The 288,358-nt window shown below is 44.6% G+C and overlaps 4 protein-coding genes across 5 annotated transcripts in view; 2 read left to right on the plus strand and 2 right to left on the minus strand.

The window, feature by feature from the left end:
* The first annotated feature begins 1,876 nt into the window (after nucleotides 1-1,876).
* Sh3rf1 (SH3 domain containing ring finger 1) lies at nucleotides 1,877-161,312 on the plus strand. Its single transcript, XM_051169992.1, has 11 exons — nucleotides 1,877-2,864; nucleotides 105,024-105,299; nucleotides 105,740-105,835; nucleotides 121,815-122,120; nucleotides 126,691-126,801; nucleotides 134,511-134,698; nucleotides 135,829-135,999; nucleotides 139,618-139,877; nucleotides 141,139-141,497; nucleotides 151,736-152,088; nucleotides 160,986-161,312. The coding sequence occupies exons 1-11, from the start codon at nucleotides 2,472-2,474 to the stop codon at nucleotides 161,152-161,154; spliced, it is 2,682 nt and encodes an 893-aa protein (XP_051025949.1). The 5' UTR covers nucleotides 1,877-2,471; the 3' UTR covers nucleotides 161,155-161,312.
* Nucleotides 161,313-254,791: 93,479 nt separating this feature from the next.
* Nucleotides 254,792-269,403, plus strand: Cbr4 (carbonyl reductase 4). The gene is made up of 5 exons (XM_051169865.1): nucleotides 254,792-255,066; nucleotides 256,990-257,110; nucleotides 258,919-259,052; nucleotides 261,915-262,049; nucleotides 269,014-269,403. Exons 1-5 carry the CDS (start codon nucleotides 254,925-254,927, stop codon nucleotides 269,190-269,192), a joined length of 711 nt encoding a protein of 236 aa, XP_051025822.1. The 5' UTR covers nucleotides 254,792-254,924; the 3' UTR covers nucleotides 269,193-269,403.
* A 1,470-nt stretch (nucleotides 269,404-270,873) lies between these two features.
* Nucleotides 270,874-271,412, minus strand: LOC127209972 (ATP synthase subunit d, mitochondrial-like). The gene has a single exon (XM_051169627.1). It carries the CDS (start codon nucleotides 271,378-271,380, stop codon nucleotides 270,895-270,897), a length of 486 nt encoding a protein of 161 aa, XP_051025584.1. The 5' UTR covers nucleotides 271,381-271,412; the 3' UTR covers nucleotides 270,874-270,894.
* Nucleotides 271,413-282,192: 10,780 nt separating this feature from the next.
* The window catches only part of Palld (palladin, cytoskeletal associated protein), a 446,518-nt gene continuing 440,352 nt past the window's right edge, over nucleotides 282,193-288,358 (minus strand). Inside the window, exons 8-12 of one of the 2 annotated variants that reach the window (XM_051169958.1) lie at nucleotides 288,147-288,354; nucleotides 285,813-285,978; nucleotides 284,977-285,110; nucleotides 284,759-284,806; nucleotides 283,447-283,582 (exon numbers count right to left, since the gene is read on the minus strand). In XM_051169958.1, coding sequence (XP_051025915.1) covers nucleotides 284,793-284,806; nucleotides 284,977-285,110; nucleotides 285,813-285,978; nucleotides 288,147-288,354 — 522 coding nt within the window. In that variant the 3' untranslated portion in view covers nucleotides 283,447-283,582; nucleotides 284,759-284,792. Of the gene's footprint in view, nucleotides 283,583-284,758; nucleotides 284,807-284,976; nucleotides 285,111-285,812; nucleotides 285,979-288,146; nucleotides 288,355-288,358 lie in introns of both variants that reach the window. The other variant, XM_051169959.1, reaches the window with a different exon arrangement.

Consider the following 288,358-nt stretch of genomic DNA (forward strand, 5'->3'; position numbering starts at 1 on the left):
AGGCGCCAGCCCACGTGGGTCAGACTTTGAATTCACCTCATTTTAAGCAGGTAGGAAGAGCCTCCCCAAGACGGGCTTTAATCTCACACTAGTTTTCCTAGTTTTTTCCTTTTTCGTTTTGAATTTTGGGATCAGCAATTCTCCAAATTTGCTTGGATTTGTGTCCCTTGGCTGTGGCAGATGTGGGGCTCAATGCTGGGTGGAGGAGGCGCACGCCGGGATTTATAGGGTAGTCAGCAGCCCGGACCCCAGAATTAAGGAGTCTCACTTCTTTTTCTCTGGCATCTACCCTGGAAGTGCGCACGCCCAGCAAAGCGCGATCGTTTCCCGCCAGGGCCGCTCCCTCCCTCGGGAAGAGTTGGTCTCTAGGCACCGGACAGGCGGAGCCCAAGGCCCGCTGGGCGCCTTTGCCCGAGCTTCTTCCTGGTCCCTCAGCGCCACTCCCACTGCCCTCCTCCTGGGTAGCCCCATTTGCTCCCGGCGCGCGTCCTCGGGGTGAAGGCGCGGGTCCCCGAGCCTCCCTCCCGTTGCTGCGTCTCCGAGGCCGCCGCCCGCTCTGGGGCTCCCACGCGGGTCCCCGAGCGGCGGGTGGCGCTGTGGTGCGGCCCTCCAGCCCCGGGCGCCCGCTGCCTCCGCCTCCTTGGCGGCGTCGTGCTCCCTCGCCCTCCTCGCGGGGCTGGTGGGAGGAGGCGGCGGCGGCGGCGGCGGCGGCGTGCTGTGTGAGCGCGCGCGAGGGGGGCGGCAGCGAGGAGGCTCCGGGTGCCACCGCGGCGGCCGAGCCACACGGGCTGCGGGCGCGGCGGGGCCGCATCTACCAGCGCTGCGGGGCCGTGAACAAAGACGAGCAGCGGAGGCGCGAGGTAGGGCGCGCGGCGAGCCGGGGACGCCAGGCGAGGGGTGGTGGCCGGTGGTCGCCGCATCCCGATCGTGCGCGCGGACCGGTCCCCACGCTTCCCCCGTGGGTGTCCGGGACCTGCGGGGAACGAGACAGGCGGCCTCACTCGCCTCCTCTGGAGCTGCCTGGCCTCGGGGCCGCGCTCTCCCCGGACGCAGCCCCGGTGCCTCCTGCCTCCAGGGTTGGCAGTCTCTGGGGACTGTCGCTGAGCTCATCCCCGCGGGGTCACTAGTCTGCTTCCCGCCGCGCTCCGTGGCGCGGACTTTCGCCAACTTAACGCTGTATCTTTATTTTTCTTTAAGTCCTCGAAAACTTCCAACGATCAGTGTTGGGCAATTTTTGTCCTGGATTTGACCCAAAGGGAGGCTGTGAGGAGGCAATTGGGAGAGATCTCCTATTCCTGGAGCGACCCAGCCACAGCTGCAGCCCAGGACGGTCCTCCCTGTGCCCGAGTGGGGACACCTGGCTCCGGGGTGTGTCTGCGGCGAGCGCCACGCTGCGGGGTCGGAGACTACCTGTGCCCCACCGCGGGGAAAGAGGCGCACCCTGGCTCTCCCCAGTACCGATTAGTCGAGAACAGCTGCTACTGTAGCCTCCAAATCCTCTCACCCTTTCTCCTAGGCATTCACATTTAAACACTGACTGGGGTGGTGGTGGTAGTGGAGACTTCAAATACTCTTTCAATCCGCTCCTGAACGGCCGGTTTTTCAGATTCTACGCAGAGTTTTTCTGTCCAGCATTCCATCGTCGAATTCTTGGTGATCATTTTGCTAGATTTTTCTGAATGGGATTAGGGCAAGCCGTTCAGAAATCTGTTTGAGAGTTTGTCAGCCATGCCGGAAAGGGTGATATGTTTTAGCTATTTTCAAGCGGTTCGTGATTATATCTTTTAGAATAGCAGACCGTCAGCTCTATTTCCTTGGGGGAATAGGTGGGGGGGGGGGCGGACTTGCCGGGGGCGGGGCGTTGGATAAGATTAAGCTGTTGTGTTTCTCAGGCAGGGAAGAAACATGAATTTAATACTGGAATCATTTACCACGAGGATCAGCCAAGGTATGGCTTCTAAAATGATACCGTGGCTTTAAAACTGGGAACATCGTTAGATTTTGAAGTATTGTTTTTAGGTGGAGGAAACTTCCAGTCGATTTTGCTTAGGTTCTCCAGTAAGTTGAGGACTTCACCAGGCAGCTAATATCACTCACTCCTTTATTGCTTTTTCATAAATCCTGTTTATTGCTTGCTAGTTATTTCTACCCAGTGAGGTTCTAGATATCTTCCAGGGATTAACAAGGAATCGTTTAAGAAGCCTGCTTGTTTGTAATTGTTGACTTTGGAGTTCAGAAGCCACATTCCAAAGCCACAGTACACTATGCCGAGGAAGCACTTTTGTGTAATTTTTGGTTCTCGGCTCCACAGTGAACTTTTCCCCCAGATAACAACACTCATTTTTCTCTTTCCTCCCCTCTCTCCTCGTAACTCCAGAGCAAAGTCTGAAATGGATGTTACATGAATCACTTTAAGGGCTGTGCTCAACTATGAACGTTCGGAAGCCGTTTTCTCAGTGAAAAAGACCAAGATGGATGAATCTGCCTTGCTGGACCTTCTGGAGTGCCCCGTGTGTCTAGAACGCCTGGATGCATCTGCGAAGGTCTTACCTTGCCAGCATACGTTTTGCAAACGTTGTTTGCTGGGGATTGTGGGTTCCCGGAATGAGCTCAGATGTCCCGAGTGCAGGACTCTTGTAGGCTCTGGTGTTGACGAGCTCCCCAGTAACATCTTACTGGTCAGACTTCTGGATGGCATCAAGCAGAGGCCTTGGAAACCCGGCCCTGGTGGTGGCGGAGGGACCAACTGTACAAACGCATTAAGGGCTCAGGGCAGCACTGTGGCTAATTGTGGCGCAAAAGACCTGCAGAGCTCCCAGTGTGGACAGCAGCCTCGGGTGCAAGCCTGGAGCCCCCCAGTGACGGTGAGTAGCGTGCAGAGAGGCAGTTGGGTGAATACAAGTGGTGATGACCATGGCTTCTCTTTATTTTTAGCTTGTTTCCCAATTCAGCTCATTGCTCGAGAAGCCACACCTACCTGGCCAGATAGGATTATTAAATCTCAGGATCCTATTTTCTCTTGAAATGAGACTGGATATGACGTAATAAATCTTGTTTTTAAGATCTTCTCTTATAGCCTCCATTGTCTGGCAGGATATGTTTTAAGAAGCAGGTATCAAATGTTCATTAAAAGAACAGTTTGGTGTGGTCTCACCCTTTTGATGCCGATGAGAGTATCGTGTGTGTGTGTGTGTGTGTGTGTGTGTGTGTGTGTGTGTGTACATGTGCATATATATGTATATATATGTATATATGCAGTAAATATGCATGTGAGTAAGTCATGGGTAAGAAAGCAAGCCTTAATTTTTATGCTGCTTAGAGCCGTTCTGCTGATTTTATGAATGCACAGCACAGAATGTACTGGTTGGAGGAATTTTTAACAAATCATGGCCACAGGTAGCAGCCTGGTTGCTGTGGCAACAGGGTGTCACATAGGACTACACGATTACATCTAGCTGTATGTTGGGCTTTGTCGGGAGTGAAATGAGATACTTCCATCAAGATGGTTTTTTTTCCCTTGACTTGGGTGCAAGTAATTTCGGGTGAAGTTCAATGTTCATACCTTTACTACAACTTAATTTAATAAATGGAAATTCTAAACGAATAGGAATTATGTTTTACTCTGTGGCTCCCTGATACGGTATGCTTCTGTCATTTTTATTTTTCATAAAATGGGACATAGTCTTCCACATCAGATAACGAGAGTCATTCCACTCTTTTTTTTTTTTTTGAGTCATTCCACTCTTTTTGTTGAAAGAAGCAGTTTTGATAATTGGTCATATGCTTGGCAATTGAGTAGATTTTTGTAGTATATTATAGTTTTATTATTTTAGATAAAAAGTGTTATTTGTGTGATTGCTTTGTCTGCACATGTGCATGTGCACCACATATGTGCTTTGATGCCCATAGAGGTCAGAAGGAGACATCAGATCCCCTGTAATGGGAGTTACGAAGGGTTGGGAGCCACCATGTGGGTGCTGGAAACTGAACCCCAGTCCTCTGCAAAAGCAGCCAGTGCTGGTAACCACAGAGCCATCTCTCTAGCCCCCAATTATATTTTCCTCTTTCTTTCTTTCTTTCTTTTCTTTCTTTCTTTCTTTCTTTCTTTCTTTCTTTCTTTCTTTCTTTTTTTGAGATAGGGTTTCTCTGTGTAGCCTTGGCTGTCTTGGACACTTGCTTTGTAGATCAGGCTGGCCTCGAACTCACAGAGATCCGCCTGCCAATGCCTCCCTGAGTGCTGGGATTACAGGCGTGCTCCACCCCTCCTGGCTGCCCCCAGTCTTTTTAAAGAACAGAATTAATCTGGCAGAGACTTTTTCCCTCCCAAAATATTTATAGTTAGAACCTAAACCTGATGGCTTTCATTTTGTAAACATTTACCCACTGGGATGGTATTGTGTAGTATGAACTCATACACATGACTTTCAGACAGCTCATCACTGCAAATAATAGAAATGATAAAAAGTGTTTACATCACTAAATGTTAGATATATAAAGTATCTTTTTTTTTTTTTTTTTTTTTTAAGATTTATTTGTTTTTTTGTATATGAGTGCTCTATCTGCAGGTCACCTGCATGCCAGAAGAGGGCATCAGATCCCAGTAGAGATGGTTGTGAGCCACTATGTGGCTCCTGGGAATTGAACTCAGGACCTCTAGAAGAGCTGACAGTGCTCTTAACCGCTGAGCCATCTATCTATCCAGCCCCCTACACAAAGCATCTTAATCACTGACACAGTTTGGATTACTAGAAAGCAGCTTTAGCACTAGGCTCCCAGGTTTCTTTTGACTCACATATTTAATATGTGGTTAATATATAGATATTAAAAATTGGCCCAGGATTGCTACCCTCCTTCCTTTTCTTTCTGTAACCTGGGCTAGCCTGGAACTCACTCAGGCTCCTGCTCCTGTCTCATTTTACCAAGTATGGGATTACAGGCGAGAGTTATCCTGCCTTTAGGAAGGCTTTCTTATTTCAGTATAGTACAAAGTTTACTGTTACCTTGGTTGGTACCTATGGGCACATGAATATTTTAACCCTGTGGGCAGTGCGTGGCTCTGGTCACTTGTGATACATGGAGCCAGGTCTGCTTACCTTAAGGGAGGCGTAGATTTGCATCTTTAGAGGGGTCTTGTTTCCTGTAAATTAGACCTGGAGTGAGTGGAGTAAATTAGGCTTCTGGCTATGACTAGGTGTGCCCCGGTGGTTGTTGCTTTACCTGTTGAGAGGAATGCGATGAATGTCAGATTGCCGATAAGGAGGCACTTAAGGCCAGGCGGGGCTCAAGCCCGTTGCACTTTAAGTATCCTATCTAACCTAGACATTGGCCAGGAAATACTCGCAAGTGAAAGCTCCTGTGTCTGCAGGCTAAGCTTCCAAAATGGGCTTTTACTTTCCTTGGACATTTGGGGATTTTGATCGTGTTGATATCACTTTTCTGGTTTATGTGATTGCTAGCTCGCTTCCTGTTTTTCTTTGGCTTCTGACAGATGCCTTGCAAAGAAGCTCAGTTGAATTTGAACCTTACTAGTGTGTAGCATATAAAATAGTTGAAGACTTTGCAGAGAGTGGGGGGTGGGGAAAAACAGACGAGTAGAAGTGCTCGGTCTGAATTAAAGTAAATGATGTCAATATTGTTAAATAATTTGTTGCCAGGTTACATTGGCATTTACTTGTACCCTTTGCTTTTAAGTATTGAAAGCAGTTGAGGTTTCCCATAAATAGGGTGAGCACTTGGCACGTAAATAGGTCCCCAGAAGACACTGCTCTACAAAGCTAGAAATTAGTAACGCACACCGCATGGAGGTTGTAATGTGTCCTTTTTGGATACTCCTCCCCCTTGCCCGAGGTGACCGACTATAATAAATCCCTAACATTCATCCTCTCAGCTTAGATGCTCTGACCCAACCAAGCGGTGTGACCAGCCTGTTGCCACATGTTGGGCAAAGCTGAAAGCGAGACCATGTGGACCGCCACTTCAGCTTACCAGTGCTGTTCCACGTTAGCCCTGTGCCCATGTGGCTTCCAAATGTTTCCAGCCGAGGTAGGCCCAGTGCTATCAGCAGATTCGACATTTCCGATGTGTGACACACATCTTATTCCCAGAGCGCTTGTGCTTCCCGCTTAATGTGAAGAGGGAAAGAGTCCCCTGCTGCAGGGGAGGCACCAGGAGCCCTGCCAGTTCTTTAGGGCAAGCAAAGACTTCCTGGTGGGTTTTGGCCAGAACCAAGCAGGGGAATGAACTCCAGGAAGGGGGAGACTAGATACTGTTTTAGTGGATAAAACCGATTACAACTGTTACATACTGTTATATACATGATTTAATGAATATATATGCATATGTATATTATGTATATATATATACATACGTACATACATACATACATACATACACACACATACATACATAAGGAGTGGTGCAGAAAAAAATGTTTAAGTAATTTCTATAGAATTGTAACCTAGTAAGATAGACTTCTATTTCTTATAATTATTACTTTCTAGTTCATTTGGGTCTATCTATCTATCTATCTATCCATATGTATGTATCTATCTATCCATATGTATCTATCTATCTTTAGATGATCTTGGTAGGTATGTAGCTCAGGCTAGCCATTCACGTAAGCCCCAGGCTTCTGAGCGCTGAGTTTTCGGGTGTCGTTGCTCAGGGCCAGATTACATTATTATAATAAACTGCTGCATAGATGGTGATGGGGAAGCCAGCTACGGATTCTGCTCTTGAACTTCAGAGTGCGTGGTCAGTCTCATGGGAGAGATTAGCAGCATTTCAGCGGTGCAGGGGTATAATAAACACACTACGTTCTGTGCCCAAGAGCTAGCAAGAGGGGACAGGAGAAGGGCGTTGAGTGAAAGTAAATCTGCTTCTATGAGAAGTCCTCAAAAACTTCCTCAAAGAAGAGGTGTTTGAACTGAGATCTTAGCAGTGACGCGCTAATTGCGTGAATGGGGGCTGGGCACTGGAAGGGGCACAAGAGAGGAACCTTGGCTTAGAGTCAGAGGGGGACTTGTTTCCTAGGAGCGCTGACAGGAAGTGAATGTGAACTAAGCAAGCCGTGGGGAGGGTGACCTAAGAGCAGGCTTTGGTTGTGAACGCATACAAGGGCCACACGTGGATACAGCCAGACAGGTGGATGGTACCAATAGAAAGCGCTCTGAATTTGCTATTGAAAAGATGACTTGCTGGGACGGGGGTGGGGTGGGGGGCGTTCATTAAGCTTGAGAACAGGTAGAGCATTAGAGGTTGAAATCAAGGACTGAGACTGAGGAAAAAGAGAAAGCATCTATATCTGGGGGCTAGGTCACATTTCTGTCCCTCTGAAAATGCCAGGTGTGCTTTCTTTTTTTGTTTTTTGTTTTTCGAGACAAGCTCTCTCTGTGTGGCCTTGGCTGTTCTGGACTCACTTTGTAGACCAGGCTGGCCTTGAACTCACAGCGATCTGCCTGCCTCTGCCTCCAGAGTGCTGGGATTAAAGGCGTGCGCCACCACGCCCGGCCTGCCTTCCATTCTTTACATCCTCTGTGACTTGAGTTTGTGGGCCGCTGTGGACATCCTGTTGACTATGGCATTGCACGCAAAGCCAGGAGGGAGGGAATTGAAGGAAGAGTCTTGGAGAAAGCAACACAAGTTGTTTGCTCTAGGTAGATGTGAAAGGTGCCACGGCTGCCCCTAGACCGTGTCTGGTGTCCCAGAAGCCAGCAGGTGTCTGTGGAGTCCTTTCTAACGCAGTCCTGTGCTGTGATCTCGTTCGTCCTAGGACAAAAGCAACATCAGTGCGTGGGGCTGTGGTGGGAGGCAGGGGGCTGGTCAAATTCACAGGAGTCAGCAGATAAGCCACTGTAACTCAGAAGCACCAAGCTGTGGGATAAAATGGATCCTGTCTGTTGATGGCTTGGGGTCAGTGGTCACCGATTAAAAATCGCAGAGGGGACCGCGGATGGCTCAGACACACAACTGCTGTGTATGGAGCGGTCAGTCCGAGTATTGTCACAGGAAGTGATGTCCTTGCATAGATGGGAGCAAGAATCTATAATAATTCTTACTTGATCGCAGACCAGTGTTTAAGGAGGCTATTTGAGCGAGGATGTTTCAGAACAGCCCAATGGAAATAGAAGAAGTAAGACACCCCCTCCCCCGTGGACGTTTGTGGCAGATGTTGACCTTGCATTGATTTACTTCTTGACATCTATGGGGTGATTCATATAGGCTTCCTCCTAGAGCATAATGGTGAGGCCGGGATGCGCCTTTCCCTCTTTGGTGATTACGTAGGTTGAACCCAGGGTCTCACCCCTGCAAAGTGCTCCATCACCGAGCTATTACTCATACCTGCAGCCCTGTGCTCTGGCATCTTCAGTGTGGTGGAAGGCAGCAGCAGAGAGGGAGTCCTGGGGACTCAATTATTGATAATTTTAAAAGTGTGACTTTTTTACATCACACTTATCTTGTGACTAATAACACCTCCGGGGGAGGGGGGGCAGAGTATATTATTTGAAAATTGAAAATGTAAGTTTCAAAATGGGTTATGTAAGAACAATTTTGTTTAAAAATGCCAACCTTAGGAAAGTATGTACTAGTAAGTATATGTGTGTGTGTCTGTGTGTAGTGTCCATACGCAAATGCACACACATATATAATTTTAGAACATTTTGTAGACTTTTGTATGTCTATACTTACGGGTTTGGGCTTTTACATAAATACTTGCTGAGCTGTTAGATCCTTTACCTGTGAGATCCTTTCACGTTGGAGCAGAGATCTGGTTCATTAAGTGACATGTGTATAATAGAACCGCAGAGATGTGCACATAATGTAAGCGTGCCACCGAGAGTCACCATGCTCCACCCTTCTCAAAATTACTAGAGTTAGCTTTCCTTCTATTTTAAAAATTGAAAGTAAAACGGGCTCACAGCGAGACGTTTAGCGGCAGATGATGGTGTGTAGAGGATAATTGAAGTTTCCAGCCTTTGTATTCCTTAGCGACGGAGTCAGTCTACTCCACCCCACACCTTCTAGAATAAGGGATTAATAGAAATGGAAGCATGTCACACATGTAACTGTACAGGTTGAAGTTGTCTGTTGGCAAACTTTCTGTATGTTTTCCCAGTTGCCTATAGGAATGCGTTTTCTATCAGAACTCTCATGTACCAATGTAGGACGGACAACCAGAGTACTTCCAGTAATGGGTCTGAGTTCTCTTATGGTCAGTGGTGGAGCTGGGGTTCTACCTTAGGTCTGTGTAACCCCGAATGCTTCCTTCCTGTACCCTACCACGTGGGACACATTCTCCTTGGGTTTTCTTGTTGCTTTCCTTCCTGGGGAAGGCTTTCCCCAGCCACAGATAGTAGAATTTCTCTTTGCATGCTAGTTACCTGTGAGTGTTTTATTGTGGAAAAAGTATGTGCATGGGCGGGAAGGGAGGGGGAAGGAAATCAAGGTCCAAATAAAACTCAGTTGTGGTGAAAATGGATAAGGAAGTAGTGTATTTTGGCGGTTGCAAGCTGTGTTCTCTGGTTCCAACACTGCAACTGACTGGCATCATTTCTTCCTTATGACAGTCCAGCACCTTTAGAGACCTGCCTTAGGCAGGGGAGGGGAGGACATGGTGGTGAGGGTACAATAGGCCGAGTTAAGCTCATTTAAAAAGCACTTTAATTTTCATCTTTGACATTTTTGTACATGTGTATAATACATTCCGAGTACTCCCACCCCGTCCTTCTCTGGGTTACTTCTTTTCCCATCCTTACCGACGCAGCTGCACAGCCACGACTTCCTGTTTTTCTTTGTGACCGCTGCGCTTATCCAAGGCTCTTCGTTTGGAAGTGGCTGGTAGGCTCACCTGTGGGCACTCAGTGCAAAGCAGCGAGTCTCTCTCCAGGAACCCACCAGCATAGGGGTCGTCTTTGAGTTTCAGAACTCTTTGTAGCCTGACCCACTGGGCACAATCAAAAAGGTTTGATAGTACGTGGGGAAGAATCCAAGGAAACGAATGCTCTCTAGAGCCTTAGTGGGGCGTTCTCTCAATGTTTTATGTGTGCGTGCTCCGTTTTTTTTGGGTGCAGTTTCCCCACAATGTGTAAAGTAAGGATGACACTTTCTTATCCTGTTGATAGATTGTTTTGTGAGTAAGTGCAAAATTAAGATAAAAGTACTGTGAAGATTGTAAAGCCTATGTAAGTGGGTGGATTGTTACACAATTAAGTATTAGTTTTCCATATGGAGACATAACCTGAATAATAATAATATAATAAAAATAATAATAACCTGAATAACAACAACAACAATAAATGGGTGGTACTGTTTAGACGGAGAGCTACCCAAATGGGGACATGAGTGTCCATTCTCTGCCAATCTTTATTTTTTTCCTGTTTACAGTCATGTCTTTAATGATGAGAAATACATTCTAAGAAATGTCCTGCCGTGCGTTTTGTCATTGGGAACGTCATAGGGATAGAGGTCAGTCATTCAGAACTTTTAATGGTGCAGTCGAAAACACATTCCGAGTAAACACATGTACACATGAGGATGCCTGTGTGTGGAAGCCAGAGAACAACCTCAGATTATGTTCCTTGGTCCTGGGAACCATCTTTTTTTTTGAGTCCAGGTCTCTTTCTCGCTTGGAACTCACCAAGTAGGTTAGGCAGTCTAGCTAGTGAGCCCCAGTGCTGGGATTACAACCATGCACTGTCATGCTTGCTAACTAACTATTAATTAATTAATCTGAGCCCTGGCTGTCCTGGAACTTGCTCTATAGACCACACTGGCCTCGAATTCAGAGATCCACCTGTGTGTCCGTGTCGTCAACAGCCCCCTCCCTCCAGAATGTTGAGATTAAAGGCGTGTGCCACCACTGCTCAGCCTGTGCTTAACTATTAAAACATAGGTGGGGAAGATTAAATTCAGGTCCTCTGGCCTGCAGGGCAGGCATTTTATTTACAAGCTATCGCCCCAACGCTGGTAAACATGTTTTACAGTGGTGATAAAAAGCAAACTGAATACGTAAGCCAGGAAGTCATTTGTTATCAATATCACGTTTTCTATGCTATATGTAATAGCATGCTTTTAAATAGGACTGGCAGTGTCACAGGTCTTTACGCTTGCTACACGGGTAATATGTCCACTAGGGTTTTATGGCAGTTTCAGCGTTACTAGGCTCCGTTATAATCCTCTGGGACCACCATGGAATATGCAGCTTGACCTTGACTGAAGCATCATTGCATGTGACTTTATTATCACTGCCACCCCTGGCTGCTTTACAAAACATTCTCCTTTGGGTGACTGAAGGAAGGAAAAGGGAAGAAAACAGTGATGAGGTCCCTCCGCACCTTTGGCTTCCGCCTCTCCAGGAGCAGAGAGCGGAAAATGCTGCAGTTTGTTTACTATTCTGTGTCCCGTCATCCTGTGCTACCTGGTCCCTGCCGCCCAGCCTTGGTCCTGTGCAGGTGGCTGGAGGGTGGAGGTGAGGCCACAGGGAAGACGAAGGGAAAGAGGAGGGCAGGGCTCTTGTTTCTCTTGAGTTGCTTTGCCTGTTCATATTTCCCAAATTGCTCCATCCCTCATAATTAGTTAATGATCTCAGAAGTCAAATCAGAGGTGTTAAAGGCACCAGCACGGGCAGTCCATCGGTTCTTGTCTCTGTCCCCTCCGTGGTCCTCCCATGGCATCTTCCTCACTCTTTGTCTAAAGCATTTCTCCCTTCTGTTAACCCTCATCTCTACAAGGAAAATCAACTGCTTTTCCTCCAGTGTAGCCGCAGACTCCGTGCATTTGTTCGTTCATCACCCTTCTAGTCTGTTACTTAATATGGTTTTAAGCAAATCCGTAAGAGGATGTGGAAAGGCTTTTTTAATGTAAGGTCAAAGGGCAGAGTGCATTGTAATTCACCCTGCGGCAGGGGTCTTGATAAGGACCTGTAATCATATAATGATTACGTCACGAGATGTGCCATAGGTTGTACTCACAGCACAGGGCAGAGCGAGGTTCTCTCTGGCAGCGGGCAGGCCTCGGCTACACAGCAGTGTGGTGGGGTGAGGCTTGCTTGGCAACCGGAATAGGACTAGGCGCAGCTAAACAACGTGAGGAACTCAGTGGGCAAGCCTCACCTATAAAACAAGACAGCGTGTGGGGAATCAGTAGGGTAAAAAATACTGTGCTCAGAGATGCCTATGCCAGTAGGACTTCCTTTGAGCCCCAGTCCTTCCCAGGATAGGAGCCTGCCAGTGCCTAGTCAAGAGGGTGGCTAACAGTTGCTTCGTGAATGTTGCCATATGGGTTGCTGTAAACACAGTCATTTTAAAGATAGATGTGTGAGTAGGCTCCCAGGGGTATCTGAGAAGGGAGAGGCGCTGCCATTTCAGATGGTTGACAGTCTCGGTTAAGTAGATGATTTGCATCACAGAAAAGTGAGCAACAGGAGGTGAAGATGAGTTTTAAAGTCACATCAGGTCGGTTTGGGGATGTCCCTGTTAGCCTCAGGAAATAAATTCTTCAGGTTTTTTTTTTTTTTTTTTTAAAGATTCATGCATTTAAAGCTTTTATTTATGCATATATGTTTGGTTCTGCATGTGTACGCAATGCGGATATGAGTGCCCTCAGTTGGTAGCCACCTGACATGGGTGCTGGGAATTGACCCCAGGTCCTCTGGGAGAGCAGCCTGTTGTTTTAAAGATTGGAAATCCAAGCTGGGCAGTGGTGGTGCACACTTTTAATCCCAGCACTCGAGAGGCAGAGGCAGGCGGATCTCTGTGGCCCCTAAAGGTTTGTTGTTTGTTTGTTTGTTTGCTTGGTTTTTTTAAATAAGAAAACTTTTGAATTATAGCATCTTTATCATCCAAAATTTATCATTCAGGGATGAATGAACAGAAATGGCTTCATTATAATCAATGTAGTGGCTAGTCCCTACCCAGTAAGAGTAATGGAGAAAAAAGAAATTTGCTGTAGAGTATTTCATATCTTGGTCCTCTCTTCTCCCCTCCCACATATGTAAAATTATATATAATATATATTATATAACATACTTATATATAATATATTTTTATATATGTATTCAGTTGAATATATATTCAACTTATTGTAATGACTTTATAGGCTGCAGTCCACCTAATCCAATAATGGCTGGCTGTGAGTGGAAAATCTAAGAATTTAGTAGTTGCTCAGTCCACAAGGCTAGATGTCTTGACTGGCCTGCCGTATATATTGGAATCCCAAAGAAGTCGGCTCTAATGCCAGCAAAGGAATGGACCTGCTAGCAAGGCGAGGAGGGCATGCAGGCAAAGAGCCAGAGCGTCCTTCCTTATACAGACTTCCAACAGAAGACAAGGTCTAGATTAAAGGTGTGTCTTCCTGCCTTAAGATCCGTATCAAAAATTGTCTCTTCCTACCTCAAAGACTAGAAGTGGATTCACCTTCTTCAAGCCAAAAAAAAAAAAAAAATCTCTTAGAGTTGTGCCCTCCGTTTCTGGATTGTAGTTTGTTTCAGATGTAGGCAAGTTGACAGCCAAGGACAGCCATCACAGGGCCTTAGTCCACTGAGACAATCCCACAGCTTTGTGCTGTGTCGCACCAGTGTCTGCAGGCTGCAGGCAGGTCTCGCTAATACCTCAAGCTGGCCTTGGATTTGCACTCACATTCCTTCCCCAGACCGCAGAGGATTCCAGGAGTGAGCCGCCACACTCAGTTTATATTTAGCTTAAGTGACTGATTAGTTCCTTGCCTTGTTGCTGTGATGAAATGCCGGACGCAGACAGTTTAAGAAAGGAAAGGCTTACATGGCCTTTACACGAGGGTACAGTCCACAATGGCTGGGACCACATGGAAACAGGAAACACGAGGCAGCTGGTCACATAGCATCAGCATCCAAGGAGCAGAGAGAGAAGGATGCTCATATGTAGCTAGCTAGGGTCCCAGCCCATTCAGGGTGGGCCTTCCCACCACTGTTAACCTCATCTAGATAATCTCCTAAAGGCGAGCCTGGAGGCTAGTCTCTATTTCTTACAGACCACCCTAGGTTTTGTCAAGTCGACACAGTGTCAGCCGTCACAGAGGATGCCACAGGGGGATGTGCTCCAGGGCCATTGGGAAGCACTGGAGCTGTGCACATTTCCTGGAAGTCTGTTTGAGCGCTACTCATTGAGAGCTGAACATTAGATCCCTTAAAGGACTTCTAATTCACATAGCGCTAAAAATAATCTTGCATATTTTGCATTTTTGTTTGTTTGTGTTTAGACAGTTTGGGCTGGCCTCAGACGCCCCATTCGGTCTTGAACTCTCCGCTTCAGTTTGTAATCCCAGGTGTGATGACAAGCATGTGCGACCAAGCTGGCTACAGACTTTTTTTTTAAAAACATAAGCACATAGTTTCTCTATATACATTAATTGAACATTAATATATATCATAAAATTACATTTCAAGCATTATTAAATTTTCATGTATTCAGCCAGTCCTAAGTGACATTTGGTTAGTAAGTCCCTCATCCCTGTTTTAATAAATTCATGTTTTAAGTACATCCTGTGTTAATGTACTGCCAGCATTTGGCGTGGAGGAGCCTGAGTCTCTGAGGCTAACTAACCATGTTGCGCAGACGTAATTGCTCCCATTTTGCCAGTATCAGCGCCCTCTTTGTTACCTGTTTTTTTATAACACAAGCCCAGGATATTGGAAGACACAGAAGGTGTCAATGTTGTGTGGACTGATGGTGCTGGGGTGGAAGTTGGTTGATGGCAATGTCACGTTCCCTATTTCAAGGACCATGAAGTTCTCTGCCCTACACTCCTGTGCCATGGCTTGGTGTACCCGCACTCCCAGATAGACACACACACACACACACACACACACACACAAGAAACATAGCGCCACACACACACACACACACACACCCAAAACAAAAGAAACATAGCACACCACAGACACACACACCCAAAAACAAAAGAAACATAGCACACACCACACACACACACACACACACACCACACTCCAAAAGAAACAGCACACACCACACACACACACACACACACACACACACCAAAAACAAAAGGAACATAGCACCCTTGGTTCCCCCCCCCCCCCATTGACATGGCATCAGAAACATTGATTCTCCTTGTTTGGGGCCTCTATTGAGACTCTTTGTCAATGTGACAAAATACCTGATACATGCAGTATAAGAAAGGATTGACTCTGTGTCATGCTTCTAGTCTGTCCTGAGGGAGAGACTGTGGTTGGGCAGCATGGCTCCTATTAGAGCAGCGAGAGGAAGCAGAAAGCGAGGGTGCCTTCACTGCAGGTTTTCTTCTTTTGCTCCACAGGGGTCCTCAGCCCATGGAATGGAGCGGCTTAAGTCCAGGGCAGGCTTTCTGCCACCTGCGTCCGCTCTTTCAGCATGCAGATGTACTGAGTTGAGGCTCCACTACTCGGCTTTGTTGCTTTAGGCCAGTGTTTTTGCTTCTTTAGGCCGGTGCTTTGCTTTTCATTAAAGGCGGCTTGCCAGATATTCCCCTGCAGCCCTGAGGTTTTAAACATAAGCCCTAGGGAAAAGCTGCCTTTGAAGTTAAATGTTTACCTTTTAGTTAATTTCGTATTTTTTTTTTTCAACTAGCATATAAACTGACCTAGTTTGCTTTTTTTTTTAATTGCTGTGATAAAACACTGACCAAGACAAGCCTGGAAGGAAAGAGTATAGTTTCCTGCCCATCATGAAGTGAAGTGAGGGTGGGAACTCAAGGCAGGAACCTGGAGGCAGGAACTGTAGGAGAAGCCATGGAGGGGTGCTGCTCACTGGTTTGCTCATCCTGCCTTGCTCAGTTGTTTCGTATAAAACCCAAGACGGCCTGCCCAGAGGTGGCCCCGCCCACAGTGGGCTGGCCCCTCCCACATCAATCGTTAATCAAGAAAATGCCCTCCTCCGCCACTTGCCTACAGACCAAGCTAATGGAAGCGTTTTCTCAGCTGATGCTCCCTCTTCCCAGATGACTTCAGCTTGTGCCAAATTGACAAAAACAAACAGACAAACAAATGAAATTAAGCAGCACCCAAAGGAATAGGCTCCATCAAAGACGTCTTCATGCATGCAATTTACTCAGGGTTATACTTCTGCCTGCTCTTGTTCTCCATCACACTGTTTCCTGTCCTCTTCCTAAACAGTACCCTGTCAACTTTTACGTGTGTGTGTTGCGTAAGTATGAGCATTTAGAACAAACTGGTATCTCAGCATCAGTCATCAGGAACATGGGTCTCTTATGGTTAGTCATGGATGGCAGTAGTAAGCCTCTAAATTCCCCTTAGAAGCCACACTGTGCATGGGACACACACTTTCAGATGAGCTTTTTCATAATCTATCTATACATTTAGGAGGAAGGGAGGGAGAGAGAGAGAGAGAGAGAGAGAGAGAGAGAGAGAGAGAGAGAGAGAGAGAGAGAGAGAGAGAAGGCAGGCCTAGTTTGGCATATAAGTCTCATCTGCCTATGCCTACTGAGCTCTGTTCTGCCTAAACAGTATCCTCATGTAAAAATTTCACTCTGCAATTCTAACAGTTAGATCCCATCCTAAGAGGCTGTTGCAGTTGGGATGAAGTTTGTGACACAGGAACTCCAGAGGGAGGGGCGCTCAGACTATGGCGTCCATGTGGTTGCTGAGTGGAGGTAAATCTGGAGGGAGAGTCATGTGATGTTGATTATTGAATCCATCATCTGCAGGGGGACACTTGTGAGAGCGCAAAGGGATGCTATTGATACTTTTGCAAAGTCAGAAAGGGTAGGCCAGGGGAGTCTGGGTTAAATAGGGCCATCTGTTCACCCAAGCTGAGGTCAGGCCTGCAAGCCTGGGAGACAGAGGAGCCTTTATGAAACGAAGGGAGATGCCAAGGGCACAGAAGCCTTAAGGACATATTTGGGGGGGGAATGCTGCGGATCGATTTTTTTTCCCCTCTGCTTCATTTTTTATGAATTCTGCTTCTTGGTGGGCGGAAGATGTAAAGCCGGGAACCAGGGGATTTAGTTAGCATCAGGCAGAACTTCTAGACCTTGTTATGTATATTGTGCTTGGGCAACTTACTTCCTCTCTCTCTCTCTCTCTCTCTCTCTCTCTCTCTCTCTCTCTCTCTCTGTGTGTGTGTGTGTGTGTGTGTGTGTGCTTCATTTGGTTGAAGAACTGTAAAGAAGCTTAAGCTCTTGGGACCTGGTACTTGCTCAATAACCAGAACCTTTCGTTTTTATCTTCCTAGAGATAAGAACTTTTAGTCCCTTATGGCTCTGCACTGTAAAACAAACTTGAGCATGTGTGGGGTCCTGGCAGTTTAATTTGCTAACACTTGCCATGTTAATGCGGTCGGACCTTTTTGTAGTGTTTCAAACAGCCAGCTTAACCTTTCGGTGCCCAAGCGGTTTAGAAGAAGTTCAGGACTACAAGTCTAAGTAAATATGTAGTCTAGTTGTTGTGCCATGGACTGCGGTGTGACACTCATTTTGTCAACTTCAGTGGCTCTCAAAGCATCATTGGGACCTCTTCCTTCCTCTTGTCCTATGAGGTGTGGCCAGCAGAATTCGTCCTCTGCTGTGCTGTTTCTGACGGGTGCCATCCTCCCATGCCCCCTTCCATCCCTTTCTCATTCCCTGTGATGTAGGTAAAATGTAAAAGTAGGTCAAAGAGTTTAAGAGACATAGCACTTAACCCTTCAGGCTAATAATTGAAAAGACTCAGGGCCATGCTTGTTAGTCAGCAGCTCCTGACTATGACGAAACACTTGAGATAATCAGTCTAAAAGAGGAGAGGTGGCCGGGCAGGTGGTGGCGCATGCCTTTAGTCCCAGCACTTGGGAGGCAGAGGCAGATGGATTGCTGTGAGTTCGAGGCCAGCCTGGTCTGCAAAAGCGAGTCCAGGACAGTCAAGGCTACACAGAAAGACCCTGTCTCAAAAAACCAAGGATGGGGCGGGAAGAGGAGAGGTGTATTTTGGCTCAGGGTTGCAGAGGCCTCACTCCATGGCCTTATGGGCCTGTTGCTTGGGGGTCTATGGTGGCAACAGTACACCATGGAAGGGATGCATGGTAGGTTGGGTCCTTCACCTCATGGTGCCTGGGAACAAAGGAAAGTTTTTAGGCCCTAGCAACTGCTTCTAGAGCATCCTGCCAAGGACCATTTCTCCCTAGGGCCCACTGTCTCAACACTGTACACCTCCCAAGAGCTTCCCAGGCTAGAAGGCAAGCCTTTACCCTTGGAGTGAGCCAGGCTCCACTTCCCAGCAGCCTCTGGGTCTCTGTAAGGGAAGCTAAGTGTGCATTGTAATGCAATCCTGATTTTATCCTCTAAAAAAAAATTTTTTTTTTCTTTTTGAAGCCCTAGGGCCGTTTTATTAGAGTTTAAAAGAAAAACACCACAGGACAGGCTAACTTTAAATCTCGGCAGCTGCCCAGAGGAAAACGCAGAGAGAAGGGGAAAAAACCAACCAACCAAGCATGCTGTTTGAGCTGTCCTCTTAACGGGCAGCCCCATGGTAGTAGGTAGCCACTTGGTGGGAAGGGGATTTTTTTTTTTAAAGAAAGAATAAGGAAGCCCAAATATCAAGAAAGCATATGTAGGTTCTGGCTAGCATCAAAAGAGAGACAGGGTTAAAAATAAAAAGGGGGGGGGGAAATGGGTGGGTGGGGAGTGGAGGTTTTCTTGGGTCAGGGCTCTCTCTGTTTACCTATGTTTTGATGGCTTTTGCCTTTCATCTATAGTGGCTGTGTGGCTGTTTTTTATTTTTGTTTTGTTTTGTTTTTAATGTGACAGGCATTTCCCTGGCCTTACTCACATGTAAGCCAATGCATCTATATAATTGATAGTTTTTCTTATGAATTTTGGAGCTGCAGCTCCAGTGGAAAGCCCGGGTGTGCTTCAGCTTTCAGTAGCATTGCGTATTTTTCTTTTCTTTCCTTTTTCTTTCTTTCTTCCTTCCTTCCTTTCTTTCTTTCTTTCTTTTTTTTTTTTTTTTTGAGGCAGGGTTTCTCTGTGTAGACTTGGCTGTCCTGGACTAGCATTGTAGACCAGGCTGGCCTCAAACTCACAGCGATTCGCCTGCCTCTGCCTCCCGAATGCGAGTGCTGGGACTAAAGGCGTGCGCCACCACCGCCTGGCCATATTTTTACAACTTTTAAATTAAAGGATGTCTCATAAAGCTTGTTGGTAATTTATCCTAGAGCCTTGCAGTCGTCCTAGCTAGGAAGTTCTTTTGGTATCTGGTATAAACCCCTGCCTTTGAAATCTAATCTCATCTCGCCCCTTTGTTTTTGTTTTTTGTTTTGTTTTGTTTTGTTTTTTTGCTCTTTTGAGACAGGGTTTCTCTGTGTAGCCTTGGCTGTCCTGGACTCACTTTGTAGACCAGGCTGACCTCGAATTCACAGTGACCTGCCTGCCTCTGCCTCCTGAGTGAGTGCTGGGATTAACGGAGTACGCCACCACGCCCTGTCCCGTTTTAATGGAAAAGAAGCTCCAGTCTCCTGACCTTGCAGGCCACTTTCCAGCCCTAGTTCCTCCCTAGCCTCTTTTATTTGCACTAAGTAACTGTTTCCCCTAGTGTCCTCAGGGGACTTAGATCTGACCGCTTTTGGCATTTCAGTCATGCACCTTTGTATGTTCTCCAGCCCGTCTCGCCCCCCTTCTTTCTGGGGTTCAGGTCCCCTAAACGCTCTTAGTGTGGCAATAGAGTTCTGAAAAGGGCTCCGGGTTATCATGTGACCCTGTGGACCGTGCTGCATGATTTTATGTGCCTTTAAGAACGCCTCACCACGGTGCTGATTCATACTTTCCCCTAGACCTCAGGTTTTTCTCTCTTACTTAAATTTAATTTTCTACCATCTCTGAAGCGAGCCCCTACCCCCACCCCCCTTTTCAATTAAGCTGTCCCCTGCTGTTTCTGTAATGTTTACGGTGGCATCAGCAATTTGCAGCTATTAGCAAGCTTGGAAAAATGCCACTCTGGGCTGGAGAAATGGCCCAGTGGTTGAGATCACTGGTTAATTAAACTTGTAGAGGACCTGAGCTCAATCCCCAGCACCCACATGGCTGCTCATTACCAGTCTCAGGAGCATCCAGTGCTCCCTTCTGGCTTGTGTACACGTGGTGCACAGACATATGCCGGCAAAACACGCGTGCACATAAAAATAAAAAATAAGGATGAAAACAAATTAAAAAGAAAAATGTCAACCCAATGTTTCTGTTTTCTCCTCCCTTCCTTCCTTCCTTCCTTCCTTCCTTCCTTCCTTTCTTTCTTTCTTTCTTTCTCAAGATAGGGTTTCTCTGTTTATCCTGTGCTGGAACTTGCTCTGTAGCCTTCCTTGGCTGACCTCGAACTCATGGAGATCTGTCTGCCTCTGCCTCCTGAGTGCTGAGATTAAAGGCATGGGCCTGTTTCTTGATGATTTTTTTGTTTTGTTTTGTTTTGTTCTTAGTTATTTGGCTGCTTAGTTTTGAGCACATATTTAACACACTTAACAAACTTGTTGCATGTCCTCTGTCTGCGTTTGACATCAGATTATTCTCTGATTATGTTACAGTTTTGTCTCCTAGTCCCAGATGTAAGGATCTCCAGAGCAGTAATTGTGTGTGTGTGTGTGTGTGTTCATACTAATTTTTTCCTATTGTTTAATTTGAGGGGAGAGCCCTGGGTTGATTGAATTCAGAGTTTTGCTCATGCTAAGCATGCCCTCTTCCATGGACTTACAGCCTATAGTATAAAAAGAGCATTCAGTTAGTAACCACTTCCTGGTGGAATTGGGAGAGCCCCCAAGATGTGTTTGGCAAGTTCATGTCTTTGTAAGTGCAGGGTACCCTACGCACATGGATTTTTAGTGAGCTTAACCACATTGACTTTTCCGTTATTTAACTCAACTATGAAAGTTTTACCCAAACGGCTGCATAAGCCCTCATGAAACCTGGCTGTAATCGAATCCTGAGTTGCAGTTCTCTTGAGGATGGCCCTTGAAACGTGTGTTGCACCCACCACGGTGGTCTAGAAGCCATGGTTTGCTAGTTTATTAGAAGGGGGGAAAAAGTCTGCTGAGTGGGATCGAAATCCCTTAAACAAGTAAAATAGGTGATGCGTTGTCTCAGGTCCCCTAGAGAGATGTTATTGCGACCTAGAGGAGAACAAAACAGACCTAAATACCCATCAGGCATCTTGGGTCTTTACCAAACACCTTGGATGATTTCTTTGTGCATCTGTGTTGGAATGAGAATGTTCTAGTGAGCAAAATGCCCGTCTCCATGCAGGCTGACTATATACGAAGACATTCCTGAGGATAGCAAATCCTTCAGGTGAGTGGAAGAGCAAGGCAATGATGTGCTTAGCAACAGCACCTCCTCACCTTAAATCCCACGAGAGGCAACATGTCCGTACAAAATTAAATTAGCATTCTTGAGAATGAGGCAGAAAGAAGGAAGAAAGGGACAGTTCCAAGAGTAAATTAGTCCCCAGGGACCCTTTCCAATTCCCACAGTAGAAGCCAGCCAGCTATGATATGAAACATGACGGGGGATGGGGGCGAGCAGGGCCTCTAGAGTGAAGATCCCTGCAAGGCTGAGTCTCTGCAATTGTTAATGTATCAGGGTTTAACTATATGCAAGGAAATACCTCGAGTTACTATTAGTTCTCCCGGGAGAGTAAGCCATCTGATACAGACAAGCAAGTGACACCAGATCTACCTGACATTTCATTACAGATGAAAGAGAATGGCCGAGCTGGCAGAGGAGCTTGTTAGGAGGCCCTGTAACTGTAGAGAGCTGGAGGCTGGGGATCTCTAGGTGAGCTGTGAATGAGGAGCTTTGTGTGGAAGGAGTCAGGGTTCTATGTGCCTCTTTATTATGTAAATCCACACTCATTGCTAGCTCTCCTGTTCAATATATATATATATATATTTATTCCCTAGACTTTCAGGTTCAGCTTTATTCTTTGTGCAGATGATTACTATCAGGCTAGTATTTGGGCTGGCACACTTGTCATTAAGGGTGCGATGGTCCCCATGGTATAGTCACTCATTCTGTTTGTTGACTGTTGGCCCTTGATAGTTTAGGACTTATTCAACATGCTTTATGTTATTCATATATATGTATATATATACATATATATTGAACTTTAAAATCTATGAAAACACTGTGTTCTGGTTATGAATATGTCAGTGCGCCAAAATGCATTTTGCGCCTGGATGGAAAGGCCAGCATTTTTCGGTACTATCACCAGGCAAACTGGAATCATAAGACAAAGACTAGAGTGTAGATGGGTCAAAGATAAATTGAGGCAAAAAACTGATTTATAATTTGATGGCTAAATCTCATGTTATAGTCAACTGAATGTTATTCGAGCCCTCTCTTCTCTCTCTCTCTCTCTTTCTCTCTCTCTCTCTCTCTGTCTCTGATTTTTTTAAATTTTAATTTTTTTCTCTTTGATTTTTTGAGACAGGGTTTTTCTGTGTAGCCTTTGCTGTCCTGGACTTACTTTGTAGAACAGGCTGGCCTCTAATCTGCCTGCCTTTGCCTCCCTGAGTGCTGGGATTAAAGGCGTGCGCCATCACGCCTGATTCTAGTTGTACAGTCTCTAAATATTGTTGGCAGCAATATAGTGAATAACACATTCTGCTCAGGTAGAAGTCAACAGCAACCGGGCCAGCAAGATGGCTGGTGGGTGATGGGACTTGGCACCGTTGAAGGGGAGAACCAACTCCTCAAAGTTATCCTCTGCTTTCCCCATGTGCACTGTACTGCATGAGGGCCACTTTGCTCACACACAGTAATCACAATAAATAAAATTAAAAAGTAAAAAAAGTAGAGAGCAACTGCTTGTAAAGTCTGACAGGTAATATCATGAGAATAGTTTAAGAGCGAATTCTATGGAATATTGTATATCTGATTCCAGGAACTACGTTCTCAACATAGTACCTTGGAGGGAATATGTCACAGAATGCGTTTCTGTCTTGAAAGAAGCAAGAGGCATATTCTCTAGCAGTGCCGGGTCTGTAAGTTGCACCTGGCTTTGCTGTCACCGAGCGCACTCTTCCCAATGCGCTGGTTTGGTATATTGCTGTCACTGCTTTGGAAAGTTTATAAGCTGGTGACCCCACAGGCTCTGCACTGTGCACACGCAGTCCCCCTTAAGTAGCAGGAATTTAGCTGCTTTGCCTGCCACATCTCACATGATGCTCCAGTGTCTGGGCTGCACCCCAGCACCCTTACTCTGGTTGGCCCATAATCCACCGCTGATGGTCTCCAGCCAGTAAGTAAGCACCCACTTGGCATAGACAGCTGTGATCAAAGGTGTTAGGAACAGTGCACAGCTTTGATGAATGATTATGCAAGGCTGTTTCTTCTTCTTCTTCTTCTTCTTCTTCTTCTTCTTCTTCTTCTTCTTCTTCTTCTTCTTCTTCTTCTTCTTCTTCTTCTTCTATCATTAAGGCACAAAAGACACCACAAAGAGTTTCATTAATCAAACAAATAGAGGTTAAAGAACTGAACTGTTTGGGGCAACACTCCAACCCTAAGTCATTCACAAGTAACGAAGCTGCTTTCGGGGACAGATTGGGTTTCCTTAAGAAGGAAACCACCTTTGTTCCCAGTCGCCCAGTACATTCTTTATAGATGAGGTCACCCTGCACTGCTGATAGCTCCCCGTTTCCTAAAGAGGGTCCCCCTGAGGAGGCTCCCAGTGCATTCCACTTCTCACAGTCCCTAAAATGAGGCTTCAATGTACCTGTCCATTAAAAGCTTCTGAAGGACAAAGGCAACCTCAGAGGCTTTGTGAACCATGAATTGACAATAAAAGACAGTTCTGCTCTGTTTTACAACTAGCTTCCCCAAGAACAAAAGGACTGTTCATTCCGACATGACTTTCATGTAGTTTTATGAAAGGGAGGCAGATGGTCATCTTGTCATGTGCGTGAGTTTTAAGGCTGCTTGACGGAGATTATTCGAAACAATAGTTTTCAGTTATTCTGATTTAATGAAGTCGAGGAGAGGAATTGTGTCAGGGAGTGTATAAATGCTGCCACTTCTATTTCTTAGGTGGTGGGAATTTAAATCAGTTCTCCCTGTCCCTCATAACACCCAAAGAGCGAAAATGTTTAATGAAGACCAGATTAAGCTGTCTGTATGGGAGTGGTCTCCTTGTTAATCTTGTACCGTTTGCGTCTTTTATGTTATGCTTTTTAAAAAAAATTTTTTATTTTATTTTTTTCGAGACAGGGTTTCTTTGTGTAGCCTTGGCCATCCTGGACTCACTTTGTAGACCAGGCTGGCCTCGAACTCACAGCGATCCGCCTGCCTCTGCCTCCCGAGTGCTGGGATTAAAGGCGTGCGCCACCACACTCAGTTTTTAAAGTAAGCTTTAAGCACCATAGCTGGGCAGATTCTTAGCGCTATCTGACTAATCCTGACACTGACCTACTTCCCAGCCAGTGGCTCATTGCCTGGCTGCTCCTCCTCCTCCATCCCTGTCCTCATGGTAACTCATGAGGACCCTTCTGGTCCCCACCTGGGATCCACTCACTGGATTGGAAGTCCCAGCTTTAACTCTCTAGCCCAGCTATAGGCTGTTCAGCTCTTTATTAACCAATCAGAAAACAGTTTAAACAAGATTGAGACAGGAGATGCTTCATAGTAATGACAATGCCAGCTCGGGACTGCAACCAGACTGCTAGGTACAGAAATGACCATTCGAATACGTGTAGCGCTTGTTTTGGCTTTCAGTTTGAGGAGATGCAGACTGCCTGGAGGGAGGAAGGCTAGGCCACAGGCTGCTTGAAGGGGGAGCAGAGTGTAAAGCTGTGACTCCTCACTTCCTCATACTTTAGGAACAGGAAGTAGACAGTAGGCGGGAAGAAGGGCCTCTTTTAAATCTTTCCAAAATGGGGGTACCAGCTAAGGCTGACATGTCCCAACAAATGAGTCTGTGGGTAGGCATTTTGCATTGAAACCTCAGTTGCCTCTACATAGTTTGCTCTTTAAGAACACATCAAATTAACAAGCCTGACCTGGTGTGTGTGTCAGTGTTGATTCTGTGAACGGCATGTTAAAAATTAAAGTGTCATGTGTACGCTTATTTGGAATTTCACTATGCATTGCTTTTTAAAGATCATTGTGGAATGATTTAAGCATGTCTTTTCTTTTCTTTTTTAACTCAACATCAATACAGAGCCAAGCTATGGCAGCATCTGTGTTTGGCCCCTAGACATGAGCACAGCTCCTCCACTACTGGTGGCATTGGTGTGCTGCAGCGACCCAGAGCACTTGATGAGGGCATGGCTGGGAGCGCTTTTCATGCACTTCTGCAAAGTTCTCTGAGCAACATATTCTTGAGAAGTGACATTATTTTCTGTTCCTAAAACTGTTTAAGGAGTGGGCGGAAACACTTATTAATCTTGCCTGTGTCGTGACTTGTGCCTGGTTCTGAGAATGGTGTAGCGTAGATGCAAATTAGCCTTCGGATATATCCTTTTCTTCCCTCTTTGTAAAAGAATACAACCACATTGGGGGTGGATTCCTTTTCTGTGTCTGGATCCTGGTGATGCCCAGAATGAATTCCCTTTTCCAATATGATCATTCCTGTACAGATTCTATGTAAATTTGTTTCAATATCCTCATGGAGCCATTTATCAACATGGCCTCAGTCACGTGTTCCACCATTTACTACACTTAAGCCTGCGCATGCTTCCTCCAACTTTCTCTCCCAGGGAGTCACATTTTACTGAAAATTTATCCCTTACATTATTGCCTTATCTGCGTTCAAAGGAGGAACAAGTGCTTGTGTTTTTCCATGAATAGTGATTGTGCACTTTGTGGTCTTCTTCTCAAATAGAGTCATAATGGGGTCTCTTATGGTGCCCTATTAGATTTCTGCTGTTCAGATGCCTGAGGTTGTTTATAGAGAACGGGCATTCATTTCTTATAACTCGAAGCTCATGAAGTTTAAGATCCAGGCAGCGGTAGCATTAGTTACCAGGTTAGGGCTCCTCTGTGCTTCCAAGCCCAAGAAAATGGTCCCTCTTAGGAGGCAGAAGGGCAAGCTACCTAGTGAGTTCTCACGTGGGAGGCTTGCTTATGATCCAGTTACTTCTTAAAGGCATCCTATCTCAGTACCATCACCTCATTGCGGACACTAGAATTCCCAAAGACCCATTCAAACCATAGTGTGGACAATCAACCAAAAGAATGTAGACCAGTTTTGGGAGGACACCAAAAGTGACCTCACTGTTCCGGGTGGGAGGAGCTCTCGCCTCTGTGTGTGATGGTCTCAGACATCTACCACTCAAGGGCAGCAAGCTTGGTATTCATCTGTCTTACCCTCTTCAGGCTCTGTCTGTGACGTCTGAACCTTCAGACCTGCCTTTTATCCAGGCCTGTCTGAGCCCTGTGGCATCCCTCACTTGCCGCTTCCTAAATAAACCCTCTCCCCTGGACCAGGTACCACCTACGTTGCCATGGACAGCATCCCACCCCTCGCGGGTTCTGTGGACATTAATTGGAGAGATGTTCCCTCAGCTCTTGAGTCGGCCCCTCCCATTGACCTCTGCACTTGTATATAAGTCTGTTAGCCTCTTTCCAACCCCGACTCCCATTTCTAACCTCTTTACTTTTAATTTGTCCCCTCCTTCCCAATCCTGTTTTACTCTGCGAACGTTCATGTTTAGCCACAACCCTTTTTCCAATCACCTATATCTTTTTACTTTGGTAAATTGCAACCAGAAGTTGTTTATTACAGTTCCTTCACTATTTCTGATTTGTGGCAGAAGAGCCAATGCATAAAGCAGGCACTGAAAGATGGTTTTCATAGCACACATCTCTGATTTTTCCCGCAGACCGAGACTGACTTTGCACTGGTTTTAGACAAGGAACTATGGGATGAAGTTTCTTACAGCCCTTTTATAAGACTGTCGTCTTTACCAAGGGATTATTTTATAGATGAAATAACTTGAATGGGCTTTTACTTTCAGAGTAGAATAATCACTGCCGGTTTGACTTAGAATGAAGGATCAGGCCTAGGTAATGTAAGTTTGTATCTGTCTTAAAATAAAAGTTGAAAAATTAGATTTGTTGCTTGGTAATTTAATTTGTAGGAAGTTAGGGGAACAAAGGATTCCAAACCGGGTTTTAAAAAATCAGTTCTAATTAATTGCATGTGCAGATGCATCAGCTAAGATTGGGAGGCAATTAGTCTAATTATGTTTAAAGTACAGTTGCATGCCTAAATAGATAATCACACCCGCCGGCCTGCCTATCTTTTTCTCCTTTCTCCTTTAGGCATGTAGTAAATTTTTTGGCCATTAAGCATGACCTCTTCAGAGTCTGTGGAACAGAACAAAGTGACGGAATGCAGATGGCAGGGCTGCATATACTGCTAAAGAAGTCAGATACTCTAGCGACACTGTGTGTAGAAGGTGCTAGAAGAAAACTTTAACATATGCTAGGGAAATTTTATGCCCTCTACCTATCTTTGATTTTATTTTCTTATGTTGGGTAAACTGAGCTCTCTATGAAATATCTGCCTAATGAATGTTCCTATTTGCAGCAAGCTGCCTGGTACACTGATACTGTATTTTTATATTGAATGCTAAGAGGTCATTTGAATTTCAGAAAGAAACTGTAGTGACGCTGTGCCTAGCCATGTCCCTGTCTCATGAAAGTCCATTCAGTTCAGGAGGGCCAAGTAAGTTCTGTTCTGGGCACCGGTAGGTGTTTCTTAACCCACCAAGGCTTCAGTTACTGCAGCTTTATAATGGATGGGACAGACGGGTTTTCGTGTAAACATAAGCCGTTGGCCTTTGGAAAAATGGCTGTCCGTGGGTGTTTATGATGACTTTGCCTAGACTTCCTTAAGAACTAGTGTGACTTCTTTTCAGTAGATTGGGTTTTATTGGAAGGATCCGCTGAAGCTGAAGGTGGTCTCATGCAAATACTCCCCTAGGGCCCCTCCTTTGCTTTTCCTGTAGCATTAAAAATGATTTACAAATTACGCTTTGATTTTTATAGGATATCCCGCAGTTTTAAGACTCAAGTCTTCATTACCGACCTACCACAGAGAGTTTGCTCTTTATGTCCTGGATCTCTGGTTGTCTTTTTAGTAGAAACAGAGATTTATTCTCATTGCTTTATCGGTATGATGTGAACTGCCCAGTAGTCAGAGCATGAGGTCTTGAGAACAGGTTGCTAGAGAGGTTGGGACAGTCCTGAAAAAATATAAGCTTACATCCTTGGGCTGGTTAATGTTTTGTCAGTTGGACACAGACTCTGAGAGTTATCCGGGAAGAGAGAACTTTGGCTGAGAAAATGCCTTCATCAGACTGGCATGTGGGCAACACGGTGGGATGTTCCCTTGACTGATGATTGACATGGAAGGGCCAAGCCCACTTGTCGGCCATGCTACACTTGGGCAGGTGGTTCTAGGTTGCATAAAAACCAAGCTGGGCAAGCCATAGGGAGCAAGCCAGCAAGCAGCACTCCTCTGTGGTCTCTGCTTCAGTTTCTGCCTCGAGGTTCCTGTTGAGTTCTTGCCCCCGGTTTCTCTTCATAAGGGGCAATAAACTAGAGACTGAAATAAATCCTTCCTTCCCCAATTTGCCTTTGGTCATGGTGTTTATTCCCGTCGTAGAAGTCTAACGAGGGCAGTCTTCTCTGTGCTCTCAAAATATAATGGCTATAGAAGGACTCTGGGTGCACTTAGACAGGGACTTGATGCTTGAGGATGTAGGCGATTCCAGTGTACACAATTGTTAGAGCCTTCTGTTCACACTTCATCCAGACAGGCGTAACTCCCACAGGATTTGTCCGTCAGGCGTTTCAAGTTGACTTTCTTCTTGGAGGCATTACTGTAGGGCTGGCGGTGTTGTGGTTAAGAAGGAGATTCTTCTGAGCTGCTCTCGCTCTAACGTTAGACCTAAGAAAACTCTAGTAAATCTGAGCTAGTTTAGGATTTGAGTGTGCAAGGAAGCAAGTATTGTTTAGCACATATTTGATTTAGTCATGTCAATTTGGTGAAATGGCTAGCTACATGGTGTACTTAGCTTGGTATACTTACTTCTGTACATCCGATGTTCTGTAGAAATATATAGACAACTTTTAAAAATATATTTATTTTTTATTTTAATTTATGTGAATACGTTTGTACCGGTTGAACATAAATATGTGTACCATGTTTTGTTTAGGAGCCCATGGAAGTAGACGCAGCATCAGATCCTCTGGAACTGGAGTTACACACTGTTATGACAGTCATATAACACTGGGAATTAAACCTAGGTCCCCTGCAAGACCAGCAAGTGCTCCTAACCACTGAGCCATCTCACCAGCCCCTGCAACTCTTCACAAACCTTTCTCTGAGACATGGATTTCTCCTATTTTGGCTTCTGATTTTACTTCCTTACACAGAACACATTTGTTTCCTATTGATAAAATGCTAAGTGATAGTACAAAGTACAATTTATAGGTATTTACAGAATTTTGTCACAAAATCAATTAAGTATTGCTGATGAAGCTTAGAAACATTCAGCGCTGTAGGTATGGCATTGTGCTTCATTTCTCCCTCTCTCTCTCTCTCTCTCTCTCTCACACACACACACATGCACACTCATCCACCCCCTATATTTACACTCACACTCATATTCATACCCACCCCCACACTTGCACTCACACACTCACACTCATATCCATCCCCACCCTTACACACACACACACACACACATGCCTAAGCCCCACACTCATACCCCCACACACTCACACTCATATCCATCCCCACACTCACACACTCACACACACACACACATGCCTAAGCCCCACACTCATACCCCCACACACTCACACTCATATCCATCCCCACACTCACACACACACACACACACATGCCTAAGCCCCACACTCATACCCCCCCACGCTCACACTCATATCTATCCCCACACTCACACACACACACTCACACTAATACCCACCCTCCACACTTACACTCACACTCACCCATACACTTATACCCAGCCTCTACACTTATACTTACACATACACACTCATACCGCCACACTTACACACACACACACACACACACACACACACACACTCATACTCACACATACACGTATCATACCCCCACATACTCATGCCCACAGCCCTCCACACGCAAACATGCCATTTCATGTGTTGCCTTATTGTACTCCTCCCTTTACATATCAGTCCAGCTCACCTAGTCCCACAGTCATTTTGGCTGGTTAGACACAAACTAGATTTTGTGCTTCTTCCCTTCGAGTAAATGCTAGCTTGCTTCGATGAGCTTAATTTACTAACGTACCCGTAGGAGATTGATTGGCGCGCTGACACTGGGCTATAATGTGTTCTTGAGTCCACAGAAAGATGTATTGTGGAGTCCTAGCATTGTCAGAAAGAGATCATCTGTGTCGGGGCTTAAGAAAGGGGAAAAAACAAAACAAAACAAAACAAAACAACCAACCGGGGAGGAGCTTTATAAAAAGCAGCAGGAAGTGCTTGCTGAACCAGCTCTGGTCCATTGTGTGGAGGGGTTTGCGGATTTTTAATTAAGCTGCTGAATGCTACCAGTTCACTATTCACATGGAAAAAAAAAATTAAATGGTGTGTGTGTGTGTCTGTGTCTGTATGTGTGTGTGTGTGTACATGTACATCTATATGTTTGTGCAGGGCAGGCAAAGACAAAGACCTGACAGTAAAATTTAGAATGAATATGTGTGAGAGCAGCAAGGAAAAAAAATGAAGTGTGTGTGTATGTGTGTGTGTGTGTGTGTGTGTGTGTGTGTGTGTGTGTCTTTAAAAAGTGAGTAGACCCCACCTCTCAGATTGTTCTGGGTAGTTTTGGGACCAGACAAAAGGATGACCCCCGAGGTGATGGGCGTGCAGAAGAAGCCTGACTTAACATATTGGCTTTGGCAACCCCAGGGTAGCTCGCTAGCTGGCCATGTCTGCAGCTGTTGAAGACACCTATGACTTAAAGTGTAAGTTCACTGTAGTCCCTGCAAGAGATCACACTGATGGTTGGGTGGGAATCTCCAGGATTTTATGTCACCTTTTGGGAAAGAATGGAAAGAAACTAAATGGATGAAATTATCGTCATTCTGGAAGAGTTCAACTGGGGAAAACGTAGCAAGAGCACACAAGCTTACTACAATCTAGTGTGAAAGGCCATTGAGGGCTAGTTTCAATTTCAGGCATCTGTTCCTAGCATAAACGAGGTAACTGGAGAATGTAGATAACAAAATTAATACTCAGAGGAGTAGTTAAATATTATTTAAAGATGGTAATGAGAGAATTAGCCTAGAACGATCAAGATCTCAGCCCGTCCTAATTTTAAATGATTCCCCAGAACTCTGCAGCTTTTCAGCTTCCTCCTGTTCTGGCATACCTTGCCTTTTGGTACAGTTATTTTTCTATAGCTGTCCTGGGAATAACATGTGTCTTTGAAACACAATCATCTAATGAGGGCTTTGTTTGAAAACTGCGAGATGAAATGAACGAAGCCTGGGATGGGAGAGGGGCTCGAAGACATGACAGCCATCTCAGAAGCGGCCTCCGTTGATTGTTATTTCAACTCCAGGGCTGGCCTGAGGTCCACCTGTCTCAGAGGCACTAGGACAGTGGTCCTCAACCTTCCTAATGCTGCGACCCTTTAATACAGTTCGTCAAGTGGTGGGGATCCCCAGCCATAAAATGATTTCCGTCGCTACTTCAAAACTGTAATTTTGCTGCTGTTATGAATTGTAATATGAACACCTGTGTTCTGGGATGGTTTTAGCCAGTCCCTATGAAAGGGTTGTTCAGTTCCCAAGGGGGTCATGACCCACAGGTTGAGAAACGCTATGCTAGATGTTGCTAAAATGTGCACCCCTGATTCTCTACCCCAACCTGGTAGATCTGAGTTTTGGGGGCTGACTGCGACTTAGAAATCTTCAGTTTACAGATTTTCCAGGAGACCCTTTGACTCACTAGAGGTGAAGGCTCAGCACTTCTGGGATGTCTGCATGGTTCACAGCTGTGGTGTGTATAGGGGGTTAAGGTCTCAAGTCTTTGCCATCTTGGTAATAAAAGTTGCAAAGGCGATGGATGGTACAGGAGTCATTGCCCAAGCAAGGGTTTGGGGATGATGGTGGTGGGAGTTTTCATGTTTGTGTTTGAATCACACTCAGATTCATCTTTGCAGTGGGGTTTTAGCCAGCAGACTACCTCCTTGATGGAAGTGTGAAAGAGAATCCTGTACTGTTATAATTTTGGTTCCTGAAAAAGTGTTAAATTGTAATACAAAAAGGGCTAAGAGCTTATAGATTCTTCCAGTCTCACCAAAGTATCTCTTTGATATCTAATACTCTGCAATGGATAACAATTGTTCATATATATATATATATATATATATACATATATATAAATATGATTTTATTTCAACCAGAATGGCTAGAGAAGTGGGAAGGCCAAGTTGCCTTTGCCCAGCGTTCGAAAGCTTCCTGCTGGCGAAGACAGCTCCCACTCTCCAGCAAGGCCAGTGCACCTCAGTGACTGAGTTGTAAGCTCAGCCGTCCATGTGGGGTCCCTACAAGATCTCAGCTTCGGCTTTTGGTGCTTGCTTGTTTGTTTGTTTGCTTGCTTGTCTATTTAGAAACAGCCTGGTTCTCCCTTTTGGAGAGATGCCTTCCTGATAACTGGGCCTACAGTTGTATGTACGGCTGATTTTCTTTCCTGACTGCTTTGGGTGGAGTTTAGGAGTGCAGATGTCGGCTGTGGGCCTGTGCCAAAGCACATCCTGTTTGCTCAGATGCTTTCAACCCTTCTCCATTCCTCAGGCCTTCAGCTCAGCGTATGATAATTTAAGATACAAACAGAAGCCTCCCTCCTTCTCCAAATCAGATGGACTGGGCTTAACATTTGCTGCATTCCTGCCAGAGGTTGATGTTGTTGACAAAAATCTGTTCTATCTATCTTAATCTTTTGCCTTCTCCCCTGCTTTTTGTTTTCTATGAGAGGGTCTTACTATGGAGCCAAGGCTGTCGTCAAACTGGATATCTTCCTGGCTCAGCCTCCCAAATGCTAAAGTAACAAGTGTATTTCACCATATCCCAGCTTTAAGTCCCTTTTAAAGCAGAAATGCATGCACACGTTAGTTTGAATATTTAACTTTGAATCCATTTTACGTGGAGTAGAATAATAATAGCACAGACTTAGGTGTTCTTAGCTCTGAATAGATGGCTTTAAAAGGAAGGGCTTTACTTCTTTAACAAAGGCTTCTGGGCAGTGAGAAGGGTGCCCGGGAGATGGCCACTTAGACCATGTAGTGGCTCTTGTGCTGAAATGGGCTTGTGTACAAATAGGGTAAGTCAGGGACCAAGTAAGGTAGGGCAAGGCAGCATAGCGACGTGACTAGTTAACAATTATGCATTGCTAGCACTGGGAATTCCTGAAAGCAATACTGAAACGTTATCATGACAGAAAAAAAAAAAAAGGTACAGTCACAGGCTGACTTAATTAGAGGGAGATGGAGATGATGTAGGTGGGCCTTCTGTGGTTTGATCATACAGACGTGAAGAGCATCCGTTCCCAAACCAAGATGAGTGTACTGTCAACAGGTGACATATCAAGGGACCACTGTGTTATATGTGGCTTGCTATTGATGGAAATATCATTTCTTGACACTTGGCTGTGTAAGGTGGTGGAGGTTATCAGTTCAGTTGACATGGTTATACATGGAGACATCAAGTATACTATAACTGTTCAGTTGTTGACTACGAAACAAACAAACAAACAAACAAACAAAGTCTGTCCATATGAAACACAGAAGCATCTGTCCGGAGTTGAACAGTTTCTCAAACTTCCTTTAATAGTTGAATCTGAATTTATTATCAGATATTTTGAGAGATTTTTTTTTTGGTTGAATTTGCAAAAGTCAACTGGCCAAGGGTAGTGTGTTTGTAGCCTGGAGACTGCAGTCTTGGGCGTACCAGGGTCTATGCTGGTGTGTTGTACGTCTCGTACATGTAGCTTCTTTCAAAGAAAAGTTTCTCATTTCTCCATCCTAGTTCTACCTTGCAATTGATTGGAAATAATAGGATAGTTACCCTAATCTTTAAAATAGTGCACTCATTTGCGTTAATATAGAAATATTTGAAAAGGTGCATTGCTGACAGTGAAATGCTTCAATGTTTGAGCCCTAGCACTGCCAAAAACGGGGGGGGGGGGGCGGGCAGGGGAGAGTTCACTTCGAGGAGTTATTTTAAGTGACAGTCCATCTGCACACAGACTGAGTGGCAGTGACTGTGTCATGTGTGTCTTTCCCCCTTCATTCCTGAGCAGTTCTTGAGGTCCAGAACTCACTTTATTGACCTCCTGTTTGACCTCTCGTTATTAGCCATTTCTTTGTGAACGTTGCTTGGGTTCTTGGCCTTTAGCACGTTTCAATGTTTCAATAAAGATACGTGATGATAACAAAACTGCTCCCCTCATACGAAGCAGGGGGATTTATAACCAGTCTCGTTGGCACAGTCTTGGCAGAAACCTGTCCACATATGGCTGTGAAAAGGAAAGGCGTTCCAAGCTGGAGAGGAAGGTGGATAACAAAAAAGATGGAGGCAGCATTACGTAGCCTTGTGAGCAACATGTGTCCAGCATGTTCTGCTATGTTGAAGAACCCACCGAGGGCGGGGCTGAGCAATTAAGCCTCATTTTTTTTTTTTTTTTTTTTTTTTTTTGTGGGGTTGTGGAGAACTGACCCTGGATTGCACACGGCTAAAAGGAGGAAACAAAATTAGTTCTGGCGTTTTTCTAAATGTCAAATTTTTATGTCTGAAATTAGTGGAACAGGTAGTTTCAAAAAAAAAAAAAAAATCGGCTAGGAAGAAAACAGGGTAGGCAAGCTGAGGAAGCTGTGGCTGAAGTAATAGAAGGCGGGGCCACAGGCAGGAGTGGGCAAGGAAGATGGTAATGATAAAAGACTTTTATTGTCCTTTGCAGCAGTATATGAGGGCAGCCGACCTATTTGCATGGTGGAAGTGAACACCCACTAAACTGACAAGCCTCAAGTAATTTTTATTTAGCACTTGGATGGTGTGGAGCACAAGTCCTGGCTTTATGGTTGGCCAAGTCATGCCAGATTCAAGAGGCCGTGGCTCCTACCCCATCAAGGCAGTTCCTGACCTTCCCACCGTCCCTTCTCATCTTGGCCAAGTCCTGACACCTCCATCAGTTTGCAGTTGAGGACCGTGAGCCTTGTCTCTGTGAGGACAGCCCTGTAAGAATGCAGCTCGCGCTGTTAGCCCAGAGCATCTGTTCTGTAGCTCAGGGGCATCCACAGCGCTCACTAGTGGTGGTGAGTCAGGGACCCTCAGAGGAAGTTCCCTGTCTCAGCATTCTTTTTCCTGTCAGCGAACACTATTCCAGGCTGCTTCTCAGGAGCTATGTGGGAGTTGCCTCCACTTCCTGTGCGCATGGCACCAGTGGCTTCCTGCCTTCCCTGCATGGCTGAGTTGCCAACTTCATGCTGACTAAGCTTGGAGAGATGTTAGAGGAAAATTTAGCCTGGCACTTACTAGGATGGTAATGAGGGCTTTAGGGAAGATTTCCGCATGCGGATGTTGCCATAGGAAAGGGATCAAGCTCAGTTCCCGGTGTAGTGAAGAGACCAGGCAAAGCCAATGTGCAGAGGACCTTTGAGAGAAAGTCTTAGCATCAGGGTGGACGGCTTCTCCCCGAAGTGACTTCTGCTAAGCCCTGTGACCTTGAGTAAGTGCATTCTTATTTCCTCTTCTTCTTCTTCTCCTTCTTCTTCATTATTATTATTACTACTGCTATTATTATTATTGGTTTTTCCAGACAGGGTTTCTCTGTGTAGCCTTGGCTGGGCTAGACTCACTTTGTAGACCAGGCTGGCCTCGAACTCACAGCGATCCTTCTGCCTCTGCCTCCCGAGTGCTGGGATTAAAGGCGTGCGCCACCACTGCCCGGCCCCTTATTTCCACTTTAAGGGGTGCTCTCTCTTCTGTCTCATTCCACATATCCGTGTTTCCATCTTGTGTTCTCTTGGTGTTCTTTCTGGCTCGTTCTTCTGCAGGAATCACCTGGCGATGTCATTTTTTTTTTTTTTTTTTTTTTTTTACAACAGCCTTATGCTTCAAATCTACACCCAAAACCCTTCCAAAGCACAGTAAGTATATGTATGTATGTGTGTGTGTGTGTGTGTATGTATATATATATACATTTTTTTTTAACATAGTAGGATGCTTTCCTTAGGTGTAAGTATAGTCTTTTTCATCTCCATTTAGAAAAGTCTTTGTTTTCTCCAGTAAAATCACATAGACTCAAGACTTTCAAAACTTGTCTTTTTGCACTCTGGCCGTTCGTGTGGCCAGCCACACTGGGGACACGCCCAGTCATTTCTTGCCTTGAACTCATTGGACTTCTCCGCGAATTCTGTAAGAAAACACCTGTTGAAATCACCATTGTGAGAGTGCATGCCCTTCGATGTGTTCCATGATTCTGAAAACGCTCTAATCCCACTCCCTCCCCACCACATCGCTTCTGTTCGGCTTAGTGCCTTTGCTTTACTAGCTGCCAGGGGCTGCCTTTTTTGGGTAGACATTACTGTGCATGTCACACAGCCAGTTGGCACCAGGTTTTTTTGGCTCCTTATGTTGCGTCTCTTTCTAGCTGACTGGCAATGAAATCTGTTCATTGAGAAGCAAGTGTGTGTGTATGTGTGTGTGTTTGTGTATTTGCACTTGTTTACTTGTGCACTTTTGCCAGGGGATGAGGCAAATGTGAAAGTTAAGTCAGTTAGATACAATGGTCTCCCTGCTATCTTTTAGCTTTTATTAATTGTTTTCCTTCCTCGCATGTCAGTTTACAGCAAAGGATAATCCTGGATTTTTAAATTCAGTTTGTTGTGCTAATCAAAGAGGTGTATGTTAGCATTTAGTCCATATTTGTCGTTTTATTATTGGAATAATAAAAACAAGATAGAAGAGTTTATGTACTTACACATCCATCCCATTCCTCAAACTGTAGAGACCTGTGACCATAAAGAGGCTGCAGAGCGTTAGCTTGCACGAGGACGTACACGCATGCAGGCTCACGCTTGCCAGTGCCAGTGGGCTGCGCAGTGCACACTGGCTTCTTTCAGTTTCACAGCAGCCCTATGAGGTAGTCACTGCTTTTATAGGCGCAGAAACAGACTCAGGAAGGGTAAGGAACTTGTTTAAAGTTACAAAGCTCATAGTTAAACTATCAGTCACAATAACCTTAAATTGTGGTGCAGTAGCGGGCAACCCTGAGGCCTGGAAGGTTTACTATAACAAAGCATAATTCTCCCTCATCATCCATGTCTTGTGAGCCCCTGTTCGTTGTGGGCAGTCTACTCTCTCAGGACCCAGGCTGGTGAAGCTTAATCCCAGCACTGGCGTCAAGGAAAGGCGTGCTGGCAGCTGAGCGCTGGCTCTGTCTACCTGGTAGTATTATATATTTTTTTTTTACTTCTCACATTTTCTTGTCTGAAGCAAATTATTAGGCCATAATTCTACCTAAAGGAGGTGAGAAAGCACAGCCCTGGCATGTGTGTGTGTGTGTGTGTGTGTGTGTGTGTGTGTGTGAGAGTGAGAGAGAGAGAGAGAGAGAGAGAGAGAGAGAGAGAGAGAGAGAGAGAGAGAGAGTGTCAGCGCTTGTGGTGGAGTTGGAACTGGAACCCAGGAGTGGTACCCAGGGACTGCACTCGGCAGGTGTCCTCAGGCCTACGTTAACTGGAGCAGCTGTGTCACATTGGATGCAGATGAAATGTCAAGGGAAGGAATTAAATAATAATTCCCCCTGTAATATGCTCATCCTATGGGGTTGCAATTATTAATATGATGGCGTATGGCAGGCACTGTGGCACAGCGGGTAAGAGCATCGCTGTATCCCTCTCCCCTTCAGTCCTCTTCTTCCTCTTCCTCTTCCTCTTCCTCCTCCCGTGCTGGGGATGAAAGACTGAACCCAGGGTTGTGCTTGCAAGAGCTCTACTGTTGAGTCACATCTGAGTCCCATGGACGTGGGTCCTTTCAGTTACTCTGCATTGGCCTGAGTGTCAGCTGAGGCAGGGCTTAGCTATGTGACCATGGGCAAGGTATTTACCACTATGGTTCATTTAAATGGGGCCTATCTTATGGATAGGAGTGAGATAGATGTTAAAATCAGAGCTTATGTATAATGCTATGAAAACAGTGGGTATAATGAATATTGAATAAATGTAAGGTTCTCTTTCTTTACCATGAATTTTGTCATGTCACCAAGGAAGTGACATCTTCAAAAATACATCTATAAACAAAAAAAAGTTGGATGTCAAAGTTGGTCTGTAAAGGCACCTGTGCACATAAACTGGATTATGATGCATAAGTACTGTTCTGTATTTAAATTTTTAGAATTTGGAGCCTGGGAGATTAGCAAAGTAGAAGGATCCAGAGGGTCCTAGAAACCTACAAGTAGAACATTATGATAGGCAGATTTGGGCCCAGGGGTCCCGCTCAAACTAAGGCACCAGCCAAGGACAATACAGGCGGTAAACTTTAAGCCCCTACCCAGATCTAGCCAATGGTCAGAATATTCTCCACAGTTGAGTGGAGAGTGGGATATGACTTTCTCATGTACTATGGTGCCTCACATTTGACCATGTCCCCTGGAGGGGGAGACCTGGTGGCACTCAGAGGAAGGACAGCAGGTTACCAAAAGAGACTTGATACCCTATGAGCATATACAGGGGGAAGTAATCCCCCTCAGGAACATTCATAGGGGAGGGGAATAATGGGAAAATGGGGGGGGGGGGAGAATGGGAGGATACAAGGGATGGGATAAACATTGAGATGTAACAAGAATAAATTAAAAAAAAAAAAAAAAAAAAGAATTCGGAGCCTGGCTTGGTGAAACATGCCTGAAATTCCAGGATTTGGAAGGTAGAATCAGGAGGATTAGGAGTCCAAGGCCATACAATTTTTGTGTTCTTGTTTTTCATGATAAAATTATGATAGATATTCTTATCTCTCTCTCTCTCTCTCTCTCTCTCTCTCTCTCTCTCTCTCTCTCTCTCTCTCTCTCTCTCTCTCTCTCTCCCAGGCTGATATAGAACTCACAGAGATCCACCTGCCCTAGGGTTAAAGCATGCGCCACCACTCCCACCTCCATAATACAGTGTTTGACAGGAGGGGAAGAGGTCTCTTGGGTGCATTGCAGAATGCTTAGTGTGGCATCCCTGGACCCCACCTACTAGATGACAGGGGTGTGCTCTTTCATAATTCCTTGATTAACAGTCATGGTTGGGGCAGCTGTGGTTTGCTAGGGGCAGATGTTCACTGGACACTCGCTGCTGATAATTGTTTAGAAGAGGGCGCTGCTTAATCCGGGTAGGTGTGTGCTCTAAGTGGAGAGAAGATGAAATAGCAGAGTGTGGCAGGGAAAGAAGAACAGGGACAGGCAAGCGGGGCTGTTTCTCCTAAGGCTTCTGACTTAGGATAGCATTTATCGAAGCAGATGTACCTAACGGGGACAGGGAACGTTTTGTAACTGCTCTGGGGTAAGAGGGAAAAGAGAGGAATTGTGGGGGGAAGGAAGAGCCTCGGATGCACCTGAAAGCGAGATTTTCAATTATTTTTCTTAATGAAATGTCAGCTTGTAAGGGCAGAGCTGACAATAAGAAAGAATAATGGTTCCGGGGCATGACGGGGTGGGGGTGGGGGGTGGAGTGCTTTGCTGATTAAGTTGCTCATTATCTGCAGGCTACGGGGAAAATCAGTCAATGAATTCATGTGGCGAAATGTAACTTTCCTTTTTCCAGATGCCTGGCAACCAAGGCAATCTGAAATAAGTAGATTCGTTTTTAAATGACTTACGAGAACTCTTGTTTATTGCTGAGCTCAAGGAAGTAAACTGTAATGCGATGAGTTAGTAGGTATAAAACTGCCTAGAAGTGCCCGTGCTATGGAAGGCTTCGCTAAATGTTAGTTATTGCTGGGTATTAAAGTGAAGGCCCCGAATAAGCACACGCGGTGTTTTAAACCTTAAATCGTTTTTTACCATAGCTCTTTGAAAATTAATAACTATTTTATTATATATATTATATGCTAGCTTCCAGATAAATATTATTAAATTAGCAAGAACACCCCGCTTACCAACATTTCCAAGGGAAAGCCAGAATTTTTAAAATGTGTGTATGTGTGCATGTGTGCACGTGCTCCACACATGAGATTCGGTATGAAATGGTCTTGTTTTTTTGCCCAAGCTAGGCTTGAACTCACCATTTTTTTTTTTTTCCTGCCTTAGACTCCTGTAGTATGCGTGTTGCAGACAGGCTTCACTGTGCTCGTCTACACCACAGTTTTAGTGGAAATTGCTGCATATGAAGGCTTCTTATTTACGAATGGCCAGTTAGTAGATTATATATTCAGAGTTTTGGGACTAAACTGAAGTCCTGCCTACTCGTTTGATGGGTGTGAACTTTATTGTGGAGGGGCTTTTATTTATATTTATTTTTTATGTATGTGGGTATTTTGCCAGCATGTATGTCTGTACAACATGTGTGCCCTGTAGGAGGGCAACGGATCACCTGAGACTGAAGTTACAGATGGTTGTTAGCTACTGTGTGGGTGCTGGGAGTTGAACCCAGGTCATTCGGAGCAGCAGCCAGTGCTCTTAATCACTGTGACATCTCTCTAGCCCCTTATTTGGGACTCTTGAGAATTAAGATTGGCAAGGGGTGGTGAGAATATCCAGTAGCAGCTAATTTTCAGGACTAAATCACAGTTCCTCAGAATAAACTATTTTGTGTGGATCAGAAGGTTATCGAGTCATCTTCAGTTTATTTGCCCTACTTATTGCCCTAGGGGATATTCTATGACCCAAATATGACCTTTGTTTTTAACTTCAAAGGCTGGTCAAGTCAGGGCCAGCAGAGTGAAAGTACAACAGTTCTAGGGTCCATTTCAGCCTTTTCACTCATTATTATGTGACGTTGGGGAAGTGTTTTAATCTAGTTGAGATGCTATCTCCTTTGGAGCCGCCGTCCCCATCCACACAGTTACTGAAGAAGTGAAGGGTTTTGAAGGCACTGTGAAGACACGAGGCTCCTTGCTTGGACCTGTCGCTTCTCCTTCCGTTATTTTGTTCTCCGTGTTGTTCCAGGGTCTTTGTCCACTGTGGAGCTGAACATTTAATTTTAAGAGTTCCTTTAAAGTCCGCCTTTGAACGTGGGACCGAATTCATACACGTTAGCACGTTTCCCAGCCACTCATAGAACTCGCGTGCTCCCTGGCCCCGCAGGTCCTTCCTGTGCCCTTCTTGGCCACCGATGTCATGGAGTGCTCTGAGCCAGATGTCATGCGCTGCCCTCTTACTTGCTGTAGCAGTATATAAGGCTAGCAGTGTCCTGGCCGTGAACAGCGGTGGCTATTTATTTGTCTTAAGTATAAGACAAATTTGTCTCTTGTAGCGTTCTTAAAAACTGTTGACTTTTTCTTCTTTAAAATTTTCTTTCAAGACTTTAAAATTTTACCTATGTCTCTGTCTGTGTTTGAACACTAGTATTGGGTGCTGGCAGAAGGCATCAGATCGCCTGCCTTGGGAGCTGGTAACTGAACTCTGGTTGTCTGTAAGAGTACCAGCATTCCTAACCTCCAAGCCATTTCTCTAGCCCCTTCCTTTCTCTCTTTATGGATGGTAAGTCTTTAAGGTCATCACTTGGGCTGTGATGTACCTCGGCAGGCAGAGTGTTTGCCTAGCGCCAAATGAACGGATGCGGCGTCACGTGCCTCGAAGGCAGTGGTTCTCACCCTGTGGGTTGCGACCCCTTTGGGGGCCGCATATCAGGTGTCCTCCGTATCCGATATGTACATTATGATTCATAACATAGCAAAAAATTATAGTTATGAAATAGCAATGAAATAATATTATGCTTGGGGGCCACTACAATGTGAGGGGCTGTACTAAAGGGTCTCAGCATTATGAAGGTTGAGGACCACCTCTCTAAGGGGAGTTGGAGGTAGGAGGATCAGAAATTCAAGTCATTTTTCAGTGTATAGATAATTTAAGGCCAGCCTGGAATATATGAAACCACAGTTGACACACACACACACACACACACAAACACACACGAAGACATCATTTGAGGGTATTTGGAAATATTTGAATAGCTATTTTTTTTTTTACATTAAAGAGAAAAATTTAAAACTTAGGCTGAAATATTTGTAGAATTTTATGGGAGGGGGGATAAAGCCCAAAGTAAAAGTCATTTAAAAGATTTCCTAACTCTTCAAAGGCAAGTTTAATTTCTTTTAGTTGAGTGTCATTGCTTTGCTAAGCACACGAAGAAAGAGTTTGAAGGGCCTTTTAAAAGAGTCTGTTGGCTGAAGAGATGGCGCAGAGGTTAAGATCACTTGCTGTTTTTGTGGCATCTGTCAGGCAGCTCACAGCTAACTGTATTTCCAGTTCCAGGGGATCTGATGCCCCTTTCTGACCTTGTTGGCACCAGGCATGCCGGTGGTGTGCGTACATGCAAACACTCATACACATAGTTAAAACAACCTTTTAAAAGTCTGTTGCTTAGGTATGGTGAGTGGGGGCCTTCCAGGCCTTTAATCTGAGGAAGAGTGTTTTGACCAAGGTTAGTTATAAACAGTAAAATTTGTATAGACTTGCCCTGTTGAAAGCTCTATGGAATTTTGCATGAGAGGAGAGGGGGGGGGCAACAGGACCTTTTTTCATATTTGTGTTGTCTAGAGTAAATTTTAATCAGAGTTGCAATTTGGCTTTGATTTTGCATTTGATATTTGCAAATGCTTTTCTGTTTATTTATCCCCTACACTCTGAGAGGCTGAGCTGAGCTTGGCTGTGTTCCCAGCCCTGATGAGTAAGCTGTGAGGGCTTCCTTTATGTGAGAAATCCTCTGTGGGGATTTGCTGGTCATTTCTCTCTTCTCACCTGCCCAAGGGGGGTAGGAAAACTTCCTGAAGACACTGGTGTTAAACTCAGAGGAGTCACTGGGCGGTGGTGGCTGTAGTGGCAGTGGTGGCGCATGCCTAGGCAGAGGCAGGTGGATCGCTGTGAGTTCAAGGCCAGCCTGGTCTACAAAGCGAGGCCAGGACAGACAAGGGTACATACAGAGAAACCCTATCTCGAAAAAAACCAATAAACAAACAAACAAACAAACAAACAAATATGTAAGTAAGTAAATAACTCAGAGGATTCCCTGTTTATGGCCCTCTAAGAGGGAGGCACGATGGACCTGTCTCTTGTATGTGGCTGCAGACTAGCCTTTTCTTTTTAACTGAAGTACATCAATCCATATTTACAGGTATTTTGAAGAATGCAGTTTGAAAAACCGAAGAGTCGCATATTACAGAATGAGTGATTACATTCAGATGCCATTTTTAATTACATTTATTTATTTGTATGTGTGTGTGTGTGTGTGTGTGTGTGTGTGTGGTGTGCGGAGGATAAATGGCAGCTTTGAGGGGTTGGTTCCCTCCTTCTTCAACCATGTGGGTACTGGGCATCGAGCTTAAGTTGTGAGGCTTGGCACCGGGGACCTTTGCTCACTGAGCAGCTTCAGTAGTCTGATTTACACTTCATTAATTTATGTGTTTATTGTTGTTGTTATTTGCGTGTGCATGTGCACCCGCGCGCGCGCGCGCGTGTGTGTGTGCGCGCGTGCGCGTGCCACGGAGGTCAGAGGGACAACTTTTCCAGTTTGTTCTCTCCTGGGGATCAGCGTCAGGTCTTCGGGTTTGGCAACAAACACGTTTGTTTCCCTGCTCAGCCCTTCTCTGGCCCTTCAGATGCTGCCCTGAAAAGTCAGAAAATTGTCCCCGTGATCAGTGAGTGGCCAGAAATGTACTAGAGAATTTGGTTGTGTATGACGATATATTTAACTTCATGTGTGCGTTTTGTCTGCGTCTGTGTGCACCACAGACATGCCTGGTGCCCACTGAAACCAGCAGAGGCCGGCGGGTCCCCTGGACCGGGAATCACAGGTGATTGTGAGGCCCCATGTAACTCTGCAATCTTGTGCTCTGCAACTGCTGAGCCATCTCCCCAGCGCCTAATAATTTAATTATAGATTAAAGCGATCATTCTGTGTAAGACTCTTCTAAAAATAGAAAAGGAAGAGCAATTACAAATATAATGTTATTTTCCTGTAGATGTGGTTGGGATTAAAATACTATAATTTATTTTTGTTAGAAAACAATGACAGAGTTCAAATATCTTTGTTTAGCCAAATGGAGACCTTAGGAAATTCTGGGAAAACTCAGTCTTTTGACATTAAAAACAAAAATGTATGTGAGTTCAAGGCCAGCCTGGTCTACAAAGTGAGTCCAGGACAGCCAAGGCTACACAGAGAAACCTTGTCTCGAAAAAACCAAAAACAGAACCCAAAAATGTAGCCATGTTTCAGTCTGCCCTATAGCTGTATAAACTATCACTGTGGGCAGGAGCCTCAGGTCCTTTAAAGACTTGAGTGTCTCCCAGTGTGATTGTACATGGGGCCTTTGTGGTTCTTAAAAAAAAAAAAAACAGGGTGAATTATTTCTGTTTTGCACCCTTGGAGACATCTAGAATTTTTCCAAAGATGCATTAAAAAAATAATAATAATAATAATACTGCAGAACGAAAGACATCTGTTAAAGCATTCATCTGGATTAGTCTAGAAGACAGGGAAGTCTAAATAACTTGTGTGTGAGCGTGAAGAATCCATGAGGATGTGGCTGGGTATGTTATGGTGTGCTAGGCTAGGCTTGCCTATGCTATGCTATGCTATGGCGTGACATGGTGTGGTGTGGTTTGATATGCCACGGTATGGTGTAGCATGGTATTCCATGCGATGCTATGGTATGGTATCATATGCTGTGGTAGTCTATGGTATGCTATGGTATCGTATGCCACAGTGTGCTGCAGTATGGTTTGCTATGCTATTGTATTCTATGGCATGGTGTCGTGTGCTATGCTATGCTATGCTTTTCTATGGTATGGTATGCTGCGTTATGCTATGGTAATGAAATGGTATAATATGGCAAAGTGGAATTAAGCGTGCTGATTGGCTGACCTTGACATGAGGAGCTAGGATTGCATAGGTGTCGAGTGTAATCCCAGGAGTTTTTCTAAGTGGAAGGAGGCAGAGGACAAGGCTACGATGGTGCTGTGTGAAAAGCCTGCACCGCGGCCTCTAGAAGCTGGAAGAGATGAGGAAATTCACTCTCCCCAAGAGCTTCCAGGAAGGAATGGGGCCCTGTCAGCATCTTGATTTTAGCTCACAAGGATCCGTTTCGGAAATCTGACCTCTAAAACACCGAGTTAATAAATTTGTGTTGTGTAAAGACATGACCTTTGTTGTAGCCGTCACAGGGAATGAGTGTGCATGCACACTTGACGGCTGTGTGTGTGTGGGCCATCTATGCTTGAAGACAGTCACGCTTATGCCAGCATTTGTCAGCACAGTTTTGGTTTTTCATCCCACCCCTGCAACCCTCCCTGCTGGAGATGGAACCCAGGGCCCACATACCTACCCTAATGCAGATTTTTAACCCTTAGAGATGATGCCCATAATACTCAATAGTGATCTAATTACAGCAACAAATATAGGATAGTGAAATACTGAAAGAAGAAAGTAGCTGATGTGGTGTAATTTAAAACAACTTATTGTATTTATTTATTATTTCTGTGTGTGTGTGTGTGTGCGCGCGTGTATGTGTGTGCATGCGCGTGTGCGCCTTAGCGCAGGTATGCAGGTCAGAGAACGAATGCAGGAGTCACTTCTACCACATGGAACTCAGTCATCATATTTGGCAGCAAGTGCCTTTACCTGCCGAGCCAGCTAGCCTGCCTGTGTTAGGTAACCTTTTATAGGAACTAAAGCCCTTAATAAAATTCAGATCAGGCTTTTGGGACGCAGACTCGGCGATCAGGGGGTCTCTTTTATTCACTCTTGTGATACTGCTTTTTTAAAAACTTTCCTGAGCTGAAGCTTTTGGGAATGCAATGGCTTCTGTGTACACAACGTGGGGCTGGTGTGTCTCCTTCGCTCCAATGCTCCCGTGGCCTTCGCCTTACCTTGGGCGGCCCTGTGAGAAGTGCTTGGTTTGCCTGTGCGGGCATGCTGTAGTGGGAGGCATTTAGGTCTGCTGGCAAAGTTGTTTCCAGCCCACGGGTGGAGCCAGGCACACACAGAGTGATCTCAGCCATATAGGGCAGTGTAGTAAAATAAATAATGCAAGGATATTCTAGAGCACTGGGGGATCCCAGCCACTCTGGCCAAATGTTGCTTCAGAATATAAAATGCTAATTCAGATTTTAAAAGGAACATGTTGCTGTGGCTCCTTTGCAAGCTACAGGTGTAAATTCTAGGCACCACCTGACACCTGTTAGGAAGCCCACACCCCATATTTTTGTAGTCTATGGATGGTCTCCATGAATCATCTTTCCATATACCTATCAGGCAGAGAGAAACTGTGTGGTGACAGTCCATTCAAGAGGAACATTTCTCACTGTGAAATGCGGAATAGTCTTTTGTTTTTCATTTGTCATTTCAGTGGTTTTTTTTTTTTTTAGTGCCTAGGAATTGAGGTTTTTTGGAAAGAGGTTATTGATTGATGGTAGAGTTTAATGATTTGTATTTTCTTTTTTTTTTTTTATTTTTATTTATTATTTATTTTTTATTTTTATTTTTTTTAATGATTTGTATTTTCACCATCTCTGTTTTTGCCTTCTCTTTTTCTCCCTTTTGCGGTGCTGGGCCTCGAACTCAGAGTCCTTTTATTCACTAGCCAAGTGCTAGACCACAGGGCCATATCCCCAGGCCCGTGGTATCATTTTCTAATTAGAAATAATATACATTATTTATAATAATAATAATTATTCATATTATCAATATGCATTGTTACAATAGTGTATATTACTTCTAACATACAAGACATATAAATACATAGGCATATATTTATAAATTATATATGTTAGTTACTGTCTTATATGATAAGGCTAGCCTTGAACTTGTTACATAGCCAAAGCTGGCCTTGGGTTTTCCATCTCATCCTCCTGTTTTGTGCTCCTGAGTACTGGTTTTATAGGTGTGTGCCACCAATGTTAATTGAACTGTGATCCCCGTCCTGTCCCCCTGCTTTTAAGAGCATTTAGGAATCGGAAGTAGCACAACACAGACAGGATTAGGGAGTGACTAACACCAGCTTAATTTATTCATCCCATCACCTCATCGTGGTTGAAAGCCTAACAGCCCCATAGGCAGTTTTGGCATGCTGTGTTAATAAATAGGTTTGTAAGGGCAGGTTTTCATTGTCTGCCACGGTCACTCATAAAGTGGATGGGTCATTGGGGCGAATTATCTAACAAGCTTCCAGACCTAATGGCCATTGCAGTCGCTCTTGTTGTTTGCTCTCTTAGTGTGCTCATCTCCTGGGGGCGGGGGGCGGTAAGGAGTGGTTAAGTGAGGTTAGCGTGGGCTATGATTACTTCATTCCTTACCAAGTCTGCGGGTTCTAGTCTCTCCTCTTAGAAAATCAAGCTCTGTCAGATTATTGCGTTTTACCTCTTTTGTCTTTTCCTGCTGTGGAATGACGCTGTTCCGGCGGCGGCGGCCTGGATCAACACTCCCTACTGCAGGCAGCTACCGCGAAGAGCACAACTGTTTTGGTTTACAGAATTGAAGCTGACTTGTGAATGTCAAGCGATCACAAAGGACAAAACCCAGCGGGAGCTGAACTTCATTTCAGAAGCAAAATGTCCTCTTTTACATGAGGTGTGATTTTTGTGTTGTCTGGAAAGTTCTTCTTCATTCGCGTACCAGAGTGGGTCACTCACCCGGCTCCTTCATTCAAGCTGAGCACACTAAACAAAAGAGACAGACAGACTGAGTCAACGGTCGGCCCTTGTGTCACGACAGCGGTGTTAGTCAGAATGCTGTTGCTTCTAAAAGTGGCTTTGGAAGGTGCGCTGCTATGTATAGCCTCGTTCCTCGGCCTGGCCTCTGCTTCTTTCGGAGAAGGCTCTGAAGGACATGGCGGCTACTGTCTTGCTTGTCTTCATATATGGAAGTCTCTCTCCCTTTCTCTTGTTGTTTTTTTTTTTCTCATTCGTCATTAACCTGTGTCCATCATGAGATTTCACTCTCCCTTCCCAGTGGCTTCTTCTCCCCACGCACCTCAGCAGGTGAACTCTTCTCGTTCTTAGAGACCAACGGCTGGCCTTCCCTCAGCTGTGCTACCTGCTCAAGCGGAACACCTCGCCCTCTTCCCTTTTGAGAAGCAAACCCTGGTATACGTGTGTGTTTCCTCCCTCTGACTCATTTCCCTAACACTTTGCAGGGAAGCGAGTCTTGGAGAGACTGACTGTTCACGTAGACAGCTGCAGACTGCTCTTAGTCATGAAACCTGTCCTTTCTTCTCAGCCTGCGTCTTCCTTATGCTCCCCCCACCCCACCCCTGCACTTGATCTTCTTGCATTCGGCGCCATTCTTGAAATTGCCTTGTTTCTTCCTCTTGTCCCCAGTCGTACACCCAAGGCTTTCCCTTGGTTAAGTCTCCTCTTTTGGTGATGTCCTATTTTAATCTTGTGACTTTAGAGGCTATATCCCTTCCCCCCTTTGCTACCAGTATGTATACCCAGTGTATGTGTAAAGCTGGTCATGTTGCCTTTGTTTTCAGATTCCCTTCCGGAGATGTCTACTTTTGCCTCTGGTCCTGTCCCCCTCTGTTGCTCTGCATGGCGACTCAGGGTCAACCAGCCATTAGTCATCAGCATTGGTTTCTGAGATAGTTTCTCTGTGTAGACCTGGCTGTCCTGGAACTCACTCTGTAGACCAAGCTGGCCTCGAACTCAGAGATCCACTTTCCTCTGCTTCCAGAATGCTTGGGAAGCTGCTAATCTGTGCTTCCGGTTCACTCAGGTAATTTATTTATTCCTACTCAAGTCTCTGATGGGGTTGAAGACCAGATAAGTTTAATTGTACAATTAAGCTTAGTTGTTTAGGGGTTGAGATGTTTTTAGTTCTAAATAGATGTTTTAAGTTGATAGAGATGAGATATGATAGATATTGATTTACATTCAGAATTTTAGATTCACCAAGATACGAAAGATGTTTTCTTCTAGGTTGCCAAATACAAATAGCCAAAACACTATGAATTTATATAATTCCTGATTGTTTCGTGGTTCTTCTTGCTGTATGCAGTTTATTTTATATATGTGTGTGTGTGTGTGTGTGTGTGTAAAAATATAAATGTATATGTAAAGAAAATAATTAAGGAAAAACACACACACACACACACACACACACACACCATCCCCAGCCAGCACCTTTGTTTTTGTCCTGCCTTTTGATGTAATCCCTGCATGCCTTACTCTCCTTACCCACAGGAATGTGGTGACTGGTCTACTCTTTCAGCTGGTTTCCTTTTTTTTTCCCCTTCTCGTCCCCAGGGCTGTTGGGTCATTATGCACAAAGCTGAAAGCCCTTTGCTGGCACCCTGTTCTCTGCAGCATGAGACAAGTACCTCCTGTGGTTTGCTTCTCTAGGCTCCTAGAAATCTGGTTACAGTTTCCATTTCTGTCTCATCTCTGATTTTCAAAACTCTGCTCTAACCAGTGAAGTCATGTTAGGAAGAATCCCAATAGCCCTTTCTTCAAAGGATGCCCCATCGCTCCACTTAGTACATTCTTTCTCATAACAGGACTGCAAGCCATCATGACCCGCTAGACTACTGCAGAAGCCTTAGGTCTGGCTAGCTTTATAGTCAGTTTTCCATGTAGTACATGGGATTTCTTTTACTTCCTCTCTTTCCTCCTCCTCTTCCTTCCCTTTCTCTTCCTCTTCCTGCTCCCCCTCCTCTCTTCTTAAATGGGGTCTTACTAAATTGCCTAGGATGACTGTAAAATTGCATTCCCCGCCTCTCAGCCTTCAGAATAGCTGGGCTTACTCACAGCGCGTGGCTCCGTACCAGCCAGATGTAGCCTTAAGGATAAAGCTTGCATCATCGAATGCCATTTTTTCTGTTTACAGCTCTCTCGTGGCTTCCCTCTGACTCTCAGAACAAGACTCTATCAGTTATTTATGGCAAGTCCGTAGAGAGGACATTTTCTCAGTGGGGGCGTTCCTTCTTTCGTGGGAAGGCTTTGGCAATTCCTGGTGATTTCTTTGATTGTTTCAAGGTGACGTTATTGGATGTGACGCTAAATGGGAGCCGAGTCACGTCATCGGGTTGGGAGCAGGGATGCACACATGGAATTCCCCTTAATTTGTGAGGTCAGGGAGACCCTGCATTTGAGGTCAGCCTGGCATACGTAGCAAGACCCTCAAAAACAAGCAAACAAACAAACACAAAAGAACAACAAACAAAACCCCAACAAACCAAACCTACCATCATATCATGCACCAAGTGTCAATGGTACCTTGATTGGAAATATACTTTTGCTATATTGGCCTTCTGGCCGTTCTTAGAACATAGCAAGATGTTCTGCCTCTGGGCCTTTGCACGTGCTCTCTTTTTCTTTTGATCATTTCCCCCGTTTGACTTAACCCTTGGATGCCCTGCTGATGTCGTCCCACTGCTCACGTAGAGAATTCCCTCTCCACTCTCCGAGTAACCATTGCTTCATTCATTTTCTTTGTACTTGTCACCATCTGACGTTGCCGTCTGTATCTGTACATGCATGAGTCTGCTTTCCTTTATGTAGACACTGCCCGGAAGCGGCCTCTGTGAGAGCAATGGTCGACAGCCCTGCTCCCAGTGTGTCTGCCGAATCTAGAACCCCAGAACCCCAGAGGATGTTCGCGGGCTGAGAGAACGGCCACGTGTCCTGCCCTCTCCTGTTGTGTGCCCTGGGGATTTTGTCACTGATCTGGAATGGTCCCTCCAGCGCCATCCATCTCCTTGAGCCTTTGGAGCTAGCTGCCATGTCTTAAGGCTGCTCTCTCCCATCTAGCCAGCTCCTCAGCACTTCCTGGAGCATCCTCCACACCTCTCATACGGGAGATGTGCCTCCCTGCTTGTGTTTCTGTCTTCTTGGAGCTGGTCAAGCTCAGTGTCTATCTCATCTTGGTGACTGATGGACTTTCATCACCGGCCTGTCACAGAAATGGCCCCTGTAAAGATTTATGCCAGGAGGCTCAGGGGCGTTGTCTTAAAGGGAGTCTATCTGTTGGAGGGGCGACTTACTTTGAGAAGTCAGAGGTAAAATAGTGGGTATTTGAGGTTTGCAAGGCTCTCCCTTTGGGAACGCCATGTCGGGCGCCATGTGTGCCTTCCACAGTTCCTCCCGAGGATGGAGAGGTTGTCCATGCTGGCGTTTATTGGCTTCCTAGCCAGACAGTTGAGAAGTCTCCACTTTCGGACTGTGTTCTCAGTTGAACTCACGTATCCTAAGTGGGGCTGGGAGCAGGAAGGAATAAACAAGTTCCCCGAGAGTTAACGTGTCACAGAATAGGGAGCTGTTAATGCGGATTTCTTCTCACTTTTCACTGTAAAATGTGTTTTTTAGAAGGTGAAAGATTAACAAGGGAAACAGAAAAACTGGCTGAAATTTGCCCTCAGGTGGCCATTCCACTTTTATCGGCGCAGACTTTGTTATTATTTTATGGTATTTACCTACCGGCTCTCTTAATTTCAAGTTAAATTCAGTTATCTTAAGTTTCTGCTAGGACGCTGTCCAAACACACAGAGCAACTGTTGATTTATCATTTCAGAATATTACAGCTGCCACATCCCCCGTGCTCTTACAGCATGCTTAGCCTTGGGGTTGGCACCAGGTCAACCTTAACAACCAGACGAATGAGCTGACTATATATTGTTATCATATAGCAAATACCCATGCTTATTATGATGGAAAAGAAAACTATTGAGGGTGTGGGTTTTTTTTTTTTTTTTTCTTTCTGATGGCTGAGGGGAGAAGGCTTACTTTTAGAGGGGGTGTTTTATGGCGTGTTACTAGTACTGTCTGTGAGTCATTTATGCAAGAGGTTATAGTTTAGCGTAGCTGTTCACCATGTGTACCATGTAGTGACTTTGAGTCCCCTAATAAAAGGCTTTTTAGAATGGTTAAAATTCAGCTATTTCATGAAGAATGAATCTTAAAATTCTTGGCAAATTTTAGGGGCTAAAAGATGAAGTGTTATGTCATCTAGGGTTGAACAGCTGCATTCTTGCATTATAAGGCATAGGAGATGCTCCCTCTAATTGTAGACCTAAGGCATGTAGCGAGGAGTCTGGTGCATACCGTCGACAGTGAAATATTGTCATAAAAAGTGTTCTAGCCTAAAGTGTGCGTTTGACTGGGCCTTCCTTGCCTGGGTTAATGTTTTCTAAGTTTTCTCAAAACTGTTGTCAGTGTGGCAGGTTATGCTGCACACCAATTTATACACTGTTTTTCTTTGATGATGATCAAACTCGGCAAGTTGGACAATTTCAAGCTTTAGTTTTGTGGACGCTGGGTCTTCACACTTTCTGAGTCCCATGTCAGTAGGGTGAGGACTCAGCTGGTTGATTGTCTATCACAGTCGGCTGGAAAGCTTTTTTTTTTTTTTTTTTTGGTATGTTCAAATGATTCTCAGACCTCTGTTTATAAATGTTGTCAGAGGCTGGGAGTGCTAGGAATCTTCCACTTGAAAGGAAAATGACAAAAAGAATAAAATCATGGCTGCCTGGCCCCTGGTTTCATGCTGGGGGTGGGGTGGTGTGGGTGGGGCCTTCAGTGCTCTGAGGCTTACTTACTCCTGCTCACTGGCGAGCTTGGAATGCTGCGTCAGCCCCAAATGCAGCATGCACCCTCGCTTCTGATTAACTACTTCAGACATTTTCCCATTAAAGTTAAGTTGTGTTTCAACTGCTGCAACACAGCGCATTCAAAGACGGGACACTTAAACTGAACCAGAACTGGTTTTCTGCCAAACTTGCCTTTAAGGCTAATTTACCCTATGCCTGACCTCCAGTCTCATTAATTTTACAACAATCAAGGCCTTTTCAATGACTTTGTGCCTTTGTGTGAGGGTGCACGTGTATGTTTGGGAGGACACGTGTGTGTGTGTGTGTGTGTGTGTGTGTGTGTGTGTGTGTGTGTATGTGTGTGTTGGGGGGACTTGGGGGTGGGTAGAGGGAGAAGCCTTGGCTGTCAGTCCTCAGAAGCCCTCCTCTTCCTTGTTTTTCTGCTTGAAGCTGGGCAGGCTGGCCCAAGGGTCTGTTATCTCCACTTCCTGGGTGCTGGGTGGGACTCCAAGCTCTTGCCCCGGCCTTGTGAAATGTGGTTTCTGGAGATTGTGCTTACACACCGAGGGCTTCACTGACTGAGGCATCTTGACGATCTCTAAATGCAATTTCTCATAGTTTCAGGTCCCTTTGTGCTTCACGTGCCAATACATACTAACAAGTTTTATGTTCCAGCTCTGTGTCACACCAAGGTGAACTGGAGAGACTGTGGGCCAACTGTGTGATAGGAGATTCTGAGGGAGTGAATGCCTCTCTGATTGGACCTCAAGGCCCAGGTACCCACACAGCTGGGAGGTTTCCAGGACTGGGAATTACTTTAGTATCTAAAAAAGCAGATAGTAACTGATCTCCTGGAACAAAACCTGTTTTCCTTCTCCTAGTACCTGCCCCAGTACCCACCTCTGCCAAAACACGTGCTCCAGAAACACTAGGAAAATGAAATTTTATTCTGTGGAGAGAGAGAGGATCAAATCGAGTTCATTTGGTCCATTCACTTTTGACTGAGGAAAGCTAATGTAAATATTTAATCACAGAACGTGTGGAATGACATGTATTTAAAGTGAAATTTATACTTCAGCAGTGTTCGTGTGAAGAGGCAGCTAGCTATGGGCAACTTGACATTTTTCTTCCAGCTGCGTGAAGTTTATACTAAAGAAGGAAAAAAAAATACATCAATTTCAGTTTTTGTTACTATAATAGTCAAAGTCACTTGCAGCAGATAACAAAACAATTTCCTGCATTAGTGACTTTTTTTCCCCTCAGTTGCACATAGGTTAAGAATGGGCCTGCCAGAGGCAGGTGACTCACTTCGATTTGAAGTAATTTCGTTGAGGCAAGAAACACAAAGTTCCTTCTCTCTCTCTCTCTCTCTCTCTCTCTCTCTCTCTCTCTCTCTCTCTCTCTCCCTCCTCCCTCCTCCTCCTTCTTCTCCTCCTTCTTTTTACCCCTTCTGTCTCCTAATTTAAATGACTACGTGATAATTTGAATTAATTGCCTCGCATGTGGTTGTTAATCCGGACCTTTCTATCGGAGTATCATCCTAGCCATGGGAGACCAAGTGAGAACCTGGGCATAAAAAGTGTGACATGCGGGTGAATACGGTAATTTCCTATGGAGCAACGAGTAATTGATTCTGATGACAGCTCAATGAGAGAGGGGGTACGAGTGAGGAGATGTCCCCCCTTCCTGGCTATGAAGCCCTGGCTTCAGCAGAGGAGCACACGGACACACAGTTCTTGGGAGTTTGGGAGTTCTCTGAGTAATCAGAACAGCTGTCTACTGGCCCTCAGCCTACAAACAGGCTTGAAGGAAATGGAAAACACTAGACAAAGAAGAACAAACACTAGTTGGCCCTTCGGCACCATCCCTCAAATATTTGGTTAGAGATTTCGGAGGAAGGATATGAGGTTTCTTAGCAGATAATTTTTGATCCTTTGATGTCCCTCCCCCCCCCTTTTTTTTTGGAGGCAAAACTTAAAAATAGATTAGTGATTCCTTTATTTGACATTGGTTAGGTAATAAGGGGCTCTCGTGGGTACATATTTAGCTAGCTGGAGTCTATTTACTGTGTCAAATACCAGAACTCTTTAAAAAATGCCTTGGGAATTTTTGTTGAATATTGTCTTAAATATATCTGTCATTTTCTGAATCGACTGAACAGAGACAACAAAGGTGGCATAAACAACCCTCTCCTGACAAGTTGTGCTTGTCTTTGTGTAAGCTCAGGACTGCAGTGTCTGAGGCAGGTCCAGAGTCTCTTTCAGTCTCTGACCTTTGTTGAGGTCAGATTGTCACTTGCCACCTTGTCTACTGTTGTGCTTATGTTTATCAGCAACTCCTAATTTTTACTAATTGAGAAACGGGATAACTAGGCTTACCTTGAGTTCACTATCAACCTGGGAATAATAATAATAAAAAATAATAATAACAACAATAATAACAATATTATTATTATTATTATTATTATTATTATTATTATTATTATTATTATTATTATTATTATTATTATTATTACTTTTGGGGGGAACAGAGTTTCTTTGTGCAGTCCTGGCTATCCTGGAATTCTCTTTGTAGACCGGGCTGGCCTTGAACTCACAGAGTTCCTCTTGCCTCTGCCTCCCGAGTGCTGGGATCAAAGGCATTTTGCCTCCACACTGGGCCAAAAATGCATCTTTCTGAGCTCCACATTCCTGTCCTAGACAGTGCCTGACACTGTCCAGAGCCCGGCCAGAGCCTCTCTGGCACCCTCAAGCCTGAGCTTTCTGTCCCTAGCTTTCCATTTAGTTACCGTCGAATTGCAGGCCTTTTGCTAGTGCCTTCCCTTAATTTTGCCAATGCTTAACTTGCCCCTATTTTATGTTTCTTAGACCTGTTGACAGACACTGCCTTCACTTATATAAAATTTCTTTCCAAGCCAAAGCAGCCCCTTTCCTCCCACCCCATTTACTCCTAACCTATCCTTGCTTAGGGCTTTATTTAACTAGGGGCAGAATTGGGATGGGCTAGAAGGAATGAAACCAGCCTGCAAACAAAACAGTCAAGTTGCTGCTTTGCAAGTCTGCACATTTGAAACGACTAGATGCATTCCTTGTGATTGGGTAATGCCTCGTTGTAAAGAGATATTCTGTCTTGGAGTGTTTTTTTGTTTTTTGTTTTTTAATTTCAATTACACGGGAAAAATGTTAGCTTGTATCTTGGAAAGTGAGTCAAGGCACTGAAGACTTCTTAATCATGGGAGCAGCCTCATGGGACGTGCCAGACATAAAGGAGCGTGAAATCCTGACATGTGCCAGGGAATGGATGGAGCTGGGGGGCGCCATGATAAACAAACCAGGTCCAGCAAGTATGGCGCGCTCTTGACGGGCGGGAAGGAAAAAACAGAAACAAACTTAAAATAAACCAAGCCCTCTCCACCTTCCCCGCCCCACACACAATGTTTTCCTTCCTTTTTCTCTCAGCCCGTGTTGGCATTGACCATGTGTTCCTCCTGCCTCTGCCTCCTGAGTGCTTGAAGGAATCACAGGGGTGTGCCACTGTGCTGAGCTCTGAAAACAGACATCCTTGGCAATTCTGTGGCTGAACCTCTGCACTTCGGTTTTCTTCCCAGGCCAGCCTGCTTTCCCTCCCCTTGAATTTGCTCCAAGTCAGGTCTGGGTACCACCCCCCCCCACCCCCGCCGCCAACACCCCTATCCCCGTCCTGCCTACCCACATCAAGGCTTAGCTGAGGGGGTCATCAATTTGATGTATCAAAGCAGATTTTAAATACTAAACTAGTGTCTTTTTTTTTTTTTAAACTGAGGATCACCGGTAGGCTGCTGAACAAAGTACTAAATGCTACTTAACTTTACTGTCTTGCAGTGTTAAAAATGAGGCTCGATGCCAAGTTTTCTTATATTGTGGTTACTAAGGCATAAAACATCTAGTAATATTTGAGTGAAAAGGCCCCTCCGTGCAGTAGAGTCAGGAATAGTGTGAGTTGGGCGCTTTGGATGAGCCCAGCAAGACGCTATGCTGGTTTGGTTGGCATCTGGCAGATTGCGCCTGTATGAAGTGAAATCGAATTTTACTTAGAAACCACACGAGTGCATGCATGCTTTTAATCTTGAACTTTAGTTATGAAAAGCATCTCTAGAGTACAGACCTTCACTTGAGTTGTGCGAGTTTCTCTGAGTCTTAGGCAAGCACTGACGTGACAGCCCTTCATTCACGCTCTTGGTAGAGAAGGCAGCTCGGTGTTGTTTGCTTTAGTTCCTTTCCGAGAGTGGGCTGAAAAGCTGCGTCCTACGCATCCAGGGACCGTAGAGACCTCCTACCGGGTGTCGGTTTCAAGGACATGTTACGGTCACTACTGTTGTGGTGAAACACCATGACCAAAGCAACTTGGGGGAGGAAAGAGTTTATTTATCTGACACTTCCACGTCACCGTCCATCGTCAAATGAAGTGAGAACAGGAATTCAAACAGGGAAGGAACCTGGGGGCAGGTGCTGATGCAGAGGCCACGGAAGGGTGCTGCCTACTGCCTTGCATGGCTTGCTCGGGCCTGCTTTGTTATAGAACCCAGGACCACCAGCTCAGGGATGCCACCACCCACAATGGGCTGGGCACCATCAATCATTAATTAAGGAAATGCCTTACAACCAGATTTCTTCTTCTTCTTCTTCTTCTTCTTCTTCTTCTTCTTCTTCTTCTTCTTCTTCTTCTTCTTCTTCTTCTTCTTCTCCTCCTCCTCCTCCTCCTCCTCCTCCTCCTCTTCTTCCTCCTCTTCCTCCTTCTTCTTCTTCTTGTTTTTCAAAATAAGGTTTCTCTGTGTAGCCTTTGCTGTCCTGGATCTTGCTCTGTAGACCAGGCTGGCTTCGAACTCATGGAGATCCACCTGTCTCTAGCTCCCAAGTGCTAGGATTAAAGGCGTGTGCCACCATTTTTTCTTTCTAATTTGCATTGCCTTTCCAACCCTGCATGCTCTTTTTTTTTTTTTTTGGATCACTTTGTTTAGAGCAGGCTGCCAGACACCACTGCCATCGTTTCTTTTCTTGTCCTGTGATAAAATGGCAAGACAATGCTCCTTAAGGTGTATTTGGCTCACATTTCAAGGTGCTGTCCATCATCACAGGGAGGAAGTCAAGGCAGCAGAAACTTGATGTGGTTGGTCATCTTGTATCCACAATCAGAAAGCAGAGAGCAACGATCTCCTGTCCATCATGGTCCCTCCCACAGTTAAGACGGGTCTTTCTATATCCATTACCATAATCAAGACAATCTATCGCAGGCATGCCCAGGTGACTGTAGCCTCCGTCAGGGTGACAGTGAACTAACCATCGCACTCACCACACCCAGCTTAAGTAATTCTGTCTTAAGGAAACAATGTTTTTACAATAATGAGGAGACATCACACACACACACACACACACACACACATACACACACACACTCACACTCACACACACTCACACACAAATCATGTAAAATTATGCATTTTATTTTAAAAAGAAAATACTTAGTAGGAAGTCAGTATAGTTCTACTTCAGGTTTTTGGTTTTTTTTTTTTTTTAGTTTTAAAAGAGGCTTGAGTTCTCTTATAAATAATATTCTTTGTGATGTTTCACTAGAATTTGGAAAACTGGATTTATTCTAAGTTCTTCCTCACTTTAGACATAGTCATAGGATAAAAAAAATCTAGAGCCATAAACTTTTGTCTTTCTGTGAGTCAGGGGGTCCGGTGCAGTTGCAACTGTAAATGCTCCTTCATGATAAGAAAACGAAAATAAGTAAAGGACACAAAGGAGATGGGGGGAGGGGAGGAGAACTGAGAAGAGAAGGTGAGGAGATACGAGGATACAGAGAAGTACCTGTGAGGGCCGGAGGCGACATGGCATCCATCATAACACAGGGATTGTGAGGGAAGTGTTGAGGCTCACTGTGAACCATGACTCTGGCTCTAGCATACTGTACTACTGGGATTTATTTATTTATTTATTTATTTATTTCTTTTTCGAGACAGGACTAAACTCGACCTTGAGGATATTATAATATTATGTAGGTGTCATTCCCACTTAAGGCAGTGTGTTCCAGCGGGGAAGGGGATTAGTAACTGCTCAGGGATGAGGCAGGGTTATCCCTGCTGCAGAGTCGGGGTGCAGGGGGAGAATTGGGGCCGCTGACAAGACCTGACAGGAAACAGGATGCCTGTTTCCTGAATGAAGGAAAGCATCCTGAATGAAGGTCCTTGTCCCAGAGTTGACAGCCAGTTACCAAGGCAAGGACCACACTCTTTTCTTACGATACTTTTTATACTGTTTAATCTTTTTTCATCTTTTCACTTGTTTCTTTTTATTTTAAACTCCCATCATATTTTTCTGCCACAGTGATTTTTTTTTTTTTTTAATTGCAGGTTCTAGGCCTCTTCAGGCAGCTTAGCTTACTTGGGAAATCCCAAAACCAATGAGAAGGGAAAGAAAGTGTAGAAGGTGCCTAAGGAAGATCAGCCAAGCTTGTCGCCTGTCCTTCACATGCCCATGGGCACACACAAGCACACACAGAGCGATGGATGGATGGATAAGTAGATGGACGGACAGACAGACAGACAGACAGAGACAGAGAAAAGGAAGGAATAGAAGTTATTATTTTTTTTTTTAATTAATGCTTACTGGCTTCTACATGGTTATGAATGAGTTTCTGTCATTTCTCCCTTAAGTTTCAAAAGGCTTGTATGTAGGGTGTGGAGGGTTCTAGGAGCCGGGCCTGAATGAAACAGTGAGGGGAGGTGAGAAATAAGGAACCCCAAAGGGTTTTTGGATATGTGTTTGGTGCCATCTCTTGCCTTTAGGTTGCCAGAGTAGATAGAATATGGGTGTGAATAACACGGCCAGTTGTAATTGCTGGCCCTGCAGGTTACACGTTGTTAACGACTAGGGATGAAGGTAGTTCTGTATGAAATTATTAAGACAGAAGTATTTGGCTCACTGCCCTCCTACCTCGCTGTTTTCAAGAAACTGTCCTGTTTCACCTAAAAGAAAGTATAATTATAGCATTGAGCACTTAACATCACCCCACCTCCCACTACCCGCCACTGTTTCCTTTGCAGATGTGGAGTTTCTTTCAGGGCGTATGAGTGAAAGTGAGAGGGAAACCAAGGGCACAATGTGTGTGTGTGTGTGGGGGGGGGGGGGGGTTTAGTGGGTAACAAAAGGATGAATGAAATTCCTGTAGAAGATAAAGTGGGTGGAAGGCCAGAGGTCATTTAAACTCTGGACAGAAACTGCAGTTACTTGGGGTCAGCCAGTGGGGGGGAGGGGGGAGGCTGTTAAGCAAGGAATGTGGTTTCTTTTTAAAGGAAACACCCCCACCCCACCCCCACCCCGACCCCCGCAAATTGAAGCCTTAAGTAAGCAACGCTGGGCTGGCTCTTTACATTTCTGAATTGTTCCTTTTTATTTCCTGTTTCATCCTGCTTCCCGTGTAGGGTCTTACCTACAGGTAGAGATTCCAAGAGAAGTCCCTGGGTTGCCTTTGCTTTCCCCCAGGCCCTGTGCCCAGTTTGGGGCAGGATCCTCCCACTCGCACTAGTGCTCCATATGGTGTCATCGCGCCTCCTCTGATCTGAGGCCAGCTCTGTGGGTCTCTGGAAGGTGGCACCTGAACAAACACCTCATTCTCTTGTCCTTTGCTGAAGCTTAGCAGTTACTGACCTGAGTCAAGAAAAAAAAAAAAAAAAAAAAAAAAGGAGCGTCTTGCAGAGTCTCTTTACAGAGCCATTGCTGTGACTGGCTCAGCCAGCGCATTCTTCACAGCTAAACTGGTGGCAGCCAGAGAGCCTGGAGGGGCAGTACCTCAGGATCATTGGGTCACTGTGGAGTTGACCCACATATTACAGAGTTGGAAGCTTCTGGGATCTCTCCGGGCTATTGTTGATTCTGAGGCTGATGTCTAACACTAAAAGGTCTCAGGGCATCGTTGAGACTTGTCTGAAAAAAAAAAAAATATGTAGGGAATTTGGGTTCGCGGAGAGCAAATTGTGTAGAAGTTAGCAGATCTGTCTCTTTGTAGACTTCTCATCTATTTCCTTTGCTGCTAAGCTCACTGGTTCGTGAGGGCGCCACAGGTAAATTAAAGCAATGCTAAATGTATTCATCTGGAGCCGCTCATGGCTTGAGTGTCTTCTACTGTGTATCCTGAAGGTACTGAACCGTTGATAACACCCAAAAGTCTGCTATGAACACTGCTTGCCTGGGGTATTTTCTTTTCTTTTTTTTAAATTTTATTTTTATATTTATTGGTGTTTTCCCTGCATATACAGTGTGCTGCCTGCACATACGCCTGCACTCCAGAAGAGGGCATTAGATCACATTATAGATGGTTGTGAGCCACCATGTGGTCGCTGGGAATTGAACTCAGGACCTCTGGAAGAGCAGTCAGTGCTCTTAACCTCTAAGCCATCTCTCCAGCCCCGCCTGGGGTATTTTCTAATGACCTTATTATAAAGAGATTCCTTTGAGGGTACTGTCAGTAGACCCCTGCTGAGGCAGGTCACTAAGCTCTTGTGACAGGCATGAAGAGAATGGAACTTCACTGACCCATCCTGGATGGAATGTCTTAATGTGGTACACAGAAGTGCCATTTCCTAACATTTGGAAGTTCTGCCACTTTTAGCAGTGAAGATTTCCTCCTTAATACTATCACCACAGTGCTCCTTTGGTGCATGCTTTTCCCCAGGCCCTTTGGTGCAAGCTCTTCCTCTGTACCCCTTGGTGCATGCACCCTACCATGCCCCTTGGTACATTCTCTTCCTCTCCATGCCCTTTGGTACATGCCCTCCTCCACTATGCCCCTTGGTGCATGCTCTTCCTCCCCTACCATGCCCTTTGGTGCATGCCCTCCCCCACCATGCCCTTTGGTGCATTCTCTTCCTCCCCTACCATGCCCCTTGGTGCATGCCCTCTCCCCACCATGCCCCTTGGTGCATGCCCTCTCCCCACCATGCCCCTTGTTGCATGCCCTCCCCCACCATGCCCCTTGGTGCATGTCCTCTCCCACCATGCCCCTTGGTGCATGCCCTCCCCCACCATGCTCCTTGGTGCATGCCCTCCCCCACCATGCCCCTTGGTGCATGCCCTCCCCCACCATGCCCCTTGGTGCATGCCCTCCACCACCATGCTCCTTGGTGCATGCTCTTCTCCATGCCCCTTGGTACATGCTGATATTCAAGGGCTGCTGCTGTTTAGCAAGTTCCTAGAAGCTTCCAGTCTTGAGGCTTTTGTATAGCTGGTGTCATAAGTGTTTCAGTTCTTGCCGGGTTTCCCAGCGTATCACTGTTTATCCATTCAAAAATACGAGCCGAGCCTGGGGAGGTGGTAAAGCACTTGCCGTGTGCACGTGAAGACCTGAGTTTAATCCCAGAACCCATGCCAACAACCCCGTGCAGTGGTGTGTGCTTGGGGAGGTGGAGACAGGCCGAACCCTGAGGCTCACTGGCTAGCCTGCCTAACCTAAAGGCCCAGTGAGGGCCTCAGTCTCAAAGGAACAAGTTGGGTGTTTCCTGAGACTATACCTAAGGCTCCCCTCTGGCTTCCACGTGCACACACAACACTGCCCCCAAATGAGAGCTATGAGTTAGCTGATGGTACATGCTTGCAATCTCAGCCAGCCAGGAACCTGAAATAGGAAGGTTGTGAGTTCAGTCAGTCTGAGATGCATAAGAAGGGCTGTCTCAACAAAACAAAACAAAACATGAATATATTATTTTTATAGTGTTGACAGTGAAGGAAAGAACAAATTGTAAAAGGCCCAGAATTCTAAGTATAGCTGAAACATAAGTGTCCTAACAGGCTGTGTCTTATTTTTCAGAGATCATTTTGCCAAGGCAATGTCATGTCATTTTAAACAAGTTTGCTCCACTTTCTTGGCAGGCTGTGTGTTTTGTGTGTGTGTGTCCTCTGGATAAGACATTCTTTCTTGTTGTTTTTGAGACAGGGGCTTACTATATAACCCTGGCTGGCCAGGAACTCATTATAGAGACCAGGCTGGCCTCGAACTTGAAGTGATCTTCTTGTTTCTGCCTCCTGAGTTTTGGGATTAAAGGCATGTGTTGCCGTGCCGGGATAGGTTAAGCAGTTTTAAATTCTTAGTATTGCCCCCTTTCTTTCTTTGCGTCAGGAGCATTTTCATTCAGCACTGGTATAGAGTGTTGATAAATTCTGTGAATGGGAGCACCGTGAGATAGTCCAGCTAATATATTGTCCTCTCTTAGACTTCCTGAGTGAGAAAATACACGGGAGGATTTGGGACAGGTGAGTGTCTGTCAACACTTTGATGAGATCAAATGTCTTAAAAAATAACCCAAAAAGGACACACTCTGGGCAGCGCTCTGCTCTCCTGCATAGGGTTGCCTGTTTGACATGCGTGGAAATTCGCCTGCATTTTTTTCAGTGACGATTTGATCTTATTTCCCCTAACTCAATTATTAACAGAAAAGAGATAGTGGCTTGGGAGCATTTCCCAGGCTGATTACTGCCTTATCAATGGGATTACAAAACTATAAATTAGTTTCCTTGATAGAAATCTCACAAGCCAGCTCTGTTTCTCCGAAGACGGACATGTGGTGTTAATTTTGACCTGATTCATAGGGCCTCTGATACCCCAGCATGCAGAAAGCAGCCCTAAGAAAGCTAGCCTTACTAGCACTAACTTTTTTTATTGCTCTTGCCAAAGGAATACTGTGTACTAGATCTGACTCTGGTTTCAAAACAAACGTCAGAAACTGAAAACACTGGGCTTAGTGGAACGTAAATAGTGCATTTATTGAAGCAGTTTCCCTGGGCTCCCTGGGAACTCTGTCACATCAGGTAAGGCCCCATGTTGATGTGGGAGCCTTCCCTTGCCTTAGCTCTCTGTGAGGTCATTGGTATGGAGGAAGACATGTCACTCTCTGGGGGAGTCTTTATTTATTTATTTTTTTCAGTCAGCCAGTCAACTTCTCAATATAGTAAAAAAAATTTGATTTAATGATAGAAACAAGGTAAATGTGAGCAAGTCCTTGCACGAATCTTTCCCACCACAGCTGTCACGGGACGCTGATCCCCCTGATAAAGAGGAGGTGTCCTGCTAATTGTCAGATGATCTCCATTCTCTGTGTTTAGCGCATGCAACACGAATTCTTGGCTTACTTTGGGAAGTTTAAGAGTTGTTGGAGGAACGCTGTTTTGATTGTGGGGTGGTGGTGGTGGTGATAAAGCCTTGGCAGCAAATGTAATTTAATGAAATACATGTTGGAGGTTTTGTTGATTGAGTTCGATTAAAAGAAGATGTGCACCTCAAAACTTTAAACAAAATAGTAATTAAAAGAAGAAGAAGAAGAAGAAGAGGAAGAAGAGGAAGAAGAGGAAGAAGGAGGAGGAGGAGAACACTCAGTGCTTAAGACCTTTGAGCCTGTGGGAAGGGAACGGACAAGAGGGGACACACTAGGGGACTATAGCGTTACAGCCGTGGAAGCTAATGCTTTCCTGAAGACCATGCTTTATGCGGGGCTTGCTTGTTTTCGTTTCCTCATCGTATTTGATCATCCACCGTGAAGTTTTACTTATCCCCAGAGTTCCCTTTTCCTCAGAGCCTGTCTGGGTGAAGTGAGTTAGAGCGTGGGGAGTGAAAGGTATTTTCTGAATGCTTTCTGTGTGCCAAGAGTATGCTGGCCGCTCTCTTCACGGCAGCGCTGTGGGCTCAGAAGTATTAATTCCTTCTTGGCCAAAAGCCGCCACTCGAGGTCACACACCTCATCAGTGCCACCCGACTCTAAGCCCTGTCTGCTTCGCCCTGAGGTCTATGTCCTGTCTTCCGTGGGGCGTTTCTTAATGTGTGATTTCATGGAGTTATGTACCTTTACTACTACTTGGAAGAGGGGAAGAGCCTGCCAGAAGACTGGATCTTTTCTTCTTTATAGTTTTTATTTAATGTGCATTGGTATGTAGGTGTCGGATCCCTTGGCACTGTGGGTGCTGGGGATTGATCCCAGCCCCCCCCTGGAAGAGCAGCTTTCTTAACCACTGAGCCATCTTTGCAGCTACAACCAAACCAAACCAAACCAAACCAAAACAAAACAAAACAAAAAAAACTGGATGGACAACGGGGTGTGCAGCTCAGTCGGGGCAGTGCTTGTCTAGCCTGTGTGACGCAAATGACAACTATTAGCATGGACCTCTAATCCCAGCTTTTCACGGATGGAGGCAAGAGGATCAGAACTTCAAGACTAACCTTGGCTGCGAGTTCAAAACTACCCTTGGCTGCGTAGTGGGCATGAGACTAGCTCAGACTCCAAGAGACCACGTTTCAAGGAAAGAAGGAAGGAGGGGTGGGTGAAGGGAGGGAGTCATTCCCTCAGCAATAGTTTATGCCTTTCTTCCCAAGAGCCTTTTCCCTAAAGAGTCCAAGAGAATATGCACTGCTATCTAAATACAGAATGCTTTACTTCCCTTTTGGTTATTGCATTGTCTGCTTGCTCAGATAGTGTGCTGCTATCAGTATTTCAGGCTCGTTTTATTGAGGACGACAGCAGCATCTCCAATGGTAAATTCATTAAGCTTTACTATAGGTGCAAAGCTTAAATATCTGATGGCAGTGACACAGCTGAGCGATTCCCAAGAGTTAGGCATTCCTTTTGCTGTAAAGTGTTTCATGATGTTGGGAGGTGAAAGTATTATTGTGGTTGCTTTTGTAGAAACAGGCAGTTCTCCAGGCATGGAATTAACGGATACTTTGGTTTCTGAAGGTAGATATTTACTTCCATTGTGCTTTCAGAGGCTCAGACAATCGTGACTATGCCTTAAACCCAAATAATAATTATAAACAGGCTGGAAACTGAAGACTTTTTTTTTTCTTATTTTATCCATTTTAATTTATTCTTTAGAAAGAGCTACAGATGAGATGGGTCCACTGAAATAGTCATGACCGGCCTGAGCTTGAGTTCCCATCCACACAGAGGCCCACTGTTGAAGGCTGCTAAATGTGTACTCTATTTGCCTGGGTGTGTGGGCACAAGAGAAATAGAGAGGGCAAGAAGCGAGGTTGATCTGATGCCAGAAACCAGACCTCTGCTGAGGTTAGTAAGCACTGAGCCGAAGCCTCTGGTAAAGAAATGGTTTTTGTTAAGGGGCCCTGGCACTCACACTATCCCTATCTTTGCAGCAAGAAGGACGCTGTGTTGCACAAAGTAGGAGCCCCCTCAAGTCTTTGCAGGGTGCAGACAAAGATACCACCCGTTCCAACTCTTTGTTTTGGGGTCAGAGATAACTATGTCCTGGCGGAGCCCCACTGTGTTTGCTTTTGCACTGGCTTTGGCCCCGTGCCATGCTATGCAGGTGATACACATCATCTGTCTCATTTAATTCTCACGATGACCATATGATACGCCTTTTCATTTTTTTTTTTTTTTCTTTTTTTGAGACGGGCAAACCAGATCATTAGGCACTGTGCATCTCACAGCTAGTGGGGCCTGGATACGGACCCAAGTTGACTGTCCATGGCGTTTGCACTTTGGACCAGGATCCTGGCTACTCTGTCTTACCTGCTTGCCCATAGTGATGGATGGAGGGCTTTGGACTCCAGACCTCATCCTCAGTGCGATGAATAGTAAATCTTTGGTACATTTTGGAAGGAATAAGATCAACATACTGGCTCAGCTGGGGGAGAAGTGAGCAGTGTTTTCTTCTCTGACATCACAGGGAGTTGCCATGGAAATGATTATGGTATTATGAATACAAAATTATAACTTTGAGCAGGAAATAAGCTGCCTGAGGAGGCAGAACACTGAGAAACAGCAACGTCGTTGTCATGAAAATGCCTTTTAGGTTTTAGATGAACAAATTTAGCAGCATGAGGTCTGAATGCCTGGTCTCTTTCAACATTCCAGAAACATCAGTGTTAAATTATTCTTTTAACTCTCCTCGGTTTTGTTCCTACTTTCCGAACTCGTTGAAAGTAAAACAACTCCCATGTGTGCCTATGTGTTTTTAGTTTAACAAATATTGTTTTTAAAAGATCCTCCTTGCCTCAGCCCCCGTTAAATCCCTTCTTCAAAATATTCCCAAGGGAGAGAAACTGATTCCTGGCTTTTTCATCAACAAATCCACTGTAGAAGAAGTTAGAGCTGGCGTTTGTTAATTGCTAAAGCCAACTGTAGCAATTGGACCAGAAGGGCATACAATAAAACCCCAAATATAATTTTTCTAATAAAAGCTTCAATTCTCAATTTTATTATCGCTGTTACTCTTGATGAAATGTAGTGCTCTCCGAAAATACTTGTTTAGAAAAACATACCGTAGGAGAGATGCCTCAGGTTGCCATCAGAATTGGTGGCTGGCCACATTAGCGGCTACCACTTTCCTTACATTTGGGAGTGTGATGATTTTATTGATTTATCTGCCTGCCTCTCTCACCGGTGGCATTTCCCTTTGAAAGGGCTGAGTGTTCTGCACAGGGAAGTCCTAGTCCTTCCGATGCCCTCTGCTCTAGAGCAGTGGTTCTCAGCCTCCCCTAATGCTGCGACCCTTTAATACAGTTCCTCACGTTGTGGTGACCCCCGGTGATAAAAGCATTTTGTTGCTACTTGGTAACTGCCCTTTTGCGACTGTCATGGATCGTAATGGAAATATCTGATATGCAACCCCTGCCTTAGACTATTCTGGGGTCTAGTGTATCTTCACAATTTCTGAAGAGGAAGCAAGTGGGGGAAATATTAGTGTACTAAATGGGAATCTTAAACTGGCGCGTGGGTGCTAGGAGGGTAGCTCAGTGGTAGAGCTATTGCCTGGTCTCCAACACTGCCACTGAAAAATAAGTCGGTAAAGGAGCACACATGTGCAGTCGAGCTGGTCACAGATGTAGGTGACAGTGCGACTCACGTTAGTGACACATAAGACATATGAAGGATAATGTAAGTTTTATTGAAGCGTGCTTATCAATCAGGGAAGCTACCATTCACTTTGAGATCATTAGCGATATCCCATCCCGTTCTCCCGTTCTTACCATCTTTACCATCTTGGGCTTAGCATCCATTTGTCTTGTAAAACGGGTTTATAGTCCATTGTATAAGTGCGAAAGTTTTTTTTTTTTTTCAAACAGTAACACTAGCTGCGGCAGTTTTTTTTACAGAGCCCAGTGTGATGTTTCCAATTTATGCATGTTGTAGTGAGCACGGCTTGTTCCTACTGACACATACATTTCCTTTGACTCATGGACTGTATGGAAATGATTTACAATGCTCTAACATACGGGCATCAAATTTATTCTCATATTATTGATTTTTTTAAATTGCTTTGTGATTAAGGAATGTGGTCCATTTAATACCTATTCTTGGAAACCCATTGGGAGTTTTCGTGCCTTGCCATATATAATGTTCAGGAAATATGTACATGAAAGTGATATTAAGGTTAGACTGACACAAGCCTGCAATCCTAGAACCCAGAAGGCTGAGGCAGGAGGCTTGTTACAAGTTCATGGCTAGTCTGGGGAATCTGGTGGGCTCCTGGCTATCCTGGGCTACAGTGTGAAAATTTGTCTCCAAAAACAAAATAGAAAGCAAGCAATGAGAGGAAAGCCTGGTCCCTCTATGGGGACATGTTTTAGAGCCTCTTTCTACTCATGGGATTACCTCTTCATTCAATATTTTTTATTAAGATTTACTATGTACATAGAAAGCTGGAGTTTTTGGTTTCTCTGTGTAGCTCAGGCTGGCCCGGAACTCACTATGTAGACAAGGCTGGCCTAGATATGGGATCCTTCTGCTTTAGGCTCCTACATGCTGGGATCACAGGCATACACTGTTACACCTGGCCTCCTGAAGCTGGTTTGGTTGGTGTATTGATTATGTATTGGTGTAATTGATGGTTTTCAATTACATTCTTAATCATAAATGGCCTCTTCTCTTCCTCTCCCTCCCTCCCTCTCTCCCTCCCTCCCTCCCTCTCTTTCTTTCCTTTCCTTTCCTTTGCTTTCCTTTCCTTTTTGACCAAAGAGAGTGCAGTCTACTTATAAAATGCTAATAATGTGACTATTGTACTTTATTAGGTTCTTCTTATGCTGTTTTCCCCCCATTCTTGTCTGCTCCAGATAAGTTTCTTGCAAATATGATATTGCTGGATTTTATTGACAGGCTTTTAAAATACATTGTAATCTGATGCTTAAGTGGCAGATTAGCTTACAATTGTGCTGTAATTTTTATCATCATCATCATCATCATCATCATCATCATCATCATCATCATCATCATTCTTATTGAGACAGAATCTCACTATGTAGCTCCAGCTGGACTGGAAGCAGCCTGGCCTCGAACTCATGAAGATCTCTGCCTCCTGGGTGCTGGGGTTGAAGGCCTGCACCCTCAAATCAATTATTCATAGTTTTGATGTTGTTACCATCATCTTCTGATCTCGTCTCTCTCTCCATCAGGTTTATTCTTGTCTTGTTTCCTTTCCCATGATCGGAAGGTTAAGCAGCTTTGATAGGAGTTCCCAAGTACTTTTAAGAATGTTCCCCAGTGTCCACCCAAGGCTCAAGACTCGCGAGACTCTCGTGCTGTCGGTGCCTTCCCACGTGACTGGGATCCAGCCGCAGGTGATGCGCGGCAAGGCTCGTGGAGACTGCTTGAAACACACGCAGGCTCCACCAGCCGTTCTGCCTCTGGATACAAAAGATGGGAGGGCGCTGAGGGTTACTGCATCTCACGAGAAGAGTGAGAACCCACCTCTTCCATCTCTGTGTCCAAGAGACTTCTTGCCAACTAGTCATTGGACTGGAATGAGAGCGCAGGGTTAAGCCACTGAGATCTGGGAGTAAATGAAGGAGAAATTATACATCAGATTCTCTGGTGGCGCCGAGCACAGTAGAGCAGGGCGGGGGGTGGGGTTGGGAGAATCCGGGTACTAGATTTCTCTCTTGAGGTTCAGTGACCACAGAGCATAGCTCCACTTGCCTCCTTCCTACCTCACAAACTGTTGAAAAACCAACCAAACCAACAGAAAGAACCTCAGTCGTGTTGTATAACACACACACACACACACACACACACACACACACACACACGAAACACCATGTGTTTAGCTTTGCCTTCATTTTACAAACATACTTGCTCACCTTTCCTGGTTGCCACTGAGGCCTGCTCTGCAGGCGGTCTTTGCTCTTCTTAGTGGGTCCTTCAGAAGCTACAGTTGACAAGGCCCTGCTGCTAATCCTGCCCTCTGTGTTGTCGTCATTTTACACAGACCTTTATCTCCTTCTTACGTCTGGCTTAGCTTCTTTTCTTTCAACACTTTGGTCTCCATTGTTTCTGTTTTCTGTTGAAGTCCATTTGCATCCTGTTTGTCATCCTTTGGTTAAAGTATAGGCCCTTCCCCAGATTTTTCTGTGTTTGGTACTCTGCGGTTTCATTCTAATGCGTATCAATGTGATCTCGTCTCACTTATTCCCTTTAGTATTCATTTTGATAAATTATTAAGATGTGCATTTCTAAAGATTTACACAAATTGATACTTTTAAAAAATATCATTTGGTTTATTTCCACAGAGAATGTATTATTCCTAACAGCACAAATTTGTCTAAGAATATACCATTCAGAAAACATGACCTGGCTCTTTTATATTTAACATAAAAAGAAAGAAATAAAGCAAGTAAATACACTCTGTGGTGCTTACAAAAGTGTACATTTTAAAGCAGAACATTGATGTGGAGACAACTAGTTTTGTGAGAGGTGTCCAATGCGCCAGCCTTCTGAGGGGCCTTTTACAATGGGTTTACAGTGTTGAAAGCGGTAGTAAACTGAAAACCAATTCCTGAATGTGGAAAGTGGAGGAAAGGTTGACACATACAACCTTGTACTCTTCTTATCCATAAGGTAATTTACTTATGTAGTGTATTGTTGGGTGCGGGAAACGGCTCAGTGGGTAAAATGACTTGTGGTACAAGCCTGAGGATCTGAGTTCGGATCCCAAGGGCCCACATAAGAACCTGTTGTTGCTGCACATTCCTGTAATCCCGGTGTTAGGGGATGGGGAGAGGGGCGTGTGTGTGTGTGTGTGTGTGTGATTTGAGCGGGAAGGAAGGGCCTCTGGGGTTGCTGGCTAGCCAGACTCAGTAAAAAATGACAAGCACCTGACTCAATAGGTGACACTGAAGGGAATAAGGTGTAAGGTGATAGAGGATATATGACACTCCACCCCCACTCCAACACACACACACACACACACACACACACACAAACACACACACACACACATACATATAGACACACCACACACATAATAACCCACATGTTAGTCATATCCTAAAGGTATGTAATGCTATCGTAGACAGACAATGCTAAGGAAATGTCCCTTTGTATGAGTTGAAAGGTTGTTAGATCTGTAAATTTGTGATGTCGAGATAAAAATGTCAATACTTTAACTTAAATTTACAGTGCTGCCACACTGTTCTAGTTGCAGTTTGTTTTGTAGAGCACACAAGAAGCTTGGCTATGGTGACGGGCAGCACTCAGTGTCAGTTTGATGAGCTTTAGAGTCACCATGGAAACACACCTGGTGTGCTGTCCATGGGGATGCTTCCAGAAAGGTTGAGCTGAGGAGGGATGACCCTGATTGTGGGCCACGCGGTGCAATGGGCTGGGAGCCTACATTGAATATAAGGGGGAAAGCAAGTTGAGGGCAAGTAATCGGCTTTCTTACTGCAGATACAAGGATGAACCATCTTGTGCTCTCAAGTCCTCCCTCTCCCTCCATGACAGACAAAGCAAACCCTCTCTCCAGACCTGCTTCCTGGCAGCCATTTGATCATATAATGCACAAGAACAACAGAAAGTAACAAACGAAGCTATTATAGAGTGAGTTTTCTGTGATTAAGGTAAAAGGGATGAAATTAAAGATGACTTTTTTTTTTTAACCTGTTTTTCTTAGTCATTCTTTTTCTTTTATAAAAAAATATTTCTCTATTTGTACTTTATGTGCATGAGTGTTTTGCTTGTGTGTGTGTCTGTGCAGCCCATGCTTGCAGTGCCTGCAGGGGCCAGAAGTGTCGGGTCTTCCTAGGACTGGAGTTGCAGACAGTTGTGAGCTGCCATGGTGGTGGCTGGGAATTGAACGTGAGTCCTCTGGCTGAGCCATCTCTCTGGCCCAATGTTAGTCATTATTATTATTATTATTATTATTATTATTATTATTATTATAATGCAAAATAGTCAAAACTTGTTAAGGACTTAGAGAGTAGCATGCCTTATCAGATAAGCTAATTATGATGGATGACTAAGTTGAAAAAACTTATGTATGGAAAGACTTTGAGAGAGAATGAAAGCAGAGCTTGCAATAGTGCAGTGCAAAGCCAGGAGTTGGAGTCTTGTATTGAAAGACCGGCTAACTTGGGTTCTGGTTTCTACCCAAGGCGACTAGAAGAGCAAGGGAGACTGTTAGAGTATTTGGAGGTATAAGAGGTTTGTGGAGCCACAGTTAGTAAGAATGGAGGCCTGGTTTCTATTCTCGTTCCCTGAAAGCAGAACAAGGTGACTGTGGACTGCCCGTCCCACAAGTATTTGGCAGAATAAGTTGAAATCGCCTCTGGAAGAATATAGTGTTATCTTAATTCTCAAATTGTTTCTATGAACACTTTTGTTGTTGTCGTTGTGTTGGGTTTGGTTTGTTTTTTTGAGATGGGGTTTCCCTGACTGTCCTGGACGCTATCACCCCGTAGACCCAGCTGGCCTCGAACTCACAGAGATTCTCCTGCCTCTGCCTCCTGAGTGCTGGGATTAAAAGAATGTGCCACCACACCCGGCTTAATGACCAGTTTTATAACAAACAATGTCTGTTAGAGGAAAGAAAACAACAAAACCAGGGAAGCAGTAGCAACAGAAAAAGTGTTGGAAAAACAGGCACGGAGGCACATGACTGTAATCTAAGCCCTCAGGGAGGCAGAGGCAGGTCGATCTAAGCCAGCCTGGTTTGCAAAGGGAGTCCAGGACAACCAAGGCTACACAGAGAAACCCTGTCTCAAAACAAACCAAAAAGAAGGAAAAATGTTGGAAGGCTAGAGAGACAGCTCAGTGGCTAAGAGCACTGGCGGCTCTTACAGAGGACCTAGATTCAAGCTGCACCCACATGGCAGCTCACAACTGTTCTTAACGCCAGTCTTAGGGGAACCAATACCCTGTTCTGGCCTCTGCAGGTACCTGACACACATGTGGCACAAACATGCAAGCAAAATACCCATATGCATAAAAACAAATAAGCAAAATTAATTTGAAAGTGTGTTAGGAGTTTCAGAGATTGGCATTATGGATTCAAACTTTAAAACCAATAAATTTACTGTCTTAAGGCAAGACTGAGTTAAAGACAATGAGGAGCAGAAAAGAGAACCAAATGAGAATTCTAGAATTGCAGAATAATAAACAGTTTGCTGAGGGAGTGCTGTCTAAAAGTAGATTAGATACAAACAGAGAATTAGCACACTGAAGAATAAGGAAAAGGGAATATGTAAAAGAAAAGAATGGAAAATGCAGAAGGGAAGACACAGTGGGTCCAGTAAGATTTTAAAATACAGTTAGACTCTCAGGAGGTTCGAGCTGAAATGGATCAGGAGCTGCCTCGGGGTTTTACAGGGTAGATGCATAAACAGTGTTTTAAACTCAAGATGTACTGTGAACTCCGTGAAGGATAAGTAAAAAGATAGCCTTACTTAGACATATTGGTTTTAAAATGATAAAAATAAATACGAGGTTGGAGGGACACGAGCAATTTGAGATCTGAGGCCACAGTGGCTGGCAGGGCCGTGTGGCAAGACCGCGTGGCCTTACTCTACACAGGGAGCAGTGTGTTCTGACAATGGCCGGACAGTACGTACAATAAGCCAAAGCAATACATTTCTTTCCTAGGAATTAACAATTCTAGGAGTGTGGGGGAAGTAATACTGTCTTTAATGTGTGTGTTGAGAGAAAGTAACTGCCCTTTGAGGGTTCTGCGCCTAACAGATGTACCCCCACACAGTGTAAACGTGGGATAAAGATGTTTTGAGACAGGCAAAACTGGAACATTCTATTAGCAAAAGGTGTTGACCGGAGACAGTGTGGAAGGTATTAATAAGGAAGGTGGAGGGAGGAAAGCTATTTCTGACCGGAGGTCAGAAACGAGATTGAGTGGGGAGACATAAAATCAGTAATGACTGTATAAAACAGTAACAGTGTTTATAAACATTGTATTAAATGTGCGTTAAAAAAAAAACACAAAGCATATTAAAAAGTGCATAATGGTACTTATCCCTGGGAGAGACTGTTACACCCACCTAATTTGACAAGGACTGGAAACATCCGGAGTTCTGATACATAGCTGGGAGACATGGGCTTTGGCTCGACTGCCTTGGGCCCTATAGGCTCATGACATGCATGCTTTAGGATGCAGCACGCTTACTCTTTAGAACACAGTAGGAAGGAACGCAAACAAAAGACATGGGTCAAGAACTTTCTCCGTAGCTCCAGCCACGAGAACTGAAGCCGAGGAATTCAGCTTGTTCGCTGTAACTGGTCATTGGTCATTGGTCAAATGGCGAGACAGTATGATCGATGACAGCAGTACCTAGGCACCTTATCATTTCACGAGCCTAGTGCAGAGTAAAAGAAGCTATACATAAAACAATACCAGTCCCTGAGAGAACATTTTAAAAAGCCGAAGCAAAAACAGTGTCTAAAGAGGCGTACTTGGGTGCATCTGGGTGGCAGTTGCCCTTTGGGAAAGAGTCAAGTTGAAGGGTGTTTCTGGAGTCTAATGATGGATTTATGAGTGCTTCCTTTTGTGACAGCTTTTGAACTCCGTATCCTGAACTTTTTATTTCACAGCTCAAAAAGGGGTTAAAATACCCACTCGTACGGTTTGAACATTAGACTTACCGAACAAAATATCTCAGGTGGAGAACTAGCTTTCTGTCCTATTTCCCGAGTATTTGGTTCTCTGTCTCTCACATACAAATATTTTGGAGACTTGCTTGGTCTGCTTTCCAGCAGTTGCCAGGCTGGTTACCGGGATCGGCTGGTCCCTTCTTCCAAGTCTTGCCTAGGCAACGAGCAAAATTCTCACTTTATAGGTTTCTTTAGAGTGGATGAAAATAAGTAAGATTGTGTCGAATATCCAGGGAAGAAAAAGGAGGGGGTGAAAATTACCATAGCAATTTAAAAAAATTAAAAGCATCAACCTGCAAATGTGTCTTGTGTAAATGTTGACTCTAACTGCAGCTTATGTATTCGAAGTTTCCAGATGCTCTCTGTTTCCACCATTGAGGGTCAGCTGCTAACTAGAGCCTTCACCCTCTGGTCTCTGTGTGGTGAGACTTTTGCCTGCTCGTTCTACGCAGGGAGCAGTGTGTTCTGACACTATCCAGAGAACAGTATGTGGTACTCAGCCATCTAATAAACCACAGCATCCTTAGTAACAGGCAGAGGATCTATTTATTTGTCCCAAAGGGAACAATTTTGGAATGACAGTTTTAACTTGCAGGCTTAATATCTTGTGTATACCGAAGTAGAACATAACAGTCCTGAAATAGCTGCAGGCATTTATTTATGTGTAAGGAAAGAAAAAAAAAAAGTCTCCTTCAAATAACTCTGTGGGGGTGGAGTCCTTGTGTCTTGTCTGTTGAAGGCTGATGCAGCTACAGTTTTTCTTACTCAAAGTTAACAACACTCATGCCTAACTTAGCTAGAAGGGGGGTGGGGGGGGGGACGGGGAGGAGAGGAGCCAATAAAGAACTTGGCAGGCCTCAGCAGTGTTAGCTGCATCCCGGCACTTGATTTCCTTTGGCATCACAGCACTTGGATGCAGAATCTGGACTCCAGGCAAGTGGACCCTCTTCCGTATGAGTCTCAAGTTAAACAGGGTTAGCGGCAGGTGGGAGCCAGGCCCAGTTACGTCAGAGCTAAGCAGTTTCTCCCTCCGTGCCTCTTTCTTTCTCTGACAGTTTGGGGGGAGGGTAATCCCGCTTTTATTTGTATCCTAGCAATATGGCCTTGAAACAAGGAAAAGAGACGTGACTATAAAGAAACAGGGCCTATGGCCGGAAGACTGCTCAAAGAGTGAAGTGCTTGACTTGTCAGCAAGAAGACCCGTCGGGTTAAAAAGCTGGGCGTGGTGATGCCCGCTTGCAATCCTCATGCTGAGGGGGGCATGGAACAGGAGGGTCGTTGGGGTTTAACTGGCTGCCCAACGTAGCTGGCTAGTGAGAGACCCTGCCTCAAAATACAAGGTGGATGGCATTCTGGACAATACCACCTGCTGCTGGCATCTGACACACACACACACACTCATGCATTCTCTCTGTCTGTCTGTCTGTCTCTGTCCATCTCTCTCTCTGTCCGTCTCTCTCTCTCTGTCCGTCTCTCTCTTTCTCTCTCTCTTTTTCTCTCTCTCTCTCTGTATCTGTCTGTCCTAGGAAGAAAAATAAAACCCCACCATTGTACCTGCTTCTGCACACCGTTCTTTCTGCCCTAACAGATCTTAGGCCAGTTTCCCCATCCGGAGCTGTAATGAGTAATGAGAGAGCCCCTGCTGGCCCACGTGACTTCTGCCATCTTAGTGGTGACCTCGGGCACTATGGAAACCAGAGCACCACACTTTAAAAGGGGAGAGACAGTTCATGGGGCTGAAACTATCAGCAAAGCCCCAGTGCAAGGTGCTGACGCTTGGTGACATAGTCGGCTAACGGCAGGCGCAGATCGTATTTTCTGAGTGGATTTGAATGGCGGGGAGGAGACCATTACACTTCCTTGTTGGGATAAATTTGCTTGCTTGCGGGCACGCCTGACTCAGCAAGGGAGATGGAATTCCAAGATCCCTGAGAGCCACATCTTAGACATTCAGAGAAGACTGCACTTGAACTATTTAAACCAAAGCTGTTTATGACAAGAATAACAGAATTTATCCCCAAGAATTTACAGGTTGATATTGCCACCCCCCCTTTTCCTAGACCTGCAATTTTTTGAAGATGTCAAGGTGACTGCCTAACTCCTTGACAAAGGCAGCAACACGCGTCAGTGAGCAGTCTTTGATGAACTGTTTCCTTTGTGACGTGGCCACCTAAATATGTTGGCGAAGCCAAGAACACATGCTTAACACCCCTTGCCGAAAGCTTGACACACATACACACACACACACACACACACACACACACACACACAGAGAATTGATAGAGGGAATATGGAAGAAATCATTTTGCCAGTGTTGGCCACTTCTGCACAAAGCTTTTCATTTAGGGTTCATTGAACTGTGGCAGGCAGGTTGGCATTGTTCAGCAAGCCAGAAAAAGCTTGCAAGACTTGGAGTATGTTGGTGTTTTTACATGTGCGCTTTTCGTCCCCTGTCAGATTTCCGGTGAATTATAATGATTGCAACAACGTTTTCATTACTCCTTTGCCGTCAATAAGGGGAGGAGCTTTCAGAAATGATTAGGGAACAGTGAGCTCTTTCTTCATGGTTTAGATGTGCAGCCCTGCACAGGGCCTTTCTTTGTTGCAGTTAGGTTCAGCGTTTACCTTGAGGCGGTCTGGGCACCACGCTTGCCGATGTGTGGACATCCTGGTTTACAACCTGAGGAAGGGAACGTGAAGCTTGCGTTCTCCAGTGGGATTTGTGCCGGTCCTGTGTGTCTTTGCTGCTATGCCAGTGGGTCACTTTAGGAATGAACGGGTCGTGGGAATGCTGGTTTTCTGCAATCATGCCTTTTAGTTAATGATACTGTGTGATTTCCCGCCCCCAGGGCTGCCATAACTAGTTATCACAAACTGAATAGCCCAAAACAGACATTTACTCTCAGGGTTGTGGAGTCTAGAGGTCTGAAACCTTCACGTGGGCCAGGCCATGATGAAGGGTCTTGGGAAGACTCCTTTCTCCAGTCTTAGTGTTTCGTTGGCACCGGTCATGTTTAGCATGCCTTGGCCTTTTCCTTGTCTCATTACAGTATCTGCCTGTCACTTAGCCTTCTGTGCGGCTCTGTGTCCTCTCATGGCTTTCTTATAAGGACACTAATTACTAGCTATAGGGCCTATTTCAATCAATGTGACTCAACTCAATGACCAGATACCAAAATAATGTTGAATTCTGAGGTTCCAAGTAGAAACGAAGTTTGGAAGAGAAGCTAACACTAAACAAATGTCCTTGATTGTGTGGAAGCACATTGAGTGTGTGTGTGTGGTGTGTGTGTATGGTATGTGTGTGTGTGTGTGTGTGTGTGTGTGTACGCACGCGCGCTCTAATGTATGTGTCTGTAAGGTGTATGCACATATATATACATCACATAAATGTCATCTCTTTGGAGGCCTGCCATCCAGCAAGCCCCACCGAACCTCCTATGTCTACTACAGTGCTGGGATTAGGTGACACATACAGAGCTGCACATTCGTTTTTGGAGTATTTTTTTTTCTTTTATTTTTAAAGATTTATTTACTTTATTTGTATGACTGCTTTGATTGTGTGTGTATGTATGTATGTATGCATGCATGTTCTACGTGTGCACCCAGGTGCTGCCAGAGGCCAGAAGAGGTCATTGGATCTCCTGAAGTTACAGATGGTTGTGAGCCATCATGTATGTGCTGGAAATCGAACCCAGCTCCTCTGCAAGAAGAACAAATGCTCTAAATTGAGAAGCCGTCTCTCCAGCCCCTGAGTTGTTGTTGTTTGCATGGATGATTTTTTTTTTACATGGATTTTTTCCTGGGATCTAAACTTGGGTCCTCACACTCTTGAAGCAAGCTTTTCCCTCACCCCCACATCCACTGAGCCGTCTCTTCACATTTCTTTTTTTCCAATGATAACTTAATTATAGCTGATCTGAATTTAGCATAACATTTTTATTGACAGATTCAGATGCTTGGTTAGATAATAAAGTCTTTATAAAGGCCCCATTGCATCATCATTGATGGGGACTGTGCTAATGAAAAGAAAATAACGTCAAAAGCCGTACATCAGCTGGGCATGGTGCTGCTCAACTGTAATCCAAGCACACTGAGTTGGGGCTAGCCTGGGCTATGTGAAGTGCTATCTAAAAAAGGAAAAAAAAAAAAACCCAAACAAAATAAAAACAACAACCTCAGCAACTGCCCCTCCTAAAGCAATAACTGAAATTAAAAAAAAAAAATTAAAGTTATGTGTCAATCTAGGGAGAAGAGGGAGAGAAAGGGAGACAAGCAGACAGACAGACAGACAGACAGACACACACACACAAACACACACACAGCGGGAATGTGAAAATCTCTGTCATTAAAATACTATTCAGAGAAGCTGTCTTTTAACTAGAAAAGTAGAAAAAATAGTTCTAGCAACCCTAATAGTTTGAAATACCACAAGGGATTCTTTTTTTTGTAAAGAAGGAAGCTTTGAAGCTTTAAACATGACCTTAATCTTTCTTTGAGGAGGTACAGTGTGGTCGAAATTATTTGTTTTTGCAGGGCTGCAGGCTCAGCTACAGCCTCAGCCATGCTGTCCCTAATCTATAGGTCCCAAATTTAAAGGACACATTCTTTATTGTTGGGATAAGATAGGATATTTCAATAGTCAGGAACGTTTACAGAAATTTTACTTTACTACTGGTGTCAGAATTTTATTGAAAAAGCATTCTGATATTAATAAGCTCAAAAATGTATTTGTTTTTAAATTATTAGAATGTTTTATTATATTGATTTTTTTTGTGAGGATGTTCCCGTGTGTGTGTGTGTGTGTGTGTGTGTGTATAGATGGACAGACAGACATGGTGGATATAAGAGAACAACTTGAAGAACTCATTTTTTCTTTTTCCCTATGTTTCAGGGTTGGAACTTGGGTATTCAGGCTTGGCAGCAAGTACCGTTACCCACTGAGCCATCTCTGCTTCCAAAATTCCTCTTAGAATGATTTCATTTATAAACTGTTTTGTGCGTCTTCAGGAACAAGAAAATTTATAGTGGAATCAGAAAGAAAATAAGATTTGATATAAGCAATTATTTTATAGTCAGTCCCTGAGAAGTACTATCATTTTAATAAAGTGAGCCACATAAATCCTTAGCTGTGAGTTTATGCACTTTGAAACCCCACTTTACTTGAAGCATTTTTGTTTCTGATTGGAAAATGGCTTATCACACTTCTGTTGGAGGAGTCACCATTTCTTACATTAAACTGTCTCTGTAAGTTGCCAGTTCCCAACTTATGCTGCTTCATGACTTTGCTTGTTTTTTCTCTTAAATTATTATTTTATTTTAAATGTATGGGTGTTTTGCCTGCATGTATATCTGTCACTGCATGTGTGCCAGGTGCCCCTAGAGACCAGATCTCAGATCTCATGGGACTGGAGTTTCCAGTGATTGTGCCACCATGAGGGTGCTGGGGAATTGAACCTGGGTCTTCTGGAAGAGCTTCATGTGTTCTTAATGGCTGAGCGGTCTCTCCAAGCCAACATCACTTTCTTTACCGATAAGCATGCCCATCCCACATAGTGGGAGGTCCAGGGTCCTCATGGTTGTTTCTGAGGATTTCTGGGGCAGAGAGGTTGCAATGGACAGTGCTGAGGTGAAGGCCTCTGTGAGGGAACTCAGATCTGTGGTCTTGAGGTCTCTCTGACTTTACAATCCCTCCTGGCCCTGTCTAGTTCTCTACAGCTTTGATCCCTCCCTTCTCTTGCCACGTTGCCTTAGGCAGGAAAATGTCCCAGCCTCTCACTCCTTAAAGCACCATTTATTCAAAACTGCTATTACAGCAGGCACCACTGAAGAAGGCTCAGGGGACAAAGGAGGCCGAATGAAGGACATCGTTTAAAATGGGCACTTTCATGCCCTCGAGCTCCTATGGCTGTTGGGACCTCCTTGGGTCAGGCTGTGGCTGGGGTATGGTCTTCTGCCTCTAGCCTGGATCCATTTTCCCCTCCTCTCTTCTTCTTCCTTTGCCTACAGTTTGAAGATAAGGACACGAAGTTGTTACTCACCTTGGGACAATTGAAATACTTACCTATTAGAAGTAAAAATAATGCTCACCACGAGTACCATTTCTTGTTTCAGCCAAAGATGTCAGTGAGATTAAAACACGCGTTATGTGCACGTGTGTTCGAGGGTTATCCTTTCCTCTGGCCCTGTATCTTGTGTACCACTGGCCCGCCTTCAGGTGTGGGCTCGGGCCTGCAGAGGCCATATCTGCCTTATTCATCATTCTTGTCTCGAGTTTTTAGCTTGGTGCTTGGCCTGTGGCGAGGCCCTAATGAAATATTTGTGGGTTGAATTGGACAAAGGAAAGGCTAACCCTTTAGATAGTGACCCTAGTGACCCATAAGGAGGAAGTCTGCACGTTCTTGCTAACCACTTGTCCCATTGAAGGAAGTGCCATACCAAGAAGTGGATAACTCCGGGTCACACTTGGAAGATGCCAGGAATAAGGATGCCTTTACCCTCCCGGTCCTGTAGTACCACTACTTGAAAGAGACACCAAGGATCTGAGTCAGAGAAAAACAACCCGTTATCTCAGAGATAATCGCCCACAAGTACAGTCTTGCCCACGGCTCTCCCCAGAGCTCTTCCTCTCCCTTAGTCCTCGGTGATGTTTTTCAAGGAATAATTTGGATGGCATCTCCTAGCACGGGTTTGAATTTGGCATCCCCCACAGCCAGCCAGTGAGCAAAACCCAACACAGCTCTTGCTCCCGTGGGTAAGTTGGAAGAAGCTAGGAACCTTGCCACCGGCCTCCCTTGTCTTCGAATCGAGATCCCTTTCCCATTGGCTCCGAGTGTATTGGTGGTTGCCGTGGACGTACGGTCATGAGGTCATCTTCAGATTATTATTACTCTTACATTTGAATAGCTGTCTTCATGGGAGGCTCAGGGAAGTGAGGTAACTTGGGATGAATTGGAACAAGGCAGCTTCTGGCCCAGGTCCGACTTCAGAGCCTGTGTGGTTTCCTAGTGACGAGCGTCAGGCCTGTTCAGGTACATGCTTGTATGATGTCCTCTGGCTGTGCCCTGGGAGTTAGAAATGACTTAAGATCTGAGAAGAATTGAGCAAAGAATGTGCCTGGAAACCAGTCAATAGTGAGTTCGCTCTGGCAACGCAGATGGTCTGCACGGCCTGCCTGTCCTGAGTGGGTTTCAGAGGTAGGGACTGCCACGTTGCAGTCACCTTGCTGGTGGGAAAAGCCCAAGATCTGGCGTCTCCTGTGCACCGCAGTATTCCTGTGAGAGGATTTTCATTAGCCACCAAGGACTGTGTGCTAACAACTCCTGCCTCTTACTGCTTTAGCCCAGGTAACACATTTAAGTAAAAAGAATGACATCAGCCCTTAACTGCTATAAAAACAGACAAAGCTCCCTGGGAGCCACAGTGATGGAGACAGTCTGGCAGCTTTATCTTTGCAGCCTCATAAACTTCCTGATTTTATAGAAGTGGAGAAAACAGTCTTTTCTCTATTTCTATTATTCTAGCTGTAATAGTAGTCTGTCTTGTTTCTTGTATATACATATATGTGTATGTATATATATATATATATAAAATGTATATTATATATATGATTTTTTCTTTAAAAACTACTAAAGCTACCTCACTCTTTTTTATGTGTTAGAATAAAAGTAATTATTTGTCTAGCATATGCACTGTGTAGTATAATATCTTTAAAAACTTAAAATTGTCCTAGTATCTGGATGGTTAAGTACATTGCTGTTTGCATCTGAACACTTTATTCTTTGCACATCCTTCTGCAGTTTAGCCTACTGTGAAAAGAGGCAAGGAAGGAGAAGCAAATGAATGATTAACAGTGAAACCAACTATTTGTGTCTACGAACAACATTTCCTATAAAAACAGATCTGAAGTCGCAAAATGGAGACCAGTAAAATTCCTTCAACTTAGAGGTTAGCTTTTATGCTAATCTGGTTTTGTATCCTCCAGCTGTCCATCATAATATTGTGAGAAAATTTAAAGTCTCCTTGGTGATACTGAGAAATTAAGAACAAATTGAAAAAAAGGCTATTTTGATAGTCTTACCTAATTATATTCTGTGTGGAAACATTGCTTTCATGTATAACAGCAACTGCTTAATACATCTTTGTTGTCTTTTGTGATTGTGTTTTACTTGCTTTGAGTAGAAAACTCAGTTATTTTTGACAAATCAACTGAGATAATGTACGGTGTTTTCAGTCACAGAGTAAGGTGCAGACAGCTTCAAAATTATTAAGTTGACTGCATTGAATAACAGAGAGCTAGTATAAATTTGGCAATTACATGATTAGATTTTCCCCAATTTTCTGTATTTCACAACCTCCACAACATACCAGTCATAAAAAAATGTATCCATTCAATAAATAATAATTATTTCACAAATAAAAATTATTTGACTCTAGCTGTATGCCAGGCACAGCTCTAGGTACTAAAATGTACAATAATAAAGCAAATATACGTCTTTTCCTGATTAAAGCGGAAAGACAAACAATACATAATAATTAATAATAATAATAATTTAAAAAATAATAATGGGAGTTTCATAGCAGTGGGCAGATAAATAACAGGCCATGCTTATTGGACTCGATATCCACTCTCCTCTGGCACTACCATAAAGACCAATAGTAGCAAAGTTCCCTCAAAGGGCAGAGAAGATGGTACATATTAAAGATTGAACAAGAAAGTAGCACTAAACTTACAGGTCTTCAATAGATGATTGTCTACATAATATGGACGGACCATGTCAGAAGACCTATACACACATGATTTTAATAGCTTGGGGGGGTCAGAAAGATTTTATTTCTTAATCTTTGGAAGTGAGGACTTAAAAGTTTGTTCAGACTCAGTACGTGCTCAAGGATGTTGGAGTGAAGGTGTCAGAGTGAGGGTGAGGGACAGCGGAGGTCTCCAGTGAACCAGGGTACATACCATAGAGGGGCCCTTACTCTCAGTGTGGCTGCCTTGGAGGAGCAGGACAGCAACCTTTGGCCCATATCCTGGGGAGGCTGGAGGAGCTAGCCGCTCCTGGAATAGTCACACGCCCCAGTGGTCTGGGTTTTCATTGCAATAGGGGAGGGACCCTCTTTTGTAAAATGAGTGAAGTAAGTCATTTCTGAGTTTCCGTCCACGTTCAGTAGTTTGGAGTGTACCCTCAGACAACTGCGAAGAACTCCCTAATGTCCCAAAGCAGGTCTGGACATTAGTGTCCAGCACCGTGTCTAGCATTTAGAGTTCTGGGACTTGCCTGAGCTGCTGGGCTAGGCTGCATTTCAGATGTCATTTATTTGACTATAGCACTTTCTGGTCCCTAGAGTGACTGTGAATAAGGAAAGAGAGGGCCCTGGCACGTGAAACTCTCTTTGGCAAATGGCTGTTAATGTGTCTGAGGAGTTGTTTTAAAAGTATCTTTTATTTGTTTAGGTTACAGTTTTTTTTTTTTTTTTTTTTTTTTTTTTTAATTTTTATTTTTTGAGACAGGGTTTCTCTGTGTAGCCTTGGCTGTCCTGGACCCGCTTTGTAGACCAGGCTGGCCTGGAACTCACAGCGATCCACCTGCCTCTGCCTCCCGAGTGCTGGGATTAAATGCGTGTGCCAACACGCCCGGCTCGGTTGTTTTTTTTTTTTTTTTTTTTAAACAGAAGAATAAAAATCTTTGAAAGTGCTTGGTTTAAGTGGTTTTGTGTATGTTAATGTTTATGGCTTTGAAAGTATCTGAGTTTGGGGCAGACAATAACCTTGATGCATTTTTTTTTTTCTTTTTCACTAGTTTACAGTTTCTGGGAGGTTCTTTGACTGGCTCTTAGATACTTAAGGCAGCAAGCAAAGGCTGAGCTAACTAAATAAAAACAGTGAACAGATGGGAGTGGACTAGATACCCCAAACCCTCAATTCTGGATGGGCCAGGCCTTCCTTTCTTGCTCTGTAGTAGTCTGCAGACTAAGCATTCCTCTCTCTTCTTTCCCCACGTTTGCTTTGAAGAGCAGCACAGATGTAGCTGGTGACAGGCAATTCACCAAAGTAGTTAAAATTCCTCCAAGTCGTGGCTGTGTGTTAAGCTGCAGTGTTATTATTGTAGCCGGCTAATTATGTAATGTCAACAATTGGATGAGGTGGAGGCTCCGTATTCAGATAAACCAGACTGGGAACATGAGTCTCAGACTCTGGTTTGGGCACATTTTTTCTATGTAGGTATTCAGCTTAACTTTCTGCTTTGTGTTGGTTTTACACACACCCCCCCTTTCTTTCTTTCTTTCTTTCTTTCTTTCTTTCTTTCTTTCTTTCTTTCTTTCTTTTTTTTATACTATAGTCTTCATGGGAAGTCTCTTTCCAGATTGTGACGCATTCTGCTGGGAACTGAAAGGAATCTATTAAACCTTGGGTTGTGTCTTGTTGATTTGCTGTCACGGGGGTGGGGGGGGGGAGAGGTGCTGGCTTTATTGTTCATTGTTATAATTATGTGTCTAGCTCGCCCCTCCCATGCTATGGAGATGATACGATCTATGTAAGTTTCTTCGGAATTACATATAAGGCATTTGATGTATTTGCCCCTTCCTCTATAAAGCTTATTGCAGAATGGAGCTCCGAGGGATCTGTGTTCATGCAGGCCATCTTCCGTGATTACCAAAGCTTCTGGTATGACTTAGTGGGTGGAATATGTCTTAGGAAAAAAAAAAAAAAACAGCAACACATAATTCTGACAAGATGCTTTTTGAAAACTCCAACCAGCTGTTTCAAGTAGAAGACTGTAAAATTTATTCAAAGTCAATTTTTGTTTCCCTTGGAAGCACATGTAGTTCAAAGAATATTGCTAAAGTAAACAGTACGATTTAAGTTGTTCAAAGTGTGTGCACTGTTGTCTTTGTCAGGCTTTCAAGAGCCTCCTTTTCTGTTGTCAAGCTGGGCACTATTCTAAAGTTACCCTCATATAACCTGAAGACGGTGGGAAGGGTCCTCAGAAGCACATGGCTAGATTTCTTCCAGATCCATATGGCCCTGTACCTCAGACTGGCCAGATGAGAATGGTGGCTGGTGGCTGGTGCGCGGGGGAGGGGGGGTATGGGGATATGGGGGGCGGAAAGGGGGGCAGTGGTAATTATTTCCTCTTGCTTCTGAAATGAATTTCAATTAGCTGCGTGGCCTCAAAATGCATTGATTAGCTTAGGGTTAGATCAGACATCTGACCCGGGTCTTCCTGAGCCAGAATCAGGGTGTAGGCAGGCAGGACGGTGCGACCCATTCTGGGGGCTCTTGGGAAGCATGCCATCCCTTGTCTGATTGATGGTCCTCGTCTGCCATCTTCAGAGGCAGCAGGGTTGCCTCCGTTTGCACACGCTTTCGTAATCACATCCTCCACTCAGAACTGGGTGGGGATGCTCTGGCGTTAGAGCCCCTGTGATTTCATTAAGCGCACCACGATAATCCACTATGCCCATATTCCCTATGTAAAGTCCCTTCTGCCGCATAGAGTAAGAGACTCAGGTTCTGGAGACTGGGGTATGGATGGTTTGGGGGGGGGGTCATATGTGTTACTAACACCTTTGTGTAGGGCCTATTGTAGAATATATTTTCCCAAGAACTTCCCATATTTAATACAAATATTAAGCTATTAATATAATCTTATATGCTAAAAGAATAATTTTCAAGAATACAGCCAACATTGTAATGATTTTATTTTATTTATTTTTATTTATTTATTTATTTTTGCTCTGTGTGTCTAAAGGAAAGAGGGATGTGATAAAGTCGGAGACCTTAGGGAATAACAAAGGAATAGTCGGTAATACCATGTGTGCTAGTACACACACACACACACACACACACACACACACACACAATCTGGGTCTGGTTCAACTGATTTCTCTATACATTCAGGAGAGAAAGCAATAAAACATTTGCATTTTAGCACCATAAACCCCAGTTTACACTTTCCCTAACTTGCTCTGGGTCTTTTCTTCGCTACAGCAGGGCCTGGTTTTTAGAGCCTTTTACCCAAGTCTAGACCCCTATCTCAGCTTCACTGCTAGTTAACTGTGTTCAACTGTGGGCAGTCAATTTGCTTCCTTCTCCCAATGTGAGGAAATACAGCTAAATAATCCTTTAAGTCTCTTCCAACTCTAAGTCCCTATGGCTTTAAGGAAAGGCCCAGACATACAGTCCGACTGACCATCCATCTGTCCATAGATACATCTTCCTTCCTTCCTTCCTTCCTTCCTTCCTTCCTTCCTTCCTTCCTTCCTTCCCACAGGCATGAGTATGTGTGCACACACACATATGTGGCAGTATGTGTGTGAATATGCACAAACTCAGGTCCTCAGTGCCCCTGTAGCATGCAGTTTGCTGACTAAGCTGTAACCTCAGCTCTCCACACATAGTTTCTGAGGAAAAAAAAAAAACCAAAGTCTCAAGGATCTTGCCTGTAAAAATTAAAGTACTAGCGCTTTTATCTTTATCCTCTCTCTCTCTCTCTCTCTCTCTCTCTCTCTGTCTCTCTCTCTCTCTCTCCCTCCCTCCCTCCCTCCCTCTCTCTCTCTCTCTCTCCTCTCATTATATATACAAATATATAACAATGTCACCTGAAGTGTATTTGTTACCTACATGCAAGAAAAATATTTCCTCTTTAATCCCTAAATCGTATGGAAACTCACTTATATATGTGTAAATAAAATTAAAAATATAAAGACGTGAAAACATTTGAGTAACTATTTAGCTTATTTAAAAATGAGTGACTCAAACGGTTGACATAGTTTAAAGGTGTTAATTGCAACACTAACTCAGAAAATAACTTCTACCAGGCTACTGTCTTAAGTGACGTGGACACAGAAAATGGGTGGTGAATGTCCTTTCTAGGCCATTTGATGCCCTTTTGTAGCATTTACAAAGTGTGTTTATTTGAGTCAGTGTGGGCATTCTTCAATGCTACAACCTACACAGCTTTACAGATTGAGCTGACTAAGATGATGAAGGAATGAAGAAACGACAGAGACCCTGACACATAAAAGAGTTGGGGTCGCGTGGACTGTGTGCTCTTATGGAGGTGTACCAGCAGACTGGAAAACTCAGAATGTTTGTATTATACGTCTGAATGGAGGAGGCAGGTTTATCGGTACAGATAAAACAAGGAAATGCAGTTAGCTAATGTCATAGTGGGAGGCTGTGGGGGTGCATTCCCTGGCTGTTGTCATCTGGGAGGAGGAAGCTGTCGGTGTTTTCTGGACACACTGTCAGAATCTGCAGTCAGCAGGCTAAGGCCTCGCTACGCCCGTGGGGGTGAGGCATTAGTGTCCTTGGTATGGCAGTGTTCAATTGAACAATATATATTCAATCAGGACTTCATCTGCTGCCCGCACTTCTGTCCTTACTATGGCACTAGCTTTGTTTCTGCTCTCACATGTCTTGGCTTCTGGTTAGTTTATATCTGAGAGGATAAAAGAGGTTCCCTTTGTTGCAGGGGTGGATGTTTGTCTGTACAAGCCGAGGGTGTTAGGAAGAGATGCGTGTCGTCTGAAGGAATTTGAAACAGGAGGACACGGTGATAAGTAGGACCGTAATAATGAATGTATTTGTGTCTCGCAGGCAGCGGTGTGTGCAGCTGACAGCAAGAGTATAATGCCCTGTATTTGTTTTTTATAATAACTGTATTATATACAAGTGTTGTACTGAAGGATGGCTTATAATCCTTTCAGATGTAGCTACCACTACACCTTCAAAAGAGCTGGGGGGAAAAAAAAAATCACCATTAAGCATTCTTTGCTCTGGGTTTGAAGTGTTGTTGAGCAAGGAAGGAGAAATAAAGTGCTAAAGAGCGATGCTGAGAGGACAGAGTGACCCCAGAGTTCCCCTCGGCAGCACGCTGCTAGGTGCTTAGCTGGTCTCCATGTTGATTGGCAGCTCCTGATTAGAGAAATTCCTCAGCTCTGACACTGAAAATGAGCTTGAGCCTTGCGTAATAACTTCCTTCTGCTGTTTTTTTGTTTTAGGCTCTGGAGCCAACATGTGATTAGTAGTTTAAAGGTCGCCGTAGTGTACATTTTCACAGTTCTAGAGGCTACGGAGTCCTAGAACGGTGCTGTGGGCATATTTAATTGTAGTAAACAGGGCTTCGGGGCAGAAAGCAGAAAGACCCACGGGGGTGGGGGTGGGGTGGGGGGGTCTTGTTTGACTTTTAAGAAAATGGAAAGTCACTTTGAGACTGACGGACAAGAGACAGAGTAGAGGACGCATGGGGGCGGGGCCAGAGTGACAACCTGGGATCACTAGTGAGGTTGGGAGCAATGGGGGTCATTAAGAAGTGGATGGGTGTGCGGTCTGTTTAGAAGTTAGAGCCAGTAGGGTTGCCGAAGGATTGGGTGTGGCCATGAATGCATACAAAATTAGTCTTTGTCAAAGCAGCAAGGTAAAGCGTGGGGATGGGATGGGATAAACTGGTAGGGAGGCAGGTGGAAATCCAGAACTCTGTTTTGGGCATGCTGCTAGCTTGAGATAAATTGAGGTGTGAGGAAGACACTCAGAGCTCAGGTGTGAAGTGCTGACTGGGATCAGATCTGTAGTTGCTGTAGTTCGGCTCGCCAGCTCTTTTAGTTGGACGGCGGCAGAAGCCCACCCTCATTTGGGCGAATAGAACTGCTGTTTTGGGAACAGCCATGTTACAGCTCCTTGGCTACACAGCTGCGCTTTAGCAGCAGACGGGGCAGGCGATCGTAGTTCACTCGGGCCTGACCAGGTTACAGCCAGAACCCCGGGCTCAGGAGCTGAGTGAAGTTGCAGTGGGAGCCCAGGTTGACTTGGGTGAACAACATGGCTGCCTCGGGAACAGTCTTGACAGCTGGCCACCACAGATGGGCACTGAGGCGACTTGTGCTGACTCACCAATAACAGCAGGTGTCCGCGGTGACTGGGCGAGCTTCTATGGTGGCCATGAAGCCACCGGCAACTCTGCCTGTGGTGGTGGCAGTGGTGGCACGATGACAGCCTGGCTGACAGTCGGGTCCTGGGGTCCAGGGATGGATTCTTTGGGAAGAGGGCGGCCCTTCTTTCCCTAGTGTTACAGCTCAGAATAAATAGCAAGTCTAAGATGATCTTTGATGAAATAGTTGGTGCGCATTAATTTGTGCGGCATGACTTGGAGGTGAATGCCTTTCATTGGCTAGGATTAGGATACTTGCCATGCTCTGTTTACAAAGGGGGGTGGGGGGTGAGAACAGGTGACAAGCTCACCGTGACTGACCACCTATAACCACCTTGGGTTTGTGTCACGTGCTCCTGGGGCAGGTGTGGAAACTGGGAGAGAACTTTGTCCCACACCTTTTGTTCCCGGGATAGATTTTTAAATCTTAAGTTTGAGACTTCTGGGGTTTTTGAACATGCCTGTTCCCCTGGAGCAGGGTCCAGAAACCCTACACAGATCTGGCAGGTCTCAGGAGGTGGACCAGCAAGTTAGGTGGGCTAGTTCATAGTTAGCTATGTCTATGAGGAGTCAACCAGGAGCTCTTCAAAATGTGTAGGTTTTTAACTAACGCTAGAGATGCTCATTTAATGGATTTGGTGTGGGGCCTTAGAAAACTTTAAACGAATGCTTAGGAGGAGGAAGAAGAGGAGAAGGAAACCAAACACTTCCTAGTTGATTCTAGTATGTAGCCATGGTTGAGGAAGGCTTATGCACATGGTTTTCAAAGGCAGAGCTAGGTGAGATCATCGTCTTAGGAGTAGCTTTAGATAGTAAAAAGACTCAAAGGTGGAGCCGAGGTCATTGAGAAGAAACCCAGCAAAGGAGTTTGGGGAGGAGACTGATTCTTTTGCTTGTCAAATTGTGGTCCCAGGGATGGGATTTCCTTGACTGGCAGCTGCTAGAAATACAGATGCTTCAGCCCCATCCTGGTCTATGAACGACAGTATGTATTTAACAAGAGTCTTATGAAGCAGGTTCCAGAGCTGGGCTGCCTCTGTTCAGGGAGGAATCTAGCTTATTTATTCTCTGCCTGCGCCCGCATGCGCGCGCGTGCACACACACACACACACACACACACACACGCACCCCAGCAATTCAACCTCAAAAATAATGAGGATCATATTTTGATCTCTACACTTGCATAAGGAGGAGGTATTTTTGAAGGTGACATGGCGAGTGATTTCCATGTGGTCACAAGTGCAGTGAGCTCACCCCCTCTGGAACTGAGGGGGTGCTTAGGCTCTTTCATTATTCTCTCCAAAGCTAACACACTCAACCCCCGGGAGCTCCAAGATCATCAATGCCACTGCGTCACACACTGGATCACACTGTCTACCTAGGCCCTCGAAGTGACATCGTACCAATTAGTCTAGTCACACGCTCCGCAGAAACAGGGGGCATGATCATGGAGACAATCTGTGCCCTGTTGTCCCTTTCTTCCTATTTTTTTCCTCTTTTCTTTTTCTGGTTGTATTTTCTGTGTTTATTTACTACTTATTTTTCCATTTCCATAGAGGAACTTAGGATAGCAAAGTTGCAAGTCTGGTTATCCAGAGACGGTCTGAATAGCAGGCGTAACAGTTTAACTGAGGCCATTGGAACTACAGGAAAGTTGTTGACTAATTAGTGTAGCTGAATATTCTAATCAGGAAGAGTTGGGAGCAGTGTGGAGTGGGACGAAGGGGAGTATTTACAGACAGGAGTCCACTCCTCAATTTCGTTTGCAGCTTGTCGGCTATGTCACTGATGAAGTAAAGTGCAGTTGACGTTGATGGCTTTTAAAGGGTTTTGTTTCTCAAGTGAGGTTAAAAGGTTACCACCCTTTACGTCTTTGGTTGTCTTCATATGCGTTTATTCAAAAGCAATTGATTGAAACGTGTAGCCCCAGGCGCTCGAGTTGCACATCCTTTATTTCTCCGGATGCAGGTTAGTTTTAAAGCAGTACTTGTTTGTATTGCACATGCGTGTGCTGTGCGCTCGCGCTCTCTCTCTCTCTCTCCCCGTATCCTACCGTATCCTGCCTTCCAGAGGCGAGTGGGTATGTGTGTTCTCTGTCCTTTAATTCGGCTTGTCATTATTCTATGCTCAAAAATATATTCCTGGTGCTCGAGAGATGTTTAAGTCAGTAGTGTTCTTGCTCTGCAAAGCCAGGTGTGCCGGCATGCACCCAGATGTGCCGGCATGCACCCAGGTGTGCCGGCATGCCCCTGTAATATCAGCATTTAGATGCAGAGGCAGGAGGTTGCCTGAGGTTTGCTGGTCAGCTAGTCCAGCCAATCAGGTTCAGTGAGAGAGGAGAGCGCGTGCCTCAAAAACTAAAGTGAGGAATGACTGCCTGGGTGCTCTCCGTAGCAGTGTGCTGCGTCTCCTGCAACTTATTGCTGCTCCTCCTGCGATAAGTGAATGTCACGTGAGATTTCTATTAAGCTCATAATAAAAGTAGCCTTCAGTGTGTGCAGAAGTTCACTTTGTTTTATGCGCTTTGCTACATTAAAAAGATAAGTACATAAGAGCTGGTGCTCAGGAGAACCCAGGCAGACCGAGACAGGAGGATCACCAGCCTGCACTACATGGCAAGTTTGAAACTAACCTGGACTACATAACAAGACCCTGCCTCAAAAACAAAAGAGAAGAGGAGGGAGAGGAAGGAAGGAAGAAAGGAGGAAAAGAAAGAGGGAAGGCAGAATGGGCTCCATGTTTCGACTCCCCATGCTGCACCTCAAAAATGTGTACACAAGGAAGAAGGGAAAGAGAAGGGGAGGAGAGAGCGGGAGGAAGGCAACTGTTCATAGAAATTGTTCATTTTGGTCGGAGACATCTCTAGTTCGTATCTTGTTGGCTTCTTGTGTAGAGTACAGTGAGAGCCGGAGAAGCAGCTTGGCGGCTACAGCCTTTTCTCCCTTCATTGCTTTACATCAGGCGATTGTCCTTCCTCAGCTGGAGTACTGGGTTTGGAGGGACGTGCCAATGAAACGTGCATATTCCTGCTGGGAAAGTTGTTCGTTTTAAGTGGACTCGTAATTTTTTTCCTTCCAGAGGTATTTTCCTCCACAGTCCTCATAGAGGAAGCAGAGGGGAAATGGCCGCTAGTATGTTCAAGTAACATTCATTTCATTACCTCAGAAATATTTCCAAAGTATTTTTCATGCGTCATTTCTCACAGTTGTCAGGGGAGCTCAGCTGGGAGAGACCTGAGGAGATTTAGCTACCATTTTTTGTTACTCTCTTTTTGAAAAACCAGAATCGCAAAGCTTATGCATGCAAAGGATTTGAGAGGCTTGGTTTTTTTTTGTTTTTTTTTTTTGTTTTGTTTTGTTTTGTTTTACATGAACAGATTTAATTATATTTTAAAGACCTTGGTTCTATATTGGGAATTTCACGGGATTGATTTTATTGTGCCTGTAGTGAATTTATTTGAAACTAAGAGGTGATTATTTTAAAATAATGATTCAGTCATTGCTCTGAGGCTCCACATTTAATTGCCGGAACACCCCTTTGAACAGTAGGAACGGTGATATACGCACGCCCCGTGAGACTGTTTCGTAGCTTAAATAACTAGATAAAAAGCCAAGGATGGCTGTCTGACCGCAGCAACCATTACAGTTGTTGTAATGGCACGGTAGCGGATTCGGATAGTGTGAAGGGTCCTGGCTGTCCAGATTTCGTGTTTCCATTAAGTTCAATGTCTGTTTTCCTTCTAAGTGCCTCCTCCTTGCCTACCTCCGCTACCTTACTCCCTCGCTTCTTGTCTTAGATACTTTCTGCTGTTGTGATAAGACACCACAGGCTGGAGTTGGTCATCCAAGGCAGGAGCAGAAGCAGAGGCCGTGGAGGAATGAATACAGCTCGATGGCTTGTTCTCCATGGCTTGCATAACCCAGGACCACCTGCCCAGGGCTGGAGCAGTCCACCGTGGGCTGGGCCCTCCCATAACAATCATTAATCAAGCAAATACCCTACATACTTGCTTACAGGCTGTTCTGATGAGGACATTTTCTCAATTGAGGTTCCTCTTCCCAGGTGACTCTCGGGCAGGTTGGCAGCAGCAGCAGCAGCAGCAACGACAACAGGAACAAACCCTAACCAATACCCTTATCCTTGAGAGTCTACCTTTCATAGAGAAATAGGACAAAAATCATTAATAATTTTCTCAAATAACTTGATTGCTAAAGAGCTCATAGCATTCCTAGAAAGCACTCACAATGTGTTCCTTACCCTTAGGCAGAGCCAAGCTTGAGAGATGCCCTATTTTTACAGGTCCCTAGTGAAGGAGCTATCATAATCCATTGCAATATTTAACAGCCCTCCCTGTCAGGAAATTCTTTAATCCAAACTTAAATAATACATGCATCAGTCTAAGCTGTATTTTTCCTTTAGTGTCTGTGAACCGGTCTTGCTCGCTTTACCTGAGACCTTTTCATAGTGTTGAAAGCTGAACTCTAAACGCTGTGCTATTAATGCATCTCACTTCTGCGGCTTGTCCATCATAATATTTCCCCATACTTTTATCATCTTTTATCTGTCCCCAGTGCCCATGCATGCCGCCGTTCTCTCTTCCTTTGCTCATGGGACTCAGAGTGAAGTGTTGGACTTGGGGTGGAGAGGCCCGCTTAGTGCTCAGTGTGGTTGGATTACAGCAGACATTCTACGTGTTCTGTACTGCTTGGAGATAGCTTTCCTTTTGGAAGAGTGTCCGTCTTCTCAGGTTGGTCCAACCTGTAGCCTCTATGTAGGCAAGGATAGGTATTTAAAGGTGGACTAACAAAATTATAAACTTACTTAGAACACTGTGTGATTTGTGTGTGTATGAGAAAGAGAGAGAGAGAGAGAGAGAGAGAGAGAGAGGTTGTTGTTTTGCTATGCTTTATAACTTGATTATGCAATTGTCAAACATGGACTTTGAAGGGTACAAAGTCATAGTGCACATTACAGAGCCAAAAATTTGGACCTGCCCATCTCATACTTTAAAGTTCCTGTTTTCTCAGCTTTGGCATTCTGTTAATGGACAGTATGGCTAACTCACTTTGAACTTTCACATTTCTCCCTCTGTGTTCATGCATGGTAGCATGCCTGGTGTGTTAGGTCACTGTTGATTTATTACCTAAATGCTGCTTCTGAGTCTTTTCTCAATTAAAAAAAAAAAAAAACAAAAACTGAAGTAAAATTTACATGTGGGAAGTATGGATCACAAGTGAACACTCTATTTCATTTGATACGTGTTGGTCTGGGTACCTCATGTCCCAACCAAGATGCAGAGTAAAGTCTAGAAAATCTTCTCAACCCAGGCAATCGTGGTGGCTCACGCCTTTAATCCCAGCACTTGGGAGGCAGAGAGCAGGCAGGTCTCTGAGTCCAAGGCCACCCTGGTCTACAGAGTGAATTCTAGGACAGCGAAGGCCTGTCTCAAAACAAAACAAAATAAAAACAACAACAACAAAAACCAAAGCAAAACAAAAAGAAAGAAAAAGAAAATCTTCCCACTGCCTCTTCCCATACATTTCTCCTATCACATGGACCTTCTATCCCGACTTCTGCCGCAGTGGGTTTGTCTGGTTTGTTTGCTGCATCAGCAGAATCTCCTAATGTTTATGTTGGCTACCTTCGCTGACGTGTACTTTGTTTGTTATATTGGTGGTTTCACTGGACTGTGAACTCAGCGTTCCAGCATCCCAAACAAGTGGTACCACTGACCTTCCCCCCCCCCCCCCCCGGCCTTCACTGTTATAGTCGGGTAGTGTTCCATTGCTTGATCTCATCCTGATGGACATTTGGATTATGTTTTTGGTATTCGGTATTCATAAATAGTGCCACAGTGAGCATTTTTGTACTAGTCTTTGTGTGGACATAATGTCTCCGTTTCTTGTTGGTTAATATATAGTAAACCATGTATCTTTATAAGAACTTGTCAGCTTCCGGCTCCCCATCTGCGGTATATGGGCATTCTACTTTCTTCTTATTTTTTTTACGTTTTCTGATGTCGATCTTTGTTCATCCATTTACTCCTTTTGTTGCTGGTGGTATTGTCGGTCCTAGAGAGGGAGGCTGGAGCCTCACTGTACTGGCCAAGCACCCTGTCACTGAGCTGTAGTCCAGTCATCCTTAAATTTCCATCTGTCTAATAAACGAGAGATGATAACTCATTTTAGTGCTATTTTGGGCTCCACTATTACACAAGATGTTGGGTCCTGACCATGACCACATAGCACACTTCCCCTTTGTATGTTTGGGTGCTCGTTTACTTTTGTCATTTTTACCTATGTATGTGTACATGTGTAGGTGCATGTAGCTATGTGCTCCAGCATGCAGATTCCATGAGGGCCAGAGGCACTGAGTCTCCTTGGAGGTTAAGGTGGTTGTGAGCTCCCTGATGTGGGAACTAAACTAAGGTGCTCTGCAAAGGCAGTGTGAACTCTTGACTGCTGAGACATCTCACTAACTCCTGTTTTGTCTTTTTTAAAAAGGCAAACGCTTGCTTCTCGTTGATTTATAGGAGTTTTTTTTTTTTTTATGTTTCTGGATTGAGCTTTTAGTTCGATGTTATCATTGAAAATATTTTCCCAATCTGTCACTTACATTTTTATTTTTTGTTCATTGTATCTTTGGATGAACTCCAATCTTAAGAGAGTCCAGTTTATCAGCTTTTTTATGGCTAGGTTTTTTTTTTTTTCTGTCTTTCCCCCCTAGAAAACGACAACGTTTCTACTCTCACATTTCATTATGGAAATCATCTCAAATCGTTCTGCTTTGTTTTCTTTTCATATGGTATGAGATATAGGGGTCAGGTCTCATCCCATCTCAATTGTTCTAGAATCATCTTTTGAAAAGTTTATCATTTCTGCAGTCGAATTGCCTTGGAACTTTTGTCCATTGACCACATGTGCTTGGGTTTATTGCAATGTTGTTTTAATGGTGAAACCCTGAACTATTTTTTTTTTTAAGCATTCATTGTTTAAGTTATGTGGGCATACTTTCTCTGGGGTCCTAAAATGAAAGCATGGAGACAAATCCAAAACGAAGTCATCAGGTTTGACTGGATTCTTCTCAGACCTTTTCCATAACACAGTCCACTTCCACACAGTCTCCTGGCTTTTCCTTACCTGGGTTTCTGTAAGAATGCACAGAGCTCCTGGCACATGGCCCTTCCTGCCTGTCTAACCCTCAGCCCCAAGTCAGGTGAGATGCTTAGTGTGGCACAAGAAAGGGAGCAGTTTGCTTTACCAGGAACCAAACTGCTTTGCAATAGGCAGGAACTTAACATTTTCCCAGGAAGTATTTCCCATCATGCCTTGAGTCTTGAAGCTAGTAACTCAAGTCACTGCAGGGGACTCTTCCCCCCAGTAAATGTCTGTGCTTTCTGGAAAACACTATCACAGTTGTTGAGCACATAGTGAAATAGGAAACGAACATTCAGGACAATGAGTGACATGAGTTTCCTGCATTTTGTTTGCTTCAGTGAATTATGTTCTCAGTTGCTATGTTCCCTTAAAGACATTCGTAAGGTCTGTTTCAGAGTTTTATCTGACAGTTGGGCACTCCCCTTTTAAGGCCATCCGAGAGAAACCAATAAATCAGCTATAGGGGGCTATTTCCTCATAACCGCCCGGTGAATGTTTAAGGAAAATACTTGTTTGCTGTGGTTTGCTACGTAGCTTGTTTGACATTTTTCAGATGCCGGCAGTTTGCTTCCCAGCAAGCATTCAACAACGGCTCCCGTCCAGAACGTGGATGCCGCTTAGCAGGGCTCGTTCACATTGTCCCAGGTCTCCCCGAAGCACTTCTGAGGGTTCTCGGCTTTCCCAGAACCCCACGAGCGGAATTCCTGCTCTTTTCAGTACTCACTGCTGTGCCACTCCCATTTCAGCATGCACAGAGGATGCGCTGAAGATAGCTTCAAAAGGACAGTGCAGCAGCCGACCCTGGGCACCCATAGCATATGATGGTGTGTATTGTACAATACATACAAAGCCAGTGGACCTACCTACCCAACTGTCTTCTCAGTTGCTTTTCCTTGACTATAAATTTCTTCTGCTTGTCCGTCTACATGTTAGCACTCCGCCCACTAGGGACAACAGCATTTGTTTCTTTTGTCGTTAGTTTTTTCCAGCAAGGATTTCTTTTTTTTTTTTTTAACGGACACTGAGGTAGGTGCTCAGGGTATCAAGATGAGTAATGCGGAGTCCCACAGTTGCAGGATGCTCTGATCCAGGGGAAATGGGTTCTACGCCGAGTGAGATGAACACTGTGACAATATGAGTCGGGGCAGCCTGGACACACACAAAAACAGCACCTCTGTCAGGTGGGCTGGGGAGAATCGGCAGGAAGACGGTGCCTGGACCACCTGTGGGCCCACACCAGAACTGGATCTCTGATCCTAGCTTCTTTTATACAATCTCGAACAACAGAAGCAGCCATCCTAGATGGACAAAGATGCCAGCAAATGAAACCACGTGTAGTCATCAGCTGTAGGTAGATAGTGGAACAAACCTGGCTGGGAACCAGGCCTGGGGGCGCTGAAGGAGCCCTGAGCTCCTCTCAGGAACCCCTGGAGGTGTGTGAGCCCAGAGGTGATGACAGCAACTGTTTTGCTTTCTGAGGGTAGAAAATACGAGGTGGACCGGTCAACCCAAACCGAGGGCTATAAAACCGATGATTTAGAACATTAATTTGATTTAAGAGGTCACTGGGAACCATCCCTAGATTGTGGTAAAGACGTTGTTGGTGTCGACAAGACCGTGCTTCAGGAATTGCTCTTGCTACTGTGGTTTCATTTTGTTCCTTCTCTCCTCTCCATCTTAATTTTTGTTTTGCTGTTTCCTGTTCCTTAAATTTTTTTTTTTTTTTTTGCTGAACAGTGTTCTGTCACCCACCTCTTCCTTCTACAGCTCTGCCTTCAAACTGGGGGTTTCAGCACTCCTTTAGGCTGGCCTAGGTCCGCTCACATTCTTGAGTTGGAGTAAAATTGGAACCAGATATGGGATGGAGGAGAACGGCTGGTTAGATAGAGAGGTTTTCTTCGAGGGAAAGCTAAAGAAAACAGCTGTGTAAGGGAAAGGATGCTCTGACAATAGCTTGCACCAAATGAATAGGCATAGGGTTAGGGTGTGGCTTGGCGGGGGAAGGGCTAACCTGGAATGGACCAGGCCCTGTGTTGGTTCCCTGGCACCCTAAAATAAATGAATGAATGAATGAATGAATGAATGAATGAATAAATAAATAAATGTAAGTATGGGGGGGGGGGAGAATCTTCCCCTTTAGTGCTGGTTATTTACAAAGCCGTGGTGGATTTTAAGTTATGACTAGGCTATTTGGAGCTTCAGAGGTGCAGTGAGTGAGATTTCAGAAACTTAAGAAATGGTCAGCAAATCAAAACCCCTGTAGCACAGTGTTCTTTATGAATAAACGTTAAAGGAAACAAGAAATAAAAGACGGACTAAGAAGAGGTTTGAGATTGCCAGTGCTTTCCCCCACAGTACTTTACAAAACTAGCTGGTAGTAACTACTAGGGCAACAAGTCGACATTGAAATATTTCAAATCATAGCCAAATCATAGGTGACTAAGGATCTGACCTAGACACCCTGAGAACAAAGCTTTATTTTAATAACCATTAAGTATATTATTTTGGGTTGGTGAGGTGCCTCAGTGGGTAAAGGAGCTTGCTGTGCAAGGCTAGAAACCTGAGTCCAATGGCCAGGACCCACATGGTGAAAGATGAGAACCAAAGCCACAACACTGCCCTTTGACCTCTACGTGTTTGTCATGGCACACGTACTCACACCCAATGCACAAATGCATACATCCCCAAGTAAAAAACTTAAAAAATAATTTTTAAATCTGTGGTGTAGCTTGCTTCTCTGTGTGTGGTAACTATCTATTTCTTTGTTCCTTCATTCTTTCTGAAAAGTTTTTGGAAGTTGTGTCGGAATCAGGCAGAGTTAGTGCTAATTTGGCTATCGCTGAAGTCACGTTTTATAGCCGTTGCCGCTGTAAGGGCATCTTCTAGACTCTGTCTTCAGTAGGTTGGCCGTTGAATCTGTTTAACTTTATGGAGCAGCAAGCAATGCATGAAGGCATCTGAATTTAGAGAGAGGCCGCCTTGCATGTATATCGGGGTATTGGCATTTTGAGTCCATGAAATAAATTGGCAGCGAGAGTTTTATTTACCTGATGGACTCTCAGCTGGCTCATCACGGAGCGTTTTTGCAAGATAGATTGGCATGTGCTCGGTGGGGCAGAGATGGAGGTGGAAAGCATTCCATCACAAATATTTGTGTGCAGAGCGTGTGAGGATTTTAATGACATCTGAAACAACTTGAACGTGTGAGAAGCAAACATTTGCGAAGTAAAGTGGGTCCACCGCCCTGCTCTTCTTAACGAACAAAATAAGAACTCTTGTTTTTATTGAACTTGCTGCTGATAAAGAATTGTTCTACTGCTTTGGCCTGTCTCAGTGGCCACCCCTTTTTTGAGAAGGCTGGGAGCGTGGATGACAGCCGCAAACACCCCAGGTTAGACTGCAGTGCGGGTTCTCTCTGGCTTTCTCTCCTTTTAAGCCTTCCTTTCATGTGTAGCCAAGTGAAAGTCTCCAAGTGAAATCTAAGCCCCCGAGGTTCCTGGGGCGGGGGGGGGGCGGGGTCTGGTCTGATGTGAGGCTCCAGAAGACAAGCAGCTGAGGGCAGAGGCCAGGGCGATGACACGACTCTCAGACCTTTCGCAGGAGATGAATGAGAAGACCTTGCCTCCCTGGGCCCAGGGCGTATTTTACTCACAAGACTAGTCCTAGGGTTTTCAAACCAATTGTCTTGGCTTTCTCCTTTAGATGTTGCAGGGAAATGCGTTCTTTTATTGCTCTTCCAAGTCGTTAAACCATTTATCCTTAATCATCTGCAGTCTGTGTGGGAATAGGGTTTTCTAAAGATCGCTGAACTTTGCTCGATTTGAAATCAGAAGAGAATTCACTTTATTTAATGTGGGAAACCTTCTTTTGAGAAACTTGACACAAACTGAGCTTTTTAGTGTCTTAGAGTGTAATTGAAAAAGAACACCATAGAAAAACACTGCCAGATGCACCAATGCGGGCTCGTGGGTTCGGCTGCCATAAGCTTTATGACTCTTTCTCTGTGCTTATTGATCACTGAAATAACCGTGGCAGTCAACATTTAGCAAGTCAGTGTGAATTAATGAAGTTTTGGTTGCATGGGGGCCGGTAACCCCAGGCTAACCATAATGCATAGCGCCATCATCATAATAGGTTTTCCCGTTGCTCCTTGTTCTATTAAGGATGCTTGATGATTTTAGGAGTACTTAATAGATTCGCTTTGTGGCAAAGCTAATAAGTCCATTAGGCCACTGGGGTGTGGAAATGATCTGTAAAGAAATAAATTCCCCTCCGTTCCCACATCAGCATATCACAAAAGCACCTCACTGTGGCTCATTTGGGACTTTATAGATCTCCTCAAGGAGCAGCTGAAAATGGTTTCCAAGAGCGCTACATCTGAATCTTGGTGTGTGGATTTGTCTGGCATGAATCTGGGGTAGAGCAGGCCAAACAGCGCTAATTGAGGTGTGTGTGTGTTGGGGAAGGGGGGTGGGTGGAGGATGGAGAGAACGGGCCATAATGGTGAATAGAGTTATTTGTCACTGAGTTTGTAATAGGATTTCCAATTAATTCATGCCGGCTTCCAGCGCCTTGCATTAGCCCTGTCAAGATGAACTACAGCCACATCTAAAATGCCATCCCCTATTAAACGGTGCATGTGAGTGAATTTGTAATTTCTCCCGTGCAGCCAGAAGATGAATGCATTTGACTCGGAAAACAAATGTGTGCTTCAGAAGTGCACATTTCAAAATTCTTGAGCACTTCCTAGAAGGGACATTCTTTGCAATGTCATACAGTGTGTGTGTGTGTGTGTGTGTGTGTGTGTGTGTGTATGTGTGTAGTTGCTGTGTGGATCCATCTAAGAGGAAAGAGTTGAGCTGCGAGAAAACATATGCATTGTCAAGTGCCCCATTTCACTAGTGAGCAGGCTTTTCACACTGACTGAGGATGATGGTGATGATGATGATGATGATGATGATGATGCTGATGGTGGTTCATGACCATAACATTTAGTTCTTTCTAGGACATTTTGTGAAAGTTAAGTGCAAAAACTCACCAAATTCCCACAACAATTTCAGACGACGCAGTCACGGCACAAGGAAGCCGACCTGCTCAATGTCACACAGCCAATAAACAGCTAAGCTGGTGTTCCCACTGTGGAGTCTGTTTCCATCCCCCATGGCCTTATCACAGTTTCATTGGCTGCAAGAGTTAACTCAATTTCCTTGTCATGGCCTTGTCAGTCTTTTCTACCCCCTCCCCAGCAATGTGGCCAATTTACATTTATTTCCTCAAGCGTGGCCTTAGGAAATACTGCTAAGCTGTGATAAGCAGATTTTGAGAAATACATAATATAGGAAAGAACGGAGTGAAGTATATGTGAGGATGGACAAAGATTTGAATCCTGTCCTTCACAAAATCAGGTATTACGGGGAATATAATTAGAGCTCATAGCATTGTGGAAAGTCAGAGATCTTAAAGAACGTGTGGGGAGAACTGGAGGGCACAGCGGCAGATGGTTTTTTTTACAAGGTCATATCAAGGTCAAGCAATAAGAATTGTGCCTTTAAAAGCTACACCTTAAGGCAGGATTCAGAAGGGCACAGGCGGGCATCAGCATTTCTAGAAGGCTCAACGCATGTCTTCCAAGGATGTTAGCTTTCACAGCTATTTTAATTTATGTCACATGGACCAGGCCAAGGCGAGATGACTGCCAGATAGCATCTTGAGAGAAAGAATTGCTATTTGCCTTCACTCAAACAGAAATATGTGGCAAAGAGGTTTGGGTCGACTGATTATTAAAACAAACAAACGGTTGCAAACTTTTATAAAGTTTTACCAAGAGTGTTAGTGTACAGGTGATTCAGCTGGCCTGCCCCTTAGTCACCTAGCAACGTTTTACATCAGTCATCACCTGCTGCTACCTCCATCACCTATCTGCCCCTGGCTTCTCTTCCTCTCCCTTTCTGTCTTTCTCTCTGCCCTCATGGCTCTGTCCCCATCCACCTGCCCGCCTACACGTCCACTCCTCTGCCTCTGTCCCCATCCACCTGCCCGCCTACACGTCCACTCCTCTGCCTCTACGCCTTCTCCAGGTCCTCATTCCTATCTTTTCTCCCAATAACACCTTCATACCAAATCTGGTGTATGGCATAATTCCTCAGGGCATACCTTGGTGTGGGCCCGCCATGGTACACCCTCAATGCATCATCATATTTCATAACAAAGTGATAAAAGTTGATCTGTGTATATGAGTGGAATATGGAGAACTTGAGCACCTACACTTTCTTGGAAAGATTAAACTGAAACAACAAAACAACTATTGTCCATCTGCTTCACGCGGAACTGCCTGTACACCTGCCAACCCCATAATCTCGTTTACTGCCAGCCTCATCTGCCTGGCCCACAGTGTGACATATCCACCTGTGCTTCAAACCGTTGATGGTTCCTTGAAGGACTCATTGACCCAAGATTGTTGACAATGGTTTTTAAGATCCACTGTAAAGTTGACACCACTGGCCTGCCTTGAGCTTGACGTTGCCAATGCTCCTCCCATGCCTGTGTCCCTGCTGGTACTGTTCCCTCTGTATGGAATGCTTCTACCTCCCCTTTTTGTCCCCCTACCCAAAATTTACTTAGCTAGCCCTTTAGATTTCCACAGAGCCTTGGGGAAATAGTTTATTTCCCCCATCTGCTAAGTCCATCTTCACATCCGTAGTGGACTGTTACGTCAACTCCACCATTGAATTTACCCCCACTGGATTATCACTACTTCACTTGCCTCGTCCCTCAAGGAGGAGAACTGTGCATTATTCCTTTTAAAGTCTCTAGCACATTGACTGGTAAAAGAGTAAAGGCTTTGATGAATGCATGTCACATGGATGAATACGCGGGTGAGGATATGAGGAGCAGAAGGCGGTAATCTAATTCTGCAGAATTATTAGAGATGTATCTGACTCACTGTTTACCCTCTGTATCCGTGATAGATGGCCATGCTCCAGGGTGGTCAGGAATCTTAAATCGCTAACTACTCTTTACCAATGGGGCACCAAGAGCCATTAAGACATGTCATACTGATTCCATGGGATGATTGAATTGTCTTGAAGGAGCACACAACTTCTAACTTGCCTTTCAAAACGAGGCTGCAGTGTTTAAAACCTCTTCTCTTTGCTTCTCACTGCCACAGTGCTGTTAAACCAGGAAGGACATGTCAAATATCTTAAATTGTAAAAAAGATCATGTCTGAACACTTACAAGATCATAAAGCTTGAGAGGTTGTAGATTCCTTTCTGTTCCTGTGATAAGACAGTCTGGCCAACTACAACAAGTAAACAATTTATTTGGCTTGTGTCCTGGGTAACGGTTAAACAGAATTTGAAACAGAAACCGTGGAGGAAAGCTGAGGGCTGGCTTGCTCACAGGCTCTTTGTGAGCTAGCTTTTTATATAGCTCAGGACTACATGCTCGTGAATGGCACTGCCCATTGTGGGTGGGACCCTTATATCAATTAACAGTCAAGACAGTCCCACACAGACCAACCCTTAACCATCAAGACAGTCCCACACAGACCAACCCTTAACCATCAAGACAACCCCACACAGACCAACCCTTAAGCATCAAGACAATCCCACACAGACCAACCCTAAACCATCAAGACAGTCCCCTACGACATGCCCGTAGACCAACCTTATAAAGACAAGTGCTTAACTGAGACTTTTTAGGTGACTTCAGGCCGTATCAAGTTGACAGCGGTGCTACTAGGACACTCAGGCTCTGGGGCAGACTTACTGCTGGCTGTATTCTATACTTGGGCATAGAAAGGAGTCTTAGTAAATACTGAGATCATAAACGATTAGGATCTGGTGCCCATATTAAAAGCCACATCAGCAAAATGTTTGTGCAAAATCTAACTTGGTTTATGAGCAGTTGCAAAGGTGATAGGTTGGGGTTTGGTTGACATTTTTCTTTTCTGTCCTGAATCATCTATCTTGATGAATGAATTGTTGGTATAAGAATTAAGGTTTTTTAAATGAAAATTTGACTATCATACCAGGAAACAGACTCAGGCAATAATCTCAGGCCAACAAAACCAAAGCTTCACTATAATAAATTTAGGCATAGAGGCTGGACCGTGAGATGCAGGGACACCACACACGTTGTATTTGTATTGTAGTAAATGCAGTTATGCTTTTATGTAAGATTTTCTTCCATGGGCCAAGTTGGTGGATTTGATCTTGACTTAAAGACAACAAGAATCCAAGTATATTTTCAGAGACATCATCTGGCTGTTATCTCACTGGAATCTCTCTCTTTCTTTAAGGGTATACCTCAGTTACCATGTGCCAAAGCATTATATAACTACGAAGGAAAAGAGCCTGGAGACCTTAAGTTCAGCAAAGGCGACATCATCATCTTGCGCAGACAAGTGGATGAAAATTGGTACCATGGGGAAGTCAATGGGGTCCACGGCTTTTTCCCCACTAACTTTGTGCAGATCATCAAACCTTTACCTCAGCCCCCACCTCAGTGCAAAGCACTTTATGACTTTGAGGTGAAAGACAAGGAAGCCGACAAAGATTGCCTTCCCTTTGCAAAGGTACAGTATTGCTTTTAGCACCACCACCCCTGCCCCACCCCCCACGTATTCCCAGGTTCCTGGGTTCAGTGTGATGTCTCGCTTGGTGAAGGCAATTGCTGCCAAGCCTGACAGGCAACCTGAGTTTGATCACCAGGATTCACAGGCAGGAAACAAAACCACCTCATCAAAGTTGTCCTTGGCCTCCACATGGGCGCTATTGCTTGCTCCCTCAACCACCACTACAATGAATATAACAAAAGAAAAAAAAAAAATTAAAGGACATCAGATTAACTGGCAGATACTGTTTAGTTTATGAAAACATATCTTTGGGTACTAAAGATATGGTACAGAATTTTTATTCATCTACTATTAATACTTTAGCCTCTCTATTGAGGATGCTAATTAAATGATAAATTTAATGGGCTCAGAGAGAAACTCATGATTTGTTTTTTCTTCAGGATGACGTGCTGACCGTGATCCGCAGAGTGGATGAAAACTGGGCTGAGGGAATGCTGGCAGATAAAATAGGAATATTTCCAATTTCCTATGTCGAGGTGAGTCAGTTTGTACAATCTTGAATCATACTCCGCTTAGTAAATAAATCTCAATTATGCAAAGTAGGTATTAAGACATCCTCCTCGTGGCACAGAATGCCGACGGTGGCTCTGCTGTTGGATTAGACAGACTTCCGCCTCGTGTCCTTCAGTGACTGAAGATCGTGACTCATTGTCTCACTCCTGAAAGCGTCCCTGTGACTTGTTAAAGAGACCGAGTACTTACTGTCCACCGCCTATGCAACCTGGTTTTCTCTTCTGCCTGCTGCCTTGAATAAGGATCAGAAAACTTGTAAAGCCCTTAAGTAACATGAGAAGTTAATGTACTCACTTTATTTGTTTTACTTACTTCTTGCACTTTTATTACATTTATTTGTTTAGGGTGTGCATTTTAGTCTATGTGAGCAATAGGTCAGAGGACACCTTGGGGGAGCCATTTATTTCTGCCACATGAGTCCAAGGGACCGAACTTAGGCTAATGAACAAGCGCCTTTATCCACCCTTGTGCACTTACTTCGTGGTCTGCCACAGCGTCAGAAGTAGAACAGTGATTCCCCGGTAAACATTTACCAAGTGAATGACCGCTTCTCCATCATATCCCACGACCTTCCTAGCCCCCTTTGTCATTAATTAGCATTGTTCAGAAAGCCTGTGACCAAACCTGACTAAAGGAAGCCTTTGTAATATACATGAAATACTGGTAGCATACTTTGATTATTCTAAACAAAATCAGATTTTGAAATGCATGGGAGTGGCGGGGGGGATTGGAGCGATAGTTCAGTTAGTGACGTGCTTTCCGAGTAAACGTGAGGTTGTGAGGTTGATCCCCGACCCCTGTGTAAAGAAGGTGAGGGCCACGGTGCACAGCTGTCACCCCAGCTGTCGTGGACGGAACTGCATGCTTTGCTGGTGGCCAGCCTGGGTTCCGTCTCTCTTACGCAGGGCAGTGATTGAGGAAGATAACGGGTGTCAGTCTCTGGCCTCCATATGCTCATGTGGCCTTGCGTACCCACACACACATGTGCAGACACACACGTACAGTGAACGTTTGGAGCAGACCCTCATTACAGCCCACGTCCGAAACTGTCAGCTGGTAACGAGCACGTTGTGCTGAAAACAAAATTGAAGGCATTTTTTAAAGAATGACACCACCAACGGCCAAACAACCACTCTTGAGTGGCTGAGGTCAAGGATGGCTTTCGGGAAGGAAGATGGTATCTGTGTGGTGTGTAAATAGATGTTAACTAAGAGAGATGGAGGAGTGCCTTGAGGAGGAGGAGGAGGAGGAACACCCAGGTGGAGAGGCCTGTGTGTGCAGAAGCCAAAAGGCGGGAGAGAGCACAGACTGGGGAGCAAACATCAAAGTGTCTGTTATGTAAAAAAGCGTGTTTAAAAAATTATCACTTATTCTGCTGTCTTTTTATCTGGGACTTGTTTTTTTGTTTTGTTTTGGTTTGGTTTTTTGTTGGTTTTTTGTTTTTGTTTTTGGTTTGGTTTGGTTTGGTTTTGACATGATTCTGAAGGCTAAAATGGCAAACTGTGTTACTGTAGCCAGGGCTGGGTGTCTCCTTTAGACAGTGAGATTACCAGAATTTCGAAAAACACTGGTGTGTCTGCCACATATCCAAGAGAAAGTAATCCAGGGTGGTTATACCTCTTCAGTGCTGCCTACACCGTCAAACATTCCCCTTTATTGTGACGTTTCCTCACACATTAGAAGAAGACAACAGGGGAAAAAAAAAATCCTTAACGAGAAAGCTTCTCTGTATATTATTTGTGTCCATCTTGAGTGTGGGTGTGGAAAACTACTGGCATCTCCAGGTATTTGAATAGTTGTGCTAAAGGGCGTGAGCCAGGGCAGCTTCGTAAAGAAAGCCTGTCTTCACTTGTGAAGTATTATCTGTGGTACATGCTGATGCTTGGGCTGGCACGCATGGAAAGGTATTGCTGCGTGGTTTGGTGTTCTTGTTTTGTGTTTTTTTTGGGGGGGGCCGTTTTGGGTTTTTTAAATTGATATAGGGCAGGTGTAGAATCGTTCAATAGGCATAAAAAGATCCACCCACGGAAAGGCCAGAGCCTCTTATAGTCATTCAAGTCCTAGGGTTATTTACTTTGACTAAAGTTGGAAAGGTAAGCGGCATCCCCTCCCCCTCCCCCAGCCCTGCCCCCAACCCTCCTCCAGGAACAGTTTCCTTATTTGAATCAGAACGTTTCTAGTGAGGACCTGAAGCAAATCATCTTTCTGTCAGTGCCTGTGAACAGTCTTTGATGTCAAGCTGTCAAGTTGCAACTCCTGGTAGGGAGCTGAGCACCTGGGGCTTAGTAACACCTGGTTCAGCCTTTGGGGCCTAAGTAGAGGCAGACTGTAGTTGCAGCCAGCTGAACTCCCACTGTCTCAGTTGTGAAGAGCATCTCAGGGCCGTGTCAGATGTGATAAAAAAAACAAACCAAGGCTTTTTCCTAAATAATGCTTTCTTGTGCCCTGTAAACCTTTCATACTTGGCCAGCTTTAGAACACAGAGTGTGCCCACTTTAAACACTGCTGTATTACAAAAGTTCACTTTTAGAGTGTTTTTTTTTTTTAAAGGATTGGAGGTGGGGGTTGGGAACAGGACCTTTCTATGAAGCCCTGCCTGGCTTGGAAATCACTGTGTAATCAGGCTGACTTTGAACTCACCAGCTGCCTGCTTCAGCCTCCCAAGTGCTGGGTTTATAGGTGTGTACCACCATGTTAGTATTTTCTTGTATCTTATAAACCAACACCTCACCCTCCACCTGCCAGAGTATAGCAATAGTCAAATAGAAGACCACTCCAATACACCCCCAATCCCATCCCATTCCACACACCCCACCTCCATCCCATTCCAACACCCCCCAGTCCCATCCTATTCCAACACACCTCCATCACACTCCATTACACTGCATCCCACTCCAACACACCCCCACCTCCATCACACTCCATCACACCCCCACCTCCATCACACTCCATCACACCCCCACCTCCATCACACTCCATCATACCCCCACCTCCATCACACTCCATCACACCCCCACCTCCATCACACTCCATCACACCCCCACCTCATCACACTCCATCACACCCCCACCTCCATCACACTCCATCACACTCCATCACACCCCCACCTCCATCACACTCCATCACACCCCCACCTCCATCACACTCCATCACACCCCGACCTCCATCACACTCCATCACACTTCCACCTCCACCCATTCCATCACATCTCCACCTCCAACCTACTCATCACACACCCAGCTCCACCCAATTTCTCCATTTGTCATCCAGTAACAAATGTGCTCAGGAAACTTGCTTATTGTAGATGTCTACACAGAATGGGTCTGAAGATTGGATTCTAGAACTGTGGCGTCAGCGCATCAGCTGTGAGGTCACAGGGCAAGACCTATGAAAAGAGCTGAATAGTGGAGTACTAAGGACAGGACTGAGTGGGAAGGGAAGGTGACACTGTAAGGAATGCTCCTGGAGGGGCTGGGGAGGCAGCTCAGTGGTTAAAACACCTGACGCACAAACCTGAGACCTGGAGTTTGAATCCACAGAACTCAAGTAAAATGTTGCGTAGGTAAAGGTGGAGATCCTCAGAGCAAGCTGGCTAGTGAGACTAGCCGTATCACTGAGATCTTGGTGTGATTGAGACATTCTGCTTCAGCAAGTAAGGTGGAAGAGTTATTGAGGATGATTACACACCCGTGCGTACACACACACACACACACACACACACACACACACACACACACACACACACGGAAATGGAAGAGAGGGAAAGGAAATGCCTTTTGAATCGTTTGCTTACCTATTTGTGCTGAAATATAATGATAAGATAGTAGCCACGATATTTTGATTGCCAAGCAAATGTCCTCTTATTAAAATACAAAAATCGTCGAAGACACACTTGAGGCCTGAGCAGATAGAGTGTTTGTCTCACATGTTTGGGGTTGAGCCCACTTACGGTGGTGCACACCTGTCATCTCAGCACCCAGCAGGAGGAGGCAGGAGGATCAAAAATCCAAGTCTGAGGCCAGGCTGTGATATGTAAGACCTTGTCAGTTCTTTGGACTTCTTGTCTAGCTCTTGTAAGAATTCTTTGGCTTGGATCTCTTTCCTCCCATGTCAGTCTGTTACTGTGTCTCTGTGTGGCCACACCTTGGAGGTTGTATGCTGTGTTCTATAATAGAGAGTGTCTTCCTTGACCTGAGCAAGCTAGAAACCAGTTAAGGATAAGAGATTCTTATGGAAGCCCAAGGAATTCTTGAAGACACCACTCCAGGATGTGGAGTGTCAAGGGCTGATTGCAGTCAGAAGGAAGAAATGAGTACCCCTATTTCCCTTCGTTCAAATAGACCAGTTGTCTGCAAAAGAGATGGGAAGATTTTAGATGACTCACTTGGTTTTTAGCAGTCATTTGGACAAGGGCGACATGATTCTTAACAAGCAGAAAGGAAGGGTGAAGATGATGCTAACTATGGCATTCTCTCAGCCGTTGCTGTGCATGGTAGGCTAATACTGAGCCGTACATTTTTTTTTTTATTGCGTTTCATGTTTTGTTTTGACGACTAGTCATTTGTTGGCAGTATCACCCACTTAAGTTTTTAAACAAATAAAAAGTTGTTTCGTTACTTGGTGTTTTTGTCATAGGTAATTTGAAGATGCACATTCCTTAAGTGCAGGTGGCGTAAGAGTAGGGTAGGAGTGGCTTATGAGGCTGTGTCTCCTTCTGTAAACACCGTCCAAATGCCAGTCTTCTGGCAGGCTTTCTCTTGTTCCCATACCTAAAACACTCCCATCCCTCCCTCTCCTTGCTTTCTCCAAACAAATACGGTGTTGGTCAAGGGGAAAACTAGGAATGTGGAGCCAGGTGGCCAGGATAGAAGTGCTGTCCCAACCAGTAATTCTTTGTGACTGTGGACCTGGTCCTCTCATTGTTGAAACCCAGAGCCTTAAGAGCGGAGCCTGGCCCATTTGTGCGCCTGTGGTCACGCTCAGCATTGTCACCATTACTCCTTTCCTGCACTTTTCTGCCTGGCATCTTTCCATCAAGTGGTTGATACCAAGACTCAGTTCCCCCATCAGAATGAGAGCCCCGGTGGTGGTTGGTTGTCTTTATGGCTCGCTGTTGTCTCCCAAGGTTTTCATCAAGTGTTGCTAGCTGCAGGCTCTCAGTAAAATCTGCTTTAATGTGTAAGTATACAATCTTAAGAAATGTAGAACAGAACTTTCTAAGCCCAAACCAAAGTGGTTTATAAATTTTTTTTTTCTAGTATAAACTTTTTCAGCCAGTATTCTTATCTTTCTCTACCTGGCATATGTTTTATTACAGGTTTATCTTGCTGTGACATTAGGGTGTTACATGCCCAGGGAGCCATTGGGTCGGTGTGTGTGTGACCCTAGAGAGATCATTTGTTTGCTCCTTTAGCCCAACTCGCCTCCAGTGGCAGTGATCCCCCTGTCTCAGTCCTAGGTTCACAGATATGTGCCACCGCATACCACTTTCCTTGTTGAGGTTTTGTTTTTGTTGTGTAACTAGGCTGCAGTTGGGTAGGTGTGGTGGCACGTATGCTTCTAACCCCAGCACTTGAGAGTCTAGACAGGAAAGTTGGCTGTTTCAGGCCAGGTTGGGCTCCTAGCAAGACCCTGTCTTAAATAAATAAAATGAAAACAACAGCAACAACAAAACCCTGAAAATAATAAATTAAAATTTGAAAAAAAAAAAAAAATCAAACTGGCCTGAGAATTGGAACTACTTTAGAATTTTCCGAGGCTAAAATAGTAATGATAATATGCTAGATTTAATCTGGACATCTATTGTAATAGAGAAAAGAAATTCTCAGTAGGGGGCAGGGTTGGGGAAGTGTTAGCCAAAGATTGTGAAACTTTAGTTAAAAGGGGTAAGGTCTTCTGGCTGTGGCACACACTGTGCTATCAGCTTTAACAATGAGAAATCAAATGTACTGGTTTCAGCCCGGATGGCTCCAGAGTGGGACCTTGCTTGGTTCTGCAGAGTCCAGGGTTTTGTTCCTGACTCAAAGGGTAAGAAGTGGAGGTTTAATACAGAGTTTGACGTTGCTAAGGTGACCTCAAAAGAGCTAAGAATGGCATTGTTGGCTTTGTTATGGTTTATTTTGTTAAAGCCTTTCTCTAGAGAATAGTAATAGCAGAAGGGCACAATAATAGTCTTTAATCTAATAATCAAAGAGTTGATTGAAGTATATAAAAGGAGTTTCCTCTCATTTATATTTTTTGATGTTTTTTTTCCCTTTAAAATTAGAAAGCATAATCAATGTTTGTAAAGAAATGTAGGGAACTTGTTAGAAGGCTGGAAGAGGAATCGTTGTATTGATTAGCATCCAAGTTTCTATTGCAGTTCTGATGTCAGCTTAATTTTACAAGTGAAATTTAGAGAGATTGTTGGGAAATCAGTAAGGGAGAACTGCTATGTTCTTAGCACAGTTCTTTCTTCCTCAAGTCTGACTGACTGGGTGCTTTGGGTCTGGCTCTGGGGAGCTTCCCCCACCACCACCCCCAACGTAGACACTACAGGCACCATCCAGTGGTGTTGTTACAGTCCCAGCCTCACGTACATTGCTTTTATTTCTGCCAAAATGATGGAAGGAAAACGAGTAGAAACAAGAGCACTGGCCTGCGAGCTCCACTGACAGTTCCTGAGCTGACGCGGCTGGAGACTCCATCTTGAGTTTGGCGGCGAGCTTATGTAGGGCAGTGCATGGTCCCTGTTACTCAGCGCCCTCCTTCTAGTTTAGGAGTTTTCCCCCCAGGAGAACCTTCAGGGAGTGGAGGGTCCAGAGACATCAGCTAATGTTGATAGAGTTTTCACTGCATGAATGGAAAATTAGTGACACCCTGGGCAGTTTTGAAGGACTTATAATTGCAGATCTCCTGGCGAGCCTTAATCAGAGCCTTGCGATAATGACCAAATGTTGTGTCTTATATTCGCCATGATTCCCGAAAGGATCACCCCAGATTCTTCATCCTGGCCATCCCCCTGCAGGGACAAGGACGAAAGCCAGGTTTTGCTGCTTGTTCTAGAGGCACGCTTTGGAATCACTGGCTTGCACCCCTGAGATGTTTCTTAGTCCACGTGCCTGTAGAAAAATCACCTTTTCTTCAAGATCCGGGTCAATTCAGTTAGTTCTTAGGGAGCCTTTCTTTCTAATTCTCCCACACAACAAAAATGCATCCTATGAAACCCAATCCAAGCAGAGCCCTGTCCTCATGTCGTCCACAATCCTAAGTTTGCACCACCCTGAGGCCCGGCACGGGGTGCGGCTCTGGTAATGTGTTGTGGAGGAGTCATCCTTATCCTGACTCCCTAGAGAATACAGGGACATCCAGGCTATCTTGGCCATTGTACTTCTACAATACAGTCATAATGTAGAAAGCATGAAGAGGGATGATAAGGCCCATTACGTCATAGAAAACTAGATCATTGCGTTTTAACTATATTGCATTGTTTTGTCCCTCTGCATCTATTTGTGGTACCAATAATCAATGGGGTTGTTTTGTTTTGTTTGTAACTACACAGGAAGTAGTAGGTAAACTATAACATTTATTTATTTATTTATTTTTTAACCACTTTTAGACAAGTGTCTTGTTTAGGGGAGATGGCCAGATGTCACCAAGTGACTCATCTGTTGTCTAAGCTCTCGCCTTACTTGCTTCAGAGGTCATGTGATAACGAGCCTCCTTTCCCTGCCCCAACCCCCCAGCGCACCTCCCCCCCCACCAGCCCCGAGACAGGGTTTCTCTGTATAGCCCTAACTTTCCTTGACTAACTTTGTAGACCAGGCTGGCCTCGAACTCAGTGATTTGCCTGCCTCTGCCTCCCAAGTGCTGGGGTTAAAGGCGTGCGCCACCATACTCGGCCTGATAATGAGCCTTCCACCATTGTCCAGCTTTGCTTAAGTGTAGAGAGATTATTTATTTTTCATAAAAATATGAAAACACTCCAGGTTCTCACAAGTTTGCTTTCAGAATGATTAACTACTCAACTTCAAAATCTGAGGTGGCCTTTGTTATTTACAAAAAGACTACAAATTAGTCCAAACCATAGTATTTTGATATATGTTAAATTTGTTTTTTAAAATAGATTTGTCCTATTGTCATGTACATTCTAAGTATTGCTGGTAACTAAGGGTTTGCCAGGCAAGGCAGATTTGATGTGATCTCCTATGGAGAAGACCTAAATGGATTCTTTATACTGTCCTGTGCATTTGTGTGCATGCGTCGTGCATAGAAAATGGCTTGAGCAGGACCGTTCTGGTGTTAAAATAATTGGGAGGAAACGCTTCTCTGTAGCGCAGCAGAGTGCTCCAGCAAAGTTTTCTCTTAAGTATTGCAAAACAAGGTTAGGTTTTTATAATAAAACCCTCCTGTCAGGACACATCCTGGGCTTTGCACACACATGCCGCACGAGGCATCTCTGGGAGCCGAGAAGCTGTGGACAAATGTGCTGTTTCGGTGCTCACCACTCTGGCTTCTCTCCTGTAATCGCCCTTCCTCCTGCACCCCTGTACGTCTCCACGTCCTCGCACTGTAGGAATCTAACACATGGCGGATACTCGCTCACTGATTTATTAACTGAGTACACATTGCCGTGGAATTTCTGTCTGCGTGTCATTTCTCATTGACTAAGTTTTACTTGGAATTTAACGACAATTCCATGCCTTTTTACCTCTTGGGGTATAGGTATTTCCACTGCTGTGTTCCTCTGTCTGGTGATGAGGTTCTGGAAATAAACTGCATTGTTGGACTGCGTCCTCCCGGTTGATAGCTGTTTCCGATTTATGACGTGTACATGGACGTACAATGGAAACACACACAGACGGCAGTTCCTACAGGACACGGACAGCAACTGATCTCACCCTTGAGGTTGTGCGTTGGCCTCCCTTCCCAGGACTGTGATTAGCTGTAGGTGTACTGCTTCAGGACTGTGGGTGTCAGCACCCCCTACCCCCCCGCCCCAAGTCTTAACTGGGCTTTGGGGCTGAGCTTGCATCTGTCCGTAAGCTCCTCTGTGGTTGACTGGGAGCTGCTTCTCCCGCTGTTAACTGGCTGTCTCCTGCAGATCTTTCATGCTGTAGGAATCTGATCACCTCGTTCATCTTTTCTGCTATGCAGGCCACTTATTTTCTTTCCCTTGGCTCCCCCTAAATGTGGGGATGTGACCTGCCTTTGGCTCTCCTGAAAAATCTATTACTTGATTACACTCCCCTCAGCTTGTGGCTCTAACCTCTTTCCTTTTTATTTTTTTCCCCTCCCATAATGCCCAAAAGATCCACCTACTCCTCTGGGCTTGTTTGTCTCTGTAGTTAGTTATTGGCTCCTCCAGGTCTGAAATCACCACCTTGGTTGTCACTAACTCCTTTTCTTAGCTCTTTTTCTGTCCCCGAATAATATCTACCACTCTTCTTAATCTCTTTTGTGACCATTGATTGCCCTTTTCACTCCCAGGGTGTTGGTTTGGTGTTTGGCTGGAAACACATAGCAAGGTCTTCCGTTAACCTGAGGTCTTAAGCGCCTCTATAACCACTATTTTCTTCTTCCCACCTTCCTAAATCAGAGACCACCCAAATGTAACCCCGGGTGCCTTTCACGCTTGACCTGCAAATGGTTTTTTTTTTTTTTTTTTTTTTTAAATAATTGCTTGGTCAGGTATAGAATCAGGAGCTTTTCCTTAAAGCTCATTACCTAGCTTTCTTTTCCTTAACAGAAAGTCAGCTGACAGGGCTAAGCAGTTGCTCTGCAAAGGCCTTGCATGCTCTCCCCGGGTCACGCCATGGGTCCATAGCTCAGTCTTAGTCTGTCTGGCCTTTACTGACTCACCTGCCCATCATCTGCAGATGCGTAGATGGGGATGTTTTATTGTCAGTGTTAGGAACCTGTTCAGTTCCTCCCCAAGTCCTTTTTTCCTCATGAGTCAGGGAGGTGTGTCTGTCTCTCCTATCCAGTGCTGTGCCTGGCTTATAATAGTCACTCAGAAAGAAAAAAAAAAAAAAAAAAAACAACTGACAGAATGGATTCAAGTCTCCATTTGTTTTGAGTCTGGTCACTCATGGCCTAGGGCCTCTAAAACCCAACTCAGGAATCTGCCTGTTGAGCATTTTAAGGGGATATTTGTGTTTGGGGTGAGGAAAGGTGTACTTAGGAGTAAAACTTTATAGTTCGTTAAATCCAACTTCCTGTTACATACGAGAAACTGGAGGAATGTACAGGAAAAGTGACTTGCCTGAGGCACCAGAGTAATTGAATGGTACGATTGGACTCTGGGTCATTAGAATAGTACTTATTTGGAACGGATCTTACATGTTACAAAACACGTTAGCCCATACTCATTTCTGGGCTGTTGAGATAACCCAAGAGTGGTGCTCCCTTATTTATACAGCTAAGAAGACTGAAGTCAGGGCAAGTGACTCAGCCAGTGAGGACAGAGACCTGACCCTAGGCCAACCCGTTTGACTTCAAGTTCAAGGCCCTTCCTGTGGTTTTTCTCCAACAGTACCTCCTTCGCCTCCCTCCCCAAACTCAAGTTTGGTTTCAGTGTCTTAATGGCATATATCCTTTATACTGTCCCTTCGGAATCAGAGGGCTGAAAAGGGTAGTTCTGATTTATTTATTTACATTTTAACAGCTGGGCCCAAAAAATGGGAATAAGAGAGTTTGAGAACATGATATTTATTTGAATTTCTAACATAGAGAATATCAGTGTATTTGGAATATAAAATAAGACCTTATTTATAAAATACTAATCTGGACCAATATTTCAATTTAGACATGTACACAAGTGCATGTAAAACTTCATGTATATTAAGTAAAGAGGATTTTAGTAGTATAACAAAGTATTCATAATTCAAATTTGTAAAAAAGACATCAAAACCCCAATAGAACTATGGATAAAGTATGCAAATAGAAAACGTTACAAAGAGAAAAGATCTGTATATCTCATTAAGAGAAATACAAATTAGATAATATGAAGTAGCTTCTTTCAACTACTAGAGATGTGATCGATGATTAATAAGGATAATATTTGGAAAACAATGTGGTGAAAATTGAGACTGAGTTGGGACTCAATGTGACTATTTTTTTTTTCAAAAGTTTTTAAATGTACACAATAATGTAACGATTTCAGTTGTACGAAGCACATCAACAATGCCGTAAATGATCGTATTTCCTCTCTATAGTGGAACACCATGTCTGTGCCTATAGGCGTGGGAAGATGCTCGTGAGCTGTTAATTAACAACGTGCTTTGCCTGGGTTCACGTGTGGTAATGAAGTCAGTAAAGTAGATGCATATGTGGCAATAGTACTTAAAATCTCTAGAAGGTTCTACTGTAATCATTAACCATACATGCATCTGGAAAATGGATTGGGAAGAGAGGCAGTAAGACCTGGCTGAGGAGCTTTGATGTTTTATACCATAATATTCTATACCGTGTGCTTCATTTTTAAAGATAGTCAATTACCTTCTTGGCCTTTTGAGTGGACTCTCAATCTGTAGTTCAGGCTAGCTTGTAATTGAGTACATAGCCTGCACTGGCCTCGAACCTGTGACATTTCTCCTTCCACAGTGCTCGCTCCTTCCCCAGTGTCAGGATCACAGGTGTGAGCCGTCAGGACTGGCTGGCTAATTACTCCTATGATACACGTTTAAAGTTTTATTTGTTTTTGGGAAGAAGGAAGTTTGGTGAGACTCTACTCTGGTGGATTATAAATTCAAATAGTTTCCTTTCACACCTACTGTTGGTGTTGCTAATATTGAAAAATGGGAGGTGTACTCCCTTATATCAAAGTTCTGATGAAAAAGTAACTATCAAAACTATTTCTCTTTGAGGGAGTGGGGAAATGCTGTCTTGTTCTTCAAAAGGCCATGTTCTCTTTAGCCAAGACACAAATAAATTTTAATATTTCTTAGGATGGTTTTCTTGTTTGTCTGTTTCTGGTTTTTCAAGACAGGGTTTCTCTGTGTAGCCTTGGCTGTCCTGGACTCTCTTTGTAGATACCAGGCTGGCCTCGAACTCACAGAGATCCGCCAGCCTGTTTCCCTGGTGCTGGGATTACAGGCGTGCCCATGTGTAAAGGCTCTGCATTCGATTCCTGGCACTAGAAAAGTAAATAAATTAGTAAAAAAAATAGGAAAAATGTAAAAGGTCGTGAGAAACGTAAGACCAAGAAGTCTCTTTCGGCCCTGCCATTTAGCTCTAGAATACTGAGTTTTATTTTGTGTCCAACCTAAATCTTATATGAGGCCCTTACCAAAAAGAAGGTCTTGTAGGGCTTGCGTTTGTTTTGCAGGTTGAGAGTGCACTTTCAACTTTAAAGGTCACAGCCAGATAAATGTCAGAGGAAACCCACGCCCACTGAGCTCAAGCAAGCATTCTTAAATTTTACCAAAATTCCATTAAAGTTGTCAGCTCCTTGGCTGCCTGTTGCCGCAAAGGTTAAGTTCTACTCGCAACAGAAGGCTTTTTAACTTTCTGCCAGATTTACTTAATGCTTTTCACTTTATGATTGTCTCTGGAATTAAAAAAAAAAAAAAAAAAGCAAAGAGTTGTGCTATTAATAAAAACCTCTGCTATTCCAGAAAAATCTAAAGTAATTTTAAAGGATGACGGCATCTGGCTAGCAAACATTACTGTCGCGTGTAAAAAAACAAAGCGCATGGGAAACACAGGAGGCTGTTTAGAGGACCAGAAGTGAAACAGGAAATTGAGCTATGTCCCTTTAAAGTGGGAGAGCTGAAGGGACATTAGAGTTGCTGATTTTCTTGTGTTTACTCACTTATCAGTGAGGAGCCCTGATCAGTTGCTGAGCAATGGCTGCCTCGGACACAGAGTTGGCTAACAGCTGTGCCAGCACTAGAATTGTGGTCCTTTGCCACTTTACTAATTCAACCACACACTGCTGCTGGGTCTACCTGAATATTCATGTTTATGCAAACAACTGTATTATTCTATGCGCAGGGTTTGTGCCCGACAAACAATATGTAGATTATTCCTGGCTGCATTGTTCTTCCTAGGAAGGTTGGGGGGGGGGGAGAAACATTGATGGACACGTATAGAATTAAACACAGAATGGGTCTTTTTACCACAATGAACAAGAAAGAGCGTCTGCTCCGTCGAGTAACAAGGACACATTTCAAAAGGCGCATTGTTGAACAAAAGCTGCCAGACGTAAGAAATTACAGAAATCACACTCATTGTTTTTTATGTCAGTTTATAAACTCCTTCTGACCGCTTTTCCTCCATCCGGTAAGCATCGAGCAATCTGCTCAGCGTTTAGTGTTCTTGAGTTGTACTTGCTTCGTGGAAGGTGGATGTGGAAAAAGACACAAGAGGGGCTCAGAATCATTTGTATGGGCAGCCAAAAAGACATTATATCTATCAGGGCACAGCACATGGAAACCAACACCGTTAACACAGTGTTAATTGCAACTGACGCGTGCTTAGGTACAACCCTGACAAGATTATGGTGATAGCTTGCAGTATTTCGAAACAGGAGGTCAGGGAAGATGTCTCGCTAGGTTCGAGGCTTTTGCCACCAAGCTTGAGGACCCCCCAGTTTGATCACAGGACCCACAAGTTTGAAGACTAGAACCAACTCCTACAGGTGGTTCTCTGGCTTACACACGTGTACCCTGACATATATGTACCCCTACACATATGTAGCCACATATACAGACGAAACATATAAGTAGGTGTATTTAACAGAACGTGGACAGCTAATGGAGCCTTTGGTTTGACCCCAGAACTCAGTTGAACATGTTATCAAATATATGTATTAGTTTCTATTATTATTTTATTTTATTTTATTTAGGCTCCTGTGAGAAAGAAATCTCTAGTTTATCCCCTCCTTTCTTTCAATTTAGTTATTTAATATGCATACAGTGTTCTGCCTGCATGTAGACATGCATACCAGAAGAGGGCACCAGACCTCACTGTAGATGGTTGTGAGGCACCATGTGGTTGCTGGGAATTGAGCACAGGACCTCTGGAAGAGCAGGCAGTGCTCGTGACCTCTGAGGAGGCATCTCTCCAGCCCCCTATCCCCTGTTTCTTATTCAACAGAACAGGCATGCAGAGCTGATTTGTCAGACTCTGTTGTGCTATTTGGGTTCTTGCTTGGAGGACGGAGGTCATGAGCACAGAAGAAGCGTCCTCTGGACTCCCTTGCTCCTGCCTTGCTGGGGGCACTGCCTTGCCTTGCCTTGCCTTGCCTTTCATATGAGTCCTGAGCTTGGTGTGGAAAGAGAAGCAACTCTTTAGTCTGCACAGCTGTGTAGGAAAGAGGACTCTGCCCCCTCCTCGGGGCTCATGGAAATTGAGCTCCCCGGAGCCCTCAGGGAGGTACCTCCAATCAGAATAACCAACATCACATCGCTTCGCTTCTTTGGGGGCATTTGCTTCTCTTGTACCCCCTCCCTGAAGAGAGCGATACTAAATCAAAGTAGGATTTACAAAGGGTGGATCTCCTGGCCAAGCGCCATTGCAGTGCTCCATTGGGGTCTCTCTTTCATAACGTCCCTTTGCGCTTAAGTGCATCCTGTTCACATCCTTGTCATCCTCCTCGTCCTGCCATTTGTCTGCTTGTTGGTAAGATATGACTGCCCGCTCTGGAGCTTTATCCCATGAGCGCTCTTTCTCAAAGGCTAAAGAAGGCTTGTGTTTGAAAAAGGGTTGCCCTGCAAATTATGTCACACAGTCCACCCGACCTTGAGTCTTTAGGGAGCCACAGCTCTGGGCTGCTGGGCCACAGTTAGCTCTGCTTTACGGCTGTGGGAAGCAGGATCGATTCCGCCTTTGAATCTTGACCAGCAGGACTTCTCTTTCCTAGTAGGCGAGTCTCATCAATGGGGCGAGAAGACATGGTTTTTAAACAATTGAGATGGATAGAAAAAAAGACGTAGGTGATGTTACTTTGCATAAAGCTTTTTTGTGCGGGGCTGAGTGTCCTGTTGAGAAATCCTCTCTTGTCCCTAACAGTACCTTTCAGACGTGTGTGGTTTATTTTAAGTTTCCTGTATTTCATCTCAGTATTTGTGTGGACGTTATAGCTTTCTCATCACTGGAGTTTCTAATGTATGCGGCCTGTTATCACTGAGGCCTTTCCGGAATGTTCTACCTCAGGGAAAATAAGAGGCTAATGTTCTCTCTTTTCCTGCCAATCTTATCAGTCCAACACACACACATTTGGAGCCCTTGTGAACTCACTGTACACTGGGACCTCAGATAGACCAAATTAGCATGCCAGTTGGACTAGAATTTCAGCTTTTACCTTGCTATGGTTTTGAACACATGTGTTGAGTGTCTGGGTAAGTAGAGCAAACAACAACAACAAAAAACCAACAACAAACAAACAAACAACTGGCAAGAATTTTAACCAACTTTGGTGAGATTCCCTCAAAATGTAGAGAGAGACAAGGAGAGTTGTCTGGGCGTGCACACCTCAGTGTTGGCCTGGTTTTATTCTTTTATTTCTTTGTTTGCTTGTTCCAAACTTGATGGTTGTTCCAGTGTTCAGCTCTGAGCCAGTTACCGTTGGGGACTGGCGTTCAGTCAGATGAATACGTAAGAGGCCCTTTTCATTGCTGCTTGCTCACTTTCATCAGTGAGCAGAAATCCTTACTAACTAGCCAATGCCAAAATCACACACACACACGCACACACACACACACACACACACACACACACACACTTCTTAGAAATGTGTCTACCTTTTTGTTTCACGTTGGAACTGTCTATTCTTTTCTTGATATCTACCTGTGGCGTGATTATACCGAGACCCCATTATGAAGACATCTCGCATGGAAGACATGTAACTTGCATATGCAAATGCTAACATGGTAGCTTTGAATTATACATTAAAATGCTTGGAGGAAAGAACTGTCATGGAACCCCTGAGAACGGTCTGACTTTGTGTTGCTTTTACAGTTTAACTCGGCTGCCAAGCAGCTGATTGAGTGGGATAAACCTCCCGTGCCCGGAGCCGATGCTGCTGCAGAGTGCCCCGCGGCGACAGCGCAGAGCAGCAATGCCTCAAAGCACTCCGACACCAAGAAGAACACCAGGAAGCGACACTCCTTCACCTCCCTCACCATGGCCAACAAGTCTTCCCAGGCGTCCCAGAACCGCCATTCCATGGAGATCAGTCCTCCAGTGCTCATTAGCTCCAGCAACCCCACGGCCGCCGCCCGCATCAGCGAACTTTCCGGGCTCTCCTGCAGCGCCCCGTCTCAGGTACAGGGGCAGGGTGAACTTCGGCTCACCAAGGGGAAAACATCTGAACACAGTGGTGCCGAGAGCAGGAGGCTGAGTAGGCACATTGCAGCCATGCTCAGGAAGCTTAGTTTAAACAGGAGGTGGGGTTCGGCCACCAAGCCTCAAGACCAACACTCCCCGTGGTCATTCCCTCCAGCGCTGGTCTCCTAACAACGCCATAATTTTTACAAACAGCGCCTCGTACTGGGGACCAAGTATTCAAACACAGGAGTCTCTGGGGGACATTTCACATTAAAGCACAGCAATATTATAAGTAGAAAAACGGAGAAGGGAACGCTAGCTTGAGTGTATCATGCCCAAACTAAGGCCTGAGAGGCAGTATTAGAACCTACACAGTGTGTAAAATACCACTGTCCAACTTCACAACGGTTACAAAACTTCTCAGTGCTATAAACTTTAGCTCTGTTCATGCCCACAGTACTCAAGTTGATGCTGAGGTCCTCTGGAGCTCCCCACACCTTGGTGCTTAGGTTTCCCATCCAAATAATACAGCAAGAGGGAAAAGGATAGAAGGAAACATTCATCTTATAAGTTGACTATGCAATTTTAAAAGGTTGCTTAACTCAATAAGACTTTGGACTGCCCAATTCATTGAGACTTTAGACTGCCTTAGAGTGTGGCCCCCGTGTTATCTCTGTGTTGAAAACAAACATTCACTCCTTCATTTGTCAATTGATTGTTGAATGTTTTATTATTAGACCCTGGGGCACAGTGTGTAAGGAGATATATAGGACACAGACCTTCCTTATGAAGGGTTTATTCTGGTCTTCAGAGTGGGATCTAATTGTGGCCCTTTCCCACAGGAAAAGGACTGGGTCGTTATCTACTTAGAGAGCAGCTGTATTTCCCTCAGCCTGGAGGTCAGAGCACAGTGTTCAAAGTGGCCTGACAGCAGGAAGAATTTCCATGTAGGCTTATGTATTATTTCCACAATGTAGCTTTGGGTTGTTTTTCCTTAAAATATAAAAGTGAAATTCCCATTAAAGGAAAAAAAGGTTAAAAAATAATACGTAATCCTGGTCCTGAAGAAGTTTCTATAGTTCAGTTAGCTTCTATATGGCATTGCAGACTAAATATTGGGCATTCCTGGCTAATTTTATCATACGTGGTTTTTGTTATTTATTTGGATTGACATCCCTGGATTGGCACAGCATGTCAGGAATTAAATGTATTTACTCTGAATGAAAGTCTGGGCTTTTTTTTTTTTTTTTTTTTTTTTTTTTTTTTTTTTTAATTCTCTTTCATTTATTGCACGTGAGAAGGTTATAGAACTTTTGATTTTAATGAAGAAAAACTAGACCATATACAGATATATGATCTCATACAGATATACAGATATATAATACTAGTCCAAGAAAGGTAGCGGGTCTTCATTTTGATCACTGATAACACTGCATATAGCATACAGCAGCTAGCACTCAAGTGCTAAGAGATATGGCCTCAGGAAAACAGACTTTGGTTTTACACAGAGATGAAGTTAGATTGTTGATCAGACTACAAAGTGCCAAGTAAGGAGGGCCTGGGGAGGCTTGAAACAGATTTTTGTTTTGTTTTGTTTCAAGACAGGGTCTTTCTGTATAGCCTTGGCTATCCCAGACTCTCTTTTGTAGACCTGGCTGGCCTCGAACTCACAGAGATCTGCCATCCTCTGCCTCCCTGAGTGCTGGGATTACAGGCTTGCGCCACGCCCGGCTTTTGAAACAGATTTTTGAATAAAGGTCTGAAGAAGGGAGCTAGTAAAGATGCACTGACAGCAAATAAATTGTTTTGAAGGAGTTTGTGTTGTGGCTGTGACACTAGCAACACTTGCACAGTGAGGTTTTCTTGACGTAGAGTCAAGCTGTAAAGCATGCTGGCGGCACTGAGTGGGAAGAGCTTTAAAATAGTGGACTGTAAGTTTTTTGGTAGTGGAAAAAGTTAAAAGGGAAGGTAAGCTAAGCAGTGTGTTCTATAGAGAACTCAGCAGTTAGGTGTCAGTGTGACATCGCCACACCACAGCTGGGGATGTAGGCTATGAAAGTACAGCTATTTTTTGCTTTGAATTTGAGTAGTTTAGGAAACAAGGCTCTTTCTGTTTCCTTGAAACAGCTCCCTGCTTCAGCCATCCTCCCCCATAGTTGGTTGTTTTTCAGTGGTGGTGGTGTGTTGCCTCGGGGAGATGTTATTTCTTGCAGAGGATGGGTAATGTGCGAAGTGCCGGCCGCTGGTTCTCCCGCTGAGGTTTACAGAAAACATCACTTATCTAGGGCACCTTGCCCAGTGGAGGGATTCTTAGCCCACAAGGATGCTTTGAGCGTGTGCCACCTGCTTGACGGGCACATACAGTGGCCTTACGGTGCAGATGAATGCATGCAGGGAGTGGCCGTAGAAAGGCTGTCTCACACAGGCCTGCCCCCAGAGAAAATATCTTTGCAGAATCTGTCTTCGCCACTGGCACAATTTTTTCATTCCCCTCACCCATGCTCACCTTTAGTTTCAATTTTCTTTCATTTTGGGGTTTTCCCTCTTAATGTATTAGTTAGGGTTTGATTGGGTTACAATTATTAGAAAATAAAAAATAATCCAGGCGCAGTGGCGTGTGCCTTTGATCCCAGCACCTAGGGAGGCAGAGGCAGGCAGTTATCTGTGAGTTCGAGGCCAGCCTAGTCTACAAAGCGAGTCATGGGCAGCCAAAACTATACAGAGAAACTCTGTCTCGAAAAACCAAGAAAGAAAAGAGAAGGTAGCAGACCTCAGCAGGTCAGTATTCGCTGTGCCTCTCTTCTGAATGAGAGCTTGTAGATAAAGATGCAGAGGCAGTTGAGTGCTGTTATAATGGTACTGAGGAAATGGGGCACCTTCGACCTCACTTCTCCATCATGTGAAAAGTGTGTGTCCTCGTGCTTTAGGCAACAACTTAAAGATCTCACTGGCATATCCAGAGTCAATTTATAAGGGACTGACGTCCATAAAGCACGTGAAGACATTTGCTCTGTCCCCGACCATGCCCATAATGCTTCTGCTTGTGACATCCTGAGGCGTGATTCATAATGTCAAGTGTTTCTGGGGCATTTTTCTGTGGCCCTTGTCCTCAGGGGTGGGCGGGGGAGGCCCATCCATTGCTCCTGATCTCTCTCCCCAGCCCTTCCTGCCTCGCTAACCCTCTCTTATACAGGAGACTGGCTCCTGTTTGTGGTCCCATAGGGAAACAAGGTGCTGGCCAACTGCACGGCCTCTATCCATGTCAGAGCAAAAGCCATCCCATCTGTTGGGGTATCTACTCTCCCCGAGTCTGCAGCATCAAGTCGCTCCCCCTGCATATTCTGCATCTGTATCTGCCCCCACAACCTGAGTGAAGCTGATCAAGTAATTGCAGGCAGTGAAGTGACCTAAATAATTCAATTTCTTTGTAGTAAATTAATCTCGGGAAGCACCGTCGACGGCACCCTTGAAAACGGTTTAGCTTGGTGTTGTTCCGTTACGCTTCTGTTCCTTTAAGGTTCTGTAATGAATTACCTGCCGTGGGCTGCTCCGGTTTGACTGCTGACCCTCACTGAAAGCTACAAGTAAAGAGAGAACGATCCTGAAAGGATCAAAATACCTTAAGCGTTTGACATGTCAACACAGAGATGAATGCGGAGCCAGGGCTGGCCTTAGCAAGGTCTTTATGGGAATGTGACACAGTGTAGAGATACATAGTGAGACCTGTCTCAGAAAAACAAAATAACAGACAAAACAAAACAAAAACAAAAACAAAACAAAACAGATTTAGCCATGTGGGTGGTGCATGCCGTGGATCGGAGGCAGATGGATCTCTGTGAGTTTAAGAGATTGTTAAGAGAGTTAAAGAGATTGAGCCATTTGGCTGACTGTCCAAACAGTCTGATTCATGGTAGCATGTAAGATGAGGTAGTATGCAATGTGCTAGCCAACAGCACTATGTATGTAGTGAATTGCGGTCACTGGCATATCTGGTACATGCTAGGTTATTAGAAAATTTGGGATAGAATACAGTGAAAAGGATTCTTCCTTCCCCCAAATAAGTTCATATACAGATTTCTTGCTTCTGTGCCTTCTGCCAGGAGAATCTGTTGGGTTAAATAGGTTGGACTCGGGCTGGGGAGATGGGCTCAGTACAGCACTTGCCGTGTAAGCGTGATGAGCTGAGTTCAGATCCACAGAAACCCAGATAAAGCCAGGACACAGTGCATCTATAGTTCCAGCATGCTCCCCCACAGCAAGGTAGGAGGCAGAGGCCGGAGAGTCCCCAGAAACTCACAGGTCAACTTGCCAGGCATAAGTAACTACGAATGAATAAGAGCCTCTGTCTCAAATGAAGCGGATGGCTAGGACCAACATCAGAGATTGCCCTCTGACCTGCACATGGCACCATGGCACATGTGTATACACACACAGAGTGGTGGAGGGAGGGGGGGGGAGGAGAGAGAGAGAGAGAGAGAGAGAGAGAGAGAGAGAGAGAGAGAGAGAGAGAGAGAGAGAGATTTTTAAAAATACAGCTGTCGATTTAATAAGTTGTTTTCCTTGGCAGGTTCATATAAGCACCACTGGGTTAATTGTGACCCCACCTCCTAGCAGCCCAGTGACAACTGGCTCTTCATTCTCGTTCCCGCCAGATGTCCCCTACCAAGCTGCCCTTGGAGTAAGTATCAATTCTGAGTCTTTATTTCTCTTCGAGGTGTTTAGTCTTGACAATCTGGCATACTCCAGCCAACACCTGCAGTGTACAGGATACTTGGTAGGTGGGATCAGCCTCGCCTTTCATCTGCTATCTCTGCTAATCTCACAAAAAGACCGTTTCTTGCCAGCAGCCTGCAAAGTCTTTAATGGTGGCAGTCAGTGGCCTGAAGCTATGAGAACTCCGAAAAATACATTAAATTTTGTTGAAGTTCAGTTTGATTTCCCAAAGGCTTAACCTTTATTTCTTTGGGTGTTTCTCAATCCTGCTTATTCTACTTAAAGATACATTTATGGACATTGTGAAGACGTGGGTCTTCCCAGGCTAAGTGTTTTGATTTTTATTCATGCAATAAATTGATAACAAATGTTTGCTTTTAGGATTCTTCTTCAGTTTTTTGTTTTTGTTTTTTTCCCTCCTCTGTAGCTCATAGTGCCTCTTTCACGACCCCTGCTTCTCTGGGAGGGCCCTACAGAGTGTTGATTTTTCTTCTAAAAACTTAGTGTCCCACAGATAGACTCTGACCACCAATTGCATAAAGACATCTGAGCAGAAGGTGTTGACCTGGACAGTCATAACAAGCAAAGGAGATGGATATTAAAAATAAGAACTCTGTGGAGAAAAACAAGAAAAATACACCCTTGGGTAATAGAGAAAAGCAGCCCCCTTGCTTCCTCACATCATAACCCACTGAGCAGGAAGCAAGTAGAAAACGTTGAGCACTCTCTCACTCAATTCCTTGGCTACCCTTTGTGACTATTGGTATTTCAGGCTGGACCAGCACTGAGTAGGAGGAGGCTAGAAATCATCCTTCAATCAGATGGCCCGGTCTCTGCATCCTGGCATCACTTTCTCTAGACCCACACCAGTAGTGTCTCCGAGAAACAGTGTGCTCCCCTGAAGGGTTTTAGGTCTGGCATGGAACATTCTTGGGTTCAAGCGCAGTTCAGCCTTTTATTTGTCATGTGACCCTGGAAAAGCTACTCCTCAGCGTCTGTGGTAGTTGGCTTTTGTCAGCTTGGGCACTAACCTAGACACAAGTAGGAAGAGGGAACCTCATGGTTGTTCATCTCTTCCACCCCACCCCCCCACCCCACGCCCAAGATTGGCCTGTGGGCATGTCTGTGGGGCGTTTTCTTGATTATTGATTGACGCAGGAGGGCCTGTTATGGGCACTAGGCCTGGGCTGTATAAAGAAAGTAGATGAGCAAGCCGTAGAGGCCAGCCAGTACCAGTCACAAGGAGGCCTCTAAGCAGCTGCTTTATTTTTAGGATGTGGATTTTTATGTTTGCTGTAAAGATATTTTCCTCTGCTAGCTTTCTTAAAGCAGAATTTGGAGCCAGGACCTCACAACATGGTAGTCAATATATTGACTCCATCTACTTTTGTCTTATTGTCTTCTTTTCCCCCTCGCCTCCTTTTACTTAATATTAATTTTGGTTTGATAATTTCATAATTAATTAAAAGCTGAGTTTTAAAACGAGGCAGGGCATAAATAACTGTGGTTACTACTGCCTAACTTCACATACAGTTTTGAAGACTTTCACAGACTAAATCATTTTCTTCTTCTGTTTAGATGGTCACTGGTGTCTTCTACTCATAGGTCAAAGTTGTTGGCATTTCTTTTTTCTCTTCTTCTTTTTCTTTTTTAAAAATGCTCCCTGAGTGATTATAGCTTCCTTGATAATACAGCTGCTTAGTGAAGGAGACATGACCTCGACTCATCTGGGGAAAAGATGAATTTCAGTTACCGTTTATTAAATGTGGTTTCCATAAGACTCAGTTAGCCATGGATGTTTCACTAAAGCCAAATTACATAACCCGTCCTGCCCTCTAATCTCCAGGGGAGCAACTCCTTTTTCTTTCCCACCAACACATACAACCACAGTGTATTTCCGTTCCAGATGACTCCCGTGTGTGCATGGGAGCACGCTAACTCCATGTCTTAAGGGGGAAAGGGATGACTGACTTTTCTGGTCTTAGAAAAATTAATTAGTGTAAAAGATACAAGGCTGGCCAAGTTTTAGCCCTTGTGAACTGAAATTTTTATAATATAGTAAATGGCCAGTTCTTTGCTGGGGGTTGACTCCAGGGCAAATCAATGGAATAGGCCACAAGAGAGCATATAAAATTAATTCATATGCAGCTATTTTATCCTAGGATTTTTATAAGAAAGACTGCATATTAAGCCAGAGAGGGAGATTTATTAAACACTGTCTACTACATGCCAACTCCATTTAATGAAAAACTCTTTATGAACAGGCTTGTCTGTCATCCTAAGAGATGGGTGGATCACAGAGTCTCTGGTAGGTTGGCAGAAATGCTGTGGTTTTGTGTTGGGGTTAAGTGGAAAACTCTCAATAGCACATGCCCTCGTACCCATGGTACCACTGGTTAATTGTGGCGAAGAGGATCCCATTTAATCCCACCACTCGGGAGGCAGAGGCAGGCAGACTGATATGAGTTCGAGGCCAGCCTGGTCTACAAAACAAGTCCAGAATAGCCAAGGCTTCACAGAGAAACCCTGACTCGAAAAACAAGAAAAAAATAATAATCAAAATAAAATCTGCAGCATTTCAGGAGACTTCACTATGGTAATTGCAATAGTATGTAGCTTGGTAGAAAGAACACACAACAAAAAAAAATGGGCTTTTCATGGCACAGATTTATAAGAAGTAAATGCCACCCCTGGGATAGGAAATGAAAATTATTTCCAGTCTTTTTTTTTTTTCTTCATAAGTTGAGACTCTTAAATATTTTATGCAGAATGAAGTTATTTATGAGCATATGTCACCAACATTTCACACGCACGCAACAGTGAGAATGTTAGGTCTCTTCCATCACAAACAGGAAGGAGTAATGTCACAGCTGCCTGGTTCAGGCATATGCCTATTAATAGTAGTTGGTTGGTGTTGTTGTTGACTCATTTCCTAGGATGAGGAGGATGAAGGTCTTAGTCCCACATCTCTGGTGCAGGGGCAGGAGAGTGTACAGAGTGAGTGATGTGTAATTGCTGACACTGTGGTGTCAGCTGCAAAGTGTCACAGGACAGCCAGGTCACTAAAGGTCAAATACTGCCCATAGCAGCACACGAATAGGTAGGGTCCTAAAAGTATAGAAACCCTGCTTAAATGTTTTTCCCTCCTCTCCTTTTTCCTTTCTGAGATAGTATCTCATGTAGCCCAGGCTAGCCTTAAACTTGCCATGTAGCTGAAGATAGCCTTGAACATCTTATCCTTCTGCCTCTACCTCCCAAGTACCTGGATTCTGAGATTTAATTTTCATGTAGGTGCGCGCGCGCGTGTGTGTGTGTGTGTGTGTGTGTGTGTGTGTGTGTGTGTGTGTGTGTGTGTGTGTGCACGCGCATGAAGAAACATTAGAGTTGTGGATGTCAGTCAGTTGGTAGACTGCCTGCCTCCCATGCATGGAGGCCCGGGTGTGATCCTCAGGAACATATTAAAGTAGTGATGCACGCCTACAGTCCAGGACTACATCAGTGAGAAGGCAAGAAGACCAGAAGTTCAGGGTCACTCTCAGTGACATTGAGGCCATCCTAGGCTATATAAGACCTTGTCTCAAAATCATCATCATCATCATCATCATCATCGAGCATTAAATGATGTCAGGTCTCAGAATAGGCAATGTATAGTTAATAGTCAGTGTCAACACCATTTCTACCAACGGGAACTAGGAGCTGTGTCAGAAGTAGAGCACAGGCCGAGATGGTGAACCTTGGTGTTTAGGGATATGGAAGGGAAGACGTTAGCAGGAGAGCTAAAAATCAGGCACAGGGGTAGGATATGAGCCAAAGTTTATTTATATATATATATATATATATATATATATATATATATATTATTTTTTTTTTCCCTGTTTCGGTTTTCAGGGGAGGGTCAAGCTGTGTAGCCCCAATCAGCCTCAGTCACTATGCAGCCCAGGATGGCCTTAAACTCAAGATTCTTTTTTGCTCAGCCTCCACAGTGCTGGACTTACAGGAAGGAGCCGCCTTGTCCAGCTCAGAACCTCCATACACCAGTGAGAGAAAAGCACCCTAACGTCTCAGGAATTGAAACTTCTAGATCCAAACTGTGCTGTCCTGAGAGGCAGTGAGAAGCACAGAACATTTTCTCAATCACAAAGTGTTCATCGAAGGTCTCCTGCCTTCCACCTGTGTAGTAGGAGCCACAGTATTAACAAGAGTCAGTTTCTAGCTCCTAAACCTTTTAAATCCTACCACTGCCTTCCATTTATTGACCTTTGTGCACTGGGGAAAACATTATGCACCATTCCTAGAGATTATAAGATAGAGACATCACATCATGTACACAATTAGCTAGTATGGAAATCTCTCCTCTTTCTTAGAGATCCAATGTGAAACAGTAAGTTATACAGTGATACAGCTAAGGTCGGCCTCACTGTGGGTGTCCCAGGAGCACTCTCTCATGCAGCCCGTACTGTTCACTCTTGGACCAGTTTGTGCTGAGATCCTGTATCCAGGAAAGACCGTTTAGGGATGCTGATGCTTAGGGTTGAGAGTACTTTGAGTGGAGAATAGGTATTTAGGCAGCAACAGTGATGGGTTGTGGGATATTAAATGGTATTTGCCCACAGGACTCATTTTCTGTAAGGTATATGCGGTAGGCACACATAAGAGACATTGGAAAGTAAATGGGCCTTTGGATGTCACTTGAACTTGTGCCTAAAATTCCAGTGCAAAGTACTTTAGTGGTAAGCTGGCCTCAGCCTTGGGTCTCAGGCTTGTCATGTGTCTTTCTTACCCCAATCCCCCAATCCCCCCTCATGCCAGGGAGGCCCAGCCCTGTACCCACACACAGTGAGCTTCTTACTTAAAATGTCCTGTCCTGCAGCAGTTCCAACTGAGACAGAAGACACCGGCTCCCTGGGTGCACACTCTAGCAAAAAGATATTGGATCTGCCCCAAGAGCTTGGCCAGGGTGGAAATCTGTCACCTTCTCTGACTGAAATAAAATACATTGTTTCTGCAAGGCCTGTCAGCTGGCTTAGGGAGACAGAACCCAGACATGGCAAAAGATGACCATTTCACACAGGTGAGCCATCTGAGCCCTGTGTTTGATGAATAACAGGGGAAAGGCCTCTAGGTGGCTGTTTTTTGGTTTTTTGTTTTTTTTTTTTGGGGGGGGGGTTGCTTTTTTTTTTTTTTTTTTTTTCTGGTAGAGGTTGCACATCACCAGTGCCTCAGCTGGCCCAGACTCCAGTACAATCTGCAGGTCTCCAGGTCAGGTCCAGTGAATGAAAGGCTGTGGTTCTTTTCTGTAGAGAGGTGAGGTCTTGCAAGACAGCAAACTGCCCTTAGCACAGTGCGGGGGGCGGCAGATTACTGCAGTTAGGCTGTTTAGAAAGAGATCCTGGTGTATCACGGCTCTGCATTCAGAAAGCCCTATCATTTTCCCGGCCCACAGAGGGCCAAGCAGCATACAAGGCTCTGATTTTAATCAGGCAACCTCTCTCAGTCTAACACACATTCGCTGGGTGCTGAGAGGGAGAGAAGAAAAAAAAAAAAAACCATTCTACCCAGTGTTACTGAAAGACCATCTCTTCTGTCTCAACCACAAAGAGAGAGATGGCTGTTTCTCTTAGATACCAGCTTCGGGTCTGTCTATCTGAATACCCCTTTTCTACCGTATCTCAGTGCCTTACTCTTCTTTCACAAGCAACTGCATCTGGCTACTGTTTTATAATAAGCTGTGACTCTTCTTTATGTTTTGTTAAAATGTGAAAAAAATTTTTTTTCAATTGGGTTCATAGATGGATTTGTTTTGGGTTGTTTTTGTTTTATGGTTTGGTTTGGTTTGGTTTTGTTTGGTTTTTTTTTTTTTTTTTTTTTTGCCTCTTTCTGAGACATAATTTAGCCCAGTTGGTCTTTTTAAATGTTTTTTTTTTTTTTTTTTTTTTTTTTAATTTCCTTGTTGAACACATGTCACCTGGCACTGTCTTGAGACTGGGTTTAGAAAGATCGAAGTGGCAGTCTGGTCAGTGGCGATTTCCCTGTCTCTCCATATATTCCTCTGTGTGCAGTTAGACCTGACCTTGTGTACTGGCATTATCTTTGAATGGCTCAGATCACATTTTCTCACTATTTTGCCTGGATTGTCTCCATTTCTCTCTGCTCTGTCACTGGAAGAAGGCCAGACAGGGAAAAAAAAAAAAAAAAGCTTGCTTCTCTGCTTAAAGGGTCAGGGGCTCTAAGCCTCACTCAGAACTTGTGGCTCCAGAAGCCTGATAGACCTAAATGCTCCCCTGTTTGTGTGGAGAGCACTAAGTGACTTCTTGGTGACGTCGGGAACACACCCCCTCATCCAGGCTGGCCCCTCCGTAAGCAGTTCCATGCCTCATTGACTTCTGCGCTCAGTGCCCTGACACAGTGTGGGAAAGTCCTCACCAAAAGCCACGTTAGCAAAAAGATGAAATGGAGCACGCGAAAACAGTTACAGGTCTGGAAATGTGAACATCTACAGTTGTGTACTCTTAATAGATAAGCGTTGATAGGATTCAATTTTCATTTCAAACATTTGAAATGGGATGACTCCAACTCTGCTTTAGAATCCACTGGCTTTTGCTCCCTGACGGGCAGGTGTGTGAGGCCGTTTTTTGCTTCCTAGTAGTCTTTCCGTCTCTCCACTTCTTGATGCAGTTTCTACTTCTGGGGGTTCAAAGATTCGGGGAGGGCGAGGCAGGGAGTTCAGTCAGGCTTTGTGTGCCTGTTTTCCCAGGAGTTTCAGTGTACAGTCCCCCAAGAATTATCTAGGGTCTGTGGATCAGAAAGTAACAATTGCTCCATTGATTTTCAAAGACATGGAGCCCCGTGGGTAGGAAACCCCATTAGAATGTGCCCAGGAGGGACCTGGCAGCTTTTCGCTGGTGTGTGCCTTAAAGAGTACCAGCCTTGATAGTCCTAAATTTCAAAACCTGGCAAAGTGGGGGAAAGGCAACGCAAAGGTAGCAACAATAGCCTTGTGACGGTGGCTTGTCATTGTTTGAGCTCAGGCATTGAAAGAAATGAGGAATGGCTTGAGATGCACTGCCCTGTGTTGACTTTAGGTTTCAGGTTACGAAAACCCATCGTAAAATTAGCTCTAGCCAACAACGGGGGGGGGGGGGGGGGGGGGGCATACGCAGCTCCCTTGAAAGGTATCTCAATTCTTGCCCAAATCTGTGCTTCGTTTTTAATGAATTATTATGTATGCTATGTGTATGAATGTTTTGCCCACATGTATCTGTGTGCCACATGCATGCCTGATGCTAGCAAGAGCCAGAAGGTGGTGGGTCACCTGGTCCTCGAGTTACAGATGGTTGTGGGTGCTGGGAACCAAGCCTGGATCCCCTAGAAGAGCAACCAGTGCTCTTAACCAATTCACAGTCTCTCAGCCCCAACTGTGTACTTTCAAGGGTTATTCATCTTCAACTTTTACAGAGTCATTTCATTTTTTTTTTTTCTTCTCCATCCTCTCAAGACTGGCTATTTAACCTGTTTGCTTAAAACAAACTTTTAAGAAGGGTGCCTTCTGGTTCTGTTGTATGTGGGGTCTGTTTTGTGGTTTTCTGATTCTCTTTCCCTTACACCTTCCATAGAAGATATAAATAAATATTATGTTTGTGTCCCCCCTCCCACCTCCCCCCTCCCCTGTATTAGACTATGAACCCTCCTCTTCCCCCGCCCCCTCTCCTGGCTGCCACTGTCCTCGCCTCCACACCGTCAGGCGCTAGTGCTGCTGCTGTTGCTGCTGCCGCCGCCGCTGCTGCTGCTGGAATGGGACCCAGGCCTGTGGCAGGATCCACTGACCAGATTGCACATTTACGGCCTCAGACTCGCCCCAGTGTGTAAGTGAGGGTGTCTTTTTATTACCGCATAAGTGCCCATCTCAATCTAAGCCCAAACAACAGAGATCATTCGATATGAGCCAGTGACAGGCTTAGGGCTCACCGAGTGATTTGTATTCTGGAAGCTTCTGCCTGCATATAGTTAGTAAAACCATTAAGTGGAATGAGCCTGTTATGTGGCCGTCCTGCTGAGAAAAGGCCTTTTGCAGGTTAGGGAAATTTCTGTTTTCTCCTTTATAGGTTGTCTGTATAGAAAATGGCTTTTCTTTTGTACAGCCCTCCTCTGTGACCCTTTTGTTTTCATTTTCACTCCTTGCAGAATGAACCGTAAAAAGCAGCAAGGTGCTCTGCACACACCAGGTCTCCTTGCACATAAGTATGCATAAGGAGAGCTCTAAGTCCCCAGCAGCAGGTACCCAGAAAGGTCCAAATGGCCCTGTGCAGTTTGCTGCTCGTAGGAGGCTTGTGCTCTGTGTCTTATCTGCACCTGAGGGGTCAGAGCACTGGCAGATCACAGGTCAGTTGCCCGCCTGGTTCCTCTGCGTGGACAGGTGCCTTGCACCGGGCCGCTGTTTTGTGCTCTTTATGAACTAGACTTTCTGTCCCTTTGACTTTCCCTAATACAGTCAGCTTCGTGACTGAGCTCAGAAATGCAGGCGCAGCCTAGCCCTGTGGGTTCGACACGCATAGAAGGCAACATGTTGTGTTTCCCAGTGGGATTTGATGCCATATGTCATCATCTGGGGCTCGTTCCCCAGTCTAACAAGTGCCATTTGAAGAGCTGAGTTTCCCCCGGTGGGCTCCTAATCCTCAGCATAAGACGCCCTTGGAAACTGCATTAATTTTTTCATAACACATGGCTATCATTCGGGGGAGATAACCATTCCCACACCAGGAGGCCTCTTAATCAGGAAGGCCTCTGCCTGCGTTTAAAGTGCACACAGCAAAACCTTTTTCCATGGAGACTTGCCAGCCATACTTGAGGGTGAAGATTTTACGTCCTGTCTTGTCTACCTTTGCGGAAGATACTCAAGGCCTTATACCAAGCAGAAGTTTGGGGATCTTAGGGTTTGTCTGTTAGCCTGAGGCTTTTGGTTTGTTTGTTTTATTCCTTTTCTCTTCTGTTCTAGCTATGTTGCTATATACCCATACACTCCCCGGAAAGAAGACGAACTGGAGTTGAGGAAAGGAGAAATGTTCTTGGTGTTTGAGCGTTGCCAAGATGGCTGGTTCAAAGGGACATCAATGCACACCAGCAAGATAGGTGTTTTCCCCGGCAACTATGTGGCACCTGTCACCAGGTACGATACTGAATCAGTGGTTTTCTAAGTTCTAGACAGGGGCTCTTTGTTCTCCCGCAGGCTTTTCAGCCTATTCAGAGCCCGGCTCACATTATAATTACCTGTTGTGTAGCCAAGGTTTGTAAAAATCTATATTCATATCTGCTAAAATTTCTTCTAATACCAAGATTCTTAGCTCACTTTTCATGTGGATATGTGTTAAAATTATAGGTTTCTACCAATAAATGTACTGGGGTATAAGCTCTTTGCTTTAATTTATATGTGAAAAGACTCAACTGTTCCATTCTCGGTACTTTTCTACTAAGGATATAAAAGGCGTAATACTTTAAGTGAACAAAAGCTATATTATTAGTGGTTACATGTCTGTGCAATGCGCCAGACAGGCAGATCCGTAAACATTACACTGTTGACTCTTGGTCTTCAATTCTCAAGTGTGGTTGCTCCTGTCATCCTCCGCTTAATAAATGGGGAAATTGAGGCACAGTGAAACTAAAGAACTTGCCTGATATCACTTTGTTACAAAGTGCTCAAGCCCACACTGATGAGGTCTGCCTTTATTTCATTAACTTTGAATTAGTTGCCTTTGAATTCTGCCAGTTAATCTCGGTAATACAGTCAAAAATAAAAATTGCTTGAATACGGCAGGAGTGAAGATTGCTTTGCTCCCCACAAGTCATTTCCCAGTTTTTGAGTTTCACAATTGATGATATGCTGGCATTTAGTGGACAGGGGCTTTGTTAAGTCCTGCATGTGTGGGATGCTCCCCTCCCCTGATACTCCCTTCCATCCATTCTGTTTCTGTGATAAACCACCCTGACCAAAAGCAACATTAAGAGAGAAAGGTTTGGATTTTGCTTACAGCTTCAAGGCACAATTCGTTAATGAGGGCAGGAACTTGAAGGCAGGCCTGATTGCTAGTCCACACTGCATCACACCCACCAGGGAACTGACATCTGGCAAGTACCATAGTGGTTACTTCTTGATGGCTTGTAGATGGGTGTCAGTTGGGTTGTCTATTTGTACCGTCAGGAACACGTGATCACAGTGGTCTCACAGTTTACCCACAGTGATCTGGACCTCAATTAACAAAAAGAGATAACTCCCCAGGTATATATGCCCACAGGCCAGTTCCTCAGCTGAGGCTCTCCTTTCAGATGCCTCGAGGCTGTATCAGGTTGACAGTCAAAGCTAGCCAAGACACCCTCAAAAAGGAATAATATGGACCAAGATGGCATTCAGGCTAAGAAGCCTGCTGTGTATATTGCACACATGTACATGCTTACGTGCATACAAAACTCTCTTTTTTTCCCCCCAAAGATAGTGTACCTTCTGGTCATTGAGGAAAGTAGCCTTGAAAGCTGAAAGAAATGACCTATAATGACATTAACACTGCCCCAGATCCTGCTCACTGACTCTTAATAAGCAAATCAGGTCTAACGATGTTAAATCACGCCTCCAACCTCCTGATTCTAAACAAATGGCTTAATGAAGCGACATGTTTGTTAGCTGTTGTCCTTGATTTATAGGCTGGCCAGCAGCCTAATCAAATGAAAATGACTATTGTTGCAGATGGTGACAGAATGTTAGCTTTAATTTGACTTGCAAATTTTTAATCAATATAAATCTTCTTCTCTGTACATGTTAAAATGTACATCCAGGGTCTGACACATCCAAAAAGTGGCAGCCAGAGCCTTCCTAATGCAAACATATATATGGTCACTGTAGCTATATATATGTGGATATGTAGGTATATACACATACATGTATATTTATATATAATGTATAGAAACATACATGTATATCTAACACATTAAATAAATATTTATACATGCACACACGTACATACATACCTATACATAGAAATACATATATATTATTAAATAAAAGAAGCACAAGAAGTAATCGCAAGGAATGAAATTAACAAAGGATCACATTTTTGCAAGATTCAAAACCAAATTGTTAAGAGCCTCTTGTGCATCTAACTCTGGAGAAATGCTTACTTACAGCAGATGCTCTGGAATTCACCTTTGTGGAAGGATTATCTTGCTCGTGAAGTATTAATTCTAGATTAATTATAAAACCTCTGTACACAGAATTGCCATTTAAATGAACTGGGAATATTTTAAAATGTACATTACACAAAACTACTCCATACTTGATTAAACTCAACTAATTAGTAAATGTTTAGAACTGGCTATGTTGCTGTAGTTAAGATAATCATAGGAGAACAGAAAAGAACCCTTGCTCACTGGCCTGGACTCTTTAAGAATGTTTAAAGGAATATACTATTTTATATTTGAATACAGAGCTAGTATCAGAAATAAAAAGTAATTTTAGCATTGAGAAGGAAGACCTTGAGTATTTCCTGAACATCAACAATGTTTACATTCAGAATTTTAGATGCACCAAGACAGGAAAGATGTTTTCTTTAAGGCTGTCAAATGCAAATAGCCAGGACACCTGGAATGTGGCATTTGTATGGTTCCTGATTGTGTCATGGTTCTTCTTGCTATAGGTAGTTTACTGTATATACATGTAATAATATAAATGTATATGTAAAAAATAAAAGATTTTTAAAAAAAAAAAGAATGTTTATATTTAAAGTGGGTGTCTACAGCAAAGCAGTATGTGCTCAGCATGACAGTGCTGTCACCCTTGGGGACTCACAGCAACTCTATGACTGCGTGCAGACGATCAAGCCAGCCCAGATCCCAGCATGGATGGGCTGGGCGAGGGGCTCATGGAACCCCACCCGTAGCTGAGGAGCTATAGACGATTGATGGCCACCAGGAGGGGAGAGCCAGCTGTCTCCAGGGATGCAGACCTGGGAGGCTCTACATGGTTGGTCCTACACGTGCACATAGTGGAAGCATCAAGTGGACCCAGTGGGTTTAAACAGAAGACCCAGCAGCAGCCCAGGAAATGGGGCGAGAGCAGATGTGGGAAGAAGATAAGGAGAGAGAGGGGAGAGAGTGAAGTGGGGGGGGGGGGCGGTGAATGTGAGCAAAGCATGTTGTATATGTGTATGAAATTCTTACAAAATAGCTGTAATTGCTTTATGGAGTATTAAAGCCGGAAAGCGGGACACAATCTACATGAGACAATTAAATCATAAGGCTAATTTAAGGTGATGCTTCTTGAAATGATTGGATCTGTGCTGGATCTCAAGATCGAGATAAGTCAACAGAAAGAAAAAAAAAAAAAAAGCCAAGGACACGGGCATGTGCGTACTCTGTTAGAGGCAGGTTGAGACAGTCAGTGCAGGGAACAGTGTGGTGCCAGTGGTGGGCCTTGCTCAGGATGAAGCGGGAAAACTCACGGCTTTGAAGTTCAGTGTGGTTGAGTGGCCACAGAATACGAAGCTGACCCTAGTAACTGCATTTTCAGGCAGATACGATGTGTGCTTTGGTGACTCACAGCAGTTCCAAGACGGTTCTCTGTCTCAGGGTCATCATTTCTTTGAATATGCTGCTCTTAAAATAATTCCATTCTTCTCCTTCTCCTCCTCTTCCTCCTCTTCCTCCTCCTCCTCCTTCTTCTTCTTTTAAGGTTCTGGCTTTAAAGCTGTATCCCACTTTGCTAATGGACTGGGTATTCCATCTGCTTCTGTCTTGGCAGGGCGGTGCCAAATGCCTCCCAAGCTAAAGGCCCTGTGTCTACTGTGGGTCAGACAAGTCGAGGGGTGACCATGGTCAGTCCTTCCGCTGCAGGAGGGCCTGCCCAGAAGCTCCAAGGAAACGGTGTGGCTGGGAATCCCAGCGTTGTCCCCACGGCTGTGGTGTCAGCAGCTCATATCCAGACAAGTCCCCAGGCTAAGGTCCTGCTGCACATGACCGGCCAGATGACAGTCAACCAGGCCCGCAATGCTGTGAGGACAGGTAAGAGGACGTGGGACTGGAACTCATGAGGAAAGAAGGGACTTACTGTCAAAGCAGGTCACTTATCTCAGGTGTTGAGAAAAATAGCCATGAATTTAAAATAATTGCTACCAGTTACAAATAGACGCGAGCAAACCTTATCACCGGTACTTCTTCGTCACTGTGGCAGATACTCCTGGCAGAAATAACCAAAGATGAGGTAAAGTTTATTTGATAGCCAGACTCTGTCACTAAAGGTCTATGGTGAAGTACAGTATACTGTAAGAGAGGGTTTGGTGGGGGAGAGACGTTACCTTTGTGCTGACCACAAAGCATAATAAAAGGACCAGGGCAAGATATACTGTTCTGAGAAACGCCTCAGTGGACTGCTTCCTCTACCCAGGCTCCACCTTCTACAGTAGCCTGATGCCGAAGTTAGCACCCCTGTGACCCAGGCACCCCTCGGATACAACCACCAGCTTCTGCCCAAGCCTTCTACACATAAGGGCCTTTCAGGGGACATTTTATAAGTGTTTGCTTGGGCTAAGCACGCCCTGCACAATAGTTCAGACTTAACAGATCTAAAGTCCAAGAAGAATTAGGTTGGTCCTGAGAATGCGAGTGGTTCAGTAGTTGGAACATGCCTTCTGTAGTCAAGATTCTATCTCCGATCTCACCGTTCCTACTGTGTGACTGCTGCGTGATTCTCTGTTAAGCACTGTGCTGGTTATTTTTGATGAACCTAGTCACAGCTCTATTTTAGACTTGGTGGGAATTCAAGTGCCTCCCTTAATTCTGTAGCGTTGAAAGCCTACAAGAGTCTTAGGTAACAATAATGTATATTAAATACACATGAATGCTATCAGAAATAACATGAAGAAAAATGGCAGAGAGAGAGAGAGAGAAAGAGAGAGAGAGAGAGACTGTAACAAGTAAAGGATTTAAGACAAGTGTGGTTCATTGCTTTGGCGAGCCATCAGACACTGGCCCAGTATCTCCAATGTGGTGGGTAATTATTGTTCATAAGGCCTTGGGGGATGGTGACAGCATATTTTCCAAAGTCCTCAGTAGCCTCCAGTGCTCACCTAGAAGAAAAGTAGCATCCAAGGATCCAGCTGGGACTTATGTGATTTAAGCTATCCTACATCCTCTTCATGCAATAATCGGCAATAGCAACCTCCTCTCATTATGGTCAGTGAAAAGACCAAGACTCACGTTTTGGTAGCAGTGTGCATCAGGCCATTGACCCTTTCTCTGTTTGGTCCCTCCTGTCATCTGTCAGTTGCAGCACATAGCCAGGAACGCCCCACGGCAGCAGTGACGCCCATCCAGGTCCAGAATGCCGCCTGCCTCGGTCCTGCATCCGTGGGCCTGCCCCATCACTCGCTGGCCTCCCAACCCCTGCCTCCACTGGCGGGCCCTGCTGCCCACGTTGCTGCAGTCAGCATCAGTCGCACCAACGCTCCCCTGGCCTGCTCAGCAGGGGCCTCTCTGGCCTCCCCAAACATGACCAGCACCACTTTGGAGACTGAGCCCGGTGGTCGACCGGTGACCATCCTCTCTGGGCTCTCCACGTCTCCTGACAATGCTGGGTCAGCATGTGGGAACAGTTCAGCCATGAAACCAGACAAGGACAGTAAGGTAAGAGGCAGCCCCCTCTTTCTCCACTCAGTTACGTCCTGAAGTTTCTCGCTAATAAAAGGACTTATCGCACCACTGCCCTTCAGGTTCTTAGCGGTTCATGTGCCAGGAAGACAGTGGCACACAAACCTAGCCGTTGCCCCAGCCTCATATCTAGGTCTTGTGTTTGTCTACATTTTAATACCCTTGAGTTGCCAGGGCCCCCGAATGGGTAATAAGGAGACCACAGAGAATAGGGTTTAGTCAACCCCAGCTTGCAGCTTTCTGCCTTAAAAGAATTTCTTCTCTCAGTTACTCTCTCCTCATTTTTTCTGTCCTCAGATTTTCATGGTCAGTGTTCTTGCTATTTGACAACTCCTTTTTTGAAAAAGTATTTTAACAGATGGAAGGTTGGAAACTGTCCATCGAGAAAGTTAATTTGCGGGGCTGGAGAGGGAGCTCAGCAGCGGATAACAGCCTAAGAGCAGTGTTACTGTAATTAACACTGGGCCCAGGTTCACTTCCCAGTGCTCACATCAGGTGACCCACAACTTCCTGTAATGCCAGTTCCAGGGCCTCTGGTACCCTCTTCTGGCCTCTCTTGGCATTGTGCGTGTGCCTTAAAGTGCTACTTGCAGATTTATTGTACCTATAGGGGAGGCTTCATCTTTCCCTGGGGACTTGGCTTCAGATAAATACGGTAGGAAGCTGTTCTGAAGGACTTCCCTGTGGTTGGGCTTGGAGACAGGTGGTTGAGGCAAGAGAATAAAATTGATCATGACTAAGCGTGGATGAAGTCTGGACGTTTGTAGCACAGCTTTGACTTTTCCCTCAGGAGGCCATGCATTTCCCATAAAGCTATGGACCCAGGCTCTGTGGTAATGTATGGTCACGCTGGATAAACATCCAGAGAAGCCCGTAAATAGAACTTTATAAGGAAATAAACTTCATAGCCTGCTGACAAGTTAATATTTAATTAACTATTAATATTAACCTTAAGAAGACTGTTATCTGCTCGGTGTTTATCATTAACTGTGTTAAACTGGTCCTCAGATGGACATGTTCAACATCGGATTTTCAAAGAATTGGTTTAGTAGTTTGAGTGTTAAGGCTTGGGTGGGTGGCCTTGGCCACATAGAACAAGGGCTCTTCGGTCCATGTAAGAGAATTCACTGGCAGGTACCCGGCAGGATAATAGCCCTTAAAGAAGTCTTCCTCTTGGTCCCAGGACCCGCCTTTACTACTTCCTTACTAGCAAAAAGGACTTTGCACCTGAGAGTAAGTGAGGACTTATCGTCATTTTGGATGGACCCAATGTCCAATACGGGGATTTTCCTGAAAGGAGAGGACAAGAAGGTCAGGGCACTAGAGATAGAGATGGGTAACACACAGGTGGAATGACATCAGAAATATGTCACAAACCACAGGATTCGGAAGGGTCCAGGAAGCTAGAAGGGCCAGGAAACCCAGGCCAGGAAGCAGGCTTTTCCCTCTCATGCCCACAGGGAAGGGGCCCCCTGCGACATCTGGATTTTAGGATCTGCTTTTTCTTTTTCCCACAAAGTTGGCAGTAATTTATTTCAGTAGCCACTCATATACAACATTAAGTGTCATTCCTTTGACTGCCCCATCAGTGGAAAATGGCCTTTGAGCTCTTCCTGGACGTACCAGTGGTTCCACGTGCCGCATCTCCAGATGATTCTCTTGCCATCAGCAGTCACTTTTAACTTATCAGAAGTTCATAGGCCATGGATGTCTCCCTGCCACCTTCATTTTAAGAACCTCTCAGAAATTACTGTTTTCCACAATGCCTTGAGGTATTTCCAGAACTGAGAACTGTACTCTTAGGTTTTTGTTTAGTCCTCTTGTCACAAATTACATGTTTCCCTTCATAAACCCACTCCAGATTCGCCGTAGACACTTCTGGGTGATAGTAATTAGGTAAACTCCATGACTACCATCCCTTACAGTCGTGTCTCTGGGGCTGAACTGTCACCTGGCCCCACATCATCATAACGCAGAAGCTGTTGCCAGGTGCCACGCTGCGATCCAATAGCTGCCCCATCACTTCTGTTGTTAAGTATTGGTAGTAAAGTCTTCTGGAAGAGTCTCCTCCTTTAGAGTCTTATTTATACCTGTAAGTGCTTGTAAACTTTCCTGTAATTTCATCCAAGAATTTCCCAGATGGTCTGTAAATTGCTTTAGAGCAGCTATAACTATAAAGGCCCATTTTAAAAAACAAAAACAAAAAACTGATCAAACATAGAATCTTTAGCCTGCCTGGATTCCTGACTTTCTAACTGGGTGGGTCAAGGGACTGGCCGTAGGAAGGATGGACCACCTATAAGAAGGTGAGCTCGCCTTAAGTCATGATAACTGGTTAGATGAAATAATTATTCCTTTAGTGAAGAGCTGTACTTTTCCTTCCCAGAATTCCTATCTCCTAGCGAGGCCCCTAGAGTCCTTTCTAGGTTACTTTGTGGTTAGTCTGGGCCTGTGGCCCTTTCTAACTCACAGCTTTGCCTCTTCCTTTTCTATCTCTCTCTAAGTATGCTTTCTCTGGCCCATCGGGCTTTCTTACTCCCTCCCTCCCTCCCTCCCTGCCCTGTAGCTACTTGTCCACCGTGTCTGACCTACTAGTCACCTTCTCTCCTCCAGGCAGCTGCTGGGGCTAGTGCTGGTCTGCGTGTTCCTCTTTTAACCCCAAGAGGGGAACCCGGTTTCCCTGGTATTGTCTGGCAACCACAGAGGACACCGCTGCCCTCTCCCCCCTGAAAAAAAAAAAACTTCTGGTAACATCTCATCTTCCATTTGATAATTAGAGCCAAACATACCCTTCTTGCCAATTGAATTGACCCTGATTTCAGATTCACCCAAATGGCTCAAATTATTCTTTTGCGCTTCAGCTGTTAGTTTTCTCTGTGTTGGAGGTGAGTCTGTCCTGATTCCCTCCTTTCCTCCAAGTCTGGCTTTGCTCTTCCTTTCCTCTTCCCTTCTGGTGCGCACATTAACGTCCCTACCTAAACCCCCGCCCCCCCATTCCCGCCGGGCAGGAGGTCTGCCTTCTTTTTGTTTCAGATGTAACTTTAAATAGTCCTTTTTCCTTAGAACTCTAGGAGTTTAAACTCATTCTGATTTTTCTTTTTCTTTCTTTTTTTTTTTTTTTTTTTTTTTTTTTTTTGCCTTCTTGCATTGTTATGGGTCATGCTGCGTTCTTTCTTTGTGCCTGGACCTTTTCCCTTGATCTTTTTGAACATGGCCTTTAAATTTTGGAGCCCATTATGCCACTCCTTAGGGGCTCACACCAGGTCCTTTAGAGGCCTCTCCATTTTCATCTGCAGGATCGTTTGCAGTTGTAGAATTCCATTTTGAGGGTCCTTCCGGTCTTCTTCCAACATTTTCCCTTTTGAACTGAGGGCTATGCAGATGTTCTCCTTAAACTTTTAAAAACTGGTTCTTTTAAATGTTAGCGCCCGCTTCTCTGAGGGAGCGCTTCTAAGTTCTCAGAATTTCTGCTCCTCTCCTCCTGTCTGGGTTCTCCTCCATAAGTGACAGGTTGATGAGAATTAAGGTCAGAGTTGCAGTTGGCCCTGCTTTCCGGCAGTTAAAGGGCGCGTGTGTGGGAGATGGGGGTGGTAGTTTGGTTGAGACTTGGGGTAGAGCTCTGGGTAGTTGTAGTGTGGTGGCCCTTGTTCATGCTTTCTCTACTTCTGAGGGTCATCCCCATCCACCAGGTACGGTCATTATCCCCATCTACCAGGTAGGGTCATCCCCATCCACCGGGCAGTGTCATCCCCATCCACCAGGCAGTGTCATCCCCATCCACCAGGCAGTGTCATCCCCATCCACCGAGCAGTGTCAAAACACCATCCACCAGGCAGTGTCATCCTCATCCACCAGGTAGGGTCATCCTCATCCACCGGGCAGTGTCATCCCCATCCACCAGGCAGTGTCATCTTCATCCACCAGGTAGGGTCATCCCCACCTACCAGGCAGTGTCATCCCCACCCACCAGGCAGTGTCATCCCCATCTACCAGGCAGGGTCGTCCCCATCCACCAGGCAGTGTCATCCCCATCCACCAGGCAGGGTCATCCCCACCTACCAGGCAGTGTCATCCCCATCCACCAGGCAGGTCATCCCCACCCACCAGACAGTGTCATCCCCATCCACCAGGCAGGTCATCCCTATCTACCAGGCAGTGTCATCCCCACCCACCAGACAGGGTCATCCCCACCCACCAGGCAGGTCATCCCCATCCACCGGGCAGTGTCATCCCCACCCACCAGACAGGGTCATCCCCACCCACCAGGCAGGTCATCCCCACCCACCAGGCAGGGTCATCCCCATCCACCGGGCAGTGTCATCCCCATCCACCAGGCAGTGCGCCTGGGGAGGGTACTGCTCTCCCTACACGGATTAGCAGTGGGCACCCCCCCCACCAGGGAGCCACAGTATAACTTGGTTGTACTTCCAGGTCTACTTGCACTCTCCCAACTGGGTCCATTCTTTGACTAGTAACTTATCTAGGAGTTCTCTCCCACAAAATCCCAGGGGAACAAGAAGCTGAACCCTAGCCAGCTTTGGTATGTTTACTGTATGCGATGATAAGCTCCTGAGTTGTTTTAAACATCATCTCCGTTGCTCCCTCACTGAAGCCCCAACCTTGCTGTCATTATTCCTCTGTCCACAGCATCCCTCCTCACTTCCTCTGTAGTCACCAGCTTTGCAGCTTTGTCTGGGCACTTTCTCCGTTTTCCTGTGATAAGACGGTGTGCGCCCATACCCAGCTTTTTGCCTGGGTGCTGGGGATGCAGGTCCTCACGTCTGTGCACATGGAGCTCTCACCTCTGCGTGCAGACATTTTTCTACCAGTGAGCCCCCTATTTCCAGGTGGTTGTCTCCCTTGGGGAGACCTCAGGCTTCTTGATCCAGACTTAAGTTTGAAGGCCTTTCCTGTAACCCTCATGTAGAACATCCTGTCCCTTAACGCCTTCTCCTCTGGCCTCTTCCGTGGCTTCTTTCCTGGTTATTTCTTTACTCTGGTGGTTTTCATTCCTTGCAGTTCTATTTTGCTGTCAAAAATAAAGCTTGCATGCATGCTTTCTTAGGGGTCAATAGACAGCTGCATTCTTGGTCTCTGCTCTTTTTGAGAGCTGGGACCAAACTTGGTCTTTAGAATCACTGTCTGTACACAGACTTCAGTTTGGAGATGTGGGAGAGAGGGAGTGGGGGAAGGTGAGGAGAGAGGGAGAGGGGCAGGTGGGGGGGGGGCTGCGAAAGAAGAGGGTACACCTGGTCTCATCATTCTGCAGAGCAGACTGTCATTCCCATCCCTTCTTTAGCACAATGACTTTAGGAGGGCTTTCTGAGCTTCTGGCAACGCGAATAATTAATTCCTACCTCATCTGGTTGCTGTGAAGACTAAATATGGAAGTCCCACTGATGGCATTCAACAAGACTCTTGAAACTGCTGGTGCTTAATCATCTCTAGAACTTCAGGAAGCTTCCTTCAAGGAGCCTTTCCTACCCCTCCATGTACCCCATAGCACCCCAGACTCGTCCCTTCCCTTGCTCGGTCCTCTGGCAGAGGACCTGTTGTACAGCCATGCTTGTTGGGTTAGGCACAATGCGTCCCAGGCACATCACCTTCCCAGAGCTGAGCACGATCTGCCTGCTTCCTGTTGGCCATTCAGAAATATTTGCTTAAATTATGGGTGACTATTTTTAGCCACGTGACTCAATATTTTTGAGATTCCCTACCAAAGGACAATGACTCTTGCACATTAGAAAACTAGCATATGAACTGTTGATCTGTGGGCCCCAGGAAGACTCTTGCCAGTTTCTCCATGTACCCTTAAAAGACAGGAAGGAAGAAAGGAAGGAAGGAAGGAAGGAAAGAAGGAAGGAAGGAAGGAATCAGGGATTGGGTCCAACATGTCTCTCTCACATGTCAGCAATGTGTTCTAATGAGTTCTGTGCTTGGCTTTGTTTCCTATGCTTTGGTGGAGTGGTGGAATTATCAGACTCTTTGGGGCTCTTACTGTGTCTAGCTAGCCCCCCAAATAACAAAGACAGAGACCTAGTGATTTATTAAAAAAAACAAAAAACAAAAACAAAAACAGCTTTAGCACAGTAACTGGACAGGTACTATTTAAACTAATTTTCTTTTCTTTTTTTAAATATATTTTATTAATTTATTCATATTACATCTCAATTGTTATCCCATCCCATGTATCCTCCCATTCCTCCCTCCCTCCTATTTTCCCCTTACTTACTCCCCTCCCCTAAGATTGTGACTGAGGGGGACCTCCTCCCACTGTATATGCTCATAGGGTATCAAGTCTCTTCTTGGTAGCCTGCTATCCTTCCTCTGAGTGCCACCAGGCCTCCCCATCCAGGGGAAGCTGCCTGTTTCCCAGCTGCCGTCCCAATAAGCCATCCTGTTTGGGATCCTTCAGGCCACGCCCTCCTTCTTCATCTTCTTCCTTCTCCTCCCTGGCTCTTTCTCCCCAGCCTGGTGGTCCCTACCTAAGACCCCCTACCCAAGAACCAAAGCCCCGCCCACCTCTATTCTGCCCAGCCACAGCTTCTCGCCTTTCTTTAAACCGCTCAGAGAATATTGGGGATCAAGCTTTGCACAGCATCGTTGGTGTACGTGAGAATGTGCTCTTGTGAACTGTGTGTGAGTTTCTATACAGGTGAAAGCCAGGCATCAGTCTCCAGTGTTGGCCCTCAAGAGCAATGGTTCTGTGGTCACTAGCCCCTTGAGGGTAAAAAAAGAACCCTTTCATAGGTGTGGCATACTTAATATCCTGCATATCAGATATTCACATCAATGATTCATGACTAGCAAAATTACAGTTATGAAGAAGCAATGAAATAATTTTATGTTTGGGGAGTGCTCAGCACAACATGAACTGTATTAAAGGGTCCCAGCATTAAGAAGGGTGAGAGCCACTGCTCTAGACCTGCCTTCCTTGTTTTTGAGATAGGATCGCTGATTGGCTCTGACCTTTCCCAGGCTAGGTTGGCCCTCAAGCTTCTGTGCTCCAGCTGTCTTCACCTTCCCGGACTAGCGTGCTTGGGGTTTACATGCCTTGTGAGGACTACACTCAGATCCTCGTGCCTGTGTGACCAGCACTTTGCTAACTTACTTTCCCCATAAGGCTAAACGAGTCTTTGTTTGGAGGCTAAATTTGAACAAGCCTGCATCCTACTTTGGATCTTCTTGTGTGCATCTCCCAAGCAGCTGCGGTGATAGGGTTGCATCACCAAATCCAACTGGAAACTGCTTCGCATATAAAAGTACCGCTGGCCATCGGCTGATTGGTTTTTGATCCAGATAACTTCCCTTTAGAAAAAAAAAATGTAATACTGTTTTAAATCATCAAATCTGAAATGACTCTAAAAACATCATTTCATCTGGGAATAGAAATCCACAGGAGATGAGTTATTAGGGTTCCCAGTAAAATATATACCCCATTTTTTTATATATGCTAACATTAACTCTTCTAAATCATTTACCGAAGTGTAGGCTATTCATTCTTTCATGTTTTCTTTTTCCCTGCCGTTGCGTTTTGAAATAAATAAAGGTGCCCTTAGATAATAAATGTCTGAACTTGCAAAATTCTCAAGTGGCGCATTGTTCTTCTAATAGAGAAAAACATCAGGATATGATATAAATAGCACAGCTCCTTGGCACTGGGGCCTCAGCTTTTCTGTCTTGGCACCCCCCCCCCGCCCCCTACCTCCTCTGCCTTCTGCTCCGTGGGTAGTCGGCATTGGTTGATGATGATAACACATCCCTTAGAAGTCATTAAAGTAAGTTGTGTTTAACGTGTTCAATCATTTCCAGTGAACCAAGTCGTCTCTCTTCTTAATCAGAAGCCGCTCCCCGAGCGCAAGTCGCTTATCCGATGCTCTTCCCGAGAGAGCCCAGATCTGAGCTCTTAGGCTGCATCTGTAGCTGGGTGTAGCTGGGGCTTCCTAAGCTTGTAATTTATCAACAGGCTGGATGTTCTCAGTCAGTCTGTGGGGTCCCGGGGATTAGACTGTGATTTCTCACATCATGACAAGAATAGTTAAACGCTGCATCTGGCAACCTTAGGAGTAGATGCAATCAAGACACCCCACACTTTTCCCCCAGCATAGATGCCCCCCACAAACAAGTGTAGCCACAGACTTGGGGATCAGGCTGCTTCACTGATGACTGTTTTACTTCCTCTGGATTTGGGGAACCAAAAACATTCCACCCTGACCTTCGATGACTGTTACTCATCACATCCCTTTATCTTACTCCCTTGCAGTATTTTCTTGGGTCTCTCCACTTCAGTGGTGCCTTACCCTGTCCCGAGGGATGAGTGAGATGCAGGGGTATGCACTGTACCGGGACTACACCCAAGCAGGTGATCCAAGTTTGTAGCATCATTTATTGCAATGTAGACTGTCCGATAAGAGAATGAAACCAAACCCAGCAAGATGAGTTGAGATCAGATGAAAACTGCAAGAGGCCCTTTCTCCATGTCGGGGAGGGCTAAGGAGCTGGAGGGCTCTGCTTACCTGTAGCCTAGCCCTGGAGATGACCGTAGCAACCACTTCCAGCCCCTCCCACTTTGCTTTTTCTATTTTCTAGCCCATAGAATACCACACACTCTAAACAATGTTTGTAAGTGGAGACTGCGCTGTCTCAGGGATACTTGCTCACCATCAGATGAGTGACCATTCCTGGCTCCTCCTGCTTTCTGCCGTTCTGCCTCTGGTGTAGATAGAGATTCACTCCCCAGTGGGATTTTTATTGAACCTGACTAACTCATATGACCAAGAAGAATCCCTCAGTGTCCATCCCATCTTCTTGTTCTTCTTATTCTTGTTCTTGTTCTTGTTCTTCTTCTTGTTCTTCTTGTTCTTGTTCTTGTTCTTCTTCTTCTTCTTCTTGTTCTTCTTGTTCTTGTTCTTGTTCTTGTTGTTCTTCTTCTTCTTCTTCTTCTTCTTCCTCTTCTTCTTCTAGATTTATTATGTATACAAATCTCATTATAGATGGTTGTGAGCCAACATGTGGTTGCTGGGAATTGAACTCATGACCTTTGGAAGAGCAGTCAGCGCTCTTAACCTCTTAGCCACCTCTCTAGCCCATGTCCCATCTTCTTTTGAACCCTTATTCCACGTCTCTGTTAGTGGGCTTTCATCCTAAAGAGACTCTTCTCTATGAAACATGGCATTTTCAGGCAGTGTTTCCTTTCAGGGGACTTAAGCTGACGTTTGAGTAAAACAGTGTCAGAGATTTGACGACGACGACAGTGTTAAAACCCTGGTGACTGGAAAGGATACTGGCAGATTTTGAGAATAAAGTGGTTAATTCAATATCTGGCTCCTTTCCCCCCTTCTAGTGCCAAAAAAGAAAGTGTCAAAAGAGACCAATTCAGGATGTGGTATAAGGCTGTTGGGGAGGAAAGCCTCTTATTGTGCAATTGCTTGCAAAAAATAAAGAAAAAGACATGAAGATACTGGTGCACTAAAGCTCTGTTTTTGGGGGTTTGCAATCAAGGAGGTACTTTCGCAGTACTTTGGCTTTTGTCGCTCTGGCTGGTTAAATTTAATCAAGGCTGTGACATGTAAGAAGCACTCTAGCCCTGGACTCCGATCAGAGCATCTTTGCTGAGAATGATAAGGCTCCAATGTGTTGATGTGGGGTCAAGTGTTGTCAGGCTCGTATTTAACTCAGCACACAGTTGGCCCGTGACAATAATCAGAGGACGGGCAGAAGCTCAGGAAATTAGACTCATAATCCGAAACTTCCACTGTGGTCTGCACATATCTATTTGTGCCTGTGCAGATGTCCGTGGACAGATTGTAGTTCTTGGCTCTCTTTCTACCGCAGGGGGTTTGGGGCTAGAACTCAGAGGCAAGCTCCTTTACCCCTTGAGCCGACTGCTTGCACTTTGATCAAAGTAAAATACAGATTGATTTAAAAAAAAATTTTTTTTTTAAATTTTACATCTTTTTAATCTGTTCATCTTGCCTCCCCAGTAGAAGATAGTAATAAACAAGAGAAATGTCCAACACAAACAGAAGCAGGCGGGAGAAGCAGTCACAAAAGGTCAGGTTAACTTCACACAAAGGCTACCCAATAGGTAATGAGTAACCACGACGCAACCAAAAAGGGAAAACGGAGTGCACTGCAGATTGCAGGAGCAATACCACAACTGCTGATCTCCAACTAATATCATGTTTCTTTTCTTTCTTTTTTTTCCCCCCCAGAAAGAAAAAAAGGGTCTATTGAAGCTGCTTTCTGGCGCCTCCACCAAACGTAAGCCCCGCGTCTCCCCTCCAGCCTCACCTACCCTGGATGTGGAGCTGGGAGCAGGGGAAGTGCCGTTGCAGGGAGCTGTGGGTCCTGAGTTGCCTCTAGGGGGCGGCCACGGCAGGGTGGGGTCGTGCCCCATGGATGGGGATGGCCCAGTAGCCACCGTGACAGCTGCCTTAGTGCAGGACGCTTTCCATCGGAAGACAAGCTCACTGGACTCCGCGGTTCCCATCGCTCCACCGCCTCGGCAGGCCTGTTCCTCCCTGGGTCCTGTCATGAATGAGTCCAGGCCTGTGGTTTGTGAAAGGTGAGCCCCACTTATCTCTCTGAGAGGAAATAAGAATGCAAATATCAAATCTTAGGCTGGACATTTTATTCTGATCTAGAAGATACAATTTTGTACAATGCCGAAACGATTAATGACATTCAAGCTCAGGCTTTATTTTATTTTATTTTATTTTATTTATTATTATGTAGACAGTATTCCACCTGCATGTGCACCTGGTGGCCAGAAGAGGGCACCAAATCTCATTACAGATGGTTGTGAACCACCATGTGGTAGCTGGGAATTGAACTCAGGATGTTTGGAAGAGCAGGCGGTGCTCTTAACCACTGAGCCATCTCTTCACTCTTTCTTTTTTTGCTCGCTACAGCAAACCGTTCACCTGGTCTCACACCAGCCTTTTCCCGTTGTCTCCAGTTAGCGGCTCTAGACTTATATCCACATGGTATCTGTCAGTCACTGTAATCCAGTGGTTGTCAACCTTCTTAACGCTGCGACCCTTTATTCAGTTCATGTTATGGTGACACCCCCTCCCAACCATAAATTTTCATTGCTACTTAATAACTATTTTTGCTACTGTAGGAATCGTAATGTAAATTTTTTGGAGATGGGGGGGCGGGTCCCAAAGGGGTCGCGACCCACAGGTTGAGAATGGCTAGAATCCTCTCTTTTTAGAGCTTACACTGTACCTGCTAGAGGTAAGGCTCCCAGCCCAGAGATCTCCTGAGCCGGAAGAACGGTGTAGGTTCAGAGAGCTCCTTTGGTTCATACATTCAGAATAATGACCATTCTTACAGTGATTTAGGCTTTGCACAGTGCTTACAAGTGGGAGTTCTGTTTCATGCAGCTGTGGGGTGGGCGGGTGTCTAGGCCCGCATTAAGGAAGGAAACATACTTAATACGACACATGTCTACCAGGATTATAAAGCCTAGAAAGTTAACAGCTCCTCGTTACCCAAGAGAAGTCACACAGTACACTCAACTTACTGCAGTTTTCATATGATGTAAACATTTAAGCCTCACCTGTTTTCTTGTTTCTGAACACGTCACTCTCCCTAGACTTGAAGTCCCTAGACTTGAGCTTTGTAAGATAAACAGACTTCTGGTTTCTTAGAAGTATTCCTTTTGGTTGGCACTCTCCGTGTTGCAGGGCTGGTGAGAGTGGTACTCATCTCCTGTTGCCCTGGCTAGTCTCAAACTCCTAAACTTGAGTAGCCTCCGTCCGCCTCAGCCTGCCAAGTGGCCGCCTCAGCCTGCCAAGTGGCCAGCACTGCTGGTGTGTACCGCCACGCCTGCCTATGTGTTGTAGATTGGAGATTTTTTTTTTTTTACAGTGAAATGTTATACTTTAACGCAGGCTGGAGAGAATGGCCCAGCAGTTGTAAGTAAGTACTCACTGTTCTTGCCGAAGATCCAAGCTCAGTCACCAGCCCCAGGGCAACTGATGCCTCTGGCTCCTTCCTGCAGTCCTGTGTACACACCCATACACAGTCTCATACACATAAATATTAAACAACAACAACAACCAAACAAAATGACTTAAATTCACTTTCCCTTTGTATTTCTAACAGAATTATATGAACATTTGTAAACCATGAAAGTGGAGAATAAACATCGAACAGCCTATGTTTATAAGGTGTACTTTAGTATGCATGTTTCATAAAGAGATCAAATAATTCTCTGTAGTCCTGACTGACATAAAGCCAGTTTTGAAAGGACACATTACCCTAACAATGTTCCCTCCCTACACACAAGTCCTTCTGTGTTTGCACTTATCCATTGTGCCACTCCACAGAGCTTTGAAACCGAGTCCTGGCTTCGCTTCGCTTTGATTCTGGAGTCAGCCTTTCTCCTGAGCTCCACTGCTGCTTTCCAGGCACAGCGCCTCCTGTCCCTGGAGCTAGGCCAGTTACTTGTGTACTTACTTTCAGGCACAAAGGCTCGCTCTCTCCCTCCAGGCATTGATCTACAAGTTTCCCTCATGCCCCGAGGCCCTTTACTCTCCCCCCCCCCCCCCCCCCCCCCGAATTCTCCCCACCCCCAGTCCTTTGTAGAATCTGTGTGGCTGTTCGCTGGTTCGCTTTGCCCGCATTCTCCCTGGGCCTTGGCTGGACACCGTTGCCTGATTGCCACCCCCATTATGCATTCCTTTTCAATCGCCAGATGTCCTTGATCTCTGTGTCTTCTGCATTCCTGTTCTTTTCTTAAAAAAAAAAAAAAAAAAGCTCTTTCTAACAGCAGGCTCTGCCTTTCAGGCCATCTGAAAGGCGAGCCACTAGCCAGACAGGTGATGGCGTTTTGGGAATGAGGGAGGCACATTGGAGAGGGAACATGTAAGAATTTAATGACGGGACAGATGGACAGGGGCACTCTGGAAATCTCTGGCAGGTTTTTATATAGCCATTTCAATTTTTAGGAGCGGGAAGGGGGTCCTTAGAAAAGATTTCAGTCCAACTTTATGTTTTTATAATCCATATGCTCAATGGAATATTAAATGTAATAGCCAGCCCCAGCCGCTCTCCATAGCACTTTGCCTTCACACAGTGGTGGTAATGGTATTTATTTAACTTGGATGCTTAAGTCTGCCTGACTGTAAAAAAAAAAAAAAAAAAAAAAAAATGGGAAACTGGTGTGGCGAAGCGGTCAGTTATGCAAGTGTGTCATTTAGGGGTTACCTGGTTGCATATTTTAAAACTTCCAACAGGAGGAGAAACATGTGGTTCAGAAAGCACCTGAGTGCTTCATCCCTTTGCACACAAGGTACAGGGCTGAGGCAGCACTGGCCTTGGCAGAATGCAGTAGCTTGGGGTTTTCTGTGTGGGACTTTGTCTAAGGAATTTCCAGGAAAACATGTTTCAGAGTGTTAGGGCAGAATGAGCCCACATTCATCTGCAGAATGCAGCAGGGGCACGCGGAACGTCCCCTGTCCCACCGCAACCCTATTTCATAAATCACCAGAGCGGGAGGCAGCTCGCCGCTGTCACTGGAAAGGAGCAGCCGGTCACATGACACGAAGAGGCGCAGTCTCATAACGAGGAAGGATGAACCTTGAAGTGTGTTGACAGGTCTTGGTGTCAGCTGAGAGAAAGTCTCCTGGGAAACAAAGGGATTCTTTTGTGTTTGTGTGTGTGTGAGAGAGAGAGACAGAGACAGAGAGTGCTGCAGAAAACAAGCAAGAAATAGAACGAGTATCCTGGAGGCAGAGGATGTGTATAATTGATGACAGCCGAAATAATAGAACAAATATATTTAGGCTCTGTTTTTAGAAGGACTGAGGAAAAATAATTGGGAAATTGCAAAGTGAAAGCAGAAAGAAAATATTTCAGAGAAGATGGACAATAAAAGTGCGTGTGACATTTCACATGCGTGTCCCCCCCTACTCCCTCCCACACACACAGGGGGTAGGGGTGGCGGGCTTAGGAAAGCATAGTTGGACACCTTTCCCTTTGTGTATTTTAAAAGTTTAGGAATTAAAGCAGTAACCACAAACCCTAAATTGGAAAAGAGGCCATGGTCTTTAATCAGGGATTAAACTAGCGTACGTAGAAACATACAAATTGGATAGTGGTAGATTTATAGCAAGGCAGTCGGGCTTAGCCAGTGTGATTAATGTTTTTAGACTTTGCACACGATACAAAGCCAGCTAGTATGGTTTTGCCAGTAAAATACTTAATTGGATATTAGATTGCTGTGGCAACTGGCAGGAAGCAGTGAATGGTTACTCACCCGGACCGGGTTGATAGAGTGCTTCTCAGAGTCACAGGAGGACGCCTTGCGGTCATATGGGAGGGGGAGGGGGGTTGGGGGAGGACGAATTGCGATCATATGGGGTGCGGGGAGTGGGGGGGGGAGGGTGCCAGGGTGGGACTAGAGATGACAACATGTGAACAACAGAGAAGCCAATGAGGTCAGAAAAAAAAAAAAGTTGACAAATAGAAAACTTTCTACTAACAGAAGATTGCCAGTGCCTACCCAGATGGGTGTTAGAATGCCACGGCACACACTGGAAGGGCGGCATTGTCTATGCCGTGTTTTCTTCATACCACAACAGGAATCTATTTCTCCTGGTCCATGCATGTGCCTATCATAGCCACCTACAGCTGAACCCAGCCAAACGTGTATGCTTTGTTCAAAGAGACCAATGTACTTTCTCACAACCAGAATGCCTCTTGGCCTTTCTCTCTCTTCTCCTCCTCTCTCCTTTCTCCCCTTCCCCTCTCCCCATATAGACCCTACCCCTGCTCTCTTGCATTTTCACAGTCGCTCGCTCTCTTTGTCTCACCTTATTTTTACTAATATTTCCATTATTTTTAGTTATTGAATCATCCCATTTTTTTTTAATTGTGTAAAATATGGTTAATCCAGAGCCAGACATAATGCAGAGTGTGAGGTATCTTGGAACACTCAGTCCTAGTTGGGATGTCACCATCAAATCTCTCCCATGGGGGCTCAGGAAACCCTCAGGAGGCAGAAAGAATGGAAGAGCCAGAGTGGATGGGGGACACCAGCAGAAGGAACTGCTGTAAACAGAACTCGCAGAGACTGAGGCAGCATGCCCAGGGCGTGTATGGGCAGACACCAGGTCCTCTGCATATATTTTATAGCTTCCGGTTTAATGTTTTTTTCTATGGGATTCCTGAGTGTACAAACAAGCGGGTCCCCGACTTTAGTGCCTTCTCTTGGACTCTTTTCCGTCTGTGTGTTTGTCTTACTCAAACTCTGATGTGTTAGTTTTTGTTTTACCTTACTAAATTTTGTTTTGTGGTATCTTAGTATTAACCCTTAGGTAGCCTTTTCTAGTGACGCACAGAAAAGGGTGGGGGGCGGGGGGGGCTGGCTCTGAGTGAGAGTGGAGGTGAAAAGGAACTGAAACAGCAGAGGAAGAGGAAACTATAACCATGATATACTGTGTGAGAATAGAATCTATTTTTCAAGAAAAGGAAACATAAAATATAGCTACAATTCTCCACTGTTCAAAAGTCCCGACTGCCTTTGTGTTGGGCATTCCTCACTGCCCCTCTCTAGCCCGGATGTTTCTTCATCCCACACTGAAACTGCATCATTCGCAGCATCCCCGCCCCTCCCTGTTTCTTCCCCTTTCTGTAGCGCCCCCCCTGCCCCCCCCCCCCCCCGTTCTGCTTTCTCTCCGCATGATGGTTTCATATCAGTGGAATGCTAGTATAGCTTTCCTTTCTCCTGTGGCTCTTTCAGCATGCTTTCAGGGCTCCCCCTTGTTATAGCATGTGTGAGAATTTCATTATTTTAAATCTTCATTTATTTATTTTTTTTAAAGAACATTGTACTTTTAAAAAATGCCTACTATGTGATTAGATATGTTATTCATTCAAATGTGCTTGGCCACATGAGGCAGATAGAATGCATTCGGGATCACCTCACCCCACAAGTCGAGAACAAATGAGACAGGAACACAGATGGTAAAAAATACATTGTGGACTGTGCTAAGTGCCGTGAGAAAGGCACATGGGGGTCCCCTGGGATTTAGTCAAGCATGAAATTACTTCCAGCCACGGGGCTAGAGGTTTCACAGGGGAGATTTGGAGCCAAGTCGAGGTAGATTGATAGGGTGTGGATGGGCAGAGTTCTTGTCAAAGAAATTCCCAAATGCAAGGAGGGAGCTGCGTGAGCCAATATGTGGAGTCGGAGAAGTGAGACTGTATCTGAAGAGACACAGGCTTCTGGGAGTGTTTGGAATGTTCGTAGCAGCTATAAAGCAGGATTAAGGCGACATCATTGAGGGCTTTGGGTAGCAGTGTGAGGGTTAGCCTTACAGGCACCGAGAGCGCGTTAATGGTTTTTCACCGTGGGTACCTGCTGATGGAGTTACTGAATATGAATATTGGAGGGGTGTGTGTGTGTGTGTGTGTGTGTGTGTGTGTGTGTACGTACGGACGGACGTACGTCCTGGGGACAAGAAGAAGGCTAAGCACAGTGCGGCTGTCCACCAGGGTGGCAAGGATGACAGTGGGGAGGACTGATTGGGGTCAGCTTTTGCTTTTTCGAGACAGGGTTTCTCTGTGTAATAGCCCTGGCTGTGCTGTCCTGGAACTCTCTTTGTAGACTAGGCTAGCCTCAAATTCACATCTATCCGCCTGCGTCTGCACCCTGAGTGCTGGATTAAAGGCTTTGGGTGCAGCTTTTGAAGATGGCACCACAGATGCCGGAGAGTGTAGCTTTGGTTCAATACGTTCAGAAGTGCCCAGGGTCCGTCTTCACTCAAAGCGTCTTCACTCAAAGCGGGGCGTAAAGGCACCGAGGCAGAGCGTGGGCGGGGCAGCAGGTGTAAGGGCCTTCGCAGCTGCGCCTTACATCTGTTTGTTGGTCTCTGTAAATACTCCGCTTGGCAGAGGTTGGTGGTGCCTGAGCTCACTGGGCCGTCCCGCCAGCGTTTGGCTCTCTGGAGCTGTGTGAGAAGTCTCAGCACAAACCACTTGGTAAGGCCCGAGGCCAAGGTCTGAGCTGGAAGGCTTCTAAAGTGGAGTCTCTCGCCGCCGCTGCACCTGGCAGTCCTCACACAATGCGATGCGTTCTTGTCACAGTTTCCGTTATGCGCATGGCTTCTCGCTCCGCCCCTCCCCTCCGCCTCGAGGTCTATAACTTAGCAATGAAAATGTGCTCCCACTGGGAACTTGGCAGGGAGATTATGTTCTTAGCCCAGCAGCCATTCTAGTTGGGGGGGGGGGGTGCGTTTCTAACAAAATTGGTTTAGTGCATTTTTATAAAATGCAAATATTAATCTAATTCACTTCAAGCTTTTTTTTTTAAACGATTCTTGGTTCCATTTTACCTTAAAGCAGCTAGCAGACTGCCAGTCAGAAATGTATCTCGTGAGAGATCTACCAAGGATATGCTTTCAGCCAGTGGTACATTTTCCTCCAGAACTGCAAAGCTTTGCTTAAATTTTAACTTGCCCCAAATGGCAACTACATCATTGCTTTTTTTTATGTGGATATTTAGCCTGTTGGCACCAGACCTGAGAAATCACATCTGGGTTCTTCCTCTAGCTTGCTCCACAATGAAGTTGTTAGCTTACTTCTAAAGAAGTCAGTGAAAGGGTTCCAAAAGCTCTGTGTCATTCTGAAGTGTGTGAGCACTCAGTGCCAGGACGGTCGTTAGCTTGTGGCCTGAGTTCACTTGCTAAGTGTGGGCTAGCCCACTCCTTAAAATTCCCCCTCGAGACCCCTGTGCACTACTGAGTAAAGTGCATGCGTGAAGTAGAAGCTGACATTGTGGGGTTAAGCTATATGTGTCACTGCACCGAGGACATCACTCTTATAAATCTCATTATACTGATTGACCGATTATGGAACATAATGTCTGGTTCATTGTAGCCCCGTTCTCCGGGCAAGGGAACTGAGTCAGTGTTAGCTGGCTCCAAGTTAAAATGCACTGAGTGGCCATAAGGACTCTGTCGGTCCCCTGTCACCCACAGTGCCTTGCTTTTCCCCCTGTTCTGCACTTGGTTTGATCTCATCTGCAGACTCTGAGCTGCCTGAACCTTTCCTAGGAAGATAAACCAGCCCAGTTGCTCTGCTTTTGCCGGAGACCTTGGAAGGCAAATTGGTCCCTGTGCCCCAGGGAGCTGAGTAATTGTTGGACCACTACTTAGCTTTTGTGAGAAAAAACAAAAAAAAAACGAGACCACTTGCTGTGGTCTTTTCTAATGTGGGTGGATTCTGGCTTTTATGGAACAGGGGGTTGGAGGGAGAACCAGGCAATAAAGATGCTTGTGTGGGGCTGGAGGGCCCAGTGTTAAGGCAAGCTCCTTCATGTCACTGTTGACTGGTTTTGGAAAGAGACCCTTGTGTGGTGCCTCATTAGCCTTTCCAGCTGATTTCCCCAGTCTTTGGTTACCCGGCCTCAGAAATCACACTGTCACTTTTGCGCAGGACATCCCTAGGCATTGTAGGAGGAACTGTCCAAGCATGAGAATAGTACGGCTACCACAAGCCACCACCGCCAACCATTTTGATTGGGAAAAGCAAGAGGAAGGAGAAAGATGATGTCTAGTGGAGGAAAGACTCGGGGGGAGGCGGGAGGGACAGAACCCCAAAATAAGTCACCTCCACCTTCATTTCTTAGTTCCTAATCATAATCCTGCATTAGAGACCGAGGCATCGGGACAGGATAGGTGATGCCAACCCACAGGGCTGTGGGGCACTTAACTGCTGGCTACACCTCTTTCCACACACATCTGCCTTGAGAACTAAGGACAAGCGAATAGATGAGGAGAAGAGGAGATTGGAAGAGCAGCATCATGGCTGGTCACAGTGGACAAAGTTTGAACCCACAGCTTTCTACTCTCTGTGTAGACCTTGGGACCTTCTTCCCAATGGAAGACTTGCCTATGTAGGACAGACAAACTGCCTCCTGGATAACAAATACAGTATAAGGGATTCAGAAGGCGTTCTTACAGATCTAGTCCTAGGCAGCAAGCCTGACACCTCACCACTCTGGCTCACGGTGTGGACACAGAGCAGACTCCACACAGCATGTGTAGAAAGCAAGTCATCGCTTGGTCACCTCCTCCCTCTCTCAGAAGTCAAATCTATTTGCCTCTTCCTAGGGTAGAGGGTAGGACAGAAATGGTTCCCGTATTAAGAATCCATACAAAATATATCCTTAAGTAGAGCTAAAATACAAATAGTGGAAGCAGACAACCATGCCCCTCCCTATGTAGATAACTCAACCGCACTTGTTTGGCTATCACTGGTGGATTAAAGTGAATTATCTAGATTCAGTCTTTGTTAATTCTAAGCCTGCTAAATAGAAAATCAGTGTATTTTGGGTTGTATGAAGCCATGTGAATTCACGTGTAATCTGTTCTTGTCAAGGGACTGAACAGACTGATGGCACGCCATTTTTTTTGTTGGTGATCTGAACAGTCTACTTCTCTTTTGTAGGCACAGGGTGGTGGTTTCCTACCCTCCTCAGAGCGAGGCAGAACTGGAACTCAAAGAAGGAGATATTGTGTTTGTTCATAAGAAACGCGAAGATGGCTGGTTCAAAGGCACATTACAAAGAAATGGGAAGACGGGCCTTTTCCCAGGGAGCTTTGTGGAAAACATCTGAAGAGACTCAACACGGAGAAAGCTTAATGCCACGTCGCATGACTAAAAGAGCACAAAGCTGTTTCATAGAAAGAGCACATCTGTGGCTTCGCAGATCTTCACAAGCTGAGCAGAGGATGGGCACATGACTCCAGAGTCCTGGCCTGGGTTCCCCAGCAGGCGGCCCGTGCCTGTGTGCGTTCTGTCACTCTGGGCTCTGATGTGTAGTGTGCCTTGTACTGTCTACTGGACTATACAGATAAATGTCTTTTTTTTTTTTTTAAAGATGTATAACTAAATGGACAATTGTTTACAAGGCTTAACTAATTTATTTGCTTTTTAAAAACTTGAACTTTCTTGTAATAGCAAATTCTTTGGATTATGATTTTTTAAAAAAAATATTAATTTATGAAATGACAGTTGAGGAGAAGCTGGGTTCATTCCTGTCTGTTGAAAGCAAGAGATTTTTTTTGACATAGGATTCATCTCCCTCTCCCCTGCTCACTGCCCTCCTCCCCTGTTATAATTTGTTTATTTTAGACAAAAAATGCCAGTTTTCCAAACAGACAAGTGAATCAGGACCAGTAAGGACCCAGGACAAAGGCTCCGGCTAGAAGAGGTAGTGGAGCCCCCGTCTGTCAGCCTTGATCAGAAACCAGCCTGAAGACCTAGTCCTCGATTTCATTTTATGGGTTTTTCATTTCCCTAGGATGAAATGGGTAAAGTGAGAAGGAAAATAAAGCACAACCGCTGCCTGACGGTGCACGTTCATTTGCTGGCACGAGCAGCCCAATGCATTGGTTGGAAAGTAAGAGAAATCCACAAATTGTAGTCCACTGTGTGTGAGTGGCTCTGAGACATAATCCCCATCCTAGCCCCAAGTGATGTGCATGCCCAAGACACAGTAAACATTTGTGAGACAGTGGTGGTAAGAGACGCACTCGTGTTGAGGTTGAAGCCTGTAAGAAACACTGTGAAAGTTTCCCACTCATCCATTGTGATCCTGCGCCATCTTGCATGTGTTTCCGGATCCCCACAGTGATATGGACTATGCATGGTGTGTATATGTCATTGCAGTTTTCACTCAGAACTGACCAATACAGGAGGCTTAAAAAAATAAACAGTGTTCTTTTTCTCTACCCCACCACCACTACTGACCGAGATGTCTTAAGTGTGCTCGCTCCCTCTCTGGTGAAGGCGCAAGGCAACCCGCACAACCAGTAGTTCAGTTAAAACGCTCTTTCATGTGTGTCCTCCCAGTGGACGGATGCAAAGGGAGAGTTTCTCCAGGAGAGCACTCGCTCCTGTCACTGCGCGGAAGCTCTGCAAGGCTTGCCGGGAGTGGCTGTGCCCACACTGTTCCATTGTGGCAGAGTCCAGCTGTGCCCGTCTTTTTATATCCATCCTTTGATGTCGGTGCTGTCTTCTTCCGATTTCACCCCAGCCCTGGGTCTGCGTAGTCCTGAAAACAGACAGGGGAAAGACATCTTGCTAGTCAATGAGATTGTTCACCAGTTCTCTTCCGAGTAAGTTAAGTAAGTCAGTCAAACTGCCAACCAACCTTTCCCTTTTTGTTTTCCAACTTTAAGAAAAAAAAAAGCAGCTGGGGAAAACAATGGCATGGGCTGAAGAATCACATAATGGCAAGAGATCCGTTGTCTTAAAAAGATATGTAGTGTGGTTGGAAGTGGAGTCATTCCTGTTAACCTTTTTTTATATATATATATATATATAAAGACACTGTATATTATATTCCTTTGTGTTGAATTTTTTTAAAAAAAATACTTGGATATTCATGTAATATATAAAGGCTTGGTGAAATGAACTTTAGTTAGAAAAAAAAGCTGACATCAGCTTTTATCTGTGTGAGCTGACACCAATGTGTCATAATATTCTTTATTTTGGGAAATTAGTGTATTTTATAGAAGTTTTAAAAAAGCAAAAAGACTACTACAAGTTAGGATGATTTTTTTTTTTTTACCTGTCTTTTCTCCATATTTTCAGCTATGTGATTGAAGTATCCTTGGTAATAGCTTCCTGGTATAAAGTTGGTTAAAATCTCATCTGTTGGTAGATCATTAGGTGATAAAATGTGTGGGTTTTCTATTGGGTATTTTTGGAGACAGTAGATGGATGTTGTAACAAGGGCTTGTTACACAGTGGTGGTAATGGTAAAATTACAATTTATCATTCCTTTTATGTTAGTTTTGAGGACTGGATAAAAGGTTTCATTATTAAAAATTGATGTTCAACCCTTCTATGCCTTTTGTATCCATCTTTGAAGTATTTGCTCTTTAAAATGAACAAAAACAAAAAAACAAAACAAAACAAAACCAACCACTTACGAGTAGAGAGGTTGCTCAGCTGTCAAGAGCCCGTCCTGCGGTTGGGCGTGGTGGTGCACGCCTTTAATCCCAGCACTCAGGAGGCAGAGGCAGGCAGATTGCTGTGAGTTCGAGGCCAGCCTGGTCTATGAAGCGAGTCCAGGACAGCCAAGGCTACACAGAGAAACCCTGCCTCGAAAAACCAAAAAAAAAAAAAAAAAAAAAGAAAAGAGCCCGTCCTGCTCTTACAGGGGACCCAGATTTAGTTCTCATGTTGGTCAGCTTACAGCTGCCTGTAACTCCAGCTCCAGGGGACCCAGTACTCTTTTAATCTCTTCATCCATTGCACTTGTGCACGTAACACATACATGCACCACATCGGGGGATGTGGTGTGGTGTGATATTTTTTTTTAAAATTGTCACTTTTGACTTGATTCCTAAATGGTAACACTTTGCCTTTGGCTCAGACTGGAGGTGCCTCCTGTAAGGGTCAGTTAGGCAGTTTTCCTCTCAGACAAACTGTATTTGCGTAGTTCTCCAAGAATTTGAACTCTTTGAAGAGTGCCTGGGTCTCACAAGACAGTGTGTGACACTTGCTGAGCTCCATAGCCCAGCAGGTGATTGATTTCTATGTGTGGGGGCAGCGGATCTGGAAGCAAACACATGACCACAGGTCTGCTGTGCCCTGGGAACGCTGTGCTCCCTCCTCTCACCGTGATTTTCTTTTTTTCTTTTTTTTTTAATGTTATTAATTTATTTATATTACATCTCAATTGTTATCCAATCCCTTGTATCCACCCACTCCTTCCTCCCGCTTTCCCCCTACTCCCCTCCCCTATGACTGTGACTGAGGGGGACCTCCTCCCCCTGTATATGCTCATAGGGTATCAAGTCTCTTCTTGGTAGCCTGCTATCCTTCCTCTGAGTGCCACCGGGCCTCCCCATCTAGGGGATGTGGTCAAATATGGGACACCAGAGTTCGTGTGAAAGTCAGACCCCACTCTCCACGCAACTGTGGAGAATGTCCTGTCCACTGGCTAGATCTGTGTAGGGGTTTGAAGTTTACTGCATGTATTGTCCTTGGTTGGTGCCATAGTGTGAGCAGGATCCCTGGGCCCAGATCTGCCTGTCATAATGTTCTTCTTGTAAGTTTGTTTCTAGGACCCTTTGGGTCCTTCTATTTCCCCATTCTCCCATGCCTCTCTCACCTAGAGTCCCAATAGGATGTCCTCTCCTCTGTCCTGCTTTCCTGGTAAGTGAAGACTTTCAACATAATAAAGGCTATATACAGCAAGCCAATAGCCAACATCAAATTAAATGGAGAGATACTCAAGGAAATTCCTCTAAGATCAGGGACCAGACAAGGCTGCCCACACTCTCCATATCTCTTCAATATAATACTTGAAGTTCTAGCCACAGCAATAAGACAACAAAAGGATATCAAGGGGATCCAATTGAGAAAGGAGGAAGTCAAATTATCCCTATTTGCAGATGATATGATAGTGTACATAAGTGACCCCCAAAATTCCACCAGAGAACTCCTACAGCTGAGAAACAGCTTCAGCAAATTGGCTGGATACAAAATTAACTTTAAAAAGTCAGTAGCCTTCCTATATACAAATGACAATCATGCAGAGGAAGAAATTAGAGAAACTACACTCTTCAAGTTAGTCACAAGCAATATAAAATATCTAGGAGTTACTCTAACCAAGCAAGTGAAGGACTTGTTTGAAAAAAAATTTCAAAACTCTGAAGAGATTGAAGGTGACATGAGAAGATGGAATGACCTCCCTTGGTCCTGGATTGGGACAATTAACAGTAAAAATGGCCATCTTACCAAAAGCAATTTACAAATTCAATACAATCTCTATCAAAATACCTCACCATGATTTTAATCTCCCTGGAAATTAAACGTACACGTAAGCCTTATTTAAAGAGATACTGTTTTCCTTTGACTTTAGGTTACCATGTCAAATCACTTGTAAATATTAAGGATCAGAGATCGTGGGTCATATTGTGGCTTTGCTAGATGCTTCCTCTGTGTGGCTACCTGTGTGAGCCAATGATGATGTAGTGTCTTCCTGCCCCTGCCCTATGAATCCCACTGGTAAATGTGAGGCCCAAGGAGAAAGTGTCACTGTTTGAAAAGTCAGACTTTTCTTTTTCATTTCTTTTTTTTTTTTCTTTTTCTTTTTCTTTTCTTTCTTTCTTTTTTTCTTTTTCTTTTTCTTTTTTTTTTAGACAGATTCTTTCTAGCTGACTAACCTAGAACTTGCAATGTAGACCAGGCTGGTCTCAAACTCACAGAGATCTGCTTCCCTTCATCTTCCAGAGTGATGGGTTTAAAGGAATGTGCCATATCCTGTTTTAATGTGTAATACTGGTTTCATCAAGTTTTAATCAAAATATTTTATCTCCTCCCTGTAGGGAATATGATAAAGAATTAATGCCTTTCCGGGCCTAACTGCGCTCAGAAGGAACAAACTAAGGTACTATATATAGGAGCTACACATTTAATTTTTTTTGTTCCTATAACAAAGGGGCATTTTCTTTTTCTTGCGATGCCATTTCATTGTTTTAGCCAGGCTGCTTGTAGGCTCCTAGGCTTAAGCAGACCCTCCTGACTCAGATCCTCTCTACATCTTCCCAAAAGCTAGAACTGCAGACACAGACAGCCATGTTCAGCTTAGGGCCACGTTTTTAATGCCTTTAGAAGTTCAGTGACATTTTTTTAACCCAAGATGACAGCGCTAGGCTTTAAGTTTGGAAAGAGCTGTTAATAGATGCGTCAAGTTATTTAACTCCTTATGTGTATCCATGGGAGTTTATTTTTTTTCTTCATTGCTTTCTCTGTGTACGTATGTGTTTGTGTGTGGTGTGCTGTGTATGTATGTAGTATGTGTGCTGCAGCATGCGTGTGGAAGTCAGAACAATTCTTTGGCATCCGTGTTCTCCTATGTTTACATGGGTTCCAAAGATTGGACTCCGGTTGGCAGGCTTGCGTGGTAAGCACCTTTACCTGCTGAGCCATTCCAGCCCTTTTATCGTTATTATCACACACACAGAAAAACACACATGGTGCAGGAGTCGTACAGGACGGTCAGGAGTCAGTTCTGCCACTGTGTGTTCTGGGTAGCTGACATGGAACACCATGCTTACCCAGCAAGTGTTTTTACCCGCTGAACTATCTGGCTGGCTCCTATGAAGTTTTTTATTTTTATTTTTTAATGTGTTTTAAACCAATTAAACTGCCCCTTATTAAGTGGGGTCCAACTGAAAACAAACACTCCAAGAAAGAGAACCTGTCTGTCTGTCTCTGAAAATAAACCTGGGTATACTTACAGGTGAGATTAGCCAGTGACCACGTTTGGCAAAGGAGAGTGACAATCATGTGCATCCAGACTGTGGGGAGTGCTGGGGACTTTGCTCTGCCTGCTCAATCCGCCCTTATCGTCAGACACAGGAAGGGGGTTATTTGACTGAGAGGTGACGAGCCAAAGTAAACAGTGACCGTTTTACTATACACTGTCTCCATTGTGTTTCCTATTACAGTTAACCCTTGAACAACGGCAGTTCTGAACTGGGCAGATCTGCTATATATACAAGATTTAGAGATTTGTAACAGTCTGGATGGGAAAAAACATAAGAAGACAGACCACAAACCCATACAATATCAAACAACAACAACAAAAAGAAACATACTGTGTGTGGATAACAGTCTATCATTTGCCACCATAAAATACACAAGATCTGTCATTTAAACAGTTAAAAAAAAATGTATTAAAACTTACACAAACACAGACTGTCCAGGGAGCTATTTTCAGCTGAAATAAAGGAACGAAAACAGGAAAAACAGAAATGCTCATAGATGTAAGATGCAGCATAAATCATAACTGCATAAAAGCACCTGCAGTGGATGCTGCAGCGGTCCACGAGCCACCTGCTGGTGCTGCTGCAGGAAGCCCAGGAACTAAAGCACCTACCTAACAATGATGTGAGCGTGTGGTCAACACGTGAGCCTTCCTCTTGCCAGAGGTTAGTTAGTGAGCGTTAGTCCACAGTGATGGCACACAGTGTTCGCACATGTTTTTCTCAGTGTATAATATGCAAGGTGTGTGTGTGTGTGTGTGTGTGTGTGTGTGTGTGTGTGTGTGTGTGTGTTGTGTCTGGAGTGAGGCTCGCAGTCGACTCTAAGCTATTGGTAGTTCAGTCTTTGGAAAGTTATATATTTATGGCTCCGTGAGGAAGTTGGCACCCCTGGCACCCACACTGTTCACGTGTCCGCTGTGCGCACTTTGTTTAGGTCTGCGTTTCACCATGCCATGCACATCTTTCACAGTATGAATTCTTGCCTCATACAAGGATCGGGGCTTCCAGTAATGGTGTAGAGAGGAGCTGCAGTTGACATTAATCTTTGAGTCCCCGTTCCTCACATTTGTACAGGATCAGACTAAGCAGTGCTAGGGTACTATTAAGTCTCAAAGATAAGGGCATTATCCCAGCTATGATCAGTGGGCCACATACTACAGGTATGGCTTTCGCCTTAGACAAAACGTTTGGTTCTAAGAGGTCACTGACCTTGGAGTTGCTGCTTTCAAGGCTGAAATGCTTGCAAAGGTATCTTAAAAATAAAAATGAGACTCTAGAGTGAGAAAGCCTTCCTCAGTATGGCTCAACCCCAAAATCTGTCAAAGAAGAAGAAGAAACAAAACTAGCTAATTCAGCTACAGAAAATTTAAAGTAGCTGCATGGTAGAACACCATAATCAAAATCAAAACCAAAGATAGGGAAAGTGTAACTTTGGAAGTTGAACGACCCTTTCACAGGGGTCACCTAAGACCATCAGAAAACACAAATACTGACATTAGACTCATAAAGGTAGCAAAATTACAATTGTGAAGTAACAACAAAATAATTTTATGGTGGGAGGTCCCCACCACATGCGGGGCTATATTGCAGGTTGCAACATTAGGAAGATTGAGAACCACTGATCTAATCCCTGTAGCAGGTAACAAGATAGTGGCCTTTACATGTAAACAGCTTCTATAGCTCCTATGAAGAAGAAGAAGAAGAAGAAGAAGAAGAAGAAGAAGAAGAAGAAGAAGAAGAAGAAGAAGAAGAAAAAGAAAGAAGAAGAAGAAGAAGAAGAAAAAGAAGAAGAAGAAAGAAGAAGAAGAAGAAGAAGAAGAAGAAGAAGAAGAAGAAGAAGAAGAAGAGGAGGGGGAGGAGGAGGAGGAGGAGGAGGAGGAGGAGGAGGAGGACCAAAGAGGAAGAAAATGACTTGTGACAGAACTTTGTCTCATATCTTTTCTCCTCATTATTAACTAGTATCTGGGGTTAGTTTAAAAGCTCATTTTGCAATCCTCCTGCAAGTTGAGTACAGCCATCTTCCTAGCTAGGTTTTGTTGTCATTGTGTATGGTACAATTTGGATGTATAGCCCAGGCTGGCCTCAAACTCAAGATCCGCCTGTCTCAGGCTCCCCAGTGCCAGAATTCTAGACACATCCCGTCGTACCCTACTTTACTGGGTCCTTGCTGCTATAAGTTAAAGTGTTAAAAGAAACTTGTCTTCGACTGTTCTTAGGGTAGCTACACAAGTCATTTGTGTACTTGTTGCTTGCTTTCTACCCCTCCTTCAAGCATCTCAGGTAGCCAGGGTGATTGTAGTTCAGCAACTATCTTGAGGCACATTTTGTATTTTTATGAGTGGGCCATGCAGATATTGCTACAAGAAAAGCCAAGCTCCAAAAAAAAAATCATGTTTATTATACTCACAAGCTCTAGAGAGTTGAAGAAGCAGGGTGCAATACTCAAGGCCATTAAAGGGGGAAAAAATTAAAAACCAAAAACAAACAAACAAGAAAAAAAAATGACTTGGAGTGTTCAGCAGGTAAAAGACAGCAGCAAAGGGAACATTTAGGCTGGTGCTTATGTTGGATTTTTGCAGGAAATCCAAGTTGGACAGGATGAACAGTTAGAGTAATTTCAGCGGCTTTAGGCTGTTGGGGTGGTCTCTTCATGCTTGGCACCTGGCCCTTGGCAATGAAGGCACAGGAATGCTGGGGTGTCCCTGAGTAGAGGAGATCTAGTGCCAATAAGGGTTGGTTAGTCTGGGTATCAAGTGCTTGTTCCCATGGGCCCTTGATTACATTAAGAATGGCTCAGTCCTTAAAGAAGCAATTTCTAACACACCCAGAAGAGAGAGACAGAGACAGAGGCAGACAGAGACAGACAAAGACAGAGAGAAAGAGAAGATGTATGTCTGTGTTTATCTATGTGTCTGTGTCTGTGTGTGTCTGCATGCCTGCCCAAGCAATAATGTGCATATGGAAGTCGGGCAAACTCAGGGGGTCTGTTCTCTCCAGTTATATATACGTCCCAGTGATCAAACTGAAATTACCAGGCTTGGTGGCAAACGGCTTTATCCCCAGAGCCATGTCTTGAGCTCTCCTCCTCCCTTTTTTTTTTTTTTAATGTAAAAACTTCATAACATACAGAAAAACTGTAAATGTGCATAAACTACAAAGCACCCTTAAAAATGGAAGATACTCGTGTACAGATAAAGACCGGGCTTGAGGGCTGAGTGTCAGACCAGCTAAGCGCCACGCAGCCCAGCACCTCCATAGCACACCAGAGGCCCTGGCTTCCGTTCCCCAATGATGAGGAGGAAAAAAAAGAAAGCTTGAGATCATGACAAAGTAGCAGGCTTAATGCAACCTGAATTATTTATTTCTAGGTGGGCTACCATATCAAGAAAAAAACCTCTTCAGTTAAAGCCTCTATGCTCTGGTCTCTTTCCACCATCAGCCAGGCTGTTATTCACAGAAAGTGGCTGCTGGTCAACAGTAAATTACCAGTAGTCCGGCTCTGGTGGCACAGGTGTAATCCCAGCACTTAAGTGATGGAGACAAGAGGTTCGAAAATCAGAGGACAGTCTGGGTTTATCTCAGAAAGAAGAATTAGAATAAGATGTAACACTCTAGCCAGGAAAACAAGTAGGTTAACTGCAGATCTTCACCTCTCTGTCCATTCCCTCAAATCCAACCCCCCAGGCTCCCCCATAGCTCAGCAGCAGACCACCTGCTGACACCCCCCACCCCCACCCCCTGTGCCTCATTGCTTTATTCCGGCCCCAACTCCAGCAGGCACTCCCTGGAAACCCACGGGCACTCCAGCAGGCAAATCAGGTAGGCTATCACCGAACTGCACTACTCCAACCTTTCCCAATGCCCTATGCCCAATGTCCTAGTCTCATCTCCAGCTTTGTAGCAGACCACTTGCTTTGGTCTCTCCTCACTCTCCACCCCCATTCCCAGAGACACTTGCTCAACCAGGTTCATTGCTGTTCTATTCATAATAGCCAGAAGTTGGAAAAGCTTAGATGTCCCTCAACAGAGGCAAGGATACAGAAAATATGGTGCATTTACATGGTGGCATATTACTTAGCTGAGAGAGAGAGAGAGAGAGAGAGAGAGAGAGAGAGAGAGAGAGAGAGAGAGAGAGAGAGAGAAAGGAAAGAAAGAAGGAAGGAAGGAAGGAAGGAATTAGCAGGTAAGTGGATGGAACTAGAGAAAAATCATCCTGAGTGAGGTATCCCAGATCCAGACAGGTAAATCTGGTATATATTCTCTTATGTGTTGATATTAGCTGTTGAGTCAATGATAACCAAGCTACAATACATAGGACCACAGAGGTTGAGTATATAGATGGTGCTGGATGGGAGCAGATAGATCTCTCTAGGAAAGGGAAACAGAATAGAGAGTTATGGACAGATGGGGTGGAGGCCGGAACAGGAGAGTGGGATGAAAGGGTGATGATGGGAGGAATATGGGGAGAAACAGCTAAAACTAAGGGTCATTTAAGGGGTAATATGGGATCCTTGTGCAGTAAAAGCTTTCTAAAATATACACAAATATGAAGGCGATCTAAATGGAATCACCAAATAATGGAGGTCAAGCACCAACTGGACATCCCTTGTCACCAGATGAAGCTTCCAGTACTGGGAACGGTTTACATTTAACTGAATTGTTGGCCAAAGGGATCCATAAGAATCCTCAAACAACCCAGGCTGTTGCCAAGACTACAGGCTGCTCTCTACAAGCTGATAGCAAGGCCCCACTGCTGAAGACAACACCTACACAGATCATTGGATATGGAGAAGTCAAGCTGATGCCTACATGGAGCCTTCACCCCTTGTGTCTTTGATACAGAGGGTACTCTGCAGACTATCAAAAAAGAGATGCAAATACCAACCCAGCCACAAACGGTTTGATCTATAGTGGTGCAATGGTGGCACAAAGCTTGTGTCAGTAACCACACAATGTCTGGTTTGACTTAAGACCCACTCCTCAAGTTGGCCCCCATACCCACCCTGCACTGCTTGGGTGACGAAGAATCAGAGACTAGATAGGCCAGTGACTAGGGTACTACCAAATACTGCTGTTCTAAAGCAAATAGCATAGCAATAAAATAACTCCTAATGACATTCTGGTGTACTTAGAGGTATATAGATCAGTGTCTTGCCCAGCCATCATCAGAGAGGCTTCCTCCCGAAGGCAGATGGGAACAAATACAGAGACCCATAGACAGACATTATGCAGAGAGTGAGAGACCTTGCAACATTCATCCATAAATGGGATGTCTCCATTTTGTTCCTGCCCTCAGAGCTCAGGGAACCTGTAGAAGAGGGGCCAGAAAGAGTGTAAGAGCCAGAGGGCATGGAGGCCATCAGGAGAAAAGGACCTCTAAATTAACATGAGCAAAGCTCATAAGAACTCACAGAGACTGAGCGAGCAGCAGGCACGGGGCCTGTAGTGGTCTGAGCCAGGTCCTCTGCGTATATATTATGGCTTCCAGTTTAGTGTTTTTATGGGACTCCTGAGTGTGTCTAGTGGGCCTTTGTTTCCTGTGCCTTCTCTTAGGTTCCTTTCTTCTGGTTGTTTGTTTTGTACAGTCCTGTTGTGTTGGTTTTTGTTTTATCCTATTTTATTTTGTTATTTTTCCTTAGAAGCCTGTTTATTTTTCTAATGCGAGACAAAAAGGGAGTGAATCCAGTTGGGAGGGGAGGTGCAGAGGAGCTGGGAGAAGTATAAGGGATTGGAAGCTCTAATCAGGATATATTATGTGAGGAAAAAAAATCTATTTTTCAATAAAAGAGAAAAATATCTATAAGGGAGCCAGAGAGCGGGGGTGGGGGGGGGGGATGAAGGGGTGGGAGAGAGAGAAAGAGAGAAAGAGAGAGAGAGAGAGAACAAGCTAAACATTAAAAGGCACACATTTCTTGTATAAATTCACATTAAAAATATGAGTTATTTTTCACATATAAAGTGGGCACTTCTTTAAAAAGTTGAAATCATAATATTGACAAAATAAAAGATACTCAGTATTGAAATTACAAATGTAAATGACACCATATATTTGGAAGTCTTGTTATTTCTTTTGGAGATGGGGGGGGGGTCTTGCTAAGTAGCCCAGGCTAGCCTAGAATTCACTTTCCTGTTCCTGGGGCTTGAAAGTGCTGGGATTAAAGTCATGTCCTAACTGCAGTAAATATATATATATATATATTGATATCGTTGCTACCCAAATGAGCAGACTCACATACCCCAAAAAGATGATTGTAACTTTGCCTAAAAACTTATTCCTGTTTGACCAATATAAAGCCAGCAGTCCTGGGCAGTGCAAATGGGGTAGGTGTGACTATGGTTCACTGCCTTTGAGGACAGAGAGGATCTTAGGAAGGAGAAGAGAGAAGAAAAGGAGAAAGAAGGAGGCCACCACCATAGGTGAGGTGGAGAAGAAGCACATGGCTGGTGTGGGTGGAGGATTTGGCCCAGATTTGGGATTATGGATGGGAGGTATCTTGATAGAAGTTATTAGAAGCGGGTGGCATGGGATTGGGGTAGGGTACGGGATACCTGCCCCAATGTAAGAGGCATTTAGGGGATTAATGTCTGCCCTGCCCCTGGTGAACCAAGGCTATTTTAAAATATAACAGGTATCTGTGTTTTTATTGATTGATAGCAAGTTAGAAAATACAGCCATAGTAATTATAGCCTAATAATAAACATTTATTAGGTCATACTTTTAAATTAACCACAACATATATTTTAGTAAAATATTGGAGCCAGGTGGTGGTGGCACATCTCTTTAATCCCAGCACTTGGGAGGCGAGGCAGGTGGATTGCTGTGAGTTCAAGGCCAGCCTGGTCTACAAAGTGAGTCCAGGATATCCAAGGCTACACAGAGAAACCTTGTCTCGAAAAAAAAAGAAATCAGTAAAATATTGGAAACAACCTGATTGTTTCCCCAAGTTAAAAAGGATTTAATACATCCTTTTTATGTTTGAGATACTACACATGGCTGTGGATGCTTTAATGTGGCTGCCCAGACTCTAGAACCCTAGTTCTAGCTAGACTTCATTTAACTAACTCAGATTTAAACAGCCACAGCGGGAATACCTACAGAATTGGACAAGCACAGTTTTAGTGAGTACAGCTGGTTTGCATGTGTGTGGTGTGGGGGACTGCTCCCAGACTCTCGCACATGCTACATAAGCACCCAACCACTGAACTGCACTCCAGGCTTTTCAGTTTTATTACACGTCTACCTAATTTCCCCGGGGCTGGTCTCAGACTTGGAATCCTCTGGACCACGCCTATGAAATAAGTTAACCAGTTACAAAACTCTTTCTAAGATATCACTTGAGACAGAGAAAGACATAACACACCCCGTATAGAGCTACTTTTAGCAAGGTGCCAATTTAGACATTTTCAAATTTTCACCTTGCTAGGGGGTTGAACTCAGATGTTCTTCAGTGCTATTCCAGTGCTCCACCGACTGAGCTAAATTCTTCACCCCATCAGTGTATACAGTGAGGATTTCCGAAATTTCCATGTTAGAAACCCTGCCAGATATGTGAACACATTTAAATTTGTTCATGATCTTGTGTGTGCGCATGCGCGCACGAGCGTTGCTGGGATGAAACCTACATCTCTCACATGTTAGGAACAAGCTCCATGCTGAGCTCTCACTTTTGCCCGGAGATAGGTTAATTTTGAAGACTTTCTTCCCTTCCATGTCCTCGCTCCACAAACAGATAGAAGCCAAGTTCAAGAAGAATAAGAAGGTAAGGCTGGCACTGTTGTCCCGTCAGGTAGAGGCCCTTGCCACAAGCCTGATGCCCTGGGTTCAGTCCTAGCACACACACACACACACACACACACACACACACACATACACACACATACACACTGTACCACCGAGCCTGATGCCCTGGGTTCAGTCCTAGCACACACACACACACACACACACACACACACACACACACACTGTACCACTGAGCCTGATGACCTGGGTTCAGTCCTAGCACACACACACACACACACACACACACACACACACACACACACACACCCACCCTGTGGTGGGAGGAGAGAACATACTTCTTAGGTTGTCCTCTGACCTCCACACATGTGCAGTGGCACAATCCCTCACCTATAAATTAATAAATAAATTATAATGTAAAAACCCTGGACTGGAGAAAGAAGGAGGGAGTTCTATCGCTAAACCCTTTCTGTTTGTCTAAGCGGACCGTGAATATCCAGGCAAACACAGCTGTGCAGCTCTCCAAATGGCAGGTCATGTCCGGAGTTTCGCTACGATCCACAAAAGCGCCCCAGAATGAGCATGTGACTGCCCAGGCTGCTGGGGGTGGGGGTGAGGGTGGGGGTGAGGGTGAGGGTGTGGGGGGGTTGATGATCACATGACCTGCCCACTGTGAACAGAATGGACACTTTCTCAGCAAATTGAGACCGGGGCTTACAGAGGGGGAACAGTGGCACCTCAGCCCTCTAATTAAACGTGGTGTGACATCTCGGGCACAAAGGCTCGGCTTCTTATTCCCAACCCCTGGAGCAAGGTCAGGGGAGTGAAGGCCAGCTGCCAGCGCCTTATCTTCCAGTCCTATCTAGTTCATTCCTCTTTGCCAGTGGAAATTGAAAGCTTAATGGAATTACACTCCTCCCACTCCCACCCCCACCCCACCCCCCAGCACTCAAGGGTGCTACAACACACAAAGCAAAAATGTCCTTTTGAGTAAAACCAATTTTCCTATAAATTATATCACAAACGCACATTCAATAAACTCCCTTATGGTAGGAACACTGTAATGAGTGATATCTTGCCGCCAGCTCAGTCTTTAATACAAACTAATTCAAGCACCCCCTGTGGTTTAATTTGTAATTCCTCTTTATTTTCCCTTTCCTATCAAGGTTTTGTTTAAAAAAAAAAGAAGAAGAAGAAGAAGAAGAAGAAAGAAAGAAAGAAAGAAAGAAAGAAAGAAAGAAAGAAAGAAAATTCCAGTTAAACATTGACTCTGGCTCTCTAGCTCTGTGGTACAGCATGGACTAAGTGTGCACCAGACCCTCCATTCAGTTCCCTGTGCGCTCGCGCGCGCACACACACAAAATAAAGGACCAAAAAATTTCTGATTTTGCATTTGCAACTGGTGTGGTGGCAGGGACTCTGAGTAAAAACTCCTTTTATGGTTTACGTATGAAGTAATAGCATCACCAAGGCTTGTGGGTCTTTTATGCAAAAGCGAGTGCGGGGCTTTGGAGGCTCTGTATCACAAAAGACCACCTCGGTTGCTGAGACGTCTCTGTGCAGCAAAGAGAGATGGATAAAGAAAGGAATTTGGGAACCTGGTGCTTGAAAGTGCCTCATTTATTAAATTGGCCCCCAGGGCTTTCAAGCAGGCAAGCCCATGAAAAAATAGCAATGGGCAAGGACACAAGCCTGAGAAAAGAAGGGCAGAGTGCTTCCTTCCTGTATGCGGGGACAGAGCTAAGCTCTGCTGTGTCTGCAGAGGTTTGTCCAGCTGGCTGCCTGCCCCTCTCCTGCTCAGCCACCACGGGCACGAGAACCCAGTCTCCATAGATAGCTATGCTACCCAGCTACCCGCTCACTCTGCTGGGGTAGCAATTGTGGATTCCTGTGATGTGGTAATGGTTTACAGAAATCAAAGCCGGGATTGGATTTCTACCCTTTAAGCTGAAATAATTCTTTCCTGTGATTTATTTGGCGAGACAGATTGTGGGATTGGCATGTTATCATCCGGGCCCTGTAATAGAACTGGAGTGAATGAAACCTTGAGAATGCGGCATCTGAGGAGAAACAAGGCTGTCACAGTCTCTCTTGCCTGCTGAGTTCACCCAGTGACTTAGCAGAACCACAGCTTAGAATCAGACCTGTAGCCTTTGACTGTGACTCATTCCATAGCCTTTTTGTTGTTGTTGCTTTCTTTTTTCTTTCTTTATTTTTTTGACTTATTCCATATTCTAAACAATGCACTTAAATTTTTTTTTTCTTTTTCAAGAATATTTGCTGTCCTGCATTACTTCCTCCATTTCTTCTTATGTCCCCCTCTCTGTCCCTCTCCTAGGTTCCCGTCTCTACCTGTCTTCTCTCCCTCACCCGACTCCACGGTTCCACCTCCTCCTAGGTAGCCATTTTGGAATGATGGCGCTTGTTTAGAAATGGTTCGCTCCCAGCTGTTGCCCTTAAGCTCCCCATGCAAAAAGACAGAGATGTCTTTGCTCTTTTGTTTGTTTGGGGACAAGGTCTTACTATGTGTCCCTGGCTGTCCTCGAACTCGTGTTCCTTTTGTCTCAGCTCTCTCCCACAACCAATCAATACTGAAATTATACTCAAGTGCTATTAGCCTGGGCCCAATTCCAACCCAGCCTCAAACTCACAGAGACCCATCTGCTTCTGCCTCCTGAGTGCTGAGATTAAAGGTGTGTGCCAACAGGCCCAGCTACATCCCGGTTCTTGTAGAACTTAAAGATGTTTAACTTGACTGAAATAAACTCACATGTGCGTTACTCTACCTCAAACATATTGACTGGGTTTGTGGATGCTATTGGTTGTTTAGATCATAGTAAGAACTGCCATGAAAGACACAGGAAAAACACTTGAAATATTTGTTGAGATATTTCTTTATAATATGTGTGTGCTTGCTTGCATTGAGTATGGCAGTGTATGTGTGTGTATTGGGGGGGGGGAAGAGAAAATTTGCAGATTTGAGTCTCTTTCTACCATGTGAACCCCAGGATCGGATTGAGTCATCACCCCTGAGCCAACCTGCTTGCCCAGAAATACTTTTTGATTTCACAAATGGGTGGAGACGACTTACCAGAATTTAGACATAAAGACAGATAGGTTAAAAAATAGATATGGATTGGGGAAAAAATCAATAGGCTCTCAAGAAGGTATAACCAAAACCGGATGACGTTGTCCTTGTCCTCAAGATTGTAACATGTTGGGAAGGCAGTACAAACTCAAAACTTAAGAAACCTAGGGTCTAAGTGGTATCTCTGTTAGGATCCAGGTCCAGTCTGCCTACCTGTGATGTCATTGCATATCTGCCATGGGGGCGTGGCTCTGCCTAGTATATAAAAGGACAGACACTCCTCATAGCCCTCTCTCTCTTCCCTCCCTCTCACTTACTCTTACTCTTTCTCCCTCTGTCTGTCTCTTCCTCTGTCTCTGTCTCTGTCTCTCTCTCTCTGTCTCTCTCTCTCTCTCTCTCTCTCTCTCTCTCTCTCTCTCTCTCTCTCTGTGTGTGTGTGTGTCTGGAGTGCCCCTCCCCCCTTTCCTTCTCTCCCCATGCTCGCTTAATAAACCTCATATAATTTTAGTATCTGGGACCTTCTTATCTTATTGCCTTATATCTTATAATAAACATAAACATCTCACTGGTAGGATGAGTCCAGTTCTGGGCCTATGTTCACTTTCCAGAAGGAAAAAAAAAAGTAATCGGAAAAAAAGTGATAGATGGAAGGAAAGCATGAAGAATGAAAGAAGAGAGGAAAGGAGGGAGGGAGGGAAAAGGGAGGGAGAGAGGGAGGGAGGGAGAGAGGAGTACTTGGCAGTCACAAAGCCCCACATTCAGTCCCCAGCACAGCATAAACTGGACATGGTGGCACACACCTGCAATTCCAGCAATAGCATGGAGGAAACAGGTGAATCAAAAGTTCAGGGTCATCCTTGCCTACATAGGAAGTTCAGAGGCAGCCTGGGATACACGCAGCCTTGAGAGAAGAAGAAAAGCAGTACGTTAGAAAACAGTGTTTTATTCCCATAACTTTTAGGTGAAGACTACACATGCAATATGTACTCCAAGGCCAATCCTGCTGTGAGCACTGGGGTGGTCGGATAAGAATGGCCTCCACAGACTCATCTATGTGAATGCTTAGTCACCAGGGTGCAGACTTCTATAGGATTAAAAGGATTAGGAATGTGGCTTTGTGGGAGGAAGTGCGTCACTGGAGGTGGGCTTTGAAGTTTCAATAGCCCAAACCATGCCTAGGATCCTGCTCCCTCTTGCTGCCTTTGGATGAAGATGTAGAACTCTCAGCTGTGTTTCCAGCCCTGCTCCAGCCATGCCCTGCTGGCAAGCAGGAGTTTCACCTTGATGCAGTGGCAGGTTTCCTAACAGAGACCCAGAAAGCACAGGAGAACAGCTAGCCTGTGGTAGGGTAGAGTGACAGAGACCACCTAGTGAGGCGGAGGGTCAAGGAAATCCAGAGAGGATGGGAGCTGTAGAGCACTATGCAGGCATGAACTGGTGGGTAGAGCTGGAAAAGGCACAGTTCAGAATGAAAACCAGTAGGGACTAGTGGCTGACAGAATACAGGAAATTGAGGAGAGTATACACACATAAACTAAGTATTCTGGCACATACCAGTAACTCAAATATATTGCCAAGGCTGAGGCAGGAAGATGGTGAGGTCAACAGCAGCCTGGGCTACACAGTGAGGCCATGTCTACAAAACCAAACCAATTCAATTGAACACTTAATTTCATATCAAAAGGCTGTGGTAATAATAGTGTCTTCGAAACAGTTGCTTAGGTTGTGTGAGAAATCCGTTTCCAGGAAAGTTTTATTTGAAAAGTATTATGGTTGAATAGTGCTGTGGGCTCCAACTAAATGTCTTATATAAAGCAGAACATGTGAAGTTTGAATTTGTGTGGGGTGACAGATAAATATCAATTGGATGAATTTGAACTCCTAACTCTAGAATTGAAGGTGTACTGTGGCTGGGGCATGGCTCAGTTGGTAGAGTACTCGTCTCACATGCCCAAGGCCATGGATTCACTCACCCATGTTACATAAACAGAGAGTGGTGGTACATACTTGTAATGCCCAGACTGAGGAGGTGGAGGCAGGGGGATCAGAAGCTTAAGACCATCCTCAGCTGCACGTGGAGTGTGAGGGTAGCCTTGGCTACGGAAGACCCGGGCACAGTGAAAATCAAAGGGGCTCAGCAGTTAACAGGGCTCAATGCTCTTCCAGAGGATCCAAGTTCAGCTCCCAGAGACCACAGTGGACAACTCAAAACTGCCTGCAACTCCAGCTTCAGGGGATCCGATGCCCTTTTCCGGCTTCTGCAGAAACACACACACACACACACACACACACACACACACACACACACACACTACACACACAAACACACACACCATACACACACCATACACACATACCCACACACACACATACCACACACACACCATAAACACACACACCATACACACACACATACACCATACATACACCATACACACACACACTGTACACCCACACACTCACATACACACACCACACACACACCCAAACACCATATACACACCACACACATACACACACCACACACACATACACACACATCACACACAGACACACACATCACACATACACACACCACACACAGACATATACCACACATGCACATACACCAAACACACACATACACCACACACACACACCATATACACACACACATACCACACCACACACACACACACCACACACACACATACCACACACACACCCACACACCATATATACACACACACACCACACCACACACACACACACCATATACACACACACATACCACACACACACCCACACACCATATACACACACACATACCACACACACACACACACACACCATACACACACACACCACACACACACCACACACACACACACCATACACACACACCATACACACAGACACACACCACACACACACACACCATATACACACACACATACCACACCACACACACACACACACACCATACACACACACACCACACACACAGACACACACACCATACACACAGACACACACACACTTTTTAAAAAGCCTGTACTTGGTAGGTGGACAATGGCAACAGTTTGCATGAGTTTCAGAGCACCAGCAAGGTGGAGACCGGGACTATCAGAGCGTTTTCTCTGGAGAACCAGGGCAAGAAGAGATCATCAGGGTTAGCCACACATCAAAAGGCTTAAGTAGCCTCCCTTGCAATGAAAGAATGAAACAGGAACCCCTACTTCCCAGTGTCCTCTCCAAATCCCTGAATGGGATGCCCCATTTCTGAGAGAGTCTGCACAGAATACTGTGGAAGCAAGCCAAGCAGTTTTTGGCAGCCACTGTGACCCTCTTATTATTAATTTCTTCTGTTTAAAGGAAAACAAAAACCAAAAAACCACTGCTATTCTTCTTCAGAAAAAGAATGCTAGGATCTTGTAGGTCCAGTCAGCGTTAAAATGCAATTTATGTTTTCTTCCCATAATGTGATTGTGCAGTGACGTGCAAATCCTGCTTGCAGGTCATAAGGGGTTGACATATTAAAAGGCTGTCTTTAAAATCATATAAAACCTCCCAATGAACCCAGCATGATGTTTGGTGTACAAGTGCAATGATTTCCCCCTACGTTGATGTGTGCGTGCGTGCGTGCGTGCGTGCATGCGTGCGTGCGTGTGTGTGTGTGTGTGTAAGTTCATTTCTGAACACAGGCACATTTCATCCTGGCTTATGGTGCTGTTCTGTGCTGTGTGCTAAGAACTCACATGCCGTGCGAGCAGCAACTGTAGCAGACCCTTGCTTCTGCAAACACTTACACGCATCCCCATTTTCTATTTGGGTCAGAATCTTGGCCAGTCACTCTGTGTGATTTTTTTTTTTCCATCTCTAATAATTTTCTCTGCGTCTTATATTACATCTCTCGTTCTGGGCATCAGGCCACAGGGAGGGAGGGAACACACGTTGTTGATTCTGTGGGGCTCCTGCTATCTGTTAGCTCTGCTGCTGGTTTCTCAGGATCAAGAACATGGGGGTGACTTAAAAATGGTTCTTTTCGAACAGGACGAAATGGAAAACTACTGGAACTGTTTGTTTCTCTTTGTAGGAAAGACACATGTCCTAGGAGTTAGGACATCGTTTGTTGATCCCAGAAATTGGCAAGTCGAGACTACATATTGGTGCGTCTCAAATTGTACAAATGTTGGAAGATCACAAACAACTTCCATCATAGGGCCAGTTTCCTCCTGGGTGCGGAGACCTGGCAGGGGACTGTTATCTCATGAGGCTCAAGACCCCCCCCCCCACCAACAACCCACTTTTGATCTGTTTCTTACACTCTGGGTTCATCAATTACTAGCAATCCTGACAAAGAAAGGGGCAGACAGTGAATTCCAAGTTGAGCGACCTACAGAGGGTAGGCTAGTGCAGTGGTGCACGCCTTTAATCCAAGCGCTCGGGAAGCAGAAGCCACGGCCGATCTCTGTGAGTCTGAGCCCAGCCTGGCTTACAGAATGAGTTTCAGGACAGCCATGGCTACACAAAGAGAAACCCTGCCTGAAAAAGCTAACTAACCAACCAACCAACTAAACAAACAGAAAACGAACGAACCAAACAAAAAGAGAGGGTCCTGATCTAATCGATGAATTAATTCAAACTGACTAGGTTTTTAGGGGTGGAGGGGGGCAGAGTTGGTGGAAGTGAGTCACTGAGAACATGCCTTAAAGAGGATGTACTTTATTTTTGTTTTGTTCCAGTCTCTTTCTGCTTCCTGGTCACCACTGGTCACCAGTAAAATTAAACGGCCTTTCTCTTCAGTGCCTTTCCTGAATAGTGCTTTCTCCTTGTCACCCGTCAGGAAGCACTTGGGATTGAGGGTGTGGGGGTGGGGTGGGGTGCTGGAGAGAGTTGACTCAGCAGTTAGCACTAATTGCTCTTGAAGAGGACCCATGTTCAGTTCCCAGCACCACACAGTAGCTCATAATCATCCATAATTCCATGGGCACCAGGCACATGTGTAGTGCACTCAAGGAAAAAGTTCATACACATAAAAGATAAACACACACACACACACACACACACACACACACACACACACACACACACACATCAATGGAGCTGATAACCACTGACTGAAACTTTAGGAACCTTGTGCCAAAATAAACCTTTAATCCTTTACGCTGTTTACCACAACTGTTTTTATCACAGTGCTTCAAAAATGTCTAACACAGGGTGAAATGTGGAGCGCCATTGCACAGATTGGGTGCCAGCTCAGCTGCACAGACTCAGCTCCGCTCCTCTTCACACAGGTGATGAAGGTTTTGAAGAACACTGCTGGGGGAATACTTGGAAACTCCTGTTCTTTCTCTTTTCTAATTACTCATTTAAAAAAGCACACTTGGGGACTAAGGATGTAGCTCACTTGGCAGAATGCTTTCCTAGCATGCATTGCAGCCTTGGGTTCCATCGTACAGACTAGGCTTGATGGCACATTCCTGTAATCCCAGCACTTGAGACGTAGAAGTCAGAAGTCTAGAATCGTGAGGTCATTCTGGTACACACTGAGTTGTTTTTGTTTTGTTTGGTTTGGTTTTTCGAGACAGAGTTTCTCTGTGTAACCTTGGCTGTCCTGGACTCACTTTGTAGACCAGGCTGGCCTCGAACTCACAGAGATCCATCTGCCTCTGCCTTCCGAGTGCTGGGATTAAAGGTATGCACCACCATGCCCGGCTTTTTTGTTTTTGATTTTTTTGTTTGTTTATTTTTGGGGGGGGGGCTGATACACACTGAGTTGTAGGCTATCAAGAATACATGAAAACTTATAAAAATAAGGTTGTGGGTTTTTTTTGCTAAATAGTTCTCCTGTGGTTTTGTGTTTGTTTTTGTTTGCACTATGTTTGAATGAGCCACTGGCATCTCAGAGGTTCTTTGTCCTAACGAGGGAGTGTCTTGTAAGTGTTTTAGTGCTATAAAGAGACACCATGAACACAGCAACTTTTATAAAGGAAGGATTCTAATTGGGGCTGGCTTACAGTTTCAGATGGTTAGTCCGTTGTCATCACAGTGGAGACCCTGGCAATACACAGGCAGACATGCTGCTGGAGAAATTGAAAGTTCTACATTTGAATCCACAGACATCAGGAAAGGAGCCACTGGCCCTGGGTTGGGGCCTTTAGGCCTCAAAGCCCACCTCCAAGTGACATTTCCTTCATCAAAGCTACACCTACTCCAACAAGGCCACACCTCCCAATCCCTGTCAAGTAGTGCCACTCCCTAATGACCAAACCTTGAAATACATGAGCCTATGGGGGCCTCTCCTATTCAAACCATTATAGGGAGGTTTGTGTGTCTTGTTTGGCAGTGAGAATTAAATACTCCCTTAAAATGAAGTGAATTCTGCTTGGAATTGTAAGGAGAAGGGAAACAGTTAGATTGGAGTTGTTTTGTTTGTCTGCTTTTCCTTTGACATCTTATGGATAGAGATGAGGATCTGAGGCAAGTTGTTGGTACCAAAGGCAGCCATATCCTTTGGGTCTAAACTATGATTAGAAGCAACATAAACTGTTTCATCCCAGGTGGCAAATGTTCAGGAGCTGTCTCCCTGGGTTTCAGAGGGTAGTCTTCCTGGGTGCCCCCTCTGTTCCCATCCTTCTTATTTGCCCATGACTTCTCAGTAGCTCTTGTCTTAAATAGATTCTTTCCCCTATGTCAATATCCAGGGAGGATGAAGATTGGCCTGGTATTGGCAAGTGTGGCTCCACAAGTCATGAATACGGGCTAATTTTATGTCAACTTGACCCAAACTAGAGTTATTTGTGAAGAGAGACTCTCAATGAGAAATTGGCTCAATAAGATCTGGCTGTAGGCAAGCCCAAAGGGCATTTTTCTAATTAGGTGTTTGATGTGGGAGGTCTCAGCCTATGGTGTATCCTGCTCCCCCTGAGCTGATGGTCCTGGGTGCTACAGAAAAGCAAGGTGAGCAAGCCATGGAGAGAAAGCCAGTTATCAGAACTCCACCTTGACCTCTGCTTCATTTCCTGCCTCTAGGTTCCTGACCTGAGTTCCTGCTTGACTTCTTTTCCTGATGGACTGTGATCAGGACATGCGAGATGAAATAAACTCTTTCCTCCCCAAGATGCTTTTGCTCATGGTGGTTTTCCACAGCAATAGAAATCCTCACTAAGATACCCCGAGTTTATCTAGGGTCCAAGGTGTCCAGGAATGAGTCAGTATTTCCTACAGACACTGATCTCAGATTGTAAATCCTTCTCTTTTCTGCCTAGGGACCTTCAGGTTAAAACCCTTTCAGCTATTACTGTCATCTTGGCCAAGGAAGAAGTGAGTGATGCTGGCCCTGGAGACTGTGCACCAATTCTTTGTCAATAGTTCATGGGCTGAGGGTGACGGAGTTGCTGGGGGCAGAGACAAGCTGAGGAGTAGGAACAGGACCCATTTTCTCAATAAGTGGGATGACACTGTGCTTGAATCTCTCCCTAAAGCTTGTGTCTTTTCCTGGTGTAAACTCGAGCCTGGAGTAAAGCTCTTTGTAGGAGTTGTGCAAATTGGACACCTTAGAATAAGCTGTTTGTGGATCCTTTGCCTTCCCAGAGTGTAGCTTGTGCCTTCTCCAAGAAAAACACCCTTTAGACCTGAAAGTATAAATCAAACATATAGGAGAGCTAAATGACAATATTTCCCTAGAAAGGACTTAAGGCTGCTGAGGGAATTTGCAGATATGATTAATAATCTTCACATCTGGAGATCTTTGGATAATCTCTGAGTAATTATGAAATGATAGAACCACAATAAATAGGAAGAAGGTCATTCTAGTTTTCTTTTCTTTCTTTGAGACATGGTGGCCTCTAATTACATCACATAGTTGAGGTTGACCTTGAACTCATGATGCTCCTACTTTTACTTGTCTAGTGCTGGGATTACAATTGTATGTCACCACAGGTTTCCTGGACAGATGGGGATCAGACTAGAAGCTTCCTGTATGCTAAGTAAGCATCCTGTCATCTGAAATGTAACCCAGCTCCCTCATTTTATGTTTCCAAGGATAAGGAGGCAGATTCTAGGAAACAGGGCCTAGTGGGCAGGATGGTAAGCCTCAGCAAGTTTTCCAAACTCTTAGAAAGGGAAGCAAGGACTAGAAAGAAATATAAATGCTGGGTGAAGTGGTACACAGTGGTAACCCCAGCTATGTGGGAATCAGAGGCAGGAGGATGTCAAGTTTGAGACCAGCTTGGCTTCATAGTAAGACCTTGTTACAAAACAAAATAGAAAAAAAGAAAAGCCAGCCCTCTCATCTGTGCTGGCACGATCATTCTGCTGAGAAACTAGTGAAGTAGATTTGCACAATGTGTTTACGTTTCTGGAAGGAATCTGATATGGCCACCCCAGTACTTTGGGGATGAGGTGGAGCAGTGAAGTGTCACTTGCATTTACATCAAAAATAACAGAAGCAATCTCAAGTTAAATAGTAGGGGATTTTACAAACCCTCAGGATGGGGTAGGCAGCCAGGCTTAGCTGTCACAAATTGGAACCACACCCAAACAACATCATAGTATGCCCAGCTGATACCACTGATGCTGATAACCTCCAAATGGCACAGAGCCATCACCACTCCATCAAAGCAGGCTCCTTAAAGACCCCCTTCTTTGCATCTCTACTTCCTGACTCAGGTAGCCTTTTTTTGGCTGAACCTAGAAGACACTGTTAAACGTTAGCTACATGGGTGCTGGGAGAGTCTATGGCTGACATTTTTCTCTATCGTAATAAGCAGTTTACTGTTTTTTTCTTAATTATTAGTTCTTTGAGAATTTTTCACATGCTTTGATCATATGCACCCTCCCTCCACCAACTCTTTCCAGATCCAACCCTGCTTCCATACCCACCCAACTTTGCATTCTTTTTTGCCAGTTTTTGTTGCTCAAATATTCTTGGATACGTGACTTTCTACTGTTACCCTGTTTTCTTTTTTTCTTTTCTTTTCTTTTCTTTATTTTCAAGACAGGGTTTCTCCGTGTAGCCTTGGCTGTCCTGGACTTGCTTTGTAGACCAGGCAGGCCTCACAGGGATCCACCTGCCTCTGTTTCCCTAGTGCTGGGATTAAAGGCTTGAGCCACCACCTCCCGGCTGTTACCCTGTTTTCTTTTTTTTTAATTAATTTATTCATATTACATCTCGATTGTTAGCCCTTCCCCTGTTTCCTCCCATTCTTCCCTCCCTCCCACTTCCCCCCTTCTCCCCTCCCCTATGTCTGTGATTGAGGGAGACCTCCTCCCCCTATATATGCTCTTAGAATATCGAGTCTCTTCTTGGTAACTTGCTATCCTTCCTCTGAGTGCCACCAGGTCTCCCCATCCAGGGGACATTGTTACCCTGTTTTCTAAAGGACTTCTAAGGCTGATAATTCTCCCAAGTAGAAAGGGGGTTCAGGACCTGGGCTGCCACAAAGAATAGCTTGCAGGGTTTTGGGTTGGTTTATAGATTTTTGAAGAGCTACAGCCAAACATAGTTTTTAAGTATTTGTTTATTTAATGTATATGAGTGCCTTATCTGCATGCCAAAAGGCGGTTGTGAGCCACCACTATGTGGTTGCCGGGAATTGAACTCAGGACCTCTGGAAGAGCAGACAGCACTCTGAATAGCTGAGCCACCTCTCCAGCCCCCAAACATCATTTATTAATCAGTCTTTTTAATCTAGTTTTTATTCACACACATACGATTTTGTGTTTTTGTGCTACACAAATAAGATTTTCAAAAAAATCATTAGCTTGACTAAAGATGCACATTAAGCTGATTGTATCTCTGGGTGACAGAGAGCTAATGTGGAATGACAGCACGTGTAAGAGCAATATCAAAATCCCAAAAAGATCTTTAAGATGCTAAACCATCAATCCAGCAATGGGAGCCAGGAGGCAGAGCTCAGAGCTCTTTCCTAGCATGCACAGAGCACTGGGGACCATCTCCAGCATAGGAAAAAGACAACAACCCAGAAACAAAACAAAACATCAGTGGGAAATGATGGGCCCTGGGGTTATAAGATCCATCTCCTCAACCACGTAGTCGCTGCTAAGAAACAAGGTACAGTTTAATGTGGATGCCAAGAAAGCTAATTAAAAATCCTCGGCGGCTTACCAGATATGTAGTGTTTAGAACAAAGCCTTTTGCCTTGGTCTGCACTCGAGAGAACACAGTTGAACACTCCTGCCAATTTTACGGCGCCACAGTCTACAAGGAACCCTGGAAGAGGGGATTTGTCTGAGGGTTGGGTCAGCAGGGTGGGACAGGAGGATGATGGACCTGGAGGACCTCTGTTTGAGCCAAGGCTTGAAGAAAGGGCTCAGACAGCGCTGGGGGAGGCAGTGGTGTGTACTGTAGTCTCAGCTACCTGGAGGCCGAAGCAGGAGGATCCCGTGAGTCTGGAGACTCAAGGCCAGCGTGGGCAGCGTAGTGGGACTTCATTTCAGAAACAGAAAATCAAGATTGTGCTTCACTGGGATTCCAGTTCAGTGACAGAGACTAGCCATGCCCTATGCACAAGGCCCTGGCCTTGATCCCCAGGTCCCGCAACAGCCCCAAACATCAGCAAACAGGATAGGGGTTTCTAATGGCCGATAATCTTTCAAACGGAAGACAGGAAAGTACAAGCAAATGATAGCCTTTCGTCTGAAGACTTTCACTGGGCAATCTGAACATGGCTCTGCCCATATGGAGAAACAATGAGTTACCGTCACTGAAATCAGTCACAGAAGAAACCAGGTCAATATATGAGGGTGCTGTTGAAGGAACTTCAAGGTGGGCATAGATAAATCTAATTCTGTGAACACTAAAAAAAAAAATGTTTTTTGTTTTTTGTTTTTCTTTAAGACAGAGTCTCCAAATGTAGCTCAGGCTAGCCTTAAACGTATCCTTCTGCCTTTGCCTCCTGAGTGTAAATTTTATTAGAAGATAAAATTAACATATGAAAAGGCTTCGAATGTCTCATGGGTGGGTCGAGGCTGGTAAGACTGAATAGGGACTTCCACAGACAGCGAGAACGCGTGACAGTAGAAGGCTTTGGAAGCAACCCGGGAGTGTCTTCCTGCGCTTGTTTGGTTTGGCCTCTGTGAGCATGGGCCACAATAACCAAGAAATAAATTGCTAGTAATTTAATGCTCTTTTAAGGAAGGATTCGGAGCGGAGCTATGGCTGCTGTCCCAAAGAGCAGAGTGTTTTCTTGCCGCCCACGTAAGCCAACAAGCTATATTCCTCGGGGGCAATCAAACCAGACAACCACTAATCTCTCAGTCCTTCCCCCACTGAAATGCTGGGGCTACACCCAATAATAGGACTTAAAGACCATCCCTGTTTTACCTAGAGGGCTTGTGAGGTTTTTATTTCCGTTCTTCTGGAAGAGTCTTAGCTACCCATTGGCCTGTGGGCAGCAGCTTCCCTCCTAGAGAGGGGAGAAGAGGAATAAGTGAGATTATTGCAGAGAAAACACAGGACAAGGGCGTTTGGCTCCAGGGCGCTTCGAGAACCTTGTCTGAACCGCTCACCCACATACCAGGAGATAAGTAATTCAGAGGCCAAACAATGAGAAACACGGTAGTCATACTGGTTTGAGCCCTTGAGGCACTGGGCCCAGCCTGGTGGGGGCAGGGGTGGGGTGGGGTGGGGAGTGGCAGGGCGAGTGTCTGCGAGGCCTTGTTCACCCTTGCTCGATGATGAGAGTTACAACACTGATGCCTTATCATCTGCTTCTAGGCTATCGGTGGGACAACAAAGGGGGGAGACTCAAGCTTGACACATTAGCGTCGCTGACCCCTCCTGCCTTGAAAGCCTCTTGGAATTCTTTGGTCAACTTGGGATTTTTAGCTTGCCCCAGTCCCTTCTCCCTCTTACACACTCTTGGCTGGGTGAGCCTTGGCTACCCACTCCCCTGGGACTGAACCCCTCATTTCTCTTTCTTCTGCCCACTTCTGTCTGTGGACGCTGGGCTGGTCTTGGTCCCTGCTGACTTCCTCTCCCTCTAGGTCACCTGTGCTCTAAGTATGGTGACTGCTTCCTGCTGTCCCAGCCCTACTTTGCCATGACTCCTGGTGTCCTCTCTCTCTCTCTCTCTCTCCCTCCCTCCTCGCCCTCCCACCCCCCCCTCTCCTTTCCATGCCCCTCAAATGTCACAGAGCTTTTTTCCTCCTGATTCCTCCACATAAAAAAAGTGGTAGAAACATAAGGGACTGTGGTTGTTTAAGTTCCTTTTCTTCCCAGGTCACAGAGTTGTCTTTTTACTCTACTGTCTTCTCTCCCTCATGCTCTACAAGGCAGGATGAAAGGGTCTGTTTGCTTGTTTGTTTTCTTTGTTTTGTTTTTAGAAGGAAACAAGTTCCAAGAAGGAAGGAAACAAGTCTTTCTGCTTTACTCCCTTTCTTCTACTCCTGTCATCAGAATTTCAGCTTTGGAGGTAGGCTCATAGCTCCCCTGGCAATACCGGCTCATAGTCTACGTATCATATGCCTGCAATGTAAAAGTCAGTGTGTGTGTTTGTGTCTGTGTGTGTGTGTGTGCGCGCGCGCACATTCATAGCTCGTCCTTTCTTTCTCTTGTCTTTCTGGGCTTTGATCTTCAGCCTCCTCTAACCTTACTCAGAAAAGCAGTTTTTTATTGGTTTCTTTTGTGAAGGAAAACCGACCTTGTATCCTGATCTGTGTCGATTAGAGGTCAGTATCTATAAACTGGATCCTCTGGTCCCCGCAAGCTTTTACTAGCATCTTAAAATGAAGCTTTTTTGGAATTCAAAACAGAAGCACCTCTTAACGCATGACCAACTCTTTCAAGTCACTCTGATGTCAGATATTATGAATTACATGTCAGTTTGGCATCTCCACTACCAGCTTTGTTCTGCTTTCTCTCTTCTCCTTGAGTGGTGACAGCCATGGGGCCAAGGGGGGGCGGGAGGAGGAGAGGGGGCAGAGCCAGTAACTCCGAGAATGAAGCGAAACTCTGATTAAAACTTAAACAATATTTTAATTTTTGATAATTCTTATGTCTCTACTCCAAACAAAGGAAGATCAAAATATGTGAATACAAGTCAAAATGTATCAATCTAGTTGGTCCCAGTCCTGGTGTGGCTTAGGTAAGAAAAAGCAGAGAGCTTTAGTTAGAGGTCAAATGCACTTACGATGCTAGTTAATAATCCTCTACTTTAAACTGCAAAGAAGGTTTCATGAATCCTTCATCAAACTCTCATGGAAACTCAATGCCCTATGGAGTCATCATCTCACCTGTAACAACTGGTAGATCTTTGAGTGAGCACAGTGATCATGCCTTGTTCTGGAGCCTGGCACAAAGGCTTTGTATCTCAGAGAGGAAATGCCTTTCTGCTCTTCGCACCTGCCACAGTCGGCCTAGTTTCATGTCGTCTCTACCATGTTTTTTCATAGAGCCCTCTGGTGGAAATGATGGTTTTTCCAAAGGATGAGTTGGAAATCTGCTGTGCCTCTCTGGCCTCCCAACAAAGGGGTCCCTGCCAGAGAAAGGTCCCTTCATTCTGAGCAACCCCCTTCTGTCCCTCTCCAAAACACAGTCCCTGCTGGTATGGGTCTTTGTTGACATCTCACATAGTTTTTTGGTTCTGGTGACAGGTAGAAAAAGTGTCCAGGAAGATGCTTCCCTAGGGGACACCCAAATCATGTGGTCTTGATGAGAGAAGAGGTTGTGGGTACATCAGAGTATGATTAAAAAACAAAACAAAACAAAACCAAAAACCAAAGAGGATATAATTTTCTTTTTTCTGGTTGGCATGTGTTTTGTACGCATTTGCATTGCATGTTCACATGCGTGGACACACAGGTGTGCAAGTGTATGTTGGAGCTGATGAAGGAAACTGTCCTACTGCTGCTCTTCTACCTCATTCACTGACTTGAGGCCTCTCCAGCGAATCCGAACCTCGCTGGCGTGGTTAGCCTCTCTAGCTCTCTAGGCAATCTGCTTTGGGATCCCCTGTCCCTGCCTCTTAGGCTGGAGTTTTAGGACATCCAATGACATCCAACTGTCATTTACACAGGTTCTGGGGATTTGAACGTGGTTTTCATACTTGAGTTGGAGGTGTTTTAACCACAAAGTGATCTTTCCAGTCCCAAGGGGGTATTATTTTTTTAATAAGGAAGAATGAGATGTGTTTCATTCAGCAAATACTGAGAGCATTTTGCTTTCAACATCCTACTCAGAACTTTCCAGAAGCTGGGGAGGTGGAGATAGATCCAGGTTATGGAAATCTGAAATTTATACGGGCCGTAGGGTTTGGGTTTGGGGCCTTTAACTGGAAGAATAAATAATTATGTATAAAATTTGTTATGACATATTGAGTAAAGAAAACCAAACAAATTATACATCACAAAAGGCTGACAATGCAACATGATAAAATGACAGATTTTTTTATTAATTAATTACCTTTCATATAATTATTCTCTTTCTTTGGTTTTGTGTTCTTTGGTCACCTTTATGAAGGAGAAATTTCTGTAACTGCATCTTTTCTAATGAAAATAGAATCATCATATCACTTCTTGGCCTGGGTTGATTGAAATTTGCTTATGTAAAGTTGTGAAGCTTAGTTTGGCGATGCCATTCAAGATTGCAGGGCTATTCCTGAATTTGAAATAATTTCTATCAAGTTACTGCAAACTATAAAATTTGCAAGAGTGTTCTCCAGACTGCCTTCTGACTCCACATTTCAAACTGTTTTAGGTGTAAGAGTCGATGACTATGGTGCATAGGCCTGTTACAAATGTAGGCCATGTTGCAGGGTAAGTGGTCACAGTGTGTGGGAGCCTTCCCAGAAGCCATTTCCCACATCCCATTGCCTGGCAATAACTCCATACAGAGACATTCAGAAACCAAATCTCATAGCACACAGTCAGAAGTCCTTTCAACAGGGCCTCCCCATGATGGTGTCAAGAGACTTGAGCAAGGCTATTTAATGTTCTGGATGCTAAAGTCTCTCTGTGTTTCTTCTGTGTTGTGTTTGTTTTTCCGAATGGCACATTGGTGTGCTGTGATAGGTCTATGAACAAAAGTTGCATTCTGATGTATAAATACAGCAACACTCCCGGATTCAAGGGCTAGAGCTGGGAGGAGAGCACAGTGACGAGAGGAATTACAGTTGTTAGTCTTCAGGGCGTATTTTACTCTGGCTGGGCAAGTTAATGTATTTCACGGTTGCTACCAGGAAAGGACTTGGGCCCTGGGAGCTCTTGGATCAACAGTGACTCTCTGATGAAACAGTCATTGGCTTTATGACTACCTAAGGAACCACTAGTAAGAGGTTTAAAAAAAAAAAACAATACAGAGCTAGTGTGAAACTGTCTTTTCTTCCTTCTGTTCAGAAGGGAAATAGATAAGGCTGCACAGACCTGGGACCTGTTCCTTAATGGGTATCCCTAATTAATGTCAAGGCCATTGGGGTGCTGGAGAAGTCATTGTAGAGCCATGAGCCTGAGTGGCTACAAGACACAGCTGGTCCCGGCACTGGCTATCCGTTTGTTATGATCAGGACTGTTTTAAGTGTCTTTGCCTTTAAGGCCACCTGAATTTCAGGAATGATGCTTAAGTGATCACCTTCCCCAACCCTGGCCCCCTCTCCTTTGAATTGCTGCCAAAGTAACTGGAGTCATATAACTTTAGAGCTGGGAGCCCAGGGAGGTATGTTAGGATGCTGATGAGCCAGGCGTGGGAGAGGCTTACAAAGCAACCTCTGAAGAGCACTCTATGGCTGGTCTCACACATTACCTTCATATTAGCTGATGCTGGCTTATATTGGAAGGACTGGAACTTTCCATGCCCCCCAGAGCAAGATAAAACTCCAGCAAAGGGGCGTTGATTTAATTTAGAAAGCCTCTGGGTTTCATTAGATACCTAACAGATTGTACCATTTACAAGCCCTGTGATGCTTGAGGGTGCTAGCTATGATTTTAACATGCTGGACGAGGTCTGTGAGAAACAGCTACCAGGACAAGGCCACCGCTTTGAAAACAAGAGACATCTGCAAATAATAGTCCTTGTGCCTGTCACCTGTAGTTTCTTCCTTTCTTTGCAATGTCGGGTCCTAACATTCATTAAGCAGTTTCTTTTTGTCCTTTGAATAATATTATAATACTAGAAAGGCTAAGCAACATTGTTACTCCTGAACCCGATGTTTTTTTTTTTTTACCTTAACATTTGAATATGTGACATTGGTGACCTCATCCAGGACAGATTAATGAAGATATCCTACACTTTTAAATCTGAGATATCAAATTTTCAAATGCTTTGGGTTGGAAAACAGAACACATCCTGTGGATTTTCCCATACTCTGCAAGACAGAGAACATGTACAGTATGTATCAGTAGGCACAGCCATTCTCCCCCTTGCTAGGAAAACTAATAATATTCATGAGAAAATCATTTCCTCTTCTGCCAACTGCACAGCCAGGATCTGTGCCTGACCTCTCAAGTGAGCACCAGTACACCATAGAAACAGATTCTTTTACATTGACAAGCAATATAAACCTATGCATTGACTCCATGCTGGCATTAAGTGACAGTCACAAATAATGGAATGCCAGGCTATTTGCATGCTGTGGTGGACACACAATTGGTTATGGAGAGAGAAGATAATATTCACCCTTATACATTATCCGTGAAGGAAAATACACAGAAAGAATGGTAAGCAAGAGCTACCCCAGAAGAAACATATGTTGGTAACTTTGTTTCTTTTTTTGTTTTTGTTTTTGTTTTTAAAGGTTTATTTATTTATTGTGTTTACAATGTTGTGTTCACATGCACACCTGCACACCAGAAGAGGGCATCACATTATAGATGGTTGTGAGCCACCATGTGGTTGCTGGGAATTGAACTCAGGATCTTGAGTAGAGCAATCAGTGCTCTTAACCTCCAAGCCATCTCTGCAACCCTGTTTTTTGTTTTTTGAGACAGGGTTTCTCTGTGTAGCCTTGACTATCCTGGACTTGCTTTGTAGACCAGGCTGGCCTCTGCCTCCCAAGTGCTGGCATTAAAGGCGTGCGCCACCACCGCCCAGCTACGTTGGTAACTTTCTGAGGCTCCTTCATAGAAATGAGAACTCAATGATGCTGCCCTGAAAAGCCTAAGACCCCAGTAGGCAATGTGCTCCTAGGGGTCCCAGGAAGCAGAAAATGAGAGATACAAAACACATGGGCTTTAAAAAATCTCTGATCACGCATCTCCCTGGGTGAAGTTTGGGACTCAGATGCTTCAGTGGAAATGAAGCAGACTTCAGGAGGTCTGGTTGTAAGGGTGCTCCAAGAGCTGAATGTTAAATGTTTATTTGTTCCAGAAAGTGCTGGCAACTTGGTACAGCGAATCTGATCAGCACCATACGTCCGACCTGTCTCGGCAATGGTGCCATGAGTGTGACTAGGCTGCAAAGCAGCTTGTGTTCGTGAGGAAGTGACAGGCACAGGAAGGAGCGAGGCTGACAACCCTGAAACTGTTGCTAATTGTGCGTGGTGGGGAAAGGGTGCTGCTGACTTGCAGAGTGGTGTGTTGGCTGGAAGTTTGGTTTGATCAGCAGGGCTGGCAGGAAGAATGGAGACTTCAGGACAGGAAGAATGTCACAACAGAAGACACAGCAAATCTAGAGAAACCTGGATCAGAGAAGACACGTGATGCGTTTTTCTCTACATGGGGGCTGGTGGGGAGCCCAAAGGAGCCTTTTGTGATGATTCTGGAGAGGGGCTGAGCTGTGAACTAGATAGAAACTTTTCAGAAGTCAGAGGCAAGCGTGCTTCTTCTTCTTCTTCTTCTTCTTCTTCTTCTTCTTCTTCTTCTTCTTCTTCTTCTTCTTAAAAAGCATTTCCTTCAGTTCCGGATTGAAAGAAATTACCTTCCTCTGCCTTCCTCTCCACACCGGTCTCACAGTAGGCATGTAAGGATCACATGTGTTCCCTGAGTACAATCCTCTCTTTAAATTGGAATTTTGGTGTCTTGAGCATGAAAACCAGGTTTACTGGAAGATTATTATCAGCATGTGGTCTCACCTGTGTTAGTGTATCTGGGGTTTACCGGACATTTTCAACAACAGGTAGAAAGAAGAGATGTTGGCTGGCTTTGGTAAGTGATAGTTTCCCACAGCCATAGCCCTACAGAGACTGCTTTGAACCCACAGAAGATGCCCTCAGTTGCCCAGAGGAGGACAGTGGAGGGTAGGAATAATTTGGAAGGCTTATCATTTGAGCCCTTTCCTACTTTCCCCACGTCACAGGGTCTCAGTCCTAGGGGTGGGAAATGTTAGCTCCCCAAGAGTCCCAGCATGCTTTGGGGTGTTTGGTAGATAATACTTGTTGTCAACTTGAGAGGACCTTGAGTTACCTATGTGCCAAACCTGTGGGCATGTCTGAGAGGCTGTTTCTGAACTGGATTTACTGAAGTGAGGAGACTCATGCCCTAAGTGGTCTGTCTGAATACAAAGGAGAAAGAGAGTTGAACACCAGCATCCAACTCTCTACTTCCTGATTAACTGCCTCACATTTCTGCTGCAGTGACTTCCCCACCCTGATAGATGATTGCACCCTCAAACTGTGAGCTGAAACAAGCCCTTCTGTGGTGGTTTAAAGGAAAATGGAGTGGGCCTCAGGTTGGGCCAAGCATTTGTCAGACATTCCCTCAATCTCAGTTCTGTCTTTATCCCGGCACATCTTGAAGTTAGGGTAAATTTTGGATGGGTTGGTGTTTCCCTCCCTCCACTAGGAGTCCTACATAGTTAAAGAGTGGCCTGTTAAGTCTCCAGGGCCCCTGCTACTAGGAATCTCAGCTACAGTCATCCCCGTATCCTCCCAGAAGCCTACCTTGTCTTAGGTCTCCAACTTGTCACAGCCACAGGAGAAGAGGATGTACTTGGTCATGACATGACTTGATGTGCTGGCATGGTTTGGTACTGGCGCTCCCTTTTTCTGAGGAGTAGGAGAGGAGGATAGGGGAAAGAGAGAGGGAGTGTGGACTAAGAGAAGATGGAGGGGTTTACAGTCTATGATCAGGATGTAAAGTGAATAAATAAATACTTCTTTAAAAATGAGAATGGGCTCCATAGGTGTATCTGTTTGAATGTTTCCATCCTTAGTGAAACTATTTGTGAAGGATTAGGAGGTGTGTTCTTACTGAAATGGGCATGGCATTGTTGGAGGAGGTATGTCACTAGGGGTAGGCTCTAAGAGAGCCAGGTTTTCTCTCTCTCTCTCTCTCTCCTTTTCTGCCTACTGCCTGCAGGTCAGGACATAAAGCCCTCAGCTACTAGTAGTGCATGCCTATCTGCTTCCTGCTGAGATGATCAGTAATCATCAGAAACTTTAAGCAAGCTCTCAATTAAATGCTTTATTTTATTAGAGTTGCCTTGGTCATGGTGTCTTTTCACCGCAAAAACTGAAACACCTTCCTTTCTTAATTTCTTTGAGTGACTATTTTGTCACTACAATGAGCAAAGTAACTAGTTATAATATGATCGCTCAGAAAAGCACCCCATATTAAATGATATAATGACTCTGTCCATGGAACTAAGCCTGACTCAGAGGCACAGTGTGAATTGGACTTAGACAAGTCTCCTCTCTTACCATGTTTGAGTTACAAGTAATTCTGGAAGCCATAATGTGTTGACTTGTACCAGCATGTGTGGGGGCGGTGGTTGTGACTTCCTGAGCTGGGGGTGACCTCCAGAGGACTAATATAGCCACTATGCAATGCATGTCCTGAGAAAAGAATTTCCTGACTCTTCTCTATCCCATGCCCTCTGGTTCCCATATGGCCTTTTGTTCTTGGATAGGACAGGAAGTTTGGAGGCAGGGTTGCACCATTGTTTCCTCAGGTCATCTTCCCAGACATGCCTGAGCCCCAGAAGCTTTGCTCTGTTTTGCATGTCTTGTTTAGAAGGGTTTTAAGGAGTAATTTGGAGTTTCTAGATTTCCATTTTTGCCTCATTGTATTTTTATACTTGTTAGAGCTAAAGCCTTGCTTATCTATTTTTAGTGACGGGAAAAGCACCAATAAATCTAATTCCAGAGGTTTGTTGGCTGTACAAAGTAGATCCCTTGGAGTCTTCAGACAACAGAACCCGTGGATTTGTGTCTAATATCTTGTGTCTAATAATCTTGGTTGTCAACTTGACAGACCTGGGGAGAAGAAACCTCATTTGAAGCATAGCTTGCCTATCATCATGTCTATGGACCATTTTCTCAATTGCTAATTGATAGCAGAGGGCCCAGCTCACTGCAGGTGTTACCAACCCTAGGCAGATGGCCTCGGGCTAGATAAGAAGACAGTAAGCAGCTCGCTTCAGTTCTTTTCTCGAGGTTTCTCTGGATTATGAACTGTAACCCATAAGCTGAAATAAATCCTTTTCTCCCCGAAGTCGCTTTTGGTCATGATGTTTATCACAGCAACAGAAAATAACTAGGGCAGCACCTAAGTCCCAGATCTCTGCTCAACCACATGATTGCCTATAAAATGTTCAGTCACCACTTGAACAGATCTTTTCAAACTGCCCTTGTGTATCTTTCTCTACCACTTTGCCAAATGTCCATAAATCTAATACCCATCCCAAGCCAGATTAAGAGCTCTGGGTCTGCAAAGGCAGCAGGTGTGGGAGGGTGTACCTCAACCGACTCAACTTTCGCCCTAGATAATAAGATAATACTAATTTTGTTTTTCATTCAAGCAGTGTTTAAAGATTTTGAATGTTCAGAACAGGTAAGCTCCTGGAACACTGAGCATTAGTTCGTCACTTGTAGAGGCTGGGCAAGGGTGGATAAGGGGCATTGGTTTCCACCAGAATGTACTGTGAACGGTCCCAGCTTGAAACGCCTGCGGGCTAACTTCTCTTTGCATCCCACTACCTCCTGCGTCTGATTCCTCTCACCATCCCATCATTCCCCCTCTCCCCCACATACTGTGGTTCTTCCAGCGACCCTGATTCAAAAGCCTTGGAGCTGTCTCAATTCTCTCATCTCATGCTACAGTTGCTCACTGCAATCTAGAGCTCCTCCTAATGATACTTCTTGCGTCTGTTCGTTCTAATTCTATCTTACCTTCTTCAGACCCATTAGCCGCATTAGATAAATCTTCTCAAAGGAGGATTTTATGTGATCCTGCTCAGCATAAAATCTTTGGGTCCCAAATCACTTTCCAAAGAGAAATTTTTACTGTGGACTATCGTTTGTCTACCACAATCTTTATATGCCTACCTCTCTGGACACCCTGCTAGCTCTCAGCAGGATCCCACTCTGCTTCCCAAGATGGCTTCAAACTCATGGCAGTCATCCTGCAGCGTCCTGCCAAGTGCTGGGATTGCAGGCATGTGCAACCACGTTGATTCAAACTGAATTAGTCCCTCAGTCTGAATCTTTGTTCCCCTTCATCCATTAAACTACCTAGCCCTCACTGGGTACCTAACGTAAACCAGATCATCATAAGATACAGACGATGATGGTACAACAGAGAGCAAAACAGAAGTGATGCTTGCTTACCCAGTCCTTGCAACCTAGCAGAGAAAACAAGAAAGAGTAAGCAGGCAACTGGCAAGCCAAGCTGTGCCAGAAGTACTGTGACAACAGAGACAATGGCTTCAGCCCCAGGCGTGAGGGTATTCCAAACAAGCTTCATGGACACCCAAGGCACAATGTAGTCTTCTTGACAAGTAGCTAGGGAAAGAACTTGACGGTGGAGAGAACTGCGCTTCTCAGATCCCTCCCAGGCTTTGGGACCCACTTCAAATAACTTCTTTTTTAAAAAACATATTTTATTAATTTATTCATATTACATCTCAATTGTTATCCCATCCCTTGTATCCTCCCATTCCTCCCTCCCTCCCATTTTCCCCTTACTTCCCTCCCCTAAGACTGTGACTGAGGGGGACCTCCTCCCCCTGTATATGCTCATAGGGTATCAAGTCTCTTCTTGATAGCCTGCTATCCTTCCTCTGAGTGCCACCAGGCCTCCCCATCCAGGGGACGTGGTCAAATATGGGGCACCAGAGTTCGTGTGAAAGTCAGACCCCACTCTCCACTCAGCTGTGAAGAGTGTCCTATCCATTGGCTAGATCTGGGTAGGGGTTCGAAGTTTACTGCACGTATTGTCCTTGGCTGGTGCCATAGTTTGTGCTGGACACTTGGGCCCCGATCTGCCCATCTTAATGTTCTTCTTATAGGACCTTCTGGATCCTTCTATTTCCCCATTCTCCCATGCTTCTCTTTCAAATACCTTCTTGACTACACAGGTGGGGTGCTGGGAGAGCACAGGCTCAAAGTCACACAGGCCTAAGTTCAAACCACAACCCTGCCACATGCTACTTGTATCAACGGCTATAAAAGGTATTCAAATCTTACTGGCAGTCAGTTTTCTCTAACACTTAAAAAATTCACTCATTCAATAAGAATTTATAAAGTATAAGGGTAAGATGCTCTTTGCAGTGATGAGGAAAAACACGAGAAAATGACAGAAACTCACATATGCCATAACAGTTTAACCTTGAAGGTGGGGGGAGGGGGGAGGGCGGGGGAGGGTGTGTGCAGACAATAAGCGAATACACACACAGAATTGAGGGTGGTACATTCTATGAAGAAAATCAATCAGACAGGGAATACAGAGTATATACAAGGAGTTTCTGTTTATTCATTAGTTTCTTTATTCTTGAACATAGTTGCTTGTTTTTTTAATTTGGTTTGGTTTGGTTTTTCGAAACAGGGTTTCTCTGTGTAGCCTTGGCTGTCTTGGATTCACTTTGTAGACTAGGCTGGTCTTGAGCTCACAGAGATCCGGATGCCTGCCTCTGCCTCCCAGAGTGCAGAGGGATTACAGGCGTGGGCCACCCTATTTGCCCGGCTACACATTTGCTTGTTTCAGTAAATGATATTGAAAGCCTTCCGTCCGAAGACACTCTTCCAGGACCCAGGCATGTAGCGGAGAACTCTGAGAGAAACCTTTGCCCTTAGGTAGCTTACTACCCTCTGACAGAAGAAAGAGGATACGAGAGGAGGCTTAAGGAAAAGAGGGCTGCTGGGAAGTGGAGATGTTGGCATCGATGAAGGACATGGAGAAAACGAGTAGATGTGGTCCAGTGGAAAAGCAAGATTTGATTAAAGAGGCGGCGGGAAAAGGTCGGCACAGTTGGAAAAGTACCTGCCGTTCAAACCTAAAGACCTGAGTTCGAATTCCCAGAACCCATGCGAAAAACCAGGCACAGAGGCTCACATCTGCAGCGCCAGACAGTGGGCAGGGGCTCCGCGTCGGGCAGGGTGTACTTCGCGATGCCCAGTCTTGACTAACACCTTAATGGGATTTAGGATAGCCAAGGAAACACACTCCTCAGTGTGTGTGATGATGTTGTTTCTGGAACGTCGTGGACGTCCAAGTGGATGATGATTGGCTGAGGAGGTGCGAGCGGCACTGTCATACGGATTGCGGTGATGCACTGAATAAAAGAGGACCGCAAGTTGGGCACCACTGTTTACCTCTCTCTCCCTCCTGACTGCTGATGCAATGTGACCAGCTGCCTCACCCTCAGACTATACTACCTTCCCTCCCAAGAAAGGGCTGTATGCCTTCTTGAGTTGTGAGCCAGAAAAGACCTTTCCTCCCTCACATTGCTTCTTGTCAGTTATATGGTCACAACAATGAGAAAATATATACTAGAGGGTACTGAGGAAGGAAAACTTGAGACGAATAATTGAGAGGGTGTTTGAGCAAGCCCCTGGCACAGTCCAGGCTCAAGGAAGCTCAGGTTGGTGAGCCCCATGTACTTTACACTCTTCTCCACTTTTGGGGGCCTGGGGGAGGCTGTGATGCCCTCCTTCTGGAGGGGAACTGGACCTTGTCCACTGCGGTTGCTGAACTATGTTTGCACGAGAGAAAGGAACATGTTACAATCAGTCATGGAAACGGCTCCAATCCGCTTCCATTTCTCCTTCCCTTCCAAGGAAGAGTTCCTGGCAAAGACACCTTTGCCACTGGAGGAAGGGAAGTAGAGGGCTGGTCGCCCTGCGCCACATTCTAGCCAACTGTTAAACACACTGGGGCTCTTCTCCAAGTGTGGCGCCACCTGCCGCAGAATCGGCAGGGGACACTGGCGAAACAGAAATACCTGGACCCTTTCCCAGAGCCTCTCTCATTCTGAAATGCTAGCGGGAGAGAGGCTGGGATCATTCTGTAACAGACACGTTTTTTTCTGAGTTCCTTGGAAACAACAATGTAAGCACTACAAGACACTAAAGGAGGTGGCCTCTCGTCGCCATTTTCCCTAAGAGGCAGATAATTTCTGGCCATGATGTGGTGAGCTACAACCGCCCTGCAATTTTATGATAATATCCGCTCATCACCTAATCAAAGGGCTCCAGCTGAGTTAGAGGCCCGGCTGGCTCAGATCCCCTGCTCACATTGTCAGGTGATTGTTTCAGCCAGAGGCCGTCTGCCAAATACCACTCACTTGAACTTTTGCCCCTTGAGAAGTCTGAGGGAACGGATCCATGCTGCTCCCCTTGCTTATTCCACAAGTTTCCAAACAATGAGTGCAATAGCATCCAACCTTCTCAAGAAATAGGATAGCACACCTGTTCAGCTATACTGATGTAAGAAACGCAGTTCCTTCTTAGGGCTAAAAACTACATGCTGAGTTTTGGCAACTTTTTCCCCACTCCAAAACAGACCCTTTACAGCCCATGTCACTAAAATGCCAGCTCTGTGTGTTGGTGTCTTTCACAATTTTCTCCCCAGAGCCTTTAACAGTGTATCACACAGTAGTCATCAGATAAATGAATAAATCCATTTCACTTCCTGAAGCAAAGAGCCAAATTTACACACATTCCCCATCTGTGGAGTGTCACTGTTTCCTCTAGTTTACTTCTGCATTTCTTGCCCCGCCAGTTAACTACCTCCTATATAAATCTGTGCAGTCTTCGCTTTACATATAACTTTCTGGTGACCCCATAAAAAAATTGGCAGAAACTCTCAGAAAGGATGAGATTGTAATTGGCCTTGTGGGGGAATCCATGGAGGGATACATTTCAGATTATTCATGTTTCCAGATGGGCCTTAGTCCCTAGGGCTGTCATTCCAGAACTTTTTCTCAGCATTAAGTTTACTCCAAGAAATAGAAATACTGATTTAGGGCTTGATTGCTCTCACAAAGAGCTCCCCTGTCTTGGTGCAGGGTAGGGGAGCACAGCTGGGAGGAAGAATGGTAGCCTGCGGTCCACGGGGAGCAAAAACGTGTGTGATCATGTAGGATATTGGTCAGCAGGGTTTCTCCTGAGGATGAGACCCAAGCGTGGGAAGGGGCAGAGGACTAGCTCCATGTGGACCTGTCCTATTGGCAGGCAGTGCCGGGAGCTGGGAGCCTTGGATGCTGGCATGCCAAGGTTGGATGAGGTGGCAAACCACTCCTAACTGTCTCACTAAACAACCTTTAAACCCCAAGGCTGCATTGCCAGCCCTGATGATCGAGGAGGGTGGCAGATGTCACAAACCGCCCTCCCATTCCTAAGGCCACTTCCAGGGTTAGAGTGCTGGGCCACTGAAAATGAATTGCAGTATCTCTAGAGTGCTCACTAGATTGACTTAAAAAAATTTGTGTGTGTGTGTGTGTGTGTGTGTGTGTGTGTGTGCGCGCGCGCACGCGCTCATGCACAGACGTGCTTATATCACAGTGTATGGGGAAGTCAGAGGACAACTTTGGGGGTTCAATTTTTGCTTTCCACGTTTTTTTGTGGCTGAGTCTCTCTTGTTTCTGATGCTCATTATGGCCAGGGTAGCTGACCTGGTAGCCTGTGGGTGATTCTCCTGACTGCACGTTCCACCTCACAGTAGCTGTGTGCATATTACAGGTGTGCGCATCCAACTTTTGTTTTTTTTTTTTTTTTTGTGGTCTTACTCAGACTATCAGGCTTTCATGACAAATATTTTTATCTGTTGACCCATCGTCCTGCCCCATACTGATGTTGTCACCTGTCTGTGTATGGTTCTTCCCTGAGTACTGGGGCTACCTTATGAGCACAGCGTGGATCAAGCACCATTTTCACCAGTGAATTCTCCGTGGCTTCGCCTCAAAGTATTGGCTCTTCTCAGCCCAGACATTTCCCACCCATCTGGCCGTGCTTCCAAATGGAACACTCAAGACAGGTAGGTCAGGATACATTTTTGCGAGCTCTCAACTCTGCAGTCAGTGGAACCCATAAACTCTAAGGACATAATGATTCAATGTATGAGAGTGAACCAGCTTCATGCATTGGCGTTTCATCATGAACCTGCCTAGACTCGAAGCTCTTTTACGAAGAGCAATATTAGGAGGTTGATGTGCAAACTCTGAAGCTCAGTGTTTGCTTCCTCTTGTCATTTACCCGCTGTAGCTCAGGTTGTATCCTGCTTCAGCTGACAGCTCTCCAACAACCTCCTGGAGCCATCAGGCATTCTGTCTCCCTAGACTCTCCATGGGTCAGAGGGCCTGGTCCTACTTGTATGTCCTCCAGAAGCTCGCTCTGGTCTACAAGTCAACCCGGATCTCTTCTCTCTTTGTCTTGCTTGCCTTGCAGCTCATCTTTCAGGGCTCAGCTCAAACATTTCCTTCGAGAAATTTCCCGGCTGCTCTAGGCTACATAGTTTGTACCTTTGGGCATAGTACCTCTTTATCTCTGCTGCTTATTTCACACCCTAACAGCAGGACTATTATAGAAATTGATAGTAATAAATAGTTATTGAATGAATGGATATGTATCACATTTTTTAAACATCGTAAGGCTTTGGGGGGAGATGTCTGTGACTTTTGACAGCTTATCGATGGCTGGACAGTACTTAACACAGTACTTATTACTTTGTGTTAAGTTAACGTGAGCCAACCACCAAATCTGTGACTGGGGACCATAGGATCCCCTTGGTTGTGCCAGATGGTGACCCAGGAAGAGGATTTCTTAGTGGTGCTGGTCAAAACTGCTGGCGTCAGAGCTAAGGCTAGAGCTAAGTGATGGAACCCTTGCATAACCTGCCAAAGCCCCGGGGTTTGACCCTCACCACTGGGGAAAAAAAAGAGAAAGAAATCGCTGGCGACATAACGCCATTTCTTATTTCCTTACTAGAAACGCTGTATGTGAATTCTCAGGGGGCGTGATGCCAGCCAGGGCAATCAAGAGCAACTAACAGGAGCAGGGCTGACTGAGATGTCATAGAAGGGTGATGGCACAGCTGTCCCGGCCGAGATGTCATCCTAAGGCTGGCTGCGGGGCCTTTCTCTAATATGTTCAGTAGCTACGCTTGCCTGATTGACAGCCTCCCTGTTGAAAACTGACAAGGAGAAAATTAAAGCTTGCCCCTCTTTCTGGTCACACGTGAATAACCAACGGTGTCTTAGCAGCTGGTTAAAAATTCAGATTTCCCTTGTCATGTTTTTAGCAACTGTGAAGATCAGGTTAATGTCAGTCTCGGGCCCTCATTTGCATTTCTTTATATGTGTCATCCCCACTTCTGGTTGACAGCACAGTATCAGGATTGCATTCTGTTTTCACAGATGGTCCACATTGGAAAGTCCTCATATATAAATACAGACATGAAGAGACACTTTGCAAGTGTCCAACCCGCTTAGCAACTTAAGGTCAAAGATTATCCTGTTTTCTCAGGATCCGGTGTCAACAGAAGAAGGTTTGTCAATCACTGGCAGTTTGAACGTTTGCTAATCCTGCAGAAATGGAAAATTCCAAACACTGTGAAGGAGTCTGCTGTCCGTGTGGATTTGCTCATGGATCCTAAACCATGACAGCTGTTCCACAGCCTCATGGAAAGGAAGACATCAACCTTGGCATATTTCCACACCTGAGAAACACCTGGCAGTGCTATCCCAGTCCTGCCTCTCCTCAGCTCTGTCGAATGGTCAGATCTCAGAGCTGCAGCCGACACCTACATCCCGTTCTTCACGTCTCATCTTGATGCATGACTCCCACAGAACCGTGAAGGCGAGCCATGTCCTGCCAGCTGCGCCTTCTTTCCAGAGCAGAGGAAAAACCAAGAGGAGAAGTAAGAAGCAAGTCCAGCTTTCATGAGCCAAGTCCCAGGAACCTCGCTGCCGGAGCCCCTCTGTGCCGGGATGAAAACAGGATGTGACATCGCTTCACGCCCCCCCCCCACCCAAGACACTCAAGAGAGAGGCTCTCTGCCGAGGCTTACAAGGAACTTGCTTTTGACCCAAGGGTCAGACAATAGCTGACAAGGAAATGGCTGCCAAGAAATTGCTAACTAATTTCTGACTTTGACAGAAAGAGCTAAATGTTAAGGAAATAAACTTAGCAGGGAGATTATGTTTTGTTTTGTTGCTCCCCACCCTCTTTTTCTTCCTTCTCTTCTTCTATTCCCTCCCTCCCTCTTCTGGTTCAACTGAGCTCCGGACAGAACCATGTGAAACAATTTTGGGCAATTACATCTGAGAGAAAGCTAGCCTGAGTTACAAGTGAGTTGGGAGGTACCTTCCTACCTTCTTCCTGCCTGGAACGCAGATGCAATGCCTGCAGGTCAGCAGCTGTGATGTGAGCATAACATAAGCCAGGAGTAAAGAAACCAAGAGAAGAGAGGCTGAAGGACTCAGGATCTTGGTAGCACCATGGAGCCACTGTAATAGTTGTGGGGGCAGCGATCTTTGTCTTACTTGTGCCAGCAATGATTTATTTCTTTCTTTCTTTTTAAGATTTAGTTAATTTGTTTCTTTACTATTTGCTATCATTAGTGTTGTTGTGGTTGTGTGTGGTGTGCATGTGTGATTGTGGCCGTGCATGTGCCACAGTGTAAGTGTGGAAGTTAGAGGGTGATTGCCCAGGAATCAGTTTTTTTCTTCCACATGAGGGTTCTGGGGCTTGAACTCAGGTCACAGGCTCGCATGGCAAACACTGTTCCTCACTGTGCCGTCTCACCAGCCCAGAAAAAGAAACTTCTTACGCTTGGTTTCATATAGTCTCAGATTCTTTGATCCTCTTCTCATCTTCATTTCTTTCTCATTGCTCTGATAAAATGTCCCGACAAAAGCAAGCGAAGGGGAGACTGTTTATTTTGGCTCACAGTTCCAGAGGCACACAGTCCATCCTGGTAAGGAGGGCGTGGCAGCGGGCAGGGAAGGCATGTTGGCAGGAGGCTGGCTCGCCACATTGCTTCTGCATTCAGAAACCAGCAGGAACGAGCAGGAAGTTCAGCCAACCATCTTGGACAGTTGTTCTCAACCTTCCGAAGGCTGCGACCCTTTAAAACAGTGCCTCATGTTGCTGTGACCCCCGCCCCCAGAAGTTATTCCAGGCGTGCTGTTGTCCTGCCAGAAACATTCATCGCCAGTCACTGTGGTGATGGTCTGACCTCTGCAGGTAACGTGGTGTGTACGTGCGCTGTGACCTGTGTGTGGCGGTCAGAGGACAACTTGTGGGAAATGGTTCTTTTTACCTGTGGGGCCTGGAGATCAAACAAGGGTTGCCAAGCTTGGCAGAACCCACTGAGCCATCTCACTGGGTATCCTTTGGGTTGTTTGTTTGTTTGTTTAAATGGTCCAGGCTAGCATCAGACTCCTGATCCCCTAGTTTCAGCTTCCCATGTCAACACCACAGTGATTCAGATTTCACAGTCTCACCAAGGTGCCTGTGCTGGCCATTCTTACGTCAACTTGACACACAAACTAGAGGTATCCGAAAGGGGGCGGATCTTAACCGAGAAGATGCCTCTATAAGACCCAGCTGTAAGGCATTTTCTTAATTAGATATCGGTGTGGGAGGGCCCAGCCCATTGTGGGCAGTGTCATCTCTGGGCTGCTGGTCTTGGGTTCTATAAGAAAGCAGGCTGAGCAAGGGGAAGCAATCCATATAAGACCCCTCCGTGGCCTCTGCATCAGCTCCTGCCTCCAGGTTCCTGCCCTGTGTGAGTTCCTATTCTGACTTCCTTTGGTGATGAACAGCAATGTGGAAGTAGAAGCCGAATGAACCCTTTCCTCCCCAGGCTGCTTTTTGGTCATGGTGCTTTGTTGCAGCTACAGAGACTCTAACACAGTAATAAAATATGCTTTTTTTTGGGGGGGGGGGGATAAAGCTTACTCATATCATTCAATAAATTCAAGCACAGCAGATAGCCAGTACCTTACATTTTATACAAAACATAAATATATCATTATACATTTCCCACTAGTAGATTTCTGTAATTAAGCATCTTGATCATATTGGATACATTTTCTTTATTATTATTATTTTCTGAGACAGGGCTTCTCTGTGTCACGCTGGCTGTCCTGGATTCACTTTGTAGGCCAGGCTGGCCTTGAACTCACAGAGATCCACCTGCTTCTGCCTTCCAAGCGCTAGGATTAAAAGTGTGCACCACCACTCCTGGCCATTTTCTTTATTCTTTTTTTTTTTTTTTTATCAGTATTAATATCCATTCATGGAGAACACACTGTGAGCTGTATGCTAAAGGAACAACTGCAGATCTGGGTTCGTCTGTTTTCTCCATATTAGACTGAGGTGGAGCATTTTGAGCAAGAATACTGCTCAGTGAGTGCTGTGCCCTTGGAACAATGCATCCCACCAGGGTTCACCATTCTACAGAACTCCATTTTCTTCTTGGTCATGACCTTAGTCCCTTGGGAACAGTGGGGCCTGTTGGGTATCTCCTGATGCGGTGTGATGATCAGGGACACCCTGAGGCTACACAAATGCACTGGGTCTCCTCAAACTTTCCCACACCCATTTTAGCCTCCAGTGATGGGTTTTGCCCAGCACCCCTTATACTACTTGAATAAACCAAAGTGTTTCCTAGAACTGTGGTGTGGTTTGAGCAGGACTTTTCCACTGATCAGCTATAAAAGCAAACAGAGTCCATCACAGTTCTGAATGAGCCATCTTGAGCACTCACTTATACTTTTTCCCTTCCCTCTAAACCCCTTCTTACCAGGATAAAGTTTCGACTGGAATCTGTGCTCCCTGAATTTATAATTCCCAGATCTCGAATAAGTGCCTTATTGCTTCACAAAAACAAAAAAAGAATATATTAATATTATAATTGATAGTGTTATGAAGACTTGAGCGTGGGAGCCGTGGAAGAAATGGGGACTAGGCAGTTTTACTGCAGCAGAAATGTCAGACAAGGCATCTCTGACTAAACCTTAGACATGGGTATAAACAGAGGAAGGCCCCAACCTTGTGGAGCGCTGGGGTGGAAGTACTCAAGACTGGGGATGAAGGTAGGGTTCTTTCTTAGCATACTCCAGGTCTTGAGTTGGATCCCAGCACCACCCACCCACCAAGGCCCTGGCAACAGGCCAGGCTTCATGGGCTGAGAGGCAGAGACCAGTGATAGATGAGGAAAGTGGAGGATGAGGGTACAGGCATAGCCAGGTAACTCAGGTTCCAGACAAAGGTTGTGGAAATTTGGAGTTTCTGTAAGTAAGTGTAGTGCTTAGCAGTAGAACTTTCTAGATAAAGCAGTGTCAGGATATCAGGTCTAATTTTACTTTGTATTAAAAATTTTTTTTCTACTGTACACAGTCACCATATATGGCATTGTGGTGCACAAAGACATTTCTGCACATGTATATATTTGACATTATGCACATTCCCCATACTCCTTAGGCTTCCCTTTCTCACTCCACCCTTCATTTTCATTCCCCTTGGTCCCCTAGACATTGTTGCAACTACTTTTAGGTCACGTGTATGTGTGTGTGTGTGTGTGTTTGTGTGATTTTTTTTTTTACCCATTCCTACACTGGTTCGATAGCCCAGCTATTGTGAATTGTATTGCAATAAACACTGGTGTGCCGGTATATTTCTGTGATGCCTGGACGCCACTGATGACACACCCTGGAATGGTACAGCTGATTATATGGAAGATCTATTTTTAATTTTTTTAGGAATCCCTATACTGATTTCCCTCGTGTCTGGACTAGTTTGCGTTCCCACCAGCACTGAGGAAAGATCCCCTTTGTGTACATCCTTGCCAGCATTTGTTGCAATTTGTTTGATGACTTCCATTTTTGAAAGAACACACTGTGGAACCCACAGTCCCAATTAGAAAGCTGAGACAGTGGCCAGGAAAAGATGCCTTCAGGTTGCATGCAAATTGGCAGCAGAGCAAGGCACCACTGAGTTTTAGATATACCTGCGTGTGTGTTGAAATAGAACTGTTGGAAACTGTTGGTTAAGAGGGCAACTGGGCTCCCACATCCACTAGAAATTGTTGCTGCCATTATTTCTGAAGCTCAGTGGCTTTGTCACTTGAATGTACCATCAACTGACCCATGTCATGGTTTGAATGTCAAATGTACCCCCATAGCCTCACGTGTTTGCACACTTGCTACCCAAGTGGGGTCATTTTGGAAGGCTCTGAAACATTTAGAATTGGAGCCTTGGTGGAATATGTAAGTTTTGAGGTTTCATTGCTCAGCCCCACTTTTTGTTTGTTTCATTTTTTTTTTTTTTTTGGTGGTTTTTTTGTTTTGTTTTGTTTTTGGTTTTTGTTTTGTTTTGTTTTTTGTTTTTTTGCTGCAGGTGCAACATGATCAGCCAGGTGGTGCTGGTGCTACCATGCATACCCCACTGCCATAACTAGTCCCTTTGAACTGTAAACTGAAATAAACTCTTTCTCCTTTAAGTTGTTTCTTGTCAGGTACTTGGCCTATTGTGGTGTTTGCTAGAAAAAGAGCAAAGAGCCAAGGGATGGGCACTGAAATTCTCAACATGAAACCTGACGGGTCCAGCTCAGTCGTTCAAGAAAGTGTCTGTAGCAACTGCTTTCTCTCGCTGTGCTGAGGCAGCCTCCTCCTGGTGTTATCTGTTTAGCCCTAGGCTCCTTTTGTTCCAAATCATATCACCAGGATTTGGCTTGCTTAGGACTTTGCATGAATCATTCTTGTGGGACCAGGAGGGTAATGAATGCTACTAATTATCTGGCTAAGTATTCTCTAAAACTAGAGGGTATTTGGTTGTAACTAGCCAGCTGAGGTAATGATCTCTTTATTATGCATGAGTTTTATTACATGATCCGCCTGGGCATTCAGGACTAGTTAGCACAGATAAATGAGTGTACAGGCACCAGCCAAAACCAACATCACCACTAATGCCCTGCAGCATCCTCCTTATTTTGAGGGTTCTGGGCTCCATCTCTTGTGGTGAAAAGTGGTTGCACATATAAAACTGGTCCATCCTACAATGTTGGTAAGTCATTTAGTCTGTATTTACCTGGGTTTCAAGAAATGGTGAGTAAAACCGAGATACTTCTGGGGGTGTGTTTAATAAAATTCAGGCTTCTGGCAATCCAATTGACAGGGGCTGCCGATTCACACAAATTACCCATTAGAGACTGTGTCCATATTACATAAGTCACTTTGTACCTTCAGATGATTGGACAAAAGTAAAACTGTGGAGCAAGCTGAGCATGGTGTGCAAGTCCGTGACCGCTGAACTTGGGGTGTAGAGGCAGCGGGATCTCTATGAGTTTAAGGTTGGGTTGATGTACATGGAAAGTTCCATGCCAGTCAGTGCTACATAACTTAGACTGTAACTGAAAGAAAAGGGGAAGGGGAAGGGGGAGGGAGAGAGAGATAGAGGAGACAGACAGAGAGAGAGAGAAACAGAGACAGGGAGCCTGTGGAGCCAGCCTGTCTTTACCCATGTACTCACAGCTGGGCCCATTAGCAGCAGTTCAGCCACGATCAGAGAAGGCTGAGTTGTAATTTCAGAAATGGAGCTGCAAAGAAAGAAGAGGAGAGACTGACCAAGACTGCCTCTCAGCTGGGTTCGGGGTGAGGGTAGGGGTTGGTTGAGTTGCTGGAGAGATGGCTCAGCAATTAAGAGCACTTGATGATGTTGCTGAAGGCCCGGGTTTAGTTCCCACAGGGCGGCTCATGACCATCTGTAATTCCAGCTTCAGAGGATCCAATACCCTCTCTTTACCTCATCGAGCACCACGTGCACAGACATACGTGGATGCCAACACTGATACTCATTAAAGACAAATAAATGAGTCAATTTTTTAAAAAGAGCCTCTTGGGGTGGGTGTGGTGGCGCACACCTGTGGTTCAGTACACCCAACATGAAAGCAGGAAATTCTACAGTTTACAAATAGCCTGGGCTAGACAGTGAGACACCCTTCTCCCTTCCCCTTCCCACACTCTCATCTCTGGGCCATAAGACCAGACAACACTCTTGCCCTTGACAACATTGCTGTCTCTTTATATCAAGCTCTCCTGTGCTCACACAGAGAGCAGATGGTCTCTGGCACCTGCCCCCTGAGTCTGAACTGATGTGACTTTATGCCTCCTGCCCTGTTTCTCCAGGAGATGTCATTGGTCATCAGGGATGGAAAGAAGTGTATAGATAAGAATAACTTTATTGGGGGGAAGGAAGGTGAGAGGGAGGGACTGGGAGGAGAGTAGGGAGGGGAAGTTGATATCAGGATGTAAGGTAAATAAATAGCTTAATCAATAATGATGATGATGCTTTTTGTTTTTGTTTTTTGTTTGTTTGTTTTGTATTTTATTTTTCGAGATAGGGTTTCTCTATGTAGCCTTGTCTGTCCTGGACTCACTTTGTAGACCAGGCTGGCCTCGAACTCACATTGATCCACCTGCCTCTGCCTCCCAAGTGCTGGGATTAAAGGCGTGTGTCACCATGCCCAGCTGCTGCTGCTGCTGCTGCTGCTGATGATGATGATGATGATGACGATGATGACAATGATAAAAAGACTCTACTGTCATTTCCACTGTGGTGGGAAGAAGCTAAGATCATTGCTCCTAGAACACACCACAGCCTATTTGTATACAAGAGCAGTTTTGTTCATCCCACAGACCTGGGAAAGCTCCTTATTCTGTGCCAAAATGGATATTTTCGCTCTATTCAAAAACAGCCTCCATGGGGGCACAGACAGGAGAATGTTCTGTTTGGAAGACAATCAAAAATAAGCTGCCCCAGATATCCATGGCTGAACTTCCCCTATACGGGATCCCCCAGGAAAACTCTGAACCACTCTGCATCTTTCTTGATTCTTGAATGGTTAGCAATGGGGGAAGCAGAATGCCTCTATCTCTTTTTGTTTGTAGCTGTAACTTAAGAGGGCTGTGCAAAAAGCAGCCCTTCAAAATGACAGAAGACATTTAATACACATGAGAAGGGTGGCAGCCATGAGTTCATGGCCAGCCTGGGCTATGGAGTGGGACCTTGTCTCAAAACAAAACAAAACAAAACAAAACAAAACAAAAAAAAACAAAAAGCAAGCAAGCAGGAAGGCTGGCACCTCAGGTGGCTTGGTCTGGAACGGGAAACCAATGCCATCCGTTGCAGTGAGCCAATGGGATGAACAAAGACTGAAACATGGACAGAAGACTATGCCTCGTGGCTAATGGCACATGAATTAGTGTGTATGTCATCAATTCGCCTGAATGTGTTCACCCTGATAGAGCCTTATGTGGTCTCTGCTTGTATGAATTAAAATTCTAAAGGCTTGTTGGGCGCCGTAGTTAAGACTTGCACTAATTGGGATGTAGATATAATCACAGCCAGAAGGTCTTCCCACCGTATATTATAGCTAAGTAGAAGAATTGGATCTGAGCTATCATTGTGAGACACTACTCTCTCTTTCCCTACCTTCCCCTCCCCTCTGTTCCCCTCTTCCCTCCTCCCTTTCCCCTCCTCCCTTTTCTTTAATTGAGAAGCGTTTCCTGTATTCCAGGCTGTCCTATAATTCCCTAACTAGCCAAGGGTAGCCTGACCTCCTGCCTCTGCTTCCCAAGCGCTAAGATTACATACGTGTACCACCACACTTTGATTTTTCCTGGAGACCAAACTCACGCCAGGCAAACACCCCACCACCTAAGCTACGTTCCCACCGCAAGACTGCTTTTAATATTCTAATGGTCTCTCCACTCTGTAAAATGTAAGGCAGAGAGAGTATCTCCGACCTGGTGCCTCCTGTGGTATGGTGCCAACCGTATCTTGGGGCACAGGAAACCACTGTGACCCTTTTAATTACAGTCTCTGGAAGAAGACACTAAACCACTCTGATTTGGAGAAAGCCCTTATTTTTTTTTTTTTTTTAAATCTTATTAACAATAACGTATCCCAGCACTGCAGTAATTACAGGCCTATTCCTGAAGCAATCAAATTGCTTATTTGCAAGACGGACTGTTTCCTTTCCCTAATGAATACTAACAGTCCTCCGGAGCCTGGAGGTGAAGTGTGTGAATACCGTGCTGGAACAATGAAAAGCGATTATAAATAAATGACACAGGGCCGCTCTGTTCTTAAGAACCACCGCGTGATCAGTTTGAGAGACACGCACGGAGATGGGACTCGGGAGATTCTGTTTTAATTATTCTGCCCGAAGGGAAACGCTACTTTGTTTTTTGCTGGCACCACCCCACAGAGGAGCTTAAAGAGACTTGGAGAGCGTGAGCCTATTAATCTTTCTCAAACCACACTGGCAGATACAGGCACCCCCTTTTCGGAGGTGGAGGTGGGGGTGGGGTGGGGCCGAGGTGCAGATAGACGGGTGTTTCTGTTCTCAGTGGGATGTTTAAAGACTCCTTATCATCACATCCCACAGATTTGTCTCTATGGAACTGCTGGGACAATAGTTTGCATTTTTAAAAATCCACCAGAAAAGGGGGGAGATGAACAGAAGGTTTTGAAGGAGAATTTTTAATTTTTGAAGCTGCCAGCTTCCTTGTGTGGTTTTTAAATGAGGCGTGTGAGCACGCATAGCTGCTGGTTTGGGACTCAGGTGATAGGATGTTTCACTATGGACTCACAGTCCCACCCTGCAGGCTGGTATATGTGAGCTAGAGACCGACTAGGCTGTAGGTCTGTCAGCCTGGAACACTATTGGAATAAAATCTTTTAGACCGTAAGCTTAGGGCCTGGTTTTGAGTTGGTACTGGATCCCATCTGGAGACCACCGTTACATAGAATGGCAGTTTACAGCTAATTTTTACCAGGGCATACAGTAGAGATCATCAGGAAACCCTTCAGAGAACATATTGAAAAACCAACCTTTTGCCATTTGGTGTTGAAAACGAGTTGAAAATTCATCATTCATAATTTATAAATGACAGCCCACCACTGAGGAACTTCCAACTTGATAAAGCAGAGAGTCTGCAGGAGCCAGGGGACTTATGTTTCCAAAAACCTCTCTGTGGCAACCTATGTTAACTATCCATACTCCCTAGATGGCTTTTTTGATTCTTCTTCCTTCTGCCTGGGTGTTTCTTTGTATGACTCTGCCCCATATAACAGTCATCAAGTGTTAGCAGAACACCACCCACACCCACAAAAAATAAAACAAAATGGAAACAAACAAACAAACAAACAAAAAACACAGGAGGCTTGTCCTGAAAAGTGAACTCAGAAATTGTTTGCAAGGATTTCTGGAGCTACACATTGCATCCTTTGACAAATTCAGGCAACACTGACCACATCTCTAGCTAATTCCACAAAGAAACCACTCAGTTGTTTGGATGATGAGCAAATCAGTGCACTCCTCTCCTTTTATCTTTCTATTTTCTGAAAATGTCAAACTACAATGCTCTGCTTCCCAGAGCACCCTTGATAGAACATCCATTCCTTGTGTGCCAATACTGAGAACATTCACAGAAGCATTGGCTCCATTTACCATTTATATCCTCTGCACTTCTACTTTGGTGGTTATCCCTGTTATTCAGGCAGTTTAGACGATTAAAAATAGTAATTTAAGCTAGGCATGGTGGTGCACGCCTTTAATTCCAGCACTCGGGAGGCAGAGGCAGGCGGATCGCTGTGAGTTCAAGGCCAGCCTGGTCTACAAAGCAAGTCCAGGACAGCCTAGGCTACACAGAGAGACCCCATTTCGGAAAAATAAGTAACTTAACACTTGCACTCAGGAGGCAGAGACAGGTAGATCTCAGTGAGGCTGAGGCAAGCATGGTTCACATATGGATTCTAGAGCAGCCCTTTCTTAAAACAAAAACAGAAACAACAAAGCTAAACCAGTAGTAATTGTAGGAAAAACAAGAAATTAGAACCCAGGACATAGCTCAGGTAGAGAGAGTGCTTGCTTGGCATCTCCCCTGCTCTCTTCTTCATCACAGCTGGTTAATTTGGTTGTTTTTTTCACACGATGTAGGCACAGCTCAAATTAAACATGCCTCACAATGCCAATGTTTACATAAAAGAAGTACATGGTACGCTTAAAACAAGAGTCCATATGGACAACGAAAATCTCAGAAAATTAGATGGAATTAAATGGGTCAAGCTTACCTGAAAAATGAAGAAGAAATAAAGAATGAAAAACGAAAGAAAGGAGAAGTCTATTCCTAATAGGGAAGGAGGTCTCTGAAGAAATAGATTGTGTGGGGGTCCCTCTGGGCCTGAAACAATTAGCTATGAGAAAATGAGAGGCCAGCCTTTGTGCTTCTGGCTTTGAAGGCAATTAACAAGTGAGAATAATTACTATATCTTGAGAGACCCTTCATTCATCCAGCCCTTCCCTCCACCCCACCGTGGTGTGTCTGAAGGGTGCTTACACCACTGCATAGATCCAAGCCTTTGAAACTTAAAATGTTCAGTCATTAAGAGCTTGAATATTTGACATGTTGGAAGAAATTGCTGTTTGAAGATTCACCAGAGATACACTTCCTGGAGTATTTTCTATTAACACGCACACACGCACATGCTCATGCGCACAATGCCCTAATAAAACAGAAAATCTCTTATTTAGAAAACGCAAGAGCTGCCAGGTGGTGGTGGGACATGCCTTTAATCCCAGCATTTAGGAGGCGGAAGCAGGCAGATCTCTCTGAGTTCAAGGCCAGCCTGGTGTAAAAATGAGTCCAGGACAGCCATGGCTACACAGAGAGCCCCTGTCTCAAAAAACCAAAAAGAAAGAAAATGCAAGAGCTATGTTGCTATTGTGGTTTGATTATGAATTGTGTCCCAAAGGCGCTTGTGTTTGAACACTTGGTTCCCAGCTGGCAGCTACCATTTAGAGACGTCATGGAACCTTTAGACAAGGAGCCTTAATGGAGGAAGTGGACACCTGGAGGTGGACCTTGGGATTTTATAATCTGAAGTCACTTCCTGTTTCTTCTCTCCTGCCTGGAGCAGGCGCCCCCCACTTCTGCCGCCATGTTTAACCCACTATGATGGATGGTATCCGCTCAGATTGTGAGCAAAAATGAACTCTTCCTACTTAACGTTGATTCTTGTTAGATATTTTCTCACAGCAATAAGAAAACAAGCAATGTTGCTGTATCTCTCAAGGTGGGGATCTGAGAAGAGGACACCCCCCCAACCCCCCTCCCCCCATCTCTTTACTGATTAAATCCTTAGGATAAGGTGAACAGTGGGAGGTGACTATGCAAGAGTCTTCCTGGCTGGGAGAGGGGGGAGGGGAGGGGGAGGAGGGAGGGAGGGGGGGGCAATGAGACAGGAGCTTGGCTGTGAGTGACGTGTGTGCATGTGGTGGTAGACATCAGCAGAAAGCAGACGGACGGAGGACTGTGGGAGAGAAGAGCAATTTTCTCATTTTACCTGCTGAGGAAGATAAGATGTGTTTAATGGCAGGATAGGTGTTATTAAACTGATGAAGGACAATCTGACAGAGAGTTAATTGAGGAGCCGGAGAGGCAGCTATGTCCTGTGCTCAGTGTAGGAGGACAAAGCGTGGGAAACATACTTCCCCGTGAGAGAGCGAGTAGTTAGTTCTCCCACAAGGAGCCGCGGCACAGTCTTTCTTGGAGGTAGAAGCTGAGCATCCCATGTTGGCTAAACGAAGCTCTTGAGAAACCAAAGTAGCATGGCTTTTGCCCAGTAGGATAAGGGTTGACTGAAGTGGTAGAGAGCGGCCCCGAGGAAACAAGCATAAACCTCTCTCCTTAGCTCAAGGCGACTGACTACTCTCCGTAGCCCTCCAAATCTTCCGGATGCTGTATTAGTTACTTCCACTTTGTTTCTGACCACAATCAACTGAAAGAAACGATGGGAGAAAGGAAAGGCTGACTTGGGCTCATGGTCCTAGAAGGGTTCAATCCATCACAGCAGGAAAGGTGCAACAGATCGGTGGAGTCTGTGGCAGTGGGTGCGTAAGGTGGAGGGTGTGCCTTTGTTCTGTATAGTACAGCCCTGCCACTGTGTCAACCCTTCGCCCCTTGCAGCAGTCTCTTTCCCTGTGCTTTCCAGCCTGCCTCATCGTTTGCTGCTGGAGATGGTGCCCAGGGCCTTTGTATGTGCTTGACCAATGAGCTGCACCTCCAGTGCCAAGGACAGCCTTTGAAGCCATAGGCTTGGAAAGAACTTGATTATCCATATATAAAGAAGGAGTTAAATTGGTTACTATCAAAGCATATGGAAAGATGTAACATACCGAGAATTGGTTTTCTTTTAAAATATATTTTATTAATTTATTCATATTATATCTAAATTGTTATCCCATCCCTTGTATCCTCCCATTCTTCCCTCCCTCCCATTTTCCCCTTACTCCCCTCCCCTATGACTGTGACTGAGGGGGATTACCTCCCCCTGTATATGCTCATAGGGTATCAAGTCTCTTCTTGGTAGGCTGCTATCCTTCCTCTGAGTGCCCACCAGGCCTCCTCATCCAGGGGATGTGGCCAAATATGGGACACCAGAGTACGTGAGAAAGTCATACCCCACTCTCCACTCAACTGTGGAGAATGTCCTGCCCATTGGCTAGATCTGGGTAGGGGTTCGAAGTTTACTGCACGTATTGTCGTTGGCTGGTGCCATAGTTTGAGCAGGACTCCTTGGCCCAGATCCGCCCATCATAATGTTCCTCTTGTAGGTTTCTAGGACCCTCTGGATCCTTCTATTTTCCCATTCTCCCATGCTTTTCTCACCTAGAGTCCAAATAGGATGTCCTCCCCTCTGGAGAGTTGATTTTCTAAGGTGAAGTTTACATAACTTAAGATTAGCCATTTAGCATTTTGAAGTGTACATTTAATATTTCATATTTTTGCCAGTCATCACCTTTGTTCCAAGACATGATTATCGCTCTGAGACAGTGCCCCACGGCCACTGAGCAATTATTCCCCATTACCCTTGTGAAATAATTCAGGTTTTTTGAGGTACAATTGTGCTGTGAGCCCTGGCTGACTTGGGCATCTATCTATGTTGACCAGGCTAACCTTGAACTTGTGGCTGTCTTTGGGCCTCTACCTCCTCAATACTGAAATTGCAGGCACAAGCTACAGCACCAGGCCAAGAAATATTTGTGTGTCAGAACAGTATGCACAGTGCTGAACAGCCCATTTGATTTCTTGAACTTTCCAAACTAGATTCTGTGTATGCACTAATCTACAAACGTAGTATGAGGTAACAGGTCTAGGTGGGAGTTCTGGAGTGAGCCTTGCTATGTTCCAGTTCCTGGTTCTGCCCAGAACCAGCTGTGCCTCACTGAACATTGAACACATGTGTGCCTCTACTTCACAGGTACAAACTTGGACTAATTATAGATTTTACCAAACAAGGACAGAGAGGAAACCAATGAGGGTGACCTGATGCAGTCACTGTTTAGTCTGCCTCTTCCTTGTCTGTAGTTTTCAAGTCAAAACCATGAGCAAGTAAAAGTCCAGTTTAAGGAGAAAGTAGTTCCTCTCAGGACAAAGACAGAGGGCTGCTCTACCAGAGTGAGACCTCTTGGTTCAGTGAGCCAAGCTGAGGCTCTGCAGTTAAGAGAGTTTGCTATACTTCCAGAGGATCTGACTTCAGTTCCCAGCACCAACACTGGCTGTTTTACAACTTGGTGTGTGTAAACACACACACACACACACACACACACACACACACACACACACACACACACACCAGTCTGTTTAAAAAAGAGAAAAGAAACAAACTCTCCAAGGCTTCAGGGAGCATATTTATTTGTAGTGCAATCAGCAGATTTCCCCAGTCTTTCATATATTTATCTTTTTTAGAGCCAGGGTTGGGGTTGGGGGGCGGTGAGTTAGGGGTTTTGGGGGGCACGGAACCCAGGGCCTTTCATATGTCAGGCCAGCATTTGAGCAGTAAACTACAACCCCAGTCTGAGCAATTGACCCTTGTGAACCTTCTCGACAGAAGAGCAGAACTTTTGGCTTTAGCTACACAATTCAGAAGATTCATGGGAAATACTGGTTTTAGGATTCCATTTAAATCAAGAGCGATCTAAACATCTGTGAAGCTGGGACACAGAGAGGAGTAAGGAATGCGTGAGGAAAGGAGTGTGAGGATCAGACGTTATCAGGGAGCCTGTAGTTCCGGGCAGAAATCGCGTAGTCTCCACAGGCACCAACCAATCCCAGATGGAGTCTGGGATTAACAGGATGCCCTAGTTCCCTATGAAAAGGCCTGTGCACCTTTGGTTGCCGCCATTTTGTATGGATGGTGATCTTCGCATGTTTCTACGGAATAAGCACTCTTTGCTTTTACATCCTATTTGAGTCTGGGGTCTTCATGAGAGGAAAGGAAGACGGGCACGAAATAGCTAAATTGAGCTGGACATGATGGCGCAACATCAGTCAAATCTCTGGACTCCTGAGAGCGAGGCAGAAGGATCATGAGTTGAGACCAGCCTGGGCTACATAGCAGGTTCCTTTCTCAAAACGAGCCAGCACCGGGGACGTAGCTACATGGTATAACACTAGTAAAACCTGAACAGCGTCTTAGGTTTGACCCCCAGCAGCACAAGCGTAAGCTTGGAAGAAGGAAAAGAGAAAGTGAGGAAATACCAAGAAACCCCTAGCGTAAGAGACCCAGAGCCTCTGTGATGGAGAGTTTAGGCTAGAAATGGCTCAGGTTAAAAGAGAGCATGCGCAAGGCCCTTCAGCCTCATTAAGGGAGAACTAAGAGATGCATCTGTGATCTCTGCTTTGTTTTCTCTTCAAGTCCTGCTCTCCAGTCAGCTCTCACAAAGCTCCTACGAATAAGGATCAAGCCCGGCCGCCCGCCGAGAGTCTGGCTTGCAGCCTTCCTTGTCTCTTTTTTAGGGTGAACCACCCCTGCCTGGTCCCCAGAGGCATCTTTAGAAACCACTGACAGAAACCATGGAGGGGAGAGTACCGTGAGAAGCCGTTGTCTTTGTGTCTGAACCTAAACAGAGCCCCAAGCAGAGTCCGGGATGGTAGGATGCCATGCATTTGAGAGTACTTAGTGAGGCCTGGAGGAAGGCAGAGTCCTTTCCTTTCAATTCCTTATCAGAGGGAGCTGGGGGTGCAGTTCCCAGAATTTGAGGCAGGAAGTAAACAGTACTGCCTTAAACTTTCATTTCCAAGAAAATGTATTAACCCCCCCACCCAACTACTAAAACCACCAGCGACGAGGTTGATAACAGCAAATGTTTGAAATGTTTTAGGAGTACTTCTGTGTGCTTTTTTTTATGTTTAGTTGGTCAAGGGATTCAGAAAGGGTGAGCAAGACTGGCCGTCTTCAGAAGGGCACTTCTGCTTCTGATAACTTTCTAGAAAAATTAAATGTGCTGCGAAGGATAAATTGCAGATTGATGCGAATTGTCTTGTTAAAATGTCATTCCTCCTCCCCAGCAACCTGCTTCTCATGTCATTAAGCCAGTTGATTGGCTATATCTAGACAATCATGGTGGTGATTTACTATCTTCATGTTTGCTTGATGCTGGGAGTCCAGGGTGGGGGAAGGGCAGCCGCATCGCCATCTCCGGCGCCTCTTGGAGAGTTGTTGATGAAGTCCTCCGCCTCGGTGTTGAGCACAGCAACAGAACACGGAGACACAGTCAAGCGTTTCCACTGTACGCTATGAACCGAGATGTAAAATAAGATTTATTTGCGACAATCTGATAGAGAAAATTGAGTCCCGGGAATTGATGTCCTACAGAGGCTTTCCCATCACCCGGGAGTTACGATAGGGTGTGAGGAAAGAGTTGGTGGACAGAAAAGCATAAAACTGGCTGGCGCCTTCACATTTTCCACAGCCACCCCTAAAGATAAAAGAATGGACCAGTTTCTACTATGTGAAATATGGCCACAATTATAGCCTTTCCCGATCCAGTCTCTGCTCACAGTTGGATACCTTGGGCTTTAAATTGATGCTATCATTCAGCTTTTTTTTTTTTTTTTTTTTAAATGTACTTCTTCTGCAAATGTGGTACCAAATAAACAACTGCCTCCCCCCAAAATAGCATGCTCCTATTCTCAAAAGGTTTACTCTTAGGAAATAATTTCAAATAAATGAGACAATAGCGTCTAACATTGCATTTCTTATTTCTTAAATTCTCTGAGAAGCACCATTGTCGTGTGAGTGTAATGATATAATAAATCCAAGTTAATAGTTTTAAATGCAACAAGAAGGCTATGTTAAAATTCACTTGCTCAGAATTCATTCAGCAGTCGCCACTGTCACAGTTTTAATGTGTGTCTGATACTGATAGGCTATGGTCAGAGAGAAGATACATGTGCCTTTTCAATATGTATATAATCCAGTCAGTGCTTCCAGAATACTTTCAATGTCTCCACATGTTTGCAAACTGACAGGTCCCAGACAGAACGAAAACAATGTACTAGTTCATAAATAAGATAGAGCTTTGTCAGAATCAGAACTAGTCCTTCCTTCATCCCTCCCTCTCTCCCTTCCTCCCTCCCTCCTTCTATCCACCCTCTCACCCTTCCTTCCTTCTTTCTTTCCATCTCTCTCCTTCCCTCCCCCCTCCCTCCCTCCCTTCTATCCTTCTACGTGTCTCTCCCTCCTTTCTATTGTTTTTGGGTTTGATCTAGGCTCTTCCTATGTAGCCCAGGCTGGCCTTGAACTTGAAATGCTCTTGCTTCTCCCCAGTGCCGTGGGACAAGCACTCCCCATTATGCCCAGTTTAGTTTCATTTAATAAGCAAAGGTCCTGAAATGTCAGTACACTGGTGCCTACAGCCAGTTCATATGCTTGGTTTTTCACGTTCTTCCCATGATATACCATACCTGCTTTGGCCACAGTTGTTTTCAATTTTTTTAAATTAATTAACTTTATATCCCAATCATAGCCCCTTCCCTCTTCTCCCCTTGGTCCTATTCTTCTTCCTTCTTCCTCTTCCCTTTCCCCTACTCCTTATAAAAGGTGAGCACCCCTCACTAACCCACCCCAGCACATCAGGCTGCATCAGGACTGAACATATCCTCTTCCCTGTGGCCTGGCAAGGCAGTCCCATGGGGGGAAGTGATCAAAAAGCAGGCAACAGAGTCCATGTCAGAGACAGCTCCTGTTCCCCTTACTAGGGGACCCACATGAAACCTGAGCTGCCCATCAGCTACCTCAGTGTAGGGGGCCTAGGTCCAATCCATGCGTGCTCCATGGTTGATGCGACAGTCTCTGCAGGCCCCTCTGGGCCCCGGTTATGGCTCTGTTGGACATTTCGTGGAGCTCTTGTCCCCTACAGGTCCTTCTATCCATCCTTCCATGCTGTCTCGGTATCTGTTTCCATCCACTGCTGGGTGGAGCTTCTCAGACGACAGCTATACTAGGCTTTTGTCTGCAAGAATAGTAGATTCTCTTGCTACTAGGAGTCTCAGCTAGAGTCACCCCCATACCCTCCCAGAGGTCTACCCTGTTGTAGGTCTCCAGCTTGTCAGAGAGATGCGCCCACCCACAGCTTCTCTTCTCTCGGCAGCCCCTGTTCTCCCCAGGTCTGATCTCCACCCTCATTTCTCTCTGTGTTCCCTCTCCTACCTTGTTGCCTTTCTTCAACAACTACCTCTGTCTATTCTATTTCCCCTTCTATGTGAGACTTAAGCATCCTCCCTTGTGTCCTCCTTGTTACTTATTTTCTTTGGGTCTGTGAATTATAGTATGTTTATCCTGTACAATATGGCTAAAATCTGCTTATAAGTGAGTACATACCATACATGTCTTTCCAGGTCTGGGTTACCTCACTCAGAATGATCTTTTCTAGTTCCATCCATTTGCCTACAAATTTCAGGATTTTCTTGTTTTTAATAGTTGCGTATTCCATTGTGTAAATGTACCACAGTTTCTTTATCCATTCTTCTCTTGAGGGATATGTAGGTTGTTTCAAGGATATTAAGGATAAAGCTGCTATGAATATCATTGTGCAAATGCCCTTGTGGTACGCTGGAGCATCTTTTGAGTATATGCCCAGGAATGGTATAGCTGGGTCTTGAGATACAACTATTCCCAATTTTCTGCGAAAAGTACCAGACTGATTTCCAAAGTGGTTGTACAAGTTTGCACTTCCACCAGCAGTGGAAGAGTATTTCCTTTCTCCACATCTTCTCCAGCATGTGCTGTCACTTGACATTCTGGTGGGCGTACGATGGAATCTCAGAGTTGATTTGATTTGTACTCCCCTGAGGACTAAGGACATTGAGTATTTATTTAGATGCTTCTTGGCCATTTGAAAATCCTTTGTTGAGAATTCTCTGTTTAGCTCTTAAGAGCTAAACCATCCTATACAATAAAAGAACTTTAGGAGGAATCTCCATTCCTGATCTCAAGCTCTATTATAAAGCAACAGTAATAAAAACAGCATGGTTCTGGCATAGAAATAGACTGGCTGATCAATGGAATTGAATCAAAGATCTGGAAATAAACCCACACACCTACGGACACTTGATTTTTGACAAAGGAGCCAAAACCATACAATGGAAAAACGAAAGCATCTTCAACAAATGGTGTTGGTCTAACTGGATAGCTACATGTAGAAAATGCAAATAGATCCATATTTATCACCCTGCACAGAACTCAAGCCCAAATGTATCAAAGACCTCAACATAAAACCATACACACTAAATCTGTTAGAAGAGAAAGTGGGTAAGAGCCTTGAACTCTGGCATAGGAGACAATTTTCTGAACAGAACACTAACAGCTCAGACTCTAAGATTAAAAGTTATTAAATGGGACCTCATGAAACTGAAAAGCTTCTGTAAGGCAAAGAACACTTTTAGTAGAACAAAATGGCAGCCTAACAAATTGGGAGATCTTCACCAACCCTACATCTGACAAAGGGGCAATATTAAAAATAAATAAATAAATAAATAAATAAATAAATAAATAAATAAATAAGTCAAGAAATTAAACACCAACAAACCAAATAGTCCAATTAAAAATGTTTTCAAAAATTTTAACAATCTGGATTTTCCTTTTTATTTGCTGTTGGAATTTTGCCTGTAACCTATAGATATTTCTGTAAATGATCAAGTGACTGATTTAAAAAGGAAAAGAAAAAAATTTCACCCTCTGTAGATAGCGACAAGGATTGTGATTGCGACACTGAACCATGACTCCCTAGATCCAGACATTTACATTATGATTCATAACAATAGCAAAATTACAGTTATGAAATAGGAACAAAATAATCTTATGGTTGGGGTCACCACAACCATATTAAAGGGTCAGGGCTGAGAACCACTGCCCTAGCTCATCTCAGGCCCATTGTGGCAAGCTTGAGGGAGCAAGCTTTTCTTTTATTCTCCCCCAAAGGGCGTGAGTAAGAGCTCTGCAGGCATTTCCTGCACTACTTTAAATATGCACAATTTGTCTTTCTAGGAAAATGCAAGAAGCATTTGTGCAGCTTGTTTAATAGCCTCCACGTGTTAATTTCATCTTTTTGACAAATGGCTACTTGCGTTGTGAGCGACAAAGTCTGTCTTTGGTCTATGAAGAGTAATTGGGAGCTGCGTGTGGTAGAAAAACAGGCAGGCTGAAGCAGAAAGAATTCCTGTTCAAGACCAGCCTGGGTTGTATAGGGACATCTTATCCCTAAGCAAACATAAACAAGCATCAGCAGAAGAATATCAAATGGCCGAGAGACACTTAAAGAAATGCTCGGCCTCTTTAGTCATCAGAGAAATGCAAATCAAAACGACACTGAGATTCCATCTTACACCCATCAGCATGGTTAAGATCAAAAACTCAAGTGACACCACATGTTGGGGAGGATGTAGAGAGAGAGGAACACTCTTTCATTGATGGTGGGAATGCAAACTAGTACAACCACTTTGGAAATCTATCTGGCGCTTTCTCAGAAAAATGGGAATAGGGCTTTCTCAAGACCCAGCTATCCCACTCCTTGGAATATACCCAGAAAATGCTCTACCACACAACAGGGACATATGCTCAACCATGTTCATAGCTGCCTTATTCATAAGAGCCAGATCATGGAAACAGCCTAAGAGTCCCTCAGTAGAAGAATGGATAAAGAAACTGTGGTACATTTACACTATGGAATACTATTCAGCTATTAAAAACAAGGAATTCCTGAAATTTGTGGACAAATGGATTGAACTAGAAATTATCATGAGTGAGTTCACCCAGAAGCAAAAAGAGACAAATGGTATATACTCACTTATATCGAGACACTAGCCCAAGGGGTATGTCCCACGAAAGACTTTACTTACCAGGAAAGTGAGTCAGAGGGGAGGACATCCTATTGGGGCTTTAGGTGAGAGAAGCATGGGAGAATAGGGCAATAGAAGGATCCAGAGGGTCTGGGAAACCTGCAAGAAGAAGGTTATGATGGGTGGATCTGGGTCCTGGGGTCCTTCCTGCTCAAACTATGGCACCAGCCAAGGAACATATAGGCAGTAAACTTTGAACCCCTACCCAGACCTAGCTGATGGACAGGACATTCTCCACTGTTGAGTGGTGAGTGAGGTCTGACTTTCATACAAACTCTGGGGCCCCATTTCTGACCACGTCCCCTTGATAGGGAGGCCTGGTGGCACTCAGAGGAAGGATAACAGGTCAACAAGAAGAGACTTGATACCCTATGAGCATATAGATGGGGAGGAGGTCCCCCTCAGTCACAGACATAGGGGAGGGGAGTAGGGGGAAAGCAGGAGGGAGGGAGGAATGGGAGGATACAAGGGATGGGCTAACAATTGAGATGTAATATGAATAAATTAATTAAAACGTAAACAAACAAAATGGAACAGTTGAATGAGGACTTTGCAAGAACATCATTATTTTAACTTAAAATTTTATTTGTATATCATTTGTCTGTGCACTTTGTTAGTTCAGCAATGATCAATGCTTGAACTAGACTCTTCTTCATTTTTCTAGCTAAATATTTGTGAAAATATTTTTGTTGTTTCTTGACTATTCATTTCTAAATACAAAGGGAAGTTATACGTTTATGTAACCTGTCTATTTCTTCCTTCCTTCCTTCCTTCCTTCCTTCCTTCCATCCTTCCTTCCTGTCAGGCTACATTACTTTGAACGAGGTCCAATACCCATCAGAATTAAAACACTTTGGGGCTCAATGGCTGCGTCTTGCTCATTTTCGTGACATCCTGTTTTTCAGCATGAGCTCCTATCTGTGTGAGAAAGGTTTAAAATAATGAGCAGAGAGTCCAGTTAGACAGGAAAGTCTGGATTTTCAGTTGTTTCTTGGTTGGACTGAGTTTAAAAACAAAACCAAACCCTTTATTTCACAGCAATTATAGTCTCATAGAAAGTTGCAAAACTATGAGTTCTATGTGTTCTTTTCCTGTCTTCCTCCATTTGTGATATGACCAGTCAGTAGCACAGTACAATAAGCCAGCATATTGCCATAGGCTAGAGATGTGAACTAGACCAGAGACACTCAGTTGCAGTCATTTTTCTACATCCTCATTTGTGCATGTGTGTTTATATATAGTTCTATGAGTCTTTTCCATGGTTTGTGGAGAACAACTTGTAGCCTTGGCAACAGTCTGGGTTGTTTGGCTATTCCCATTGGATCACTTTAGCCAACAACTCAGTTAAATAACACTCATTCTCAGTAACAGGACCTTCATTGGGTGGCGAGGGATGTCTAGTTGGGGCTCTGTTTTCCCCATTATTTGGCAATTCCACTTAGATCTCCTGTATGTATGTGTGTGTGTGTGTATAAGGAAGGTTCTACTGTATTAGGTTTCCATATAACTCCCCAAATGGCCCTTAGTTTTAGCTGCCGCTCCCTACTTTCCCTCCTTATTCATCTTTCCTCCCACTTCTCCTTTAATCCCTTCTGTTCTAGTCAACTCTTATCAATCCATAACTCTATTCTATTTCCCTTTCTCAGGGAGATCTCTCCCTCCTTACTAGTCTTTTACGCTAAACATCTATACCTAACTTCTGTGGTTGTGTGGATTGTAGTGTGCTTATCAAATACTTATCAGCTAACATCCACATACAAGTGAATGCATACCATATTTGTCTTTGTGGGTCTGGGTTACCTCACTCAGGATGATTTACTTCTACCTCCATCCATTTACCTGCGAATCTCCTTTTTAATGACTGAGTAATATCCCATTGTATAAGTGTACTACATTGTCTCTATCCATTCATCCATTGGTGGACATCTAGGCTGATCCCAATTTCTGGCTACTATGTATAGAGCAACAATGAACATGGTGGAGCAAGTGTTCCGGTACTAGAATGAAGCATCCTTTCGGTATATGCCCAAGAGTGGTAGATTGAGTCTCACCTTCCTGAGGCACTGCCACACTGATTTCCATGGTGGCTGTACAAACTTGCACTCTCATCAGCGATGGAAGAGTGTTCCCCCTTCTCCACATCCTCGCCAGCGTAAGCTATCACTTGTTTTATTGATCTTAGCCATTCTGACAGGTGTATGATGGACCTCAGAGTCATTTTCCTGATGACTAAGAATGTTGAACATTTCTTTTAAGTGCTTCTCAGCCACTTGAGTTTCCTCTTTTGAGAGTTTTATTTAGGTCTTATTCCATTTTAATTGTTTTTTTTTCCTGATGTGCATGCTTTTTAGCTCTTTATATATTTTAGATATCATCTGTGCAATTAGTAAAAATATTTGCTCGTTTTGTAGGCTGCTGTTTTGTCCTTTTGACAATGGCCTTTGCCTTACAGAAGCTGTTTGAGTTCTGTTCAGGAAGTCTTTTTCTGTGCCACTGAGTTCAAAGGCATTCTCCACTTTCTCATCTATCAATGTTTCTGGCATTATGGTCTTTGATCTACTTGGAATTGCATTTTGTGCAGGGTGATAAGTATGGATCTACTTGCATTCTTCTTGACGCAGCTGTCTACATTGCCTAGCACCATTTGTTGGAGATGCTGTCTTTTTTTTTTTTTTTTTCAGGATTTATTTTATTATTATGTATACAGTGTTGTCTGCTTGTTTACCTGCAGGCCAGAAGAGGGCACCAGGTTATATTATAGATGGTTGTGAGCCACCATGTGGTTGCTGGGAATTGAACTCAGGACCTTTGGAAGAGCAGGTGGTGCTCTTAACCACTGAGCCATCTCTCGAACTCCAAGATGCTGTCTTTTTTTTCCCCGGTATGTATTTCTGATTTCCTTATTTTAAAAAAATCAGGTGCCCATAAATGTGTGAATTTATGTCTGGGCTATCAATTTGATTCCATGGATCAGTGTGTCTGTTTTTGTGACAATACCATGCTGCTTGTATTACTATAGCTTTGTAACACAATTTGAGATGGAGGTGATGTTACCTCCAGCTGTTTTTTTTTTTTTTTTTAATATTCAGGATAGTTTTTATAATCTGGAGTTGGTTGTTTTTCCATCTAGAGCTGAAAATTGTTCTTTGAAGCTCTGGGAAGAATTGTGTTGGACTATTGATGGGGATTGCATTGAATCTGTAGGTTACTTTTGGTGGGGTGGTCATTTTCACTATATTAATCTTACTTATTCAAGAGCATGGGCAATCTTTCCATCTTCTGATATCTTCTTCAATTTCTTCAATGTCTCAAAGTTTTTTATTATACAAGTCTTTTACTTGCTTGGTTAGTGTTAACTCCAATTTATTTATTTATTTGGTTTGGCTATTGTGAATGATGTTGTGTCTCTGATTTTTTTTCTCAATCCCTTTGTCATTTGTAGATGGGAAGGCTACAGATGTTTGTGTATTACTTTTGTATCCTGCTATCTTGATGAAAATACGTATCGCCTGTAGAAGTTTCCTGATAGGATTTGTAGGGTCGCTTGTGTGATAAAACCATATCATCTGCAAATAAAGGTAACTTTGACTTCTCCTTTCTATTTGTATCCTCTTGATCTCTTTCAGTTGTCTTATTGGTCTAGCAAAGACTTCAAGTACTATTTTTGTTTGAGTATGGAGAGAGTGGACAACCTTATCTTGTTCCTAATTTTAATGGAATTTCTTTGACTTTCTGTCCATTTAAGGTTAATGTTCGCTATGGGCTTGCTGTAAATTTGTAAATCACCTCTATTGTTGTGAGGTATGACCATTGTGTTCTTTTTTCACGAAGAGGTGTTGGATTTTGTCAAAGACCCTTTCTGAACCTACTGAGATGATCATGTGGGTTTTTTTCTTTCAGTTTATTTATATGATATACTACATTTATTTGGTTTACATACATTGAACCATCCCTGCATCTTTGGGATGAAGTCTACTTGATCATGGTTGATTATCTTTTTGATGTGTGAAACTAATCTTTGCATTCATATAATGTTGGTATTGGAGGTGGGCCACTGTAAGAATCAGATGAAGCCATAAAGCTGTGCCCCTCACATTAACGTCAAGGACCCTGAAAAAATCATGACCCATGGGGAAACTGAAAAAAAAAGAAAGAAAGAAAATATAACACTCATAGGTATGGTAGAGGAGGTTTATTGTATACATGAAGTATAAACAACAAAAAGCATCTGGAAGGGTCCAGGCTGAATTGGGCCCTGAGAAGAAGGGGAAGGGCAAGAGAAACAAACAAGCAAACAAACAAACAAAAAAAAAAAAAAAAAAAGAGAGAGAGAGAGAGAACAAAGAAAGTACCCAGGGACCCAAAGACCAAGAGGCCAAAAGCACCAAGATACTGGTATCCAATATGGCTGAGGTTATATAGGGACCAAAGCCTGGAAAAGGGAAGTCCAACCTAGTCCCTAGGGTGGAAAGTTTGAGGGTATGGAGTGGGATGAGAAGAGCTGGGAAGCCAGGACTATGTAATAGGTAGGGACTGGAGGGAGATTGTGGCCAGAGTCCACTTTGATGTTAAACAGGCACCTCAGTTAGCCGTTGGTGCTGAGTTTGAGACCTAGCAGAAAACGCCTGCATGGGGAGTGGAGAATGAGCAGGTCCTAGGTCAAAACTTCAGAGTCTGACCTCATGCGTTATTTTTCTTAGACATGCAAGCACATTAAAACCTTGGAAAGATGTTTCCACATGACAAGAATCACAACAAAGCTTTAGGCATAGCTACATAGAAACTCACTTGCAAAGTAGCAAAGCATCTGTGACCTTTACAATAAGAACGAGTTCTGCTGACTGATAAACAGAGCGCAGGGTAAGGGCCTAATAATGAGGAAGGATTTATATGAAGCATAAAGACAGATTCTATTGATAGAGGATGCACTTTATATGGGGCCTCTTTCACAAGGATGGCCTCTAGTCACTGAGAGAATAAGGACTTAAACAGTGCTCAATGCTCAGGATTATCGAGGATCCAGATGCCTGGCTCCACAGACGAGTAAACAGGTCACCAGGTCATTAGACAACATCCACCCAGTCTTCTGGGTGACAGGGCATCATTTCCTTCCCTTGAAGAAAATAGCTCCATGCATTGAACATGTTTGCTTCCTCCCTGCTGTGTCTTGAGCTGAAGCCTACCTTGCTGTCCTCTTGTCATCTCCTCTGTCATACAATGACATAAGAAACCCTTCACTAGGGGCTGGTTCTCTGACTTCTCAATCACAAGAACTTTGAGGCATTGATTTTTTATTTTATGAGCTACACCTGCTGGGAATCCCGTGAACGAGTATGTAGAGATTGGTGTTGGTGCTTCTCAGTTAACATGATGCCTAGAGAGCCACCTAATCTGGTTTTTATTATTCATAGTTAACATAATTTTTATTCTTTTTTTAACTGCTGACTTGTATGTTCCAAAGTCTGAAGCCAAGGTTCATTTAACCATTCACCCATGCTTTGCAGACACTTCAATTGCTATTGGGTTTGTACTATTACAAAACATTTACTATAAATATCCAATGGCATATTTATTTTGCATATGTATAAACATAAGTCTTAATTTCTTTGGGCTTAATTTCCCAAAGTAAATGACTATCATGGTGCAGAGAAAGAACTGGTTTACTTTTATAGGAAGCTGCCAATATCCTCAAGTACACTATATTTTTACCATCTTTTAAACAGGATCTCATGCAGCTCAGACTGGTCTCTAGCTCTCTAGATATCCAAGGATGACCTTGATTTTTGATCTCCTCACCTCTACTTCCCAAGGGCTTGGATGCCAGGCATGCACCACCACAATGTGGTCTCCTAAGCAATATCAAACCTTTTTAGAATAGGTAAATGAACATCAAAATATAAGAAGTCACACAAAGGTCACACACAGCCCAGGCTGAGTGTGTGAACATAGATATTTGGCTTCTTTATAGTCTCCCAAGTATTTTAGAAGGGCTGACAATATTTGTGATATATTTCTCCAAGTCCTATAGCCAGCAGCCATGCATCAGTTAGCAATAGCCACACATGACAGAAAACTCAGCTGCAGTCATTTAAACCTGTGGGGCTGTTTTCATCAGAGAAAAGGATGTCCTGACATCAGTGGATGCAGAGGTTCAAAGACAAGGGTTGCCGCTACCCTAGGAATCATGTTGACATTCCTTCAGGAAGAACTGAGAAATGGCATCCTTTATATAAGGAAGGAAAATGTTTTCCCAGGAGCATGCAGTCCTCTGATTTCCCCATGTTTCCCAGAACACTGATTGGGGTCTTGCTAAGATTTGGATTATGATTTGAGGGTATCACTCAAAGGCTCACATGTTAGAGGTTTGGTTATTAGGGGTGCGCGTTGAAGTGAAAGAATCACAAATTGGGGCCCAGTGGGAGGGTGGTCAGGTCATTGGAGAAGGCTACCTGGCAGGGATGACTGTAGTAATTATGGGACCCCAGAGTGTCTGCAAGAGTAGTTGTTATACAGAAAGAATAAGGCTTGCCCCTGAATTGTTCTGGCTTCCGGTCTCACCGTGTGGTCTCTTTCATTCTGTGCCACCATGGAGTCACTTGCTGTATTAGTTTACTATTTCCCATTGCTGTGGAATTAAAAAAAAAAAACCTGACAAATAGAGCTCAAAGATAGAAGGGTTTAATTTGGGTCACAGTTTGAGTTGACACAGTTCATCAAGGCAGAGACAGCACAGTGCTGGGGCCATGAGGCAGCTAGTCATATTTTGTCTGCAGTTAGGAAGCAGAGAGAGACAAATGCTGATGCTTAGCTCTCTCTCTCTCTCTCTCTCTCTCTCTCTCTCCCTCCCTCCCTCCCTTCCTTCCTCCCTCCCTCTTTCCCTCCCTGTCTTTCTCTCTCTCTCTCCAGAAAAGTAAAGGATTCTACTTCTTGCTATCTAGGGGTAAATATGATAGAGAGAGATTGTACTGGCCTATTTTCTGTGACTATAGCAAAACACCCAAGGGTGTTATATAATGGTGAATAGTGGATGTGATCAGATTATGGCCTTAATTTTCACTTAAATTATATTACCGTAACCTTGGCAGCATTGTATCATAGCTGCAAGGGAGGCTGGGAACTATGGTCAGTATTCTAGAAAGTCACCCCATTAACCAGAGCGTCTAAGTATCAGAACAGGGTTACAGATTTGGGAAGTAACTAACAGAACTTAGCACAGTGTCTTCTAGTTTGAGCCAGAACAGAATGTTACAATTCAGGGAAGTAGTTCTCAGCCAGAAGCAACGTTGTTCCCTGGGCTGGGGGGGGGGGGCAGGAGGGAGATTTGACGATGCCAGGCTAATGCTGGCTGCCACGCCGTGATCATGTGCGCAGTGTAGCATCTGGAAGGAAGATGCTGGCACGTATCCTACTCTGTACAGTTCAAGCACCCTGTAAAGACATTGTGTAGCCCAAACCATCCAGAGTACAGAGGCTGGCTGAGAAAGCCCGACTCAGGGTCTGTCCCTGCAAAGCCTCATCCCACCATGTGTGATTAACAAACATTCTTGTGGCTTTCATTTTGTACTTTCCGGGAAAAAATATGCTCGTAGGTAAGATGTAGGTAATATGCCTGAACTTCCAGCAACATAGAACCAGAACTGTGTGGCACTACGGCACAATGGTCATTTGCTGTGGGTCATTTTCCCACAGAGGCTCGATGTGTAGCCACTTGCAGATAATTCCACAGTCTCCATCACCAACTCCATTTGGTTCTAAAAGGAGAGAAAGATTTTCTTCTCTGGATTTTCACAAGCTAGTTAATAATATATAATCTCTCACTAATGCACAGGAAAGGAAGAAAACTATTCAATTAAAGACAAGTGCAATTTTGTATAATTAATAATAGTCTTCTTCAGAGGAAATAAAAATAATTTGTTTTTAGTAAGCAGGAACCCATAATTATTCAGTGAGAAGAAACACCCATCCATTCATACATCATGCTTACTCTTAATGGCAGAGTGCTGTGCAACCCAGGCTGGGAGAAGCGTGCGGTAAATCTTGCCACTCCTGGTTCTGATAATCTGCTGTAATGATAGATTAAAAATTCAGCTTGGCATTTTGGGATATAAATCTCTAATAACCAACCTCAGAGAAGGCAGCAAAGCCTCCAAGAGAGATTTCTAACGTGAGACGATGACACTTCTTAATAAACTCAGGATTACTGACGTAGCTTGTCACCCAGCCAGCCAAAAGAAGCAGAAAGTGGCACGGTTGCTACAGTGACCACTGTGAAGTTGCGCCCTATAAATCTACGTAAGCCACTTCTGGAAGTTCTCCCTGGGGATGAAGATATACAGTGTGTCAGCCATGCATCACAGAAGCCTTTTCTTACTTAAGGTTGTTATTTAGACACGAGACATTTTTCTTAGAGACAGAGACAAGCGTATTGTCCTTCGCTGCCTATTTTCTTGGGGCAGAGCATGCTCCTTCTCGGGATTTCAGAGAACTTTATTTGTGAAGTGTGTGTGTGTGAATGTGCAGTGTGTGTGTGTATGTGTGTGTGCATGTGTGTGTGCATGTGTGTGTATGTGTAGTGTGTGTTATGTGTACATGTAGGTATGTGTGTGTTTGTGTGTGTGATGTATGTATTTGTGTGTGCATGTGTGGGTATGTATGTATGTGTGTACATGGTGTATTGTATGTAGTGTGTTTGTGTTATGTGTGTGATGTAAGTGTGGTAGGTGTGTGATGTGTGTATTTGTGTGTGTATGTGCACTGTGTGCATGTGTGTATGTGTGTGTGAGTGTGTATGGTGTGTGGGTGTGTGTTTGTATGTACATGTAGGCATGCAGGTGTCACCATGTAGCATGTGGAAGTCAGAAGATAACTTGTGGGCATTGGTTCTCTCCTACCATGTGGGTCTCAGGGATAAAGCTCAGATCCTCTGGCTTGGTAGTAAGCAATGCAGTGGCCATCTTGCCAGCCTAATGGTCTCTGCTCTTAAAGCTCCATTCCACAGTAAATCACATAGCCCCTTCTCATTTTAATTTTTCTATCTACCATTGTATTCCTCATTACTGGTCTTTCCAAATCGTAAAGTATCTCAGGTAATTTTTTATTTTTTAAAAACTTTCCAGGCTGGTCTAAAACTCGCTATATAGCCCAGGATTACACAGGAAGGCAGTCAGTCTCCCAGCTGAGCTGCATCCCAGCCCGTCCCATCTTATACTTTATTTTTATATGATACTCGGTCCAGCTCACTATATAAATAACACATGCTCATTGACATGTGTGTTTTAGCTTTATTTAGGAATGTGCCTGTGAACCATGCTCTTGGAATCAGATTTACAAGCATTGTGAGACAACATGCAGTTATATGATTCTACTGTGGAACAGAAACAAGTTTTAATACAAACAAATAGAGAAGAGAATACGTGGATTTTATGAAATGGTAAGATATTGATTCATTGAAATAATATAGATCATATCTGTCAGTAACTACATAACATTTAACAGAGTCCAGGTGGAGTGTTACGTTTATTGACAGCACAGGGGCTGTTCACATCCCTGTCCACTGATGCCAGAAGCTTAGCCTTGGTACCCAGACACAGGCCTCAGTGCTTGACCAATCTTACCATCTCCCAGCTGTGCATCCTTGAGAAAGGAGAAAGCTTATTTATTCCCAGTTAAGCCTCTCTTGCCTTGTCAATGGGGATTCCAATAGCTCTTTTCAAGGCCACTGTCCATCTTACTTTCAGTGAGCTATCCTGTAAAGTAGACAGCACACAGCTGGGTAGGAGCAGAGTCCTTTGGTGACAAGCAATAGCAGTCAGTCCTATGAGATGGGTGTGAGAAAAGCACACATGGTAGGATGGCCACGGGCTCCTTACAGAACCCAGGAAGAGGTCAACAACTGCTTTTCAGAACTGGTGTTCTAGAACAGTCACCTCTGTGGGTGACTAAATGTGTTTTCAACCACTTCTGGCTTTACAGGGGATTTCTATTCCCAGGAGAAAGAGGTTTATTGTTCTGTACTAAGTGACCTGGTTTATAAGGACTGGGAGATTGGGTTAAGTCTTTGGCAGCCTTACCAGCTCTGCAGAAAAAAATGGGAAAAGTGTCAGGCAAAACAGAGATCTCCTACAAAGGTGCCTGGTGCTTTGTAACTGTCCTTCCTGTGGTTCACCCATTTGAACCCTGTTTTATATCTTGCAGCGTGTGTAACATTATGGCTTCTAGCCAATGTAATGCATGCATTACCCTTTTAAACTTTAAAAACCTCGCTTCTCTCTCCGAGTATCATGTGTATGTGTAGAGTGTATCTGTGCATTCCTGCATATATGCATGCATGTGCAGGTGCACATGCCTGTGTGCACACATGTGCAGAGGACAGGTGACAACTTCAGGTGCTATGCTCAGCAGCTGTCCAGTATAATTTTTTTATATATATAGCGTCTCACATTGTCCTGGAACTCCGCAAATAGACTAGGCCAGCTAACTGGCAAGCATAGGAACCTGCCACCTCTGGCATCCCAGGGTTCATACTATAAATGCTCACCGCCATACCTCAATATTTTATCAACTGGGGTCCTGGGGATCAAACTGAGATTCTCATACATTCAAGGCAAGTACTTTATTGACTGTGCTCTCTCACCAGCCCTCATCCAAGATGCTTTCCATGATTCAGTAGCAAAGTTGTCAACAGGCCTATGCCCTCCCTCTTTGTACTGTATTCTATAAGGGGAATCAGCTTGCCTGACTTCTAAAGCCATGCGGTTGGCCTCCCTTCTCAGCACCAGACCTTCAAACACCTCTCTAGCTCTTCATTGCCAATGACTTTACCTCTGTGTCTACCTCAGCCATCTATTCCTAAACTTTCCCTGGAAATAACCGATCAAGATACCAATTCTCTCAACACAACCAACTTTCTAGACTTTTAGCTTGCTTTCTCGACTGTTTCCACTGAGCGTTTTGCCTCTCATGATGGTCTGAATTTGAAGTGTTCCACATAAGGTCACATGTTTGACCTCAGGCCTCCCACTGGTGGCGCTGTTCGGAAGGACTCTGTGAAACTTTTAGTGGGTGGCCACTTGCTGGAGGAAGTATGTCACAGGGTGTAGACCTTAAGGTTTTACAGCCCTGCCCTCCCTCCCCACCCCCCTCTCTCTCTCCTTCCTAACTATCAGTGGATGGGACTGCTGGCCTCATGGACCTGCTGTCATGGCTTCCCCACAGCGATGGACTGTCGTTTTAGATGAAAATTCCGATCGGTCTATTTTACCTATAAAGACTCAGGAGCCAGATGCTGGGGTGAAAACCTGCTAGCTCAGGGAGGCAGAGAAAGCACCCAGCTGACTTCCTACTCAGCTCATGTCCCCATGGAAAAGGCCTCCTAAAGGCTCACAAGCTCAGCTGATAGACCAGGAGAAAAAGGCAGAAAAACTCAAGGCCAAAAGCTTGCTAGCCCAAAAAGCCAAAGGCCAAGGAGCTGAAGAGCTAAAGAGCTAAAGAGCTAAAAGCTAAAAGCCCAAGAGCTAAGAACTAAAGAGTTCCTACTCCTACACACTGTCCTAAATACGCTCCTACTTTTTAATCCCTGTCAGCTGGTTTCTTGCTCCGTCTCTTGACCTAGGGTTAACTTTATGTGTGCAGAAAGCTCTTGGATTAAAAGTGTGTGGTAGGGCTCAATTATGCTAAACAAAAGACAGGTTTTTACAATTTGCAGTCTCAGGGATCACAATGGAATCAAATGCCCTACAATGGACTGTATTCCCCTGGACTGTTCTGTAGACCAGAACTAGCCCTTCTTCCCGTAAGAAGCTCTGGTCAGGTATCTTGTTTCACCAGTGTGTACAGTAACCAAGACACTGTCTCTCCCTGCTCTATTGTCTTCTAAACACAGTCTGAACTCCATGGTAACGTCGTTCAGGGCACCTCTTCAGCATCCGTCTTCCACACTAGGGTGTAAACAGCATGAGGGGAGTGTCTGACGTTCGCCCTGATTTTCCCGGCTCTGAACAAAGTGATGGAGTACGAGCACCAAAACTCTTCCAATACCGCATCTGTGGGCATCAGTGAGCCATCCTGAAACATTCCATTGCTGCCCTCTAGAAACGGAGCAAATGGAGATCTTTTCATGGTGCTCATGACGTAGACAATACAATAGATTTTTTTTTTTTCTCAGCTTTGTTTCCTCTCCAATCAAGCACTTTGACTGGCTCCACATAGACTCTAGTTGATCTTCCAGTTTAGCAAAGAAGTTCAAATCCAATATAAAGAATACAAAACCTTGAAAATATCCGATCATATATAATTTTAGATGTAGGTTTCTTCTCATGTATGTCAACTGATATCTGTTATATATTTTTACTGTAGGGGTTCTTTGAGAGGGGGTCTTTCTATGTCGCATAGGCTTGTATGTAGTAAAATTAAAGTTGTCCATATTTTATGGTGCCTCACAAAATTCTCTCATCTTTCATGTGCTGTCTTGCTATTTCTGTTAGTCTGTAGAGTGTTTGCATTTCTGTGTTGTAAATAAGATCTATGAGGCACCCTATGGAGATTCAACGTCCAGTGCACACTGTTCCAATGAATGTCCATTTCTATTTGATTCAAGACTTCAGCCACAGTGTCACTGCATCTCCCATAAGCACATACAAATGCAGACTGCGGCTAGAAAGGGAAATAAAGACATGATTCATGCTAGCAGGGCAACCTGCTTTATCATGTTCTTCTCAGACCTGGAACTCAAGAAACATAATGAAGAATAATTCTTTGCAAAGAAAGAAACCTAACGCGTGTGGAACCTTGGGTTTCAAGGGAAACAAACCAATATAAATTTATCATTCATATTTCTGTTTTCTAACTTGCTTTTAAATCAATGATAATGTGACTTATACTTCTCATCTGAGACACAAGAAGCAATAGACAACAGAAGAAAATAATGAACTGATAGAAAATCACTTCCTTAAGTACAGCAAATGTTGGTATGATGGCTAGATTTCAGTCCTCCCCCAGTCACCCCAGGATTCCCAAGGAAAAAGGGGGGCTGTGGCCTACTGACTGGGAGCCCATACCATCCTGCTATGTGTTTTCCCACAGGACCATCACATTTCTGCCTCTGAATAACTGAGTCAACATCATCTTCCCTGTTTCCCTAATAAACAAAATTTAACATAGAAAACGTAATAACTTGTCTAAATTTAATTGTACAGCCAGGATTCAGACTCAGGTTGTTAGTCTGAATCTAGAGTTAAATCATGCTTAGGTGGCAGTGTCATATAGGGCTATAAAATCTTGTCCAAAATATTTACACTGAGTCTATATTTTTAATGAAAAAAATTTATATTCCCATTTGTTACCTTCTAAGAAAGTTTCTGCTTGCTCTTCAGTAGAAAGAGAAAGAATGCTTTTATTGATCATCTAGTTTATCATTTATTTCAAATGCCTGTGGTCTAGGAGTTGGTCTAATGCACCAAGTAAATTAAATTTTTGTGTAATTGTTTGTTGGAGTCAGGATCTCCTGTAGTCCAGGCTAGCCTTGAATTTGCCATGTAGCCAAAGGATGGCCTTGAAATCCTGACCCTCCTCTTCTACCTCTCAGGAGCCAGGATCACACATGTGTACCACTAGGCATGCTTTCAGCGTGTTTTTTAAAAGAGAGTATGAATTTCAAAGTGCTGTTCTCTACTTATTTGTTATATATACCCACATATATATTCTCTCCTCAATTCGCCAACTTGAGCACATGATGAGTTTAGTTTCCCAGAGGGAACTGATGCTTATTTCTTATAAAATAGATACCTTTTCCCTTTTACTTTTGGTATGTATGTGTTCATATGTTTGCATACATGTGCATACACATACATGGAGGTCAGAGGTGTCATATATTGGGTATCTTCTTCAAACAGTCTCTGTCATATTTTTAAAAGGGAAATTCTTATCTACTTACATACATACATGTATGTATGTATGTATGTATGTATCTGTCTGTCTGTCTGTCTGTCTGTCTGTCTGTCTGAGACATGGCTTCTCTATATGTAGCCCTGGCTGTCCTGGAACTTACTTTGCTGACCAGGTTGGCCTTGAACTCACAGAGACCCACCTGCCTCTGCCTTGCAAGTGCTGAGATTAAAGGTGTGCACCACCACCATGGCCTTCATCATATTTTTTTTTGACACAAGTTCTCTGACTGAACCTGTAGCTCGTTACAGGCATCCTCCAGCCTCTGTCTCAGCTGCCCCACCACTGAGTGTCCAACCTCGGGTCCTCATATTTGAACATCAATTGCTTTACTGACTGAGTCTTCTCCCGAACACTGATTCCACCTTGCAAAAGCTCGTCTTCGGTATCCTCCATCTGACACTAACACCTCTTTTTCTGGTTTGGTAGATGTGCATGCTGTGTGCTGGTTCTGGGACCACCACTCATTGCTTAGAACAGAACAGATACCAAGGAGCTTAGGGACTTTCAAATGAGAGACATCTTGCATTAAGACATGAGCTTGTTTTGAACAGACTATCTCTGGGCCAAGGAATTGATATGGGCACTCACGCCACCTGCTGTGACCACCACCTCGCATCTCCTCAGTAACTGACCTCTACTCTGGACCTCAGTGGCCATCAAGGTGAGTGCTATTTTAAATCTTTGAGTACCTGACTCACACAGCAGCTCCTCAGGACCTGCACTCAGTGGGGGAGCTAAATTGCCAACAGGCAGATGCTCATTTAAATTCTCTGTCTTGAGCAAAGCTATCAGAGTTGGGCCCTCAAGAAGTGAACCACAAAGGCACAAGGGTGGCCCCTTCGACCATATGCATAAGACAAAGGAAGTGGGGTTGCAGGAAGGAGAAATTTGAGGCAGAGTAGAAGAGGAGGCCCAAGTGGCTTTGGTGAAAAGAGGGCAAGAGGGATGTGAGGATTTGTTTCTCAAGGGTAGCCAATTGCTGGCTCCAGTTCCCACAGGGGTTCTACTTACTTCCTTTCAGTGGCATCCTATGTAACAAATACCCTGCTATCCAAATTGCTTTAGTGTGCTTCTCTCACAACCAAAATATCTTGACTACAGTTGTATCTGCCTGATGGCTCTTTGCAGATTTGGGTTTGTGGGTATGTGGTATGCTGGGAGTTGGTGGTCTGGGTGCACGGTGTATTCAGATGCTGTTTTCTATGGCACTAAGATCTGGTTGCAGTCCAGACATTGGCACTGTCATGATTATTGACCAATGTTGCGTAGAACACAGCACTCCAAAAATCTCTGATCGATTAATAAAGAAGCTGAGCAGCCGATAGCTGGGTGAGAGAGGATGGGGAGTCTGGACTTCCATTCCCAGTCAATGAGTCTCAGATCTGGACCACAAAGTAGAGGGTAGAGAAGGAAGAAGAGAGAGAGAAAGGTTATGAAGGGCTGGCCATGGGGACTCACCTGCTCGAGCAGAAGCAGCCCAGGAAGGGACTAAGATGGCAAGCATTTCAGAGCACTTGGCTGGAAAATAGCCAGCCTAGCACAGAGCGACAGAATAGATGCATGTCTGCCCATCTATAGTGCTCCAAAGCCTCTTGAAGAAATCTAATAGGTCTCTGTCAATTATTTTAGGGCAAGAGTGGGTGATTAGAAAAGACCCCTAAGTTACACTTTATTTCTATACTGGTAGACTTTCAGAGTTCCTGGAATGACCAGAGAAACAATTTCCCGTGATCCACTCTAGAACAGGACTCAAGACACATTTCTTTTTTCCCAGCTGAAAGAGCAGGCTCTCTAGCTAGACTGGGAAGAAATTCAGTTTTTATCACTCATTAGTCCTGTGATCTGGGGCTGGCTAATATCTCTGCTTTGATTTCTTTGTTTTCAAGCACAACAGGAGCAATATTATTCTAGGGCATAGTTTGTTGTGAGGATTAAACACGAGCCAACAGGGTGACTGATACATAGGACTTGAGTGAATATCCAAGGAACATTAGCTGTTAAGCCAGCAAGGCCTTACTTTTGCCTACATAGAGCCCAGCTCTGCACCACAATCACTCCTCACCCAAACATATGTGTATAAATACATGAACTGTGATAACACACATATGTCTGTAATATAATATAATATTGCATACTTGCAATAAGATATGATCTTGCCCCACACCCGACCATCTGGTCATGGGTGCTAGATGAAAATTCAGTTGGCTTACCATTTCTTTAGCTTAACCCTTGGCTCCTTGTTACATCACCACCCCCTTTTGTACTTTGTGCTGTTTTGGTATTTACTCTGAACAAATTTCAGAGTCCCCTCTTAATGTCTGTGTCTCTGTGAAAGGGTAAGAGAGAGAGAGAGAGAGACTGGTGATTCAGGGTGTCCTAGAGAGCCAACAAGTGAAGGGGGTGGTCCCCGGTCTTTGTAGTTTTGCTCAGGAACAGAACCCACGGACACATTTCTTCCCCCGGCTGAATGGATCAGCAAGGGTGGAGTGACAATATCAAACTTCGAATGCTTGAATGTGCAACCGTCCTGCCCTGGTCTCCAGGGTTTGGAGATTATAGGCCTGAACCACTGTGCCTTGCCTAAGCAGTATTGTTCCCCCACCCCCACCCCCGGCCCCAGTTGGCCCATGGCAAGGAAAAACTGTGCAGTCACATTGCCTTATGTGCTCCAGATGTCATATGAAAACAACCAGGCTGGGTAGGTGGCTTAAACGACTGAGATTTGTGTTGCCACAGTTCGAGAGAGGCTGGAAGTTTAGATCAAGGTGTCATCAGTGTCCGTTTCTGAGGGAGGCCTTTCTTCCTGGCTTGCAGACAGCTGTTGTCCCTGTGTCCTCACATGGCCTTTCCTTCTCATGCACCCAGGGAGAGAGGCAGGGGAGGGGACAAGAGGAGCAGCAGGGGGGGAGCACGTTCTGTAGAGAGAGCACGCCCGCCCGCCCCTACATGTCCCTTAACCCTTCTGACAGGAATGCAGCCCTATTGGACCAGGGGCTTATCTTATGACACGCCTGGGGAGACACAAATGGAAGATTTATTTACCCCAAAGAGGGAAGGAGTCAACAGACCATGGAAAGATCCAGTTAAGTCCAACCTTGTGAATCAATGACTCAATTTGGATCGCTTCCAGGAGCAAAGGTGACTCACAGGCAGGTGCACCACCAAAAAGTCCCACCCCACTCCACCCACCCCCACCCTCCACCCCTCGGTCATTTTTTTTTTTTTACTTGAAGTGTTATGAAATGTTTTCAGACAGGAAGGAAGGCATTGGAAACCCAGAGGGTGGTCTCCTAAAGATCTGCAGCCCCTTCCCCAAGAGGAAAGGTGAACTGTCCCATTGATGTGACTACAGACCTAGCTGTTCGGTTCGTTGCTATGACTTCCTGTATGTTGTCAGAGTTCCTCTGCTTCAGTATTGCACCGGCCATGTCAGGAGGCCTGGAGGAAACAGCTATACTCCCGGCTCCCACCCCCAGGACTTCACTGCTCTCAATTACTTTCCCGAAAGCTCGAACTTCAGATAAAGTCACAGTGCAGGTCAGGACGTCAACATGTCAGTCTTTGTTTCTTTTTTACTTTCTTTCTTTCTTTTTTTAAAGATTTATCATTTATTATGTATACAGTGTTCTGTCTGCATGTACAGAGGGCACCAAATCTCATTACAGATGGTTGTGAGCCACCATGTGGTTGCTGGGAATTGAACTCAGGACCTTTGGAAGAGCAGCCAGTGCTCTTAACCTCTGAGCCATCTCTCCACCCCCCACTTCCTTTCTTTTAAATCAAGCCCCAATCTCAATATATAGACATCTAGAGACTTATTTTGAGTACATTTTTGCATCGAGTCTGTATCAGTCACTTTTCTCATACTCTGATAGACACCATGACCAAAAGTAACTTGGGGAAGAAAGAGTTTATTTTGTCTTCTATTCTACTGTCCATTCCTGAGGGACTGCCAAGGCAGGAGCACAATGTAGGAAGAACTTTAAGAAGAAATCATAGAAGGATTCAGCTTTTTTTTTGGGGGGGGGTCTATAGTTTCTTTTTTTAAAAATATATTTTATTAATTGATTCATATTACATCTCAATTGTTATCCCATCCCTTGTATTTTCCCATTCCTCCCTCCCTCCCGCTTACCCACTACTCCCCTCCCCTATGACTGTGAGACTGTGACTGAGGAGGACCTCCTCCCCCTGGATATGCTCATAGGGTATCAAGTCTCTTCTTGGTAACCTGCTATCCTTCCTCTAAGTGCCACCAGGCCTTCCCATCCAGGGGACATGGTCAAATATGGGGCACCAGAGTTTGTGTGAAAGTCATACCCCACTCTCCACTCAACTGTGGAGAATGTCCTGTCCACTGGCTAGATCTGGGTAGGGGTTTAAAGTTTACTGGATGTATTTGAAGGACTCAGCTTTGGCTGGCTTGTTCCCAGCCTCACCTTCAGCTACCTTCCTTTTTACAGTCCAGGCCCACTGCTGGAGGGTGGGGTGTTTGTGCATAGCTGGAGGGTGTGTGTGTGTGTGTGTGTGTGTGTGTGTGTGTGTGTGTGTACAGACCACAGTAGGCTGGGCCTTCACACATCAATCAACAACAATCAAGAACGCACCCCCCACAGACATGCCTGCAGGCCAGGCTCCTCGAGGCCATTCTTCCACCCCCACCCATGGCCCAACCCCCCCCCCCCCCACCCCTGCCACCCCACGTTGGTTTTGACCAGTGTTCTATCACTGCAACAGAGAAGCAAGCAAGTTTTCTAGTCTGCATGACTGTGTAGCTCAAAACCAAGCTGAGGGCTGGGTATCCAAAAGACAGACAAGGGACCCATGACAGTCACTGTGAAATCCCCACTGTCACACAGGGGCCATCTGGAAATGCAGAAGCCACTAAACTGCAGACCTGTCTCACCGGTTAAACCTTGTTGTATTGACTCTGGCTTTTCTCGGGTGAGCCTTCAAGAATACACAGAGCCCGGGCATGCCCAAGGCTGTCATCCAGAGGTCACCACAGTGGTGCTGTGTCCTAAGAGCTACACCAGAGTCTTGGATATAACCTGCTTGTCAGAGTTCCTGCCGAGTCACAGGGACTCACTGTGGTCTGGGACGCATAGTGGGTGAGTTAAGAACTACCTGAAACTGCAACAGAAAAGATAGATCTGGGGAGGACACAGGGAAGCAGAGGAAGGGAGGTGGTCAGAGGGCTGGCCAAATTCAGAACAAATCTCAGGAACATTGAGTTTTCTTATGCATGGCTTGGCGGAGATGCCACACTTGGACAATTGGAAGCACACAGAGCTACCTTCAAAGCATTGAAAACAGTTGGGTGGGTGACGAAAAGTTCCACAACATGACAGGCACTGTATTTTTCACACAGACTTTCCTGAGAGATCTCGTCTAGGAAGCAAACACAGCAGCTTATTCGAGGGAGTGTGTAGGGTTGAGCTGGTGCAAGTGGGACGATTTGCTTTTAATTGACATCGCCACCACAAAAGCCTGATGTGGTGGCCTGCACTTGTGATCCCAGTTCTGAGGGGAGCAAGTTAGGCCAGCCTAGTTGAATTAGTTTCAGTTTGAGAGAGTCTGTCTCAAAAAAACTAAGACGGAGAGTTCCTGAGTCACCAGCATGTGTGACTGATGTCTGGCAGAACACACACACAGACATACACAGACACAGAGACACACACGCAGACACACACAGATACTCAGACACACAACATAGACACACAGACACTTACACCACAGAGACATATGCACACACACACACATACACCCACACACAGACATACACAGGGAGAGACAGACACACATACACTCACACATACACACACACACACTCATATGCACATGTGCACACTTCACAGTGAATTTTTAACGATTTTTAAAAAAATTTCATTTATATGTAGTACCTGAGTATATGTGATCATTTCACCTACACCTGTATGTAGGTGTCCACAGAGGCCAGAAGATGGTGTCAGACAGATGCACAAACTCACAGACACACTCACACACACAGACACACAGCTCATACACACATGCACTCACATACACAAATGTACCACATATACACCCATACACACACAGACATACACACAGAGGCACTCACATTCACACACAACTCATACACACAGGCACACACGCACTCACAGACACATACCCACACATACCCATACCCACACTTATGGGCACACACACAGAGGCACTCACACCCACACATACCCACACATACCCCCACATCTACTTACAGACACACACACAGAGGCGCTCTCTCCCTCTCTCTCTCTCTCTCTCTCTCTCTCTCTCTCTCTCTCTCTCTCTCTCTCTCTCACACACACACACACACACACACACACACACACAGGGATTCCAGATCTCACTAGAACTGAAGTTAACGGGAGAATGTAGAGTCTAGGAACCAAAGCCAGGTCTTCTACAAAGCAACAAGCGCTCTTAACCATAGGGCTCTCTCTCTCCAGGCCCAAATTTGGATTTTATTCTTTGTGTACAGATGACCTTGTCTGATGGTTAACATAATACTATGATTTGAATCTAATGTCCCCCCACAGGTTCCAGTCTTTGATGACTTCTGCCTAGCGGGTGAAAGCATTTCTGAGAGGCAACGTTGCTTGGCTGAAGTGGGTGAGAGAAGGCCAGCCTTTAAAGGTCATAGTCTAGTCTCTTGGTTCTAACGTCTTTGCTAGCTGTCTGGGAGACATGAACTGATCTGGCTGCCCTGCTTTCCCCACCATTGAGGACTGAAACCTCCTAAAGCCGTGAGCCAAAACAAATCATTTCATCCTCAAGCTGTTTCTACAAGGTATTTTGTCAGAGCAATGAGAAGTTAACATAGGGCATAAATCAGAGTTGCTGTTCTTTGTCATGTGGTTTTATTAGTGATTTATTTTTATGAACATTATGTCTTCAAAGAAAATGTTCTGACCTAAGCCCCAAGTTATGCCCTAACAGGCTGTGCTTCCTTTTAGGCCCTCCCACCTTTATAATTAAATAGTAATTGTGTGATTGTTTAGGGTCTGTCTTCCCTGCCAAATTATTTTCCCAATGAAAATAAGAGGCAGGTTCATTTTAATCATAACACTATCTTGCCTATAGCAATAAATTCTTTTTGAATGAGCTATTTCATTCACTCACTCACTCATCCATTAATGGTATTCACAGACCCTGGGAAGTATGTTCCACTTGGGAAAACAAACACGAGTGGAGTGTTTGCATTCAAAGATTTCGCAACTTGGTGCAGAAAGTTCTTTATTGTCTTAGGTAAAAGTTCCCTTTGAGAACCCACTGAAAGAGGTAACTTTGTTCCCTGAAATACTCCCTTCAAATGTTCACCAGACTTTGTATTCAACTTACCAGGCCCCCTTTCCAGGAAGGGCACTCAGCATCTCCCTAGAACTCACCAGAATCCAAAGTCAAGGTCTTTCCACAAAACAGACTTGCAGACATGTCCAAAAGTCAGGAGAGAGATTTGTCCAAAAGTGTATCGCTGTCCTCTCCCATGGGCTAGGAGAACTACGTATTAATTACTTTCCATGTCTCTGTGATAAAAAAAAATATATATATATATGTGACAGAAAAAGCCGAAGGGAGGAGTGGTGCATAGTTTCATGGCTGTAAAGAGTGACAGCTCATCACCTCAGGGAGACGAAGCAGAAGATCTTGGCCTGTGGTGGGAGTGCAAGGTACTGGGTCTTCTCAGCATGTTGCTCATGATGCAAAGAGGAAGCAGGTCGGGTCCAGAACCAGAGGTGAGCGTGACTTTCCAGTCTTAGTGATTCACTTCCTCCGACTGAGTCCAGGCGTCTCCAAGGTTCTACAACCTCCCCAAAACACGGGTACCAGCTGGGAGGCGAGATGCACAAAACATAGGCCTGGAAGGGAACGTTTCAGTCTCAAACATAACAGTGTCCGCGGCAAAAAAAAAAAGTGTTGAATCATGCCTTGGATGATAAATTGGGTGTTACTAGGGAAAGAGGCAGCATTAGAAATTGAGATGACAGTGTTTGCCTGTGTGAAATAAGTGTTTGGCTGTGTGAAATAAGTTGTTATTACAGAGAATGCCAAGTGCCTTGTGAAGTTGCGGGTGGGACTGGAGAGAGGCTGTGTGATCCCGTGGGAGGGCTGGAGGACCGCCTGCGGGTGGGTCACTCACCTGGAGCCATTTCAGGGTTTTTAACTCAGGGCCGGTAAGATTGGCTTTGCAATTTAGACAGCGCCCTCTGCTGGACAGAAGTTTGGGTGCCGGGGAGTAAGGCACGTTATAGCAGGCAGGAGAGTCAGCATCACTTTGTGACTCCGTGTGGGGTAAGTAAGAGATGGCAAGAATAAACTCCAGAGTTGCCTTCGGCAACTACTAATCCTCATGCCTCTTGAACATGAATACTAGTTCAGCAAAATGAAACTTCTCAAGGGTCACCCCACATACACCAAAACGGAGGAACTTATGTGAATGGTGAGAGGGCATTTGCTGTATGACTCGGATGATGTGGCGATGAGAAAATCGAACTTGTGTTGTGGTCACAAATATAGCAACGCAGAAGCAGCTGTCTAATTTCCCTCCCGGAAATAGGAACACGGGTTGTATTGGGATGTCAGGTTGTCCATGCAGTGTGGGCCAAGGAGATTGCAACCATTTCCCAAAGGCTTCTGGGAGACTGTATACCTGGCAGCAAAAGGATTGGTACTGAGCAGATTTTACCAATCAGCATGAAATCAGAATTGTGAATTCCTTTTTATTTTTTAAATTTTTTTTTTTATTTCCAAGACAGGGTAGACAAAGTTTTACTGTGTAGCCCTGGCCATCCTGGAACTCACTTAGACCTCGAATTCAGAGATCTGTCTGCCTCTGCCTCCCTTGTGCTGGGACTTTTCTTTCTTTCTTTTTTAAGCACTGAGAACATCTAAGTGTGAATTATTATAAATAAAATTTCTTGCCTGGGGTGGTGACACATGTATGTAATCTCAGCACTCAGGAGGCTGACTGGAATATTTTGAGTTTACGGCCAGCCTAGGCTACATAGTGAAAGCCTGTTTCAAGAAATGGACAAGAGCCAGTATGGCAGCATACATCTGAGTATCCAGTACTTTAGAGGCTGAGAGAGGAAGGTTAAGAATTCCTGGTTCTCCTTAGTTACATAGCACATTTGAGGATAGCCTGGGCTACATGAGACCCTATCTCACCTCCACAATCCCAGACACAGTTTCCACTTGGGATCTCTGGCTTTATAAATCTTGGCTTATGGTAAGAAATGTCCATAAAAGCACAACCCACTCAGGATTACTTGTAACTTCAAATTTCATATACTAAGTTGGCAGGCTTTCAATTAAAAACATTTTCATAACAATTCTACTGGAGCAATTCACACCCCACACAACTTACTTACTTAAAATGTATGCTTTCAGTGAATTCTTAAGTACTCTGAAAATTAAATTTTTGGGGGGCAATGAAATTGTATTTACTTTGTAATCAGAAAAATAATACGAAGACTATTCTAAAAGTCTATACAAGGAATTTTCTCTTTTCACTATTAGGGCCAAAAAGGAAATATATCCTATGTGGGTTTAGATGAAAGAAAACTATAGAATATGATGAAAATCATACCAGGAAAGTGCCACGCGCACTGAGCGGAGCGTGAGTTCCCATGATGGTTTTCTCCTTTGTCCTGCTGGGTAGGGGAGACCCAGTTTAATTTACAGGCCCTGATTTTGCTACCAGGAGATTGGGGGGAAACTCCCCACTCAGTAATCCTTTCAGCTAAAGGCTGACAGGTTGTGATGGGGGACTTCTTACCCAGGGTCCTAGTGATATTTATTGTATTAAGAGAGAAAAATAAATAATAGCCTTGGGGTTTAAACTGACGCATGTGTTGATGGGAAAGCTCAGTCTCTCCATCTCCCGTGTACGCACTGGGAGAAAGGTGGAAGGTTTTGAGAATGCCCGGTGTCACCCCACATCACATGCTAATTTTTTTTTTAACAACAGGAGGCACAGCTCTAACAACATATGCTTTCGTTAAAATAACTGCATCGAAAAGTGTCACCCCGACACTTTGCTATAAAGTGGACAGAATTGTTCAGAACGACTGGACGTCCCTGCTTTGGGTAAGATACCAGATGCCAAGAATATGACAACTGCTCTTGGGTGGTTTGGCCAACAAGTTTTTTTTTTTTCTTTCCAAGATCGCATGTGGGTGTATGATGGGATGGTCCCCTTAAATTGGGCCCGACACACTCTACCGTCACCGATGAACTGATTTCGCTTTTGAGTGAGGGTCTCCCTTTGTAATCCAGGCAGACCCTCCCAACTCATGATCCTCTTGCCTCCGTCTCTCTAGTGCTGGGATCACAGGCTCCAATAATCCTAGCTTACCACAATGACTCTTCAGTGTGGCTGTTATGTCCTGATGTCTCAGTAGAACGCTTGCATATGGCTTTAAAGCTTGCCAGAGGCCGGCTCATGCCACTTTTCCTGTAACCAGCCTTCATTCCTCACCATTCTAGTCACACAATGACCTATTCTTTTTATTTATTTTAAAAAAAAATTTTTTTACAATGACCTATTCTTGTCTCTGAATGTTGGGTTTATGCTGTTGAATTTCCTAGTGCATTGCTTTTAATATACCGTGTCACGCAGTAGACATACTTTTACAGTCTCCTTTCTCCTCATAAAGGGCACTGTTTAGCATCATGTGTCCTTTGAGAGGATCCTTGAGGAGGAAGTATTACTCTGACTAATTTGCTAGCCAGCAGCCATGCCTGTTTTTTCACAGAAATTACGACTCAAGTTGGAGTTATGGCTCCGTTGCCACATCCTCCAGCAGGCGTCAGTCCTTGGAGTGAGTCTCCAGTACTATATATGCACAATACAAAGAAATCACTCCATGTAAGTGGGTATATTTTCATTATTTTGTGGCTACTAGGAAACTCAGAGTAACACATGTATCTGTTTAGTGCTGACTAGTATTGGATATTTTCTTCAGTGCTGGTCTTCCACTGAACTACATCTTTAGCCCTGAAAAGTTTCTAATTTTACGACTTTACGTGTGTAGACTTTTCTGGCCTTACTTTACTGTCCTGACCTTTGGGAAGAAGGGGCAATTGAGGATGATGATGATGATGATGATGACGACAATGACTGATCTTTTTATAGTGCTGGAGATGGAATCTAGACCCTCGCTTCTGCTGATCTTAAAACTGTTTATTCATTGTGCTCATGAAGTGTATGTCTAGGGGTGCCTGTGTCATGGTGTGCTTGTGGAGGGCAGAGCACAACCTTGTGGAGTTGGTTCTCTGCTTCCATCTTTGTGTGGGCAGGCCAGGTTAGCAGGCCGACACAGCAAACACCTTTTACCCTCTGAGCCACCATGTTGGCCTTCCACCTATCATCTTTTCATAGTTTGTTCAATCCATGTTTAATAAATCGCCTAGGCTATTCTTGAACTCATTCCGTAGTCAGAGTAGGCTTTGCAGTTTTCAAACCTGATGCCTCAGCTCTCCAGGGTCTTTAGGGGTTATAGGCTTTCATTGCCAACTCTTGATCATTTTTGCTTCTTAAAGCAATCCATTCTATATCCTACATAGGGGGCTAATACTCCTTCTAGAAGTCATAGGATAACAAGTAAAGCAAACAACCAAAACCAAAACCAAACACAGTGCCAAGTGTGAGATATGTCCCCTAAAGTTGTTGATCAATGGAGCCTAGAGACCATTAAGGCAGTACAGCCTGTTGCCATTGCTCTTGGTTACCCATCAGAAGGTCATAGGAAGACTTTACTGCTTAAGACAGCATATACTTTGGCCATAGGACTTGGAAAAATCAAGCTGGCACTGACCAGGAAGCTTTTTCCTTGTTGGTTAGCTTTCATAGTATGAAAAGGTGTGTGTAGGCTGCTTGAAGGGTAAAGTTATCAGTAGCCTTTAATAAGGACTGTCCTGGCAAGAACATGCCAATGGGTGCAATAGTGGCATGAATGTTTTGAGGATAACCAACACTTTTCTTACAGCATTTAAGGCCCCGTTCACTGGAGAAAACCCGTAACTGGTACTGTAAATCTGGCCAAGAACTTGTGGTTAGGAAGTCCCTAGACTCTAGAACTGAACTTACTAATTTTATTTTGCTACATGGACATAGCATCCAAATGCCTTCTAAATGCCTTATACCCATAGATTAGTGTAGTTCTTGGGCTCTATCAGAAAAGCTTCTTTATTCCCTGAATGGAAATTAATGCAGAGTCTTACAGCTGGTGAAAACACAGAAAAAAGGTGTCTGAGTACTGCTCAGCCATAAATGGGACACCTGTTTCATAGCTTCTCTCCCCCAAGTTGCTCAGAGAGCATTGTAGAGAACAGGGTAAAACAGTGTCCACTGGACCTGACAGGACTCCCGGGTCCACAGTAGCTGTGATTGCCTGCACAAGACTTGCGTAAGAGTAATGCATTCAGCATTCCAGCATGGTGGGGGAAGAGGCACATGGCTGCCCCCGCCCCCACCTGGCTGAGGAGATATGGACAGTTGGTAGCTACTAGGGAAGACAGAGTTAATTTTCTTTAGGGATGTGAGCCCTGGTAGTTTGACTATGCTCCAGTGGATGATCCCGTGCCATTTATTTGTGGTCTACATATAAACAGCAAAAATAGGGCTCCATGAAATACATATGTCATATATAACATATAACATAAATATTTTATGGAAATATTCGTATGCATATATGAAGTTGGGAAGGGAATGTATGTGGGTCTTTGGGAGGATTAGGAGGTGGAGAGACTGGGAGTGAATGACAATATTGTATGTAGGGATGAAATTCTGAAAAGAAGATATATATATATATATATATATATATATATATTTCACAAACCTGGTGAATCGGGGCATGACTGAAATCCAGCACATACTTTGCTTAGACAAGATTACCATGAGTTTGAAAGCCAGCCTGGACTACGTGACAAGATCCTATCTCAAGAAGAACACAATAAAACAGAATACTTGAAAAACACCTCATGTATTCTTTAGCCATTTTAAATCTTTTTTGGATTTAGGTGGGAAAAAAACCCAAAAACTTTAAAATTAATGTTAAACTTTCTTTCTTTCTTTTGAGGGGAGGCAAAGAGCAATTTTTTTTTTTTTTTTTTTTTTTGTGAAGGCAAACATTATCCAAACGAGACCAGATGGGCAAGGTGCTATGATAAAGGAGCCTCTAGGGCCACACAGAAATCTCACACTGGGCAGGGCACAGGTTTGGGATGTGCAAATGTCCTCAGCTGTTCAGCACCATCCAGACAAACTCTTCATAATTAATACAACCATTGCTGTCTTCATGGCCTGCCACCAGCCTCTCTACTTCCTCTTCTGTCCTTCTCACCCAGCATGACAAGGACGTGACAGATTTCAGCACCCATGACGGTTCAATTCCCTTCCTTGTAAAACACACGAAGGCCTTCGACATAATCTTCCTAAGTTCCCTGGTCCTTGTTCTTTCAAAGCCATTTTTCTTCCTGTTTTCAAGCCAACACTCAGACCCAGCTTTGCCAGCTTTCCACGCCTTCACGGCTCACTGGCCTTTTCGTTTTACTTCTTGTGTCTACACGACTTTGTACTTTGACTAAACAGTTTAACCCACTAGTGTTTTATGTGAATTAGGCTTGTTGCCCCAAGCTGTGTATTTTTTTTTTTTAAGCCGTAAGGAGCATGATTTGTATTTTCTGAATCTAGCACACTAATATTCTGTCAAGAAATGTCCTCTTTACAATAGAATGTTAACAAATGATGCCTTTTATTTCTTCTTCTTCTTCTTCTTCTTCTTCTTCTTCTTCTTCTTCTTCTTCTTCTTCTTCTTCTTTCTCTGTGTCTTTCTGCCTGTCTCTCTGTCTCTGTCTCTCTCTGTCTTTTTCTCTCTGTCTGTCTGTCTCTCTCTCTCTCTCTCTCTCTCTCTCTCTCTCTCTCTCTCTCTCGGGGTGGGGAGGTTGAGACAGTTTTTCTGTGTAGCTCTGGCTATCCTTGTCTTATAGATCAGTCTGGCCTTCAACTCAGAGAGTTGCCTGCCTCTGCCTCCTTAGTGCTGGGATTAAAGGCATGCACCACCACGCCCAGTTGACTTTTTATTTTTCAAAGCACACAGGACATCTTATTTAGGAGTACAGGAACCCAATATTGTCAACGAAGCCTGCTCTTTACTCTTCAGATTACTCAGTTAAAGAGTGTGGTGGCCAGTGTCAGTACTCCCAGGGCAATCAGTGAGAATCTGAGGCTAGCCTGTATTATATAGTGAGTGGTAGGCAAGCCTCGGTAACATAGAAGGTTTCTTCCTCAAAAAGAGGAGCACAGACATTTGTTGAACCCCTCTATACAATGTTCTTTCTTTGAGACAGGATCTCACTCTCTAGACCAGGCTAGCCTTGAATTCTCAGCAATCCCTTTGCCTCAGCCTTTTGAGTGCTGGGAATATAGGCCTGAGCCACCACACTTGGCTAGTGTTCTTTGACAGGGCATCTACCCTCATAATAACATTGCAGTGCAAAGCCAAAGTCTGTAGTAACTTGGGGGAGTCACCTCACACTTTTCTAACAGGTTTTGTCGGCAGTAAAAAATGTGGGTGAGCCAAGGCAGGTCCACACCCAAAAGGACACAGTGTGGCTGCTAACTACTGTTTGCCCTGGAAAGTCCACGGTTTTAGAAACACTATTATATCTGAGCAAAGCTCCTTTGGTCCCCAGTGCCAATCAACCATCCAGGCACCCAGGCAGGGGAAGAGGCACCAGCAGCTGTTACTGCAAGGCTCACAAGCAGGCGCGCAGGACTACAAATCCCAGGGTTCAATGCAACCCTCGTCCGTGAGTGCTGACGTCTAACTCTTCCCGCTCTGCTATGTGCCTTGGTCGGCTCTGTAAAGGGAGTGCTGACTCTTTTTTCCCCTTTGCCCTGTTTCTTTAATTACAAGTTCTGAATCCTAGGTATCCGCCTTGCGGGTCCGGGGGCTCCAAGATGGACAAAGTCTGTGCGGTTTTTGGAGGTTCCCGGGGGATCGGCAGGGCTGTAGCCCAGTTAATGGCCAAGAAGGGTTATCGCCTGGCGATCGTCTCCAGAAACCTGGAAGTGGCCAAAGCCGCCGCCGGCGAGCTCGGCGGTAGGTACAGGAAGAAATGTCCCCGCCGCGCTGCGGTGCCAGTCATCGAGGCCACGAGCTTCAGAGCCTTGTACACCAGTCTGCGACCCAGATCGTTCAAGGCCCATGGCCAAGCCCTCAGTGTTTCTGTAGCTATCTCCCCAGGGCCAATGCTGACATTGAGAGCGTCTTGCTCGGGCCTCTGGTAGGAGAATAGCCTCCATCAGACTGAAAGGAGTGAAGTCAGGAAAGTCAGGCTACCAGGGAGAAATGGCTAGGCTGCATTTTGCTGAGGTATCTTCTTAACCCTATGCGAAGGCACAGGACAACCGAAAGTCTTTGAGTACCAGCCAGTTGATAGGTCAGGGTTGCTTTCCCAAATCGACCAAACACTTTAATCAGTTACTGACATGTTTCCCCAGATCCTTTTAATTGTATTCCATTCCGGGTGGCACCTTCACCCCACCCTTATTACTAATAATAGATTAGTCATTGCATTGTACGTTTAAGTATTGTGAGAAGACAACGTGGCAGACAGCGGTACTAGAATGGAGAAAAATACACGTCACCATCAGGAAAGCATTGGGTATTATAGGTCTGAGGGACTATCCGGCGCCTTGCTGTATTTATTTACATATATGGAAACACCCTTGATAATGTAACTCAAACTGGCTTTGAAGTGACTCTCTACCTCAGTCTTCCCATTGCTGAGACCACCTTACTATGGTGTGACAGTGACATCTTCTGTGCAGAGTACACGCTGAGCCTGCAGTGTGGTGTGTGCCTTCAGCTTTCCTGAACACAGGGTCTCGTTTCCTACGCAGCCTAGTCTTGCTTTGGATCCGGATCTGGCCTCTGCTTCCTCATTGCTGGGTACACACGGGAGCACCGCTATGCTATCTGTTCACCCTGGCCGCCAACACAAGCCTCAGCACCCAGTCAGCACTGCTCCAGTTTGCTAGGCAACCGATGCTCCACCTTGCTCCCTGGTGCTAGCTACCTGCGGCTCTGTGAATCTCCAACATACAGTTGATTCATCTTGGCTGTATCCCTATCATAAACTGAGGAGCATATGTTTTAACATGGTAGCTTATTCAATAGAGGATTCTTTACCTGTGTACGGTGAGAGGGAACAGTAATGTTTACAGAGCCACCTCCCTTGCCCACGCTGGTCACAAGCTTGTGGCAGCAATCTCCCGTCTCAGTGCTGGGACTGCAGGTGCGCCACCACGCACTAGTTACCATGCCCAGAGTTTATTGTAGCTTTCAAAATTACCTTTATTTATTTGGCTGGGTGGATACATATATGCCATTGTGCACGTGTGGAGTCAGAGGCCAGCCTGTTCTCCCCTTCCATCATGTGAGTGCCAAGGGTTCAGCCCAGATTGTCAGGCTTGGTGGAAAGTGCTCTTACCCAGTGAGCCATCTTGCTGGCCCCAACTGTTTTTATTTTTAAACTTTCTAAAGTTTATCTTCTTGAGGATTTGAGGTCTCACTCACCCAGGATAGTCACGGACTTAGGAGTCCAGCATGCTCCAACATTGGGGCTAGCCTGGGACCACTGGGCCCAGCAAGAGAGATCTAAAGTTAAATTCAGTTTCCTGTAATGTTTTATTTTATGTGCCCACTGTAATCCTAGCATTGGCAGGCTGAAGGGAGATGAGCCTGAGTTTTGAGGGCGGCCTAGGCAATACAGGAAGCCCTTGTCTCAGAGCAGAAACAGACACAAAAGAAGGAAGAAACAAAACCTCATTTTTTCTTGAGCAATTCTTTCCACTCCATCCCTTTCATTAGGTGGTCAGTGAAGGCAGGAGCCCATGGCACGCTTTCATCTCTAGGATCAGCACAAGCTTTCCTTATCACCTAATCATAAAGAAAAAAAAAAAAAAAATTGAAACCCAAGTTAAGGCTTATAGGTAATTCTGATTTAACTCTGTTTTGTAGGAAACCACTTGGCCTTTAGCTGTGATGTTGCAAAGGAGCAGGATGTTCAAAATACATTTGAAGAGATGGAGAAACGTTTAGGTCCAGTAAAGTTCTTGGTAAACGCAGCTGGTATAAACAGGTTAGTCAAAGATTGAGATAAAATTCTGATATGTTTATAAAGAAGACTTTTTAAATACATCTATGACTTAGTGACTTTTCTGTTGCTGTGACAAAATGTCATGACTCAAGGCAATGTATAAAACAAAGTGTTTAGTTTGGAGTTACGTTTTTTTAGAGTGTTAAAGAGTCCTGTTTGGTAGAGCAAAGCCATGGTGCCAGCAAGAACTGTGAGCCCATGCCGTGATCTGCATATAGGAGGCAGAGATGGACCACAGTGGGAACAGGGGCCAGCCAGTGTTTTGAAACCTCAAAGCCCACTCCCAGGACATAGCTCCCCAAACAAGGCCATACTTCCCAGTCTTTCCCAAACTGGGGACCAACTGTTCAAATATATGAGCCTATGGGCACCATTCTCATTCAAAACACCACAGTGTAAGATCATGTATTTAGCTGTTTTCTCATTGGAAAGGCTTATTTTGAAAATTGTCAATCAATAATTCTTTTATTTAAAAAGTGTGTGTGTGTGTGTGTGTGTGTCTGCATGTTAGTATGTAGACATGTGTGTAGGTTCCCACAGAGGCTAAAAGAGGGTGTCAAGTCCCCTGGAGCTGGAGATACAGGCGCTTGTGAGCTACTTGACGTGTGTGCTCGGAACTGAACGTGGGTCCTCTGTAAGGTCAGGATGTGCTCTAACCCTGAGCCATGTCTCGAGTCCTTCTCTCCTATGTTAGATAATGCCCAGTTGCATCAGGCCTAACTTTCCATCACCAGCGTGTCACCCAGCGTAACGGAAGAATCGCTCAGCTTCTCTCATAGAAAACCAGTGTTGTGAGTTCCATTGATCACAGTGAGCTTAGTACTAATGTACAGAATAATAAATGTAATAATCATAATCATAATAATAGGGTAGGGGTTGTTATATTTTTAAAGATGAGTTTAAGAGAAAATATTTAGAATCATAGTCTATTTTTTATTTGTTTTAAAATATATTTTATTAATTTATTCATATTACATCTCAATTGTTATCCCATCCCTTGTATCCTCTCAGTCCTCCCTCCCTCCCATTTTCCCCTTACCCCCCTCCCCTTTGATTGTGACTGAGGGGGACCTCCTCCCCCTGTATATGCTCATAGGGCATCAAGTCTCTTGAAACAAGGCCAAACTGGTAGTAGCTTAGTACATTTGGCTGCTTGCTACTCTGTTTAGCTACTGGCAATATTTGTCACTCTAGCAGAGAGGTGGAGGACCCTACCTTCCGAGTGGTTCCATTCTGTCTCATCAATATCTAATTTAGTGATTTTAAAGCCAAGTTCAAAATGGGACTGCCCAGCACTTAGCTAGAAAGCACACCTTATACTGTATTTTAAATCAGAATTGTATGTATATGTTTTGGCTTGATTTTTAAAAAATATTTACAGCTGAGCATGGTGGCACATGCCTGTAATTCCAGCAGGAGGCAGAGGCAGGCAGATCACTGTAAGTTCGAGACCAGCCTGGTCCTCAAAGCGAGTCCAGGACAGCCAAGGCAACACAGAGAAACCCTGTCTCCAAAAAAATTTTTTTTTTCTTTTTTACCTTTTGCTGTTTTAAAATTGTGTGTGTGCATGTGCATCTGAGTGCAGTTGCCTGTGGAGTTCTAAAGTGGATGTTTAGTACCCAGGAGCTGGAGGTACAGCTGATTGTGAGCCTATACACGCGGACGGGTCTCCGCGGAACCAGACTCCATTCTCCTGAAAGAGCAGTCGGAACTCTTTGCTGCTGAGCCCGTTCTCTAGCCCTGTTTTTTCTGATGGAGTTGTTAATGCGCCTGCTGTTTCTCTTTTTTAGAGATAGTCTGTTAGTAAGAACGAAAGCTGAAGACATGCTGCCACAGCTCCACACTAACCTCCTGGGCTCCATGCTGACGTGTAAAGCGGCCATGAGGACCATGATTCAGCAGGGTGGGTCCATTGTCAATGTAGGTGAGTACTTCATCCCCTGGTTAACTCGGTCAGCAGTAACATTTGGAAGAAATTTAGCCTTCTGTTACCTATGGAAAAGTATGTAACTGATTAATGAATGAGACAGAACTCACACGTGTACATCTCAACAGAAGTCAGCATTAAATGAGTGACTTTACTAAGTATTAAAAAATGACAGTAAAGCCATGTGATAAATACCTTCTAGGTTCAGTGTCCTGAGACTGGATGGAGTGGGAGAGGCCACAGCTGTGCACATCCAGCAGACTTGCTGTACACGACTGTCGTCTCAATTTTGTTATCAGTTTCAATTTTCAAGAGAAATCAGGCACCCTCTTCCCTTTGACATACCCATAATAGTTGGATTATGGTATTTGTAATGGCCTTTTAAAATACTCACCCTACCTCCCAAATGGTTGACACAGAGACCTATTATATTTATTCAACAAGCTTTAAGCACTATTATTGGGCAGATATTAAAAGAGAGGTGTTTTGGGGTTCTTGCTCATATAGCAGAAAATGGAGAGTAATATGGGGTTTGATTTCAGTTCAGTACTTGACAATTATTTTGTTTTTGCTTTTTAAATTTTTTATCTTTTTGGTTTTTCAAGACAGGGTTTCTCTGTGTGGCCTTGGCTGTCCTAGACTCACTTTGTAGACCAGGCTGGCCTCGAACTCAACAGCAATCCGCCTGCCTCTGCCTCCCGAGTGCTGGGATTAAAGGTGTGTGCCACCGTGGTACTTGACAATTATAGCATACCATCTGCTTTTTATTTTAAAGCAATGGGCAGTACCTTAAAAGGCTGCAAAAGAGCCCAGCGTGGTGATGCACGCCTGTAATTCCAGTGCTTGGGGAGGCAGAGGCAGGCAGATCTCTCTGTGTTCGAGTCCAGCCGTACAAAGTGAGTCCAGGACAGCCAAGGATATACAGAGAAACCCTGTCTCAAAACAGACAGACAGACAGACAGACAAAAGGCTGCAAAAGGGGATGTGAGGGTCTCTTAGGAGGAATCGGTGACCTGTGGCCTTCTGACGTAGCGAGTTCATATTTTGGGCTCTTCAGACTTGTCAATCTTCGGATGTTGCTAAGGCTGCTGCATTTATAATACGTGAACATACTTACTCCATAGAAAAGCCCTTCAGAAAGGCTGACCTTGCAGACTTACTGATATTTCAGAAGTCATTACTTTGACCAAATGCAAATGGAGTGTGGCCCGAGAGCTAGTTATGAGAGCTTCCTGTTTTGCCTGTCTGTCATATTGGAACTTCCCTTTTTGTCTCTTTTTCTCTCACACGCCCCCTCTTCTTGTCCACCCCTTTCCTTAACCTGATGGCTTTTGTTTCTTCCTGTGCCATACAGTTCTCTTCCTCTCTTAACTGAGGTACCACATTTGGTAAAGTGCTGTGTGACAACGCAGTGGGTGGAGGGCAGTACATGACAGTGGTTCTGTAGGCTATGATGGTGGTGACACCGCCCACCCCAAGCACACACTACTTTTTCTCTTCTTCATGCTTAGGTACACATATGCCCATCATTGTCTGCTGATCTTGTGTGCATTCATGTTACATAGGTTTGTAGCTTGGCAGCAGTAGGAGATACTATGTAGGCAGAAGAAGTGGGCTATACCTAGGCTTGCTTTATGTAAGCATACTATGGCTGCTCTTAGCACTGTGAAAACACCTCCCAGTGTATTTCCTGGGGTGAATTACTGTCATCAAGTAGTGATTGACTGTATGGTACAGGTAAATACTTCAACATTGAGCTTCTTGATTGTAATAAAAAAGTAAAATACTCTCTTTTTCTAATGTAATTTCAATTTTGTGTGTGTGTGTGTGTGTGTGTGTGTGTGTGTGTGTGTGTGTGTGTGTGTTTCTTGTTCAGTTTTTATATTATAAGCACAGGCCAGTGGTGCAGAAAATTACTTCCTTACTTCTGTTTTGCAGGCATGTATTTGCATACAATTGATATTTGAATTATAAATTATTCTTACGTGTTTATTAGACAAGGTCACGGAGGACTGTTTAGTCGGAAGGATAAGGTACATACATATAAATGAAATTAGCAAAATTTCCCAGTTTAACGACGTTTGCATGGTCAGTTTTCATCGACAGGAGTTTAAATTTACTGGGCTCATTCTTGTAGGTGGATACTTACATCCATGGTAGAATTATAAAATTAATCAGCCCGAATGTTACATCTTCTCGCTTTAACTTCTGCCTGTGTTTGTTACTTTTCTGTTGCTGTGATAAAACACCATGACCAAGACAAGTTACAGAAGAAAGTTTATTTTAGCCTATGGTCCCTGAGGGATGGATGTCAGGCCATCACGGTGGGGAGGTAGGGAGGCCAGCAGCAGGAGTGGTGGCAGAAGCAGGAAGCCGAGAGGTGACACCTCAACCATAAGCACCAGTTGAGGGAGAGCTGGAAGCAGGGTGAAGGCACACACTCCTAAAGCTCACCCTACCCCTACGATACACTCCCTCAAGGCCACACCTCCTCATACTGCCCAAACTGGGGGCCAGGCGTTCAGCAGTCTGAGCATAGAGGGACATTTCTCATTCAAACCGCCACACTGTCAGACCCAGCATTCATCGTGTCCAACCTTTCCAACAAACCATGCAGCGTCTTCCCTGTTCCTGGCGGTTTCGTACCACTTTCTGTCAGCGTCTCTTTGCCCTGTGTGCCTAGATCAGATTGAGCCTTGTAAATGTTATGCCTCAAAGGACAGTGGTTGCAGTTCCTCATTTTAGCAAAGAATGGAGGGAGGTGAGCTTTACCTTTCTGATTTGTTGACTGTATATTATAAGAATTTTCAGTAACAAACCGGTTGGTTTGCCCTTGCTTCATTTCGTCTTTTCTTGCAGGAAGTATTACTGGCTTAAAAGGCAACACCGGTCAGTCCGTGTACAGCGCCAGCAAAGGAGGCCTCATTGGATTTTCACGCTCGCTTGCTAAAGAGGTTGCACGGAAGAAAGTCAGAGTGAATGTGGTTGCGCCAGGTCAGTGAAAACTTCATGAGATAACTGTAGGGGTTCGAAGTTTACTGCAAGTATTGTCCTTGGCTGGCAACAGGTGTTTTTCAGGATGCTCTGTGAACCTCTTTGTTGTCCAACATCCCTTCACTCCAGTTTCTTGCTTAGTCACAGACTAGCTAAGTTCAGACTTTCCAAATCCGTGAGTGTTTAGTAGCTGTTATAGCTTAGATGTGTCCTTTTGAAGGAAGCAGGGAAAGGACCCCGAAACAAAAGCTTTCCCTGTGAAGCTGCCTTGCCATTGTCTTGGCCTGGCTCTCTGCTTCTGTATGCTGCATGCGGGCTGCCACTGTTAGTGTTGGCTGAGCTAGCCATCTATGGGATGCTTTATCTGTGGTTTGTGACGGCATGGACTTGCCTTCTGTGGCATGAATAAGGAGAAGTTAATTTTTGGTGATACAAGAGCTAACTGGCGGAGAGCAAGGCCCTTCTTCCCAGTTCACATGGACTCACTCCTGCAGCGAACATCCTCTGTGTCTTCCTCTGTGTCTCTGTGTCAAGGCTGGGCGAGGTCCAGGAGGACAGAGTGAGACGTTTCTGCTGCAGGATGCGGAATACAGTCAGAAAGACGTAGACCAACAAAGCACTGCATGTGATGAGCTGAAGGTGAAGTAGCGATGTGCCCTCCTCCGCTAGGAAGATGCTGCTGAGGAGTGCCTGCCGTGGGCTAGTTGTCAAGGCAATGTCAAGAATGGCGGGGAATCCACTTTGTATACAAAGGTGTTTCCAGGGTATTATGGAAGTGCCACAGAGTCTTTTGTAAAGCTCTTATTTTTTCAGTGCAGTTCATATTGGGGATAAAAATCTGTTGCTTAAAAAGTGGCCACTTAGTAGGATAGCCTTTGTAATACTGTGTCGTAGATAATATTCGTACACATTCATGCGTATCTTCTTTCATAGTGCAGATTGAAATAACAAGGTTAATCAATTCTGTAAGTTATATCTTGACTTAATTTTGATTCTGAGATCTATCAGCTTCTTGAAATAGAGATAACAGATGTGCACTCATGGTGTACTTCCCACAGACTCACATGTGCAGGGCCGTCAATCACTTCACTACTTTTTTGAGACAGGCCCTCTCACTGAGCCTGAAGCTCACTGCCTAAGTGAGGTTGCCTGAGACCAGTGAGCCCCTGTGATCTGTTTGTCATCTCTGGGTCCCCAGTGCTGGTCCCCTGGTGCTGCCATGCCTGGCTTTGATGTGGGTTCAGGGTATCCAGATTGAGGGCCGGACGCTAAGACAATAGGTGTTTTACACACCAAGCCGTCTTCTCAGCCCTCAGGCTTTTGTTTGTTTCTTTTTATGTCAAGTTTTCCTAGTTGACTTCAAGTGGTGGTTCTGATGAGCAGGAACACAGTTGAAAACCAGAGAACAAGATAAATAATTGATTAGGTCGTCACTCCATCCTAAACCCTTGGCTGTTCTTTACATACCAGTACGTGCTGAGCTTTGGGATTTACTACTTGCCACATAAAGTAAAGTTGTCAACATGGAGGAATCTCACTAATTGGAAATCAATGACTGTGGGAAATAATATTTGATTGATTGACCATAAGCAATCACTAGTAATAAAACGAAGCAATAAAATGTACTTTCTTCATAGATTATAAAACATAAATTCCACGGGACAAGAACCACATGCTTGTTTTTAGGAGCCAGTGCACCCCAGACTAAAGAGTTCATATTTTAATGGTGGTCTTTGGGGTGTGGCCTAGTGCCTGGAGCACTAGTTTGATCCCAGCTGCGCCCCATCCCACTCTGCTGGGTGTGTCTTTGTACATCTGGTGGTGAAGTGTAGTGTCTTTGCTGTAAGCTGCTACATACAGTGCTTGCCATTTCACTTACTGTCTCTTGATTTGAGGGATGGCGGCTTTTGTAGCCAGTGAAGCAATGCAGGAGTGTCCTCTGTTGCACAGTGGCACCTACCGGTGACCTGTCGCTTTTATCGCCATTTCAAGTCTTTGTAAATACATAGATTGCACAGTGGGGGAGTAGGACACAACGTCCAGAGCTCTGCAAATATGCAGAACGATATGGGAGAAAGTCTTTGGGGGCCAAGGAGAGAAGGCAGACAGGAAAGTAAGACAGCGTAGATGGGTGTGCAGGCTGTTTAGGGACCACTAATGTCTGCTCTCAGCTCTGGTAATATGAGGTGGAGGGCCCCTGAGAGATTCTTGATATGTAGTGCGTTGGGCTGTGAATATATTCCTAAGTGAGGATTACATGGTTCACAAGCTTCGGCATAAGAGAACATTGACATTTGGTGCAGCCCTGAGTAATTTATCATAAGAGACTAGCTTAACATTTTAAAACTTAACTTCTGCTGAACAGATATCTGAGGTCTGAGAGGCAGCTGATGGAGGAGGTGGGAGTAATACTTTGTGTGGTTGTGTAGTGCTGGGCAACACGACAAGAGTGTTTGTTTGAACCCATATAGACAGCTAAGGGATGACCGCACATCTTGTATTCCATGGATTTTATCTGCCAATGTGTCACTAGAATTGCTCAGTTGTAGCATGTAAGCCACACCAAGGTAAGATGCTGGTAACAGGGGAAATGGAGCAAGCAAGGGGTGAGGGCAGTGTGAGCAGCACAGCAACGTTTGCTCAATAGTTCCGTAAACCTAAAAATGCAGTAAAATAAACTACTAATTAAAAAGACATTGCACATCAAAGAAAAAGATCTTTAGGCAAATGTTTGTTTTCCACGCTAAACATAAAGTATGAGGAAACACTAGCATAGCAGGGCAAATTCTTTCCTTCCTTAGAAAACAAACAAACAAACAAACAAATCCAAAACATTTATCATTTGTGCCACATGTGCACACATGCTACAGTTCACTCGAGGTCAGAGAAGAGCCCCAGGAATCTGTTCTCTCCACCCACCTTTGCATATGTCGTGGGCATGGAACTCAGGTCATTGGGTGTTTGCAGCAAGCGCCTTTATCCGCTGAGCCGGCCCATCAGCCGGTCCCTTCCTTTCAACACGGTGTCTCATGCCGCTTTGCGTTTAGACTTTATTGCTGTTTAGCTATGGTCAGCGGCTTCCAGTGAGATTTGCTACTCTAGAAAGGCTGTGGTAACTCCCTCTTCAACTGCCATCCTTATTTTCAAGCCGGAGCCGTGGAGGAGACGCCTGTTGTGTAGTGAATGGCCACATGCCTGCTTGTATGTAATGCATATGTAAGAAGCGAGGGCTTTCCCAGGGAGTTCAGTTCTTAATCTTCCAGTAGAGTTACAGTCATGATGATTTCTTATTCAAAAGCCAACAGTGTACAGGCAGAAGGAAACTTCAGGGGTCCCACCATCTTTGATCAGAGTATTCATTTGTGATATATCCTGTATTGGTTAGTGCACGTTTTCCTTCACTCACAGATTGACAGTAGCAGAGAGCTGGGACAGAATCTTGATTCGTGAACCCGAGTCCAGTGGTCCTCCCACCACAGCAAGCACCCACAGCCACTTGGAAGTCGGCCTCAAAGTTGCCACCCTGTACTAAGAGTGGCCATAAACCAATGGCTTCTGTAGTTAGTTAGTTAGTTAGTTAGTTAGTTAGTTTCTTTTTTATTTTTTGGTTTTTCGAGACAGGATTTCTCTGTGTAGCCTTGGCTGGGTTGGACTCACTTTGTAGACTAGGCTTGCCTCAGACTCACTTTGTAGACCAGGCTCACCTCGAACTCACAGCGATCCGCCTGCCTCTGCCTCCCTAGTGCTGGGATTAAAGGTGTGCACCACCATGCCCGGCCCTCCTGTGGTTTCTTGTGGTTTGTTTTTTAAAATTAAAGTAACCATTCGTTTTCTGCTGAGTTTATAGAGTTAGTGTGACACACTTTATGGCAGTTTTGTTCGAATTTTTAAAAGATAAAGATAGTTGTATTGTGAATTTGATTTTTGTTTTATGATTAAAAAAAAAATGAGATTATCGCCTTTAATCCCAGCACTCGGGAGGCAGGCGGATCTCTGTGAGTTCGAGGCCAGCCTGGTCTACAAAGAGAGTCCAGGACAGTCAAGGCTACACAGAGAAACCCTGTTTCGAAAAACCAAAAAAAAAAAAGAGATTATCTTCCACGAATACTGTGTTTTCATCATTTGCGTTCCTCCCTCTCCCCCTCCAACTCTTGTGTCTTCCCCTTCTCCCTCTCTCCAATCACGACTTTTTGTTCACTTCCTGCTGTGACACAGGTAGATACATGTGCAGCCTGCTGAGTCCTTTAGCTGGCTTGCAAGCGTTTGTATTTAGGACTGACAGCCTGGGGTTGGATCATTGTGAGGCTCGTCCCTGGGGGATCCTCATTCTCCTTTGCTCAGTGGCCTGTCATCTCAGGGTCCATGCTGCTGGGGCAGCTGGTGTTGTCATTGCTCAGGTCCTGCTTAGGTGACCATACTGTTGAGATTTCATGGGGGCAAGATTCCCTGTCATATGCAGGAAAAAAAAAAAAAAAAAAAACAAAAAAAACCACCTTACTTCATAGCAAATGTCCTGGTCCTCTGACTTTTATAATCTTTTCACCATGCCCCCCCCACTCCTCCTCCTGCACTGTTCCCTGAGCCTTAGGCTAGGGACTGTAACAGGAAAAATTTAGCATTAACATTAATAATTTCATTTTAATCAGCTTTTATAATCTGAGGTGATTATAGGGTTCACTGTTGAGAAGAAGTTTGCTAACACACAGCATTGGATTTCATTAAACCCACGGGTTCTTGAGAGGATTGGATTCTGCTGGATTCTGGCTCCTCTGGAAGACTAAACTTCATCATTGAGCCGGATGTGGTGGCACACTGCCTTAATCCCAGCACTCTGGAGGTGGAGGCAGATGGGTCCCTGTGAGTTTGAGATGAGCCTCCACTCAGGGAGTTCCAGGCCAGCCAGGGCTACACCATGAGACCCTGTCTCAGAACAACAGGTTTGCTCACACTTGAAGGTCTGCAGAGACGTGCCGGCTTTAACTGTGTCAGCTGCTGCTTTCCTCCCCTCCTGTGTCCACGGTACTGAAGATGAAAGGAAATGCTGCTAGCTTTCCAAATAAATGTGCTGGGATTTTTATGGCAGAGGGGGTTGTGTTTCGCAGTGTATTCTCACAGGCAGACACAAGTAACACAAAATTAGTTCTGTTATTTCTGGCCCTCGTTATAGACCATCTGTAACTCATAGTGTTCATATTTTTTTCAATAATTTTATCTGAGTGCAAAACATAGAAATAGAGATATAGGTAGAGTGTAGCTAGCTTAAAGAGCGGAAGTACAAAGAAAGCGTCACCTGGTGTATAATTCTGGTAACCACTGTGACGCCGGTGTCCAGTGATAATCAGATGAGAGCGTTAGCACGTTGGAATGTGTTTAAGATTATAGACGTGAGACTTCGTTTATGACATGACTACTGAGCTCTATTCTATGCTGCGGGTGGGTCAGGTCTTAACCCATTCCTTGCTGATGGACCTTCCAGTTGTCTCCACATTTCCCCAGTAACCTCTCACGACCTCAGATATTATGTGAGATACAATTCTATCTCACAAGATTTTAAAGAAAATGTTTGAGTTTTGTAAATGAAAACCCAAAGAAAAGTTAATTATAGTGTCACATAAATTAGCAGCCAAATGCAGTATTTAGCTCACATTTATCAACATGTCATTTGTAAGTGGCAGTATCTTTAAGTCGGTTTATAGTTTAATTTATAAATGATTTAGTTTTAACATAATTTTGTGAGTGCACATTGGACTTTTCCATGGCTTGTCGGACTTTCAGTAGACCTTCCATCACCTTGAACTACAGACTTTCCCCATGTGTATGCTTTAAAAAAAAAACCTAGTGATTGCAGCTGGCCGTGGTGGCACATGCCCTTGGCCCTAGCACTCCAGAGGCAGAGGCATGTGGATTTAGGTAAATTTTATGTAGGCTAGCCTAGTCTACATGGTAAGACCATGTCTCAAACATTTTTTAGGATTAATTATTAAAAAAGATACTATGTGGTAAAAATTTACTAATGATATATTTTGTCCCAAACTATTCTTGTAGTAATTTCTTTTGCTTTTTGTTTTTGTTTTTTTGAGACAGGGTTTCTCTGTATAGCCTTGGCTGTTCTGGACTAACTTTGTAGACCAGGCTGGCCTCAAACTCATAGCAATCCGCCTGCTTCTGCCTCCCGAGTGCTGGGATTAAAGGTGTACGCTACTACTGCCTAGCCCAGCCTTGTAGTCATTTCTTGTAGTCAATTTGAATTCTGAATAAATAACACTTGCTACTGTAGAACTTGTTTTCGAACATGCTGTCTACACACACTATTGCATATATACTAACACTGAGTTAAAATTTGATTTTTTTTGTGTACATTTCTATCAGAATTAGATAAAACCATAAGACTTTTTTCTTATATGGATTTTGGAATCCTGGGCTATCCTCTCATCAATTATCTTGGCTTAGTAAATGGAACAAACTAATTTTTATTAGGCTTGCAAAATGAGCTCATGGGACCATTGTTGGGATACCTTTTTTCAACATGATTTCTCACTTTCTACCCCACCTGATTGAAAATCATTTCTCTATCATTTTTATAGTATTATAAAGGGATTCCTCAGACTTCATTACATTACAGTTGAGTATGCTGCAACTACGTCCTCTTTCCATAGATACAGTTACCAAAGACTACATTGTATTTCATCCATGTTTATATTTGCCTATTACATTCCACAGCATTGTCTTTGTGCTTGCCTAGAGCTGAGCCAGGGATTTGGGCGCCAGGCATTTTTGTGTTCAGTAAACATTCCCTGAGTTAAAGTGAATAAAATTGTACCCTTAATTAATTGCTAACAGTATGCTGGTTCCTAAACAATGTTTGTTAATAGTGTCAAATTCTCAAAAGCAAATTCTGTTTCTCAGAGTTGACAGCCGTCTTTAGCGTCTATACTTTTCAACTAAATCAACATTTCTCTTTTAGGATTTATTCACACGGATATGACAAAACACTTGAAAGAAGAACATTTAAAGAAGAGCATTCCTCTTGGGAGGTTTGGAGAAGCTCTTGAAGTGGCACATGCCGTTGTGTTTCTTTTAGAGTCACCATACGTCACAGGACATGTTCTGGTTGTGGACGGAGGATTACAGCTCACCATGTAATTAGAGATGATTGTGTTGTAATGGTGATTAGGATCAAGCACACATTTTCCTATTAATTAGGCAATCATATCATACGGGTGCCATTTGCTAATGGAAACAATTGATGCCAACAATGATTCCATCTTCGTATGAACATGATTCAAACAAACAACGTGTGACCAGTTGTAATCTAAAAGGTGTGAATTCTCTATTTTAGAGACCATAGAAATTTCAGTAATGGACATTTTGCAATGGTCATATATCAGTATTAATTGATATTTTTTCCTTGAAAGTTGAAAATCTTGTTGTCTAATTGTGATAGTTATCTCAAGCTGAGTTTTAAAGACTGCAACCTTTTAGACTGTTGCTAAATAAGAGTATTTGCAGACGATTGAGGTAAATTTTTTTATCAGTTACTTTTCTTTTGCTGTGGTAAAACACCATGACCACAAGCAACTTAGAGGAGAAAAGGGTCTCTTAATGCTTATGGTCCCAGAGGGATAGCATACATGGTGGCAGGAGGGCAGGATGGCATCAGGGAAAGCATGGTGGGAGGAGCAGAAAGCTAGTTGGTCACATTTCATCCACACACAGGAAGCAGAGAGGGAACAGGAAGTGGAACCAGGCTGCAAAAATCTCCAGGCCCACCCGCAGTGACACCCTTCCTCTAGCAAGGCTTCACCTCCTAAAAGTTCCATAACTTGCCCAAACAATGCCACCAACTAGGGACCGAGTGTTCAAACATGAGTCTGTGAGAACATTTCACATCCAAGTCACCACATTATTTTTAGCAGCCTTGCTAAAGTTCACCTGCTGTCTGTCTTGTTTTGCATTTTGAGGCAGGGTTTCACAGCGTGGGCCAGGCTGAGCGCAGGGTGAGCCTCTCTGCCCTCTTGGCTGTAGTCTTCCCAGGACTGGGATGTCTGGTGTGTGCCACTATACCTTGTGCATAATATTGCATCTGCACAGACAAAGGCAATCATTTGTTTAATATAGGATGGGAAAGTATCAATGATATGTTGAGGGAGGATTTTTCTTTCCTCTCTCTGTCACCCACCCTGTTGCACACCACTCCCAACACTTTTCTACCTGACTCCCTCCTATTGTTAGCCAGGATGTCACTCTGTAGCCCTGGATGCCCTGAACTTAATATGGATTCCATATTTGTTGTGAACTCACAGTAGTTCTTCTGCCTTACTGTCTCAAAGGCTGAGATTGTAGGTGTGAGCCATCATATCTGCTTTAGACTTGACTGTGTGTGTTGTGCGTTTGTATGTACATGTGTATTTGTGGTGTGTGTGTGTGTTGGGGGGTTATGTGTGGGACAGCATGTGAGTGTGCAGGCACGCATGCACATTGCTTTAGTGGCCAGAGGAAGATTTTAGTGTCTTCCCTCCTTATTGACTTGAGGTGGGCTGTCAGTGAGTCTGAGGCTTACTGGGCTAGCCAGTGAGCTCTTGAAATTTTCCTGTCTCTGTCTCTCAGTTCGGGGTTCCAGACATGCATGGACATGCTTGGCTTTTTACAGGGTGCTGGGGGTACACAGCAGGTGCTCCTGTCTGTTCGGCCGTCTCTACAGCTGAATCCAGTTTTCTTAAGAGTGATGCTACTTTTCACTGAGCATCTCAGCAAAACAATCTGCTATTTTATTTTATTTTTTATTTTTTATTTTTCTATGTAAATGTTTTATTTCAATGCGGCTGGGGCTCCCTCCTGGCCTGCCTCACAGGCTCTCGATGGGCTGCTGGGGCCAGTATGGGTGCTTCTTCTTGTCTAGCTTGGTTTCTGGGAACACTTTACTCAAGTCATCAATGGTCATCTGGTCAAAGGGAATTATGTTCTTCATTTTCTCCAGCTGCTTCTCATATTCCTGGATCCTGACCTGGGATCCAGACACGAACTCAGCACAGTTCTTCATATCCTCTTTTTCCTCATGGTTCACCAGGGCCATGTACTTATCCTCAGGCACCGGGATCTTCAGGGTGTTACACTTCTTTTCACAATCATCCGCCAAGCCCACCTTGGCCACATTGGCCTTGTAGTAAGCCCAGTCGATCGCTGGTGGTGTCTCGGACAGATTAGCCAACCTGGTGTGGAGGGTCTCACTCCAGGACTTTAGGGAGTTTGCAATTGCCTTTTGGTTTCGGGGTATGATCTCCCCAAAAGCTACCCAGTCAATGGTTTTTAGAACAAGTTTACGACCAGCCATCTTGGGATCTTTCACCAACCCTGGCAGAGCGGTGTCTCGGGCCCAATCTGCTATTTTAAACATGGTGCAGTTGACTCCATATACAACAAACAGTTCTTAAGGAAGATGAAGGTGAGTTCTTAAGGTACCAGACATAGTTAGGAGCCACACAGATCTGGAGCTTAGGGAGTGTTTTTCCCTCATGAGAACCTCAGTATGGCTAGCTACTTCAGAACCTTGTGAAGGTTAGGCAGTGGTGGTGCATTCCATTAATCCCAGCACTTGGGAGGCAGAGGCAGACCAAACTTTGTGAGTTCAATGCTAACCTGGTCTACAGAGTGAGTCCCAGGACAGCCAGGGCTACACAGAGAAACCCTGTCTTGAAAAAACAAACAAACAAACAAACAAAAAAAGATGAATGACTGAAAACAAAAACAAAAACACCTCAAAACCACCGCCACCAACACCCACCTAACCAAAAGTCATACAAAGAAGACCTAGGTATGATGGCACATGCCCTGTAATCACAACACTCAGGAGGCTGAGCAAGCCACCAAGAGTTCAAGGTCAGCCTGTGTCCTTATCCTTTGGCTTCTCTTCTCTGCCAGGGCCCTGAGAAACCCGCTCTGGCAGCTACATGCTGCACGGAGGAATGGGAGAATTGGAAAGACATGGGTGCCAGCACGCCCCACACCATGAAACTGCAACAAAACGTGGTGGCCGCTGCCCTGGAGAGACAGAGAGACACAGAGAGAGAGGGAGGGAGAGAGAGAGAGAGAGAGAGAGAGAGAGAGAGAGAGAGAGAGAGAGAGAGAGAGAATATCTATGGGCTCTCCAGCAGAGAGAATCCAAGTTCTCAAACCTCACTGGTGCCTCCACTGGGTCTCTCGTGGGGTGGTGGGGGATGGTGGGGGAGATGGGAGTGGTGGGGGATGGGGGTTAGTGATGGTGTGAGGATTGGGAGTGCAGAGGTAGCTAAAATCACAAGCCAGAATGAGACAGCCAAAACCAAAACACTAAGCTTTAATGTCCATTCGAAGTCTCAGGCATTCTGTGCATTGGGGGTGACAAAAGCCAAAAATCAAAGCGAACAAAGACAGGGTGAGAGAAGTGGGACAGGGGTCCTAAACTATAAAGGGAAAGGTCAGAAAAGCCAGCAAAGGCCACTAGAAAAGGAGACCAAAAGGCCACCTCCCACTTGAGAGCCTGGAGGTTTTAAGCCTTGAGTTGTAAAGAGAGGAGGCAGTCCCAGGACATCCCTTCTGTTGACTGAAAATACCCTGAGAGCCCGTCTCAGGAACCGGGTGCCTTGTTAACTCACAGGCAGCTTTGAAGTAGTTTGTCAGAGCGGAGCCAGGCCTGTGACACTTTTCACCAAATGGGACCTCTGGCCTGCTGAGAGCAGACAGGGAGTCACTTCCCTTTTTCCTAAGGCAGGTAGACTGGCACTCCTGAGGAGAAGTGGACGTCTCCCTCAGTCCAGCAATGTTCCACAAGTCTGGCCTTCCTAGTTCTGGTCAGTTTGGCCAACATAGGGAGGTCTTGTCTCAAACCAAAGTGCAAAATCTGTCTAAGAAATATAAAATTATTGTCAGGTGTGATCGCATATGCTTTTAATCCCAGCCCTCAGGAAACAGAGGCAGGTAGATCTCGGAGGTCATGCCAGCCTTGTTTATATACTAAGTCCAGGCAAGCCAGGACTACATAATGAGATCCTGTCTCAAAAACAAAGCAACATCCACATGCCACCCTCACACCATCCTCACATACATATATACATACACATGCATACATACATACACACATATAGATAAGAATATTATATATTAGTGGATAGGAAATGACTCTGTCCCAAAACTTAGGGTGGTAATGAATAATTACACTTAAATAATCACAAAGCATACAGTAATAATGGCTCACTGCGTTCTCCAGTGATGCTCAATCAGGCGCAGGGCTAGCCAGGCACCAGGCAAGTGTTCGGCCACTAAGCTGCTTCCTTGGCCTTGGAAGTGTTTGGTCTTAGAAGAGAGTATTTGCTTGAGAGTGGAGATTACTCTATTCTCAAGTAGAATGGAATAACGGGCTATTTCTATATCCTGGATTCATGTTGTTTTTTTACTTACCGTTATCGAAATGTTTTTAATATTTCATTTTAATAAGTAATGTTTTGGCCCACATGCTGGTGGCACACACCTTTAGTCCCAGCACTGGGAAGCAGAGGCAGGTGGGTCTCCGTGCTTGAGAACACAAACAAACAAACAAACAAACAAACAAAAAACCAAAAAAAACCAAAAACCAAACCAAAACAAAACAAAACCCCAAAAACAAAAAATTGCTTTTACCAAGGTGTCCATAATCTCAGATACTTAGGCAGCCGACACAAGAACATAACCAGGGCAGCTATGGTTCAAGGACGGCCTAGGGAAATTAGCAAGACTGTTTCAAAATAATAATGGATTCTAAAAAGGTCTGGGAATGTGGTAGAACCCTTGCCTAGCATAAGCAAGACCCTGGGCTCAATCCTTAGTTCTTCAGACCGGAACAGAGTAAACCCCAGCGACCCAGGCATCATCTAACTGCTGTTTTGCAGTGGAACCTTAGCTAACTGGAGATTGAATTACATATTGAAAATCAATTCAATCATATGAATAAGATGTCCTAATACATTCAGAATAATTGTGTCCTAAATCAAAAGCTGTGTACTAAATACAGAGTCCTTTATTTCTGGCGCACTTCCTTTACTTTATTAGCGTTCTGGGTTTGTTTTGTTTTTTTCAGTACTGGGGATTGAACCTTGGCCTTTAGGCTCACTTGGCAGGTGCTGTCCCCATGGCTTACATCTGCAGCCTTTGTCAAGAGGAGAGTAGACGGTGTGTGCGCAGCTGTGCTTGTGAATGAGCAACCTGCTGAACGCAAGGCATGGCTGGTGGCTGGTGGAGACTTTAGGGTAATGGCATTCCTGGGCAAGCTAGGACACGTGTAGTATTTCTCAGGTGATCCATCAGTCTGGGTAGAGAGTTTGTGCAGAGAGTGGGTCACTTCCTTATGGCCTGCCCCACTCGTCTTTGGGGACCCACGCTTGTGAAGGCCTCGGCTCCCTTTGCTGGACACACGGTGTCCGGAAGTCATCAGGGAAGCTGGTCTGCTGTGTAATCGAGAGGGAAGCAGTGAGAGAGAAGCGGGCTATGGTGGCGCGCACCTGTAATCCTAGCGCTTGCGATGGGGGAGTAGGAGGTCAAAGTCTTTCTCAGCTGTGTAATGAGCTTGAGGCTAGCCTGGGCTACATGAGCAAACGCTAAAACAACAACAACAACAACAACAACAAAAACAAAACAAAACAAAACAAAACAAAAAAAACCACCAAACCAACAAAGACTAGCTTACCAATAGGATTACCCGTAAGTGTGTAGGTTGATCCTTAAAATAAGCTGCCCCTGCCCCATATCAGAATGAACTATGCGGTAAGCTGTTGAAAAGGTGAACCAAGGGGCTGGAGAGATGGCTGAGTGGTTAAGAGCGCCGCTTGCTCTTCCAAAGGTCCTGAGTTCAATTCCCAGCAACCACATGGTGGCTCATAAACATCTGTAATGTGATATGGCGCCCTCTTCTGGCTTGCAGGAATACATGCAAGCAGAGCATTGTATACATAATAATAAATAAGTCTTTAAAAAAAAAAAAGAAAGAAAAGGTGAACTAAACCATCACTGCTCCACTCCCTGCTCTCACTGACGTGGTTGAATTGCCAACAAAATACTTACATTCAGAGGCCCAAGAACTTCAGTGAATTCTCAAACAGAAGACTCGTCTGTGGCTCTTACCCACCTAACAGCTCATGGTCCAGCCCATGCTTAGCATCCGAAGGAAAAGGTTGGTGGCTAAAGCCAGTGGACTCAGTTTTTATGTTCAGGTTTCCAAATGTGTACTCCTTTTATATTTCTATTCATATTCAATTTATGAGGGGTTGTGTCAGCTTTTTACAGATATAATTATATGTTGTAAATTAGTTAGGGGGTTAATTTATGCAGCAAGGCTGAGCTAATTTATGTGCATCTATTATCCAGAATAGTGAGAGAAGAAGACTATTTTGAGTGTTCAAGAGTTGATTCCTAGCTGGGCGTTGTGGCTCACATCTTTAATCCCAGCACTTGGGGAGGCAGAGGCAGGGGGATTTCTGTCAGTTTGAGGCTAGCCTGATCTACAAAGAGAGTTCCAGGATAGCCATGGCTATTACACAGAGAAAACCCTGTCTCAAAAAACAAACAAAAAAGAGTTTATCCTTAATGTTATTGGAACATTTGCCCCAAGCTCTGTGAATGGGAGTAAGTGTGAATTATGAAATGACACTACTGTCCTGCTTGACAAACATACCTAAATAAAGTATTTCCTAGCTACCATTCAATTTTTCTTGTTCAGCTACATTATAAGCTCCCAAGGGCAGAGTACATTCTGTGTCTTCATTCACTATGCAATTAATTGTACTGTGCTTTCCTGATATCTCTACCTTTCTGTTCTGCGCTAAGCATATCAGGCTTACACAGATGAAGTAGTCTTCAGTGACATGGCCTGCAGCTGCTGTGTCATGTTGTAGCTGTCACCTGTATTGATGCTCACTCTGGGTACATACCCAGGCGTGTTTCTTCTTGACACGATTCCCTGTGTTGACAGTCTCAGTCAACAAAGGGACTTTGGTATTTATTGTTTTTACAACTGAATTCTCAGTGCTCAGCCAATTATCCTTTTTTCTCTTAGGCAACATATCTCAAACACAATTAGGAATTCTTGGACCAGTAATCTAAATAAGATGCTAACAGTACTGCCTGTGTTACCAAGCCCATCCATTTACTTACCAGTTGGTAAGGGCCCAGGGAATTGAGGACAAGCTGTTGGGACAAGCATTCAAGGCTTAGAAGATAAAGTATAGGATGAAGACTAGGATCCCCAAAGGCCACTTCAACACTAGTGCTAAGGTCCTTTATGTTTTTAAATAATGATTTTACTTGTTCTTTGAGAGTTTCATACACTATATATATATTTTTTTCATACGCTATATTTTAATCATATTCCTTTTCTTCCTCCAACTCCTTCCAGATCCTCCCCTACCTCCCCACCTCCCCAACTTTTATGTTCTCTCCCTCCCATAGAACAAACCAACGAACAAACAAACCTGAAACTACCGCCAACAAAACCCCATGGAGTCCAGTTTGTATTGTGCGGCTACTTCTGAGCACTGAGCATGCCATGGAATCCACTTGGTATATCTAGTGTTACTCCATTGAAGACAACTGATCTTCTTTTCCCGGACGCTGTCAGCTTTTTTCTCTCTAGCTTCTTGGCTTTTGCCCACTTCCCCACTTCAGGGCTTGGGTTGTGTTGGGTTTGAGCTTGTACAGGTCATGGGCATGTTGTCAGATTCTGTGAGTTCATATGTGCATCTTCCCTGGTGTGCCTAGAAAATGCTGTTTCCTAGAAGTCATTCACCATTTCTGGCTCTTACGGTCTTTCTGCTCCTTCCTCCACATATAGCCCTGAGCCTTATGCCAAGAGGTGCGACACAGACATCCCATTTAGAACCAAGCAATCCATAGTCTTATTTTTTGCATGGTGACCATTTGTGGGATTTTGTGTTAATCACCATGTACAGCAAGAAAAAACTTCTCTGATGAGGGTTGAAGAACTCACTGATCTATCGTTGTAGCAATATGTCATTAGGGTTCCTTTTATTGCTATGTTCATTTAGCACAGTTCTTCTCAACCTTCCTAATGCTGTGACCTTTTAAACACTTCCTCATGTTGTGGTGACCCCTAATGAGAAAATTATTTTCATTACTGTTATGAGTCATAATGTAAATAATTTTGGAGATAGAGGTTTGCCAAAGAAGTCACAACCTACAGGTTGAGAACCACTGATTTAGAACAATGATGGTGTTAGATTTTCCCCTAGGGTTCATGATCTATCTAGCTCACACATTTTTGCCTCATGTATGTGTCATGTATGTGTCATGTATGTGTCATGTATGTGTTCCAGTTCACAGAGTGGGCCTTAGATCCATTTCCTAAAAAGTATTTGGTTACCACCATAACATTTGTGCCATTGTTGCATCAATGGGCATATCTTGCAGGCAGTTGTAGTGGGATGAGATTGATGACTTTTCTCTCTTGGTAGCATCGATAGCACTTTCCAGCACTGTGAGCACTGGCCAGTAAGGATGACTCTTCAGGTAAGCACCATTTGATTTTTCCATGTTTGATGACATAAGTATATGATATCTTGAGTAGACAGTAGACAGTAGCATTGACAATAATGTAATGTATGAGACACCACTGGTCAACAACTCAAAAAGATGTAACTCATTCCTGGTACTGGCGATTTCATTTGGTAGTGTATGGTGTCCATGATGTACTTTTAAAATTTTATTGTTTAAACCCTGTTTTGGTATTTATCCTTTTTAATCTGTGTAGAAGAATTTTAATCCAGCAACATGGCTACCCTGGCAAGGTATCACATCCAAACCCCGTATAGGTCCATGTGTTCTGGCTGGAATGCAGACACACTCTGTATCACAGGATGATCTGGCTGGATTACAGACATTCACTTAGTACATACCTGTAATTCTAAACAGTGAAGGTAAGTTTAGTTTATAGAAGGAAACGTCGATGTTTGAAGGTGACATTTAATTGAGGGGCAAGACAAGGTGACAAATCAGAGAAAGATTAGACAGAATGAGTCCAGAGATATGATATGTTCACCTCTCACAAGAACAAGACAGGAAAGAGAGGCTACATGACAGCACAGGGAGAGAGGGAGAGTTTTTATTTACCGAGTGGCCTTTTCCTGGACAGTTTCACAGAGACAGGTCACAGAGAGAGCAAGCTACTCACAGGTGATGACAACAAGCCAGAGAATGAGAAGGAGCCAGAAGATTAAAACATTGTCAAAATTAGTTTGAGGCCAGGGAGAGCAATTCAATCAAAGCCAGGAGAAGCCAATTTGAATCAGTCAGCTTGGAGAGGAGTTTAGGCCAGATCAGCTTAGTTGAACCAGCAGCAAGAGTTCAGAAAGAGCTGGGAAGGCTTAGGAATGGCTCCCATCTCATCCCTTCATCTGAGGAAATTAAAAACATTTACAAATCTGAAATAAGAATTCTGAGCAATATCATTTGTTTGCTCACAAAATGGCGTATGACCTCGTTTGAAGGAAAGCAACTCCTCAGAAAAGATACATGGGAGGTAAACATGGGGGAAACGTTAGCAGTAATAGAAGTTTAGAAGTTGGTTGACATAGTTCTCAGAGAGCAAACATGGAAAGGAAAAGTGAGTTTGAAATATTAATTTGAAAGTCGGAACTTTTTCTGCTTCTTCAGAGGACCCAGGGACTATCAGGGCTTTCTGGGCTGTGCTTTGAGAACTGGTCTTTGTGTCAGTAACTTCTCATGTTGCTATGACAGGACACCTGTCCAAAGCCACTTAAGGAAGAGCCTATTTTACCTCACAGTCTGAGGGGGCAACTCCTCAAGGCAGAGAGAGTATGGTGGCAGCACACCGCAGCTGGTCACCTTGTAGTCCTAGTTAGGAGCCAGCAATGGGTGTGTGTGTTCAGAAGACTTCCTCTATTTTACTTAGTCTAACATGCTTCTCCCCCCAGTCGTAGGATGGTGAGCACACATTTAGGGCTAACACAATCTAGAAAGGCCCTCATAGACATTCTCAGAGGTTTGTCTTCTAGATGATTCTAGAACCTGTGGGTTGACAGTCAAGTACTAACTCCACAGGGCTCTGGTTGTTGTTTGTCAGGCTGGTTGGATCTTCCAAGGAAGATGTTCTTTCCTGGAATGTTGATGTCACCATTCCCAACTTTCATCTCCTAAGTAGTCTGAGCTTGGAGGGGAAGAGTGTTTTAAAGTGACCTGATTCCAGGTACTGGTGTGGTGCTCATGATCAGCCATCCTGTCTCCATCTGGGAACCTCACGTTTTATGGTTCCATCTCATGACCATGGTGTGGAAGGTCAAAATCCACTGACTGCTGTAAGCTTTTTCCTCATTTTGACCTGCAGAATTAGCAAATGATTCTAACTGCAGGCCTTTTATGAGCACTGTCTTGAGGAAAGTGGGATTTCTTTCCTCACTCCCTCCCCTCCCTCCCTCTCTCCCCTCTTCTTTCCTTTTCTTTATAAATGACATTGCATTTACTTGTTGGGAGGCTTTTTGGGGTCAGTTGTAGATCAGTGCCTAACCCTCTGACTACGTTGTGTCACTTGTCTCTTCTTTTCTCTATTATCGTATGGACAGATGCCTTTAAAACAAACACATTCAGATCTCTGTGGGGTCTGTTTATGCCCGGGACAGTATCCTCTTTGCTTAGAGCTCTTAACAGTGTCACTCAAATGGATGTGTGTCTGGTATTTGTTTGTGTGTCATGGCACCACACTGTGTTTGTGAGGTGTGCACATGTCTTTAGAGAGGGTTACATGGAGGTCAGATAACTCTGCCTGGGATGGACTCTGGTGCTGGAATACAGCACGTTGCTGAGCAGCAATTCAGCAGATGAAGAAAAACAAATATATCAAGGCCTCTTGGGGCTCACCTTACTGGCAGAGACTGTTCGCATGAAGTAACCAAAAGAGTCCTGTTCAGAGGGACGATTGTGACTAAATTTGTTAACAACTTCTTCAGGCTTTCTAACAACACAGCAGTCCCGAGAGTCAGCTGAGCAGGGAAGGGACTAGGAAACAGAGTCTCCTCTGCAAATGGCCTTTGAGCTATATATAATCAGTCACCTGGAAGGCTTGAGAAACCCCAGACTTCTAATTTTTTAACATTTATATATTTGTTTCCTTATGTGCATGCATAAGGTCATGGGCAGTTTGTGGGAGTTAGTTTTCCCCTTCGGCCATGTGGCTCCCAGACATTGCACTCAGGTCACCAGGCTTAGTGGCAAGTGTCTACCTGCTGAACCATCTGTCTGGCCTCAAGATTCAGGATTCTGATTCAGAAGAGTTTACATTTCTATCAAGTTCCCAACAGCCAGTCTAGAGAGAACCTCTTCTAAGACCTGATGAAAAGGCTTCTCAAAAGAAGGAAGTAGATGAATGTCTGTCATCTATAGCACAGTGGGAAAACGCTTTAGTTAGATGAAATGGCAACATAAAGAACAGATCCGAGGATGTGAAAACAACGCCCAATAACGCAGGTGTCGTGTGCCTTGAACTGCACAGGTATATAATTGGTGCTTCTGGTTTTATTTGCTTGCCAAGCTGTCTTTGAGAGTTAGTAAGCAGACAGCTGTCCTGCACACCTCTCTCATGCAGCGAAGCCTGAATCTCAGTGCTATTTGGAAGAGACTGTTATTGTTTTAGGTGTGTGTGTGTGTGTGTGGGTACACTTGCCCAGGCAGGTACCCATGTTGAGTTCAGAGGATGCCATCAGAATGTCTTCCTCAGCCACTTCTTCTTTTGTGAGACAAGATCTCTCCCCTGAACCTTGAGTTGGCTGTTTTGATTATCCCGGCTGGCCAGTGAGCCTCCCAGGATGTGTCACCTCAGCACGGAGGGTACCGATGTCATCATGCATGGCCAGCTTCGTAGGGAGGTGCTGGAGATATGAACCTGGGTCTTCACTTGTATGCATTAAATACTTTACCCAGTGAGCCACCTCCCTATCCCCTAAAAGAGACTGGAAAGATACAGTGACATTTCTAAACCAAGTACTTTTTAGAAAGGAGATTATCTGGGTGGGCCTGATTTATTCAGGTGCACCTGTAAAGGGGGCTGAACCCTTCCACAGCCAAAGAGAACCAAAGGGCCAGAGGGTCTGGAGGGAGGAAATTCTCTCCTCTGGCTTTGAAGGTGAAAGAGAAGAAATTCCCATTGTCTTGGGGAAAGGAGAGCAGCACCTGCTGACACACTAAGCTGGTCCTCTGTCCTGTAACTTCCAGGAACTTCTGAATTCTGTCATAAGCACTAGGGCATCAGGTATGATTGCGGCCAGTGACACAGTGGCCTTAGCCTCATGGCCTAGCGAACTAGGACCTTAGCATCTCTTGCCCAACTTCTGATCTACCCAACCCTGACAATGCAGAACTTTGCTTCCAGCTCTGCCAGTTCATCACAGCAGCAACAGACCACAACATCACAGAGGGTCAACTCCCATTTGTTAAATATTTATTTATTGATGTTCAGTCCACATTACACCAGCACAACAACCCAAAGTATGACGGCACTTTTTTTTTTTTTTTTGTTTCATAAATACAACATAAAGGTGGCAAAAGAATGCTAGTTAATCCCAAGCCCAGCAAATTAGCAAAAAAGAAAAAAAGAAACATTCAGAAAAATTTGGCAAGTATGCTATAATATAGATGACAAATTCTACAACAATAGGTCCATGAGACCCTGCATGGTAACTTAAATCCCCCATTAGCAAAGTATATGTGGTTCTGTGTGCACAATTGCTGCACAGAACATCTGCCACCCAGTGCTCAAGCCTGCGAAAACTTGGTTGGTTGGTGTTCTTACAAACGTAGAAAGCTGTTCATGTGAAGCATTAATACAAAATATATGAGGTGGCTACAGATATAAAATTGTTTTAAGAAGTACTATGTCTGAATTGAGTAACTGAGCTAAGAAAGTTCAACACTTTTATAAATAATGAACAATAGATATGTTTTGCATGAGGAACACAGTGTTTTCTTTTCGTAGCAAAGTACCATTAAAAGCCTCATGTTTTTATACTATCAGGCCAAATTATTTTCTTTCATTTAAAAAAAAAAGAAATTGGTTCCGACTTAAAGTCCTCAAGTCTGGTCAGAATCAACTTTAGCTGATGCAGAATCGTGCACTCAACAAGCAGTCTTTGCAGCTGGCCTCACAGATGCTCAGCGCCTGGGACCCTCTTAAGGCTAGGCTCCGTGGCATAAGGAGTGGAGGGAGCTAGTGAATTCCACTCACCACCTCTTGATGCCGACGACGGAAATGAAATTCACTGTGGCCCAAGCTTGTTTTTGTCTCTCTCATCTCCACTTCCCTCAGGCAGACTAGACCTTACAGGCTACTTCTTCTCGTTTATGCCACCCCTGCAATCCCAACCCATGTCCAACTTGCTCTACACACTAACATCATCAACTACTACACACTTCAGCTACACGGAAGCCTCCATCACACATGCGCCCCAGACTTCCGGACGACTCCCTAGAGTCTTTGACTGGCTAACGGCAGTGTTTTTGCACCTATGTTTTTAAGGCTTAGAAGAAAACCCAAGAAGAGCCTGGCCCACCCGTGCCGCTTTCGTCTAAATGGATATGAGGTCCTGTGTGGGGAGCAGTTTCGTCCTTCTTTCTTTCCACACTTTCCAAACCCATTTCTTCCAAACACTACATGCCTTGGTCATTTGGTGCTTTGGATGCCCCTCGTGGAATGGACTGTGTTCTTAATTGGTTGCAGCTTAGATTAGCCTTTTATTTAATATGAATTGTAAGTAAGCTTCCTACTAAGGTAGCATTAAGGGGCAAACTCCTGATGTGAATGCGATTTAAGGCACGGAATTCCTTCTTTCTGATTTAACATAAGCACTTTGCCGAGGCAAGGCATTCACTTGGATTTCTTCACCATTCTTTCTGTCCTTCCGTATTGCACCTGGCTCCCTGTAGCCATCTGTAGACACTGCACATGAGGGTCACTGTAGCGTCTGTCAACCATTTCACACCGCCACACCACAGCACCCACAGCTCGTGTTTAAAGGCACTTATAGATAACATAAGCCGTGGTCACCTTTGATAGTTGATTTCTTTTGGCATTTTGGCATTTCAGACCATTTTAATCACAGCAATTCCAAAAGTTTTCACTTGGACAATACACGTGAGTTTTCTGTGCAATGTACATTCCTATAAGCATCACCTACTTAAACTCTATGAAGTAAGAAAAATACGATTTTGGTGGTTTTTAAAAAAAAAAATTTCTTAAAGTCAAAAGTATACTTCTGCCTTTTACATAATGTGACAGAGGAGTATGTTGGTCAAAGCAATGGCGTTTCGGTTTTCAGCTTCAACAAGGGGTACTGATCACAGGTCCTCACTTTCTACCAAGCCGCTGTTCAGTGTCAGGTGAGATGGGCTCGCTTCAGGTTGGAAAGCAGCCTTGATGTCTAGTCCCTGGTCCGAAAGTGCGGCGTAGCGACTGGCCGAGGGCCGTACTTTTTTTGGCTTGGTGGTCTGTGACGGCTGATGCCACTGGGCTACAAGGAAAGAGCAGATGAAGATTTTTAGCAAAGATATGCTCAGAAATCCTTTAGAGGTTTAAGTAAATACAGAATATCTTTTGGGCAGAGCCTCGTGGCTTACACCTGTAGCCTCAGCCCTTGCAAGGCCGAGGCAGGAGGATTGTTGTTAAGTTTGAAGTCAGCTTGGGTTACACAGTGAGTTATAGGCTAGACTGGGCTCTTGCTCTAAAAACCAAAACAACAACAACACACACAACTAATGTCTTTTGATATGTATCAGGTGCATACAAATTCTTTTTTAAAAAGAGATTTTACTTTTTATATATGCAAGTGTTTTCCCTGCATGTGCACTGGTATGTTCCTGCGGCCTAGGTGTGTTTGTATGTGTTGCCTGGATGCATGTATGTGCACTGAGTATTTTCCTGGTGCCTGGGAAGCCAGGAGAAGGTGACAGATCACCCTGGTTGTGGACAGCTGTGAGCTGCTACCTAAGTGCTGGGAACTGAACCTGGGTCTTCTGGTAGAACAGAAAGTGCTCTTAACTGCTGAGCTATCTCCAGTGTCCCACACATAGTCTTTGTGAAAGAACAATGCAGTTATGGTCAGACATAGATAATTTGAGGTACTTTTGCATTTTACTTACAAATATCACAAAGCAGAGTCTATATGTGGCTTTGGAACCGTTCTTTTAGTACTGCGGCACTTGAATGTCTCGAAACACTGACATGTTCTTTGTCTCTCAGTGGATATATAATGCTGTTGTACTAGTCTTTAAATTGAGTTGGAGCTGTTTAAAATTTAGGATGCATGTATGCAAATAGGCGCCCCCCTGCCGTGCACGCGCGCGCGCGCGCGCGCGCGCGCGCGCACACACACACGCACACATACTCAAGACTGCTAAGCTGCTTAAGATATATTAATGAGAAAAGCACTTAGCTATGTGAGTACACATTTCAGAACCAAGGTACACATGCTAAGACTGCAGCAGGACACTGGAAGGATTATGATTCCAGGAAGGATGTTAAAACCCAGTCGCTTGCAGAACATAGGAATGCGAAAATGTGAAAAATGCTTATGCCTCTGTCTACTGTTAAGCCCTATGGATGCGCAAGCAAGACAGCCACAGCTGACTGGCCAGCCTAGGAAATCAGCATGCACATCTTCATCATCAGTCAAAGACTCTGGTGATACTTGGGTGCTTGTTCTCCTGGAGGGGATTTCACTATTAATGTCGGGAAACTACAAACAGAAAGAGAAAGAATAATGTGATTTTTTTTTTTGGGCAAATAAAATGCTGGCGTATAGACTTAGAGTATAAAGCTTAGGGTAATGTGATATGTCATTCTGATAGCCAATTCTTGACCATTCAACGTGTGAACGGCAGTGAGATGAAACGAGGCGACACTCACTGTAGACGTCCAGCCTGGCAGTACAGGACACAATGCCTGCTTCGTTTTTGGCTGACACCGTATACCACCCAGCGTCTTCTTTTGTGGCTCCCTGAATGAGCAGGCAGATGTAGCCGTGATTATCCTGGTGCATGCTGCGGAGAAAGGGAAAGTCATTAGGGCTTTAAATTTTTTAAAAGTGGCTTTGGACATGAAGCATCATTTTTAATTAGGTCATTAGAAACAGAATTGTGCGAGGAGCAGATAATAGGATCATACTTATTCTAGAGAGGCGCCTGGCCCCATTAAGTTAATGGGAGAGCCGAGCAGACCCCAAGGGGGTGAGTGAATGTACGCACTCATTCCTAGAGGAGGAACTGCCTTTACAAAAGCCACTGCCTGGGCTGTCACCACGGGCGCAAACGCGTCCATTTTTTCTTTCTGATACATCCGTTTCAAAAATGCAATCAGGTTAAGTCAAAACATTCTTCGTCACATACCGTCATTGCTCTCTTCTAGAAGCTTAAATCTACATTTGGGCAAAGTGTTGGTTTGTGTCTTGCCCATCGGGTGGTAGCATGGCTTTTACACTCACCGATTTGCAGGCAGTTTCCTGGTGTGTCTTTTCACCTAGCGTCAGGACTGCGCAAGTGACTGGGTAGGTGAAACCGCCGTGTAATTTTTTTTTTTCTTTTTTTTTTTGAGACAAGGTTTCTTTGTGTAGCCTTGGCTGTCCTAGACTCGTTTTGTAGACCAGGCTGGCCTCGAACTCACAGTGATCCGCCTGCCTCTGCCTTCCGAGTGCTGGGATTAAAGGCGTGTGCCACCACGCCCGGCTTCCGCCGTTGTAATCTTACCTTACGCGCTCAGTGCTGTGAGTGAGCGACTCATTTTCTTTCTTCCAAAATATCTGAGGTGGTGGTACTCCCAAAACACGGCATTCCAGGCGCACGGGGTACCCATCAGCAACCCCCGTGTTTTGCAGTTTCTCAACGAACACAGGGGCCTTGTGCGCTTCTTTAGCTAAGAAAACACGAGATGGGTTATCCGTTAGTGGCACGGGAAGGAACCCAGAAGCTTTGGAAAGACTGAGTAGCTCTTTTATGACGCCAATTTCACTTCAGGTGGTTAAGAGGTTAGCCCTTTCCTCAAGCAGAGATCTGTACGCTTCGTTCCACTCCTGTGTTTCCTCAATTAATTCAAGACTGATAGGCCCACACAGAGCTCCGGCCATCTGCTCCTCAGAATGCCTGCCTGACAGGCCTTAGAGATTTGCTAGAGGCTGTGAGAGCTTTTCTCCTAATTAAGGCAGCCTGAGCTCACAGCCTTTACCTGCTGCTGCCACCTAGTGGTGCCCAGTATTTTCCAACTGTGAGTTCCTGGCTGCCACCTTATTTTGAGGATTCAAAAATGTGGAACTCATAAAGTAATGAGACATACCCACCACAGGGTTGAAAGGGTGAGAGACAATACAGGAAAAGTATGTAAATTTAGAAAGTTTAGATAGTTATCTATAAACTAAAGATGTGCATCCTCTAACTTGTGTCTTTTGAAGGGAGCTATAAAAAAGACAAATTTATAATTATCTTATAGAGCTTTATTTACTTAGTCTTTTAAAAGTCAGGGCTTACTGTTAATAATAGTCTGAACATTACCAGCCAATGAGAAACTGATTTCTTAGGTCACTGGTAGGAAGACTTTCAGAAGAAGAATAAGGTTTAATCTCATCTGCGCTCCCCACAATGAGTCTAAGGGACACATCTTCCTGCACACTAACACCAGTCAGATATTAGTTTCTGTGTCACTAGATGTGTCACCATTGGCAAACAGACAATGCAGCACAGTGGGGACCATAGTATGCTACAGCATTTTAAAGGATTAAACTGGGGAAATGCTTATGAAGTCCTAAAGCAGGCGGCATCATGTACAGCAGTACTCCACGCGGCACTGCTGAGCAGCTGGGATATTAAGGCTGGTTTTAAACACAGCCAGTAACACACACAAACTAACACCTGATGGCAGAGGCCTTAATCCATGCCAGTGTGCCCTGCCAGCTCTGAGAGGAGCGCTGAGCCATGCCCAGATATCTGTTTCTGGGACTCTCAAGTCTTATTCTGATGGACAAATAAGACCAAGGGGTACATTTGCTAGTAGAAAAACGGACAGTTTAGTTTGAATTTAGAGAAATGGCTGAAGCTGAAGCTACCATGTGGGCAGATAGAGTACTTTGCATAATATCCCAAATCCTGGTTAAAATGGCAGCATGGCCCATATATTCACCAGATTTTTTGGGGGGGGGGGATAAAAACATGTTCTGTTATTAGAATGATCACCCTGGACTTTACAGCCAGGAGCTCCCTGGTTTTATTCTTATGGCCACTCTATTAAAGAAACTGAGTAGTTCACGAAATGTTTGCAAGAGGCTGCCTTGAGGCTAGTTCTAGCTTACTAAGGGGGACACCGGGAAGCCCCGATTATCTCACAGGGCTGATGCGAGGTCGGGCCAAGATAATGTCTGTGATGTGCATTGTCAGTTGTGCTTTAAGGAATACATACTATGCTTTGGCAAGCTTTGTGATAGCAAGAGGTCAGGCCATTAGAAGTCTTACTTCTTCCTTACCCCAAAAGGTGGGATAACCCTTTCCATGAATGTCTTTTCATTCAAGGTTTCTCAAAGAGTCTAACTTCCTGTAATAACATGACACAGCTTACCTACAGTATTGCGTAGAAAGCAAACTTGAGCTTAATTTGATACTGATTGAGTCTAAATGACACCATTATTTAAAGTTCTTGAATTTTGAAATTGCTATATGGTCTGTTAAAAAGAGTCTGTTGGACTCTCTCTATGTAAAGTTCTGGAAGCCTGTCTGTCGGTCACTCTTTCTCTGTGGAGCACTAGGCCTGTCATAGCTATGAGAAGGTGAGCTGCCCCGGCCCTCTCCCCTCCTTTGCCAGGTTATGGGAGAAAGAAAAGGTAAATAATAGCAGCTATGCTGAAGTAAGCAAAAGTAATGCCTCTGAACTGCTAAGCCTCCTACATGCTACCACGGTGTTTGGTACAATCACAATTGGTGATGCAATCTGTTTGGTTAGCATTTTGACTTATTTTCTGCATTATCTCATGATAGAAAATTTGCTTCTGTGTCACCTAACTTGTTTTGGCAGCGAGAGAGGCATCACAGGCCACCTACCAGCAACCACAAGTTCCAGGTTAAATGAGTTCTGTCCTGCCCTGTTGGTGGCAATACACGTGTAGATGCCGGCGTCCCGAGACGTGACCGGCTCTATGATGAGGGAGTGTACCCCGTTCTCACGGACCAGCATCTTGTGAGCACTGTCGGGCCGTATGGGCTTTCCATCTAGTTGCCAGCTGAGATCTGGGGTTGGCAACCCACTGACCTAA

Source organism: Acomys russatus, chromosome 27 (genome assembly GCF_903995435.1).
Source record: "Acomys russatus chromosome 27, mAcoRus1.1, whole genome shotgun sequence".
Lineage (NCBI taxonomy): Eukaryota > Metazoa > Chordata > Mammalia > Rodentia > Muridae > Acomys > Acomys russatus.

Bases quoted from the DNA above. Each gene is read 5' to 3' on its own strand.
- Sh3rf1 (XM_051169992.1), top strand. From the start codon at position 2,472: ATGGATGAATCTGCCTTGCTGGACCTTCTGGAGTGCCCCGTGTGTCTA. The intron at 136,000-139,617 runs GTACGATACTGA...CTGTCTTGGCAG, and splicing joins TATGTGGCACCTGTCACCAG to GGCGGTGCCAAATGCCTCCC. The intron at 139,878-141,138 runs GTAAGAGGACGT...GTCATCTGTCAG, and splicing joins CCGCAATGCTGTGAGGACAG to TTGCAGCACATAGCCAGGAA.
- Cbr4 (XM_051169865.1), top strand. From the start codon at position 254,925: ATGGACAAAGTCTGTGCGGTTTTTGGAGGTTCCCGGGGGATCGGCAGG. The intron at 255,067-256,989 runs GTAGGTACAGGA...TCTGTTTTGTAG, and splicing joins CGCCGCCGGCGAGCTCGGCG to GAAACCACTTGGCCTTTAGC. The intron at 262,050-269,013 runs GTCAGTGAAAAC...TTTCTCTTTTAG, and splicing joins AGTGAATGTGGTTGCGCCAG to GATTTATTCACACGGATATG.
- LOC127209972 (XM_051169627.1), bottom strand. From the start codon at position 271,380: ATGGCTGGTCGTAAACTTGTTCTAAAAACCATTGACTGGGTAGCTTTT.